The sequence below is a fragment of the Cricetulus griseus genome, chromosome 2, assembly GCF_003668045.3.
Source record: "Cricetulus griseus strain 17A/GY chromosome 2, alternate assembly CriGri-PICRH-1.0, whole genome shotgun sequence".
Taxonomy (NCBI): Eukaryota; Metazoa; Chordata; class Mammalia; order Rodentia; family Cricetidae; genus Cricetulus; species Cricetulus griseus.
The window spans coordinates 261,857,513-262,093,352 of record NC_048595.1 but is presented as its reverse complement, the minus strand read 5'-3'; the positions used below and the strand labels follow the sequence as shown (position 1 = coordinate 262,093,352).

General features: G+C 44.7%; 1 protein-coding gene and 2 pseudogenes across 5 annotated transcripts; 1 reads left to right on the top strand and 2 right to left on the bottom strand.

Moving 5' to 3' along the window:
• Positions 1 to 25,000: 25,000 nt before the first annotated feature.
• On the bottom strand, positions 25,001 to 219,215 carry Fyn (FYN proto-oncogene, Src family tyrosine kinase). Of its 5 annotated transcripts, XM_027402156.2 has the most exons (15): positions 218,875 to 219,215; positions 193,355 to 193,394; positions 131,837 to 131,906; positions 76,163 to 76,250; positions 75,671 to 75,928; positions 71,721 to 71,817; positions 64,730 to 64,828; positions 61,898 to 62,001; positions 60,831 to 60,980; positions 58,255 to 58,419; positions 55,270 to 55,449; positions 53,686 to 53,762; positions 53,431 to 53,584; positions 36,953 to 37,084; positions 25,001 to 26,174 (listed from the first exon to the last, which is right to left on the bottom strand). In XM_027402156.2, exons 5-15 carry the CDS (start codon positions 75,915 to 75,917, stop codon positions 25,966 to 25,968), a joined length of 1,614 nt encoding a protein of 537 aa, XP_027257957.1. In that variant the 5' UTR covers positions 75,918 to 75,928; positions 76,163 to 76,250; positions 131,837 to 131,906; positions 193,355 to 193,394; positions 218,875 to 219,215; the 3' UTR covers positions 25,001 to 25,965. The 5 variants fall into 5 exon arrangements, with proteins under 5 accessions (XP_027257957.1, XP_027257956.1, XP_027257958.1 ...); XM_027402155.2 differs by lacking the exon at positions 76,163 to 76,250 and having other exon boundaries at positions 218,875 to 219,097; XM_027402157.2 differs by lacking the exons at positions 76,163 to 76,250; positions 131,837 to 131,906.
• LOC100770354 lies at positions 162,752 to 164,105 on the top strand (annotated as a pseudogene).
• A 9,601-nt stretch (positions 219,216 to 228,816) lies between the features above and the next one.
• LOC100770920 lies at positions 228,817 to 229,024 on the bottom strand (annotated as a pseudogene).
• Positions 229,025 to 235,840: the final 6,816 nt, after the last annotated feature.

The window sequence follows — 235,840 nt, the reverse complement described above, 5'->3', positions numbered from 1 at the left end:
TGTGCCTGTAACACCAGCATTATGGGGCAGTAACAGGCAGGTTTCTGGAGCTCTCTGGCTAGATGACCTAGCCAAAACATTAAGCTTCAGATCCAGAAAGGGAATAAGGCAGACAGTGGCTAAGAAGACCCATGACATCCTCCTCTGGCCTCTGCATACATGCACACCCAAAGTATTAAAGACAAAAATGAATGCACTCAACACTCAACAGCACAAGACCTCAGCCATAAGTGTGTGTGTGTGTGTGTGTGTGTGTGTGTGTGTGTGTGTGTGTGTGTGTGCATATGCCTGTGTGAGTTCCTGTGAAGGCTAAAAGACAACAACCTCAGGTGTTGCCCTCCTTAGACACACCACCCACCTCATCTTCTAAAAGGGAAGACTGGTATTGTCATGTGAGTTCCAGGGATTGAACTCAGGTCCTCATGCTTACAAAGCAAGCACTTTACCAATTGCTCAGACCCCATCAAAGGAGAGGGGGCCATCCCTCTTTGGAGTTGTTTTTATTGGGTATTTTATAATTTACCTATTTGTGACTATTGTCTGTTGTGGGGGGAAGGGCACATGGGTGCTATGGTGTGCATGTGGGGGAATTACTCTGTGGAATTGGCTCTCTCCTTCCACCTTTACATGGGTTCCCAGGATCAACCCAGGTTTTTGCTGCAGGCTCCTTGCTCACTGCATTAGTTACAGCTGCTAGTGCTGTGATGAAACACTGTGACCAAAAGCAGCTTGGGGAGTGTGGTGGTTTGAATAGGTATGGCCCCTACAGACTCATGTGTTTGAATGCTTGGCCTATAGGGAGTGGCTTCCACTGTGACTCCACTGTGGAAGCAGGCTTTGAAGTCTCATATATGCTCAAGCCACGCCCAGTGGGACAGTTCACTTCCTGTTACCCAGGCCAAGTTGTAGAATTCTCAGCTCCTTCTCCAGGGCCACATCTGCCTGCATGCTACTGTGAAGATAATGAACTAAACCTTTGAAACTGTAATCCAGCCCCAATTAAATATTCCCCTTTATAAGAGTTATCATGGTCATGGTGTCTCTTCACAGCATGAGAAACCCTAACCGAGACAGGGAGTAAAGGGTTTATTTGGCTTACATATCCTGAATCACAGTCCACTGAGGAAAGCCAAAGCAGGGACTCGAGCCAGGCAGGAGCCTGAAGGCAGGAGCTGATGCACAGGTCATGGAGGAGTGTGGCTTGCAAGACTTGCCCAGCCTGCTTTCTTATAGAACCCAGGACCACTAGACCAAGGTGGTCCCACCCACAATGTACCGAATCCTCCCCCATCAATCACTAGTTGAGAAATGCCCTACAGGCTTGCCTGCAGCCTGATCTTACAGAGGTGTATTCTCAATTGAGGCTCCCCACCTCAAGTTGACATAAAACTGTCTGGCACATCCACTAACCCATCTTGATGGCCTTACCAGGTATTTTATTACAGTACAAATCCTAACTAATACACCCACAGAACAAAGTCTCCACGAGACTCAGCATCAGGGAGTCTTGTCTTTTCCCTCCTTTCTGGGAGTTGGTCATTGTCCCAAATAGGCTGGAAGTGGGTGCACATAACAGGATGCACAAAAGAAGCCCCTAGGCTCAAGTAAGTTCCAAGCAGGCTCAGCTGCCCTGTAGAGGAGCCTGGGGTTGGCAGGCATGCTTCTCACCCCAGTCTCTCCTTATTCGTAGTTGTCTCCATTTCCAAGTGTTCAGAACTCTTTATTTCCTCCATCTTACAACACACACATCTACCTTAAATATGTATCGAATACTTCTACACATTTTCCATCAGACAAACCCACTATGGACTCTTTGGATGTGGGTGGTGGAAAAGGAAATGCATGTGGGCTTCCTTCCACTCTGCAAAATCTAGCAAGGTACCCTTCGTAGTCCTCGGATTTCAGATTTTTATGGCCGCCAGACTTCCTACAGACCAGGAGACCTCTCTAATAAGACCTCAGCTTGGGGACCTACAGCCCCCGAACCTTTGTGAGGTAAGGCCTCTGGAGAGATCCTCAGTCTGTGTGACACGGTGGGGTCAACACCGATCTCCTAAGCTCTGTGCACTGTGAGCCAACATCCTACAAGTAAATCACATTTAACAGCAGCACCGTGCAGCATAAAGTTTATGGAGGATACACATAAATTTGGGTCTGGAAAGAACAGTTTCCTGTGGTGACAGGCAGCTAGGCTGGCGTGCTTTTACGCACAGCACCCCAGTTATGGGGATGAGTGCTATCAGCTGGAGGCCTCGGTAGCAGAGAGCAGAATGAGTGTTTGCACGGAGAGAGGGCACGCTGGCACCTGGCATCTGAATCCAAACTCCCAAACTGCTTTTAATGTTGTGGAGATGGCTAGATACACTGGAGGTCACTCCCTCTGAACACAGGCAGACTTCTTTCTGGAGGTTTTGGTGAACTCCATGGAAGGGGAGGGGGAGGAGAAAGGAAGAGAGCATATTTTCATTCTCCTGCCTTCCACGGAGTTCTACTTTAGGATTTTGTTTAGGACCAAGGACCTCTAAAAGAATGCACTAAATCTGACGTCTTTGGAGGCTTTCATACTGACATTAATATGGCCCTGTCCCTGATAGTTTGCCTCATGATCTGCATTTTCAGGTTGTCACTGTGATAATTCTGAGTGCAAGGGACCACGGAGTCTGCAGGGCTGAGGACTTCTTTTGTGTCCTGCCCCCCCCCCCAGTCCCCAGGCACCTGTGAGCCCATCCACATGTTGTAAAGCAAAGCATCACTCTCAGGAAAGGGGAGGATGGACTTGGGAGGATGAAGGTGAGACTGGAGTGTTGACTGGAAGCTAGAGTGTTATCCTGAGGAGATGTAAGGTGATCCATCTCTGTTAGATGAGGGCACCCCAGAACCACTGCCTCCCTGCCCCCTAAGAAGCCAGCGAAAAAGAGGCAGACTGAGGGTCTAGTCTCAGATGCACACAGGAACCCAAGGTGGCTGCTCTGCCTCCTCAGACCAAGGAGAGGAGAGGTGTGGGTAGAGGTGGCAGAGTGTGTCCCAGAGTGAGTTATGACCTAGAAAGGTTTGCACAAAAGCTGAGCCTCTTGAGAGGAAGCAACATAGGTGTGCAGAACACTGGCAGGGCTCTATTAGTCCGTGTTGGGCTTCTGGCCTCTCATCTTCTTAGCTGTATAGCCTGGGCAAGTTTTTTTGAGCTGTGATGTGGGGGTGACAGGCCTTACCGTGTGCCACTGTTTGAAACAAGGCCTGGATGAAAAGGTGACTTAGGAGGACATCTCTTTCCTGCCCCACACCATCTCCTGAACCCAGAATCTACTGGTGACACAGAAGGCTCAATACTTCCCAGGATCCTGCTCCATCACCTAGGCAGTGTGGGCTGGTGGGAAGTGGAGAGTTTGCAGGTCCAGCTTTTCACCTCAGCACTGTTGTGGTGTATGGGTCACACCCAATCTTCCTGGCTCTCCATTTCAGAAGACTGACAGATGACGCTCCATTTCCTATGTCAACCATGCTCTGCACTCAGTAAGTCACCTCAGAAGTACCTTCTGATAGGGGATACTTTCATACCCATTTTACAGGTGAGGAAATTGAGGAAGAAAGGTCACATACAATTTTATAGGTATTCCCTCATGATGAGATTAATACCCGAGAGCAGTAGATTCTACAAAGAAAGTTAAGGCTTAAAAAAGTTTCACACGGCACTTTTTTATTTTGTTTTGTTTTGTTTGAGACAGTGTTCCCTCTATGTGTAGCCCAGGTGTCTCAGAACTCACTAAGTAGACTAAGCTAGCTTCGAATGCATGGAGATAGGTCTACCTTTGCCTCCCTAGCACTGGGATTAAAGGCGTGCACTACAATGTGCAGCTTTAACACTGTACATTTATGCCTTTGTAAAGTCTCCTAAATGAGTACTCTCCCTCCCTCCCTCTCTCTCTCCCTCTCTCGTACTCTCTCTCTCTCTCTCTCTCTCTCTCTCTCTCTCTCTCTCTAAATCGACGAGCTTACTGAATGTTGTATTGCAATCCACTCTTAAACAATACAGATAAATGGGCTGTCATATATGTGTGGTGCACTAGGTATGTGTGAGTCAGAAGAGGGTATTGACCCCATGGAGCTGCAGTTACAGGAGTTATGAGCCACTCAGCATGGGTACTAGGAACCAAATTCAGGTTTTCTGGAAGAGCAGCAAATACCCTTAACTGCTGAATTGTCTCTCCAGGGCAAGCCTAAGTTTTCTAACTATTGAATACAGTTTATCAGTTCTTGATTATTTAGTTTGAATAGCAATAATCTGAATACCACTTTAATTGCTTTCAGATGGTTGGTTAAGTGTAGCCACCATATGAGCCCATATTTCTATTCCACACACTAAGAGAATTAAAAACTTACACCTACACAAATGCTCAGAGCAGCCTTATTCTCAACAGTGCCAAAGAAGAAACAATCCAAATGTCCATCAACTGATGAACGAATAAATAATAAATGGAATGTCTTAGTTAAGGTTTCTATTGCTTTGAAGAGACACTGTGACCATGGCAACCCTTATAAAGGGAAACATTTAATTGGGGCAGGCTTATAGCTTCAGAGGTTTAGTCCATTATCATCATGGTGGGAAGCATGGTGGAATGCAAACAGGATGCTGGAGAAGCAGCTGAGAGTTACCTAGATCGTCGAGCATCAGGAAGAGAATGTGAGACATTGGGCCAGGCTTGAGCATCTGAAACCTCAAAGCGCACCCCCCCCCCCCCCGCCACTTCCTCCAACAAGGCCACACCTATTCCAACAAGTCCATACCTCCTAATAGTGCCACTCCCTAGGAGCCTATGGGGGCCAATTTTATTCAAACCACCACATGGAATATTAGTCAGCAACAACAACAAAAAAAATCAAGAATCAATGTATATTATGTCATCAATGAGCCTTGAAATCATACTAAGAGTTGCAAATTGCCACATGCTGCATGATTTCTACTAAATGAAATGTCCAGAGGAGATAAATGCACAGAGGCAAAAGTAAATCAGTGGATGCTGAAGAGCAGGGAGAGGACTGTGATTGGGAGAGTGATGGGTAATAGGGTAATAGGGGATGGTTCCCCTCCCCCACCAGGATGATGAAAATGTTCGGAAGTGGATGAGGGTGACGGCAACATGGGGCAGTGAATATTTAAAAATACATTGAAGTCTATAATTAAAAGGTATGCGGCATGTAAGTTATGTTTCAGTAATGCTTTTGATAATTTATAAGTAATTTTGACCATAATCTAGTTTTGTTTCTTTGATACAGTGTCTCCCTGTGTTCCCAGGCTGGTCTCTAACTCCTGGGCTCAAGCCATTGTCTCGCATCCACTTTTTGAGTAGTCGAGCAAAGGTGTATGCCACCAGGACTGGCCATGATCTATTTTTATGGGCTGAACTATGTTTTCCTAAATTGATATTTTTAAGCCTCAACTTCCAGTACTCAGAATGTGACTTCATTTTAATTAATATAGGGCCTTTAGTGGGCTTTTAAATTGAAGTGAAGTCTTTAGGGTAGGCCTCACTTTGTCTGGGGTCCATGTGACAGGAGGTTAGGACACACTGAGAGACACCAGAGATGTGTGTGCAGGGAAGAAATGCTATCTGAGGGTAATGACAGGGAGAAACAAACCAAACTTTTGGCTTATAGCATTGTGTACTTCTGCTCTGTTTTGTTTGGTTTTTGAGACAGGGTTTCTCTGTATATCCCTGGCTATCCTGGAACTTGCTTTGTAGACTAGGCTGGCCTCAAATTCAGAGATCCACTTGCCTCTACCTTCCAAGTGCTGGGATTAAAGGCATGCGCCACCACCACCACCCAGCTGTTTTTTTTTTTTTTTTTTTTTTTTTTTTTTTTTTTTTTTTTTTTTTTTTTTTTTTTTTTTTTTTTTTTTTTTTTTTTTTTTGCATCACCATTTGTGCACTTTGCTTGGCAGTTCCTAAACTAATGCATCCATGTTGACTGTTAGCTTCTTCAGTCATGAACAGTCTGAAATAAGTCAGTATGAAAGCTTCTAAAGAGGCCAGTGAGATGGCTCAGCAGTGAAGAAGGTGTGCTGCTCTTACTGACGACCTGGGCTTGCTTCCCAGCATCCACAGGGCATACAAGCACCTGTAAGAGCAGCTATAGAGGATCTGGCACCTTCTTCTGGACTCCACAGACGTCTATGTTCATGTACACACACACACACACACACACACACACACACACACACACACACACACACTCACATACAATTTAGAAATAAATCTGTAAAAAAAATTGTTGATTTTAAATACTTCCAATACTAGGCCATGTTTTTTAGCACTTGGAAAGTTGGTTTTTATGAAAATATTATAATTATTGTTATTATTTATATTACTACTTATGTGTTATACTGGGGGTCAAAAGCTTGCATGTGAGGCAAGCACCCTACCCTGGAGCTATATTCCCTTCATGAAAATATGAAACTATTTTGATAAACAACACCTCAGAATTTCTGAGGCCTCCCTCCCTTCAAATTCAGAAAAGTTGAGATTCTCTAAATTTAGGAGGAAAGGAAATTACTGGAAATAAAACTTTGAGGTATACAGCATTCAGAATCAACAATTCTCAGCATGCACATTTCTGAAGCCAAATTTCCCGAAAGTAAGTAATTATGCTGGATCCTCGATCCTATTCAACTAAAAATGTTCCCATCTGTATTCATGCTTTGGAGTTCAATGAAAAGTTCAAAAATAACATGGAAATGGGCAAATATTTTGGAAAAGCCTACAAATCTATTTTGGATTATACTTTTAAAAATGGAAACTTTTAAGGAATTACAGTAATTAACTTCATTTTCTAGCTTTGGGGCAGGGGGAGACTTGGGAAGTAAGTGAAGCTTAACCACAATGAACAAAGAAAGGAAGGTGTGACCCAAAATTAAAAAGAGCTTCAAGGGGCAATGGCTTGCTTCTTGGGGAAATGTGTTTCACAGGGAAGAGGGAGCTGATTCAGGTGCCATTAGTAAGTTCTCGTCACGAAGAGTATGGCTCTTAGCTCTAGTTTCTTCTAAGCTATGGCAGTTCACCACGTTGTCCACTTTGACTGAGAATCACCATGGAAACACTTATCTGAGTATGTCTCTGAGTGTCTTTCCAGAGAGAGTTAGCTGAGGAGGGATGCACTCTGGATATGATGCTCTCTGCTGTGGGCCCGAGCACTTGGCTGGGTAAAAAGGAGCTGCCATCCATGGCTTTCTGCTTCCCACTGCAGAGGACTGGCTCCTCTTAAGTTTTCTCTCCCATGACGGACATACCCCTCCTCAAATCATGAGACAGATAAACCCTTCCTCCATTAAGTGACTTTTGGTCTGGTATCTTGTCAGAGCAATTAGAATACATAGGCCAGATGTTAAAAATGAATAAAAGCCACTTTGGTGACATTCAAGTCAGTGTGACAATGGGGAGTCAGAAAATTTTCCCAGTGTCACTTAAGGCCCAAATGATTCTGGGCCCACCACCTGATCTGTAACTATGGCTGTAAATGATATCAAAAGCCTTAGTCCTGCCTCCTATTCCCCTTTGACATATTTTGGAAAGCCCACATGCCAGGAGTGGGTATACTTGTAAGCCCCACTGAAATGTACTTGGTCATGTGACTTGTCTCGTCAACTGCAGTAGTACTTTCTCGTCAGGACTGCCAGCCTGCAAATAACTACACAGAGACTTAATATTAATTATAAAACTTGGCCTCTAGCTTTGAATTTTTCGCAACTAGTTTTTTTTTTGGGGGGGGAGGGGGGGTTCGAGACAGGGTTTCTCTGTGGCTTTGGAGGCTGTCCTGGAACTAGCTCTTGTGGACCAGGCTTGTCTCAAACTCACTTAATTAACCTGCTTGTATTAATCTACGTTTTGCCACATGGCTTGATTACCTTTCCTCTGTACCATATATCCGAATTGCTCAGCATCTCCCTGGCATCTCTCTCGCACCTCCATTCCTTCCTCTGACTTCCTCTCTGTGCCCGGAAGTCCCACCTATTCTCTTCTGCCTAGCTGTTGTCCATTCAGCTTTTCATTAAACCAACCACAGTAACACATCTTCACAGTGTACAAGAAGAGTATCCCACAACAGTCTGGTAGAGATCGTGATGCAATCAAATCTGGAAATCCAGGCATAGTATGAGAGGCTTGACTTGATATAGATGCTTTGGTGATAGTGTTACACCTGAATTCCTTAGGACATTGCTGTCCTCTTCCCAGGCTCCAGGACAAGGGGATGCCGTCATACCTGGATTTGACTTGAAGCTGGTAGCCAAGTCCTAGGAAGGCAAACTGAAACTCTGAGCTTGCAAAGCAGTCCAGAACAAAGGCGGTGGCTCACCTGCAGACCCATGATAGGAAGGGACAATACCTACAATTTGAAGCCATTGAGGTTTGGAATCTTTCCTGTAAGCACAATGCTACTATGGCAACAACTAACTAATGCAACTGCTGTTCTAGACTCTCAAAGTGCGATCCTGGACACTTGCATCTGAATCATCTAGATGCTCATTAAAAATCAAGGATGAAGAGGATGAGGAGGAGAGGGGATAGCTCAGTCAGTAACAGTGCTTGTTGTGCAAACATGATGACCTGTATTTGATCCTTTGCACCCACATTTAAAAAAAAATTCAGGTGTGGTAGTGAGTGTGTTATCTCAGGAAGTGGTGGCGGAAGGATACTTAGGGCTTGCTGGCCAGCCAATCCAGCTGAGTCAGTGAGCTCCAAGTTCAGTGAGAAACTCTCAAAAATTAAGTGCAGAGCCAGGCAGTGGTGGCTCACACCTTTAATCTCAACATGCGGGAGGAAGAGGCAGGTGGATCTCTGTGAGTTCAAGACCAGTCTGGTCTACAGAGTAAGTTCCAGGACAGCCAGGACTATTACACAGAGAAGCCCAGTCTTGGAAAAACAAAACAAAAACAAACAACGACAACAACAAAACGAGCGCAGAGAAACTGAGGGAGCCCTCGGACATTGATTTCTATCCTACACACGTGCATACGTGCATATGCGCCTGCAAACACACGTCCGCACAAAACCAAGACTCCAAGAAGAGTCTACAAACAAGCAGTTCGGTTAGACAATTCTGCATGAGACATAAAATTTAAGAATGTGTTAGAGTGGTGTGGTGGCGTCTGTGATTCCAGCACTGAGGAGGCTGAGACAAGACTGGAAGTTTGAGCCTATGGGCTACATGATAAGACCTTCTCTCAAAAAAAGAAAAAAAAGTCTACTGAATGACTATAGAAGCAATACCAGACCTTTCAAAATCTTGCTATTCATTAAGACATTCAAAGATATAAATTGACTCTAACACTGAGAATATGGAGAATATGGAGATAACAAAATTATCTATCAACAGCAGCACAGTTAAATGAAGGATGAAGTCTGCTCCACAGGATTTCAAGTGTCGTTTGTTAAGAAGGTGAAAACAAGCAGACAGAGCAAGTTCTCGGAGGATTGTTTGCTGAAGAGTTGATGTGTGCTGATGTCAGGAGCCACCCTGTCTGCAAATTCAGAAGGGCCACAGAGACACCAACAAAGCGGATCTGTGGCTTCAGGAGAGATGATGTTGTGAGAGGAGGTGCTACTTTATCTGTAGTGTTAGCTATTTCCATGCCACAAATTTGCAGTGCAAAGAAACATTTTGGGTATTTAAAAATATATTTTTTGTGTGGGTGGGGGGCTTACCTCTTGAATCAGAAGAGCCCCCAATGTACGTCTAACTAAAGACTGCCCTGATTGACCATAACTTGAGTGTGTCAGGGCAGATGGCCTTCTGCCCAAGGGTGCTTGTCTTAGGGTTGCTATTGCTGTGATAAACACTGGGGAGGAAACTTGGGGAGGACTAAACTTGGGGAGGAAAGGGTTTATTTGGCTTATAGATCCTGAATCACAGTCCAGTGAGGGAAGTCGAGGCAGGAACTCACACAGGGCAGGAACCTGGAAGCAGAAACTGATGCAGAGGCCATGGAGGAGAGCTGCTTACTGGCTTGTTCCTTTGAGGCTTGCTCAGCCTGCCTTCTTATAGAAGGCAGGACCAACCTGCCTGGGGTGTCCCCATCCACTGGCTTGTTACAACTTAATCTTATAGAAGCATTTTCTCAGGGGAAGTTCCTTCCTCTCAGGTGTAGTCATTTGTGTCAAGCTGATATAAAAATAGCTAGCACAGTGGTTTGGGTTTTAAGAAAATGGACTCTTGAACTTAAAAGAGAGGGAGGAGTGATAAGCAAAGGGGTCAAGAGCATGCTGGGGAAACCCATAGAAACAGCTGACCTGAGCAAGTGGGAGCTCACAGATCCCAGTATGACAGCTGAGAACCAGCATAGGACTGAACCAGACCCCCTGAACGTGGGTGTCAGTTGGGAGCACTGGGCAGTCTATAGGGCCTCTGGCAGTGGAACCAGTATTTATCCCTAGTACACGAATGAACTTTGGGAGCCCATTCCACATGGAGGGATACCCTCTCAGCCTAGACACACAGGGGAGGGCCGAGGCCCTGCCCCAAATGATGCTATAGACTTTGATGATTCCCTCATGGAAGGCCTCATTCTCCCTGGCACATGGATGGGGGTGGGGTGGGGGAGTTGGTGGGGGGCACAGGAGGAGGGGAGGGAGAGGGAACTAGGATTGGTATGTAAAATAAGATATATATATATACATATATACACACCACACACACACACACACACACACACACACATATATATATATATATATATATATATATATATATTATTCCCCCCTGGGGAAGGTCCCTGACAATGACTAGCATGGCCTCTTAGCTCACCCTGGAGAAGTGTGTCTGGATCTTAGGGAGATGAGAGGAAGTACACTTATCCAAAGAGCTCCTAGAAGTGAGGGGGGCATCTGAAGAGGGGCCATTCTAGGGTCAAGACACCAGATGCCACTCCCCATGGAGACACCATCAAGCAAAGCTGAGGCGAGGACAGGACTAGGGCCAATGAGAGCTGACAATGGGGCATCTGACATTCCATCTATGGGAGCACTCCCTAAGCATCCACCCTGTGTCCTACATAGCTCTGATTCTCTGGAACTCTCCTGGAAGATAGGCAGTGTCTCCTTGAAGTTCTGGGGTTGCAGGCAGCCCAAAGCCCTTTACAGTGTCAGCTACAGCAGGAGGACTGCAGCTGGGTAACCCCATCTGGTGTAGCATGGATCATTGTGAGGGATTATACAGTGGGTTGCTATGGTCTCCCTCATCTCAGCCGTGTGAGAACACAGCAAGAAGAGGACCTTTGAAGGCTGGAGAGATAGCTCAGCAGTCAAGGGCACTGGCTTCTCTCCCAGGTTCTATCCCCAACACCCACATGGCTGCTTACATTTGTGACTCCAGTCCCACCGAATGCAATGCCCTCTTTTTGTCTCCACAGATACTAGGTACATAAGCAGTGCACAGACAGATACATAGGCAAAATGCCTCTCACAGTCTCACTCATTTGAATACCTGGTCCTCTGTCTGGGGAAGCTTAGGAGATGTGGCCTGATTGGAGGAGATATGTTACTGGGGAAGGGCTTTGAGGGTTAAAAAACATAGCACCATTCCCAGTTTGCTCTCTCTGTTCCCTGCTTGCTGTTAGAGATGCGAGCTCTCAGTTGTTCCTGCTGCCATGTCTGCCACCTGCTGCCATGATTCCCTGCCACAATGGACCCTCATCCCACTAGAGCATAAGCCTGAATAAATGATTAATCCTGTAGGTTGCCTTGGTCATGGTGCTTTATCACAGCAATAGAGACAACTGATTCAACCACAGACATAAAATAAAAATTTGAAAGCTGAAGAGAGCTGTCTACAGACCATCTTGGTGGCCTCACAGACACCAAATCTGTTGATGCCTGCATCTTGGATTTCCTAGCCTTTAGAACTGTGAGAAACAAACATTCTGCTGTTTGTAAGTCAGTCTATGGTATTTCTGTTGTAGCAGCCAGAACAGACTAAGAAACATGTTCAGAGACAAGTTTCTGGCCTCCTTTCCAAAAAAGCCTGATTGAGTAGGGCTGGGGAAGGCTCAGGCTAGTCTTTATAAGGATTTACTTAGGCCATGCCAAGGCAGGTCCAGTATATGTGGTTTGAGGTTAGCTTGCTCTCTCTTCAGAGAGTTTGGGCAAGATAAGGGGTCAGTGCAAGGAAATATACTTTATTTTAGCCATTGGGAGCCTCTCCCTCTCTGAGAGGGCTTGGAACAAGCTTTGGGTGTATCTGTGACCTATGACCCCAAGCACATGCCACAGAGGGAAAGGGAGGTATGGGAGCAAGGTTGGGGATGAGGGTAGGGGATGGACACTGGGACATTTGGGCATTGTGTAGTCACTAAAGCTGAGAGTGTCTGGAGCTGTATGAACCTCAGACCCAGGGCTCCAGACCAACTTCCAGGCCCACATCTGCAATCAAGATTGCCATGGGAAATTCTTATATGTTGGCACAACATAGCTATGTTTCAGCAGTGGCCTGAGGGAGCTGCTAGCTATTCTTGACCTGGGGTCATAGAATCCTTCACCTGAGTAACCATGTGCCTCAATGTAACACACACACACACACACACAGACACACAGACACACAGACACACCGACACACACACACACACACACACACACACACACACACACACACACACACACCGCATCCCCCCCACATACATACACACACATATACACTCCTACACACCCACACACCCACAACCCCCATACCTTTTCCCTATAAACCTGAAGTCAGGGGTACCTCTTGGTTTAGCTAAGGGTGGAGCTCTACAGGCTCCCCATCAACATGGAAGTCTCCTGCATTGGGTACCCCAGCTGTTCTTGTCCAGTTTAGTGCTTTTTTACTCAGTGGAAAGTTCCAGAAAGTCTAATGTTAGGCACCAAAATCAGTGTCGTGGTTCCAATCAATTCAGGAAACAACAACAAAAGAATCTTCAATTTATTTGCATCTCTGAGACTCAGAACTTCTGGCCAAAAATGTGCCCTTTGATTTTCATCCCTTTAATGTGAAGCATTCTCTAAATGCGTTTCCATTTTAGAAAAAAAAAAAAAAGCCTATGCTGGCATATTACTTGTATTGAAGGAACTCAGATGGCAATTGAGGATTCCGGTCCTTGGACTGAGTTCAGTGTTATATCTGAGGGTCTGAAGCATGCCAAGTTCCTACCCTTGGTGAACTCGGAGCCCAAAGAAAAGCTCTAGGACATGGACTAACATCTATAAAAGGCGGTGAAGTGGTGCATGCCACTGGATGACCAGCCACCAGGTACAAGAGGCTCATAGCATTGCTTGGTGTTAAGGTCCTGAAGGATGGGTAAGCTTTTAAAGTCAACGACAGAGTGCAGCATGTTTGCAAGTGTGGGTCATCTTATGAAGCCAGATGACAGGGTAGGATGATGGGACAGGGAGAGTGGGGCCAGCTGTTCTGAGTGGAGTCCCTTGAATTAGCCCACGTGAAGAGATGATTTAGATGGATCCCAAAGAGTGTCCAAGGCAGCATGGCCTCCCCAATGAGACTGTAGGCACCAGGACCGCTCTCAGGGGGCTCTCTCCAGCCACTGTTTCTTTCTGCAGATTGTGTACTCGGCTTCTCTCATGGAGTCATTTCTGTCCATTGCCAAGTGTCTGTCCAGTTTTAGTTTTGGTTCCAGCTTAAGGGAGATGATACCATGGCCAGTAGCTAAAGCCTTGCTTCCCTGTGGCTAGACTCCAACTTGTATTAATTGTTCTTGCAGGGCTGAGTGTCACATGGTAAGGCATGACTGGGTATTCCCTGCTGCTGGGAGCTGGGCAAGACAGCTCCTTCAAACACAGGTGTCCTTCCAGAAGTAATGGTCAGAAAGAGAATGATGTAATGAGAGTTGTAATTTTAGAAGATTATTCTCTGGGGTAATGGATGAGGTTGGAAATAAAGGGCAGGCTGCCAACATGTGTCAAACTTCTGCCTCATGTCCAGCATTTTTCTAGGTGCTGTTTGCAGAGGCTTTCTATTTATTTAGCTTTTAAAATAAATGTATCTCGTGGTACCTTGCTCTTGTCCGTCCCCTCTCCTCCTTTCTCATTCCTCTTTGTCTCGCAGTCTCTCCCCTCACAAACTGTCCTGCTTCTGCTTTCAGGCCCTACACATATGACTTCTTATTTTCCTCAAAAGCCCGTGTTACTCAAGGAGGACCCGGAAGCTAGGTACGGGGATCCATGAGATCACACAGCTTGTCCAGAGTCACACCGCTAGTTGGTGACAGACTGTGCTTTGAATCCCAAATTTGTACTGATGTGAAGCCCTCCCTCACTTTCCAGGCAAGTTACAGGTTTACAGATTTAATTTCAGGATAGCAGGGGCCGCACAGAGAACCCTGTCTTGAAAAACAGAAACAAAACAACAGGAAACTAAGGATGATGGTGCTGGTATGTCCCCAGGATGATCCTGGAAGATGCTCATGAGATGCTTAGCCCTGAACTTGGCACCTGACCCTCAGCTTCTACAGAATCCACAGGGGGAACAATGGCCTGCAGATGGGGCCACAGGAGTGAGACAGGGAATTCGCCTAAAGATGGTGTGGGCAAACACTTGGCTTTTTATATATATAATTTTTTTAAGTTTCATTTTACATTCCAACCTCAGTTCTCCCTCCCACCCTTGACTCTCCCCAGCCCACTTCCTCAGCCTCCCCCATCCACTTTTCCTCATGGGTAAGAGCTCCCATGAGGAATCAACAAAGTTTAGCATATTAAATTGGGGCAGGACCAAGCTCCTCCTCCATGCATTAAAGCTGAGCATGGCATCCCACCGTAGGGAATGGGCGCCAATAAGCTAGCTCATGTACCAGAGATAGTCCAAGCTTCACAACTGTTTCCCACATATGGAGGGCCTAGTTAGGTCCCATGGAGTCTCCACAGCTGTCCGCCCAGAGTTCATGAATTTCCATGATCTTGGTTCAGCTGTCTCTGTAGATTTCTCCATCATGATCTTTACCTCCCTTGCTCGTATGTTCCCTCTCTCCCTCTCTTCACCTGGATTCCCAGAGCTCGGCCTGGTGGCTTGGTTGTGGATTCTGCATCTGGTTCCATCAATTACTGGATGAAGGCTCTATGATGATAGTTGGGGTATTTACCAATCTGATGACAGGGGTAGGCCAGTTTGGGCATCCTCTCCACTAAAAATAGGAGTCTTAGCTGGGATCATCCTTGTGAATTCTTAGGAATTACCCTAGCACCAGGTTTTTCCCTAACTCCAGAGTGGCTCTCTCTATTAAGACATCTCTTTCATTGTTGTTCTACTCTGTCCCTCTCCCCCTAGACCATCCTGTTCCCTCATGTTCTCATCCCCCCTCGCCTTTCCTTCACTTCCCCCCACTCAGCCCCCGTTTACCCAGGAGATCTAATTTGCCTTCCCAGGGCAATCCGTTCGTCCCTCTTCAGGTCCTCCTGGTTACCTCGCTTCCTGTGGATTGTAGTCTTTATATCTAAGTAAGGTATGTACTCACATATTGTGAGTATGTACCTTGTTTGTCTTTCTGAATCTGGATTACCTCACTCAGGATGATTTTTTTCTTGTTCCATCCATTTTCCTGAAAATTTCATGATGTCATTGTTTCTTACAGCTGAGTAATACTCCATTATGTAAATGTACCACATTTTCTTTATCTATTTTTTGGTTGAGGGGCATCTAGGCTGTTTCCAGGTTCTGGCTATTACAAATAATGCTGCTATGAACATAGTTGAGCAAGTGTCCTTGTGGTATGATTGTGCATCCTTTGCACATATACCCAAGAGAGGTATCACTGGGTCTTGGGATAGACTGATTCCCAGCTTTCTGAGAAACCGCCATACTGATTTCCAAAGTGGCTGTACTGTACAAGTTTGTACTTGCCCCAGCAGTGGAGGAGTGTTCCCCTTTCTTCACATCCTCTTCAACATAAGCTGTCACCAGTATTTTTGACCTGAGCCATTCTGACATGTGTAAGATGCTATCTCAGAGTTGTTTTGGTTTGCGTTTCCCTGATGATTAAGGATGTTGAGCAATTCCTTAAATGTCTTTCGGCCATTTGAGATTCTCCTGGTGAGAATTCTCTGTTTAGCTCTGTACCCATTCTTCAATTGGATTATTTTGAATTTTGATGCGTATTTTGGTGTTTAGTTTCTTGAGTTATATGTATATTTTGGAGGTCAGCCCTCTGTCAGATGTGGGGTTGGTGAAGATCTTTTCCCATTCTGTAGGCTGTTGTTCTGTCTTATTGACAATGTCCTTGGGCAAATACTTTCTAAAAGTAAGCATTTTCAGGGTTTTGGTTCAGTCAGTGCTCAACATTGCCAGCACTGGGTGAAGCCAGATCTGTACAAGATAGAACCAAATGGGTGTGACTGTGTTTCTAGAAAACTTTACACACAAAAGAAAGTAAGCCAATAGGCCCCGAGGGTGTACTTTGCTGGTTCTTGCTCTTTGTCTCCCATAAGGGCAGATCCAAATCTGTTTAGCTCATGGATTTTTTTTTTCTCAGCCATGTTTCTCAAACATTGTCTGGCACATGTGCAGATACTCTATAATAAATACTAAAAGAATAACTAGTCAGCTGAGAGTGCTTGCCTAGTGTATGTGGGCCCTAGGTTCAAACCCCATCATGGAAAGAAAACAAAAGTAAAAAAATGACTTCACGTGAGAGAAAACAAGCAAGAAAAGGCAGACAGAAAGAGGACAGAATTGGGGGGCTTACCTGGGGGTGATGATAGCGGGCAGCATAGGAGGCGGTTTTTAAGTGAACAGAGATGTAATGTAACAACTTATGGACTTAACTGGAAGGGCTGGAAGAGGGCACCAGTGAACCACTCTGCTAATGGAGCTGTTGTTGGAGCTGCAGCTATGACCTGTGACTGCAAAACAAGACCAGAGGGTATCCAGGAAGCCAGGAATGGCATGGGCTGCAACCACCACCTTTGAGTGCCTGTTGGAATGTGAAGTCTAGCCAATGGTACCTCACCAAGTGGATCTTGACACCCCTGGAGCTGGAAGTGAGACATCACTGGCTCCTTGACCTTGCTTCTTAGGAGGACATAAGCACAGGCTGCAGGGACCTGGCATATACCTCCCTTCTGCCTTCCATACCCTTCACAAACACATTGATTGGCACAGTCTAAATCACAGTTGTGGTCTAAACGGTAAGGCAGTCTGGGAGAGGCAGTTTTCGTTTTCCTAGATACAGCACAGGGTGAGGGGCACACATCTGAGAGAGCTGTGACAGCCTACGTGTTCTGGTGATGGACTGCTACAAGACAATTCCAACTCTCACAGCTAGTCTCAAATTCTCAGCCATTTCTTTTGTTTAGCAACTTGAAGTTAGGGCTTGGTGGGAGCAGCTTGTCTCTGCTTTGTCATGAGTCAGCTGGGAGGTCTGAACACAGGCTCCACTGTGTGAGCCAGCCCACAGGCCACCTGGGAGCCCGAGTCCTCACCCATAGTCCCAGCTGGGTTCTTGCTCAGCAGCTAGTGACAGCAGCTAGTGAGCTATTGTACGAGATCCCCAGCTGCTGCTCTGAGGAGTCGAGGCTAGTGGTCCCCGTGAGCCTCTCTAACTGCTGGCCTCTGAGCGAAATAGGCAATTGGCTTCTATTTCTGCCATGAAGTTTTGGGAGGGATTTGTTATGTAGCAAAAGATTACCAGAAAGTGGGGGCTATGCTGAGTGGAAAGCCGATAGGACCATCAGTGAGAAACAAAGCAACAGAGGCAGAGGGGTGATGAGGACCCCGGGTGAGCACAGTCCTTGCCCTGCTACCCTCAGTCAGGCTTGCCAACTTGGATGCTTTTGTCTGCTCAACACTTGAGTCCAACCTCTCTGGATAAGCCCTTGAAGTCTGTCATTGTTATGGGCACTGCTACCCAGGGACTGTCTCTCCACAATTTCTTCTCATGGCTGAAAGGCTTCGATTTTAAAGTTGTAAACAGGCAAGGCTGACATTCTGAGGTTCTGGTTTCTGTGCAGGCTTTTCACACAGCAGGATTGACACACAGAGCTGTGCGGGTCTGTACTGCACAATTTGAGGGGGTGGCATTCACATTTGAGTCATTATCCCTTTGCATATTTATTGTAGCAATTTCCTGGCAGATGGCAGCAAAGCATGTTGAGGTAGGGTCGCCTTTTCTATTTGCATAAAGTTGATTGATAGCAAGTGGCAGGAGACGCAGGTATAAAGCTAGTGTCTGATAAATCACAGGTCAGTGGCAGGGGTGGGGGCTGGGGATTGGGGGTGAGGCAGGGAGGAGAACTGGGGTCAGGGAAGGCCTCCTGCCTATCTTAACTGGGAACCCAGGAGAGAAGTGAGGTACAGAGTTCAGCTGAGACCACCAAGGTTACAGAAGCTAGGGCAAATCTCCCACAAGATGCCTGCTCAGCATAGCCCAGCAGCCACAGGTTTAGCTAGGCATGGTGGCACACGCCCCAAGTCCCAGCAGTTGGAAGGCTGAGGCAGGAAGAGCTTGAGTTTGAGGTCAGCCTGGGATGCGTGGTGAGAATCTTCCTTTAAGAAGAAAAAGAGTCTACCTTCAATAAATTGATAGGGACCCTATGAAGGGAGATGCAACAAAGCAAACAAAGGACGAAGTGAAACTGGTGTGATTCTAACGGGAAGAAGCGGAAGGGTGTGGGGGATGGGAGGAGGAGGCAAGACATATCAATGAAAGCTGACTGGCATGGCTGTGTTCTGCCCAAGGGCAGGGTATGCTGGAGCTACAAATGCTACGCCACTGCCTTGGAAAAATCTGTATTGGTTCTGAGCAAATATCCCTAACTCAGAGCAGCAGTGCAGCTTCTGACTGTCACAGTAGACACCCCCCCCCCCTTTTTTTTTTTTCAAATGAACGGTAGACTGCGGAAACCTTTACGGCTGGAACAACGCGATCCATTTTGCATTTGCTTTTGAAAACAGAATCTCAGCCAGGCATAGCGTTTTGTTTCATCTATGTATCTTCCAAGGTCCCCTTTGGCTGCACGCATGCTGCTTTTGTTCTTGGCTTGCTGTTTTAAGTACAGCTCTGCTCCATTTCCATCCTCCCCCTGCTATTCAAAACACAGGAACTGTTTGAATCAGAGCAGACAAATACGGATAGAACGAAGCATCGCTTTCCTGCCCTCCAACATGGGGAGGTCACGGTTTAGCGATAGCAAAGACAATGATTAATGTCTTGCATTTTCACTTGGAGACCTTCAGGAATGTACAAACAAATATTTTCTGATATTCGCAGGTGAGAGGAGAGAGGTGAAGTGGTTTGTGAGGGTTTTTGCTGATTTCACTGTTTGCTCCTCCACTTCCTAATTGTCTCAAAAAGGTGCTTGGCTGAGCCCCTGGAGCTGCCCATGTTCTAAAACCAAGAAGTCTATCAGAGTAGAAAAATCAATGCATTTTATGTAAAGGATGCAGACAAATCATCATCCAGTTTTAACAGGCCTCTCTCCATCACTTTGTTGTGCGCAATGTAATATGGCTAATTTACCAGAGAGCATTGTTATTCATTCCCTAACTCTCTAGGCAACCGCTGTCATGTGCTAACCATTTCCTCACTCACTCTCTGGGAACTGACAGACCTGAAGCTCCTTTCAGGTGGTTAGGGTTCCAGTGCCCTGGCTCCAGAGGCTTGGCTCCTTCCTCATATCCTCCAGTGCTCTCCCTTGGGAGGGAGGGGGGTCTGAAAAAAATGAAACCAAAGGATCCACATGCTTGGATTTAGTTTGTGACAGGCTTATGTGAATCCATTTGTAAACACATGCAAAAAAAGAAAAAAAAAAGAAAGAAAAAGAAATCTCTTGTGCTGTTTCCCCACAGTATTGCATGTATGCTTTTCATTAAAAACACTATCCAAATAGTACCCAGTTCATTCTTGCTTGCTTCCAATTAGCTACTCATTGATTATTACATAGCAAGCACTAGTAATTAACTACAAGAAAAATATCCAGAACAAAACAACCAGAACACCTTGGGAGTCTGAGTAGTTCCTTTTGTGAATTTACACATTGTATGACGCAGCAAGTGAGATGGTGTGGCTCGCAAGAAAAGGATAATGGGCACACAGACAGAAGAGCTCTCTCTATCATTTGCCCCAAAGAGAGGTATTGAGTTACTACAAGGTCCTTGCTAGCAATTCTTGGATTCTTGTACTCTATATTTCTAGCCACATTGCAGCAGGGATCCTGGAATCAACATCCTGCCTGGAACCTTATTCTTGGGGCTGGAGAGACAACTCTAGGGGTAAACTGCTTGCTATGCATTCATGAGAAACTGAATTTGGATCTCTAGCACCCATGTAAATTGCAAGCAGAAGCACACACGTGTAACCCCAGCATTCTTAGGACAAGGTGGGAGGCAGGCAAGTGACTTCCTGGGAGCTCTCGGACCAGTTGGCCCGGTGTACACAGTGGCAAAAAAGAGAGCCCATCTCAAACAAGGTGGCAGGCAAGGACTGTCCTCTCACCTCCTCATGCATGCTGCAGCATGCACTTGTCCACACTCACACACACACCAACAAACAAACTAATCTACAAACAAACTAACAAAAATGCCCGAAGCGCTTTACTCTCTGTCCTTGAATGGTGTCATTTACCACCCCTCTATCGAGAAAGGGAGGGAGGAAGGGAGGGATAGAGGGATGGAGGAAGGGAGAGCTATTTACCAAGCAACTTCTCTGTTCAAAGCATGGAAATCAGGTGTCACCTTGAAAGGCAGGCAGTGCCCCTATACTGCAACACCTAAGCCACCTCCACTGGTGCTGGCAGCAGTCCTCCTGCAGCCCCTATGCAGAGCTGACACTTCTCCTCCACCAAGTCCTGGGTGTCCCTTACAGACAGCTGGTCTCAGCTAGTTCTTTGGGCCTCTGTCTTTACTGGGTTGTGAAGTTAACTGTATGTCTGAGTCTTTGGTGGACATGGTCAAGCTCACAAAGATCGCACACCAGAAGTTGGAAGCAAGGCATAAACTAGTCCTCCTGTGTACCCACCTTTCTCCAAAGAGTGACGACCCAGGTGCCTCTCTTCCCAGCTTAGGCTTCTTCTCTTTTGTCCAAGGCCTCCATTTCTCTGCTCTTACTTGGAACATCCTGGCCAAGGAGGCCTGTCCAATCTCTATCTCCAGGAGGCTCAGGGTGGCTTGTCTTTTCCTTTCCATCATTAGGCTCTCTCTTGCCTTTTCTTCCATTCAGTCATCATGCTGTTCTCAGCTGAGTGGGAAGGGAAATCAGAAAAGCCTCGTGGGGTCGGGGGAGGTGATACCTTTCCCATGTTCAGTCTCCACACAAAAGTATGTTACCACTTCAAGTAGTGCTTCTCACATAGGCTGGAAGTAGCTTAGTCATGAGAGCTGTGATAGGGATATTGCAAGCCACTGGCTGGGGACACTGCACACCTGGATGGTTTGGAGAAACATTTTTATATGAAAACAGATGGTTATCTTAGGAAATGGAATATCATGTTTCCATAAAATCATCACATTCAAATAGGACCTCCCTTGATCACTGTAGACTACACCTCACTTGGTGACTTTTCACGCTGTGCCGTCAGCTACCATGCTCTAAGGAGTCTGGGTTTCTACCCATGGGTGTTGGGGTGAGATCTGGGGGAGGGGTGGGATCACTGGTTATGCCTGCTTCAGGCTGCAGATGGAGCCTTCCAGTTATCTTGAAGACTGATGACTGCACATTGTAAGGGGCAGGGCAGTGCCAAGGCAGCACCCTGAAGCTCCCTCATGCTCAGCAAGCTCTCACATAAGAGTGTCATCTGAAGGCAAACCATCACCCCACTGACTGGTGGGCACTACCCATCTAGCCATGCACACATGCATCAACCCCACACCTTCTGGAAGCCCATCATTGTTCAAGGTGAAGAAGAGTAAAATCAAAACACCATGCCATTTCCGGTCTCGAGGAGTGCTCAGCCTTGCCTGGAAGAAGAGCAGTACTATCAAACACACTAGCGGCATGAAGCACGTGATGCCATGCATTCCGAGTACCTCTGAGATGAGCAAGTTGTTGTGGCTGTTGGGAGAGCAGTCATTTGTCAAGCATTGCATTCTCACAGGGTCGTTCATACAGAATCACAAACGACTTATTTATATTTCAACCTCTAGATTTGTGCGTGCACGCATGCATGTGTGTGTGGTGTTAGAGGATGAACTCAGGGCCTCAGGTTTACAAGGCAAGTGCTCTATCACTTAGCTATATGTTCCCACTTTTAATGTAAAACAAGGATATATTGGTCCCCATGTCCTCCCCATAGGATTCTGAACATTTTGCATATTGGGTAAAGATGAGGAATGGTTTGGATGTTATGAAACTTCTCTGAATATTGATACAAACACAAATTATTATGAAGGTTCATTTGATATTTAAAGGATACTACAGTCATTACTTTTTCATTATTTTCTATGGAGTTAGAATCTACATTTGAAAATTAAAAAAAAAATAGACATAGATAATGACGCTGTTCGAGCTGCTTTTTTCCCTCTCCAGGATAAAAAGCCAATCTCCTTCTTTCTCTCCCTCTCATCTTCCCTCCAGAAAATAGATTTTTGACATTAGCCTAACTGAATCTTACAGTATAACATACAATGGAAAGCAAGCCAACAAAAGCCATCTGAATCTATTAAAATATCCTTCAGAACAAGCTGACCAAACACCATTTTACACAAAGATAGCTTGTTAGGAAACACGCAGCCTGTGCGTTTTCTTGTTCTGCGTCATGGCCAACAATAGAGAAGTCATATCTTCTGAAGGAAGCTATGGTGCTATTCTCCTCAGCATGCTGCCCATCAAAGAACCATTCCAATTAACACGGCAGACTCTGTTACAGCCCCATGAGAAATTGTGGACAAAAACTGTGTGCTAGCAGGAAACTCCTCTGCTGCCAAGAGTTAGCCACAGAAGGATTCCTGTCTGTCTCCAGGTGAGTAATATTGAGTCATGTGGAAGGTTTTGAGGGATCATGATCACCCTTGACTTTCCCCATGGAAACACCTGTTCCCACCAGGGCAGGGCCTCGAAAAGTCCATTGAGCTGATGCTGACATGTGGGACCTGGCATCTACCGGGGTCCCATGAGGTATCTCATTGCTGCAACCTGAGTTTGTGATGCAACCACAATGGAGTGAAGAGGAACCCTTTTATCCGCATTTACCCCTGAGCTATGAAAATGGGCTTCTCCAGTCAGCTCTGTGTTGGATTTATTTAGATTTTATTGGGAAGGCATCCTGTGCAGCTGAGCAATGCCAGTTGGTGGCTCTCATAGACAGCAAGTACTTATGTCCTCATTCTGAGTTACTAAACAAAAACAACAAGAATCCCCCCTCCCCAACAAACAAAAAATTCACCTGGGTCACAGGAAAGTGATGTTTTCCTTTGTAGTAAGAACTTTCTGGTAAGCAACTTCAGTTCCCTGACCCCAACACTTATCACTTGTGCCTCCCTAGAGGAGACCTCAGGACCAATCGAGATTAGCATAGAGGTGACCTGGGGACTAGTGCTCGAAAGCACAGTAGATGCTTGGGAAAACCTGGACCCTTCTGATTTCTTCCTGATGGCATTTCTTCTGTTCTTCAATGCTGCACACACATTCCAGAATGCTCCAGGGTTCTGCTCTCGTAAGTGGGCACTGGCGCTGACCTATGTTCTCAGTTTTCCTTTATAGACAAGAACCCACAGTGAACTCACTTGAAATGAAAAGCAAATACGTTTTTTTCTCTAAAAATTTCTAATTAAAACAGTTTCTTTTTCAGAATTTTTCAGTAAGTCAAAACAAAAATCCTCCAGAGAATATTTGCAAATTACCTAACACAAGGTAAGGATTAAAAATAGTTATCTTTATAAAAAAAATCTAGAACCTGTTAATGAGAAGTCCAATGTGATAAAAATTGTACCTAATAAAATTTTGAAATTCTGTCATATCCAAAATAATCAAGTTTTGATTTTAAAATGCTTTATATCCCCCCAATGCTAAAAAGCCTTTTTAAAGGTAAATGTTATTTCTGTAACAATAAAACCCTCTTCTTCATTGTGTGGCTCCATATGACACCAGAGACCCTGGAGTCTTAAGGGTGCAAGGAGAGTGCATCTGTACCTCCTGTCGGCACACTGGCTGGCAGGTGAGACGACGCAGGTTCTGCAGGAATGATGGTGGACGGTTACCTGGCCCACCCACCACATAGACTCCTGCTTAACAACTTCATTAGTCATTAGAAAACATTAGAGAAGTAGAGGGATACTTGGAAATGTATTTATGTCTCAAGATCAAGAAAGACTATTCTCTCTCCTCTACAAATGAGACACAGTAAATTTCATTTAGAGACAGGGTCAGATAGACTACAACACTCAGGAATGCCCAGTTTGGCTGCAACAGTCCTCTGAATTAGTCAGACAATCACTTTGACTCTTAGTGGGGAGGGTCTCCAGATGTTCTGAATGTTTCTGTCATTTGGAAATCATTGCCCAATGGCCAAATTCACCAGGTGATTCTTCACCATCTGGTGTGGGACAGATATGTCACAGAACGCCTATGGTACCTCCTGTGATGTACACAAATGAACAAATTTTTTTTCAAATGTAAAATGCTCTCTTTTTAATTACTAAATTAAGAAAGTTAAACAATTAAAAATGTAAACTCACAAATAAATCATTAACAAAAAAGGAATTAAGACTTTAGAGTTGCTATTCAGTATTAAAAAACTCAATAGAAATAGGAATTGATTTGTTGTTGTTAAACATATGTAATTCAAGGTTGGTACAAACAGCAACTGAAAACGCAACCCTCTTGTGCACCCCCATGAAATGTAAAGTAGTGCATAGTTATTGACTGGAGTACGCTCGACATGGAGAGTCATTCATTAGCAGTACAGGACATTGGAACACTTATTTTACAATGGGACATGTACAACCCCCCACCCTTGCCTTCCCCGTCATTTTTAGCTGCATGAGAAAGTTTAGTAGGCTGCCGTGACTACAATGCTATATGGGTTTTAGACCATTTAAATGTGGTTACAAGATTTATTAAATAAAAGAAGAACATTTAAAACAAGTCAGCATTCATATCTATACAGCAAGTCTATGCGGTCTCCGTCTTGCAGCCCTCAGGGTAGGACTGGATGGCTGCTTGCTTAAGTGTGCTCACTCTCAAGTCGCAAGAACAGATCACAGTACGCTGGAGCGAAACGGGCACTAAAATGCGTGAACTCAGCTCAGGGACCTGAAAAGTCACATGAACAACAATCTACAGGTATGACTGGAACTGAAAAAGTGCAATCCAAATGAAGGGGGGAAAATCATGCTTTGTAGAAGTAAAAAACGGAGGCCACCGGCTTTCAAAATAACACCAGTGCTTAGATGCAGGTTTCCCCAGTGATCCTCACTCTGGGCCCTGTAACTATGTGGCCTTTGCTGGCCACAGTCTCCATGGTAGCACCCACATGGTGTATATACAGGAACATTTTACGTATATATTCATATGTATAAAAAAGAAAAAAAACAAACACCTGTCCTGATCAGTTTTTGTTAAAACATGAAAAAAAATTTTATTGTTTTAGACAAAGAGGCCACTTTTGGAAAATAATACTTTTTTTTTTTAGTTGAATCAGGTGAAGACAGAGTTAAAATCACATAGGATTTGCATTTTGTTTTTTTTTTAAAAAAGGAAAGTACTAGGATTGTTGGCACGGGAGCAGATATTTACACTGAACAGAGGTTGGCCTTTGACATAACATCGATACAATGCATTTCCAAAGTCTGAGAAATAACACGGTTCTGTCTGGATGCTTTCACAGAGGAGGTTCGGACTGGGGGGCAAATGTCATTAATGAGGGCCGTGGAAGTTCGCCGGCTTCAGAGTCACATGCAATCTGATCCTGGACGGTTCTGCTGCTCAGGGCAGCTGGCTACGGAACTGGAAGCTAATGGGGAGGGGTGGGGAGGCCTCAGAAGAGGTCTCTGAAGAGCAGGCTCTCACAGGTTTTCACCGGGCTGGTACTGGGGCTCTGTGGCGGTAAAGTAGTCCTCCAGGAAGCCCTGCAAGTACTCGAAAGTGGGGCGCTCTTCCGGATCCTTTTTCCAGCAGTGGATCATGAGCTCGTGCAGGGAGATGGGGCAGTCCTGTGGGCAGGGCATCCTGTAGCCTCTCTCCACCTGCTCCAGCACCTCCCGGTTGTTCATGCCTACAAAAACAAGGGGCAGTGAGAGCAGGCATGCCTGGGCTCTAGGCCTTGACTACCATGTCACACAGGTAAAGCATAGGGATGCCATTCACCCTCTTGGGAGGGGAACTATGCCTTTCATCGGTTGTCACACCGTGCAGAAAGAACGGAACAAAGGAATGAAGAACTCATAGATGCAAAAGCCCAGACCGTGAATCTCAAAGCACTGCAAGTGAAAGAAGCCAGACACAAAAGGCAACATACTAGATGATTTCATTTATGTTAGACCACAGGAAGGCAGAAGACTGCATGACAGAAAGCAGATCAGTGGCTGCTAGGGGTAGGGAACACCGGTGAAAGGTCAGGGGGAGCTGAGAAGTGAGAGAAGTGGTGTGTCCAATGCCCATGCTTTTCCTGTGAGGGGCCAACAGCAAATATTTTTGTCTGGGTGGGCGAATGCAAGCTTTGTTTTCTTCATGCCACAGAAAGGACTTAAGATAAAACCAGGTGGGCGGCCAGGCTTGGCCCATGGGCTGCAGGCTGTGACCCCAGTGTAGCATGTGTGTACTGACGTGGCTCTTAGACAAAATGTGTTGTGTGTAAATTGTACCTCAGTCAAACAGATAAAAACGTAGGAGTGGGGGACATGGCTTGGTGGCTCTGAGTGTGTCCTGCTCTTGCAGAGAATCTGGGCTCAGTTCCCAGCATGCACACTGGGCGGCTCACAGCTGCCTGTAATTCCAGTTCCAGAAGATCTGACACCTCTGGCCCTTGCAGATACCTGCATTTACATGCAGATATCCCCACACAAACACAATTAAAAAGAAACCTCTGTATGAACAAAGCGCACACACAAATACCCCATGGAATATGAGCAAGCAGTCTACTATTTGCAGAACATACACGATCCATTTAGGGCCTTTATAGTTTTCACCATGCCTGTGCACAGTGTCTGAGACTTGCCCTCATGCCAGCAGGGCTGGGCACCATCTGGCCTGGTGACCCCCATAGTGCTCGGAGGTTTGGGAACTTTTGACAGGGAGGCAGGGCCTTTGTTTATGGATGACCTCGGGCAGGCCATCTATCATCTGACACCTTCCTGCCCCTATGCAGGAACTGCCTAGTGCTGATGTTCTTGACTGGACGTGGCGGGAGGTTGAGCACAGCCTGCCCTGCACTGGCCTTCCTGACAGCACAGGAAATACCACACTTAGTGTGACCTCCCAGCTACTTTCAGGTACTCTCGCCCTTGCCTTTTTTTTTTTTTTTTTTTTTTTTTTGTCTGTCATATCATGCCCTTCTTTCTCTGTGACAGGACCTTGTGAACCTGTCATCTGGAATACTCCCTAACTTCTGACAGTTTACAATCTTCTGTCATCTATAGCATGAAACTCAGGGCTGTCACTAGTAGGGAAGCCACATATATGCAATGCAGCCATCTTTAATTCTGGTGATGGAGGTGACCACCTGGTCAGAATCCTGTTACTTGGCCAGAGGTACTGAGTCCTGTTCCCTTCGGTGGAAGACATGCACTTTTGGATTGGTAGGTGATTCTTAGTTTTACTCTTTGGAAGCTGGGCCTAACCTAGGTCTCCTCGCTACAACTATTCCAGCCACTTGTTTATTCAAACCCCTGTAGGATGCTTTTTCTCTGACCTTACCACTTCTGGAGGTGGTAACATCAGGCCAGCCCCTTGCCTTGGGAGAGGTCAGAACCCAGTGTAGGATTGCCTTCTTCTGTTGGGTTCTGCCTGCAGCTCAGGAGCTCAGATCCTCCTCCCAATTCGGAAGAGCTAGGATCTAGGTGGGGAGCTGGAGGCAAGGGGAGGCACAGGACCACAGCCCTTTCCCAACATGGTAAGGGACAGAGGCCACCACCTCCTCAGCCACAGCGCCGAACTCCAATAAGCTCAGGAAATCAGAAAGCTACTGTAACTCACTTGGCAGCATCACAGATCTGAACTGGCTACAAACCCTCCATGATCTGGTGGTGCTGTGATGGCGCTTACTTTCGCCTCTGTTCCGCCCCAGACTCTTCTTCCATGCTAGGACACACTTCTGTTGCATTGACTAAAAAATAAAAAGTCTGATTCAAATGTGTATCTGTTCCCAGGGGTTTGGCTAAGAAGCTGCGGCCCAAGTGACAGTCACCTCAGGAAGAGAGGGTGCCACACACTGGGACTGGCATTCTCTGAAGCAATTCTTTGCTGCACAATTCAGTAGATAAAACTCTTAGTTTCATAGTGGTTTTGGAATCACACAGCCTGAGTCTGCAGGAGTCTCCCTTGTTCTGGCTCCTGTGAGGAGCCCCTGGAACTGGAGGAAAGATCCAAAGATGCCTGCAGCGTGCAACAGGCTTCTATGGGAGAAGCCACAACATCCCAAACCCATCCCAAGGCTTTGTGTGGTACCAAGTGCCCAGAGCGGCACCGCAGAATCCAATTAGCCACTTTCCCATGGCTCTCTGGATCTTTAGTCAGCAACGTTTTATTTCATTAAAAACCAAACTCCTCAAATGGAAATATTTCCTTTCTTTTAAACTTTTAATTCAGTCTCTGCCAATGGAAACTTTAACTGGCCATTTGGGTCAATCCTGTTTTTCCAGTGTTCTGCCCAAGACTCGGACACAGCAGATATGACAACCTGAATCGGCATGTTACATTTTCTGGGGTGGCCTCCTTTCTGGGTCACTGTAGCCATGGGACAGAGCCATACCCCAGTCTATGCAGGACAAAGACTGGGCCAGACCCCAAGGGCCACACTGTCAGCTTTAATGCATCTTCCTAGCTGGCCACCTCCCTTTCCTGCAGCACCCCTCCCCCACCCCATTCATGCACTCTCTCCAGTCCTCTCCTCTGGGGAGTACATGAACAATTCTATACACTGAGGGAAACAGAAACATGCTGATGACAGATTTGCCAGAAAAGTAGGATATAAGACACTGCAACTGGCTGAGAGTGACAAGTGGATGGGGACTGGGACTTCCTCTCGTCCAACCAGCCAGCGGCCAGGACACACGTGGGCTCTCCTGCAGAACTGGTACTTCCAACAAACCTTTCGCACAGTTCTCAGCAAGGGCTCAGCTAGTTTTCATTTCACAAACAGAACCTCAATTAAACGTGTCATGGTAACATTTTTAAAATGCCCATTACCCAATTTGTTCTCTACCCTCTTCTGTGCTCCACAGCTCAGCTATCGGCGGCAGGCCTCTGCTCTTTCCCTGGAGAGGGGTCATTTGGGAGGATCACTCTCACGTGATCTTGCTAGGTGGCCTCGAGCTCACAGGTCTCCACAACCTGCTGTTCTGAAGTCTCCCTTCAAATCTTTCTTTTGCATTTGCACACATGGTCATGGCTCTCACACGTCCAGTCCTTTTGCCCCTAACACTGTCCTCTGGCCACATGGGCTCATTTGCTTCCTGACATTATGACTGCATTATTCTTTCTGAGTCATTTTGCTGGCTTCCTTCTCAAATACAAGAGGTCAGATTTCCAACCCTTCCTTCCAAACCCTGACTCTGCAGTGGCCAGCACGTAGTCTCATATGCACACACATTTTCTTCTCCCAAAGGGATAACCTCTGGTCCTCACCTCTCCTCTCCTTGAGCATCAGTGCTCTTTGAATACTACACGAGCTCAGGACACCCTCCCCCACTTTTCTTTCAGGCTCTTGAATGAAGGAATAAAAATGACTTTCATTGGCAGAGCACGACGTCACTTCTTGACTTTCTGCCATCCCTCGGGACCTGATCTCCTTCACCCTCAGTTTCCCCTTTTGTCAAACAAACACCTTAGCCATCACCTTGCTGTCAGTTGCTTGTGACAAAGTCTTACAGAAGAAGTACTAATGTTTTACCACTTTCCATTTGTGTGGCTTTCCAAGGGGCCTCAGAGGGGCCATATCTGTAGTCAGCGTGTTTGGTTTTCTGTTCACACTGGCACATGAGTTCCCCCATGGCTGTGGGAATCGGGACTTCTGCGGTGAGTAAATAAATGTTATAACAACGGAAATGACACTCAGGTTACCTGATACCAGATTTCTTTTGCAAACTGAGCTTTTTATTCAAAGGGAACAAGACGATATTGTGTATGAATGAGGCCTTCCGTCTGAGGCCCCTCAATTCTCTGTATAAGCTCTCTAAAAACCCCATCTGCCTGCTCGCTGTTCAAAGTGGCCACATGGTGCTGAGAGAAGGACGTCAGAGTTAATGGCGCTTGCTCAGCACAAGCGTGCACTGCGCCATTGCACGCACTTGTGCTATTAGACTATCACGTGTTTTCTCATCTTACAGGGACAATCAGGAGGCTTGGAGATAAGCTTCGTGGATCAGAGTACACCTCTGGGCCAGAGGGGTGCTGACCCAAGAGTATGGATGGAAAGAAAGGGCTGACCTTGCTTGGGAAGACACAATAATCACTAGTTTTGTTTACTGTTGACCATCTCACCGAACTCCTGGGGGGCAGCTGTTCTTATTAAACCCGCTGTATTAATAAAATCGGAAATGATGGCCGTGGGTGCTACAACATGCAAAGGTTATTTGAAGCTGATGATGTAATATTATGATTTTTTTGGGCTTTTCTTTTCTTTTTTTATTTTTGGAGACCAGGTCTTGCTATGTGGCCCAGGCTGACTTCAAACTAACAGCAATCCTCCTGCCCAGGTCTCCCAAGTAATAGGATTACGAGGCCTCAGCCACCATAGCTGACTTTTGATAATACAGCACTATTAATGATTTGTCTGTCCTCTGAAAAGAGAAGTGGGAGAGGAGGGTGAAGGTGCTAACCAGAAAGGCCGGGCCTGCACAGTAAGACTGGGCGGGTTCAAAATGCACATAGAGCAGAATGTCCCTTCCCATGGTGTCCTCTTGCCTCCACACATTCTCCTGTCTTCTCTTATCCTCTCCTCAGCCACACTGGCCAAAAGAAACCTTGCAGGGTAAGGGCCAGCATTCCATGCAGGCTCCCTTCTCTGAACTGGAGGGCTTTGGCCCTGGGTACCACAGGGGAGCAACCACAGTCAGAGGACATGGCACGCTCTGCTAAGGTTAGCCTCTTCTACCCCCTTTTCCTCAAAGTTCAAACTTCGCTACTTCACACAGAATCTCCCCCTTTCAGCAGCTTGAACACGAGAACTGTCTGTGTGGTGAGGGATCATGGGCGGGGGAGGGCAGGGGGCTCTGTTCTTCCCAGAGGGTGCCAGCAGCTGTACGGTCCTGCCATCCTTATCTCTCCAAGTCATTATCAAGTGACTAGATGCGCTCAAGAAAATCAAGCAGCTGACACTTGCTGAATGATCTGAAGGAGCTTCAAACACATGGATAAACGAACTTGCTTAAGAGAACATACCTGCTCTGCCAGACCTGCCAGCACACAGGCAGGTGTTCAGTTAAGGGCCATGGCACGGCACGGCCAGGACATTCTGCCTATCAGGTTACTAGAGTATGGTATTTGAACACAAGGTCAACTTCCCAGAACTCAGGGGACAGATGTGACCTTGTACCTAGGAAAAGTCGTATTGTGTCAGCCACGTATGAAGACAACTGAATACAGTTAGAAAGGCTTTGCAGGCTAAGGGCCAACTTTAAAAGAATTTTAAAAACCTGCAAGTTCACTGGGCAGTGGTGTTGCACACCTTAATTCCAACACTCAGGGGGCAGAGGCAAGAGGATCTTTGTGAGTTGGAGGTAGCCTGGTCTACAGAGTGAGTTCTAGGACAGCCAGAGATTCATGGATGAAACCCTGTCTTGAAAATCCAAAAACAAAACAAAAAAAAAGAAAGAACAAAAACCCCAACCAAATAAACAAACAAACAAAAACCCCATAAAAAACCAAACAACAACAACAATGACAAAAAGAGTCTACTGTGGGCAGACACTGCTGGGAATTGTAGACCATGAAAGATGCCCACATCCCCCATCAATTCCCCTCAAGGAAGGCAGAGCAATTGGGAATTGCAGATAGATGTGCTTCAAAAGAAACATTCTGGAAGTGTTGATGCACACCTTTAATCCCAGCACTGGGGTGGAGGTCAGCGGAATGCAGATAGACCTCTGTGAGTTTGAGGTCAGCTTAGTCTGCATAGCCAGTTCTAGCCCAACACAGTGAAACCCTGTCACACACAAAGATTTCTTGGCTTGTCCAGGCTAGAATGTGAAGGAAGGGGGACTGCCAGAGACAGAATTAGATCATGTCACTTGCCCCCTTGGCACCACTCACTTCGCATGGCACTAAGAGTATAAGCTTACACATGCAAAGCAACCCCTACACCTCAGGCTCAGGGGATACTGTGGAAGACAGGAAGATGGTAAGAGCCAGGGGTCAGGGAACTTTGTGAGACTGGTCTCCTAGTGACAATAGAAGCTACACCCCGTAAAGTCTCACCAACATGACTGCCCAAACGTGAACTGAACAAACATGACACCAATGGCATGCCACAGTGGACGGGAGAACTCACGAGGCCACGACTCTACACAAAGAACTATAGGCAACAGGTAGGGCTGGGGGCGAGACAGATGGCCCTCCCCAGGGAGGAGCACACTAACTGGTTGTCTAGTGCAGAATGGTCAGCCCTGAAAACATAATACAAGTGACATTGTATGTACTCAACAGGCTATATTTAGGAATACATATATGTACGTACAAATACATATATGCATAAACAGTTGATGGAAAAAGAAGCCACAGATTTGAAGGACTGGGAAGGGGCAGATGAGAGGGTTTGGAGGGAGGAAACACAAAGGAAAAATGTTAATTATTCTACAATCTCAAAATTAAACAACAGCAACAAAAAGAATAAAATCACCTTGCTTACAACCCTATAAGACTTCATCTGTCATGACCCAACACCTCCTGCCCCCTGGCCCCGTGCAGGTGTGCACAGTCCCCTAGACACCCACCTGGGCCAAGTTCAGCTCCCATTAGTTCTCCTCAGAGGGCACCTCCCAGTGACTCTTCCATTGTCACCATTTCCTAACTAACCTCCCTTTCTTCCCCACTCAATACTACCAGCCAAGTGTGACTATATTTTATTAGTCTTTATTGTGTATCTTCTTGAGGAAAAATGTTCCTGAGGGCAAGAGTTTTCACATTGTTTCACTGCTCCAATCCTTGGGTCTAGAACAGCACTGACGAATAATAGGCATTCAATAAATATTTGTGGACTGAATGAGGAAAGGCCGATAAGGTGTTGTGCACGATGCAGCCTTCTGGAGTTATCTCGAGGGCAAAGGGAAGCCTGGGCATCTTTAACCAGGACCAGAGTAAGATACTCATCTGTTTCCCAGGATAACATTTCTGCTGGTGACAATGACAGAATGGTGGTGGAAGAGGAGAGGAAGGGAGAGACTAAGGGCAGGAAGTTCCATTAGGAGGTCACTACCCAGTGGTGACAGCTTGATATAGGCCGGCTGTGGCAGTGAAGGCAGAGGGGGAAAGAATTTGAGAAAGGTTCTGGAGGGGAAATGGCAGGCTAAAATGCAAAGCTGTGATTGTGTGCGTCGAGTCCAGGAAATAGCTTTGGCATCAGAATTACCATTTCTCCTGTCCAACAACCTGTTAGTATAAAAGCAGTTCTAATATGGATGCACAGAACGGCTTAAAACCCTGCATGCAGAGAGCAAGCTGGACTGCAGCAGGGAGAGTACAGCGGGTCAGGCTGCGGCAGTGATGGCAGCCAACAGAGCTGTATGCTGTGACGGTGCCCATCGTTGTTACCATCTTGGAAGCAGCCCTCCTTACCTGGCTGCCTCCCTTTAACCTCAGGACATTTCAATATTGCTCTTATGGTTTCAATGCATCCTTCTTTCCTCCCTCTGTCTCCAGTCAGTTCAGTGAATGCTACCCAACCCATACCTGTGTTTTACCCTAATGTTCCCTTCATTTGGTCATGCCTCTCATGTTACACTCTTAGTTCTTTGAGAAAAACTTCTGGACTGACTTTCATGCTGGGCAGAAATTATTTGAGCAGCTTTTGCAGAACTCATTTATAAATCATTCCCTCTCACTTCACTGTCACTTACAAGCGAGAGCACCTTTTCTATATGACATGGTGACAAAGGACCATTCTGAGGTATGAAAGAACTCAGAAGAGTTTACTACCACCTACCATTCTTGAGAAGAGAATTATTTGAAATTACATTCTAGGCAACCGAGAAATTATCGTGTCGAAGTGCAGAATGGAAGTGTCTGGTAAACAGGGCCTGGGACTCTGTCTTGGACTCCTATCAGCAGGGAATAAGAGATCCAATGCAGGAGAGTTGAAGCGAGGTGACAGCCCAGGACATGCTGACTGACTGGGCCACACCAACAACCATGGTGACATCTGCATAGGGCTTAATGCAACTGTCTGTCCCCTGGAACTGCTCCCCTTTGTTAGGATAATAATCCTGTAATTGCGATCCCTCTGCAGAACTTCTCCCTCAAGAAGAATTTTCTGTCACATTCAGAAGTCCAATTAAATGTGATTATAGCTGAGTTAAAAAAATCAAGTCAAGCAGTGTCTGTGGCTATCAGAGCAGGTCTGGGAACGGCTCTCTGTGGTGTAGGCAGCTCATGTCACTCCCTCCCTGACACAGTTCCCTGGGCTATCAGTCAACCTGCCAGGCTCCACTGCCTCCCCAGGGCAGCACACAGGTCCCACACAGCCGGCCCCACCCTTCTCCAGGAGCATAGCACTTCTCCTTACACCATCTTCTCAGACCCTCCCTACCCAGCTGCCAGGCAGGACTTAGTCTCCTCACTGTGAGCAAACCCTGTGGCCCTCCCTGGTAGCCCCTGCAGACAGGTGCAGTTACAGAAGCCTATGGCGATCAGCATTTGATGACAGGCATAAATCCACATACTACCCTGCTTCAAACTCCTTTGCTCTTTTCATGGTATTCTTAATGAAGGGCCCATTTCTGTCCCTGCTTCGGCCACACACTGGGAACGAAGGTTGGGGACAAACACCGCAGTATATACTTAAGTGATCTATCCTCCATAATATGGCACAAATCAAGCTGACTGGGTCCTGAATGTGATGCCCAATCTGCCTGACAATAAGATCCATGCATGCAGGACTCATGCAGTTTATTTCCTGGCTCACTGTTCTTCCTCCAGCAGGAACAGTACTGCTTTGGGACAGGTACTTGTCAGTGCCACCCAAGAGCCGAATGGCTCATTTTGTACTATTTCCCAAGGAACAAAGGCTAGCACAGGTCACACTGAACGGTGCCCAGTGAATGAATCCAATCTAACTTGTGTTTTCTTTGTGCTAAAACCCAACCTGACAAAAACCTCTGTCTCCAAAGACACCTGCCTTCCTCTTCTGAGGCCCCCACCTCCACCTCTTTGTCTTGGCTTCCGTGTATGACCCGGGAAACAACAAGGAGCTTTGTATCCCTGGAAGGAAAGGCTTCACAGAAATGCAAAACAACATTAACCTTTTCCCGTGATTGCTTTGAACACACCGGGTGTCTACAAACCTGGGGAGATCAGGAAGAAATTAGTTCAAAATGTAGACAATATTGTTTTTTAAAAAGTGCCTTCTCATCTTTAAAATCTGGAGATGGCATAGTTTCCTCCTTGAGAAGCAATTGAAAAGCACCCATGCTGGGCCCCGCCCCCTCGTGGGCAGCCCTTTCTTCTCTGCTGGTTGACTATTCCCAGGGTGTCTGCCCACTTGTGTATGCCAGTGGCAGCTGCTGCAATAACACAGCCTTACACCACACCTCCAAACGCTGGTGCTGGGGCTTCAGAGGCCGGGACTTTGTTAATTTTGCCTCAGTGCCAACCCTGCCCTCTTAGAGGTCTTAAGGCTGTCCTAGCCTAGGCAGAGAGGCTCTTTATGAACACTACTCTGTTCTCTGACGATGACCAGAAACAATCAGACAAAATGAACAAAGGGATTACAAATTAATCGGCTCTCGCTGGCTCCTCTGACTGCAAAGATATGATTACAAGCCCAGGATTTGAAGAGACCTACATTCCTCATTAATGTCTACTATCGTTTCCATCACTGTGGGCTTTTTCTTTTCTTTCTCTCTCTTTTTTTAAAAGCTCCTTTTCTAAAAGGCAGGGAATGAAGAGAGTGATCCAGCTATGCTCTTTCTTAGCTCAGCAGTAAGTAAAAAATATGTCCTTAACATTTCAAAAAGCAGATCGTCCCTGCACTGTAACCAGTAAAGCGTGGAGGTGAAATGGCACTAGTGTCCTTTATGTCTCCGTCTGGCTAAGTTAATGGATTTAAGCATGCATAACCTTAACCCATTGCTTCTTCGGAGAGGAAGCATACGATAATCCCAACAACTGCAGGCTCCAGGAGGCTTCGGGTCCTTTATGATTCACCCCCTTTTGTGTAGTGTATTTTGGCTGTACAGCAACAGGCAGAGAGCATCTAAAGTGCCTTGCCTGTGCCTCTGCCCTGAGGCCATCTGGAGTTGGAGCCTCAGAGAGAACAGGTCCTGGCATCTTCCTGCCAGGCTGTTCTACAGTGTGATCAAAAAGCAACAGGAACTTTTCTCCTTCTCTTTCCAGACATGTCTACAAATTGCATTTGGGCAGAGGCTCAGCTAGTATGACATTTCATGCCCCTACTGAGACAGGACAAGCTCTATGACCCGTGGGAACTGGAACGTTTATACCACTGCCTAGTACCTTAAGCTTGGTGTTCAGGACATGGTGATTCTTGGTTCTGCATTCTTCTGGCTAAATACCATGGCAGAAGGCTGAGCACAGGGCTTAGAAAGGCAACTGGGCAAGATTTCTACAAAATGAAGTCAAGGGGGAACCCCCAACACCCATCTCCCAGGTTTGTGCTCTTACCTGGGTAGGGCACTCTTCCTTTGGTGACCAGCTCTGTGAGTAAGATTCCAAAAGACCACACATCAGACTTGATTGTGAACCTTCCATAGAGGGCTGCTTCAGGGGCTGTCCACTTAATGGGAAACTTTGCACCTGAAGAATGAAAGGCCTGGTTATTTATGAGGTGGGAAGCCTGTGCTGGGCGAGGAGGGATGAGGAAGTACTGGAAAGTCACCTTCAGGGCATAGGGTGAGAGAGGAGGACAGGAAGGAGGTGGGAAAGGTACACCTGGGGCTGAGATGATGTAAGCCCTAGGCCTGGCTCCTGTGACTTTAAGCAAATCAATTTAATTTTCCCTCCAAAGGGCTGGAATTCAAAACCCTTAATATCTCAGCAAAGAGGGGAGCTGGCTTCTTGAAAAATGGATCCATGATCACACTGGATGGCACAGGATTGGTCTAGAGTGTAGTCCCTGACTTGTGTCTGAATAAGAATGGCTTCCACAGGCTCATATATTTGAATGTTTAGTCATCAGGGAGAGGCACTACATAGAAGGACTAGGAGGTGAGTCCTTACTGATGGGGGTGTGTCACTGGGGGATGGTTTGAGGTTTCAGAAGCCCATGACAGGCCCAGTGGCTCTCTTTCTGCTGCCTGTGGGTCCAAATATAGAATTCTCAGCTACTTTTCCAGCACCATGCTCCCTGCCATAATAATGAACTAAACCTCTGAAACAGTAGCAAGCCCCAGTTAAATGCTTTCCTTTATAAGGGTTGCCAATGTCATGGTGTCTCTCACAGTAATAAACCAGTGCCTAAAACCATATTATGTATCTATGTCTTTGAAATAATGCTGTATTTTAATAAAAACATATAGGATTAGATCTTCATGCTGTTCTCCTGTATCCCCTGGCATCTAAAATCATAGATTGGCTTTATGAGATGCCATAAATCCACAAAGGTTGCAGCTTCTCCTATGGTAGAGGGAATGGATATTGCATGCATGTTACACTGAACTGGGCCACACTTCCTAGGCTTCCTGTGCCCTCTATGAGAAAAGATCCCATCTGTGGCTGGTTTCTCCCTTCCCTCTACTCTCTCTCCATAGCCATCTTCACCCCTGGAAAGTCTTTTATTCTGCACCACATGATCACTTCCCTCTCTTCCTTTCTCCTGCCAGGCAGAGAGGGTTCAACTGGATGATATTTGATAGGGCTCACTGTGATGACTCTGACTCCTCAGGACCAAGGGGCAAGCATGTCTCTGAGTAGTGGAGAATCATCTTCTCTCCAATCTGAAGGAAAGGTGGGGCCTACCCTGCTCATCACATTGTTGGAAATATGTGGACAGGCTTAAGATGTCCCAGCAGCCTATGTTTTTATGTTAGAATCAGTAACTATAAAGCAGTTCTGGACATTTCTTGAACAGGCCAAAGGAAAACTATAAGGATTTTGTATTAGTTATGCAAACAATGATATGCTTAAGGCATACTAATTATGCTTAGGACCCCCTAAAAAGCATACAAATGCTGATAAAAATCAGAATTTTTCACAGTATCATCTATGAAAAGTCACTTTGCAAAAGTAGAAAATGATTAAATCTTTAAATTATGTAGGTTTTTATAGCCAGACATGATAAATTACAACAATTATATTTTTGTTTTAAATACAGTACATGGTAACAACTTTAGCAAATATACCCTGGCATTTTCTAGCAATGTAGTTATCTTCTCCATCTCTTTTATGCCACTGTGAAATCCTATGATTTCCCTCTGTGGCACTTCATGTTAACACTGGAGCAGACAACCAGTTGTAGAGTTTTCTTCTGCTCTTGCACAGTACGTTTCAAGTGTATTTGTTTTTATTTTAAGTGCTGGTGACTGACTGCATGATCTGGGAGTCTCTGAGCAGTCATCTGCTTTAAAGTTTAGCTTTCTGTCCTTGGCCATTCTGTCCATGCAGCTTGGATGCCAAGCAAGTGGGGTTAGAATGACAGGCTTCCCTCAGTGTCAAGAGTGGACCAAACATCAGCTGGAAGTCTCTTATTTAAAAGAAAATAAATAAAGGCATATTAAATTCATCCTCATTTAGACCATCTCCAAAGCCAAATGGCTCTGAAATCTGACCACTGTTAAGTCTGATGGAACCATTTTTTTTCTGGTGCACAGAAAACTCCTGTCCCACAAACGGCAGGATTAGAGCCCTCTGTGCTGTGCTTAGACATCAGCTCGTGGTCCTCTTGCCTCTACTGCCCAAGTACTGGACTAGAGATGTGTACCACCACATGTGCCTATCATTTGGATTTTCTGAAAGAAGGTTTTAGTGATTTCAGGTTTTAAAAAGTAAATATATCACCTAGCTATACTAGCCTACTTTATTAGTTTCTCATTTCATAGGAACAGTAAAGGTAATAACATATAAATGTTGACATAAAAGAACAAAGTCTATATAATCTAATGGGTCCTTCACAGGGGGTGATTTGTAGATACACACTTTGATGGATTAGTAAGGGCTTAAATACATTTACTTTGCATTATTTATCTGTAAGACAGTTTTTTTTTTTCCACACCAAGCAACGGGTATTTAGATGGGTAAAAAAAAATAAAGAATGGCTTTGCTCAAACTCTTAGCAGCTACCTTCAAAAGAAACTTTAAAAGCCTTACTTTATTTGTGTGCACCTGTCCCACTTATGTGCTGGTGCCCTCTGAAGCCAGAGTAGGGTGTAGAATTTCTTGGAGCTTGAGTTTCAGGAAGTAGTAAAGCCACTTGACATGGATGCTAGACCTGAACCCGAGTCTTTGGGAAACTTAACATTGTACCATCTCTCCAGCCCCAACAGAACTTTGTTTGTTTGTTTTGTTTTTTTGAGACTGGGTTTCTCCGTGTAGCCCTAGCTGTCCTAGAAGTTACAATGTAGACCTGGTTGGTCTTGAACTCAAGGTATCTGCCTACCTCTGCTTTCCATGTGGTGGGATTAAAGGAGTGTATCACCACACCTGTTTTGTTTTGTTTTCCCCAGAAATTTCTTTGAAGATGTTTTCTTTTCTAAAGAAGACAAAAGATTAGATTCAAGCAATGATGAACTTCTCATGAAGAGGACAAATCAGTGTTCACTTTGCTATTCCTCTCATTACTTCCATTTCCTCCTGTTTTGGCTTCCTGCCTCCAAAGGGTACAAGGCTACCAGCCCTAAGTGTGGCTCTGACAGGGGGAGTGTTAGGCAGTTGTTTCTGCCAGGCATCTTTGCATATGGCTATGCAGGATGCATGGTTGAAACCCAAGTCTGAGAAGGGTCTGCCCAAGGTCATCAGGTAACACCACCTACACAGTCCCACAAGGCTACTGGTACAGTAAGCACCAAGTTAGACAGCTAAAGAGACTTGGAAGATGGCAGGCAATTCCCAGATAGAAAAAAAGTTGCATCCACTGCCACCCTGTGGTTAACCCTGCCTCTCTGCTCTTGGCCTGAGTGCTATTTGCCCAAGGAACAGCCACCTCATCAATAAGACTTGGACAGGTTCCCAGATCCATGCTGCCACAGCAACCTGCTTTTGGAGTTGTTATGACTTGAAGTGTGATGAATGCATGAACTGTCAGAAGTGTTTCTTCTTGACAGAGGTGTCCCTGAGGGTCAGGGCATGTCTTCTGGATGACCAGAGGCTCAGAGCCTGGGATGACTGGTACACTGGAGACCTTGAGAGAACCAACTGGATGACACGGAAGCTGGATGGTGGATTAGGCTTTCAGCACTCCCCTGCACACTGACTAGCCATGGCTTCTGATGGGCAACTGGTTTGGTCTCTTGCCTCTGGGGCATCTTCCCCTGGTTCTTGGTGAGGGTACCAGATCTGTCATCATCTGGATGCTGTTGAGGCTTAACAACTGCTAACTACAACAGAAAAGCATATACCACACACCAGTGAAACCTAAAAACACTTACAAAATATGCATTTTAATCCCAAAGACAGGGTACTCAGAGCCCCTTTGGGTCTGAGTGAATCTGGGCGATGTAGAGGGATCCCCAGCTCTGCTAACAGGAACGGGATGCTGCTGCGATGGGCAGTGGTTTGATTAGCAGAAGGCCAGGGAGCAAGAGGCCTGGGAGTAGTCACAGCAAAGCAAAGTGGGGAGCAATCATTTCCAGTTCTGGAGCTCTGGCCCCTTTCATGTGAAGCAAGATTAATAATCACCTATGCTCCGAGTCAGAGAGAGGGGAGTGTGGGTTCTATTCAGTGATCTAAGTTTGTCCATAAGAACAAAAACCACCACCCCCACCTTGCCACTGCTGAGGTGGCCCTGCTCTCTCCTTCCTGCCATAAGCAGGCCTGGAGTTTCCCACACAGGCTGAGCATGGTGCTCTCCTCACAGCAAACATTGCTTCCTTCCTGTCTCTGTCTTGTCTCCAATGTCCCCTTTCTCTTCATTCTCCCTCTAACCACATGCCACAGAGTCTCAGTGTCCAGACTTTTCTCTCCTTCTTGTTACTCGTGGCCTGCTGTCTGTGGGAGGGGGTGGGCACATTCAGATGTTTCTCATCTGCATTCTTGGTTCTTTATTTCCAAATATCTATGGGACAAGGGTTCTAGGCTGTCCTGGCTTTACCTAAGATATAGCAACTGTAAGCCAAGTTTATTGTTCACTGTACTATCTTAGTACATGTGAGATCATAAGAGTCACTAAGGTAGGCAGAAAATTTCAGCAAATGACCGAGTTATAAGTTAATTCTTAATTCTTACTTTGCAGTTCTGAGATACAAACAGAATCCCCCTTGTTTTTGTTTTTTTTACTACCCACTTTACGGGGGTTGACTACTAGGTTGCCAGGCTTCAGGGCAGAAAACTTCCAGATTATCTGGGACTCCCCGCCTTGCTTTTTCTAGATTTAATCTACCATCTTGCTTTTGATCCTGGTGTCTTGCTTGGCTCTTTGACATGTCTCTCACAATCACTCTCTCCTGCTAAATCTCACTGCCAAAGCCAGACTCCAGTTGTCATGTCTGCTAAGTCTCCCGCCCTGGTACCTAGCCTCAGCTGAGCCCTCCCAATTAATCCTTTCAAACTGCAGCTTCCTGTTCCACCTTTTTCAACCACACAGGAGGGTCCCTATTGAATTAAATCAAAATCCGCCATCTGGTTTCCAGGGACCCACATATCCATTCAGCTCCAGGTCTTCCCATCGCAAACATACAGTTAATCCAGTTCCGTTTGCTTTTCCTTCTTGTAACAGGGACCTCACACCTGGCATGATACAGCTCCTTCTGCTATATTAGCTTGTTTGAAATGCCGTCTTTCCTTCCACTTGCCTAGTGACACCATCTCTCTCCACCCTCCCTGAAGTCTTCTGGGATGAACCTGATAAGACGCAACAATGAAATCTGGGCACTACGAGAAACCTAGCACCACTGAACAGATAATGGGTATTTGCTAATGGTGCCACGTGTCTAACATATGACTTACATGTGTAAACAACATTTCTGTTCTCCATCAGAGAGAATACCATGATGAGGAACAAGGGTAAAGGATGGAGATGGGCTCTGGTCAAAAGGAGACAGAAAACTTAGACACCGTGTAGCACGCTGTCAGTGTGTGTAGCTCTTAGCACACTGCAGATCTTCCAAGGTTGGTGTAGTTACACACACTGTTCCACAGTACTTTCACTAACCCTGTTAAACCACAGCTGCTCAACAGATGTGGTAACAGGAAAAAATGGCCAACATGAGCATAGATTCATCCAACATCCCATGGCCAAAGACACTATCTTCTCAGACAAGGACAGAGAAGTACTTACTTTTAAGACAGAAAGTACTGACCATAAGACTTCAGCCTTTCATTGTTGATTCATGTTGGGAATGAACTCATTCTCACAATACTCTCAGCCTACTGGACTCAGTGCTCTCAGCTTTAAGAGAAAACCCAATGAGTGTCCAGATAGACATCATGATGGCCCATGCCAGCTTCAGGGCACAGTCTGGTTGAAGGAATCACTACATGCCTAGTGGTCAGCCAGTAAGCTCGCCTTCCACTCTGCCTCAGGCAGAAATGGGTCTTGACTTGGTTGCTTCCTATACATCAAAATGATGACAGTGGCATTTTAAATGTTCACACGAACACTAAAAGATACCTTTTGTTCCAAGTCTGCCTTCTGCAGAAAGTGAAAGGAAGCGCCAGGAAACTGAGATCATGCTCTGTAGTGATAGTGGCAATAAACCCAGCGGTGGGCTGAGCTGGGACTGAGTGGTCTTTTTCAGAAGGGCAAAAATGGCATTCAGAAAGGAGTTTCGATAGATATTAGTGAAACTGTTAAAGTTTCACTTTAATGGGAGGAAAGAAAAGGAAAAACTTGAGAGTTAAGCAGATTTGGGCTCTCAGGCTTTACAGCCCAAGTTAGTTTCTTGTCCATAACTTGGGATGGCAGTAGGCTATAAGGGACTCAGCAGAGTGTTTGGAGCCTGGTGACAGCTAAGAGCAGAGAAAATGCAGCTAATCCTGTGTGTAGATGGATGTACAAGGCACTGAGTTGCACTGACAAAGGCCCTCAGCACCACTGACCCTAGGAATTTCAAAAGAGGGAAGAGGAAGAGAATCACCCCCACACATCCCTCAACCATTGAGAATTTCCTGGGTGTCCATGAGGTCCCCAAGCACAGTGTGAGGTACTCTAAGGTCATCAGGTGTAGGGCACCTCCTGTAGGAGGTTTCTAGACACAGATCCTAGCTAAACCTACAGAGAGCTAAAATGTGGTATTGGTTTGAAGAAGATGGCTCAGGAGATGTAGGAAATGAGAATGGCAGGGAGAGGCGGCAACAGACAAGAGGTGCAGTATGACCCTGACTTTCCCCAAGAGGCCATCAAACATCAATAGCTCGTAGTGGAGCTCTGGCTGTCTCTGGTGCTGCTTCCACTGTGCTGTCTCAGGGAGAGCATATCCTTTAGCTAAAGGAGTGGGCCAGCGGAGGAAGTACAGCCAGTGCAGAGCAAAGGATGCCAGACGGACCCCACAGATAATGGGGTCTAACAGTGTGCCCTAACAGTGCTTCCAAGGAAGAAGAGCATCAGCTTCAACAACAGATCCTGTTGTTCTAAACCAGAGAACCACCAAAGCTCTGCTATGATTATATACAACATTTGGTCATGTGTAGCACTGACTGTAAAGTCGCCATGGAGAATAAAAGGAATCACAAAGCATGCCAGTAACAGGAAGCTGACTACACGGCCGAGAGGGCAAGGAGAGGAGGCCAGGACATCCCTTGTTAGGACCTCAAGCAAAGCCAACCCGACCTAGAACTCTGTGGTGATTCAAACACAGCAGTAATTTCAAACCTGGGGAAACTTGGCAGAGGAAAACTCGTAATTCTCATACCAGGCCAAGGGGTGAGGTTCAAATTTCCCAAATGCGTCTGAAGTAATAAATGGAGTGTTTCCAGTTACCCCCGTAACATATGCTGCTATGTTAACATATGTCCACTTTAAGTTCGAAAGAGTCTTGCACTGTGTTTTTAGAATAAACACAAATGTAAATTCAGGGGCCCAATGAATTGGGATATTATTATTATATTTGAAATTTCAGCATGCCAGTGGGTAGGGGGTCTGACAGGGTCATGAGAATTAAGGAAGAGTGCATCCAAGAGAGGCAGGGGCCAGAAGTTGGGCAACATACTGCAAAGCTATGGGCACAGATCCAAGGTCTGGTTGGGACAAATCCACGGAAGAAATGTTTAGGCTGAAACAGTGAGCAAGCTCCCTGGGGAGCTGATCAGTGAGAGCACGGATAGAGAAGAATCTTGGCAGGCCCATCACTGGGTTAAGAATGTAGCAGAGCACAGACAGATTTAGCCACTCTCAGAGGGGCCTGGGCCACACCAGGCCACACTGGGCTAGGCAGTATGAACAGTACTGGTTTGGGGATAGAGCCCGAGATAGGCTTATCATGCTGGGGCTTGGTTGTGAGTCTAGAAAGAAGCCCAGGAAGAAGGGATAAACAGAAGACAAGCAAACTTCAGGTTGCTTTTTAAACAGTCCCCAGCTTTCCATCTGTCAGTGCCTATGCTGTTGGGACCCAAGGAAGCCTTGTGTGCTGGGCCGGGCACCCTTCTTCAGTGAGGAGAAAAGGGCTTGTAGCTGCAGGCAGTTTGCATGTGTCCTGCCTGTCCCTGGTTATCCAGATGATGTAAATAAGTTTCCTTCTGCCAACAGAGCACAACAAGGAAGCCAGAAGACATTTCTGATGTTTGATGGCAGTCTGCAGTTCCTATTTACACACTTTAAAATCACAGAGGGTGACCATCTGCTTCCTTACTGATGATTACCAAGAAACGTGGGCTGCACAGACGGAGGACTGCTCCTGACCATTCACAAACACTGCCAGGCAGCTCTGCCCAAAGCAGCACAAAGGAGAGGGAGCTGCCCTGTGAGTACAAAGCAGGAGTACCAGTGGGCTGGGCAGACTGAGGGAGGTGCTCATCAGAGAGCAGCTCTGGTGACCTGTACTGGCATCAGGCCCATCTGCATTCTCTGGGCCAACTCAGAGAGCTGTCCAAGGATGTAAGTGGCAGAAATCAGTTCTCCCCCACTCCGCAAGCATTTTTAATCTTGAAAGGGCCCGGGGAGAAAAGGATGATTTAAAGTCCCCTTTCTTTCATTTCATCTGGCTTTCGACACATCCTTGCTAGGAGGGAAGGATGCTCCCAACAGTTCATCTCCATTGGCCAGCATCTGACCTGCTCCCCTGACTGCTAATCTGGGTTGAAGCTTCAGCAGATAAACAAAGCAGACCCTCCCAGGAACGCCAGTGTAGGAAGCCTAGAGACCAAGGAGGCAGAATACAAATGAAGGCGACTTCTGCCTGCTGACAGAGGTGTGCCAAACTGCCCGGGAAGGACTCGTGGAGACAGCAGCTTGGCTCAGTTCTGCTCATCAGGATCAGCTCATGGCCTCTGGCAGCTCTGGTGATGATAAACTGCCCATGTGGGCTCAAGGGTGGTGTGGCCTGGTCATTTCACTGCAGTTTTTCACTGCTCTGCAGGAGAACAAGTGAGTTTCATGCCTTAGTACTCGAAACAATGGCTAGCATCGGGAAGAGGTTTGCTTTTTGTTAAAAGATGGTCCACTTCTCTAGCAAGGACAGCATTAGATTAAATCCAACAATTAACAGGGCTCCGTCCCTCCCCACTCTCTTTCTCTGATGACATTTGCTGTTCAGGTCACAGCACACAGTGTGGGAATGGTGATGCTGTTGTTGACAGAGAACAAGAAATTCATATGCTGGAAGGAGCAGAGGGAGGGCATCTCATGGCGAGATCAGCCTTGATCTGCCACTGGATTACAGGGGCCTCTCAAGCAGCTGATTAATAATTCTGCAGGAGCCCTTGAGCTGGAACGCGGGAGCACTGAGTCTAATAATCCCCAGTCATCGTAACAAAGGAAGGACAGGAACTGAATTCTGCATTGTGAAACTGGAAATCTAAAGAAACAGGGACCCAGGCCTTCCTGGCTGTGTTTGTCAACCTAGCTGCCTGCTTGTTTGTACTAAATGGCTACTGTGCTTTTTGAATCCAAAATCTGATTATATTTAATTAGCACGGGCATCTGGGATTTCTAATACACAAAGAATTATTAAAGTAACAAATCTTTCTAAAATATGTTCTCCAAGAAAGAATGTGTTAATTTATGCAGCAACAATTCTTAACGTGAAATAATGAACATGAAAACTGTAACAATTATGAATTCTTTGTAGTCTAATTTATATGTGAATTTTACTCCAGACAATAATCCATTCAATTTAAATTCTCAATACTGGGAGTATTTGAACAGACACATTTTTCTTCTCCTATTTAATACACAAACCAATGGTCTTCCCAAAGTTATAAATGCCCCTGTTTGGTTCATAGAGTCAAAGATTCAGAGATAACACCGTGCTGACATTTGCTTCCTAGGTGATCATCTGGTTACTGTTTTAGAACAAAACAACCAGCTAACCAAACCCACAGAGACACTCCATGTTCCTGCTCCTCATGCTGATTCAAATGTGGGAGGAGCCCTGGGAGGAGGTGGAGGCAGAGCAGGCCCAATGCAGCATGGGGTGTATTACTACTTGTGTGTGGGCGTCCTGAGTACGGCTATTCACATCTACAGGGTCAACTGTACAACTATTGCTGTAAATGGTACTGTCAACTGCACCAAGTCCTTCTTGGTAGATGCTCCATGTCTAGTCCCAGACTGTGCTGATGCTTCTACCTGTTTTCAGAAGAAGATGGGCTCAAGGTGACTTATTGAAGGTTCCAGAGCAGATCAGCAGTGATGCCAGTTCTCATACTACAATAATTTGACTTCATAGGTCAGCGCTTAGCCTTCTCAGGTTTTCTATCTTTTGGAGTAAAGCAGGGAGAAAAAAGAAGCAGAAAAAGAAGGAAAGATGTCTGGGGAAGAAGAGCTGTGGGGAAGAATGAGAAGTAATGGTACCAGATAGCTTCTGTCTTTCCTACCACCACAGCCACCTGACAGGTGGCTCACAGGTGAGGACACAGGGGCTCAGAGAGGTGTAAGATCTTGATGATGGCAGAGCTAGCATCTGAATGTAGGCCCATCTGGCTCAGCAGCTCCTGCGACTCCCCAAAGACAAGCTCAGTGTGGAGCCAACACTGACAGAACAATGGCCCTTTCTGGGGGTTCTTGCAGCAACTACAGTCCTGGAAGCCCTGTGCACACTGCTTGGAGAGCAGAAAAGTGTGTGAGGAGAGTGAAGAGAATGGCAGTGACCACAGCAATTCCATCACTACACATAAACAGTGACACTTAGTATGTGCTCTGTGCCCACAAGGCTCAGTCCTCAGGCCGATGTCCCCACAGAGGAGCAGCAAGACCTGTGATGTCCAGAAGAACTGCTACCCAGTGTCCATGAATGTAAGCACCTGTGTGCACGAGTGCTGACAGGTGAAGCTGCTGAACACATGAGTTTATATACATACATATGTACATTCCAGGATGTGTGTATGAACACACACACATGCAATAAAAAACATGTATGCCTGCAGCTTGGGGCTATGGAGAGTTCATCTCGTTTCTTTTTTTTTTTTTTGAAGACAATCTCTCTACATTGCCCTGGCTGTCCTAGAATTCACTATGTGGACCAGGCTGGCCTCAAACTCAGAGTTCTGCCTGCCTCTGTCTTCCTAGTGCTGGGATTAAAGGCTTGTGCCACCATGACCAGCCATGGATAGTTCCTAACTAGAGGAAAAATGAAGGTCTGGACAAGACAATGGAATGGCAGAGGCTTGTTGACATGCAACTGAGTTCTGGACAGAGGGTCCTGTGGGACAAGTGGATAGACCCAGAATGCTGGGTGTCCAGATAAAATAGACTGGTCTAGGCCATAAATGATGACATGTATTCTCTCTCTCTCTCTCTCTCTCTCTCTCTCTCTCTCTCTCTCTCTCTCTCTCTCTCTCTCTCTCACACACACACACACACACACACCACACCCCTACCTATCCATCTGTCATCTATGTGTGTGTGGTCTTACAAGTTCCTTTCTTCTACTGATTACTGTTTAAAACATTTCTCTTTAAAGTATTTTTTTAATGAAAACCTTTTCTATGGAAAACATGTCGATCACAAAAAGTTAAGGTTATACAGACAATTCGTTGTATTTTACCACCCTCAAAGCATTTTTACATATTGCTTACTTCCTTAATTGTCATACTGCTCATGTGAAGTAGTTACTATTACTATCTATTTTACAGAGGACAAAAAGGAGGCTCAAAAGGTAACTAGTTTGCTTGAGGATACCCTGCTTGTCAGTGACAGAGGTGGTTTAATCCTAGGAGTCCTGGCTTCCAACCCTGGTCTGTGACATAACTGCATTGCCCTTTGAATCTGTGTTTCAGCTCTATGAGGCAGTAACTGCCATTGCCAAGCTAGGTCTGCTCACGACCAGCCCTTCCAACAGGGCAAATACCTGGGAGACCAGAGGGTATGTGCTGCTTCGTCTGTAATGGTCCCACGTTGAATTAGCACCCTTCCTCAGCAGTGATGGGTCAGCTGTGGGTGTGTGCTCAGGGGAGTATTAGTCTGCTGTGAGACGCTAAGGACTGTCACAGGAAGCAAGAGTGCCAGGACATAATGATGAGACAAACAGTATGTCATGGCTAGATGATGCTGTTTCCATAAATGGTAGGTTCTTGAAAGGGCTCTGGAGTTACATGTGTAGACTTCCCTCATAGGCAGAATGAGTCTGCAGTGATAGGGAGAAAACAGCCTGCTTGGGGTGGGAGGAGGCAGGAATGAAAGTCTTCACAGGTCTGCCTTCCTCTGTGAGGTGGTTTCAGGACTATGTACACATGGAAAAATATACTCAGTTGCATATCAGATTCTTTCATTTTACTAGGCAATGTAAATTAAAAAAATGTTCACAAGAGCAAGTCATGGCTAAACACAAACCAGGTCTATCTAAGTGTGCTAGGTTCAAGTCAACATCAGTCAGCCTTCAGCAGCTTGAGAGCTCAGTAAGACAGATGAAGTCTGTGGAGAATCTCCTAGCCATTCTTATTTTTCTGTGAGAAGGAACAGATGGCCTAGGGGCTGTGACAGGGGAGAGAGAGAGGTGTGGGCAAGAGGACAGCGGTCTCACTGCCCTGGGCCCAGGTGGGGGCCGTGCGGACTTCTGGAAGGATCCTGGGAACCAGGATAGGGAGGTGCTGTCGGTAGAGCCCTGGGGAAGGCAGAGGCGACAGAGGGGGGTTGAGAACTAGAGCACCTAGCTGTGGCAGCAGCTCAGATGAGGATGCCCAGCTGGCCTCTCTGGGTTTAAATGCACCAGCATGATTCCCCAAATGCAGCCAATCCCAGCTCAAGCTCCCTCTCCCTCTCTGCAGCTAAGGTCTTCCAGATGTCCTCTCACCGCTGCTGTTGCCAGCTCGACCCTAACAGGCCCCACAACTGCCTCCTGGGAATGCTCCTTGGACACTCTTTCCTTTTCCTCCACTCTACCCATTCCTTTATTCTCCAACAGACAAAACAACAACAGTAGTGACACTGACCAGATCCCGTGAGCTGGGGCTGGGCTGAAGTACAAAAACACACAGAGCAGGTAAGGTGCATCTTCTTTTAAGATAAGCAATCTGTCCCTGGAAGAATAAGACTGCTTGCCCAGGGCCCCAGGTCAGTGCGGGGCATTGCTGGGCTTCGCTACCTAACTTTGATGTCACTGTGTTCCTGCTCATGCCAGCCCAATGCCCTTATGTGCTCCCAGGCTTCCTTTATCTTTCCCCTCCCCCTCCTTTCTTCCTTGCTATTTTGCCCTAGCCAGTCTCCAATTCTTGGGCTGAAGAGCCTTCACAGGTATAAGCCTTTGCTTTGGCCTGGGTGTCTTCACAACAACTGTTGGCCAAGTTCCATTTATAAACAAGGCATTCAAATACCTGACGTGGTGTATTTAAGAGAGTCTACATGAACAGAATTTAGTGCTGAGCTTATGACTAAACAGGAAGTGGCACTAACTGTGAGATGTCCAGGTAATTATGAGGAATCCTAAGTGACTCTAGTTGCTGCTGGAATGCTGTCAGTGGAGGATTACTTTCATAGGTGCTGGGCCTGGTCTTGAGCCTCTCTTTGACAACAAGCTTCTGCTCACAAGCCAGGGTAGGTAGGGGGTGAATGTGGGCTTGTAGGAGGCAATGCCACATGAAAGACCTGTGACAGAGCTCCACACTGCAGTGGTGCTTGTGCCCTGTGCTGTCATACCTTGTTGCCTGGTGTGTCTGAGTGTGGTGACAGACATTTCAGAGCACCCTGAGATGGGAAACTCACAACTGTTTTGCAAACAATTGTCATTCATGGTCCTAAAATAGCTACATTTGGCACGTTTCAGAACACTGCCTGCACTTCCATAATCAAGATGCGGCACGGCTGTGGCCTGCGGGTGACATAAAACCCGACTTGCAAATATTATTAGGCTCATGGACCAGCTGTCTAGAGGAGCTGATTAATCCCCGGCAGGAGCGTTGGCATGCAGCACACATGCCATCTGCAGAATACACTGGCAAATACATGCCGGACCTTTCTATCTGGGGGGAAGGCCAGGGCGGGGCAGGCCCAATGGAGGAATTATAGGAACAGCTGGGCTACCCAAGGCTAGAAAATGAAACCCTCTCTAGTCCCAACACATGAGTTTGAGAGGTTGCCCCTTAAGGCTTTTTCCATAAAATAAAGGGGAAATGGGACTTATGACTAATTCTCTCCCTTTTTACACTCCAATCTCTGATTCACTGTCTTGGTGAGAGACGGTGGGCACAGCTCAAGAAGCATGCCTGCTCTGTTTTTAAATCCAGGTCTTCCACTTGCGGGCTGCATGACTTCATATGAATGATTCTTCTATCTTCCTGAGTCTATTTCCCGCCCCTTCCGAGTCAGGCAGTTCCACAAATGCCCTGGCCTTTCCTTGTTTTCTGCTTCAAGACTGCATGAACTGCCTGTATGGCCTTCCATATTCTAGTTCATCTAATTCTTACTTACTCCTTCCCAGAGTCTGGTTTAGTAAAGGAAAGAAAGAAGAAACAATGTTCTAAGAGGGAAGGATGGAATTTTCTGTTGGGGAATTAAGTCAAGGAAATGCGGAACAAAGGATTAAGGCTAACCCTCAGAAAGGAGTTCAGACAATGGCTGGGATGTGATTGGGGTATGTATGTGTGTGTGGGGGGGTGGCAGAAAGGCAGTCCTGATGGGGAGGTAGGAAGGCTGCATGACCACTCTGAGAGGGTCCTGGACGGGTTCCAGTGCAGAAGCTGACACGAGAGGTGTCAGTCACTTGAGGCCACAGTTTTTGGCAACTTAATGAATGACGCATGACTTGTATATCCAGGCCCCTTCCAATAGTACCTCTGTTAGCTTCTGCTGGCTCCTGGCCCTGCCACCTTCTCACTTATGGATGGATCAAGGGTGTTAACCACAGACTACAGAGTTCAAAGTCTGGTTAAAAGTGAGAAAACAGTCTTGCTGTGTTCCCTCTGCCACCGAGACGGTCTCACACACAGATGGAAGCTTCTGGGTTCTACTGGAGCCATTTCCTAAGTCATATATTCAGGGAGCCTTCTCTATATCAAATGTCCATGTTATCAACCTTCACCTGCTCTCCCTTGAGGCCAGGGCTCAGCTCACATTCCACTCAGACCCTCTTGGCATACCATGTCACCAAAATCATGTCTGCATTCCTCTCTGCTTGGAGATACAGCCTACTTTTGTGTCCCCAACTCTGGGTGTGTGTATGTGCACATGCCCCCACCCACATGATCCCATGAGGAGGCTTACTGTGTGGACATAAGGCCCTAGAACAAGAAATGACACATGCTGGAGAATTCAAATAGCTGAGCTGTTTGCCCAACATGGAATGGAGCATTTGGACAGTATCTGTAAGCAGGCAGGAGCTTGGTTTGACATTTTCCCTTATCACTCATCATACTTCCGTTCTGAGTCAAAGAAACGAAGGAAAGAATTAGCATTAAAAAACAGGAAAGAGAACTAGGAAAGAAGGTTCTAGAAACGAGTGGAACAGCTATTACTCATTTTGAAACTGTAGAAAGAAGCGTCCTGTGATATATTCCAGTTCATGCTCAGCCTGGCGCAGGTGACCAGGCTTTGGTTACTATCCCCAGTGACTCACCCTCTACTGAGTCCCAGGCATTAAAACACACAGAAGCCACCACAGTTGCTAGTTCATCACTGAGTCCCACACCTGGCCATGTGAACAACCAGCAAGACAGAAACACCCTTGGAAATTCCTTCCTGGCATCTGGAGCTCTACTAACTCAGTCAGTCCAGTGGGTTGGCTTCTGACTCGGTATGTGCTTTACATAAAGACTGTCTGAAGTTTTTTTAGAGGTTGGGTAGAGGCTGACAAAGAAAGCAGGGCTTTTCCAGGAACTGCCACCAGCAAGGTTCTCCTGACCATCTCTTTCCCATCACTGCTTTGCTCTGAACTCCAGGGCTTCATCGAGGCCTCGGTCCCAGGCTGGCCTGTTGGGCGTCCTGGAAGGTGGCTACAGAGTCAAGCCAGGATCAGCCTCCATTTGCCTCTACAGGCTCTTCCCTAGGAGGTGCCCTCATGCTGGTGCTACCCACTCCCAGCTGCCTTCCAAACCTTGGATGCCCTGATATTAGCTCTGAGGCATCATCCTGTGCTCTGTTTCCCGAAACCCTGCTGTTCCTTTGTATAAGACTGTTATTAAAGTCTCTCCTTGGGGTGCCACCCACTTTCTGCTGGGACACGGCTGACTGGGAGCGAGCTATAACTTGGATATGTCCAGAAAGGCAGGTGGACCGTTGGGAGTAGTTACCTGCTCACCAAACCAGTGCTGCACCTGTCTACTGGGCCTACTAGTCCCCCAGCTGAGGAATGTCATACCCTTGCCAGATCAGAGGGGGGGGGGGCAGCTGGAGGACATGAAGGTAAAGAGGAAAGGCTATGCAGAGCAAAGACGCAATCAGGAGCCTCTGTCACGGCATCTCCCACCTTGTCTTGCTGTGTACTCGTTGTCTTCAATCAACCGAGCCAATCCAAAGTCAGCAATCTTGCAAATTAGTCCATTCCCCACTAGGATGTTTGCTGACCGCAGATCTCTGTGGATATAATTCATGCGCTCGATATAAGCCATTCCTGCAGCAACCTGTAGAAACCCAGAGAAGGGAGCACAACGGTTACACCATAGCCCGTCACGTGTCCATGTCGATACACTCTCGGCTGGGATCATGGTCCTCCACTGCGTACCTGTGCTGCCATGTCGACAAGGTTTGGCAATTTCAGAGCTCTCCCTTCACCATCTTTTAAGAAATCAAGCAAACTTCCTATGAATGAAACATACAACAATTTTAGTTAACTCAGACAGGCAAAAGTTCTTATTGGGCTGCATTTGATTTCCTTATTGTAAGTACAAGGTAGCTGAGTGCAACAATACCATCGATGGAAAAAGAAAGGTTGTATAAAAAACAAAACAAAAAACAAACAAACAAAAAAAAACAGAGAAACAAATTCCATGTTTTAGGAAGCAAGCTTTAGCATCTGAAAATAAAGTAATTATTTTGTTTCTAATGACAAAGAGTTTGGTAAACTAGAAGAAATGAACTCCATCCCCTTTTCTGTCACACGGGGGAGTATATCAGGCATGGAACCACCCTTGCATGCCCCATCATTCCTGCACAGGGAGTGATGGGAGGAAGACCGCCCAGGTGCGTACACTGAGGATGGACAGCTGGGATCAGCAGCACAGTGCTGCCAGGGAATTTGCTGGAAGCGCACTTTCTCAGGCATCAGTCAGACCCAGACTCCCACATTTCCACAGGTCCTCAAGATGACTCTAATACAAGGAGGTTTCCGAATCCCTGACTTCTGTTCAGGTTTAAGCTGTGAATGTCGCCTCTGAGGAATGTGGGGCAGAGAGCTTCCTAATTAGATCACAGGCAGCCAAACCTCTGCCTCAGACATCTGAGACAAACAGCCAACAGCCAGAGCTTCGGAGCCAGGCTTGCAAGCTGCGTGAGGAGGCCCAGAACTGACACCAAGGCGGAGATAATCATTTCCAGGAGCTGGGGGCACATGATGGCTGCCAGTGGGTTTTTTTTTAATGCTTTAATCACAAAGCTATTTACAAAATAACCCTGGATCCAAAGGGCAAACAATCTGCCAGGAAAAAATTCCAATTATATTTTAAAAGAAGTACATAGAAAAGAAAAATTACACTAGTGTCGTTCTAATGTACAATGCATGGCCTTTTAAGGCTGTTTCTTGTTTGGCTCATTTATTTTTCCAAAACAAAGTCCTCTCTGGCTTCATCCCCAACAATGCTGGTTTGATTATAATGGTGCACACATGCACACGTGTGCACCGACACATGCATCTCCAGGGAGGGGAGGGAGGGGTTAACTGCATGTCATTTCTTCACCTGACATTCAAAGAGAAAACTGGGGGGAGAGATGTTGACCTGGAGCCTGAACTATTGGTCATTATTCCTAAAAAGAAAAATTTAACAAAAGCCACTGACTCAAAATGGCAGCAGGTTTCATAGCCCTCTCCACTCACTCTGATATAAAATGGATGTTTTAATTATGTGGAGGAACATTCCTGACGTGTAACAGGCACAAGGCACCGTGCTTTTCAAGAATCTGGGGGTGAGTTCAATGTTCCCTCCTTTCCTAGTGTTGTCCTGAGTGAGCACAGCCGGCACTTTCTCATGGGAATCCCTGGTCCACGCCGAAACTGGGGCTAAATAGATAGGCAGCCCCATTTCTCTCGGTGAACAGTCCCTGCAAGCTGCAAGGCAGCGTGAGGAGGAGGAGGGGGAGAGCGCTGTCCAACCTTTATTCATGTACTCCGTGACGATGTATATGGGCTCCTCAGACACCACGGCGTAGAGCTGCACCAGTTTGTCATGCTTCAGCTTCTTCATGATCTGTGCTTCCTCCAGGAAGGACTCTGGAGACATTGTGCCTGGCTTAAGAGTCTTTATGGCTACTTTTGTGTTTCCATTCCAGGTACCTACAAATGTCCCACAACAGAAAGTCAACCCAGAAACTATTTTCATAAAATCAGACTTCAAGTTTTAAAAATCTTAAATTTTTTTTTACAAGCAAAAACAATTAACTGCAAAGGACTCTGTCATGTATGTCAACAGAAAAAATTGAGTTTACCTATAGTTGTTTAATAATTCGCTAAGATTTCCCATTTGATATATATCACTCTTTTTTTTTTAGCTCATCCATATAATTGTGAATGTACATTTAAAAAAGCTTTGGGCTCTCATTTAAGTGATGAAAGTCTAGGATTTAGAGTTGGCCTGGGTATCCAACAGCTGTCCCTTAGATAACAGGGAAAGACTGGAAGAAATGAGATTAAATTCCATCTTAGAGGGTGTGCCTCGTAAAAACATGGCCACACACGGAGGATGCTTGGAAACTGGTTCTAGATTTTCATTGTCTGCCCTGGGTGAGTTACTTGACCGAGTCCTTCAGCAGTCATTCTGTATGTGCTCATAAGCACAGGTAAGGAACACAGCATCTCCCTGCCCATACTTCCCCAGGAAAGGAAATCTCTCAGGCTCTGAGGAGTCACTACAAGAACAATGACTTCTAGCAGGTGAGCTGCAAAACCAAACAGCAGCGGGGCAAGAAGAGAAGTATTTAAATGTGCTATGTTTAAATACTTCTTTAAAAATCTAGCTAACCCAAAGGTGAGGCCTGGTTTACATCCACTATCAGTTAGTTCATCTGTAGAATACAGCAATGGACTAGCTTCTCATTCTCTTTTGGTTCTCAAATTAAAAAAAAAAAGACAAAATTCTGGCTTACTTGATTTCTATCTGATGACTTTGGAGGATAATTTTTAAAGGGAAAATAAAACTCTGCTAATTTAGATTATATTGCTTACAATTTGAAAGAGAATATAGGTTCAAACTAAGATTTACTCATATGGAATCTGACATTCAGATCTAAGCAAGGAGCCTGTATATCAAAGCATTTTATTATTCTGTTAAAACATAGTTACAACATACATCCCACAGAGGGGGAAAAAAAAAAACCAACGAAAGTGGCGTAAAGAGCTCAATTATCTCAGAAAATATCTGCCACTCAGTGTAAATGGGAGCTTGGACAACATTTAAGTAGCCTCCATGATTTAACTGTTAATGTTTTCTCATTTAAGCACTGTGCAGCCTTCCTCTCTTAGCAGCTTGGTAACTGTCTAGACTTCTATCCCAACTCTTCCGTTCCATGGGAAACAACACCTTGGTGCTCTGTGTAATGATGAGTTAAAGTTGATAGTTTCAACTGTTTGAAGATAAAATTTCTTATGGAGTCCAATTCTTCCTGATTGTAGGATCTGAAGAAATTCCTTGGGACTTACAACTTCAATTATAAGTTGGGTAGATAATGAGAAACAAGTTATATAAGCAGATTTTATAACACTTGAGATAAAGTCTAGACAGGGATGGGCACATTAATATGGACTCACTATTGTAATATGCATAATGAACGACAGCTAACATACATACATGCATGTGTGTGTGATCCATCATCCATGTGTGCATCTGTTTATGTTTCTGCATGCTACCTGCTATGCTTCAAGCATTTTGATTCCATGAATTCTCTTGCTGTGGGCCATCCCGGAAGACCAGATGTACCTTTTTATATCCTTTTAGACTCTAAGGAAGGGAGATTCCGGTACACTTTCATGGGCAGATGTTTTGGGGAGGGATCTAAGTCTATGGATTGTCTATAAGCCAAGGTGCATCTGATCCACAGGATTATAAATGCCATCTCAAGGGCCCAGTGCAGTCGGCATTACTGACAACCAAATGAAGAAAGATATGCATGGATCTAAGATCTACAAGAGATTTTAAACATGTCTTATATAACCCTCAAAATAATCCAGTGACTCTGGTTTTACAGATGAGGAACTGAGGCTCAGAGGTGTTAAACAGGCCCCATTTTTATGCTTAATTATCCAGCAAGAGTTTAGAGCCAGGCTTGCCATGCAGAAGTCCATGACCTTTCTCTATAGCTGCCCACACACAGAATCTTACCGTCCCATCTCACAGGAAGAGAAAGCCCCACATTGGCAGTGTGCTGGCTTCCTGTGTGCAGGTGCTTATGAGCCACATGAAATAGGACAGATGAACACAGCAAGGTGCCACCACATTCTGCAAACCTGGGCTCGATGCCCATCGAGTCACACAGGTCAAGGGTCTTTGTCTCAGTGGTCACATATGCATTTCTGTTCACAACTGTCCTTTTCATCGGCTTTGAGATGCAGCCAAAACAGAATGTGCCCTCTGCCTTACCAAGCCACACTTCAGCGAAACACCCCTGCCCCAGCTTCTTCTCCAGAAACAACGAGTCACGTGCAACTTCCCAAGCATCTTTAGACAATCCAGAAGTTTGTGGGGTACAACTTGATGAAATCACAGTTAAGTTAAAACACAAACCATCAGCTTTCTCTACAGGAAAGGGAATTAATAAAGAAAACACAGTCCTTATAATCCATAATCATGCATGCACTAGGAAAGGTGGAAGGTGACTTGCCCTAAGGGCAAGATTCAGCCAATATTTGCAGCTGGCAATGAAGGGTAAGACACTATGCAGGCTGGAATAGTCCTTCCACCAGCTATAGCATAGCCCAAGCCATCTGTCATTCTTGTTCATGTCTATCTTTTTGAGAAATTACAAATTTTTAAAAATAAAAATTGAGCAATTCAAACTGTCCGTTTTCATGGTCACCTTCCATCTTTGACGTTTGGGATTTCCCAAACGGGGAAGCTAATGAAAGAGAAATTGAGTTTCAGCATACCCATCCATACTTCCCCAAACTGCCCATTTCCCAGTCTCTTGATCAACTGTAGGGATTCTCGAGGGATTTCCCAGACATCTTTGGTTTTGACAGACAGATCGGTAAGCCTTGGCATCCCTTTGTGACAGGGGACTACTAGGCGGCAGCAGAGACCTGCGGCTCTCTCTGAAGGAGCAGGGCAGAGGCAAGGGAGAGAAGAGCAGAACATGTAACAACAGTGTGCACAGGCTGTAGAAGATCTGACCAACATAAGCTAAGCAAACATATTCACTGGAGGTAGATGAGCACATTTCAGATGGTCCCCTGGGCGTGCCCCATACACACAGGTGCAGAATGCTTTGGTTTCTGTGCACTGTAATCTAATGGACTAGCATACATATTCTGAGATTCCGAAAATGCCCTTGCTAATTTCAGAAAGTGCATACGTAAGAATAAAATGTGTGGCTGCCCCTTTCCCTTCTGATATCTAGAGGGCCTAGGGGTTAACGGAATCTCCCTGGTACAAATGTGTTTAAAATGTGACTTTAGCATAGGAGCCTTCCACAGAACTCTGGTCTGTTAGAACTAGTTGGTCTCAAGTGTACACCTGGCAGCGGGGAAAACATGTCACATTTTCTTTAGGGATGGCTTTGTCCTTCTGATTCTGTTCTACCAGTCCGTGTGCTTACACTGCTTTTTTGGGGGGGCAATTTTCTACTAGAAACAAACAAAAGCAAAAACACAACCTTTTAAACAGCTTCCTTTGTGTAATTTAGGAGTCTGGATTCAAAGAAAGAATGGCAATTAGCATTCACAGAAACTCAACAGCATGAAATACAAGGGAAACAGCAGCCACTGCTCAGGTTACTGGGCAGTTGGGTATTTTCTTCCTTCCTTGTTGAAAAGAATATACTTTTGAGAATCTAGCAAAGGTAAGGAGAGGGTGACTAAATGTCAACAAAGAGTGAGTACTCAGGGATGGATGGAAGCTACACAGAGCCTGGACTGACAGGTGGGCAGAGCCCCCCATGTCCCTTGGAGCCCCTGAGATCCAAAGCATAAACGTGGCTGCCTCTTTTCTGGGAACTCTTAGCTTATTTTTTTCACTTTTCTGTTTGATGGAATCTAGTTCTGAGATGTCTAGGCAGGAAATTATTTATGTGTCAGTATTTCAAAGGCATTCTACGTGCAAGAGAGAGAGAGCAAAGAGGAAAAGCCAATATAAAAACAAATCTAACTCAAGATAGATTTTTTCCCTGAGATTAAAAAACGTCTATTGTTCTTCATATCCGCTCTCTCCTTCCGGCTTTCTGATGTTATTAAGGTGCCCTTTCCGGCACACTATTTTCAAATGATCCAAACCCTGGGGATCCTGCTGATGTTTGCCTGTAATGAAATATATTTCAGCATTTGAAAAAGCCTTATAACATGCAGGCGTTTTGTGCATATCTCTAAAGCTCAGGGAGATTTTCTGCTCCATTTCTCGAAATATTTCATTAGGATCCACATAGAGTGAGAGCTAATGCCTGAGTCATTGGCTGCTCAGGTACTGCTAATTTTTTCAATTGCTCATCAATGGCCAGAATCAATTTGTAGGCATTTCTTATTGTTATTTTTAAAAGACTACATTTTTTTGTGTGCTAAAAATAGCACAAATATTTTTCAATGGTGGAGTAAAAAAGCTGGGTGTGGCTCCTGTCTGTAATCCCAGCATTCAGAAGGCTGACACAGGAGGATTGCTGTAACTCTGAAAGGTCATCTTGGGCTACACAATGAATACTAGTACACATAGGGCTTCGAGTGAGACCTTATCTCAAAAAAAGGAGGGGGTCATGTATTGCATAGTTAACACTTATTAGCCAAGGAGAGCAAGCACAGCATATTAAACAATTGCACATAAAGCTGCATATTTAAATAAACTGCACATACATATACATGTAGCCAATAATTAAAATTGCCAAGAACAAAAACTGCTATCATTTGGTGTGAAGACAGTGTAATCTTTGTTTAAAGTCATTACACCTTTAATCTCAGTACCAGGAGGCAGAGACAGGTGGATCTCTTGAGTTTGAGGGAACCAGGCCTATTGTGAGACCCTGTCTCAAAAAAGAAAAAAAAAGTCACAATAGAGGTAACAGAGAGCTGTGGCCATACACTTATAAGCCTGGGTAGGAAGCAGCACTTTTTGAATGCAGATTTACTTCTGCAGACAATGATCATGAATGCAGGAATGCGTGTGCAGCCCATTGCAGGGCAAGTGTCAGGTGAATGCTTCCAGTGAGCCCACCCAGGCACCACTCCTTTCTTTTCCTGGTTCTGCATTACATGAAGGCAACAGGAAAAGAACTTGCAAGGATTTTTATTATGAAAATAAAAACAACTTTTAAGATTTAAACGTTTGCCTTCTACTCAGGGGAACTGAAAAACACACGAGGACAATATTATCTGTGGTTAGAACAGAACAGCAGTGGAGCCACTGGTTCAAGTCTGATGTCAGGGTGCACAGGAAATGACTTGTCAGCATTTGTGACCTCCTCCTCGTCTCCTCCCAGCTCTGGGCCCACCCACTCCTTCCAATTTCCAAACGCTGAGGGTACCTGAGTAATGTTGCACGAGCTGCTGGAGAGTTTCAAACTGGGCCCGGGTTGTGATGTAGTATCCTCCATTGTCAAGTTTGCGAATTTTATAATGCTTGACATGGTCTCCTTTCATATCATCCCAATCACGGATGGAAAGTGAGTAGGCACCTGTTAAATATGTAGAGCATCAGCAGTGTCAATCATCTCTGACTGCCAGTCTGTTTTGTACGTCTCATTTATTTGACTATTCTAATAATTATCAAAAGGACACACATCCATGCTTGCACACATATGCATGCACACCATCTCCACTCAGTAACAGGACAAAGGTATCTCTTGCTGTCCTGCCCGGGTCAGAGGCTGTTAGCAACAAAAAATGACTTTGCTCTTGGAACTAAAACTTCCCAGCTGTTTTTCTAACGTCTTCTTACAGTTTCTTGTGTTGTCTAACACAGCCCAGACCAAACCACACTGGACAAGATCAAGAGCAGTACAGGAACTCTAGGTGAGCTTGTCTCCTGGTTTCACTTCCTATGGGGTATCTGAGAGGCAGGCATGGGGGAGCGAGATTATGGAGGAGCAGAGGGCAGGTAGAAAAGAAACCCACTCCTCTGCTCCTCTACAAGGAAGCCCCAGAATTCTGCTGGCAGACACTTCACAGGGACAGGTTACCAGTGTATGGCAATGGAGCCAGAGGCAGCATTCCCCGCCCCTTTGACCTACCTCCTCCTGTGGGCTCTAATGAGTGATTACACAAAGGGAAGAGGAATGAAGTCCTCCATTAACAAAACAGAATGGAATGAAAGGAAAGGAAAGCCAAACAACCTCCCTGTAGATTCACTGGCACTCTAGCAAGAGTCTGAGGCAGGGATGCTGGCTGGCCTGTGCTTCTAGAGCCTCCCTGGGAGTCCTGGACTTGTGCAGTTGTCCAAGCTCCAGTCTTCAGGGGAAGGGTGGATCAGGGCTGCTTCAGGCCAGGGAGGCTGTGCCAGTTATGGGCCTTGTGGTTACAGCGATGCCTTCCAATCCCCAGGACTAATCCACAGATTTTAATGACAGGCAGCTCCGTCCTCTCCTCATCTTACCTTTGGTGGTTTCACTCTCGCGGATAAGAAAGGTACCTCTTGGGTTTCCAAAGGACAGGAGCTGTCTCTCGGCATCTTTTCGGCCAAGTTTTCCAAAGTACCACCTTTGAGAGAGATGGATAAAAGAAAATAAAGCCACCTGTAACGGAGCAAAGGTAGCTTTTCCTCCACAAATTCCTTCTCCCTTAAGGCTGCCCCCACTGCCCCCAACTGTTCTTTTCCAGGTTCATTCAGTTCTTTTTCAATCTATCCCTGAGTCTATCCTCTCTCCATCTTTTTCATTCTTTAAAAAAAATCGGATTTGAATCGTGGGTTGTTTTCCTTCCCTCTAGAGCGACAGGAATTTACGTGTATGAAAAGTGCCACCTGCATGCACAGAAAGAGAAATCTGTCCTTGTTTGAAATGCCAACTGCAGGAGATACTTCCACAGCTCATGGAGAAGACCTGTGCTTTCTGAACATAATTACAACTCCTGGGAACTACCAAGACGCAGTCCTAGTATAGAGACAGCTCATTAATCAAGCATTATTTTCTAGAAAGAAACTCACTCAGGCTGGAAAAGAAGAGAGATGGATAACATTTCTACTCAAGCTCTGCCTATGAGGATTCTGAAGAAAGGAAGCCAGCTCTATCCCTGATCTGAGATCACTGTTGTCCTTGGAAGACTGTTTTGGTTGTTTCATTCCACCTGAAGGTGGGAGGGCTCACATTATTGACATCCATCAGCCATTATCACAGCACGTGGCCTGTGATCTGCAGTGGGACTACACTGACACAGCTGTGGCAGCTTACTGCACATTTGAGATCTGTACAGTTAATAAGTATGTCCAGAAAAGTTAGTTGGTGGGTAGACATTTCAACATTCCCTTGCAACAAACTGATGGCTCTTTTGTGCCCTGGTAGGAAGTGCCTCCCAAGTGGCCCCAGGGTCTTTATGTGTCTTTTGTCTTCCCACCTATACTGTAGAGCTCCAGCCAACGGCTGGCAATTGGTTTACATTTTGGCACTGGTGGTATATGAGCTGTTAAGTGCACCAAGATCCCAAGGAAGAATTTTGGAGAATTCTCCTGGAATCTGTGTGTAGGAGCAAATTTTAGGATGTTTAGTTATGAAAGCATGCTGTTTAAAAAAAAAATGAAGCTTCAATCCATCACGTTTGTACATAGCTAATAAGTTTGCGATCAGTCCTTCTATGAGTGAAAGACTTTCTTTTTTTTTTAAGATTTTATTTATTATGTATACAGCATTCTGCTTCCATGTATATCTGCACACCAGAAGAGGGCACCAGATCTCATAACGGATGGTTGTGAGCCACCATGTGGTTGCTGGGAATTGAACTCAGGACCTCTGGAAGAGCAGTCAGTGCTCTTAACCTCTGAGCCATCTCTCCAGCCCCGTGAAAGACTTTCACTGAGGAAAAGTCCCACCACATTAGGTCTCCGGTGACTTGAGACAGACCAAGATTTTCCACAATTCTAGTCTAGCAATAGTTGGTGTAAAGGATATGACACCAATTACCTGTGAGAAATGTCTTTCTTGGATTGTATCAGTACCTCAATTAAGATGCTGTGCTAAACAGTGGTGAAAGGGAGCTTGGAGAAGGATGTATTACATCTAACTAACATAATGCTAATTAATTGCATATATAAAAACCATAGGCTTTATTAAAAACTACCCTAGTCTCTAAAACCCCCAAAATATTAGAAATCCTTATCATTATAAATATGACTTTAATATGCAGCCAATGGCTTCTCAGTTAAATCAAAGTAATGCTACTCTGTAGTGAGTTTTAAATTTTGAAAAGACATTGGAGATATTTACAAATGTGTCCTAAAATAAAAATTCAGCACAAATACATGTATTTACTGGTAAGGAAACACATTATTAAGGAGGGGGAGAAAGATCAGCTCAACACCACCGAATGCTGGACAAGCGGAAAGAGATCTCCTTAGTATAATATACAAAGGAATTGGAGGAGACACTGATCGAACGGGGATTTGGCTAGGGTGACGGTCTAATCCTCCTTGCTGTGCCTCAACAAATCCACAGCGAATTAAACATGAGAGCTGCAGGTGTGCACCTCCCTTTCTAGGAAGTCAAGTACTAGGGCTGAGGCAGAGGCTAAGTCCCTGAGCTTGGGACATCCTCTTTGCTGTCCTCTTGCTACAGTCCTACAAGTGTCTCTGACAGGAGAAGGAACAATGACTAGTCACTCATCCTTTGAGTCTCCCACTTCTCCTAAACAGCCTCCAGTCAGAAAGTGGGGCCAAGTAACTGCTAATCAATGTCTATCAGTCATGAAAACAACCGAGACCTCAAAGGGAAACATTACTTGAAACCCACAGCTGGGTATTTTGCAAGTTGTGGGACTTGCTGCATGTGAAATACTTTTACCTGGGGCCAAAAGACATGTCTTTTCAGAACTCTCAATATTTCTGATTATCAGGGAGAAGACTCCTAGCTTAATCTTTAGTAATTATTTGCCTCCTCGGTGCCCAGGGAGCAGACTAAAGGAGCACCGTGGGCTCTCAATAATACATGCTGAGGTTGGAGTTTTCACCACATTAGTTTTTAATCTAGAGCAAGTTATTGGGCTTTCATTTAGGGTACTCATATAAAGCTTCTAAATAAGAAAATGGACAGGCTTAAAGGGAAATATGGAGTTAATAATAGTGTATTCCAGAGAAATGAGAGCACCATAGCAGCATTATAGTCCCTCAACCCGTAATCACTGGTAAATTTCTTCTCTCTCCTGTGCCATGTCACTGGCATTTTATTGTGACAATTAACTTTTAAAAGCAGGTAGTTAGAGAAAACATCAACAGACATACTCTTCTGCCTGGATAGAGTCAACTGGAGCCACATAATTGCTCGGAATGTAACCAGTTTCCCCCGTTGTCAAGGAGCGGGCTTCCCACCAGTCTCCTTCCCTGCAAAGAAAGAAGAGGAGAGCCATGACTTCGTCATCCGTTCAGCACTCTGCAGTCAGATTAGATGCAGTAATTGGTCCTTCTGCCATGCAATTCTTGCAGTCCTGCTCTGCTTCTGCAAACTAACACAGGCCCTAAGGAGGCCAAATAGCTTACAAGCCAAACCACTGTGAGCTGCAGCCAGGGCTGCCTCCTCCTTCTGGGGAAATGGTGCAGCTGACCCATCAGTGCTTCCCTGGCATCATGAGGCTCTAGGTTCAACACTCAGCAGGAGGAAGGCCTCTGAGGGCCACAAGTTCAAGGTCATCCTCAAGGCTAGAGATCCTAAAACAAACACACTTTCTCGTGTAGGGCTCCAGGAAAAGCGTTTTTTCTGGGTAGGGGGCAAACGTGGATGACGCGTGTGGGGGAGCACACACAACAGCCTCAGCTTACTTTGGGAAAAAACTGCAGACTGCTTAGGGGAGGGAAGCCTGTTAGGAGGCGCAGTGAGTGATGGATGTGTGCTCAGTGTATCCACCTTGCTTGCTCTTAAGAAAGTGGGAAGACATGCTTTCTGTGGGTAGAGTGAGCAAGAACATCGTAAGACAGGCTTTCCTCAGATACTTTCAATTGGGGGTTATTCCACCAACCTTCATAGCTTTAGCTTGCCTGAATCTGATGGAAGGGTGGGCCGGTGTATAGGTGGATGGCAGGAACAGGAAAACTCTGAGGACAGTGAACTCTGGGGCACGGCCGCAAAGTGCTCACAGAGTATGAGGCAGGGAGAGCACTTCCAACACTCAGTTTAAAGTCACTATACATAAAACAGGTGTCCATGTGCTTGGATTCATGCAGGGTTTTGTGTGGCAAAGAGCAAGGATGGAGTGTGTGCCCCCTCCCATTAACAATGGGTGGGTGGGAGGTGGGATGGGTGGAGTTTCGTGTGGACTCTCCACCAATGAGGACTGGAGTGTGGTGGAAGGGCAGGGCTGCCCTCCTGCACATCAGGTCTCTCAGTCTCAGACACCACAGATCCATCACCTCCTGTCTTCCTTTAGTCCTTGGAAGTAAGAGTTTAAAAAAAAATCACCTTTGGCTGGGCTCTGTTGATGCTCTCAGCCAAGGAAGAAAACACACTGGTGTAGGGCTGGGGAACATTCCCTCTAACCTGACTACACCGGGTAGAGACCAGCTAGCCTCCTGTGAAGCTGGAGTCTTTTCAGGTTCCTCACAGATGAAATTTCTGAGCCAGGTACCAAGGAGCAGTGAGTCAGGGGTAGTTTTAGAAAGCCACAGAATAAAATGGCGACTAGTCCAAGTGGGTGTGGCTATAGGATGAACTGGCTATACCAGTTCACGGGAAATAAGGTTTTTTGCTTGTTTATTTATTTTTTTTTTTTTAGAGATTTATCGTCTTAAAATATTATGTGTAGACATAAAGGTGTCTATATGCAGTTATATGGATGTGCCCTTGGAGGCCAGAGGCCTCTGACCCCTGGAGCTACAGATGGCTGTGAGCTACCTAATGTGTATGCTGGATAACAAACTTGGGTCTTCTGGAAGAACAGCACATGCTCTTAACTCCTGAGCAGTCTTTCTAGTTCTAAGGGTTTAAAAAAATTATTCCTTGGCTAGGTGTGATGGAGCACACATTTAGTCCTAGCACCTGGAAAGCAGAGGCAATCTCAGTTCAAAGCCAGCCTGGTCTACACGGCGAGTTCCAGGCCAGTCCTGTTAGACAGTGAGACCCTGTATTGAACAAATGTATTCCTAAGTATTCCAAGAGGGATTATTGTAGCTCCCCCTACCCAGAAAGCTCTTTAATTATAGCCACATTATGTTCACATTCTTGTTTGAAATATTTATACATATCAAAGGCTTTACACAAATAAAAATACCGGAGGATTGTAGGAGCCGTGTCATTTTCCAAGTACATGGACATCTATCTATCTCAGCTACAATCTGGACTTGTGTCCCTTTTCCTTGTAGTACAACTCATGAATTGGGACTAGGGGTGTTTTCTTGCACAGTGCTGGCCGAGTGTGCCCTGGTTCCCAACCCCAACACTACAGGAGGAAAAAAAAGGTAACATTTTAAGTTTGCATTGTTCCCATTTCTTGCCTAAGTCTAGCATCTATATGTATATATGGAAATTATGTGCGTTTGCGAAAAAGGCTTTGGAAACACTAACTTCATTTTAATAGTGACAATTTTACTGCTCTGAATATCCACTAGATGGAGACATTTCATCATTAAAAAAGAAATCACCCAATGTCTCCTCCTTGCAACCAGTCCCCCAACCTGGGAAACACTCCAAAAGGATGAAGAAAGAGAAAGTGCTTGTAGCACAGGCTTACTTTGTAAAGCACAAAATCTTCATCAAGTTACTTATAACTGAATTAAATTAAGGAAAAGAAAGGCTAACATCAATTTCAGGTGATGTCAGAATGTCACCAGGGGCAGGAAGCCAATACATCTTGCTGCAAATTGGGACAAGCCCAGTTTTATTCAGGTGATTGTGCAGTAATGAAGCAAGTTGCAAATTAAGTTAGTATTAACTTGTTTTGGTATAGGTACCTTGTTTATCACACACTGGAATCTAACAATACCACAAGAGTTTGTAGTTATTCACAAGAAAGATACTACCACCTGGACTTGGGTTCAGGGCTGGCCAGGGTCATTTTTCTTTTTCCTCTATCCTACAAGAGACATGCACGCAACGAAGACTCTCTGCACTGTGAAGCAGATGTCACATCTTATGGCATTTCCCTCACATTTTACTCTCACGGGGCCTTGAAGAGTGGTAAGACTCAAAACATCTACCAGGAGTTGTTAGGGAAACAACAAACCAAGTTTAATACACTTGAAGCACCAATTCACCACAAATACACACATCGTGTTGACTTGGAGTGGGATCTCAAATGCGCCCCTCTCACTCTTGACGTGATCTGTTGTAGTTAATCATATTAGTAAATCTGTACACACTTGTGCATCTGTGCACGAGCCCACAATGCGTGTGTTCAGATATTCATGCCTGTGTGTGTGTGTGTGTGTGTGTGTGTGTGTGTGTGTGTGTGTGTGTGCGCGTGTCTACAGAGGCCAAAAGTTGATGCTGCTGTCTTCCTCAATTGCTCTGAGATGGGGGTCTCTTATTGAGCCTGAAGCTAGCAGATTCAGCTAGATGGCTAGCTGGTAATCCTCCTGCTTGTCTCTGCTTCCCCAGCACTCTGTTACAAGTGTTGCTGTCACACTCAGCTTTCTGTACCGTCACTGGGGACTAGACTAGGTTCCTGGGCCTTACCTGCTGGGGACTGGACTAGGTTCTGGACCTTACCTGCTGGGGGGACTGGACTAGGTTCTGGGCCTTACCTGCTGGGGACTGGACTTGGTTCTGGACCTTACCTGCTGGGGACTGGACTAGGTTCTGGGCCTTACCTGCTGGGGGGACTGGACTAGGTTCTGGACCTTACCTGCTGGGGGGACTGGACTAGGTTCTGGACCTTACCTGCTGGGGGGACTGGACTAGGTTCTGGGCCATTTCCCTGGCCTATACAGTTGCACTTCTTCAAACTGTTCTTACAGTTCAGCTTTTTTATTATTTCATACTTGGTGAGATACTGTCTTACTGTTTTGAATCCAAGCCAGGATGTAACCCCTGACACTGGCTGAGAATAGCTTCTAAGTTTTTTATAATAGCCCTGTGATCGTCCATTTCTGTCTCTAAACCTTACTGTCCCTCATAGGGCTGTGGCTCCAGGTGCTGGGACCCCAGATGGAGGCAGGAAATGGCTTTGTCAAGAACTGCCAGCCTTGCCCTGTCCAGCCACGGAGTGCTGGATTCTCTTTGAATTTGGCAACTGTACTTCTCACTCTGAGAAAGCCTCTCTATAACAACTTTTATCACATCTGGGCAATCAAAAGAAAAAAAAATTTTCTGATGTGACAGACTGGGCAACAACCACGAGTCCATCTGTGTAAAATAATGATATCATTTTAAGGACTTGCTGTTTCAAGATGGTTAAATCACTAGTTACAAAGTGTGGAAATAGGGAATAAAATGGCTAACTAAATACAGCGCAGAGTGAGTTCAGGCCTGCTAAAGTCTCAGTCCTGATAAAGTCCTGAGTTTATACTGAGAGGCACCCCTCCAATCCGTCTGCACAGGGTGAGGTGGGGCCCTTCTGAGCACTGCCCCATACATGCTATGGTGGGGGTGGGTTAGGAGGGGGACACACAAGAGCAGGGCTGGCAGCTGCCCCCAGGAGAACAGAGCCCATCCCTCTCCTGTCAGTGCTGACAGCCAGGGCTGGGCGGCGGGGGAGGGAGCGGCTCTGTGCCATCTGCTCTGTTGGCGCTTAGTTTTCCCTTCAGTGGTTTCTCTTCCCTGTTATTACCCTTGACTCCAGAGACCATTTTGTGGCACAAACCTTACATTTCTTTTCCATAACCTTGAAAAAGGGCCCTTAAATGGCATGTAGGATGCAGAATCTACTGTTCAAGGAAAAGCCCCTTCTGAGATGTTCTCTTCTGTGAGAACAGGGTCAGAGGGCCACAGGGCTCTGTAAACACTAAAAACTATGCATTCACATAAAAACAGAGTGGGATAGATTGCATCTGTCCCTTAGACATTTCCCTAAAATTCACTTTGTTGATACTGGAGGTGATTTGACTCTGCATAGCTATGCCCTGCAACATCGGGAGTGGACACAGATGCCCAGAACTGTATCTGCTTCTGTCTACAGAGTTTCAAATTTCTAGTCGGCCTTGCCACTTAAAGAATACTGTATGGATTGGAGAGTTTACACAAACCCAGTCAACAGACTGACAAGATACATTCATGTGAGAATCAAACGAACAATAAGCAATCACAAATGAGAAGAGATCAAAGCCAAATTCCCCTTCTCCAGCTGTCCAGCCAACTTTCTCAATCTTATACTGTCACTTAGACACTTCTGCTGCCTTTGATGGCAGCACCTGGGCTTTTCCAAGGTCACACCTTACATCTCACCCTGGGCTTTGCCACCAGCCAGGGCTGTGCACCGGGAAGTCCCCTACCCTGTGCCCTGCAGCTCTCAAATGTCACATAACGATTGTGGTACATACATCACATAGTCTTGAAGAAGAAATGACAGCAATTGTATGTCAGCACGTGGTCAGTAAATAAGGAGCATTCAATAATGGCAGCTGTTTACTATTAAGGAACTTCTGGGTCTGCAGGAGGTCTCTAGTGGGGGAGGGGCTGCTCTCAACTTGGGTGCTGGTTACACAGGCATGCTTGGTTTGTGAGAATACAGTAAACTTTATGTTTTTGAAAAATTGTGGTAAGATGCATGTAATATAAATGTATCGACTTTTACATTTTTAAGCGTTAGTTTGCAAGGCAATAAGCTAGTAATTACATTGTTATACAAGCATCACCAGGCATGGTTACATGCACATTTCTGCATGTATTTCAGTAAATTAAAAAACAAAACACACCCACACCTCTGTTGGTAATGACAATGCCTAATTTTAAAAGTCCCTGGTGTTATGTAGACAGCATCTGCAGACACTGAGGAGTTATTAGTGTTTCTGGAGGTATTGGGGTTTACTGTTGAAAGTTGGTATGTTCTCAGTGTACAGGGCCAGGGCCACTCCAGGAAGGGGACAGTCTTCAGGTTACAGGGAGTCCCCTGCTACCATACCACCTCTTTCCTAGGGCATGTTACCCCTTACTTCCCTATGTTTACTACTTAGAGGGAGCTGAAGAGCCAAGCTTCTAACCCTTCAACTGCCATGAAATCCAGCTAGAGGAGATGCAATCAGACTTGGTACCATGAGCCCCTGATGGGCCCAACCCCGGTGGCAATCTTTCCCAATGTCTGGGGAGTAGACATCCAGACACTCTGGATGCTGGGACATGACACTACCATGTTCTTGGGAGCCTGGATTTTCCTGCAGCTTCCTCATTCATGCACACTGCCTAGATCTAAGAGAGGCAATGTTTTAGAATCTAGAGAAACCTGATCCACCGTTGTTCTTCCTCTGCAGGTAATAGACGTGGGGCTTGAAAAGGATGTTACCTTTACCCCTAAGTTTGCCCACTCCCTGTTTACAGTTGTTTCTAGCAGTCACATGCAAAACACACTTTGTGGCCATTTTCATGTGAGTGAAAGCACTTCTTTCTTCTCACAGAGCGCAGATGCTCCCACTCCCACCTCCACAGGCTTCAAGGTTGCGAAGAGTAGTGGATCCAGCCACTGGCCTGCAGTGTGAGGCCTCAGTGCCCACAGCTGAAACATGGAGATAATCTCAAGGCAGAGAGCATGTGATGCGGGCACCAAGCCATGTGCCAGTCATCTGAGTGAGTGTGTGTGTGTGTGTGTGTGTGTGTGTGTGTGTGTGTGTGTGTGTTTAAGGGTTTTACTAAAATGCAAACACACAAACCCTGGAGCTGGAGACATGCTCCGTGGCTAGGAGTGCTTGCATCCCAGCATCCCTGTCACAAGCCTATACCCTGGTCCTGTGGGAGAGGGGTAAAGACAGAAGGATTTCTGGGGCTTGTTGGCTGCCAGCCAAGCTGAAAACCAGGAGATTCAGGTTCAAAGACAGACCTGCCTCAAAGTGACAGAGGCTACCTGATGGCTTCCTCTGACCTTGATGCACACACCATATGTAAACACACACAGAGTCAGAAAATAGATTCTAAAACAGACTCTCTGCTTTAAAAAGTCCTTTAGCACACAATGCCATGTAACACTGCTTTTTTTTTTTTTTTTTTTTAAACCAATTCATCCAGGTTGTATTGCTATGAGCTGGGGGATGCGGTTAAACATTCTTTCCCTATCTTCAGATATCTGATATGTTTGCCACAAGAATCTGTTCCCAAACCAAAAGGCAGGTGGGCTTCACCTCCCCCTCCCAAACTTACGAACTGTTCAAAATTTGAAATTTTTCTCCTTTGTGAAAACTCAGGTCATCTTCTGTTCGTGCTTCATAGTCATAAAGGGCCACAAATAGTGTCACTCCTGCCAAAACAAGGAAGGATATTATCACACAGGTTATTAATACTAAGAAATAGCATCTCTGCTAAAGTCTCACCCTTAAAATCTATGTTTATTTGGCATTAATAAACATGAGGTTTGCAATTAATATGGAACACAATGGCTGGATTTATACCATGGTCCTTGCAGAGGGGCATTATGACAAAAACTTGGAGTTGAGGGACGTCTCAGTGTGCAACTCTGGGTTAGTACCGGGCAAGAGGCGGGTTCTGAATGGCATGGATTTGCAGCACTTACTGCCCCCCACTGTCCCCCACTCATGTCCCTGGAAGCTGGTGTTCAGGCCTGGGTAAAATGGACCACTCCGCTCCAGCACACACCTGTGAATGCACAGGAGACTCCTGTGTGGCCAGGGGAGACTTAGAGACATCTCTCACCTGGAAGCAGCACGACCCTCGGCACCCCACCCACAGCTGTGGTAACGGCTGCCAGCTTTGAGGTCCTACTGTTGCACTTCCTACCTGTTCTGCTCTCCTTCTGCCTTGAATTTACCTATCCTCACAGTCTCCTCATCCTTCCTCAGGGACCCTTCTCTCATTCTAGAAGTTTACTGTCAATAGCAAAACAAACAAAGGCCCAGTGTCCCACTCAGTCTAGGGATTGCTTTATTGGGCAGCAGAATTCTAGGACAGTCTCGTGACTCCTGCCGTGGCTCTCATGCCCCTGTGCAGCCTACCTCCCTTATGAACACAATGGCTTGATGCAAATTAAAACAGTATCTGAGGGGACAGGATGTCCCTGGGGTGGCGCATCTTTTCAGAAGGCAGACTTCTCTACTGCCACACTATCTTGCAGACTTTGATTAAGAAGGGTGCCATGGGGCAAGGCACTCGTGACAACTAACTGGCGAACCCCCAGCCAGGAACTGGATCCTGCCCAGACCACATGAGCTAGGAGAGTTCCTTCTCAATCAAACTGTGTAGCCAACGCACCCTGAAGACAGCCTATCCTAGGTAGAGGACTAGGCTGTCACTCCCAGATTCAGACCCGCGGAAACACAGATAATAAACATAAGATCACAAATGTGCCATGTTTGAGCTGTTAAGTTTAGTGGTTGTTACACAGGAAGTGATATCTGAAGGAGCTTTTAATTTCTTTGTAATCCAGCTTCTCATTCTCCACCCCCCACATTTCAAAGTGCCTGCCACGATGGTTTCAGAGCACATGGCTTCCTCTCTGCCAGCGCCACAATGCTATGGAGGTTGTTGTTTCCAGGGAGATGTGTCCGTAGGACCGATGAGAGCACAGGACTGGAGGAAAACTTATCTTTTCACCTGTCTCAGGTGGATGTCCTGACCACAGAGCAGGGCTTATTTGGCACTGTCTTCCTTTTCCTTTTCTCTGGCTTAAAAACAAAATGTGGGTGCCTCTATGTTCATGCCTGCTCAGTAACAGATGCCTCTCCTTTTATAATGTAAAAACAGAGCTATCTCTTATGTGGAAGACAAGTCACATCAGTCAGACCTTCCTGCCCTCTTTGTTTGTTTGTTTGTTTGAGACAGAATTTCTCTGTGTTACAACCCTAGCTGTCCTGGAACTAGCTCTGTAGCCCAGGCTGGCCTTGAACTCAGAGATCCACTTGCCTCTTACTCCATCACTGAGGATCGAGGAAGACACAAAGGAGCATGGAGAGAAAGCAGACATTGCTCGAAGTGGCCTTAGAGGACTGAAGGCAATGCTGTCAGAAAGCCAGGATACCCAACACAACCACACAAGGAAGGGACATCTACCCACATCCTAGGGCTCTGCTTTTTTAAAATGTATTTTTTAAATGTATGTGCTTTTGCTTGTGTATATGTATGTGTCAGAGCCTGTGGGGGACAGAAGAGGACCCTGGATCCCTCTGAACCGGAGTTACAAGTGGTTGTGAGCTGACAGACAGAGGTGCTAGGAACACAACCTAGGCCCTGTGTAAGGGCAGTGCAGGTTCTTAACCCCTAAGCCACCTCTACAGCTCCAGGGCACGGCATGTGAAACTTCAAATTTCATAAGAGGGCAGATGGCCTCTTCCACTAAGATTATCCCTGACTGTGGTATATACCCACAGGTTGACAAGGAGCTCGAGTTGGTGACCTTAATGAACCAAACATGTACAGCCTTCACATCCATCATAAATGAATGGACAGCAATGATGCTCATGTTTGCTGAATTAAGAGTTAGGGCTACAAAACACTCAACACTTCTCGAAGTGGAGGGGCTTGTGTGTGTGCGTGTGTGTGTGTGTGCGTGTGTGCGTGTGTGCGTGTGTGTGTATGTGTGCGTGTAGTATCTTCTAAGAACAAAGGGCCCTAGACTGTCTGCTTCTTTCTCAGGCCCCTGGAGGGGAACAGGAGTTTTGGTGAGGGTCTCATTGCAGCTGGATTTAGGGTGGAGTCACTGTAGCAAAGGTGTCAGCACAGGTGTTTGTTCTGTGGGGCAGAGACTGACACAGCACTTTGGGAAGAGGCCATGTCACAGGCTTCAGTGCCCTCTCCCACCTCCCCTGTGGTAAGATGTTCATGGAGAAAGAGCCTAAAAGCCTCAGCAGCATCAGCTTTCCTGGGGAAAAGGCACTAAGATTTGTCGTAGGGGATACGAGGCATCTGTCCCCAGAAGAGCTTAGGAGTGCTACATTCTTTTAAACTTTTGTAATAAACAATTTTGGAACAAATAATGTGAAATATCTGGTTACCATGGTTCATGCACTGGTGAGGATTTGGCAGACTAATGATGCATGAGACAACTTACAAGAAGCACAGGAAACGTGTTAATGTATGTCAGACATGTTACACAGCATTAGCTACATCAGCAAACAGATATGACAGTGAAACCTAGCCTTGTGGCATCAAAGAAGAGGAAACTTGGGGGAGGAAAGGGAAAGAGAGAATATGAAAATGGTCTTGGCATACAAAACTCATCTTTAAAACACATAGCTGGGTGTGATGTTTCATGGTTGTAATCCCAACAACTCACTAAGGCAGGGGGGTTGTTAATAGTTTAAGGACGGCCTGAGCTACAAAGTCCCAAAAATCAAACACAAAACCACACAACACACATACACAGAATATTAAAGAGGAAAATATAGAGATGTATGGAAAACTTGAGGGCTTGGCCAGGTTGAAATACTAGCAACTTGAGATAAATGGGAAACACAAAAACAAAAAAACCATGCTGCCAAATAACCACAAGGGCCAGGAAGTGGCTGGCAGGCTGAAGAGTGGGAAGAAGAGGGATAAAAGTTACCCCAGAAGTGAGGGAGGGGTGCATCCATCCTGGAGAGCTTGAGGTACGTCCTAGAGCCAGTCCTGAGGCCTTTGGTGCAGAAGACCTGGGAGCGTTCAGGTAGCCTTGCTAGGCATTCAGGGTGGCCTGGGATGGGAACACTTGGCTTACAGGGCCAAGGAGGACACTGCAGTGCACTGACCCATGCAGCATTCTCAGAGCAGTAACAAGAGGCCTCTTGTACCCCCAAAGCCAGGCATTTTGATCTTGGATATTCAACTTGGGACTTTTATTTTGAATGGTAGGTGATGGTTAAAGATGACTGAAATGTCTCTGTTAAAACCGTAGTCATAGTGAGTTAACTGCAGCATAGCCAAAGGGCCTGCCCCATGGCTCAGTGGGTAAAGGAACTTGATGCCTGGGCCTGACCATCCAAGTTTCGTCCCTGGACTCTGTGGTGAGAGGAGAGAACCTACCCCTGAGAGTTGACCTCTGACCTCCACACACTTGTTGTGGCACACCTCCACCCACCCCAGCCACACACACAACAGCAGCTTAGAAAGTGATGTATCCCCAGCCAGCTGTACCTCGGCTCTCCTGACTGCCAGCGGCTTACCTGTCCCTCCCCTCGTCCGCAGGGTCCCAGTGTGAGAGGAAGAGTTCACTCCCCCAAAGACGGTGAGTCCCTGGCCCCCAGCTGCATGGAAGTTGTTGTAGTTTGGGATGGAGGTCACGCCGAAGCTGGGGTAGTGCTGAGGGGTGGGGTCTGTGCCATAGCGGTACCCGGAGCTCTGGTTCAGGCTGCCGTCCCTCTCCTCTGTCAGTTTCGCTGCTTCTTTATCCTTACATTGCACACAGCCCATTATCCAAATTCCTGGCGGGAAGAGAAGAGAGGCACATGACGTGCGTGCGTGCTTCCTGGCCGCTCCGCTAGGGAAGAGGGGAGATTCATCAGGCCGACACAAGCAGTGGCAAGGCTCTAGTGCCGGGAGGCATCTCGGTTATGTGAACTGGACACACTGCCCCTCACGTACTCTGCATGATGGCATGATCAGGGAACGATGCTTACGAGGTACAGCTTCCCTAGAAACCCCACATCATCACATACCTGCCCAAGGACAGCCCGTCAGCTCTTGGTTCTTTTCTTTAGTCACCCCAAAATGTGATGTATGAGCAATATCGTGCTAGAGCACAACCTTTCAACACAGCAAAGGGAATCTAAAAAGGACGCCAGGTGAGCTGGAAAAGCCAGGACGCAGCCTGAAACTACTTACCAGATGTCCCCCACTTGTGGGCACTTATTCTTTAGTCACAAATGATGACCAGTACTGAAACTATGAAGTAGTTACCAAATGGAAAATAAAACTGGGCAGAACCAAAGAGGCTGTCATGACAGACTCCAGAAACAAGCATTCAATGCTGCTAATTAGCATTTCAAATTTCTATTAAGTGTTTGACATTCTTAAAATCATTTTAGAAGAGCATTACTATGTTCCAGAGGTAGTGGAGGATGAAAACATCAGGCAACTGTCACTCCATTCTCCTCGAATTTCCTCCCCGGGGCTCCTCATCTGGGTAAACCTGCAAAGACCCAGCTGCTATCTGAACCTGAGAGGCATCACCATGGCTCCTCCAATTTTACCTCACTCTTCCTGATTCAGCTCTGACCTTCCTGCTTGGGGATGTGGCCTTGAGCACACCCGCCCTTTCTCCTGGACATGTGATGAGTCCATCATGTCCACTTAAGACAGCGCTTCTTTTGAGAAAGCTTCTCAGAACCCCCTTTCTTTTCTTTATTCATGTGTATAAGTGCTCTGTAGCACATATGCCTGCAGGCCACAAGAGGGCATCAGATCCCACTACAGATGGTTGTGAGTCACCATGTGGTTGCTGGGAACTGAACTCAGGACCTCTGGAAGAGCAGCCAGTGCTCTTACCCTCTGAGCCATCTCTCCAGCCCCCTGCAGTGGCTTTATTAAGAGCCTCCTGGCTTCTATGCTATCCATCAGCTTGGGACCTGCCCACTTGTCCCTCTATCCTGTGGACTAAAGTCCATTTCCTCACAGATATATCGCCAATGCCCAGAACATAGTAGCTACTAAGCAACAACTGCATGAGTGGAAATTCTGTACCTTGTTGTATTTCTCTATTTTTCTTATCTCTGTACTAAATCCAGCCTTTCTTCCAGTGACTTCCATCATATGTCCTGCTTTTTCTTCTGTCTTTCCTTCTCCCTCTCCCCGGCTCTCTCTTTGAGTCAGGGTCTCATTATGTAGCCCCAGCTGTCTTGGAACTCACTATGTAGACCAGGGTGGAACTCACAGAAATCTGCCTGCCTCTGCCTGCTGAGTACTGTGATGAAAGACATGTGCCACCACACCCAGCCCCTGTCCTGAATTTTCTAACATCCTGGCATGTATGTGAGAAGTGAAGATAACTCAGAAACATAAGGGATGGCAACAAATGTCACCACTTTGGACTGTCTCTGCCAAAATTCTGAAAAGAAGCTTTTGGGACCAAAGAGTCAAGTAAGAAAAATGTGACATTATGTCTAATAACATCCTCACTGGAGAGGGCAGGGCTGGCACAGGACAGGAAGAGATCTGAGACCATGAAGGGCAACTCATACCAATGTAGGAGCTGTCACAGGGGTGAGGAGATGGCCTGGGGAAGTTCCCAAGCACCGAATTCTCCTAGACCCAGGGCACGGAAGTGCATCAGACACTCCAAAAGCTTCCCCATTCTACACTTCAGCACACACTTACTGAGTTGACTACACGTTCTTGAGAATGGGAATGTTTATCAGGCAGCCGCCCACTACTTGAGCTGAGATCACCAAATCTGGAACCCATTTCCTCATAAATCATTCGAGATTAATTTACAGCATACTGTGTCCAAGATGCTCTCTAACTTACGGTCAGTGAGTGATTTTAACAAGTTTCCAAGAGGAAATGTGCACTATCTCCAAGGCATGATTGCGAGGGCATTTCATCACTACTGCTGATGTTGCCCCATCTGACTGATCAATATCTTGCTCACTTTGCATTAATTCTTCCATGGTAGGAAGTTGCTCTGAGCATTGGCAAGGGCCAGGCAGAAAATACCTGCTCCAAGTGCTTCTTTTCTTGGGGGTCTCACTGACTTGCTTAAGTAGTGGATGTGAGCCTAGACTCACAGGGTCACAGTCACATCTGCCACCCTGTCCACCAAGAGACATGGCAGGCAATGTCTAGAGATGCCTTCAGTTGCCAAAACTCAGGGAGAGGGGTACTTGTGCATCTAGTGGGGTTATGCTGGGGTTGCTGCCAAACATCTTGCACAGAACAGCCTCTTGCAACAAGCGATTTCCTGCTCCAATGTTACTGGCAATACCCTGGAGAAAACCTAAAACCAACAAGAACTTTCATTCCAAACCATCTTTCTAATGCAACAAGGCAACCCCCGTTAGAAAGAACCATTGCAGAAAACAGGACATCATATCCCACCAAACAAAGGAAAGACAACTTCAGAAGAAGTCCCTAAAAAGAGTCCTGCAATGCAATACATGGCTAATTTTACTAGTTTTATTAACAGTAGAGGGAAAGGCATAATTCCTTGAATCTCTTGAAGTCAGGGATTGGAGGCTGGTCCTTTGCTTCAAAGGGGTGTGTGTCTCAAGTGCCTGGAATGGAGCTGTGCACATAGCAGCAAGCCACAGATACCAAGTGAATAAATGAAAACCATCAAGATTATTCCAGAGAAAACAACCTTCTGTGGAATGTGTATACTGCATGCATTTGACATTCTGAGTTAACTAATGCTTCTGCACAGGTCTTGCTTGCTCTTTTCTGTTAGTGACTGACAGATATAAAGAATCAGAAGTACAGACAGATATAGCAACATGAAAACAACAGAAATAATGCAGGCTCCAAACACTAAGAGTTATTCACAGTTATTCACACAGTGAGTGAGGGCTTGTGGCCTTCTTGCCCCCAATTGGGTTGGGCAGTATAACCATTTCTTGATGAAGAGTTGGAAGACACTATACGGACTGCATTGAGTGTCGCCAGGCTCCTTGCCATAAGGCAAACATCTGGACATTTGAGCTCACATAAGAATATCCCTATTCAGTTTTGTGCTGTGGTTTTTATGTCCACCAACATGGATTATACTTACCATCCCACTTGCTTTTGATTTGTGGGTTACTGCAAAACACTGTCAGTGCCACTCTGAAAACACTGGGGTCCTGGAGTTGTGACAAGCAAGGCACCACATCATGTGCCATGGCTCTAGTCCATGTGTCTGTCGTGTCTAGGAGAGCTGGCTGAGGAACATTTTGACCAGCCCAATCCTGAGTGAATGGTCAAGATGTCCTGCTTTTCAATCAGTTTGAAAGTGGAAGGGCCCTGTTTCTATTGCACACATAACAGAAAGATGCAGTTTACTAAAATTTATGTATTTTTGTAGATCTTTTCAAATGTTCAAGCAGCATTACACAACTGGGGAAGAGTTGCCAGATGCAAGTGAAGCACAGCCACACCCTGCTGCCATGAGCATAGCACTTTATACTGTAATGTCATGGCGTGGCCTCAACTTCTTCACATAGTTTTGTGACTGAAAGTGACCTACAGTATGGGGGGCAGGTCTCAATGACTGTAGGTATACTGTATCTGACCGAAGGTGGGTATGGGTGAGAACACACTCAGATGCCAGTCTGAAAACACACATGAACACACTCAAAGCTTCTATTTCCTCAGCTTTCAACCTAATTGCAATGCTCATGATCAAGTGTCAGGGTATATAAGGAGACTTCAGGTACATGCTGAGCTGGGTACCAAAAGCCTGGATGAGAACATAGGCAATGCTGGAAAATCCCTTTCTCTGTGACACACTCTAGGGAAAGCCAGTGAGTAGCTGTCATGCCAGTGGAGTAGGTTGTTACCCTGGAGCCAACTTAGGAGGGTGTAGGGAAGTGACACCCCTAACGCTTAGCTCCCCATCCCTAGCCCCCTGCCACTCCCAGCCCCAAACCTCCACTCTGAGAGCTGAGAGAGAAGCCCTGGCCTTGGGGAGGAACAGGTGAAGTCTGGTCAGCTAGTACTCTGACATGATGGTTCAGCCTGGAGACATCCCATCAACTTGGGTAACCCCTTTCCTGGGCAAATCCTGTGATGGAGGCTAAGAGCAAGGATGGGAACTGGACCAACTACACATGCACAACGAGAATTCAGAGCAGGGTTGAGGTCAACTGCAGCTTCACATACTTTGCCAGGGGCAAAGGCAGACAGCTTACTGAACAAACACCCCTCTTAATGAGGAACAATGGCATGAGGAAGCAGGTAGGAGGAGGCGGAGCACAGCAAAAATGAGGTGAACTTGGAATAGGAGGTTCATGGCAGATGGCTTTTGATGCTTGTAGAATCACAAACACCCACAGGACTGACCTCAGGTATTTTACTACATTCTCAATAGAGACAGCGAATCCCATGAGAAGGCAGGCCAGCTGACTGAGTTCTCCCCACAGAACTTCTAGAGCAGGATTCAGACAGCTGAACAGCATGCTGGGAGCAGTGGGTGTTGGGTTACAGAACCTGCCATCCAAGTTTCCTGGTTCACTAGTGCCTTTCAATTCTGTGCAATGGGGCACAGGGACAGATGACTGACAGCATATGGGTGAGGGCACAAAGTCCCGTCTTTTGGGTACAGCCAGAGAGGTCCTAGGAACTGGGAGGCTGGAGAAAAAGCAGGACCATTTTGGTGCCTCTTGGTTACATAAGCACTCCCGGAGGTCCCAAGGCAGAGAAAAGATCCAGCTGGGTTTGTATTGTGCAACTCTGAGCTCTTGGGGGCAGAACCATGTAGACTTGGTGCCGGGTCCACATAGCCTCAGCACAGCAGAGGGCTCTGCCCACTTGGAAAAGTCTACTTGCTGCCAGCTGGACAGATGAAATGAGAGAAGGTTGTGCTGTGGTAGGCAGAATTCTGAGCTACCTCCCAAGATTCCTGCCCCCAAAGAACACCCCCTGAACAACCCCTGGGGTGTGTGAATGAGACAGTCGCTGCTGTGACAGGCTGTATGACTTGGCAGAGCCAATTTTAAAAAAGACATTACTCCAGATGAGGGGACCTCATTGAGTAAACCCTGGAAGACAGTGGCTCTCCCTGGACACGCAGAGCTGCAGTGTGAGAAGCATTAGGCATGAGGATCTTCTCAACGGCAGTTCTTAACACAGGGCCAGACTTGTGGGGATCTCCAGGGCTGAGGGGTGCTCAGAGCTGGTGGAAGCCGGGGACTAGGATGTCGGTCCCACAACCGAAGCAACTGAGCTTGATGAAGAGCCTGCATGAGATTCCTCCCTAGCATGGTCTCAGGATGACAGACAGCTCTGCTGAACAGAGACCCCAGTCATGCTATGTGCCAGCTTATGGCCCACAGAATGATGAGCTGATGAACGATGCTGTCTGAAGCTTATAGAGGAGATAAATGCATTATTTGTGGGATGGGGCACTGTAGAGATGAAGGCTCTGAGAGTTTTGGCAGCCAGAGCCTACATAAATAAGTGTTCACTGTAGGCCGGGCACTGCACTGTGCAATGGAAAATACTCCCACCAAATTCTCCTAACTCCCCCCACATGAGAACTGTCATTTTCCTGCTCTTCACAAGGGAGGAAGAGAAAGCCTGAGGAATGTGTCCACAGCTGAACTCAGGGTGGGGATGAGCAGTGAAACCGGTAACTGGAGTCCCTGTCTAGCACTCAGAACCTCTGTAACAAAGTTGCATCCTGTACCTTGGAGCCCTGGCAAGTCCACACAAAGGTGTGGTGGCAGGTGTGGAGGGGAAAGCCATAGGAAGGACCCTTGCTGACACCACCTCCAGGGGCAGAGAGAGCAGAGTCCCTGTTTTAGGTATGGTGCTCTGTCTCCCATCCATCCACATTCCACACTATGAAAAGTGGATTCTGTGAAGGTGCCGGGACCACAGTATGTAGAGTGAGTCACCTCTTCCTTGGTATGGTTTGGCGTCTTAATGACTGTTTGAGCTAACAACACCAAAGCAGCCCTCAATTTCCCGATCTTTCCTAGTTGTGGCAAGGGTATTTATACATAACATGAAGGAGGCAACATTGGTTTCCTTGGTGTAAAAATGACCTGTCCTATTGCCTTTAAGGCATTTACTGGCAAATTACCTCATAAACTTTTGAAATGTTCACATAGTCTAGCCCCTCCCAATCAGACACAAAATAAATATCTACTTGAGGTAGATTCCTGTGAAGGAGGCCCCCACCAAACACACACTCTAAAATACAGTTCCTTTGGTGTGAAGGCCATGCAGCTGTGGCATGTGCACAATGCAGACACTAGCCACATGCAGCAAACTGGACCTGCTACACTTACATCAAAGCGCTATCCACTTCAGAAACACTGAGAGTCGGACTACTGGATCACCCGTGTCTGACTGATGCAAAGGCTGCAGGGGAGGAGGGCAGATATTGTCCCACCCTGCATGACAAGGGGCTAAAAGAGTCATTCACAAGACACCACAGCATATTATGAAAGGGCCACACCCCTGGCACTTGGGATCTTCTGTGACTTCCCATCTCTGGTATTGCTTGTTCAGATAAGCCCCAGGCCAAGACACTGCAATGTCTGTTGCTCCTGTATAACTTCCCAACTCACGGGACCCTGGAGCTTTGAAAGCGTGTAGTGAACGAGAGAGCGAAGTGTGAGACCCTGAGGGTGAGCACCAACACCACTGTCAGCTGGCCAGGTGCTGGATGGGGTCCCAAACCTAACCAGCCAAATGATGCTTTAACACCAAACCATGGAAGGGCTCCAGAAAGAGGGAGAGATGCTTCTTGTGCCCAGTTTGCTTTAGATCTCTGAGTTGACAGGACTGTGAAGCTGATGATACAAATAAGGGTGTTTTAACCTTGTCTATATGAAAGAATTGAGGTGGGGGCAGGGTACCCCACCTTCCCCAGTTCTTCCAGACCACAGAACAATTCCTTTGGTTAATACTTTTACATATTACTTTGTGATGTACTTAAACAAACATAAAATCTGCCTCCTTAAAGTGTGGCACAGTGGGTTCTTTTTTTTTTGCATTTTTTTCTTTTTATTATTATTAATTCAAGTTAGGGAACAGGCTTGTTTCACATGTAATTCCCCTCTCCCTCCCCTCACCCCCATTCCTTCTCCCCCACTGGCACAGTGGGTTCTTAAGGAGTTCACGGAGGCACCACCACTGCCATCTGAGTCCAGAACATTTTCTTCAGCCCTACCCCTGTGCAATAAAGTGGTCCCTTGCCCATCCCTACCTTCCTGACAACCCGAAACTACTACAGCTTTCTACAGATTTGCCTATGCTAGATATTTTGTATGGAATTAATCACACAATACATGACCTTGGTGACCTTCTCTTTTTCACTAGGCATAATGCTTTCAGGATTCATTCACAATGTAGTATGTATTAAAGTATCATCCCTTTATCACTAAAAACGTGACACTGTATGGCTATATCACACAGTGCTCATCCATTTAGCAATTATGGACATCTTAGCTACTTCCTCTTTTGAATAACTCTGTTATGAACACTTATGTACAAGTTTATTTTATATATATGCATAGCATATATTTATGTATATATAAATAAAATAATATAAATATATGCTATGCATATATATAAATGGATTTATGACAAACCAATCAGGTGGGAAATGGGGGAAAAACCATTGGCCACTCACCCACCCACCCACATACACACACACACCCTCTGAAACGTAAGGAAAAGTACCATTTTCCACAGTCATCAGAGAAATAGATTACTGAAAAAACGTCTTTCTAAACTCACAGATTAATAGTCTACCCAATAGTGACTGACAGTTCCTTGAAATGAGTACATTCTTGCACTGCTGTGGAGATTGGGAATTAATACAGAAAATTTTGATAGGGCCTTAAAATCAGGCTTGCCTTTTGGCCCGTAAGTCTGTGCCAGTATACTTCATGAAATGCTGCTATGATTTGGGAGATTGGAAACACACAGTGTTTGATGAGAGGGTGGTGAGTATATAAGGTATGTTCATGAGAATGTTAAGCAGAGAGGAAACCAGAAATGATCAGGACTGTAAAGCCAGTGCACTGTGCCGAAGAGGCACCGTGACATTCCAGCTATGAAATGGATGCCTGGAAAGTCTTTGGGGTAGGGGGAGCAGGCTAAAAATCACTGCAGGTGGCAGTGCCACGGCCAATGTGCTTTATTAGTTTCTGATTTTATTTCTCAGATTGTCTACAGTGAGACTGTGCCATGAGAACGCATCATTTTGAAAATGAGACTATTTTATTCTTTCATAGGAAATATCCCTTCTGTTTCACTTCCTGGCTGAATTTGTACATAAGTCGAACCTAATGAAGTATAAAACTGGAGAGGGAAGGGTACAGCTAATTCAAAGCACATTAAGAGGCACTAGCAACTTCTGGAAGGCACAAGAGCTAACCAGTCAAGAACGTGTTCCCTAGCCCTCAGCGGGAAGTGGGGGCTGTGCAGAGAGCAGGTGGTGAGAACACAGAGGCACACACAGCTGCAGAAGCCTTGGTGAGGCAGGTCAAGCAATGCCATTTAAAGTCAAGCTTGAGGACTCTGTGAGTAACACGGGCAGACCTGGGCAGACAAGGTCAGGACCAAGAGTCGGGGGACGGAAGCAGCCTTGGCTCTGAATCCTATGCCCTTGGGGAACCCACCCAACTAGGAAGGACTGTTCTCAAGCAGGCAGCTCCTGGAACTGAGAGCTTTGGATGAGGGGCTGAGCTGTGTTGAGCTGTGCACTGGTCAGCCCTCAGAAGAAGAGGACCACCAACCAGCACAAGGCTCTCTGGCTGCTGGCTGCTGGCTGCTGCTGGAGGCAGGGGATTTGTCTGTATTGTTGTTTTCACCCTTTCCTGCTGGCACAGTCAGCTTTGACTTTTGAGCCATGATTCCTTGAATCCTGGTAGAGTGCACCACAGTGAGCACCCTGACTTCTGCAACTTGACACTCTTCTGAAACACTAAGGGTCCACAAGGGACATCGCTTCTCACTGTTGATGTCCAGCCAAATGTGTTTCCACCTTCTCTGCCCATGCTCTGTGGAAACAACCACAGGAAAACAAAAACAAAACCATGACTTCTTTTTACAAGCCAGCAAGGGAAACAGGAAAGCCAGTGTCCCATCCGGGTCTCAGTGGCAAAGCCTGGCTCTCTGGCCTCATCTGTTTTAGGAACAGTTGTAGCAGGACTGGCTGAGGGCCAGGGGTCAGAGTGTCACCTGGCATAGACACAAGCAAACACATTAGCACAAAGCGGATGTCTCAACAGGCATCTTCAACCTTCTCTTGTTGGGAGGAGAATTAAGAGTCCAGGAGGTTCTCTCTCAGGCAGAACAAAAACCTGCTCAGCAGATCCTTCCAGGTGCCATGGAGGTTCCTCTCCAGAAGGTTATGCATGAGCCTTAGCCTTCCAGAAAACAGTGGATTCTTTTTCTTCTCTTTAATTCAATAGCTCAAGTCAAGATCTTAAAGAAGCAGATGGAAGGTGGGTGAGACGGTTCAGTGAGTAAAGACGTCTGCTGTGAAGCTCACGGATCAGAGTTTGATTTCTGCTGGAGGGAAAGAACTGACTGCTCCCCAGTTGTCTGACTCCGCATGCGTGCCATGGCTTGCGTGGAACATTTTCCCGTGCACACACTTATCAGGCAGGGGGTGTGGTTTCCACATCGCCCCTTTGCTCTGAAGCCTGGTTATGGAAACAAAGGGCCGGCAGACGCCATCTGCACTGTAAGTGTGGGACTGAGATAGGCCTCTCTTCTGAAGTATGACATGGAGGAAGCCCTGTGTCTCTCAGCCACTCAGACTGCATATTGGCACTTTCTTCAAGCTGCAAGACACACAGCAGCACAGCAGTGACAGTCTCTGCAGCCTGGCAGTGATGTGGAATTTCAAAGCTTTGAGGCAGCTACTTTGGTGTGCATGCTGATAAACCAGGCAATCAGAAAATACACTGCTCGGATTCCTGAATTCCCATGCCTGCTACAGAGGCCTAAGAGCAAACGGCAGCCACAAAGAAGCAGAGAGGTGGACTCTAGCCTCCTCCCATCTCTTCATGGTGCAGAGTGTGTGAGGAAAGTAGGCTTGTCTCTGCTTTCCTGGAGTTTCCTCCCTGCTGAGGAGCCTAAGAGGTCTGCACTGATTGCCTAGTGCTTTGCTGGAGACTCAGGGGGAATTAAAGGAGGGAGGTAAGAGCATGGAGCTACCTGCAGGCAGCCCTTAGAAAACAGTCTGCAGTGACAAACTGGCTCCTCTCTGAGGAAAGAACTGATGTTACCATGGCTAACCCACTAGTGACATGCTTGAAGCCTGACAGAAATCCCCTCAGTTAAACAAATGTTTAAATGAATTAAAAAAGAAAGAACAAATGTTTTAGGAGCTACCACACACTTGTATACACTATTAATTGATTAAAACTGCAAGGTAAGGGAATCCAGCAGTGATTTTACTTGACATGTGTATTATTATTAATATTTTTGATATTACTATTATTATCATCAGTGTTGTCTTACAGAATAATTTGGAGTCTGGGAATTCTGGTATCAGATAGGGTTGTTCAAGACCTGAAAGAATACAATTTTGGGCAAGCATGGTATCATACATCTTGAATCCCAGCACTCCAAAGGCAGAGGCAGGTGAACCTGTGTGAATTCTGAGGCCAATATGGTCTACACAGCAAGTTCTAGGACAGCCAGAGCTACATAATAGAGAAACCCTGTCTTAAACAAAAGACAAAAAGACAAAAATTAAAAAAAAATATCCCTCAAAGAATAGTTTTGACAATCTCTGGTAACAAGTGAGTCGCAGAAGAGGCTCGGAGGAGAGAAGGTACAGCAGGCTGTCCAGTGTCTCACCATACAGCCACTTGCTCACCCCACAGTGGCGTTTCAGGTAGGCCTATGGCCATACAACTGAAGGCCAAACTTTCAGACTGTCTTCTATCTGGCTGTTGCCGCGTCCCTTCTCTAGTGGACTGATTGTAAGTGGCTGTGATGAACTCAGGTTCTTTATCTTTTAGGTGTCTTTTGGGTGCCTTCTCCCTTCCTTTATACCTCCCGTGGAACAGAAGGTGTATGTGGTGCTGGCAAATCAGGCTGAACAGACAGAAGATGCCAACTCTTTAAAGAATGGCTCATGATCAAGACAGCAAGAACCTTGGACGGCCTTACTCACCCTAAATCACTAGCTCTAACCTTCAGGTGAGGGAAGCATGAACATCTGTCACGTGTGAGTCCTTGTATTTAAGAGGGGGTGGATAGGGAGTATGGATGGGATAAGATATTTATAACAGGCAGCCTGCATTTAGACATAAGGGAATAAAGAGGAAGTGAATATTAACATATGGAACTCAAGCCCAGATGTGTTGGGCACATACGCGTCCCTCCACCGCTGGCCTCCGAGCTCCTTTGAGAATAACAGTGAATTATTACATCATCTCAGAGGACAAAGCTTCTTTCACTTTAAATAGAGTCTCCTTTAGTCCTCAGAGCAACCACACCCAGGATTTCAGGTAAGGAGCATTGGGCTCACAGAACTGAAGCAAGCACTTGCCTGCATTACCTAGTGTGTAAGACTTGGATCTGAGTCTACACTACTGTGGTCACATGCTCTACACAAGACACTTCACTGTCTCTCAAGTGCATGCTCTGCATTTAGACATTTCCTAGGGATAGGTGTGTTGCTCTCCAAGTGTCTACGACATCTTAGCTTCTTATTATCAGGCCTTTGCTTTAGGGAAGGATGGAAGCAGTGGCATTAGCCAGTATAAAGTTGAGTGACCGTGTGGCCTGGAGTACATCATTTTGACACCCTGGAGCTGAGTTCCTCACTGATGAGCTTGCTAGGGTTTGTGTTTATGTTGACACTCCTAAAGAAGCCAGAGCCTCTCTTCACAGATTCAAGCAGAAGCATGGAACACACAGGCCTGTACAACACAGCTATGTCCCTAAGCTGAACCTCTGGGTCATGAGGACTCATGCAGTGCCATGGCTGATGGGTCTACTCTGGCTGTAAGTGCTCATGCTCCCTGCTGAGCTCACTGCCTCTGCAGCTGAAGGAATTCTTTCTAACTGCAGTTTCAGAAGACCTCATGGGCCCATGTTCCTTGTGGTTTGGCTCAGTGGCTCCTGCACCTACCTCTTCCCTGTCCCGGGGAGGCTCTGTGGTCATATGGTCTACTGGTTGTTTTGTTTCTTTTTGGAGACAGGGTTTCTCTGTGTAGCTTTGGAGCCTATCCTGGCACTCGCTCTGGAGACCAGGCTGGCCTCGAACTCACAGAGATCTGCCTGCCTCTGCCTCTCAAGTACTGGGATTAAAGGCATGGGCCACCAACGCCCGGCTGGTCTACTGGTTCTTGAGAGGTTGCTACCTACAGCTGCTCTCCTGAGCTCAGATGAAGAAGCAAGAAAGAAAACAGTATCAAGAATAAAGGAAATTCCTCCATGCCATCCCACAAACAAAAGATACCCAGAAATCACCATAGTAACAAATCACCAGTTCTCTGGGGCTTCACTTCTCTTGTGCTTTGTCCTTCTGCCCATATCCTTGTAACTGTATTTCACTGCTCTCGGCCTTTATTCAGCAAACACTTTTTGATCCCCTTTCTGTGTGACAGGCACTGTGCAGGTGAGCATGGTCTCTGCCCTCAAGGAGCATTCAAAATCTCAAGAGGGAGACACAAGCACATGGATGGCCTCAAACTCAGAGAGTAAGGGGTGCCATTGGAAGCAAGGGACAACACACTGGAGAGCATACAAATGACACAATGCTCTCAAGGAGCTGTAAAGTGGCCCTATGGCTGGTTTAATTTTTTGTTTTTATTTAAAGAGCATGCAGACATGTGCCATGCCAGCCTCACTGGGTTTCTCTGCTCGAGAGAAGCTTAGAGTTAAACGGAACTGAAGCAGGCAATGTGAAAGTGGAGAAGCAGCAGAAGTAAGATCGTATGTGTTGATCTACCATGCGCCTGTAGCTTTACTCTTAGCAACACATAGATTACTCCCTTTGATCTATCAATAGTCTCATGAGCTGAATATTGGCAGTGCCACTATTATACACCAATGGCACCGCTATTTTACAGATGGGGAAGTCAGTGGGACGAGGTCAAGTGACCTGTGTTAGGCTTCACAGCTAGTGTAAACCGGATTTTAAACAAGACTTGGCCGAATCTAAGACCTACCCTCATAGCCATGGGCTAATAAGCCAAAGCATTTGTACATTGCCCAGCTGATGGTTATCCAGGACTTTGTGGGAGGTAAAGTGGGTCATGACAGACACATAATGAAACTGGGGAGAGAAGAGCGCAGAGGAGCCAGTCAAGAGGCCAAGAGTGGGAGGATTGTGTGTAGGCGGCCGACAGAGATTCAACTAAGTGAGATATGACTTCCTAAGCTGGACAAATGACTCCATCCATTCTAGCCACCCATCTATGCATAATCCATACCTCATAAATCACTCAATGACAGCAAAGCGGTAGCTTCGGCTGTATGTGAGAATGAAGATCTGAAACCATGGATGCCTGCAGGAGTGACTTACTATGTGCTTATGTAAGTTCCATTACTGGAGATCCCACACTAAAAGAGCCCCGTGATCGTTTGAGGCTGTTACAAGTGGGGGCTGGACGCTTGTTGTGCAGCTGTGTAGGTGGCAGCTTAAACCCAGTGACGACGGATAATAGCAGATACATATCTGCAATGCAGGGCATCAGAAAGAGATACCAGCACCCACTACAAATGAATGTACCAGCTGGTATTCAGCAGCAGATTGGTATCTAGGGTTAGAAGTCTAAGGCCCACCACCCTCCTCTATCTGCATAGACTGCTCTGTCAGGTCAAACAGGAACATCATTACCACAGTACAAAAGAGGCAGCCACTTGTCAGCTCTGCATGGAATACGCAGTTCAGTTTTCAGCTACAACAGGCAGCTGTGCTCACACACAGGGTCAGTGTGGTCAAAGGATGGGGACTTGGCTCTCCCACTAGCAAGAGTCATCACATGGTGGCTCAGGGAAGCAGTGCTTTGTCTCAGCAGAAAACAAACTGGTCTGCTCTTGGGAACATGTCTCACAAGACTCCAGGTGACAGTGACCGGAGTGTGGCTTTGTGTTCTGCTCCAGTTCTGGCTCAGTGTCACTCAGACAGATAGAGCAAACAGTAATGGTGCATACTTGGAACAAGTCAGGCAACAGTTTTGTAATACTTCTCTCTGACTGATGATAGACTATCAGATCAGGTGGTTAAAAATGGCCCCGAACAATAGCCTCGTTCTTGGTGTCTCCTATTCCCCAGGCTTGTCTTTTACACGGATGTCAGTCCCCAGATGTACACCTCATTTCTCTCAAGATGTAAATTTTCTCCACAGGGTCTACTCTAAAACAACAATGTTGCTAAAAACAGTGACTCTTTACAACTCTTGAGACAGACAGGTATTGCCACGCCCTGCTTCCTCTGGCTTCTTCATTTTTTTCTTACTTTGCCAGAATACTGCAACTGTTTCTGTGGCATGCTTACTGGTTACCTGCCTTCTGTTCTTCCTTTGCTATTTTTTTGTGCTTCAAACATTTGACTTTTTAAGCTAAAACAGCAGCCTCAAATTTCTCCTCTTTGTTTTGATAGTTTCTCCTGGACAGAGCAGATGCATACGATTTTATCTTCTCTTTGTAGTACTAGAGTCTTTGGCTTTCCTGTCAAAGCCAGGAGACAGAGCTATCACCTGTTTTCCTTTCTTTCTCAATTAAAGACTCATTATAAATAACAAGCACACATACATAAATCCCACCTGATTTTTCAACCTAAACTCTTGACATCTCACCTGACTCTTAGCCTAAGCAAAACACCACACCTGCCACAAACTATCATCCATCATTTCAGTGCTGTTAATTCCAATCTAAAGAGGTCATGGTATTGGCAGGGTTTCAGTCTGCCAGTAAAAAGTGCTTGTGAATTTGTGGAATAAGGAAATTCTGGTACAGCACTGGCTGCGTGTAAACTATCACAGCTCTGGAAAAGCAACTTCACATCTATGGAAAATGAAGTTGACCTTTTCAACAGACACTCTATTCCTAGGCACAGACCTGGAGGAAACATGGCTAATGAAGCAGGGAATGTGTGCGCTAGCTAGGATAAGGCCTAGGAATGTGAGGAGCAGTCCTTTTCCATGGCCCAAGGGTGTAGACCCCAGAAAGCTCACTGAAATAGAGTTAAGGAGCTGAACAGTACTTCCCTGTAGGCTGTTGGTCCAGGCCAGAGGCTGCTCTTCCTTCCCTGTGTCTGGCTGCTGGGAAGGCTTAGCTTGGTGATCTGATTGATACTCAAGCCCCACACAAGGGGGAGAAGAGGTGGGGCCCAATGTGGGCCCATCATCAAACAGGCCTGAAGTGTCCACGGAGGTGGGTACCCTTCAGCAAACACTTCCCAATGTCCATATGAAGTCACATTATGGCACATGTCAAAGCAAGAGTAATTTCCTCTTTCTGCCTCCACTGCTTTGCCTCTTTTTGCTCAGGTTATGTGACAGCGGCTCCTTATCACCCTCACTCCCATCCATTTTTCCTGCTAAAAACAGCCTCCATCTCTAAGAGAACAAGTGGGGAGGCCCATGGGTCGGCCAGAGAGACCCCTTATTAGGTCCATCCCCAAGATTCTATTTTGGAACTGAAATATCCTCAGTGCAAGGAGCTGATCACCATGGGGTTATTGTTCTTTTTAGATATTTAAAAATTTTAATTTTTTAGATATTTAAAAATATCTCCAAGGTGTCAAAAAGCTGTAGGAGTTCCACTGGACACCTGGAACCTGTCCTGTCACCCAGCACCAGTAACATGTGTAGGGTGGAGATGGTTTGTTCAAATTAACAAAGAGCAGATTCTGGCAAGATGCCTATGTGGGGGAGACGCCGGGGTCTGGTCAGAGGAAACCCAGGTGAGGAGATGATGGAAATGCAAATGGAGTCTGGTCTGGTTTCAGGGAGGGCACACAGTGCATTTCCACACACCCAGTCCCTGTCCCACAGCCTGCCAGCCCTCTCCTCCCACATGGGGAGCTGTGTGATGACAGCCCGCCCAGCCTGTATTTCCAAGAGGCACCGCCTGACACTTCATTATTTGAAGCTGCAGGTCCGAGAGGGATGTGAGTGATATTTCCACTCCACTCCTGCAGTTTCAAGACACAGTCACTTCCACGCATCCCTTTACATTCCCCCAGGTTTTCGGGAGGCAGAAGGCCATGACTGAGAGAAAGGTCTCCAGCTTAGGTATGTGGGAAAAGCATCACTGGCCGCCTCACTGTAAAGTGTGGATCATGGCAACGCCAAGGCTCCACAATTAACAAGCAGGTAGAGGCAACTGCTACCTGACTAGCTTTTCATGTGAAAGCAAAGGAATGAATGGGCCACGTGGCACAGGCATGTCTATACCCCCCTAGTTGGGACGCTGAGGCAGGGGAACACAAACAAGTGCATGGCTTGCCTGAGCTACAGAGATTGAGCTCAAGTCCAGCTGGACAACTTGGTGAGAGCATGTTTCAAAAACCATGCAAATCCAAAAGGAAACGAGCTGAAGACAGAGTCACTGGTAGAGGCTTGTCTAGCATGTGATGAGGCCCTCAGGCTAGAGGAGCAACTTTAGTGGTTCAAATTAAGACATCTAGAGCATTATCTAGTTACACAGAGAGTAGATGCTTTGTAGACATGTGAATGTGAGGACAGTCAGGCTGGAGCCCAAGTGTTTTCCTGTTGGCTGAGTGAACCTGTGTCCCAATGAACCTAGAGCCTTCCTGGTCACCTGGAGATAGGCAGACATCTATCTAGACATCTATTACAGATAGCCAGTCATCTACTAAATCTCACGGAATGAGTTAATTAAGTTGACAAAAACATGGGTTGTTGTGATTAAAAAAAAAAAAAACTAGAAAAGAAATTAAGAAGGAGGTTATTGTATTTCTGCCTAACACATCTGATCTCATTTCACCAAAGAACCTATTCTTTTACAAAAGGAATTACTATCATGAGACTACTGTCCCACGTGGATACCTCTGCCCCCTTAAAACAGCATCCCTGTGTGTAGCCCAGGCTGGCCTGGAATCTTTGGCAATTTTGCCTCTGCTTCTAACCTCTGAGACCACAGACATGAGCCACCACATCTGGTTAAGACTCATTCTGTTGTTTTTCTAAGACTAAGTGTAGCACTTGGTGGCCTTGAACTTGTGGCAGTTTTCTTGCCTCTGCCTCCGCAGCACTGGGATTACAGGTGTGTACCACTGAGCCAGGCTGATACATTTCCGATGTATTTTTAGGGAGGTAGTGCTGGAGTATTGCTTATCTTTCAATATGAAAAATCTCATTTGCATTGTATCATCAAAGAGCCAGTTTCAAAGTCCACCAAAAAGAAGGTGTCCGGAAATGATCAAAAGAATAGCCCATGGTGAGCAATGCCTTGGGGAACTGTGAGAGAGGCTCTAGGAAAAAAGGGCCTTTTACCTCAGGGTTAGGGTTCCTAGACACGATTTCATGCCTCCTGTGACAAACATTTATTCAATTCATGAGACATGTTTGTTCTTGCTGGATGTCAGATCACAGCTATAGAACCCAATCTGGTCAGTGTGTCCTGAATCTGGATCTGGCCTTCTGTCTTGCTTTCATGCTTTCTCAGATACAATCTATAGTATGTGCCAGGCAACTGAGTTTAAATTGGCCTTCACTGAGGAAGTTCTGGGAAAGGGCTGCCCTGTTAATATTTACTATGTGCTTATTGACATTTATTTACATGTTTTTCTGAACCATACAATCTCCCTTGGTTCACTGCTTTCTTTGTTATAGCTGTGTACAAAAGTGCACTGGACTTGAAGTCAGGTTGTCTACAGCATCAGCCTGGAGTCCTCCCCATTCTTTTAGGACCTCAGATCCTAGGTCCAGCAGACACGATCTGCACAGGTTGGCTGAAAAGTCAACAGAAGGTACTAAGATGAGTGACATTTCTGTATGAAATAAGATGATTTTACCTAAGTATCAGTGTTCAAAAGACCTTCCAGAAGCTCCTTTCTGATGACTGACAGTGGAGAAGAATAAATGGATCTAGGGATGGAGGGTTACATCTGTCCCCACTCTTCTTAAAGCCATGAACAGCATTCTGTGAACCCTAGCATGTTGCACAGAGTCCTTGCGGCCTGGGATGGTGTTCAGTAAGCAACTCCAGAGGAATCAGGACTGTGTGGGTTTACAGCAGACCCCTCTGAACTCTTCAGGGATGGATTCTGTAGCTCCTTGAAGGGCCCTCACCTCTCCTCTCCCCAATGCAAGGCACGTCCGCCTCTAACCTGACCTCTTTATCTTTTGGAAGAGGCTCACTGACTCCACAGACCAGTTGTGCTATAGAACCCAATCAGTCCCTCATTTCTGTGGACAGGCCACCATCTCAGTCATTCAAACAAGATAGCTCGGCTCTCTTCACCTATGCTAACATAGAGGTACCACAAGGAGCCAGATTACACCAAACTATCCAGAGGGGTGTGGCTCTGAAACTCTGTGTTCAGTGTCTGGACTGTGGCTTCTTCTGCAGCACAAGTTCTTGCTAACCATCAACCTACAGAACTTTGTGCCAGGGATCTGTTCGCTGTACACAGGCTCTACAGTTACTGAAGAAAAGGGAAAGGAACAGAGGAAAAACCTCAGTTCATTTATAAGTCAACAGAAGTGATGGCTCTGGTTGTGTGTTGTGACTGACTGGCTATGAGAACCTATGTATTCAAGGTTGTGTTAAGATGATACAAGCTCTGTGCCTGAGAGGTTTGTGCAATGTTCCCAAGACATGGCTTCTATGTTTTTTTTTTTCCAATTATGTGCTGAAAAACATCTAAAAGGCTGCTGGCTTCTGGATGGAAACCAAGAACTAAACAGGGGTAATATAGAGAAGGGAATCAAAATAGAGAAAGATCTAGTTGGACACTCTTTTTGAATCTGGCTAATTTCTTATCTTGTTAAAACAGCTCCAACTGCTGGGCAGGGGTGGTGCACACCTTTAATTCTAGCACTCAGGAGACAGAGGCAGGCAGCTTTCAGATAGTTCAAGGCCAGCCTGGTCTACAAAGTGAGTGCCAGGATAACTAGGACTATTTATTACACAGAGAAACCCTGCCACAAACAAACAAAAATCCAAACAACAACAACAACAAACCAACCAAACAAACAAACAAAGAACAGCTCCAACTACATACAACTTTCAGTCCTCAAGTTTTTCTGGGAATTGAACAATCTGTTTAGAATAGTAGTTGGGGGGAGGGCAGTGGGTAGTTAGTTGGTCACTGTTGGGGCAAAAGGATTAGGCTAGTGACACACTCAAGTTCAAAAGGACCACATGGATATCCTACCCAGAACAAGTGAGCTAGACCAGGGAACACATGTTGCATGGCCACCATGAAGCCAATGAAGAGAAAGGCAGGTAAGACAACAGTCCCAAAATACACCTGGTAGTGACAAACATGTATCGAGGGTCTACTACATTGTACATCTGTGTTCAACATTTACTTGAGAATGAAGAATGGACATACACGATGACAAGATGTAACTAACAACCAAGGTAATGGTACTAGGAATGAGAGAAGCAAAGCAAAACAAACAACAAATGATTCAAACCCAGAAACAAATAATCACTTCCTGGGTCTCCAGAGAAGGTTTTGCTTGGCTCACTCTGGGCTCAGCCTTGGGAAAAATCATCAGCTAAAGGTGTTAAGATACTGGAAAATGGCCAGGAAAACAATTACAGATGAAATGAACTGCCAGAGTCACGAAAACATCTCCAAATGCATGCTATTCTTGGCCCAAGGCTTCCCCTGTTAGACATTATCCTAAGAACAAAAATGTGTATAAAGATTTGATAACACCCACTTCAGTGTGATCCAAGATAATGAAAAATTGGACATGATCTAGGCACTCACCCACAGGAGATTAACAAAATATATCAAACAGATTCCTATGCAGCTACTAAAATGGCCACGCAGCAGAATGGTAGGGTATCATGCTATGGCTAAGGGAAATAAATACACAAGTTACAAAACTGCAGTGAACTTGGCATATTCTCCTCCTTGCCCTCTAACCCATCCATCATCTATGTAACCATCAGGAGACAGTTTTAAACTTACTTTCAGCCCCTCAGCACCTTGAACTATTTCTAGTCCAGAGCACTCGGTGGATGGATGCTGTATTAGGGTGTGAGATGATATGTATGCGATTAGTAAGTAGATATACCTTCACAGAAAAGGGAGGGCAGGAGGCACATGCCTGTAGTCCCACCCAGGTCCAAAGACATAAGAACCCCTGGGGCTCTCTGGCCAGCGAATGTACCTGTATCAGAGGGCTAGAAATATAGTTCAGTGACAACACCTGCCTAGCATGTGTGAGAGGTCCCGGGGTTCAATTCCCAGTAAAACATATACACATACACACATACACACAGAGGGAGGGAGGGAGGGAGGGAGGCAGGCAGGCAGGCAGGCAGAACTTCCTTGGGCACACATACAAATGTGAATGCATGTCCCTCTACATACACACATAAAGGGAGGGGTGCAGCAAGGAAACAGTATAGAACATACTGAAATTCTGGATATTTCTAAGATTCTTCTTTTTCTTTATATTTATTTTCTTCAACCATACTTAAAAGATTTATGTTTATTTATGTGTGTATGTGTGTATGTTTGTGTGTCTGCCATGTGTGTGCAGGTGCCTTCAGAGGCCAGGAGAGGGCATTAGATCCCCTGGAGTGGAAATGATAAGTGGTTATGAGCTGTCTGATTTGGGTGTTGGGAATTCAACTTGGGTCCTCTGCAAGAGCAGCAAATGCTCTTAACAAATGAGCCATCTCTCCAGTTCCCATTAATGCTTTTTTTTGTTTTTTTTTGAGGTAACACAAATTAAGATTTTCCCTCATTTATTTTTTTTAGTGTACTAATGCTAAGAACACGGTATCACAGCTAGCCTGAGACTAGACAGCATAAACATAGAATATCTTAGGAGCTGTTTGGTTTCATGCCCTTCCTCTTTCAGAGGGAAGGTGAAGCTCAGCACAGGAGAGGAGAGGGGAGAAGGGAGGGGAGGGGAGAGGTTTCTGTAACCGAACAAGCAAGGAACTCATGCAGTGGGATTTCCGATACACTAGTGGTTCTCAGACTTCATGCTGGAGTGACAGTTGCCTGGAAAACCTGTGAAAACACATGGTGTGGGCCCAGTTGTAACTTCTGACTCAGGAGTAGGTATGAGGAGGGACCTGAGAGCTACATTCTAACACAGGTGCTGGAGGAGGCAGTTGCTATTAGCTGAGGCTACACTTTGAACCCACTGGGCTGTGTCACACTGCCCCTCAAGGCTTCCTTCAATATTTCTGACTCTAACTATAGAAAGGGTACTGATTTAAACCACAGCTCAAGCCAAAGAATTCATAGGAATTCTGCCCTCTCCCAGAAGTTCCTACTGAAGGCAGGAAGGGGAACAGGAAGGCCTACATTACTCCACATACTGTACCTTGATGATCCTCATTTCATGTCTCTGTAAACTTTTCTACTACAAACCAATAAAACAATCTGTACTCAGGGAGATTAGGAAACTCAGAGGAGATAATGGGATTAGTTCAAAGCTACATGACCCTCAAGTCCAGCTCTTTCTCCAACTTTCATATTGAAATATGTCACCAGTGGCATTTAGAGTGTTTAATTAATGCCCCCAATGTAGAAACAAACATTCCCAAGAAATTTTAGTATAATGTCTGTGGTAGTTTGAATAAAAGTGGTCTCACATAGGCCCATGGGGAGTGGAACTACTAGGAGGTGTGGCCTTGTTGGAGTAGATGCGATATTGTCGGAAGCAGTGTGTCACTATAGGGAGGGGTTTGAGGTCAAAGAAGCTCAAGCCTGTGTCACCCTGTCTTCCTGCTGCCTGTAGATATAGATGCAGAACTCTCAGCTACCTCTCTAGCATCATGTCTGCCTGTGTGTCACCATGATGACAATGAATTAAACCTCTGAACTGTAATCTAGGCCCACTTAAATGTTTTCCTTTGTAAGAGTTGCTGTGGTCATGGTATCTCTTCACAGCAATAAAACCCCAACAAAGACAATGTTATACAGGCTGGATATGTTGGCACATGCCTGTAATCTCAGTTGGGGGAGAGGCAGAGGGAAGACTGCATTGTAAGAGTGTGGGTGCTGCTTCGGCAATGTAAGAATAAAAACCATTTTCCCTCGGTAACTTGCATCCCAACATAAAGATGATCTGAGTGGATCCCTGGCTTTTCACAGCCAGTCTTCTGTGCAGCAAGTGGTGGGAGGCAGACTTTATCATGGATGTCAGCCTGTGGCACAGGAGGGAATCACAGATAACCTGTGGGGGAATATGACTGCCCCCGCTCTAGGGAAAACCTGAATTGAAAGGCCAAAGCCAAGTGCAAAGATGACACTGAAGTGCCGGGGAATGGCTCACTTGGTAACAGACCCATAGCATTGAGGATCGGAGCTCAGAACCCAGCACCCACAGAAGAGCCAAACCCAGTGGTGTGCAGTCTGAGAGTCTAGAGCTGAAGAAACAGAGGAAGGAAGATCCCTGAGCTCACTGAGTAGTCAGTCATTCTAGTGTTTGATGAGTTCCATTGATACCTTGTCTCAAAAAACAACAACAACAAAACAAACAAACAAAAAACAAGGGGGAACCCAGAGGAAGGATCTGAGTCTATCTCTGTCTACCATATACATGTGGGCATACATACATCCATACTGACATATCTGTGCACACAGCATGAACCCTTGTGCGCACACACACATGCATGTGCCCACATACACGTTAGGAACACATAATTTTCTAACAGGCAAAAAAGTAAACCAGAAATAAGTTTCTGCTTTTTCACTCACTAAGGAGACAAGAGGTCTAGGCAACAAAGTCTCCTTACCTACAAACAACCACAGAATCAATGTGTTACAATTTGCCCTACACCGTAATAGTCAGACATGACCTCAAGTTTGACAAAGTCCTGAGATCATAAAGAGACATGCCAGTACTGTCTACAATTACACTGGAGACCAAGGTTAAATATCAGTGGGTTATTTGAGGAACAACAAAGCAATAATGTGGTTTTCTGAACCAGTCTCTCTGCATTTCTTTCTTCCCTGTGTGACTTTCCTTCACATGTGTTATTCTAGATTTCTGAAACAGCTGCATGGATAGGTTTAAAGGGACACTTTCTGAGTGATTCCGGCTATGCCATCAGAGGAATGAGGGCTTCATATGGAATAGCTCACAGCTCCTGTGATCAGTTTCCAGTGCCTTCTGCAAAGGGCCTTTGTGTCTCCTTCCCTGGATATGTTTCCTAACTGTTACAGTTTGCCCAGAAAGACAGCAGAGGGAACTCTTAAAGGAAGGGAAAGGGAAAGAAGGAACACGGCAGAGTGAGTGGAAAATGGAGAGCACCCCTGAGATGGGTCCCTGAAAACTATGAAAAGGAGACTCCCATGGCTGGTTTGCAGACACAACTGTAAATATATCCAGGGTGTTGACTGCCTGTGGTCTCCTGTGCACATCGAGTTCATGTGGTAGGCGAAATCTAGTCCCTTACTGCTTGGGGTGCTCTCACTCCCAGGATGACATGTATTGTTTTATTTATTATAGAAAAATGGGTGCCCATGAGCTCTTGGAATTAAACCCACCTCTCCAATCAGCTCTGCACTGACTGTCTAATGTAGACTCCAGGCTGGACTGTTTAACACAAAGCAGGACCAAGTCCTCTGCTTCTGGCCCGGTTCCTTCTGAGATGCTGGAGAAGAGACCACTTGGCCTCCCCAGAGGCATGGTGCTGTTGTAGCTGAAAACACAGCTTTGGCAGCCAGGAAACCTACTGTTAATCATTTGCTTTTACATTTTACACTGACCTAGCAGAAATAACTGTCTTGTTCTACCAGCCTCAACTTTGGGGACAACTCTATGTGATTTAGTGCCCATGTCTGTGTCCTTGGGGAGTTTACGAAAAGATGTTCTCTGACCACTATGCGAACTGTTACCTATTCCATAAGTTCAAATACATTTTCAAAGTGATGGCCACTCTGCTTCTCCAGAATCCAGGGCCCTTAGCCCGGGTGGTTTATGCAGAAGACGAAAGAATAGCTACTTGGCAGAAGACACTCTTTGGGCCTCAGGGAAGCACTCTGCTGGAGAGATCTGTTTTCCTTGGAGTTCGGAAGTGCTTTTTCAGCAACTATTTGATCTTTCCTGGGAACTCACTCTTTTCGTCACTTTCCCAGGCTGGTGGGAACATATGGGCTCCTGGCATGCCCTCAGTGACATCACTAACCTGATGTGGAAGCTGGAGAACCACGCGGCTTTTACCTCCTCACAGTGTTCTCATTTTCATAGGGACAAATGACACAAATTGGCATGTGAGCAAGATGCTGAGGAAAATGCAGGAAGGTAATGTATCTTCAGCGATGGCTGTAATACAGCCCTCCTCTCCCCTCCCCTCCCCCCATACTGTTAGTGGTTATGTTTCTGCTTTCTTCTTAGAACTGGGTAGGGATTTCCTCATGCTTAGAGGGCAAGGTAGAAAGCACAGGCCAGGCAGAGTGTTGGAAATAGAGAACCAACCAAATCCTGCAAGGTATGTCTAACTCCTACTTGATACTGCTGCATGCTTACACGCGAACACACACATAAAATGTAGAAAATATAAATAAATCATTTGGGGAATGAACAGACATGGTCCTTTATAGAGTTCCAGAGATTTCTGTTTCCCTCACACTTCTTACGAGGCATCCGTTTCTCATACAATTCTCGGAAAGCCTCCTGTCAACAGGAAACACTGTTTCTCACATATGAGAAGTATCTTGAAGTATCTCATACATGAAGAGAATTTCCACTAATCTGGGGAAGTTGAACAAGGCATGTGGAATTCCATCTTCCTTTCATTTGTTAGTTCCAACCCCCCCACCCCGTCTTCATTGTGCTCACTCTTCATCTTCTAGCTTCAGTTTTTCTCCCTTCTTCTCTTCTCCCTTGCATCCTCTTCCAAATTCAGGTATAATTTAAATACAGGTTTCCAGTTCAGTTGGCTAACAAAGTGAACAGGATATACCTGTGTAACACTCCTCCATCAGTATGGAACACTGCACTATCTCTAGAAAGATCTACTTAGTAGCCAACCCCATTCCAGCCAAAGGCTTCCATTCCACCACAGATTAGTTTTTCTCTGGTCCAGGTTTTTATGGAACTATAACCATACAGTGTGTGTTCTTTGTGTCTATTTACTTTATTCAGCACATTCCTGACATAGTTTATTATTCCTGAGTACTGTGGTAATTGCCATTGCTTTATTCATTACAGTAACTTGTTGCTTAGGGCTATTCTATAATATGAATCCACTATTGTTTGGCAGGTTTTTAATATCCCTCTCTCTCTCTCTCTCTCTCTCATAAATTAGGCATGTAGCCACCAAGTCACAGCAAAGCAAAGAGAAAAGGCAATGGTATATGCGAGTTCCGGTTGACTGTTCTCTATATTAAACATCATCTTCCAAATCTTTTAATGGCCATGGAGGCTAACAGTTAAGTCAATCAGGACAAACACAAGGGACAACAAACCCCCTTTGTCTTAGTGCTCTAAATTTGGATCACAGGAACAGACAGGAAATGGTCCTTGAAAGAAGCCAACTCACTGAGAATTTGGGTAACTGGGATCAGACAAATAATTTAGGCAACTAAAACACAAAAGATTAAAATGTGTGGCTGGGAAGACAGCTTAGTGATTAAGAATATTTGTTGCTCTTCCAGAAGAGCCAGGTTCAGCTCCCAGCGCCCACGTGGCAGATCATAACCACTGTAACTCTGTTCCAGAGCACCAGAGCACCTTATACTCTCCTCTGACCTCCACAGGCACCAGGCATGCACACGGTGCGGACATACACACAGGCAGAACACCTGTATACATAAAATGAAAATTTCCAACAGTGCCCACAAAGGCTTTTGCGGGGGTCTGAGATCCCTTCCCTACTGTCAGCCTTTCTTATGCTGTGGGAAGTGGACGAAGACAGTCCAGCCGAGAAAGGAAACGACTAAAATGTACTAAAGAACATGTAGGTTTCCTTTAGAAGAACCACACTCATGCCACTAACCACTTGATAATTTCATGTATGTTCAATCAAGAGATATACATGGAGTCTCAAGAAAGCCCATGAACTCCAGCCAAAAGGGGCTCATGGAAGAGCACAGTCAGAGGGCAGACTCAGAGGAAGGCAGCAGCTGCCACAGAAAAGTCTTAATCTAAAGAAACTTTCTTTACGCTGTTGGAAAGCAGCACACAGATGATCCCCAGAGACACCCTGAAGCTCACTGACTTCTGCAGCACAGCCAGAATTCACCATGAAAGCTAGATACGGATGTGTCCTGATGACTTGGAATGTTTTATTTGGGTCAGCTCATGCCTCTGCCACTGCCTAGTGCTTGTCCTGTAAAATGAGTGGTCACATTGACTGCAACAGGCCCACCACCCTCCGGAACAGCGCCATGCTAAAGACAGACCTCAAAGCAAACGCTGAACTGAGCTGAGCCCAATTTGATACCAAGAACCATGTGGATAATGTCCTACAGGAACACGTGGGAGGCGTCCTTTCACTTCTCAGACTAGATGCATTTGTTAGCTCTCTATTGTTCTGAAGCAATTTAATATTTGTTGAGCATCAATTATGGGCCAGACACTGTGCTTTTACCCTTCATTCTCGTTAGTCTCTGAAGTAGCACTAGTATACTCCCAGTTTCAAAGTGAGCAAAATAAACAGGCTGGGCTTCAGTTTTCATTACTATTCCCTGCATTGCCTTTCCTGAGCAAGATCAAGGAGGAGGCTGGGAGACGGGAAGACTGTGCATGGACAAACAGAATGCACAATGACTTCCCCTTTGATCCTCCTCCTTATACATTTTAACATCACATTTTGTAATTAGGTCAAAGTGAGGATGCCACTGTTGAGAGCTACAGTTAAAGCCGAACAATTATTTCTTAGAAGATTGCTAATTAGGCTGACTTGGGATACAATCTCTGGAATGTATAGTCATTCTCATAGCAGTCCCAGTGTAAGGAATCTCATAAATGAAAGCCATTTGAGCACTCCCCACAGGAAGCAGCTGCAGCTGCTGAGGGGCCGTCAGACATTAAATGCAGAATTTCATGGAGTTGTTTCATGGACTCATATATCAGATAGTAACCCATACGAGCAAGACCAGGGCTGTGCTTCCAGGAGGTACTCTCATTTTATAGCATTCACATTTGGCTTTCCCGTCTCGGCTTTCAGGAGACAACTGTGGCATATTAAGAATAAAAATTCAAAGAAGCATGGACTTGCACTTAGAGACACTTATGTTTCAAAGGATAAGGGCCCGTCTGGGTGTACAGCTTGGGCTTGATCAGCTGCACAGACCCGCACTGTCTAATAGGCAAACGAGCATTAACCACACCTGGATGGCACAATATGAGGTAGGATATTAAGTGTGAGGCAGACCCTAAAAGTCTAATATGAAAAAGGGATACAAAATACCTCAATAAAGTTTAAAATGTGATTACTTATAAGAACTGATGTTTGAAATGTGTGGACTTAACTAAAACCATTATCAACATCACTGCCATCTGTTTCTTTTGGCTTTTCTAATGTGGCCACTAGGGAACGTAAAACCATGCCTCTTGCCTTTTACAAAGATTAATCTTCATCGTCAGTCTGACTAGACTTAAAATCACATTGAAAACACCTTTTGGTGTATCAATGAACATGTATCCAGAAAGGTTTACATGAAGATGGAGATCCACCCTGAGTGTGGATGGTAGCATCCTCCCCACGGTGGGGGTCCATAAGAGAAAGGAAAAAGCCATCAGCATACCTCTCTCTGCTTGCTAAGTGTAAACACAATCTAAGCAGCTGCTCCTGCTCCTGCTCCTGCCACCATGCTTCCCCTGCCATGAGGGACTGCATACTCAAACTGTAAGCCAAAAGAGACCCTTCCTCCTAAAGCTGCTCTGATGGGTATTTTGTCATAGCAATGAGAAAACTCATGGATCTACCTATTTTAGTTTGCATCCTGTCCCTGGGACAGCAACTGGTCTAGAAACTTCATGACAGGAGATATCAGCCTAAGTTACAGGTTTGATACCATTAACTAACTAGTAAGTCCCCTGCATGTTCCTTGGGAGGGTACAGAAGACTGCAGGGCAGGCCTGATGGCCACCTTGGCTAAGCTACTTGCCATTTCCAGACTCTAGCAGCTGAGAAAAGTTCTTCTAGTGATGGTATTTTTAGTCTCTGGAAATTCCTAAAAGCTAGTACCTTGGACGTGAGCATGAATTAAACATCCCACACATACAAATCTCACATTCACCCAGCTTTTGATGAACCAATGTCACCAGCTTCTCTCTCATGGGTGATATGCCTTTGGGTGTTCTGGAGCAACAGTCATAAATGACAGCAATAATCATGCTGACAGTGCACAGACAGGGCTCCCCTAAAGCCAGGGAGATGCTGTTTGCTCCATGAACCAAAGTCTTAGACGACAAGATTACAGTAGCATAGAAGAGCTTAAGAGTTCCTCAACGACAGACAAAATACTGCTGTAAGATAAGGGTCAACTACTCTCCACAAGAGGGGGTAAACCTCCTTCTCTTCATCTTCAAAAACAGTTCCTTATCTGCGGGAAATCTTTCCATATCTTTTGGGTAAATTACATGGATTCTTTTCTTTTTAACATGATACTAGTCCCTTAACATTTTTGGAAAAAGGTAAAAAAAAAATTAGATAACAATACTGATTAGGGTACAGGTTTCAGCATAATGTCAGAACAGTATCCATGTCCCATGGGTATTCTACAGAAACACACACTTGAATCTACATGTGGAAACAAATATGGAATTAAGACAATGTCATAATAAAGGGACCACAAGAGGGAAAGAAATCCCTTGCTTGCCATGAAGATCTCTAGAAATTCAAACACTGTCCCTTGGAAGAAATCTAATTTCTAGCTCCATTTCTGTAGAACTGCCCTGTGTGTGTGGTGGACCTGACATCTTCAGGTTCTGAGCAGGCACAAGTGTGCTCACGCGCTAATCCCCATGTCCCTGGTGAAGAAGCCTTTCCTAATGCTTCCTGCAGCTGGAGCAGCACACAGGATACTGCTCAGCCTTGCCTGCACTGGAGACAAAAGGAACAGCTGGTGAGAAGAGACATGCCAGGGATGCAGGGTGCTCTGGTTTCTTCTCTCGGGTCTTTATTTTTCATGTAGTTCACCTAAATATCATGCCAGGGCAATTTATGTGACTGAACTGCTTCTGGGGAACTTATTTCAGAAAACAAAAAAGGGGTTCAAACAGGATAAACCATGGGTGGCAGACAACTGGCCAACTCAGGAGTTAACAGTGAGTCTCGTGGGTTTACTGCACATGACCAGTTTTATTTGGAAATAGAAATATAAACCTACATTTCTTTCTAGCTGCCATTATCTGCAGAACCACATTTGACAAAACACCAAGAAAAGGAGATAAAAATGAATAGTTCCAATGGCTCTCCAATACTTTCCATGTAGTTTTATTCCTTTCCTTTTTCTTCTACCTTATTCCCCACTATCTCACTATTTGGGCGGCACAGGGCCAGGGACAGGATGTGTGGAAACTATAAGGCATGTTAATCCGCCTGATTTCTCAGTGAATTCTTTCAGCACCTTTGTGTAGAAACAGGAAGGATGCAGCTCCTTTCAGATTCAAATGAGGCAAATGAACCCCGGGACAGCATCAGGCTAAATTATTCTGTAGCCTGAGAGCCCCAGAACCGCTCCCCCAGGTAGGATGATTATTTCATCCTAGGGCTTAATCTCCACTTTAAACATCAGATTTCTGGGTTCTATCGACCTAAAATAACAGCCATCAAACACCAAACAAAACTGTGGGTATGGCATAACTAGAAGGACTACTCTTTAAAGAGAATTTTGATGTTTGGTGTTGAAAGGATAAATATTTCCAACATTTAAACATATGTTTTAAATTATGTGGCACAATCTTTAAGAAATGACATTGACACTCTTTAAATTATTTCTGAAATTTGAATAGTGGAATAGCCCACAATACCTTCCTCCCAAATGTCTGTTCAAAACCAAGGAGGGATACATTTATAATGTGGTGAACAACAACAAATATCAAAAATATCTTTTCAGAAATCTAACAACAACAACAACCAATCGAAAAACACCAAAGCAAAACCACTAAAGAGACTCAGGAGTGGTGTTAACCCAAATTTTAATAACAAATTTGGGGACCAATTTTATTATTAATTTGGTCAGTGGAAATTTATGATATTAGCAAATTACCTTTCCTGTCTTGGGTCAATCCTGTTTCTCCACCAATCCTCACCTATCTCCTCATCCATCCATGCATCCATCCAACACAGCCTGTCTACTACTAGTGATCCAAAAAGTTGAATAAACCATCATCCTGCCCCAGAGCAGTTTTTGGTAAAATAAGCATACACATAATTGTACATAAAACATAATCACTTGAAAGCTATAAGAGGAGTTTAATGAAGAAAGAAATGTCTCCTAGTGAAGAGAGGATACAAGGCTGAATCAAGGAGGAATGCTTGGTTTATTGCTAAGGAACAAGAATTCTACATCTAGAAGTAGGTGGGGAAACTCCTGGCCATTGCTGCCAGGAGACAGGGAGGGAGTAGTGGTGAGTCCACTAGGTGGCATTGGGTTTGAAGAACAAGGCCAGTGCTGCTCTGAGCAGATAACCAGGAAAAGTGGAAGGACTTGATTTGGAGCTCTGTAGCCCCCTGCAGATACAGGTCAGCATGGACAGGACCAGTCCCCTGCAGGATGGGCCAGCATGGACAGCACTTTTGTCAGTCATGATTTAGGGAGAGAGGGTAAGAGTAGACTGGAAAGACAGACTGGCTGTCAGTGGTGAGATGGAACATGGATGGGGGTATCTGGTGGATTTCTAATATTCTAGTTGAACACTCTGATATTTGACAATTTATTACCAGCAAGGGAAACTCAAAAACGTGCAAAAATAGTTTTTTACATATGTGTGAAATCCTGTCCTGTTTTCATACTCTAAATCTCTGTAATAATTGACTTTATAAGAAGAAAGGTCTTAGGAAAAAGTCTCAAGGTATGACACACTGATAAAAAGCTGTGCTTGAGAAATCTTGCTTTAGTCTCCGAATTTAGTCTTATCCCACATGCAAGAGGGTCCTGTCCCAACTTTTGCTCTGACAAGGATCTTAAATACAGATCCTCATGGATTCCAGCATCAGAAACAGCCTCTTATGACACACTTGAAGGCCTGGGTGAGGTGAAGGAGTTCCTTCACCTAGTGGCATTTAGGGCATGAGAGGGGGCCGTCAGCTCTTCAATAACCTTGTCAATCTTGGTTGAAGACATGGAAACGAGCTTGGGAAAGGATTTAGATTAGCAGACTTTTAGAGAGACAGGAAATGTTTTAAATGACAATATTAAGGCACAGAAATACCTGGATAGGCTGGAGTAATGGGTTACAACTGGGATGTAACAAGAGAAAACACGAAGGCTTGAACAACAAGAAGTTACCAAGTACAGGATGGGGGACGTGTGGTTTGGCAGCAGCAAGTGTGAGAAAGACGATGGGGGTATTAGCTGAAAGTAATTTCAATTTGAGTCAATTGTGAAACACAGCTGCTTAACAGTATGCTTTAACGAGGTAGTGAAAAGCAGCACTAACTGCAGCTTCACTTACGCTGGGGTTCCAGAAACAGTGAGAAAAGTGGGCACTTATGAGAAGAACAAGCTGGATGAAGTTACTTAACATACTATCCACATCTGACCATACAGAGGTTCTGCTGGTCAATATTGTGCTCACCTGGAGCCTCCATTGAGCTAGTGAGGCTAACAGAAAGGACAAGTAGTGCCCTGTCAAACTAGAACCCAAATGTGCCCATTCTTAGCAATTCTGAACTCTTAGACTTTAAGCTGCAGTGATAATGTTTTTTTAGGCATCAAGAGACTGACCTGCCCAAGAAAGGATGGATACTGCCTTTCTGCTTGCTCCTCCTCTGATACACTGCTAGCTAAATGGAGACACTGCACTAGCTCTGTTTGTCTGAAGAGGAGACTCTCAGTCATCTCAAGAGTTCTGGATCCTAAACTGGGTTTGCATTCTTGACAGCTGGAGAGGAGTGTAAGGGTGGGGTAGTGTGACCCTTGACCTACACCACTTGTAAGCCAGCAGGGTCCATTCCATGCAGATGGTCTCTGAAACGTTTTCTCTCAGTGTTTAAACTGTAGAATTGCTACTTCCAAACATAGCACTTACCTCACACTGGCAAATGAAGGCCAGCATCATCTCGGTCTTCTCTGTGAGAACTACAGAGACCCAGTCAGCATGATTTCTAAATGCAGTTCCATTATATTTTAAAACAGGAAACTGCTGCTGTGTGGCTTTTCCTCCCTTGAGCAGGGTGTTGTTTGTCTTCAGCTTGGATCCCAGGAACCTGTCGTCCATGCTGAAGAACAACTGGCAAGAACCTCAGCTAATATTCTCACTTGCTTACCTGAGTCATAATATAATTCCCTGAGTTCTACAACGCAAGTGGTTGGTTTCAGCCTCACAACACAATGCTTTCCTGAGGGCTTGTCTTAATAATTCATCCAATAAAACATTTCTTACAACATACAGAAGTACACATACATATATATACAAGGCCTGCCTCTATATACATGTGATACACGAATAATGTAGTATTCTCTCAAGCCTTTGCTATGAAGAATCTAGAACTTGTCCACAAAAGAGCAATCATGTTGAAGAGAGTTGAGACTATTAGTACAAACTAGCAGGAAAGCTGAACTGTGTCCCACTTAGCAGAGACACTTGAAGCTGTCGTTAAGCAAGCAAGCAAAATGGATGGAGGTTATACAGAAGAGTGTCTCTCCTCCTCTAGTGAGAAGGACCAAACAGAGGGCCTCACACATGCTCACCTAGCACTACTGTTTTACTAGGACCTCTCACATGCTCACCATACCAGTGAGACTTTTTCTACTTTAAAATTTTCAGACAGGCTCTAAGCTGCCCAGGCCTTGAACTCTGTAGTCTCAGAAGGCACTGAACTCATGACTGTCATGCATTGGCCACCCTAGCAGCTAGGGTTACAGGCAGCACTACCAGGCCTGGCTCAGAACTATTTTCTTACAATTCATTTCTAATGAGATGTCGAGAGGTGAGAGAGAATAGCTAGACACTAAATCGTTCTGGTGGAATTTTGATGGATGGGTGGAGGGTTAGATACATCAGTACTGATTGGACTAGATAACCCCAAAGGTTCCTTCAAGCATTAAGAACTATCTATGATTTTATGATATGGTTTTCCTTTTCTTATGTTTTTGGTTGTGAGCCTAGCCTTTAACGGCTGAGCCATCTCTCCAGCCCTGGTTTTCCTTTTCTAAAATAGCCCATGGTGTTGGACATAACTAGTATGGAGACAGTGCTCTAAGACCAAGGTTTTTAAGAAACTGGATTCCTAGTTGCTTAGAAGCCAAAGAAAGAAATCCATGTACTGAAGGGAACAGGCAACTGATATACCCACATGAAAAGCAAATTGTGAGAAATACACAGACAAAAAAGACAGTATTGTAAGAGATTTATCAATAACTCTTTTAGGGACTAACAGAATAATAAGGAGAGAAAAGATCAGCACACATAAGTTTAATCTAATATGTATATATTTAGAAGTCAGTCCCCTTGGCACTGCTACAGAATAAATTTTAAAAGACTCATATAAACATAATTGGACTATAATGCTCTTTTTATTTTAAAGTTAGAAACCCTTAACAAAATGACTATTAAAAACTGTCATTGATTTGGGGGTTTAAAATAGACACTGTCATTAACTCATGAATCAAAGAAGAAAGAGTTACAGAAAACATTTTATAACTATGATGGAAAGCATTCCACATTAAACTGTGTCAGATTCCTCTAAAGTGGTATTTAAAAGAAAACAATCAAAACAGTGGAAGCAGAAAGTAGAAAGGATGGAAATCAATAAATTCATAAATAAGGTATGAGAAGATTAATAAAAAGTTTTATTTGAAAAAATTAGCAAAATATGATAAATCACCAAAATGGATCAAGAAAGCCACAACAGGAGAAAATACTTCATAGAGATGAAAACCAAGAGCATACTGTGAACATCGCATGCTACAAAGCTTGAAACTTCAATGAAATGAAGGATTTCATAGAAAAAGTCAAATATTACTTAAATTAGGAAAGAAACCTAAGCAGTGATGTAACTGTTGAAGAAACTGATTCAATAGTTACAAATCTATTCATTTTCTACCAAAGAAAACCAGCCAAAAGCACTAGGCTCAGCTGGGGTTAGAGGAGAGAAAACAACAACAACAATAACAAACAAACAAACCAAAAAACCTCCCCCCAAAGAAAAACAGAAGCAAAACTCCTATATAAAATCTGCTAAACTTATTCCAATGGTACATAAAATATATCATGACTAATTTGGGTTGTAACAATAATGCAATTTTTGTCTTATTGTGGGTCCTTATCCCCTGCCCTGTTGGAGACAAGGTCTCTGTTGCTCCTTGGTGTGTACACCAAGTGACTTTCTGAAGATTCATTCTTCTTCTCCCATTTCCTGGACAAACACTGCAATTCACATGGGTGCTATCACCTACACCTGCTTTTATACATTTTGGGGATTCAAATTTAGGTCCTCATATTTGTGTGCAAGTGGTTTACCCCTTGAGGCATCTCCCTAGCCCCAGTAATGCCACTGTCTTTCACTGTGCTGGACAACACTCAGGGTGTCAACCCATACTCAGAAAGAACTTTATCCTTATTTACACACAAACAACTGTTTACCTTCAGAGAACTGATAATAGCCACCCCTTTTAACAGATTAAAGGAGAAAACCCTGTAATTTTAATCAGTAGATACTAAAAAGAATCCAAAAATAATTTTAGCTCTTTGAAATTTTTGAAAATGTAAAATCTGAGTAAAGTACAATCAAGGGGGAATTTTCTTACATAATATATATTTATATATAATTTTTATATATTTATAAAATTTATATTTGAGATAGTATCTCACAATGTAGTCTGGAACTTGCTCTGTAGATCATAGGATTTCTTCCTATGTAGGCTAGCTTCCAACTTTCCCGAGATCTGTATCTCTCTGCCTCCAAAGTACTGGGATTAAAGGTATGGGCCACCACACACAGCTTTTCTATTTTTAAAGTATGTGTATGCGTGTGTTTTGTCTGTGTAAGGCTATGTGAACATGAATGGAGCTGTCTGCAAAGACAAAGGTCAGAGTGCAGATCCCTCTGGAACTGGAGTTATAGATGGTTATGAAGGGACCAGCTTCCCTTTTGGCAGCCATAACGGCGGAACATGTGCTTCTATGACCTTGTCCTAGACACTAGAAAGTCAGATGCCTGCCTCGTGACAAGGAACCAATCAGAAGTTAGCTGGTCGAGCTATGCTTTACGACCCTGGGTGTGCTTTACGGACAAGCGCACAGCAATGACACACAAAGTATAGCAACCACCCTGGGAGGCCTATGGGCCATAACAACCAGTTGACCAATCAACACAGGGCAAGCCCTCCAATCCTGGAGGCACGCCAATCCTACCCCTAGACACTCCCCTTATGCTGTCCTATAAGATCTCTTGGGAGGCCCTAGGAGCCGTCTTTTGCAAGCCATCCGCCATGGCGGATGGGTGAAAGACCCGAGCTAACATGGGGTTAGCTCCTTAAATTACAATAAAGCCTTGTGCAGTTTGCATCAAGCTCTCGAATCCACCTGGTGATTGGGGTGACCGCAGTCGTGGCCTGGGACCTTGGATACCCGAGTTTTCCGGGGGGTCTAACAGTTATGAGTTGCCCAAAGAGGGTGCTGAGAAGTGAACTCGTATCCTCTTGACTGCTGAGTCATTTCTCCAGCTCCCAAGGGGTCCTTTCTTAACCCAAACAAAGCGTCATACTCACAGGGGAAAGTCAGTTAACCCTCCTTCATCATCAGCAGATGACCCGTGCTGTCCATGTTTCTTAAAGCTGCACTGCATTAATATCCCTGCCAGGGTGCTCAATCAGAAGAAATAAAAGACTGAGCAGGAAGAACTGCAATTGTTTACAGGCAATGCGACTGGTTACACAGAAGATTCAAGGGAACAGGATTCAGTTTGGGAACTGATAAGCAGTACCACTAAACAGTATTTCTTCAGTATGAAAACTGCATAGCGCTAGTCAGAGAAGGTAATTTCAAAGGAGAATACTGGCTTCTTCCTCTTGACCTTCATCTCCCACTCTTCGCCAAGCACCTTACTCAGATAAGCACTGGATGACAAAAAACAACAAAGAAAAACAAGTAACCTCATTTCACTGCAAAAGTATGAGAGAGGGAGTATAATTTCACAGAAGCCTTTCTAGGGCTCCCTTGCAAAAATCCAAATTCTACTTATTACTAGAGTCACAAGTAGAAATTCCAATTCCCTGCGTGTGTGTGTGTGTGTGTGTGTGTGTGTGTGTGTGTGTGTGTGTGTGTGTGTCAGATGATAAAGTGCCTGTTGGATCCCCAGTACCCACATAAACAATGGGTGTTGTGGCATCCATCTATAACCCCCAAGCTGAGGCAGTGGAGATGAGTGGACCTCTTTGGCTGGCCAATGTAGTGGAACCAGTTAGCTCCAGGTTCAGTGAGAGACTCTGTTTCCAAAACTAAGATGGAATTCTAGCACTAGGGAGGTCGAGGCAGGCATATGTCAGTGAGTTTGAAGCCAGACTGGTGGTGTACATAGCTACAAAGTGAGAGCCTATCTCAAACAACATAAAACAACAAAACAACACACACAAACTACGGTGGAGAGAGGCTACGTACGGGTCCACACAAGCACACACGTGCTCGTACACATGCACACACGCAGGAACCGAGCCTCCAAAATGGCATGCACATTGGGAAGGGGACAGGTGTCATGAAGGGAGACACTGGTAAGAAGGTAGGCAGAGAGACGAGGCTAAGAAATAACGTCCTTCATCTTCTTGAAAATACTGTTAAGAGTAACTCTGAAAGAAATTGTTGGAGTTACACTAAGGTGAAGCACCACATCACACCTAAATAGTAAGAACTGCTTGGTCCATGGTCTGGACCCTCCGTTCACATTCAGGTGTAATTACGGGTGTGGGAGTGGTGCAGATGGGACATGTTGCTAACAGTCTCAGGAAAGCAAACTTTAACACATACACTTTTCTCCCGGGAGGGGTTGGGTCACTGTAATTTTTGATTGAGTGAATACAAATGAGGTCTACAAATAATATTGATTTTCTGTATTCATTTGGATCTGAGTCAGCTGTTCACTTAGTAAAAACAAGGTTATTTGAAAATACTACATGGTGATGCTATTTTTAAAACATGCTAATAGCCTAATGACTGGACACAACCCAAAAAAACAAAACTTGAGAGAACGACTACCTATCTGATTGACTGACTACTGATTATTAACTGGTACATTCTTTTGATGCAACAATACATAGCCTAAAATATTGTGAGATAAATTTCTGGACAGAAAAATATTCATATACATTGTAAAGTTTTTTAAAGTAGGATTAAACACGTGGTATAATTCAAAATCATTTAAAAGTATCTAGATTTACCCAAGAAAAGGATAATGAGTGAAAATACTGACAACATGTTATTATCTTTGTATGGCAGAAGAACACCATGTGACTTTTTTTTTTTTTTTTCTGCTCTTCACACTAGAGTGTCCACTATTCACACAGGTATTATCCCACAGGAAAATACCTCCATTTAGCAATGAATTCAGGTTTCTGAAATAGTGACTAATTCCCTTTGTGATCCCAAACCAATAAAAACCAAGGGTCCTGCTGATAGCTATGTTGGGCCAAGGTCTACAAGTGTCCCCAGGAGACACGAGAAGATGGCCAACCAAGAAGGCACCTATTTGCCTTGCTTACTCTCAGCACTCAGCACTACCATCAACAGAGAGGACTGAGGCCAGCCCAGGATGTGGGGCAGCTGGAATGATGCAGAGGGCTGGGCTGAACAATTTCGTGCATGTCCTTGTCATTCTGCATCCGGCTTAACTGCCTTCTCTGGAGGTCTGGTTTTAAAGTGCCCATACTAGCCCCCAGACCTCTTCTAGCAATCCTCCACTGCTCCTCATATACCCTCTTCCCACAGCTGAGTACCTATGGGTCCCACTGGGGCCCTGTTTTTCAGGAAGTCCCCTTCTCAGATTCACAGGCCCACAGGGGTCTCCCCATCTCCAGTCTTCTGGATGATTCCCAGCAACTGGCCATTTGTGGGAGGGTCTGCAATATAGTAGTTTTCTACAACATATTGACTCTCAAGTTCAGAAGATGGATCATCAAAGTGGGGCGATTTTGCCAGATGCCTTTTCATTTTTATGCACAATCTTTCCCTCCTGGTCTGTTGGTCTCCAGCTGCCTCCTTTTATCTGTTTATCTCACTTTTTTCCTGGAACTACTTCTTGTAGAACAGGCTGGTCTCGAACTCATAGACATCCACCTGCCTCTGCCTCCCGAGTGCTGGGATTAAAGGTGTACACCGGCTGTTTTTGTTTTTCAAGACAGCGTTTCTCTATGTAGCCTTGACTGTCCTGGAACTTGCTCTGTAGACCAGGTTGGCCTTGAAATCACAGAGAACTGCTTTCCTCTGCTTCCCAAGCGCTGGGATTAAAGGTGTATGCTACCACTACCCAACTGTATATCACACTTTTAAAATAAAAAAAATATTGTATTTTCCTGTTCCCAACCACTCTCCTCCTAGAAGATCTTCAACTCTCATTTAGCTGTGTAAATGGATGACAAATCCTGAATACAGACATCCTAGGATGGGGCCTCATGCCCTTGCTTCATTCCAAGGTCCCGGGATACTGCAGCCTCTATGTCCAGTCTCATCATGGACTATGGAACATTTTGTTGCTCAGACCATGCTGTTGCTTTTCAGGACTTTAGCAGACTTGGTTATACACTAGTTTATTTGCCTGCCTTTTCTCTTCGACACCTACTTACTTAGTGTCTTCTACATGCCAGGCAGTTTCCTTAAACCTCATGGGTTTAACGTCCTGTTTCTCCAACTGCACGGGATGCTCCCTATGGCAAAGGCTGTCTGCTTCAAGTGTATTTGAGAAATATTTAACTGGCTGAAATAAGAAAGAGAGAAGGACCAAGGCAGAGGTTGCAGGTTCCTCTCACTCTGTCTCCTGTGTGGTCCGACTAGAGACAGTGGGAAATGTGTGTGTGGGGAGTATGGTGACTCTGGTTCACCCATGCTGAGTGCAGCCTTCAGTGTGTGTAGAGAGTATGATGACTGATTCGCCCATGCTGAGTGCAGCCTTCGGTGTGTTGGGAGAGTATGTTGACTGGTTCGCCCATGCTGAGTGCAGCCTTCGGTGTGTGGGGAGTATGGTGACTCTGGTTCACCCATGCTGAGTGCAGCCTTCAGTGTGCTGGGAGAGTATGATGACTCTGGTTCACCCATGCTGAGTGCAGCCTTCAGTGTGCTGGGAGAGTATGATGACTCTGCTTTGCCCATGCTGAGTGCAGCCTTCAGTGTGTTGGGAGAGTATGATGACTCTGGTTTGCCCATGCTGAGTGCAGCCTTCAGTGTGTGGGGAGAATATGGTGACTCTGGTTTGCCCATGCTGAGTGCAGCCTTTATTTTTTTTTTTCTGAGCCTGTGTCCAGACCAAATGAGAGAGTGACAGACATAAAATTATCATTTTCAGTTGTAGAACACTTAAATATGACGGTTACCATATTTACTGTTGTGCAGTGCCCAGCCATCACCATGAAAAGTTCAGTTAAACAAAAAGTAAGCAAATCACTCCTTTTTGCAAGCTCCTGCTACCAGCAGCAAAAAGGAAGCTGACAGCCCGACAATACCCAAATGGAAAATAAAACCCAGCAAGAGCCACACACCCAGAGCAAACCCACACTGCCTGGAGGAACCCTCTAATTGCCTCTCCACTCCTCCAGCACCCTTACAGCCGCTTACATGTAATGAAATGCAACTACTGGGCTCCTGCAGCTGTGGAGGAGTCAGGACATATGTCCCCAGTGCCTGGATGGCTGTGGCAGGCGGGCACCAAGGACAGATGGAGGATCCACAAGCAAGGTTCAATGAAAATTCAACAAGCTTCATGTATGTTATGCAGAAGTGAGCAAACAAGCTCTCATGGCAGTAAGACTAAGGAAACAATAAAAATCACTGGGGGAGAAAGGCAGCAGTAGTCTGTGTGGGCAGGAATGCTGTGGCTCACTTATCCCGAGCAGCCTGCCAGCCTCCCCCAGTGGGCTGCCGTAGGAGGAGCCCAGGCTGCAATTAGGCTTCTGGAGGGGAAATGACCGGAAACAAGGGCACCCACGCTCTTCAGCATGGTGGAACTAAGTAAGCCTCTCTTGGCAAGAATTCCAAGCACCAATCTCAATGCTTAGAAATGCCAACCTCTGATTTCAAGCTCGCTTTGATCCTGTCTCCCTTCTCTCTGTACAGGAATCTCACCAAACCACAGTCTTCAATCACTCCCAGCCTTCACCCTTTCTGGGCTTCCACCATTCACTCAGACAACTACATGGAAGGTATTTTTAAAAAGAAAAAAAATATAAAAACAAAAACAAGACAACAACACTCATAGAATCTTAAAGAACAGTTCGTCTTTACATGATGAAACTGTGGTTTGAGAAAATATGTGTTTGCACCACCAGCTGCTGGTGGCAGGGCTAGGACGTAAGGGCAGTTCCTCATCAACTCTACACATGTCACACCTCTGCCAGAAAAAGTGGCATGAACCAGAGATGCACTAGCTGTATTCACATTCTGTCTTCAAGTTCAGAATTGACAGTTATTATATGAGCAAGCCCCAAAGAACCTGGCCAACTTCCTCCAGACTCAAAGGCAGTAAGGATGGTGTTGGAACTTGTGGTCCAGCTGCATTACAAAGCTTGCTCACTGCGCTTCTGAACGAAGCATGATGGTGCTTTTCTTTTATGGGGCGCTCTTGGCATCATGAAAGAACAGCCTCGGTATGAATACCGGAGTCACTTTCCCAGACACTACTGGAATTTCCTATCAGTGAGGAGGTTGGTTGTTAAAAACTTCTTGGTTTCCTGGCATGACCATCATTTTGGAATGTGTAGGGACTACGGGAGATTCTGAAGAGGTGGCATTTGCTTCCCCAGGTGGCTCCCTTCTCCTTAGCAGAATGCACCTGCTTCTGGGACACAAAGAGGCAACATGAGGGCTCACAGGCGTCCTGTCTCCTTCAACAGGAAAACTTGGTCCTGTATGCCCTGAACTGAGTGTGCCACCTCCCACCATCACTGCCTAGGAGGCCAATTTTGTGGCAGTTACCGGATAGGACAGCTCATCATCAAACAGGGCTGAAGCACACCAGAGCGGGGCCTGGGATTTGACATTTTCTTTCTTTCTTTCTTTCTTTCTTTCTTTCTTTCTTTCTTTCTTTCTTTCTTTCTTTCTTTCTTTCTTGTGTTGTGCCAAAAACAAACAAACAAAAAAAGTGGTTATGCTCTTGCACATGGGAACAGCTTCAACACGTATGTTGTATGTACACAGTGTTCTTTTGGACACATGCCTAAAAGACACCAGTGTGGAATCTTATGTAAGCAGCCGAAACTCGAGAAAAGAATCATCTCTCCTATGTTTAGTTTGGACTTCCCAAGAGTAGCTCAGTGAGGAAGCTTCCTGGGCAGCATGCCCACAGCCTTCTGGGAGCTGATCTACTTCAGCACCAGGCTTCTCATTCTCCCATCTCCGTGTAATCTCTCTCTCTGTCGAGATGTTTAAGGTGAAAATCCAATAAAGTCTCCACTCAGTCTCATGGGGGCAGAAAGCGACAGGAGAGAAGCTCTGGAAACTGCTTTTGTCTCATCCACTGCTCGACAGTTAGGAGAAACTTTCTTCTGCTGCTATCCCCCTGCCCACATCAACATTCTATTTGGAGAATTTTCACTCCTGAAGTTTCAAGTTTTATTTTGACTATCATGGTTACCACTTAGCCATTAACATTAACAATATAATGTGTTTGCTTTATGATTTAGCTGCCCACCTAGTTATACTACAAGAGCTTTCAACTATTCCTTTTCCAAGGTTTTCACCCTTAGGGGTGCAGACACATGCTGGGGCCCTTACTAGCTGGGAGGCCTTGGCAGGTATGTAGGTTCTTAGAACTTCTGTTTTTATACATGAAATGTGGGTAGCAGTATCTCTGGGTACTGCAAAGGGGTCAATATAGTATGTGAAATACAGGCCCCACTCCAATTTGGTACATGGCAGAGTCACACAGCCAATTTTAGTTCTCAAATTATGCTTTCTTATCTATAGAACAAAACTGAATCAGTTAAAAAGTAACAGAATCAATTCAGAGATGGCCGAATTAAGAACAGCACATGGTTAGAGCTGTGATGTGCCTGGGGGGCTCTTAAGTTACTCTGTTTACTATTGTAAATTTAAACGTTTCTGTGACAATGTGACAAGGTGTTTTAAAACGCAAATTGGTCACTGATTTTTGTCAAGTAAAAATAAAAATTGTAACTATTATGTCCTGTGTCTGGAAGACTTAATAAGAGGCCTCTGAGGAAGTGATAAGTATAGAGGCTGTGGTTAACTCGGGGCTAGGATGCCTTATCATCTCTCTCACTGGGTGCTGTAGGGAGGGGGGGAGGAAGAGGGTGTAAGCATGGGGTCGGTGCTGTAAAAGCTCCCCAGGTGATCTGGTTCACTTCAGGGTGAGAACCTCTATGCTGGCAGAAAGTGCAGAAACCACACTTTTCAGCATATTAATTGTGAGAACCAACAGTTTGCATGATGTAAAGCTGGTGCCTTCAGTTAATCTGCAGGCCAGTGACAAAGTGTGAGGAGCCCCTGACTTAGCAGAATCAAAACTGTTTTCAAGTGCACAGCCTCACTCTATTAAGCCAGGGGTGGGCCAAGTAAGGACCCAGGTAGACTGCACCCTCCTCTCAACTCTCTGTTAACCGCTTAGACTTAGAGCTAAGGAGCTACTCAGTGGCTTTCAGACTCAGGACCAAGGAGAACGGGACAGTGTTACACAGAAGCAAAAGGAAGGTGTCATGTCCTTCACAACACAACTGCCACCCTCTTGTTCTCGTCCCCCAATTCCTTCCTACTCTGCTGAGGCTCACTCTCTCCTCTGCCTTCACGGGTAGCTGAAGAAGGCAGAGAGCAGTGGGGGGGAAGCGAGGGATATGACAGCATGGAGGGGAGCCCTCTTCCAGGAGCAGAAGCAGTCGTTGTTGGATGGGTTCATGTGGAGGCAGCTTGACTGGGTGGCCTACTGCAGGGACAGAGCTTCAGTGAGTCTGTGGACTTCCTGAGTAAAGCAAGGGGAGAGAGAAAGTTCCCAATAGAGAGAAAGTTCCTGATGAAGGAAACTTTGCACATGTGCATACACCTAGCCTGGTAGAGTTTTTGTATCTGTGGTTGATGGACCTTAACTGCTGAGACATTTTTCCAGCTCCCCTGAAAGGCTCTTGAGAGGAGGAAGGGAGTTCCTGCAGCCCGGTGAGGGCACAGAGTTGGTTTGGTTTTGCTGTTGGACTGTGTATGAAGGGTTAATTAACAGTTAAATGTGGCAGAAGAGATTGGCTGGACAGAAACCAGAGAAGGCCCTGAACGGTGCTTGAGCCTTCTGTCTGGAAGAGGTCTGAAGAAGACAATGTTGAAACTGTTACAGGCTGATGAGGGAAAAGTGAAGAGATATGACATGGGTTAACATGTTTCTTATCTTCTTTAATCTGCAAGACAACCACCATCTTGGCTATGGAAAAACATACAAGGGAAGGTTCAAGTAAGGGAAGTGTCTTGCCCAAGATTCCACAGATGGTCAGTAATGGAACTCTGATTCAAACACATGCCCAGGACCAAAGAGATACCCTGTTGATTATTCTGCTTGAAGCCTCATGCTCTCCCAGAGGTCCCTAGTTTAATTCCCAACAACCACATGGTGGCTCACAGCCATCAATAATGAGATCTAATGTCCTTTTCTGCCATGCAGGCATACATGCAGACTCAGCACTCATGTACATAAAACACATATAAGCAAGTCTTTTGGTGGGCAGTGGTGATGCACACCTTTAATCCCAACACTCAGGAGGTAGAGTCAGGCAGATTTCTGTGGGTTCGAGGCCAGCCTGGTCTACAGAGTGTGTTCCGGGATAGCCACGGCTACACAGAGAAACCCTTTTTCAAAAAACCAAAACAAACAAACAAACAAACAAACAAACAAACAAAGCTAGCTCCTGGAACCACCCTCCCTTTCATCAGAATGAAGATCTGCAATTCACATTGCTTTTAGAGTTGAGAAACAGGAAAATAACCACAAAGACTTCTAGTACACAGGCCACATGAGGAAAACTAGCCTTTCAAACAAAGCAGTTGTGTTGTGTTCTCATCCTTTCTACTACAGCATGGTGAAAAGGTCAGGGTGAAATTCCCCCCATTACACCCTCTAGGATAAAAAAACCAACACTGGTAACTTGATCAGACCAAAATGTGTAGGAGAGTGGTGGCGAGGGGGGGGGCTGTCCCACACTGAGTATTTTCAGCACAGTATCAGCTAGCACTCTCAGACACTCAAATTTTCAAATTCTGTCTCCGTCCATTTCTGCGGCAGTAGCAGAACACTTTCAACTAAGGAGAAGAGAGGCTGATTTGCGCTCACAGTTCTGCTTGGTGTCTGTGCAGAGCTGGTAAAGTGGTCACCTGGTGACAGAGGGAACAAGAGAAAACAGAGGAGAGAACTCAGCTGCAGCAGCCCTGGCAGAAGACCGAACCCATTCCCATGAAAAAAGCACCCAGCCATCTAAACAGAATCAGCCCTTGCATGCCCTGCCTCTCAGCATGGCTACACAGGAGAGACCACACTTCAACAAATTTTGTGAGGAAAACTGTATTGATACCTCAAGTATCCAGTATCCATGCAATGCTGTTTCCTGTGAATGGATGATAGCTATAATAATGTTCACTTTATCTTCTTCCAACCATGTTCTGTATCTTCAGACTCCAAAATACTCTCCATATTGGCGAGTGTTAGAAGTTCGAATAGTGCTGAAGTTATGTACACAGATTTTAGGACAAGTTTGCCAAGGTATAGGCTCCCTAAGACAAAAGCTACAATTGGGTCAGAGGGGATGATTGTTACACTCTTACCTGGACCCTGAGACACATTCTATCTCCTCAGGAGAGTCAGAGAAAGGCTCCAGGTCAAGGCCACTTAAGTAAATGATGTCTAGCTTTGCTATTTTCTTTCCCCTGTTCATCCAAGGGTCCCTCTCTCTGCTAACTATTAGTATAACATGGAAAAACTAAAACATTTTTACTTAGGACCACCTTTGAAAACTAAACCTAGGGACCAAGACACTTGTCTAGAGGCAATGTTAATCCCTGCTTCTTAGTAGAAATACAGCCACTAAAAGACACTGTTCGATGAACATGAACTATTTACTCAGAAATAAAGAAGGCTCCAACCCAGCTGAGAGAAAGGAGTGTTGTGTACTGGGGGGTGGGTGTGTGTGTCTTAAGTTAGCATTGCTTTAGGGAAGGGGTGGGTAAGGAGAAAGGCCTTTCACATGTTCTGAATGCAAATCACCATATACCTAGGGCAGTTTAAATGGCAGTATCTGTCAATCAGGGTATATAAGTCATACCAAGTCACAACTTCAAGATACAACCCTGAGGGGCCTCCTCCAGCTGCTACAGGGCCTCAGAAAAGGCCCTGTTGCTTTCCCCTGCATGTCACTGAGAGCAATGGGATATGGAGACAATCTTTTCCTGATCCAAAGTTCAAATTTTATAAATCAGAGTTTGTGTGTGGGTGAAGCTCACTGTACAAACTCTAGGCTTCTTGCCCCATTTTTTTTTTTCGAGCTTCATCCCCCCACTGTGACTATTGTCTAAGAGTTCATGCAATGGGGTCGACAGACAGAGACTGGACACCTGGTATAAACAGAACCTGACCTTTTCTAGTGCTCATGGCACTGATATATTGGGTAAACATTTGATAGTCAAAACAAAATATAGGACTGGGAAGATGGCTTAAGTACAGTGCTTACTGTGCAAGCATAAGGACCTGAGTTAGAATCCCCAGCAACCATCTAAAAGCCAGGTTCGTGCAGGACGACTGACCACTGGGGCTCACTAGCAATCTAGCCTAGCTCCATGTTCAGTGAGAGACCCTCTCTTTAAAAGTGAGGTGAAAGTAACAGAGAAGGACATAAATAACAACCTGTGGCCTCCACATTTACTCAGATGAAGGGTGCACCCCCACATGCTTGTGTGCAACACATACACGTGCAATAAAACAAAATAACCCAGCAAAAGGGAGATGGAATGCTGGATGTGGCAGAGATGTCTATAACCCAAGTGACACTGAAGGCTGAGGCGAGACTTCAGGTTCAAGGACCACCAAACAAGTTTGAGAATAGCCTGGACAACTTACTGAGTCCCTGTCTGTCTCAAAGAGCAGGTAAAAGGACTAGAGGTAAAACTCAGGATTAGAGTGCTTGTATTACACATGCAGGGCTTTAGATTCAACCCCCTCATATGACCCCTCAAAGGAGACATTTGTGACATTTAAGAATACATAATACCTATGTGCTCTATGATGTCACTGAACAACTACCAAATAACAAATACAGGATCTGTTTAAGGATCTATTAGTTAGGAAGGGCCTTTAACAAGGAATGCATTATGACATCAATTGCTCTTGAAAAAAAAATGCCACCAAATTATTTCTAAGAAAAATAGAATCATGGAAACTACCACAGAGAAACCAGAACTATGCTACAGCATGCACCAACATTTCCAGGCAGTGGTCTCTCTGGCCACCAGGGTGGAGGCAAACTGCTGAACTGGCAGTCATGGTCACCCTAGGCATCTCCCTATAATTAGAGTGCCAGGGAAAAGGCACAAGGAGGAGAGAATTAATGTGGCCTCAGACTCAGGAAGAGGCAAGAGCACTGATTAGGTTTCTCTGGGGGAGATTCAAGAGGAAGAACCAGCTGGTGTGACCTTGGACCCATACACTGCCCAGGAATGTAGCCACCTAGGAGTCACACGAACACCTGAAATGCAACTCCCTTGAAGGGAGACTCGCTGTAAGAATAAGATTCAGTCTAAACACTGCATGGCAAACAGTCACATCTTGGAGATCTCTCTCTCTCTCTCTCTCTCTCTCTCTCTCTCTCTATATATATATATATATATATATATATATATATATATAGTAAAATATAAAACCCAAGTTCACTAGTTTCTTTTTCTTTTCTTTTTCATAGTCTGGTGCTGAGAAAATGATCCACGAAGTCTTTGTGTGGATTTCTATTGGATGGTGCTGGCTCAGACTGCAGCTTCTTCACTGTGAGTCAGAGCTAGTGGTGGGAGCCTGGCTGTTGGTAGGCTCAGGTGGCCTGAAAAAACACTGTGAGCCATGAGATGACCTGTCAACCAACACGTTCTCGCTGCTACTGGCTGGCAGACAAGTTTCCCTTTAGGAAGCATGAGAAGCGATGCCAACATAGATTCAAGGTGATCAAGCCTAATTGGCAGGGAGCTGCCCCTCTGTGCCTGAGGGTGGTTAATCTGTTAAGTGGGAGAAGGAGGAAGTTCTTGCATAATGAGCAACATTCTAGAGGCTCTGTGTCTGCATAGCTGCCACCACTCCAAAATGGAGTAATTCTGGAACAAACTAGGATGAACCTCAGGATGAACCTCACCAGTTCTCAGGCAGGACCTGTCCTGGAAGTGTTTTATCTGTTCAGTCTGCTTTAGTCCTTGCATGGTCACATATTCACAGCTTTTCTGTGTGTATCGGTATAAATGGGCTAAAGCAAGACTTGGGGAAGTGTGAGAAGGAAAAATCCTCTAGATGTTCAGAGGAAAGCGCTACTTAAAGGTGACTTAGGAAAAATCTACTTCTGGCTTTTAATCTACTAATCCAGAAATCTTAAAGCTTTGGCTTAAGGAAATCCAATGCCTTCGAGCACTGGTTCTCAACCTTCCTAATGTTGCTATCCTTTAATATAGTTCTCCATGATGTGACAACCACCAACCATAACATTATTTTCATTGCTACTTCATAACCGTAATTTTGCTACTGTTATGATGGTCTTGGGGAATCCCCTGTGGAAGGATCATTTGACCCCCAAAAGGGTCATGACCCAGAGGTTGAGAACCACTGCCTTTGAGTATTAAATAATCAAGGTAAAGAATGCTTTTGTGAAACCCAACTGTCCCTTCTTCACAAATCTAACAATCTGTAAATCAAAACAGTATCACAGTTTTTCACTCCAGTATAATAGTTTCTTACATGGAGTAGAAAATGTTAAAATGTACAAACAACAAAGAAAAACTTCCATTTGTAAACAGGCCTTAGCCAGCAGTGGTGCTGGCTGTAAACAGCAACTGAGTTTCTGAACTTCAAATGAACAAATCAGTGGTCTATATTGAAGTCAGGACGTGTGACACAGACCCAGAGTTCCAGCAGTGTTAGCCTGCTCAGCCTGGCACTAAAGAGCACCTGTTCCTTTCAGAAGTGGGGGCCTGCATCTCTCCAGCAGTTTAGGGACCTTCCAGATACACAGGGTCTACCACTCTGAGGCAGGAACTGCAGACTGGGAAACACAGCCAGAGGGGATCCTGGGCAAGGAGCTGCTGGAGGACCTTGGTTAAGCATGACCAACAGAGGTGGCTTGATCTGAGCTCCACTGTACAGGCTGTGTGACCTGTACACGTTATTTCAGCCCTCTGAAATGTGCAAGAAGAAAGTGAAAGAAACTCTACATGCAAGGAGGCTGTGTGACATTTAGCTTAACAGAAAGAAGCTCTCTGCGGAAGTTACTCCTTCCTATCCCTAAAGGCAAGAATGAAAACTGCTATGTAGGACAATCTGTTATTACAATAAAATCTAGCAGACTACCACAGAAATCAAAGATATGAAGATGTGTATTACTTCGTGCAGAGAACTCAAGACTTACAAGAAAGAGGCAAAAACATCAGGCAGCCTTCCAAAATAACTACGGACCCAGGCAAAGACTATCCAGATGCTCACACCACCAGATGACAGACATTAGGACAGGATTCACAAAGTACCGGGTATCCTAGGTGACTCAGCAACTCCAAGTGCACCCTCATATGGTAGGTCTGGTTACCACCCTGGTCGACACCAAACAAGACGGAGCATGGTAAACAACCCAACATCACTTGTCCTATGATGTTATGTCATATTAGACACAAGATGTATTCTTCCTGAAATCTGTTTAATCTCTACTTTAATAGCAACCCTCCAGACCTGATGCTTTCAGGGAAAAGGAGAACAGATTAAATGGCACCATGAAGAAATAGACAAGACCAACGCATGGGATATGTGAGAGGCAGAGGCAGGCAGAACTCTGAGATCAAGACTACCTTGATCTAAATAGTGAGATCTAGATTGTCCAGGGTTACACAGAGAGTGGACTCATCTCAAGGAATAAAAGAAAAGAGTTTTGGCTAGATGGGGAAGTCTGAAGACATACTGGAATTTGCAAACACTATGCTGGATGTTATCAACAGTATTGTGATACACCGTGCTGTTGATTTTTAGGTTAGACACAGTGCAATACTTCAAACGGAAATGTCCAGACATTTTCTGTTTCTAGGTGGCTCAGAAAACAAATCTGCGTAGTTTTTATATATGACTGGGAAAGAACAAAGCAAATATAATAAATATGGAACAAATGGCAAATTGAAGTAAAAGACTTACAAAGTGTTTGCTTCTTATTCTACCAACCAGTAGGTTTGACATTTTTTTAAAAACAACAAGTTTGGGTGCTGGAGAGATGGCACAGAAGTTAAGAGCATGCACTGCTCTTCCAAAAGACCTGAGTTTTATCCCCAGCACCCACAACAGATGACTCACAACCATCTGTTAACTCCAGCTAGAGGGCGGTACCACACCTCTGACCTCTGTACATCTGCACTCATGTACACATAACCCCTACAGATACAGAAACATATGCATATCTAAACATAATAAAAATAAGATAAAAAATAAAAAGTTGGGGAAGGAAGGTGGAAAGAAAATAAAAAAAAATTGCCACCACCTTGGGGTGGGGAACAGATAATATCGGCATCTCCCCTGGGAAAAGCTGTCCATACTGGCATTCAGGCCAGATTCCCTTCCTGCATTCTCATTCAATATTTCTTTTATCACTTTAATGAATTTTGCATGTGCTCATTCAAGCCAACATGTTGCTGTTTCAGTTTCTTTGCTGGCTGACAACAAAACTAAACTTTAAATAAAGCTCTCTGTAAGCGGGCCGTGTTAACCCACAAGGCAGGATGAAGCCTCAGACCAAATCCCAAAGTCAGGACACTGACACCTAAATCTCTATCAAGATGCTGTCTTAAAGTTATTTTTAAGTAGTGTGCATGTGTGCATGCATGTATGTGTGCACACTCACACGCGTGCACGTGTGCAAGTGTATGTGTGTATCTCTGTCCACAGAGGCTGGGGATACAGGTGGTTATGAGCTCACCAAGATGGGTGTTAATTACAGAACTTGGGGCCTCAGGAAGAGCAAAGAAGCACATGCAAACACTGAGCCATCTCTCCGACCCTATCAGGATGGTTTCAAGCTGGTGAGATTAGATAAACGTCTGTGGGCAGAGCATCTTACTGGACTCTTTATCTTTCCCCCACACAGGGTCCCATTCTCCTGTGCTTGGTGATGATGGAGGAAGAGCAGGTATGGAGCAATGATCAGCCAGGCCACGGAGGTGTCAGTGAATCTACCCGTGAGAAGCATGCTGTGCTGAGCTCCTGTGCATAACCTGTAGAACAGCCTGTCTGCATTCCATGTCTAGAGTTCCCAGTGAAGCAGGGTGAAGACCTCGATGCCTTCAATGCAGAGGGCTACAGGGGACATGGATTCCAACAGTTGAGTGTGTATCTGGTTTCACTGTGTGTTCCTTGTACAGCGCAGAGCTGTGCTTCTCAGCAGGATGCTCCAGATGCTGTCACAGAAGACACCTCTTCCCTAGGCTCTGAAGGCCTACTGGCAACCTTGGGCCACTCCCTACAGCACCACATATCAACAGTGCCTCCGGTTCTTCAGGGGACATCAAACATTCCCACACATTACTAAATATCCCCACCTTAGACAGGCAAATTCAGGGGCCTCCGAATTTTACACAGTGATATGACTCCAGTACTTACGAACTAGTTTGGGAGGATCAAATGCACGGCAGCTCGTTATAAACTTAAAAGAGCTACCTGAGTGGCATCCAGACGCAGCCTTACTGGCAAAGTTAACGTGGGACTGGACACCTGGGTCCCAGACAGCCCTATTGCAGTTTTTTTCAATCTAGTCAATTACTAGCATATGAAACAGCTTCTGACTCTGAAAACACTTCCTCTAAGTGAGCATTTTGGGTTTCTATGTGTTGCTACAGATTAAAGCCACACTATGGCATGAGTTTTAGAGTAAGGGCAGATGGCAAAGCCATGGGCTACTGTAGATGACAGGGCAGCATGCTGGAGGCAGCTTCATGGAATCTGGTCCAGGTTGTTGCCAAAACTATCCTGGAGTGAAAATGACACCTGCCTTGGTGAGCAAGTGATAAAGGGATTGTGGATGACTTTAGCGATCAGGAGTACAAAACAATGCGGAAGGCGGCACTCTGCCCCACCCCCAGTATACAGGTTGGTTTCCAAAGAAACTACTCTGGGCATCTCCTTAAACTCTAGAGCAATGCTCCTGAAAGGGTATCTTAGAGGCCGGGCCAGACTACAACATACAAAGTCTCTTAAACTGTAAGCTCTAAGCAAAAGCTGAGATGGGGCAGGGATTCTCAGTGCTACAAATGGACAGTTTTGTCACAGACACTTGCCCCAAATAAAACAGTGGTTTTTATAGTCTCTTTCACCTGTTTACCTCCGAGACTTCTATATTCTCCTCGAGTTCCATTCATCTTAAAGACATAGAGCAGTAACACAAGGTCCCTAAATCTTTGGGCCTGGCCATCTGAAATGAGGCTTTCAGCCTTCCCTTGTCTGGCTTTCCAGAACACATTTCTACTGCGTTTGTGTGAGAGGAAAGGATACAAGAAAGGCAAATAGAAGACCATGAAGCCAAAAGAACATCCTACTAGAGCTTTTGGTAAGAGTGTATCCACGCCCTCCACATATGCCACATCCTTTCTGGGAAGACGTTGCTGGCCTGGACGCTGGGTTAGTGAAACCTAAAATACACCACACAAAAAGCACAGTTACCCTTCCAAAATAGGTCCCTTAATTAAGTCAAGCCATCTCAAGAGAATTGTTCTGTGTCGCGGCTTGACATATGCTGCTTTAATCTCACAGCGTCAGTAAATGCAGCCATATTGGGCTGCAAACGTGCACAGCAACTCACATTTAAGCCAGATTGTGGTGTCACTAGCAAATGGATGCAAATAAACAGCCCTGTGAACCAAAATACTTGATGTCAATCATCTGTAATGAGATCCCTCTCCTCCCTCAATACATTTCTACCCATGATTCTGAGGGAAGGACCACTCAGATTGCAGTACCATCTCATCTGCAGACAAACACATCTGAGGAAGCTGGACTGATGTCTAAACCATGAGACAGCCCTTCTGTTCAGATGCTGAGAGCACACTGTGAGAACCTCTCTTTCCTTCTGTGGACCATGGCTCAGTATAACTTGTCTGTCTGAACTCTTTAGGTCTGATTTTCTTGGAATCAGGAGGTAGCTTAACTCCTAATGAAGTCAGGCAGGTTCCTGAAGGAGGTAGCTTCCTGGCAGCCATCTCAGACCTCTGTATTCTGAGCCCTTTTCAGAAGTCTACATGTGTCTCATTAGATCATCTTAAAACATAAACCCTCATATCAGTGATCACTTGAGACATTTTCCTGGCTCTATCTCCGTCTACTGGCATTTGGACTATTTTCTGGGTTTGTGCACATGTGCTGCTGAATGCAGGGCATTTAGCAACATCCCTCCCATTACCAAACACTCTCGAGGTGTTTAGTGACCCCGGATGAGAACCACTGTTCTCTGTGTACTTATGTCTCACCGTGACATAGCCCAGAGGTGAGGGAGAGTCTTGGCTTTTCGAGAATCTTAAACTGACTCGTGATGAAGGATCTGAATCTGAGAAACACTTGTGTGTCAAACAATTCATACACAGCACTCACACTGTTCATTAACAGTGACAGGACCCAGAGGTTGACATATTTGCTACCCTGAGCCCCTGGACTGCTCCCTTCTCCAGAGCTCTGTTCTCAGAAGACTACTCAACAGAAGCCTCCACAAACCATCACCAGGTGCTCAGTACGAAACCAGTGGATGAGAGGGATTTTAGGGCTGGGTATCTGGTAACGTCACCTACAGAGGCAAGGCATGCCCAGTCGGATCCTGACAGCTACAGTGCTTTGGTGCTGGGCATTCACTAGAGAGGGAACTGTAAAGCAGGGGCCTCTTCTAAAAGCTCCCAGGGTGGGGCGGGACATGGACATAACACGGGAAGAAAAAGGACCTAAGAAGGGGTGACAGTCATTTAGTCCACAGGAGAACAGGTGGCAGAGGAGGAGCATATGAACATGGTGGACTAGTGTGTGTGTGAGAGAGAGAGAGTGAGGTGACCAACCCAAACCCTAAGAGCAGCAGGGGACTCAATGAATATTCAAGTGTTCATCACACCCTTCCATGTGCCAGGCACAGTGGTAGCAGGAAGGGCTCAACCTAAGTCCCTGTCCCACATACAATCAATGTAAAGAGCAGGCTGTTTTTCTTTCCACTCTCCCTCAACCCACTTTCTTTGCAGCAAGTTAAGATAACTGTCCTTTGTCTAAGAGCTCATTCTTTCCATCCTTCATTCACACACAACAAAATTCTCTCTCTCTCTCTCTCCTGTACAGTTCTGTAGGCTTTCACAAAAGCCTACAGTTGTATAAATACCACAACTAAGATATGGGACAGTATGGTCACTCTTCTCAAGACAATTTCCTTGTGTTCCCTAATTGTTTATTTGATTATTCATTAAGAGAAAACCATCTGGGGTCAGCATAATGATTCAATGCATGCATACAGTGTCCAATATCAAATCAGAATGAGCATTCAAAACTCCTCATGTAAGTATTTCTACATGCTTGGAGCCTTTGTGTTCTTTTTTAGTTGTTTTGAAATATATCCTATGTTGTAATAATCAGTACTTTCCCAGTGGGCTGGAGGAACCTACTCCTTCTGTCTCACCACCTTATATATCAACAAGCTGCCTTACTAAAGACCAGTTCCTTATCTCCAAGATGACTTGTATCCCCTGGTTAGAAATTTTGTTGAAGAGCCTTTGTGGCTCTTTAGAGATTATCATAGAGACTTCCTGAGGCCATGTCCATGTCCTTGATTCACAGATGGAAATGTGGCCTTAACATCAGCACCCCTCTACTGTGACATGGCTGATTTGCTCCCAAATATAGGTAAAGGCTTACCCCCAAACCAAATTCTTGGGTCTCTATGAAGTTACATAACCATAAGGGGGTAAAATAAAAACAAAGGTTTGGAAATAAAAGCCTATACAAACCAAAAGTGTTATTTGCTTCACTGCTGTCCCTTCTTACTAATATGAATGAGAATTGTATCATACTTTAAACAAAAGCTCCAACAAGTGACCTCACTCAGTTGCAAGGTGGCAGGAAGGGAAGTCAACTTAGCTGTGCTTGTGTGAGAATGGCTTCCTGGGGTTCCAGGAGGAGGCCCAGGTCACAGGGGTCCCCCAGCTCATTATGGAGTAAATGATGGAGAAGTGGCTATGGTGCTCCCTGTGAAATCACATGTGTGTGTGATCAACCCATCCTGCAAGTCTTTCTGCTGAAGACATGCACCTTTTGAGTGGTTTTGCTTCAATGGCAGATGTACTCCCCAAACAAGCATGGTGGCTGTGGAGCATCACCGACTGTGCCCAGCACTTCTCAGTTCAATTATTCCCACAACAATCTTGTGGAGTAGGAAATACTAAAGGCCTTGGCCTACAGAAGAATCATAGAGGTTATAAAACAACCAATAGGGGCTGAGGAGTTCTAACCTGGACCCAACTCTAAGGACTGCCCTCCTCACCACCAGCGAGGTTGGGATGCTGCTACTCTGGGTCTCTCAAGCTATTGCTCCAGCCTGGGGCAAGCTCCCAGGAATCTGTGCTGCTCACCTCTTTCCATTTCCCATTCCTCAAACAGCTAACCTCTCTCTGGTCTCAGCATGCAGGCTATTTCAAGCCCCTGCTTTGGAGACAGTACTTCTTCTGGTCTGTGAGTTTATTACTCCTATTACACGGCTGGCTTAATACGGAAACTAAATTGCCAAGGGTATCTTGGGTTGTGCATCTGAGCTTTCCCAAATCTATACTTACTAGTTTTTAGAAAACCCTGGATCACCTAATACCATTAGCTTAAACAAGAAAAACAGCATGCCGTCAGAAAACACTAATTCATTGCCACATTTCATCAAAAACTTTCATATGAAGTTTAGTGCAGATTTAACAGATGGGCAGGGCAGAGCAGACCAGGGCAGGGCAGTGGCTTCCCCTCATTGGTACCATTTTACAACTAAATGTGTTAGAAATAAACTTGATAACACTTACCCAAATTTCCACCAACTATCACAAACTTTATATACACCACATGTCTTCTAAACCACCGGTAGGACTGACTCTGAAAAAACAATGCAAATAAACACCTTATTCGCAATCCGCTTTAAGCCGCCCAGTGCTCATTCTTTGTGGCTCTTCACCATGTGGAACACCCATCATGCAGCAACAAATTCCCTACCAGCTGCCCCTTTGCTGTGCACAGGAAAATGAAACCAATTTACACATTTTCTTAGCATACATGAGTTAGAAAAAAAAATCTGTGAACAATCGAATCAATCAGAAACTGTGCTTACAAATAAGAATTTCCAATCCTTTAAAACAACCAAAGGTAAGAGAACAATGGGGAAACACCTAAGATTAAACTTGTAACATTTCCCCTTAGAGCCAATTCCTCTCCTTTTTATCACAGCACTCTTCCTTCTGCCTAGTTCTGGGAGGTCCCAGGCTACTTTCCTCTCTCTTCTTCAGTGGATCTTATTTAACTATCTGTAAAATAGGAATTGTTGTGACCAACCTCACAGTGTCATTGTTACTGTTAAATCCAATCAGTTAAGTCACTCACACGACACAGGTTTTAAAAGCAGCAGACACATGGTAAGTGCTGAGTGAATGGAAGCTCTGCCCTTCGTGCTCCTCATTGCCCCCATCTGAGTCCTAACATGGCTTGGCTTCTCACCTCTGCTGCACATCAGGCCCACGCAGCAGACCTGCTGCTGAGCCCACACCCAGGCTGGGGCTCACTTCACTCTACCCTTCCCTTCCTAAAACCTGTATATTACCCATGAGATGAATCGGCCTGGACTCACATTTGCCCCAGCTTGATTTCCACAGGTTCTCAATCAGGCGGAAGCACAGCGGCCACCTCACCTGCTGCTGGGCCTATACCAGGCCTGCGCCTCCCCTGGTCCCCTTCTGTCCTCACCCCTACTAGTAAGAGGCCCAGGTATTTTCTTTCTGAAGAAATACTTTGCCTTTCTGAACTATGTCAGTCTACAGAATTTTTTCAGAATTCTAAATGGAATTTTTATTGTTTTTATTGCTTGTTTGTTTGTTTTTTTAAGAATAATGTCTTTAAGTACTTGAATTAACATATGAAATGCAAAGAATTTAAGCCACAAAATGAATCCATAATCAGTTATCAAAATTTTTCATAGCAATACAGTGGGACCCTGTCTCAAAAAAATTTTTTAACAAAGTTGAGATGGACTTCCCTCAATATTTAAACAATTTTCTGCAAAAACTAAAGTAAGTGCCATTTTTAAGTATCTTTAAATGAAAAATCATATTTCATGATGTCCTTGATTGTAATATAATATAGAAACATTCACAATACTATCCATAGTCTATTCTATACAGACCTAAAACTATTCCACAATAAAAATAAATGCTGAATTTCAGTTCAAGGTTAAGGAAAATGAGGAGTAGATTTCTTCCCCTTTAGGTCTCTGACCCCTTTAATTCCAGCCATGTCCTTAGTCCAACAACACCAGCTTTAAGCCTCTCCTACTCTCCTAACTCTCATCTTGATTTTCCTAATTTGGTATTACCTTCAATTCTTGTTTTTCTAGTCTTTTGTATTAGATTTTGATACACTTTCTATTTCAAGTTTTAAGCATTTTAACTTTTTATTCCTTGTAATAACACTCTCCCCTATCACCAGCATGGGAAGGGAGGTATTCATCGGTACTGTCTGCATCAATCAGAGACTAAGTTAGCTGATTGGACAAGCCTGACTAACATTAAAATTATCTCATCTCTCTTTGGCAGCCTATGAGGTCCTAAATATGTAGATGGACACCTCAGCATTCTATATTTAGATTACAAATGACTGAAGTTAGGCAACAAAATGTTCTCTTCCTTTTAGAGAGTGGATGCTTCATCTGTGTTGCTGACTGACAGATCTCTGGGAACAGACCAGCTGTTCACGTATTCACTGACAAGTAACACCCTGGATGCCTAAGAGATAAGCACACTCCTGCCTTCCTGGAGCACCAAGTCCAGCAGTTTCCCTCGGCTGGTCCAGAGCAGCTAGGAATCTCTCCGCCTCTCAGGCTCTTGCAAAGCAAAAAAAAAAAAAAAAAAAAAAAAAAAAAAAAAAAAAAAAAAAAAAATGGTGAAACCATGTTGGCAAGGCCAGTTAGCACCACTTGGCATCTACTGGAAACTGGACCAATATCTGATTTCCTGCCAAACACCTAGACGTGAAGCTGTGGTGCTGGAGCAAGCAGATCAAGCAGACGAAATGGTGAAATCCCAAAACCTCCCCATCGCCCCAGGATAATACCTTTGCATGTGAGGCCAGAGATGACGACCATCTCAGGTAGGTCTGTTTAACATCTGGCCACATCCGGCATTCCAAGCCCCACTGTATCTGTGATGAGTCAGACCCATGATGGACAAGACCGTCCATACTATCCTTTTGCCTAAGTGACTTCAGCAAGAGATAACTGTGTATCTTTTGCCAAAAACAAACAAACAAACAAACAAACCAGGACAGTTCTCCCTTTTTAAATGAAGAAAGCATAATGATTTTCTCCATTGGAAATCAGTAATCAGGGCACAGTGACCAATTGCTTTGGCAGAAATTTACCACTGGCAGAATTTTCTACACCTAACATCATGTCAAGTGACTCTCAGGATACGTGGGTGTGTATTCTTCTCCAGCAACGCCCAAAGTTAATGAGCTATTGACTGTAAGAACAAGGGGTGGGCTTGGCACATAGCCCTCTATATTTAAGCCCATTTATTTCTATTTCTTTAGGATTTGGATATATGATATTAGCTACCAGTAAAAGTAACTGAAGGATAGCAAAGAGGTGACTCTACCTTACATTTCTTGAACTGCAATGTGTGTGTAGTTATGAAGGAGTAATACTGTTTTTATGGCTACACCCACACAACACTTTGTATCCCTTTCTGTTTCTAAGATATACCACAGGCTGTGTATAAATGTTGAGTTCAAGGAGACATTTTAGGTACACACTATGAACAGATATTGCCAATATAGCTTTAATCAATACAGGGCTATTCTTGCTTTCTTCTTCCTAATGGAGCCCTCATACATCCATTACCAGACACAGAGTCTTGAGAGCTGGGGACAATGATCTCACTGGGGGTTTAGGGCTTTGCAAGGAAACCAACCCACTGACACAAACGCCATGTGGGTATCAGTCAAGCTTTCCCAGGTGATCCGTGTGTATACTAAGGTTGGAGAGGCTCTGACTCAAGAGAACCCCAGACTCTTGCCAGTGACTGGGTCAAAAATAAACATGGGCCCAATGTTTTACTAGGAACACCTCATTTCTCTGAGAGAATCACTTTCTCTCTCTCTCTCTCTCTCTCTCTCTCTCTCTCTCTCTCTCTCTCTCTCTCGTCTCTCTTCTCTCTCTGTGTGTGTGTGTGTGTGTGTGTGTGTATGTGTGTGGTGTGTGTGTGTGTACACGGACGCTCGAGAAAGGGGGGTCTGGAGTTCCATGGCTCTTTTGCTATAGCCTAGGGCTATGGCTGAGATATGGAAAAAACACTGGGAAGCAGAGCATGGACTTCAGCACCTCTGAGTTCCCAGTGAACGCCTCACTGTTTAGGTCTCACTGAGTGGAGTTGCCAATTGTTTGCTTTAGAAAAACGCTCCCAAAAGGGACAGGATGGCAAGGTGCTGAGCCCCCTTACATTCTGAAGGGCCAGAGCAGCACTTGGAGATTCATCTTGCTGGAACTGACCCAGTCCTGCTCTGGTTATGATGACAGTGTCTCTGTCTGTGCATTCCCACAAGCTCTAAGTCAGCTGGACACAATCATCCAGAGGAAATGCTGAACACTTTCCAAATTATCTTAACCAGAGTGGTCAACAGTTGCCTTCCCAAGAAGTCACATGGATGTCATTTCCTGCAAAGACAATGGGAGACTAATTGCTCAGCCTCCAATAGGGAAGATATGTAATTACTGAAGGGTAAATAAAGAAGAGCTTGGGGCTCTCAGAGTCTGTTTCTGGATCTGCTCCAATTACTTGTGGAACTGGGGGTGGCTATCTTGTCTAGAAGAGATCTGAGGGGCAGTACCTTATGTAGGCATTTATACCCTTTTACATGTCCCTGGTGAAGCCCTTTCTGAGAGAGGCAAATAGGCTGGCAAGTACACAGAACCACATGTGGCTTTAGTATAATTTTGACTCATATGCAGGAGTTATGTATAGCTGTGGAAAATGGAAACGTCTCACCAGATATCTTTGGTGTCCTAGATTGTTAACCGCATTGGAGGAAAGGAGTAGTCTGGGTTTGGACTGATGTTGGGTTTGTCAAGATGGCCTGATGAGGATGAATTTTCTCTCAGGGAGTGATCACACTGATTGTCTTACACAATGTCTTGATGCCCAGCTCTTTGCCCCTCAGACACTTTTTGCTTTCTCTCTCCTTCCCCTCTTTCCTACTTCCAACTTTCCTAGTTCCCAACAGCACCCTGTGCAATGAATTTCAAACTACATCGCTACCATTCTTGTTCCTGGCTCATCAGCCACCTTTAGCCAGAGGGAAGGACCTCTCTCTTGGCCACCGTTGTGTTGGTAGCGCTTGTACAGTACCTGGCATGGAATTTACAACATCTGCTGAATGAGCAGCCGAAAGCCTCCTGGGGTTAAGACTGTCTCACAGCAGCTCCTGTTACTTCCTAGCTCTGGCTTCTTCTCATCCACCTTATTGGCATATATGAATATCTGGGTCACAAGCTGCTCAGGTCCCAACAACAATGTGTCATTTAGAAAGGACTTACAGCCTAGACCTCACTTGGCAAGTGAGAAACCACACTCACTACAGCCAAGAAGCTTACATACAAGAAGTCTTCTAACTAGAAGACAGGAGAGATGGGAATTTTACCCAGGTTGCTGACCCAGACCTCTGGCTTAACTCTAGTTCGAACACGTACAACAATCTCTCAAGGGAACCTAATTAAAAAATATTTGTTGACTGGTTGAATAAACTGATGGATCTCATGCATGTAACAAGGGGTGTTATAGTGGGGTTTCTCCCCCAAAAGTTAAGGAATCAATATGACATGGGGAAGCCGTTGTCTCTCTAGGATAAGGGGAACAGCTAGAAACCACACTTTGTCCTACAGGGCCATTAAGCCACATCCATCCAGGAACTGCTGGGCCTGTGACATTGCTAGAAATCTCAAGATAAAATAAAAAGAGTAAAACATAAACAAGCAAAACAAACAAGCAAACCCCCTCAACTGCCTATTATTTACAAGGTTAAACATATGCTCTGCTCCTAGAAGCTATGCAAAGACTGAGAGCTGAGAGGGGAGGTGAGTTCCTGCCTTGTCTGTTTCTCAGCTCTCCTGTGACTACTGTTATTTGTAGCGTGAAGTAAAGGCTGGCGGTTTATGTGCACAGTAACAACAGACTCCCCCCAGCTACAGAGTCTCCGAAGACCTACAGCTAAATTTTCTGAAAAATCAGAGCTCCAAGTGATCAGATACTACACCAAACAAGCCAGCACACAGACAAAGCCCCACCCACTGCCAGGGCCAGGATGGTTTCCAGGGAAGCAAGCCCACTCTGACTGATTGTAGACTTCCCTCCTCCTTTTGGGTGGGTGCGGGGTGATTAACAGGGTGTTTTGGGAAGGTCTCACTGACCCACTCGCTAACCCTCCTGTTAAGCCTGGTTTCCCTCCAACAAGCTGTGTGGACTCAAGCACAGCTGTGGTGGCTGCTTTATGATTTGTTGGAGTGGGAGTAAACAGCAGAGGGATGATGATGAGGAGGAGGAGAAGGAGGAGGAGGAAGAGAGAGAGAGAGAGAAGAGCACAAGAGGCACTATGCCAGCAAGGAAGGAAGTAGTGACCAGAGACTAACTCGAGTACCAGGATGAGATGGCAGAGGCTCACTGTGAGCAAGGCATCGCAAAATCAGCAAAGAGTTCATTATTGGCTACTAAGAAGCCAAGAGAGAGCAGGTTCCTGAGATTGTGAGATTAGATTGGAGAAATACAGATTGGGGGTTCATGGCACTCAGGCATGGGCTGTTGTGTAAATGGGTGGGTGAGCCAAGGGAGCACTGCTCCCACTATCGAAACCTTCAGCAAGGCCCAAGCAATAAAAATATTGACATATTTCCTATTATTATTATTATTATTATTATTATTATTATTATCATATTGAAATCTATAGATCAAGGGTACTTGGCTCATTTAGGGTTAGAAATAAGCGAAGTAAATGACATTGGAACAAGGAGTTAACTGTCTGGTGTGGGGTGGAGTTTGAGTCGCTAAGAGTCATTAGAATGAAATATATGTGCGCAATAATCCCATCTTTCTTCCCAGTCCTGAAATCACCTCGGGCAGCAGGCAGAACGAGAAAATGAAGCGACACTGTTTTATAGCAAATGTGAATTGTTTCTGAGTTGCCCTTTTAGGTCAAGCTATTTCTAGGCTCTGCAGTTTAGTCTGGATTAGAAACACTGCATTGTTCTGATGCATGTGCACCTGCTAAACATGTCCCCTGGCTCCCCCTAAAGAGACACCCTGTAGTGGCTCCAGGGAAGGCTGAAAAATGCACTTCTGTATAATTTCACATTCAATCCAGAAGGGAGGTTAACAGTGAGTCATGCAGACCCTGAGATGCAGGCGGTGAGCATATCAAGCTTGAGAGTAGATGGATTGTTAAAAGAAGATCCTATAATTTAAATTTTATTTTTTAGTACCAGAACCTGGTGTGTCTCTCACATACCCAGCACGCGTTCGCACACACACACACTTTCTCTCTCTCTCTCTCTCTCTCTCTCTCTCTCTCTCTCTCTCTCTCTCTCTCTCTCTCTCTCTCACACACACACACACACACACACACACACACTCTCAAGGCTTATATTAAATTCTCATTACTAAATAGAAGTAGAACAGACCAACTTTCACTCAGACTCCCAACTGCCCTGAGCCATCTCCAGGCCCCAGGTTCTGAGGACACTGACAATTAGGGATCTAGTTCCCCACTTGATCCAATACCCAAGTCTCAGCTCAACATATCTTAGAGCCCATGTTAAGGTTCTCAGTTATGCCACTGGGTTGATCCAACATAGCCATGATGATCCAACATCATGCTAACTTTTTCTTTACCAAGAACCTGTTGCAACCATCCCTGAGATGCCAGGTTTTAAAGCAACAAATCTCCCATAAAAACAATTTCTGAAGTATGTGCTTTATTTGTCCAGCTCTGGCTTGGATTCAGTGAGACTGATTTAAATCTTTGCCTTGCTAAGTTTAGTAAACTTGGAAAAAATCCATAATGATATGAATTCAAAGCAGAAGCTTTCCTCCCCTCTTCCTGCTTTTAACAAATCTCCATCAAAAGACAACCAATTACCAGCACTGAAAAGATGACCCAGTGGGGGAGGAGCTTAGCCCAGTGGGGGAGGGGCTTGGCCCAGTTGGGAGGAACTCACTGCACAAGCAGGAGGACTGAAGAATTGTGGCACAAGGAAATCTCAGGACTTTTTAGACAACAATTCTCTCACAAATTGAATCTTTAATTTTAAATAAAAAGGTCAACTAGCACTTTTTTTTTTCTGGAATGAATCTATAAACAGAAATCACCAGGATATGCAAAGGACCAAAAGTAAGAAAAATCCTGGAAAAGTAAACAAGACCTTTTCAGATAAGATTTACTACAGAATAACAGTGGTCGAGAGCAAGTACATGGACACTCAGAAGTACACAGACACTCAAACAGTACACTGACACTCAAAGATACATGGACACTCAAATAGACCAACAGAGCAAATCAGTCTAAAACAGATAGGAATAGTCACTCAGCCAGTGGGAAGACAAGATTGAAGGTCAGTACACAGTGCTGGGCTCACTGAGGTATTAAGGTGAACTGCATCTCCCCAAAAGATATGTTGGGAGTCCTGATCTCCAAGGACCTTACAAAGTGACCTTACTTAGAAACAAGATGGCTGTGTGTGCGGAGATGAGGTTATATAAAATAGTAAGTCCTGGATCCATTTTTTTTTTTTTGTACCTTAAATAAGAAGGAAACAGATCCAAAGAGACCCCTAGGGAAGAAGGCCATGAACTGAGGCAGACAAAGATCAGAGTGCTGCAGCAGGAAACCAAGGAGTGGGATCAAGGAAGAACTGCCAATCCCCACCAGCAGTGAGCAGAGGGCTCTTCTTGCAAAATGTCAGGAGGCAACACCCTGCTCACACCTCAACTGTGAACTTCTGGCTTCTAGAATACATTTCTGTTATTTGAAGCCACAGGTTTTGTTATATTGTTACAGCAGTCCTGGGAAACAAATACACACAATATCCATATCTTGAAGACAGCCCTATATAAAAATTAGTTATAGATGAATGGTGAATTAAAAAAAAGTCAAATAGAAGGACTTTAGAAAATAACCCATTGAACACCTTCACATTTTGCAACAGGTAGACATTTTTAAACCAGAACTCAAAAACATGTAATGACCACAAAAGAAAAATACCTCAATTTGGAGTATAGTAAAATTAAGAATATCTTCATGAAATGACATTAATAGAATCAAAAGGTATATATGTATACACACACACACACACACACACACACACACACACACACACACACACCAGTGAGGAACACAGATAACCCACTAAGAAATAGGCAAAGAGTTGAGAAGGCAAACATGAAATAGCCAGTACACACTTTAAATGTTTTGGTTTAATCACCCAAGAAAAACAAAACCACAATGCACTACACACCATCATGTACTAGCCAGATTGGCTAACCTAACCAGAACAGAGCTGGGGAAGGCTGGGGTGCTTGTGGGGATTTCCCGTCCACTGCAGGTGAGTGTGCTCAAAGATGGACTGGAACATTTCCTCACACTTAAGGCTCTGACACCCAGGGGTCAGCCCTACAGAAAACTGACATGCTTGCCCTTTGAGGCACTGCTGGTAACAGTTTCAAACTGGAAACAACTTAAACTTGAAACAACACCTCCTAAGGAAGAGCTGAGTGAACTCTGATGCAGCCATATACAACCCAAGTCATAAAGCAGCATGAATGCAGGGCCATGGTTGATTCATAGAAAATTTATTATAGGGGGGACTGAAGAGATGGCTCAGAGGTTAATAGCACTGACTGCTCTTCCAGAGGTCCTGAGTTCCCAGCAACCACATGGTGGCTCACAACCATCCTTAATGAGATATGGTGCCCTCTTCTGGCCTGCAGGCATACATGCAGGCAGAACACTGTATACACAAATACGTATAAATAAATCTTTTTAAAAAATTATAATAGATTAAAACCAACCTTTGACTTTTAAAAACACCACCACTAACTAAACTTGGTGAAGTTCCCTGCTAGAGACTAAAGGACCCTATGAGTCTGCATGTCTGAGTCACTACCTGGCTGCTGCTAACAAGATGAGCTCTCCTGAAAATCCCTCATCCAGGCACTTACAAACTTTTTGCATTTTCTATGCAAGGATACTACACTTCCATTAAACAAACCCTAGAACTCTCTGGCATCAACCCAAAGATATCAGAAACAGAGCAGCACTCTCTCTCTCTCTCCTGAACACTGAAAACAGAACACTGTAAATTCATTGAAACAAGATGAGATAATCTGAAGATGTATAGCACTAAAAGCCTCAAAGTGCCATTTCATTAAATTGTGGGTTTTATTCACTGAAGATGACTATCACGGTAAAGGCATTTTGTATTGTTACGTTAGGATGGCATGAAGCAGACGTTTCAGTACAGTAACACCCACTATTCTAATTTTACCTTAATTGATTTCTAAGTAAAAATTTGGCTATTCAAGGCCAACCTCATATACATTACAGTATTTTTTTTCTGGAACCTTGGTTTACAGCCTGCAACATCTTAGAAGGGAAAAATCTTGAAAAGATGTGCTTTCATCCTGTGGTGCATTAGATGACCCTGGGGGTCTCCTTCGAGAATCACCCATCCCTGCCTTCACAGCAGCGCTAGGACAGGTACACAACCTCCAAGGGATGCTGAATAGTGAGGGTGACTCCCAAAACTCCATCACTACCTTTGAAGTGCCAGGCTCTCAAGATGCTTACACTGCCCACACACATTCAGGGAGCTGGCAACAAGCAGTGCGGGACAACCTCCGAACAGCCAGCTCCATGGGGAGGGAGATGTGGCCCTTAAATTTTGGGGACACGTTGATCTCAGCCAGCGTGTTATCATTATCATCCAACACAGCATGTGCCAGGGACCCTGGTGTGTAGAAGGCCAGTCACAACCGGCCTCTGCAGACAGTTTTTTGTTTCTAGAACCCTCTGGAGGAGAGGCTCATTCCTGTAATTAGGCCAGCACCCTAAGCGTGAGGGCCACCAACACAGGAAGTGAGACACACACACAATGGCTCTATTCCACAGCCCCACATATTGTGCTTCGAAAGGTACACACAGACTGGAGGGTGTGGGTTTCTGAGGAAGAAACCTCACTCACCCTGAGAAAGGCCAGGGAGCATGGTTGCAGAGATGCTCTGCTGTCTACCACACCCAGGGTGTAGAAACCTGTGTGCCTCCAATCACTCCATCTCCCTACATATTAGCTCACCAAAGAGGAGCACTTCTCACCGCAAGGTCTGCTGCTCTTGTGCAAGCTTTCTGCTACTAACCCTACCCACAGTTCCACTAACTGCCAGAGGATACTGTGGATCCTTTAACCCCCACCCCCACCCCCACCCCTGTCCCTAGCAGGGCTTCTCTGGATAGAATGACATGTGCTTTTCAAGCAATTACTTTTCATGAATTCTGAAAATGGAGATAAATGGCAGAAATCAAATGTGATAATCAGTTCAGAATTACATGGACAGAGCAAAACCACCCAGTCCAGTTCCTTTAAGAGCCTGTCACAGCTGAAAGACTGAGCCCTGCCACTGAGGCAAGGGAGTCTCAGCTGCAGCTGCAGGACAGTCTGGTCTGGCTTTGGATGGCCCATGAATTAAGAATGGATTTTGAGATTTTTAAATGGCTGGAGAAGAAGAGAAATTCAAATTTCAATGTTGATAAATGAAAACATATTGGCACATTGCCACACCCATTTGCTTGTGTTTTGTCTGGGCCTGCTTTCAAATGACAATAGCTGACTTGTCTCAAAGGAGTCCGCATGGCCCACAACGACAAAAATATTTATAATCTGGACTTTACAGAAAATGTGTGCAAGGCCCGAGCTAAAGTAATTGCTGGGTTTGCTGAAAGCTGTCCCACCCATTAGGGTCCCATGCCTCTGAAATCATCTCTGTGACTAGGCAAAAGCAAACCTAAAGCATGTGTCGATCCCCCACCCAGGTAAAAGACACAGGCCACTAGAGCTGTCTTTCAACCTATGGGCAGCAGGCTACAAAAGTCAACAGTTATTATAAGTACCATTTCTTTAATTAAATAAAAGACAAATATTCAAGGATATTGTTATGGAGTTAATTGTGTCCCAAACCCTTTATTCATGTATTTAAGTCCTAACGGGACCATGCATGTTTGGAGATGGGATCTCTAAGGAGGAAATGAAGTTAAAAACGAGGTTACCAGAGAAGGAAGTGTGAACCCAGCTGGGAGGAAGGTCAAATGTGATGACGGAAGGAAAGGACAGACATCTACAGCATAAAGAGAGAAACCAACCCTTCCAGTCACAGAAGCCTGAGGAAATAAATGTCTCTTGTTGATGCTACCCAGTCTGCAGTACTGACAGCCAACCCTGACAAAGCAAAAGAGGCACACCCATAGGACTACTCTGAGGAAAATGGTTTCCAGTAATACATGTATAAGATAGACACATAATAGAAAAATATATTAAGTTCTGTGTAACCAGAAAAGTTAAAGCTGGAGAACACCTTGCTAGAGGGAGAGAAGTACACACATAAATGCATACATGGAACAAACTCAAGCTGTCATTGGGTCTAGCCAGAGGCCATAATGAATAGCTGAGGTACTTTGCTACATGTCCTCACAGCAATCCTACCTGACAAGTCACAGTTCCTGGCTTCAGGTGACAACACTAAAGCACAAGGAGAATAAGCCAGGTGAATCTGCCTCCAAGCTTACACGACCTCTCATCATGAATTAATCTCTATGTCCCTGGGATATAGGTCATAGCTCAAGTTTCAGAACAGTTGTTGCTGAGAATGAATACGAGAAAACAGCTACTGTTTACTGACTATTTATTACTCTGAGTTGGGCTTCTGCCTATCCTATCAAATGCATGGGTCTAGCACTGGTTTGCAGGTAAATGATGGAATCAGGAAGAAATGAATTAAGTTGCTCACGGTTAAATATCAAAGCTGTGATGAGTTACAGACCCAAGACTTGATGTCCCCACTGGTAGCGTGCATGTACCGACAATGTAGGGAAATAACTGCCTGTCTGGGGGTCCATAAAGGGAACAAAAGAGAAGAAGGGGAGCTTAGAGGAGGGGAGGGGAGATAGCGGGAAAGTATGCTTTTCACTCACATCCTGTAAGTACTGACTGAGTAGACACTGTGTGTCAGACCCTGGCCAGAGAGTCAAGGTACAACAGCAAACAGGACAGACAGAACCCTTGGCACCATGGCAATCACAAGGCAATAGGATTTTACCACGGAGGCTACAATCACATATGGGTAAGGCTGGTGACAAGTGAAATTCATGTGTATTGAGGACACAGGTCAATGAAATTGCAGACATTATATAAAATGGAAGAAAGAAGATAAGAAATTTCTGGTAAACTAATTTTTTTTCAGCACTGAGAGTTGACCCCAGGGCCTTGCTATGGTAAGCGGTCTATCACTGAACTACTTCCCCACCTTATTTTTACTTTATGAAGGATTAACGTGTGTTTCTTCTAAATTTTTATTTAGAATCTTTTTATGAATCAAAAGTTTATGTTTTTATTTACTCAAGCCTATTCTTGCATCAAGAAATAACCAGAGAAGCAAATTCTTTGGTGCCAGAACATTTACAATGATGCTACTTACAATAATGCTATCTATGAAAGTATTTAACTGATAGAGTACAGTGAATGGTTAGACAATTAGTCTATTCACAAACAAAAATCATCACAGTTCTTTAGTCACACTAGAAAATTATAATGTTAAATGGAAGAAGTAAGATCAAGGCATATACACAGGATAACACTTATCTCAATATGGGTGTGACTAAGAAATATTTTCATTTCTTATAGCTCACCACCTTGCCTACACTGAAGACTTTAAAGCCAAGAAAATTTTAAAATTTCATTATAGAAGTTTACATCAAAGAGCAGCCATGCCTCTACCTTCTAACTCTACTTCTACTGTTCATCTGAGACTTGCTGAGGAACGTGGCCATCGGAGGCCTTTTAGGACTACCTTGGGTGTCAAATACTAATAATGTTATTTACTTTTTTATTAATTTACATTTTGGATGTGTAGTGTATGTGTTTGGTGGCACATGTGTGCCATGGTGTTCTTGTGTGTAGATCAGTAGACAACCTATGGATCAGTAGACAACCTATGGATCAGAAGACAACCTTAGGAGTCAGTTCTCTCCTTCTACCTACCTGGGTTCTGGGGATCAAACTCAGGTTGCCAGGATTGGCTGCAAGTGCCTTTGCCTGCTGAGCATTCTCACCAGCCTAATACATATTTTAAATTTACTTGCAAAGGGGCTTCAAAATAGATTCAAAAGTGGCCAAAGACATGAGCAGGATGAGATGAATGATTGTAACGAATTCTTCAGCTGTGACAACACATTCATTTAACAGATACATTGCGTGCTGGTCATGCTCCAGGCACCCTCTTCGGTAGGTACCATAAGGTCAAATTAGGTCTCTGGGAACAACTGAATCACAGGGCTGACACTGGTCCTAGGCACCCGATCTCAGCATGATGCAGTGAAAGGCAGGGCTGGATAGCAATCCTCAGGAGGCTCTGACCCAGCCAGGACATGTGGCCCCAGAAAGACTGGCTTCATTCCTCTCCTCCCAGCTGCCTCATTTGTAAAACAAGGACAATTCTGACCCAGTTTGAAGCACTGTGGTGAAGAATAACGACAAAGTATTTTGGGCTTGTTTTTACCTTTCCAGTACTCAATGGATTCTAATGTAGATAGGCAAAGCTGCTTTCTTCCTTGGAGAATTGACATTTACCCTTTAAGAAATGGGTTGGAAATGGGACTCAATATTTAAAGGGATAGTTCGCATATTTTTTTCTTCCACGTATTCAGAGTAACAATCATGGGAACACTCATTTCCTTAATTAGACAAAAAAGTAAAGGGACTTCAAAATTGAGAGAAAGTACACCCACATTCAAAGGGCAAAGCTGGGTGGGATGCAGCCCATCAGGGGCCTGGAGTAACTTTGACTGGCACTTTAAAATCTGAGGGGGCCCCCAGCTTTCGCTCCCACCTTTTAAGGAATGTTTTCATTTGTTTGTTTGTTTGTTTTAAAGCAACATATTTTTGTTTGTTTTATTGAGACAAGGTCTCTCTATATAGCTTCGGTTGGCCTGGAATTCACTATGTATAACAGGCTGGCCTCCAACTCAAGACATTTGTCTGCCTCTGCCCACCAGACAGCTCCTGTTGCTCCAAGCTGAGTTCATTGGCTTTGTACCCATCAATTCCCTGCTACAGACAAGGCAGAGGAGAAAAGTTGGGCATTGTGTGGTAGAGGGGACACAGAGACTTGTCCATGAGGCTCTGTGAGGGAGCTGATTCTTCTCACTGACTGTAAATGCACAAGTGGGCAAATGCCCAGACCCTGGCAGAAAAGACTACCTTAACCCCTGGTACATGCGTTTTAGGCACAAGCTAAGTATTTTTCTAGTTACAAAGTACCCATTTTTACAAGCTCAGATTCTTTGTGGTCCTTCTGCTACAGTAAGGACTAGAAACTGGAAAGTTTAGGTAGCTCTACAAGTAACGAGATCCCAAACCCCTCCTCCTGTCTGTTTCATGATGCTACTACCTGCTGGCTGTGGCTGCTGAGGTGAACGGTCAGGGATGGGTACGGAGGTCAGCCTGCTATCTTCCTCACCCACTACACCCTTTTTTTCTGAGCCTCCTGAAATCCAGCTCCTTGGCGCAAATGAGCAGGCACAGCAGCCGCAGGCAAAATGGACAGAGCTTGCAATCTGTGCCCTGGGAGGGGCACACTGCATCCATGGCAACAGTCAAACCCAATTCTGAAGGACATGATGAGCATGCTGTGATAGACTCAGTAACTGCTCCACTTTTTAAAAGGGAGTTGTAAAAATTATCTTTAAAATGCTTGTTGATGCCCTGTGGGTATGAGTCACTTTGTGAAGCAGGATCAAAATGGATCTCTATTATGGGTTTCTGCCGGCTCTTTGATTCTAAACAACTTTATTAATGTTAATAGGAGTTATGCACACATCAATGAGAGAATAAATTCCTTGGGTGTAGGGGAGCTTCAATTAGTGATCTGTATTAAGCAATGTAAAATGCTTTTTAATTTTCTTTCAAGTAATGAGACATCACCCCAGCAGGGTTGAAAATGAGGCAAAGGGCAGGAAAGACAGGGAGGGACAAGCTCTCCAGCCAATTGGCTCTGCACCCAGGTCCCCAGCTTCATTCCTGCAAGTATAGCAGGAGGCTGGGACACAACCTGCCAAAGGGACAACCAATGTGATGAAGGGAGGAAAAGGCTGCACAAAAAAAACCTGAGACAGCTGCGGGAGGAATTCACTATTGTCCAAAACAGTACCGACAGCAGCCATGTTTTCCAATCTGTCACCACACTGCTCCATTTTTCCCCCAGAGCGTAAGTTAATATTATTCATCTACTTCCAAAATTATCAAGACAAAAATGGGAATTTAAGTTGTAAGGATGATGCGGCAGGGTTCCAAATGAACAGGTTATCTTACAGTGGCAGAAATGTGTGCCTGGCATTTCAGGAAACTCAGCTTTTAACCCTATCCTACACAGCTCTAATAGTCTCTCCTCAACTCTTCTCATGGGGAATTCATGGCCAGATTACATTACTCTAAGGACAATAGGTAGCATGCGGCAGAGAGCAGCCCAATTTCCATGATTTGAAGGGAGAAGTGCTAAAAATTTCACCTAGCATTCTCCTCCATAGAGTTTTTATTGTTTCACAGCGATTGCCTTCTCCTTCCTTGCATTAAATCTGCTAGCTTCACAGATAGTAAAATAATAAAAAGACCCAACATAAAGGACTGGAGAGGGCTTTGAGGGCACAGTGGGACCACAGCTTTTGTTAGCAGGTGAGATCAGGAAAACTGGCCTGCACTGCAGGAGGCCAGCCAGGCTACACTTTAAATCCCCTCTTCAGCAAGCAAAGGCTTAGTTAGTTTTTAGCTTTAGGCTGACTGATGACTGACTCCCATGTAGCAGAGCACAGAACATTGGGGTAACCAAGGTAGGACTTCACTTCCTTCTGTGTAGGATTAGCTGGCTTTTCAAGGGAGCTCCCCCCTTTTTTCTATAATATTTGCCTTATCACCTTGGAGCAGAAGCTCTTATAGAGTATAGTTTAGCTGAACAAGTTGGCTGAGGAAATGTTTGGCTAATATTGAAATACAAAAATTCAGCATAGCTCCCACACCAGCCACATAGGTGCCTGGGAACATATCATTCACACTGAATTATCAGTAAGTCGGGGGTGTCTCCAGTGCTCCAGAATGAATGAGAAAAAAAATGAACCAATTACAGAAATAGTGTGTCTGAGATGGTGACAAAAACACAGCCTGGCATGTGCACTACTTGACAGTGTCAACTTTGCTTCACATCCACTGCTGCTAGGAATCCATGGTGCTCTGGAAGCAGACTTCCGGTGGGCAGGCATGGAGCAAAGGCTCTGCTGGCGCTTTAGTTATCCTCCACCAGGATGGTCTGTGGGCCCCAGGGGAAGCTGAGGTATTACATTCTGTATAGGTGACAACAAAAAGACCAGGTAAATACTGAACATGTCTCAAGGTTCAAAATGTTTGCAGTCCACTTGGCAGATAAACTCTGTAGACATTATTAACCAACTAAGGAGGCAATTCTAGCTACTGCTTACCAAGATGGACTTGCAGTTGACTTTGAGTAAAACTCTTAGGTTTCTCAATCACATATGCTTTTCCTAGCTAGGACATGACAGTCTGGTACCAGACATCCAGAATCCAGATGAAGTCTTCTAAGACAAGTTGGAATTATGTATGGATGCTGCTTATCCAGCTCTCTCCAGGAAAAGTATTCCCAGAGTCCTCTACCTCCAAACATCAAAACCCCTGCTTCCACCAAACTATTTAGTGTGTGCAACTGCCTCATTTCTTTGAGCAATCTTTTTGGCCAATTCATTTTTTTAGGCTTTTTCAATTCAGGTTATCCTCAGGGGATCATATTATTTGGTACCTATAAAAACAGACATTCAATTATCTGTACTATCTGGGCTTCATTGAAAGTATTTGTGATTACGGATTATAAACCACAAAGCCTTTAGGATCCCACCAAGTTTCCTCCATCATATCCTCAGCTTTTTAGTTTCATAATCGGTTTCATCTTCTCCAACCTGCCAAGAGGAGTAACCTGTTATTATGGTAATGGGACAGTGGTTCTCAACCTTCCTAATGCTGGAACCCTTTAATACAGTCCCTCATGTTGTAGTGATTCCCACCATAAAATTATTTTTGTTGCTATTTCATAACTATAATTCTGCTACTGTTATGAATCATAACTGATACATGGGATATCTAATATGCAACCCCTGTGGGGGTCATGACCCACAGGTTGAGAACCGCTGTCACGGAAGGCGGTAATGTTTTGAAACATTGATTCCTGGGACAGGTGGGGGACAGAGTCCTAGAGATGAAGGCCAACAGAAGATCCTGAACACTAGGGTGTCTCTGCCTAATGCTAATAGTATCACTCCTGAAATAAATAATGAAACAACTTGCCAAGGATAACTTAATTTCTGTAGTCACCAGTCTAAATGCAGGATTATTCAAGGGCAGAAACCATGGAAGACAGATACACACAGAATTTCATCTTCCCATTGACATTGGATATTTACTTTTCAAGGAAATACCAGAAAATATATATCAAGTTAGGATTGGGACAAACCACAAGAAACAGAGAAGAAAAAAGATCATCTTTCCCACGAGTGACCTTCTCCCCTCCAAACGGTTCCCCTCAAGCTGAGCTCCTGAATGGGACACTGCAATGTGGATACAGTTACTGGTCTCCTGGGATTTTCTCATCCTCGAATCTACAGTTCATGTCAAATGCTGATAAGTAAACCAAATAAACTTTAAAAGAACATTTCATTCCTGTGACATTAAAAACCCAAGAAAAGACATCACAGACCTGAGAATACACAACACCAGGGGGATGAGCTCTTCAGAGCCCGGCCATGTGTGTTAGCACAAAAACTCAGATTCAGACGGTAAAACCTTCTAGAAAGAGCCACCTACTTCTGCTCTGAGGGTTTCTTTCTTTCCAGCTGGTCTCCGAGAGCTCCACAGAACACAACTCTGTCACCTCTCTGTCCCACACAGGATTTGAGCACTGCACTGTGAAGCCACTGAACATGTTTGTTGAGCCAGAAGGGAGACATACTCTTAAGTTTCATTTTCATGTCACTGAGTATGTCGGTCTGGGAAACATACATGAATGTGTCCCGTATTACACCCACTGTCATGAGCGATATCATTTCAACTTTCTGGTTCCTTGTTGTGAGATATTTGGTTACACTGTGTAAAGATGTGTCACTGTGGTTGGTTTAATAAAAAACAAAATGGCCAGTAGCTAAGCAGGAGGTATAGGCGGGACTTCCAGACAGAGAGAGCTCTGGGAAGATAAAAGGGGGAGTCACCAGCAGGACACAGAGGAAACAGGTCACACAGAAGGAGAGGTAAAAGTCACAAGCCACATGGCAGCATGCAGATTAATAGAAATGGGTTAAGTTAAAGAGCTAGTTAGAAACAAGCCTAAGCTAAGGCTGAGTTTTCACAATTAATAAGAAGTCTCCGTGTCATTGTTTGAAAGCTGGCTGGTGGGACAAAGAAAGACTCACTACAGTCCCTAGTCTTTGTTAACTGGCAACAAAGAGCTAGCTACTTAACACAACAGTGCTGTTACCACAAAGGAGCACTTCCTGTTATAATGGACACTTGGGAAAGTCACTCAGAATCCACTGAGTCACCGCCATTGAAAGAACTCAGCAAGGGCTGAAGCAACCCCAACTGTGAGGCTTCACGTGTCCTCTCTCAGTCTCCTTATAAACCAAGATGGTAGGTCAGGAGGCTCTGACACTTCTGCTAAGCCTCTGAGCCTTCATCCTAACTAGAAGAAAACTTTAGGAGTCTCTGTTAGCTTTCACTCATCTGAGGAGGCCTCTGAGGCCCTTTCTGTCAGCTGAGACAAACACCAGATGCAAACCAGCAGTTTGGTCCTACAGTGCACTCCCCATGGACAGGCAGAGGCTTGGAACATTAACTCTTCCACCAACTAAGAGTCCATTAACCCCAACAATCCCTTCTGCCTGGCCTTTTCCTTACTAAAGGTCTCCTAGAACTGTCCAGATGTCGGGTGCACAGCCAAGCAGGAACACCACCAAGTAACATCAGGATATGTGGCTACGCTTAAATTCAGACACAATTTGGGGCAAACTTACATTCACAATGACTCACTGTGTATCTCAAATTCAAATTTAACTGGGCCTCCTGTATGCTTCTGTTCAATCTGGCAATCCCACATGTAATACATGTTGCCGTTGGTAGTACGCTACCTCTGGGGCCAAGAAACAAGGGTCTATGGGTTATGCTTGATCCTTTTCCCGTCCAACTGTCCGTCTTGGGTCCTCCTACTGGCTTCACATCACTGAATACCCTACTTACATTGCCTCCCTCCACTAGAGGCTCCCAACTGTCTGCCGACCACCCTTCTGGCCACAGCCCCCTTACCCTGGCACCGACAGTCTGTTGGATGGAGTCAATTCAGTGTCACCCATTGCTTAATGACTCATCTATTCTCTGAAGCAACTGCCTCTTTTTTTTCTAAATAAAAGGTCATTTATAACCACAAATTAAAATGATCAAATTACAAGCCTTCTAAATACTGAATTGAAACAAAAAATGTAGGCTGTGCGAAAGAAAAGCTGGGGCCCAGGAGAGAGGTGGGGAGGCAGGCACGACTCACACGCTGGCTCCCATCACGCTCTTCTACCGGCTCTGCTTTCTTTGTTTGCTTGGTTATTGTTGTTGGGTTTTTGTGGGGGGAGGATTGGAGGGGTTGAGACAAGGTATTTCTGTGTAGCTTTGGAGCCTGTCCTGGAACTTACTTTGTAGACCGGGCTGGCTTCGAACTCACAGAGATCCGCTGCCCCTGCCTCCCAAGTGTTGGGATTAAAGGCGTGCGCCACCACTACTGCTGCCCGGCTTTTTTTTTTTCTTTCTTTCTAACAGCTTCCTTTCTCTCCTGTGTCCATAACATCTCTCAAGGGATGTGTGGACACCTCTACACACACACACACACACACACACACACACACCAAGGAACAACGGGAAGGGGGAAGGGACAAATAAGGAAGATTAGAGTAAGAAGTTTCAGTTGACTTATAAACTGGTCTCCTCTCAATGGGCCCCCAGTGTGTAGCTACCCTCTAACACTCCAGTGCAATTCTGAGGGACCCTTAACATCTACTTCAGACTGTGGACAACTCGAAGCCTTGCTGCTCGTTCTCCTTTTGGCTTCTTAGTGTCCACAAACAGAACAACTCTGCATTCCACCTCTGTCTCTCCAGAACCAAAGCATATCCTACTGGTCAGGTGACTTCCTTAAACCTAGCTCCACCCCTTGGAAGAACCTATCTCTACAGTATCCTATCAAGATGACCCTTTTCCTTAATATCCACAACTGGGCTGGCTAGTTCTTTTTGTCAGCTTGACACAAATTAGGGTCATCTGAGAAGGAGCTTCAATTGAGCAAATGCCTCCATCAGATTGGGTGATAGGCATTTTCTTGATTAGTAATTGATATGGGAGGCCCTGCTCACTGTGGGTAGAGCCACTACTACCAGGGGTGGTAGCCCTGGGTTGTATAAGAAAGCAGGTTGAGCAAGCCATTGGGGGAAAAACCAGTAAGCAACACTCCTCCATGGCCTCTGTGTCATTTCCTGCCTTGAGTTCTTGCCCTGACTTCCTTCCCTCCATGATGTATGGTAGAAGATAATGTAAACCCTTTCCTCTCAAGTTGATTTTTGTCATAGTGTTTATCACAGCAATAGAAAGCAGGAAAAACCAGACTTGCAAAAAGGACTTCACCAAATCCCCAGAGGAAGAGGCTTAAAATGAACTACACAACAAAGTAGAAAAAGCATTTAGTATCCTCCTCAAGCAATTAGCTCTCAGCAGCCCTCAAGCAGCTAGAAGACAGAGCTGCCACATGTCCTGGTCCACTACTGAGGTGGAGCATGTCACTACTAAGCTGGGACTGAGAAATTCAGTCTGATAATTTTGCAGACTCACTTCGAGGAGCTGGGGCGCTTGGGTCTGGCCCCATTGGCTCAACAGAAAACACCTGCTGATTTGTTCTGAGATTTGGATGTGAAGTATTTAAGATAGCAATATAAGGTTCTGATAGGGATGGAGAGGGCTGGGGAACAGGCAGTGACTCTCAGAGAGAGTCATATGCACCAAGAGTTTTACATCATCATTTAATCCTCTCAAAATCTGCTGGAGAAATAGCCCCAAGCAGTTTTTAAACTCATGTCTTTTAGACAACCAGTGCTCTCTGCCCACCATATCCATCAGTTCCACTTGGGTCACTGAGTTTCAGATTCCCTTTCTCAGGTCAGCACAAGGCCACTGCCTTCTCTGGGCACGCACTAGGAGATACACACGGGGTGTTTCATGGCCTTATAACATGCCTTATAAAATGAAGGTATTCATTTTAACAGAGGGCATCTTTATAGACTTTTTGCAACAAAGTTGTGTGCATTACGCAGGTAATTGCATCCCTCTCTGTCCCTCTCTTGAGACATACTTAGGGATCCTACAAGAATTATTTTACTTAGATGATGGGGAGGACACCATCCCCAGTGCTGACTTTTGCCCCAGATGATAGGGAAGTGTCTGAAATGCTTGCACAGGGAGTCAGAGGAAGCTGGCCCTTGCTGCTGAGGTATCATGTCACTGCTATTGGTAAGGAGGGTAAAGGGCAGTCACTCCTTCCTGTATTTCTAATCAATCTCCCTCCCCCTCCTCTGGTCTCTGTGGGTCTCCCCTTTCCACCCCTCCACTGATCTCTCTGGTAATTATGATTGACAACCAGAAGGGACTTCCTTAGCTCAGGCTAGGCTAACACATGTGACAACTTCCCTACTTACCCCCGACAAGGAATCTGGTGTCCTTTAAGTTATTATTTGTGATTTGGAAATCCCACTGATAGGGAACACACTACTGTTAATGCTAAGGTCAGAGGTCAGTCCCTCTGAAGCAAGTATACCTCTGTGTTGCAGAAGAATCAAAGCAACACTACTGCAGGTGTACTCTTTCAGTCAAGGCACCACCATCAGGTGACAGGCAGCCCCTTCCAGTTACAATCATTTTAGGAGAATTTAACAAATGAGGTATTTAAAAAATGATCAGGGCACAGGAAAACCACAAGGCCTACTGTGGTTCAGGAGGAAGGTTGTAGAAGCAGACTCCATTACACGTTAAGGCCTACAAGAACTTGAGAGAGCAGACACCTGGGCTCAGAGAGGCATAAAGGCTGGTAGGCAGAGGGCTGCCAAGGAGAGGCGTGCCTGCCCTTGTACAACCACTGCAAGTCAAGGGAGACCCTGGGGGGGGGTCAATACTCTGACTTCACTCCCTCCCTCCCTTTAGTATGTGGGTGCTAAACCCAACCACAAATCAGAAGCAAATAAGCCCACCAAGTAGGTGCCAGGAGTCACATTGCTGGGTTACACAGGAGAGAGAAGGGAGGAACATGTTCAGGTGTGGAGGAGTGAGTGTCAAAGGCTTGCCATCAGAATCATAGTCAACAGTGGCCCACGCCCACACCCACTCCCACTGCTGGGAGTACCTGGTGCTACCGCAGAGTTCTGTTGACATTTTGGCTAGAATCTGGCTTTGTTCAGGCAAGCATATATTTCAAAAATACATTCACAAATACATCCATACTTTCCAAACACCTATGGGCATTTATCCCATGAAAGAATATTTTACTGTAGTCATGTAAGAAAAATCCCCATGTATTTTATGCTAAGCTCCATTTTTTGTTCTAAAAGAAGTAAAAACCAAATCACTACAGAAAAAGGAACTCCGATCTTTAAAGTGGAAGGTTTCATCATGCTTCGTTTAATCGGTGCCCAGGGCCTACAGCAGGGTCCTTACCTCTCCTTTCTCCTTTCCCCCTCTCCCACTCCTTCCCTTTTCCCTCTTCCCCTTTCTTCTTTTTAATATGTATGATTTTCCATTTAGATTTATCTTCTCAAACAAATGCATAGTGTGCCTCCAGGTTTGGGGGGCAGATTCATCCCACCTTTTAGATTCGACCCCCGCTAACATGAGTTCTGCTGAGCTAAAGCAGCTCTCGGGAGGCAGCACGGTTGACTGACACTCTCAGTTGCACGGGGCACCCAGTAAGTGCTCTTTAAATCTCCCTGTGTGTGCATCTTCTGGCAAAGGGGAAAGAGGGAGGCTCATGAGTTCCCTGCATGGGCCAGGTGCTGCTCCCAGTGGCAAAAGGGATGGTGTGTGGTTCTAGGACCGCAGTTCTTAACCTGGGGGTGGCAATCTCTTAGGTCTCAGGGTCACCTAAGACCATCAAAAAAAATCAAAAAACACAGGTATTTACGCTACAGTTCATAACAGTAGCAAAATTACAGTTACAATGTAGCAACAAAAATGATGTTATGTCGTGAGGTTACCACAACAGGAGAACTATATTAAGGGTTGCAGAATTAGGAAGGCTGAGAACTACTGAGCTAGGGACACCCCAGGTGGTTTCAGAGCGGAGATGAAAGGTGGCACCAAACGACCCATGTCCACAAAAATGAGAGCTTCATTCCCTTTCAAGCTCTCAGACACCAAAACCCAGGGAGCTGCTGCCATGTCTGCAGTGCCCTTGTGACACCACACAGCCATCGGCTCGAGTCTTCTCTGACTTCCACAGCACCTCTTATTTTCAAGAATGGATTTCAATTTAACTTAAATGATGCTGGTTTTCTACTTGAGGTAATGAAATTTCATTTAAAACTTAAAGAAGCTAACTTCTACTAGAAAGGATAAATCCGAGAGACTACTTGAATAAGTGGCAGATGTGGTACCCAGATGACTCAAGTTTGGGAAACACTGACACACACAAACATAGCTCATGAGTCAGAGACATCCAGGTTTTGGTTCTAATTGCCACCAGGTAGGCAATAATGACTAATTTTATTGCCTTATAAAGAAATAATTCTTTCACTGACAGTTGTAGTTCTTCCGGCCAAAGAGCTGTTGCTCAAAGAGAGCAATAATATTTTAGTAAACTGCTTTGTAACCTGAATCCTGTCTTGTGCCTAATATAACAGATGCCTGCAATAAATGATTGAACATTAATGTCCAAAGATTTATACTAATAGTAAGATGATAATTAGAGAACATAAATATGGAGCAAGAAGAGAAGCAAATGCTGCTCTTTTGCATAGGATCTAACAAGGGGCCCGCTCTCTGGCTGCCATTAGGATGTGAAGAGAGGGGCAGGGGAAGCCTTCTCTGAGTCACACAGGCTTGCTCAGAGTATTCAAGGCCATTGGGGGAATTAGATTACAAAAGCAATCTGTCATGGTTTGTGACTCCTTTTGATGTCAGGCTGGTAATATTATTACCATGGCAATCACTGATCAGCAAAATCACTTCCAACTGTCGCCTCCTACATGAACTGGAAGTCTGACATTTTTGTTAAGCTCTGTTCCATGCCTGGACACCCCAAGCCCTTAATTCTAACCTCTTGAAATGAGCATTACATTAATGCTCATGGCTCCTTCCAAGTGGAAAGCTCAGGAAGCAGTAAATCGACCAATGCATGGTGTCTCTTCCAACAGTGCAAGTCTGCAGAAGCCCAGCCCACTTGACACATGCTTGCACACCCTTGGCCCCTACTCAAGCCTACCCTGTGTGTGAAGCCAGGCATGAAGTCTGCAAGGCCTGCTCCCTAGTTCTGGAGAAGTCGTTCAAATCAAAATATCCCATGCTTCTTAATGACATGCACATTCCCAGCAGACCTCACTCTGGAGCTGGGATCCTTCCCCTTGCACTGTTGTTTACTTGCTTCAAAAATGTTTCTACAAAGTGTCCATTGTTCTCTACCCACTGTATCACTGCATGATACACTGACAAGCTACTGCTCCTGCATGAATAAAAGTGTTTTCCCCATCGAACAACGGAGTCGATTGGCACTGGGAACAAGCCTTGTCCAGCAGCCACTGCTGTATGTGACAAACACGGCTATCCATGGCCTTCTGTACCCAGTGAGCCTACAAGTAAATAGTCTGCAGTCGCTGATGCCACAGGCTCAGTTTCAGACACATAAGACAGAGGGTGCTTTTTGCAATGTGTGGCTTCACTTGAAAATTTCTTTAGACTTATTAAGTTGCTAGAAGGATAGGGAATAAACAGACTTTAATTTTATTTAAGTCATCAAGCTTATATTCAAAAGTAAAGGCTTTAGACACAGCATAGTAGACAGTAGCTGATTTGATGGTGGGAGTGGTATTCACAGCATAGTGTTCAAACCTACAAATGGAAGCCTTGCCAACACCAGAAACACTGGTCCAATTGCTTCTGTGTTCTTTATTCTAATGCAATCTAGTTCACAAAGACTTGTGTGGGAACAAAAGGCAGAGTAAGATTTTCATTCCATGGTTTCTCAGACTGCATCTTTACTGTATATACTTTTGGGTGACTGCCCCATCCTTGTCTCCTATATAAGTTTATTCTGCCTTCTGTTCAGCAGCAGGCCATGTGACTATAGTTGTCTAACATCTGACTGGACAGAGACTAGTAATTGACCCAAGAAAGACTTATTCATCAGTGTCTAGGAACCTACAAATAGTGTGGTTTGGCTTAAAATGAAAAAGTTAAACCAATCAGATTGCTCTATAAGAAATCTGAAGTTACAGGCTGATACTAGCTAGCTGTGGTTTGCTAAGCCAACAGATAATGCACACTTGGGTACTATGAGATCCAATTGGGCCAAGGTCAAGCAGGGCTACAGTCTGAAGAATGGAGCAGACACATAAGACAAAATGGAGAAGAACATGGAGACTACAGACACAGCCATGGAATGGGTTCTATTCTAATGGCTTTCTAGCCCCAAGAGGCTTCCTTCACTCATGTTTTCTGTTCCTAAATTCTGTGAGCTCTCTCTGTGTAAGAACAACAAACTCTAATGAAGGACGAAATCATCAACTTTGCAGGTAAGTGTAGTCCTTACCCCTCACCAGGGAAACTTCTCTTTGCAATAGAGACTATTACAGAAAACTACAACCAATCAAAATGCAGAGTTGTGGAGCCCAGTCCCAACAGGCTCATCCAACTCCTATATCTAAGGCTCTAGAAGTATTGAAGAAAGGGACAGAAAGACTGTAAGAGTCAGGGAACTAGGAAGTTTGTTCTGAGAATTTGCCTCCTAGGAACGTCAGAAGCTACACCCATAAAGTCTCAACAATATGACTTCCTAAACAGCAGCTGTACAAGGACAACAATGTTAGACATGCTAATATGGAGTGATGGGGCCAACATGCCTCAAGCCTAAATGAAGAAGTATAGGCAACATAAGGAATGCTCAGAGTGAAATAGTCTTCCCCAGGGAAGAACACACCAATTGGTCTCTAATACTAAACAGCCATCTCTGAAAACATATATACAAGTAACATTATACAGAATGATTAGCTTATATTTAGGAATACACATATATATTATAATATCCTAAATATATATTTAAAAATAAAAATCATTCAATCTATCTACAACAATTAATGATAAAAGAGGCCATGAATTTAAAAGAGCAAGGAGGGATACATGGGAAGGTTTGGAGGGAGAAGGGGGAAATGATGTAATTATAGTATAAAATATAATAAATATATATTTTTAAGAGCAATAATCTTTTGACCTGAAGTAACTTGAAGCCTCTGTTCTGGCAACTGAAAACAATATCTGACCAAGACAACAGCCCACAGGGGCCTTCCAAGTTGCCCGCAGCACCAATGACTACAGAGAGAATGTGGAGTGCCATGAAATGTAGTAACGGTAGGTCAAAGAAGACTGGCAAAACTGACAGGCTTGGGGCTAAATTGGTTGAGTGAGAAACAGACAGCAGCTGCAATCAGGGCTGTGTCTCCATGAGCATGTGAGAGGCATTAGAGAGAGCAGGGTTATGACTGGGAGAGCAGGAGAGGAGGTGCCAGGTCCCTGGAATGAGGCAGCACAGATGGGTCCTGAGTCTGAATTCAGGTCCTCATGGCTGTGCCGTGAGCATTTTACTGACTGAGTCATCTCTACAGCACTGAGTGTGTGCATCTGTTTTAATTCTAGAGGACAACAGTAAGTAAAAATGACTGCGTTTGGGGTAGAAAATATTTTTGTACTACAGCTAATAATTGTTGGCCCAGGAAGAATATTTGAGAAGACTATGCACATGACTCCCTTGTGAGTGGGAAAAGGAGGGTGGTAGCTGCTGGTGCATCCGATGCGTGAAGACAGATGCTGGATTTCCAGGCAGCCGAGCTGAGCAGGAGTATTAGTTGGGAAACCACATAAAAATGAAGAAACCTTTGTCTTAAGGGCATTCTTAGTGTGTGGACAGCGCTCGAACGTATACAAAAGGAACTGTATGGAACTGAACCTGCCCAAGAACAGCTTTTTCAAGAGCTTCCTGTATCCTCAGATGGAAGTCAGACAAGCTTGGAGCTAAACTGGTTGAGAGAGAAACAGAGAGCACTGCAATCAGGGCTGTGGCTCCGTGAGCATGTGAGGGACATTAGAGAGAGCAGGGTTATGACTGGGCCAGCAGGAGGGAAGGTGCCAGGCCACTGGGAGGAGGCAGCACAGATGGCGATGCTTCAGGGGAGTAGAGCAGAAAGGCCCAAGGCAAAAACCTGGGACTCTTTCATCTAAATGAATGTGCTAATGGCTCCCGGGGAGCGGGTTTGAGAGGGCTTAGTACATATGCCTTCTCTACTGTACTGGCTGTAAATAACCCATGTGCTGTCTGTGCCATCTGCTTGGTGTGCAGTGTGTGGACCTGTGGAGAGAAAAAAAGGAGCCAGAGAAGGAATAAATGGCTACTAATACCTATGTTGATACTCTGAAAAATCAAATATGCTTACACAGTTAATTATTACATTTCCTTTAAAGGGGTTAATTAAACCAGAAATGTTCCTTTTTCTTTCTTTCTTTTTTTTTTTTTAATAGGTTTGGGGCAGGGCAGCTTCCAAAAGGTCAAAGAGCAGGTCACAAACAGAATGAAGCTAAAAGACAAACCTTCTGTTACTGCATTTCACACATCTTGGATTAATTACACGTAACTAATCTAGGCTGCTTCATCCTTCATCCGTATGCAAGAGGAATATGTTACTTGCTTTCCTCCAAGCAGTATTTTACAGTTACCTCTAAAATATCATGTTTAGATAAATGACATTGTGAACACATGCCATGTTTTTGTATTGGGAATCACACCCTCTACAAAGTGCCTGCTGCACGTGACTGACATTGATAACCTTCACACGCACAGTGAGGCTATCATACATGGTTTAGTTCCTCACAGTTACATAATGGGAACAATCCATCCCCCCAAACAACATTCACTCCACTGTTCCCTTCTCACTCAAATCAGAAGGTGCCTACAAGAGTGCTTTAGAACCACAAACTTAATGGGCTGCAAGTAATTTTCCAGGTTGCTATCCTTCCCTCATATAGATTTGGAACTGCCTATAATTTGGTGATTTCAGAGATTTTATAGATTGGAAAAATGGTCTAAAACTCTGCATGAGCCAATGACTGGGTTAAGAGACTTAACCTTGACAGCAGAGTCCTACCACCATTAGTTTCATTTAAGCCTGTTTCATCTTGATAAGATCCCCAGAAATAACTTAGGTTGAGTCCCAATGGGTCACCAGGTTTGCTCAAATGCTTCTGATGGCTTTCAATGCTGGCCCTACCAGAAGGTGCTCGGGAGAAAGAGGGGGCAGTGATTACAGTGATTAAGAGGTGAATGCAAGCTACTTAGACTCCACACTGTAGATGAGTAATCAGTTTTAAATGAGATTCCTCATCTCTCCAGACCTGAGTTTTGTTGTCTACAACACAGAGATAATCTAACCTCTCTCACAAGATTCCCAGGAAGCATCAGTGAATCCACGAAGGTTGTCACATGGTAAGCTCACAAAGTTTGTCATCTGGACCTTCACTGTGTGGGCGCAAGATGCCACCAGAGGGAAAGAGGTCTTTTCTGAAGCCTGAACATGCATAAGGATGGGTAGTGAGTCCCTACTGCTAAGTTCCCACAACAGAAGTGTCAAGAAACTGTCCTAGTGAGATAGGGGCACCTGGAGGCAGCTCTAGCAAGCCCTCATTTCTCATCCTCACCCAACATGGTGCCTAGCTGCCACCCTCATGTGTGTTAGTTCTGTAAGAGACAGTACAACACTTGCTGTGAGGAGCTTAAAACTAGGCACCACAACACACTTCAAACACAATTCTTGGTAAAGACTTTAAAAAGAAGTCAAAACAGCTAGGCATGGTGGCGCATGCCTTTAATTCCAGTACTCAGGAGGCAGAGGCAGGCGGATCTCTGTGAGTTTGAGGCCAGCCTGCTCTACAGAGTGAGCTATAGGCTTGGGAAGGCTACTTGATAGGACACGGTCTCAAAAAAAAAAAAAAGTGGAAGGAAAATGAAACTTAACTATTAAGTAAACTTTAAAAGTGGCTTAGGATTTATGAATTACATTTTGATTCCAAAGGAAAACAAAAAACAAAAAAAGGAGGAGGAGAAAGATAAAAGTCAAGTGGCAACACTACTTCCACTAATGTGGCCTTAAGTTATCCACAAAAACAAAGTAAAATCCTGAACATGGAGAGGTGAAGGTCTGCTTCTTGTTTTCCACTGAAAGCCTTAATAATCAGCTAAGAGAAGGATATAAAATAATTAAAAAGTGAGTTTAATAGTTAAATCTTAATATTCACTCTCAATGAAAATTAGGAAATACTTAAGAACCTGAAATAGGAAAAGGTGCACACAAAAATTGTATTATCATAATATCTATAGGTATATTTGATGTAGAGTCAGATAAGAGAATATAAAACTGAACTATGAATTTCACCCAGTTTTTCTAAGACTCATGGCATTTTAAAAATACTCAGTCGGCATAAGCCTTTAAACCAATTCAGTGCTTGATCTCTAGCAATAATGGGCGGTATCAGCAAAGACATTGTAAAGTGAAATGAACCCATGTGAACACTGTGTAGAGGGCGGAGGCACCAGTGGGGATCTGACTGTTCATGTGAGCATGAGTGCAGAGAAACTGTCAATCCAGGAAGTAGAAGTAAACACTCCCTGATAGTCTGCACCTAAGGCTGGCTGGCGCGCTCTCTCTCTCTCTGTCTCTCTCTCTCTCTCCCTCTCCCCCTTTCTCCCCTCTCCCTCTCTTGCTCTCTGTTGCTCTCCCCCTGTTTGTGTGCACATGTGTGTGTGAGTATGTATAGATGCTTTAAAGATTTCTCAATAGCTTCTCTGAAAAACTAGCTTCTATTAAAATAAATTTTGGTAAAATAAAACTTTAATATTAATGATTCAATTAGCTATCTCATGAAGTTTATCTTTCTTTAAAACCTAGCATCATCATGTTACTTACCTCAGCTCTTAGCTGTCAGGAACAGTAATCAGAACCTGGTGTCTGCTTCTGTCATCCTCACCTTCTAACCCATAGCTACCATGCCTGACCGCATCCCCATCCACACTGACCAGGCTGTTGTCCAGATAGGTAATGCCTGCTGGGAACTCTACTGCCTGGAGCACGATGCCTTGGTTAGATGCCAAGTGACGAGACCACCAGGGAAGTAGATGACTCCTTCAACACCTTTTTCAGAGAGACAGGCACTGCTATATCATCTAAGTTTGATATACTCAGCAGGTGCCCCAGACAGTGTTTGTAGACATGGAACCCACAGTTACTGATGAAGTTCATATTGGTATCTACTGCCAGCTCTTCCACCCTGAGCTGCTCATCCCAGGCAAGGACGATGCTGCCAATAACTTTGCCTGTGGCTGCTACACCACTGACAAGGAGATCACTGACCCTGTCTTGAACCAAATTTGCAAGCTGGCTGACCAGTACGTATGCCTTCAGGGCTTCTTGGTTTTCCACAGCTTTGGTGGGGGGACTGGCTCTGGGTTCACCTCCCTGCTGAGGGAGTGGCTCTCTCTATTGATTATGGAAAGAAATCTAAGCTGGAGTTCTCCATTTACCAGGCCCCCAGATTTCCACTGCTCTTGTTGAGCCTTACAATTCTATCCTCACCACCCTGTAGCACTATGATTACGCCTTCATGGTACACAATGAGGCCGTCTATGACATCTGAAACCTCGACAGTGAACAGCCAACCTACACAAACTTTAACCGTTGCCTTATTAGACAGATTGTGTCTTTCATCACTGATTCCCTCAGATTTGATGGAGCCCTGAATGTTGATAGACAAAATTCCAGACCAATCTGGTGCCCAACCCTCACATCCACTTCCCTCTGGCCACATATGCCCCTGCCATCTCTGCTGAAAATGCCTAAGATGAGCAGCTTTCTGTAGCAGACCTCACCAATGCCTGCTTTGAGCCAGCCAACCAAATGGTGAAATGCGGTAATTGCCATGGTAAATATATGGCTTGCTGCCTATTGTACCATGGTGATGTGGTTCCCAAAGATGTCAATGATGCCACTGTCACCATCAAGACCAAGTGCAGGACCCGGTTTGTGGACTGGTATCCCATTGGCTTCAGAGTTGGCATTAATTACCAGCTTCCCACTGTGGTACCTGGTGGAGATCTGGCCAAGGTCCAGAGAACTGTGTGCATGCCAAGCAACACCACAGCCATTGCTGAAGCCTGGGCTCCCCTAGATCACAAGTTTGACCTGATGTATGCCAAGCATGACTTTGTGCATTGGTATTCGGGTGAGGGTAGGGATGAGAGGAAGTTCTCTGAGGCCTGTGAGGACATGGCTGCCCTAGAGGATGTTGAAGTTGGTGTGGATTCTGTTGAAGGAGAAGACGAGGAAGAAGGAGAGGAATACTAACCCATCCTTTCAGTCCCTAGATCCCAACATTAGCTGACAGACATCAATGCTTCTAATTATGTTCATTTTGGAATCATGTCTATCTTTTGTAAGGGTTTTTTATAAAGTTTCTTCCATGATGTCCCAAAGGAAAAGCTTTAAGAAAAAGAAAGCAGAAAGAAAACTCTAAAAAGATTCAGAGTAGATGTCTGTCCCAGAAGGCTGCACAGAGAGACTACGAGACCACACCTTCCACCCTCTCCTGGGAGCAGTGGTCAGGAGGACTGGCTTCAGAGGCTGCCTCCTCCAGCCAATCAACTGTCTGAACACTTACCAAGTAACAAAGACAACAGCCATAGTATTGACTTTGACTGCAGAATAAGCAGCAGATTTAAACAATGAGTTAGGAAGAACTAAGACATTTATAATTTTGTATGTCTGAAATATTTTCAATGAGATTTAATCTTTAGTCTAATAAAACTTCTGTTACAAATAAATAATGTAAACAAACCATGTCCAAAAAAAAAAAATAAGGAGGAGGGGGAGCGAGCAAAGACCTGGGAAACCATTCCTTCTCATTGCTGAATAATGAGATATATACATTTGTTCTAATGAGAAATGAGGCATATGTTTAATACAGTCCAGCCACAGACATTGGACGTTTCTGGAGGGTGGAATTTCTGTAATGGTGTTCTACCCCTTACAGAGTATTCTTCATCACTGAAATCTCCTATAATAAAGTGTTTATTATCTTAAGTGTCATTAAGAATATGTAACACCTTTACCTCACAGGATTGCCTGTATGTGTAGAATCAGGCAATTCACGAGTGGGGGGGGGGGGACTCAGGTGACGGTCTCATAATTGCTATGATACTGCTCATGAGGCTGCTGCTGTGCTACCAATACTGCCTAGCCAGGTGGAGACAATATACTTGTATCTACCTGTAATATTTGTATTAGCTTTTCTTTAAATGCCTTTGATTTTGTTATATTTTCAAAACTATGGCATCTATTTGAAAACAAAAAGAAATTTATCAAATTATAGAAATACAATTAAGTTCAAAAGGTAAATATTACCTATGAAAGATTCACTACTGATCTGAAACACAGTTATAGTTACCAATGTTAAAAGCAACTCCACTCAAGGTGGTGAAAGCATTTATATATCTTGCTTACAGTTAGGATTCAGTAACTGTAATAGACAATCTTTCTGCAACTCAAACCTGACTGTGAAGAAGGAAATAACACAACACCACAAAAACTCTCTTTAGGGGGAATAAAATTAAAACTCAAGAAACTGGTACTCCATAGACCATATGGAGGTCGTGGTTTCTCAGTAAAAAACTTCCATGCACTGGTACAGAAGCTTGCTGCTGTATTACCAGAATCAGCACAGTGCCGACTACATGGCCAGAATGAAAAATAAAAATAAATTTGGTGGATGAACAGCACTATATATAAATTACTAAGATACAGTTATATGACTGAATTTAAAATTTTTTAAAATATGAGAATCTAGATGATTCAGAAACTAATTTTTAAAAAACATGCCAGGTACCGCCAGAGTAACGGAACTATGCCATCTGCTGAGGTGTCGTCTTTACTTCTTCACTTTTGTTTTTTTAATGGAGTGTGCTAGATATCTCTGTATTTTGTTCAAATGACTGCAGGACCTGGAAAAGCTGCCATTCCTATCGATACATGACATACTGCTTTTATTGATCATTTTATATAAATATCTACATGGATATTTCTGTTGAAGTTTTGGAAACATTAGCTGTGCTGTCAGCTCTGGGAAAAGTATCCTAGTTTACTGTGTTGAGTTAGCATTGTACATAAATCAATAGCCATACTGATCTAGAAACATTAACATTAAATTTTTCCATTTTTAAGGGATGGTGCACTATACTAAACATGTCATGTCTTGTCTAATGGGTTTGATTACAGAAAGTATTCTTTAAATAATGAAAAATTGTACTGTAAAACTATAGTCAATGACCAAGAGTCTACAGCGCTTCATTAAGTGTTCAAAATCAAGTGTAAACTAACCAACAGAGCCTAAGATCCACAAAGGAAATCCTGTCTCCCTGGAAGCAGATTCCTAAGGCAAAGGATGGGACTTGGATAATTTTCACTTTTTTTTCTGCATTTTTCAGTATGTTTGGATTTACAAACAAACTAACAGTACCCATATACTTTCTATTCAGTTGGCAGAGGTCCTGTCCTTTATGTGTTTATCCAACCATTCAAGCTTTGGAGGGTGGTAACAGTATCAAGGTATAGTTGACAATGAGGCCAAACTTCAGACAATGTCTTCCTGGTTTCTCAAGTATTCTGTATCTGAAGTACTCTTTTCTGCGGGTTACTCCTGTGTATACACACCCTAACACATATTGTAGAACAGCTGCCCAGATGTGCTGCTCAGTTACATCACAGTTATTTACCAGTCTTGACACCCTGTACCTAACTACTCTGAGTGTGGCCTTCTTAATTTTCTGGCTGACCATCACTGCCCAAGGACGATCTCCTGGGTTCTGTATTTATCTAAATGTATTCGCCATTGATAGCCTCCAACTGTCAGCTCCACACACAAAGACTTCAAATTATTTGGTAAAGAAGCATTGCTTTTCTTGAAGGCTGGATGAGTTTGAAAGTAGACAGACTGTACTAATAACCCATGGTTTCTTATCATTCTTTTCTTTCAATCTAAGAGAAAATGTGAGCATTGCCTGATAAACAAAAGCTAAGTGTCTCTTTTCAGATTCCATTAAGAACGATGTGTGTCCTTCACTGGGGTGCTAGCCTGGTTCCTACAGTGCTGGGCTGCCATTCTGGCCAGTCTCAGGCTGCCCTCTGAAACCTTGTATCTATCTATGCACGTGTGCCTTGAAGAATCAGCCAACTGTGAGAAGGGCAGAGAGAACACAGAGGGCCTGATGACTGGCAAGTGTCCCGCTCTGGGTGCCATTTATCTGAATTACTGAGGTGTGATGAAATGTACTCCTGCCAGGCTGATGAAGCCCAGGGTTCACCATTCTGAGAATAAGCTTTGTGTTTTCAACCCTGCACCGAGATGGCAAGCTGAAGGATTGAGAGAAACAGAGAACTATGCTGGCTACGCACATCCCTTCTAGCTCCTGGGTGCCGTATCAATCCAGCAGGAATGTGGGTTCCTGAGGACAGCTACAGCATGTGCCCAAGATGCAAAGCATTCTATACGCCTGAGGCGTAGAAGCAGTTGGGTGAATATGATCCAACGGGCTATGGCCTTAATGACTTGACATAAATACCTTTCTCTTCTTTTTTTTGAGATAGGATCTTCCTTTGTAGCCTAGGATCTCCTGAACTAAGCAACACAGGCTGCTCTGTTTTTCTTTCTTTTTGAAAGGTATGTTGGCGTATGTAATAACTCCAAGGTGGTGAGTGCTGTTACCTTTCTGCAGGAAGTGACTCGTTTTTGTAATCAGGCTCCACTGATGTCAGTACCACTCATTTACAAGATGCTGGTGAACCTATCACCCGCACTGTCTGATCCCCACAGGCTGCTGACATGGAGCCTGGCTGTGGGCTGCCTCCAGGGTCTGGTTCTGTCTCAGCCAGGGGACCTGACCCAGAGCCCTGCTGCTGCGCCACCGCTGACTAGTTTCCTCTGATGCTGCTGTCATGTGCCATCTCTACAAAGCTGTCTACATGTGAGCCACAGTTATCTCCTAAGGGACAAAACTGCAAATAAACAGCACAGAACATGACCTCAGCTGTTGCTGCTGGTCTCTCGTTTTGTTTTTACAAACTGTGGCGTTTCTGCAGTTCTGATTTACAAGTAGTACTTGACCCCACTTTCTTTTCCCGTTCCTTCCACTGCCTAAGCCAATCCCATGAATCTCCCTATAGCAACCCACCACACCCCACTTGGACCTCCCCATAGCAGCCCCACACCCCACTTGGGCCCCACTCTTCAGTTCACCAAGCTTCAAAACTGTATTCTTAAAAAGTTCAGCAGCAACCTCTGACCTGTGAGACTAAGTGACTTCCCTCACCAGCTGGACTATGATCCTCTCACTGAAACTACCCTCTCCCTTCCTTGTCATCAGAGGCCAGAAACAGAGAGCAAGTCAAGTGTTTCTTCCTCTCTCTTGCCTCCTCAGTCCCCTACACCCACCCTGCCATCAGCAATCTGATAGTAAGTAAAATAAAGCTTCCCAAGGAGTCTGTAAATTCCAGTACACTATAAATACAGGGTTTGTGTATGGACACAGCCACTTTATTTCTTTTTTCTATTCTCATGTCATTTGAACTCTTATTCCAACATGCAATCTGCAACTCAAATTCTCCAACCAGATCTCCAAGTGCTGTCTGGTGACAGCTTCTGATCCTGAAAATTCTTTCCTCTCCACCTCCCTCTAAAGCACAGCTCTTGACCCACTTTCCCCAGGACCCTTCTTTACCACAGTAAACAGAGCTTATCCATTGGAAGCCTGAGCACCACCCCCCACCCCCGCACCCCCACTCTCCACCCACACCCTTACACACACACACACCTTCTCCATAGTAAATAGAGCTTTACTGTGCTGTTACCTTGAGGCAGATTTCAGTTACACACACACACACACACACACACACACACACACACACACACACACACACACACAGTGCATGCAGAGGATCCAGTTTCCTGTTTCTTTTTTTCTGTATTTTTTTTTTTTTTTTTGGATATTTTGAGACAGGGTTTCTCTGTGTAGCTTTGAAGACAAGGCAGGCCTAGAACTCACAGAGATCTGCCCGCCTCTGCCTCTGCCTCCCTGATGGGATTAAAGGCCTGCAGTGCACCACCACTGCCCAGTTCAGTTTCCTGTTTCTTTACTGTCAAATTTGTGCTTACTGATTGTTTCAATTTGTCTATGTAGGGGATTGCATGATTGATGATTCTAACTCACTCCTGGTAACAGTCCCACTGCCCCCACTTTCTTCAATACCCAAATAAAATTTTAAAATATCCCCACACACTCACCCGTGGTGTCAACGCGTCAATGCAGAAGTAAGAAACCCATCCACTTCTAACAAAAACAGCTTAAGGATCAACTAAACACCCAAGTTACTTTCTTCAGCCCATAAACCCAAGAGCACTGGATGACCACGGCACAGGCAGGGAAGGCGTATCACAGCCACCAGATGATACATGTTTTCTTTGGTTTCTTCTTTAATCAGAGCTATTAACAGCAGGCAGCAGGACACTAAATGAAGCCCTCAGCAATAGACTCACGTTGTATGTGACAAGGCTCACTTCATGAGCCTCAGCTATTTCCTACTGAAGGGACTCTGTCTTAAGGAAGCCCTCTTTATACAACCACTGTGCATTTATACTCCCTTTAGAGACAGATGATACTTTTATGAAAAGTGAATTGCATACAAAATACTATCTGTTGTGGCAAGATGCCAAAACATAAACTTGTTTAAAATTTACAAAATCAAACCAGCAGATACTGCTACTTCTTACAACCAAAATAGGTTATGTGTAAACTTCTCTTTTAAATAGCAGGGTGGTTATGATCTGCTATTAGCTCCTCATTAAGATGAGGAAGAGAAAATTAATTCAAAATCATTAGGAAATTACCTGAGAGGCAGACTAACTGTAACTTAAAATAAATATACTAACATGTTGACCATGGTGTTTAGAATATGTAAATTTAGACTTATTATTGTATAAATTTTATATGCTTAGCTAAATTAGAATGATTTAACTGAAGGGACAAAACCACCACATTCACTTGTTGACTTGGTGAACATATACTGACAGGTACTGTGACAGGGAGGTACGCAATGACACTGTTTTAGACAGCTTACAGTCCCATGGAAAACAGACACAGATCATAAAGACAGCAACGTAAATACTCTAATTACTGAAATGCTGTGCTGAGGGATATCTACACTCATGTAGCTGGAAGAGCAGAGATTGATTTATGTCAGCCAGGGTCATCACTGATTTCGAAACAGTACCACAGCACAATGCTGCTTATGCTAAACAACAAACCATATTACAGGGGAAAGGGTCATGAAAAGAAAACACAGCCAGGGATTAATCATGGTTAACCCTGAAATAGGGAGTGGGAAGATGGTTTTAATTTATTTTATGAATATGAGAATTTTCATCTGTATGTGTGTACTGTGTGCTTGCCTAGTCCCTATGGAGGCCACAAGAGGGTGCTGGGCTCTTCGGAACTGAGTTACAGGCAGTGTTGTGTTGCCCTGTGGGTGCTGTGAACTGAATCCAGGTCCTCTGTAAGAGCAAAAAGTACTCTTAACTGCTAAATCATCTCTTCAGCTCACAAAAGGTGGTTTTAAAAAGGACTCTTTTTTAACCTTATATACTATTATACTATCTGATTTTAAAAATAACTTTTTAGCATAATACTTGAAAATGATAAAAAAAAAAAGTTCACCAAAGCAGACAGTGTAGAAGGCAAAACAGATGGATGAGGTAGCAAAGAGGAGTCACAGGAGCCAGAAGAGGCCAGTGCTGAGCATCAGAGCAGACGACCACACTGCAGCCACCTCTGTGACCAGGAGAGCCTCTGCTCTGATCTGGAATGTGGCTCCATCAGTGTGACAGCAGGAACGCCACTGCAAACAGCATGTGGGGAATGATCATGTGTCACGGGACGGGTGACATGCTTGAGCAAGGTGAGTTGGGAACAAGGGAAACTAGGCCACTGTCTCTCTTTCGTGTCCATTATAAAACTCTAATCATAATGTGTTTGTGAATAACAACCAATTCTTGTGGCCAGAGACCATGGCTGTGGGAGCTAAAAGGAATGAGACAGAGCCCAGGAACCAGTTATGTGAGGCAGCCAAGAGGCTGGCTCCAAGATGGCAAATCACCCTATTTTAAGAGAGAGACCATAAATGTATTTTTATTTGTTTGCTTGTTTGTTTATTTATTTATTTTTGATTTTTCAAAACAGGGTTTCCTTGTGTAACAGCTCTGGCTGTCCTGGAACTCCATTTGTACCCCAGGCTGGCCTCCAACTCATGATCCTCCTGCTTCTGCCTCTTTAGGCAAATCTGACTGGTGTGGGCCACCACAACCCACTATTTTCTTTTTTAGTATAAACCATCTTGATTTTTAAATGATGGCTCAATTTAAAAAACAAAACAATCAATCAAGCAAAAACAAGGAGGGAAGTTGTGGCACATGCCTTTAATCCCAGGAGGCAGACGGAGGTGGATCTCTGAGTTTGAGGCCAGCCTGGTCTACAGAGTGAGTTCCAGGACAGCCAGGGCTACTCATAGAAACCCTGTCTCAAAACACAATCAAAAACCTCACACACACACACCCCCAAAAAACAAATAGACAAAACCCAACAACAAAACCAAACCAAACCAAACCAAAAGCAAAACAAAACAAAACAAAAACCATAATCACAAAATGAAAACATGTGTGTGCTTCCTCAGTACTGAGACTTCCTAGCATGCAGCTGAGAAGAAAATGTCGTATCAAAGTATATGTTTTTCCTTCCTCTTCCCATTTTAGGAATGAAAACTTTTTACACAGTGCTCTCTCATCTTTTAAACATAAGCAATATTTGAATTAAAAAGTCCCCCCTTGAGCAGAAAGGATATGTGATAGGTAAGGTTTTAGTTGCGGGGTGATGGTAGGGGAGGAGGGGAGGGAGAGGGAACTGGGATTGTCATGTAAAACAATCTTGTTTCTAATTCAAATAAAAAAAAAATCTGCCAAAAAAAAAAAGAGTCCCTCCTCTTCCCTTCAGAATTCTACAATCACATGCCCTGACCTCTTACATCATGCTAACATAACAGACAGCTGTAGTAAGTGTTAAAATATGTGTCTGGGTGGGACTCACAATTAACTGCTAAATTTTTAAAGGAAAACATAAGGAAGGGCAGAAAAATCCCACAAAAATTATGTGAACCTTCAAGCTAACTTTCAGTTTATCAAATTTCCTCAGGAAACAACTTCCCATTTGTAGCTGACTAATACTACAACACGCCCAACAATTTCATTAGAATGCTATTTTTAATCAGCTCGGTGTATCACTGTGCCTCAGGACCTGGGAGCAAGCACATGAAGTCATTACAGTCACTGGGAAGTGCATAGCACTGGTAACTGGGACATACTCTTAACAGGATAGCATCTCTACAAAGGGATCATGGGTGTGTGGTCTCTAACGTCTTCACTGCAAATTCTGGAAAATTTGGACATCTGTTGTGAGATGTACATTTAATGATGGCTCCTGGGCTAGCATCCCAGGGGAGATGTCGCCACTGGTCCTCACTGCACTTCCCTTTGGTGTATTGGGGATAAATTTGGATGAGAGTAAATGAGTGTCCCTACTTGGGAATGACCTTCCTGCTGGGGCAGCAAACACAGTCTCAGGCATGTGGAAGGGTGTCTCTCTGTACACCAGACTGAATTGTCTACTAAAATCCATAACAGAGGTCAGCCAGTATACTTGAAGAGAACATAGAGGCTGCACTATCAGTTAATACTGGAGACATGGCTGCCTGATTCCCTACCCTAGCCTGTGTCCCAGGCATTCCTGTCTTTACCATGCCTGCAATTCACACTCCATCCTGCTCAGGCTTAGCCCCTGCCTCAGAGGCTTCACCTTACTTGCTTTCATTCTCCACCCCAGGTTTCCCTTGGTATCTGTTTTGGTTTGCATTTAACCATTTCCTTCTCTAGACTCTTCCCTTCTTCCATTTGGTATTCTTTTCCCACCACACTCCCTGTCCAGTCACCACCAGCTTTCCGTCAAGATGCTGCCACCAAATGCATCCCAGGGCAGCATCATTATTACCCCTATCAAGTCTACAAGTTCACACAGTGAACCAATGTGTTTCCCAGGAACCATCTCCATCCTCCCATACTTGTGAGGAGGAACTGCCTGTCGTTTTCTCTGTGCACTGCAAGCATCGCTTAGTTGTCCAGACCTACCACTAGCACACGCTGGGTTTATAGGATGGAAGGAGCCCATCACCTCTGGTATGTTGGAACAGGGCTCTGGAGTTTTCTAGGATCTCTTTGGACTGAGTTTTCAAACAAGACAAAAATTCTATTTCCTAAGCTTTACCTATAGATTTTGCTTTTTTTTTTTCCTTCAGTTTACCTATGATGCTTCCAAGATGGATGCCAAAATATATATTTAACTGCTTTAGTGCTAACAACACGCAGGGTTTTGATCTAGCCACTGATAAAATGTGGACTAGCAAAGGTTTGGGTTATTTAGAAGTATTACACAGAAGAAAGATGGATGATTTTATAATTAGAGACCTGGGCTCCAGTGCCAGCATTTCTCCACCACACAGCACTGGTCAGATATTTAGTGTCAGTTAACTGAAGATATCCACACCTGACACACAACATTTCTGTGAGGATTATATTCTATGAGGAAATACAGAAGAAAGCCTAAGAGCACAGCTGTCAGCAGCTGGAAGGAAATGAACAACGAACACCCCTGTGCTGTCACCTTGCAGAACAGTGTGAGTTCTGGAGTTCTCCTTTGCCCACCCTTCCGGAAGATTCTTCCTAATCTTGGCTGTTTTGTGATGCAGAGTCAGGAAGAAAGGTGGTAGGAAAGTGAGTCATAGCTAGGAAAATTTGGGGGACACATGTGCAAGAGTTGGGATGTGTGGGTGAAGCTGGAGGGACAAAGGGAGACTTGGCCTGGTGTAGACTCTGTATCCTACTACGACATTGAGAGATCCAGTAAACAATTCACCGTTTTGAAATTGTTATCACTAGACTATATAATGCTTTACAATAACATTATAAAATGATACAGAAGGGCTGAAGTGAGTATCCTGCCCATTTTTTAAACTAATAAATGTGGGGGTAGAAGTGACCCACAGGTGAAAAGAAGTGGTGGGGGGAGCCGCTCAGCGTGGTGAAAAGGACTGGGGAGGCACAGGAAGGTGGCCACAGCCAGTGGGAGGCTGGAGGCCAGGCCCAGTTCCCACCCCTGACTCACTGCCTCTGGTGAGTCATTAGCATCTCTGTGTTTCAGTTTCTTCCCTTGTAAAACCACAGGATAGGACTACTGCATTATTATGGCACCCCAGTTGGCCTTTATAAACTGGTTGGAAAAATGCCAAGAGCTTAGTCCTCCTTGCTTGGCTTCCATTACAACTTAGGCAGTAGTATCATGCATATATGTGCTTAGATTTATACATCTTGATGTGTGGCCACATGTGAGAACATACACATACATATATAAACACACACACATTTTGGAGATAAGACTGCAAATGGGACTGTTTAAGCAGAAAGCTAAGAGTCATCTGACTTGATTGACATGATACATATCTATGTCCAAACAACCCTGAATCAAAAATACATAGATTTCCTGAAAACCTCAAAGGAAAGGCTATCAGCCTCCCCACCCACCTGCATGCACCACCCACCTGCGTGCATTCCCCATTTTGCTTCCTGGGATCCTTGAATTTCATGAGAGATAGATGAACTTCTTACACCTGCCTCACACGTCTCAGTGATCACTGCCTTTGGCTCGTGTCTTCCAAAGCTAGGCTAAGTGGCCCTGTTCACTTTCTTAAGCCATATACCCAGAACAATACCTTGCTCCTACCAGCCTCTCTACACAGCTTTATGATTAGAAATTGAATTCTGTGTTAAACTTTGGTAGAAGTCACAAACCCGTGACAATGGAAGGGACCTTTTAGGGATGTGCAGAGATGAGAAAACAGGCTCGTGGGAGAAGCTTGCTGGTGTCTACACTGAATTTCCCTTGCACTTTGTCTCAGTGCCTCCATATACACCTCTGATCCTGGGGAAACAGAGAATCTGAGGGCCAAGGAAACAGGACAGCTCTGAACTCACCTGAAGCAAAGGAGTCAGAGAACAATCTACAGCCTTTATTCATAGAATGGCAAAGCCCCAGAGAATAATGATAGTTCTGCATACACGGCAGTTTTCATCTAAAGACCTCAGCACTTACGAGGTCCTCACTCCACAGTGTGAGGTGTTAGTATCTGTTCTTGGTCAAGTGGAGTAAGAGGCAGGGTGCTCCCCGGCCTTACTGCAGGCTGATCTGAAGACACTTTGGGGCACCGCGCGCTCCTCATAGTTTCCCCATCCTCACCAACCCCACCAGCAGCTTTATAAAGCTATTACAGGGACAGCAGTGTGTCTTCTCCTAGATGCCCCTACAACTGCTGCAGCCCATGCTAATTTAGGGTGTAGAGAAACAACAACACTAGGCACTTGGTACTCGGTTATGCCATCTCTCCTGTCAGACCAGCAGAGCCTGGGACTTCTGGAGCTTGTCCTAGAGAAAGGCCACCCACAGCCACATTTGAGGTCTGTGAAGGACAAAGCAACTTGGAGGCTTTGCCTACTACCCACACAATCACAGTGCTCCAAACTACTCTTCAGTTATTTAAGACCTACACTACAGGCCAATTAGAGGGAGTTAAGACAACAAGCCCTGCAGAGGAGTCTATGAGACCCGGCTAGACAACATTCTTCCTTCTTTGGGCTGATGAGGAAACAGTGAATTTGAAGCTGAAAGGTACTCACCACTAAGCTACCCAAGCCCTGTTCTCACAGGCAGGAGGGCTCACCCTCTTTCACAACCCTGACCTGAGATGATAACAGGCTAAATGGTGGAGACCAAATCGAAACCAGCAGCACAGGGCCCACCTTTCCCCATGCTGAGCTCACAGCCCTGGACTTTCTTGTCCTAGCTGGATGGACTTTCTGTGAGCTCCTCTCTTCTACAGCTCCTGAGTCTATGTTGCTGGCCTCCTACTTAGGCCAAGAGCATCATGACCCAACTCCCTAGCCTGTCTTCTCAGGTTCCGGCCCCATGGAATAAGTGGGATTTTTACTAAGTTCAAGATTCCCTAAGGTTTTTCGAGACACCTTCTGTGTGTATCCTGTGAATAATTTCTGTGACCAAGTGAATTTAAGAGACCTGTGTATAAAACACTTCGAACAACTGCGGATTCTCAAATAGTTAAAAAGTTACTACGTGCCATGGTTTGAATGCCAAAAGCTCAAGTTTTGAGCACACAGGCCCTAGCTGGTGATGCTATTTTGTGAGGTTAGGACATGTTGGAGGGGAAGCACGCTCCTGGGCAGGCAAGCCTCTGGCCCTTCCTTTTTCTCTCTGCACCCTGGCAATTGCTGCTGTGAGGTGTTCGTAAATACTATATGATCCACTTAAATGAGGTACCTAGAATCAGAATAAACGAAGAGAAAGCACAATGTCTGCCATGGGGGAGGGGAGAGGCCGGAGGAAGAGGAAGAGTGGGAAGCCACTGCTGTGGAGGAACAGGGTTTCAGCTTTGCAAATGTAAATGTAAATGTCATGGTGCACAGTACCACGAATATACCCAATGACACTTACCACACACTCAAGTTTTCTGTCATGTGTATTTCACTTCAAATACATGAGATGGGTGTTCTTTCAGTTTGAACTTTTCAGAGCCTTTAATGCTCTGTGCACTAGGAATCCTTGAGCCCGGAAATGCACGAGCTCACCCTCTGCACAACCCATTTTCCACAGTGCCTCTCAGGACCATGCACTTCAGAACTCACTGTAGGGATGAGACACTGAAGGCGAAGCAAGCTGCTACAAAGTATCAACTGCTTCGCTCACTAGCTGATGGCCTGGGACAAGTACAGCTTTTGGCCTTCAATCCGTCTCCTGATAGACAAGAGCAAGGCCTGTGTAACTCTTCTCATTGGCTAATGGGAAAATCTAGTTTCCGCGCGCGTGCGCGCGCACGCTCGTGTGTGTGTGTGTGTGTGTGTGTGTGTGTGTGTGTGTGTGTGTGTGTGTGTGTGTGTGTGTGTGTCAGTTGTGCTCGTGCACACATTATAGCAAAAGGGGAGGCTGGGAGGCAGAAAGCCAGGGTTAGGAAGCTGACTTTATTGCCGTCTGATCTTCAACAGGCCATTTGGCCATTGATTTGAGGCTTAGCTGTCAAAATGAAGTAGTGGGAGGAGATATCTCTAAGGTTGCTCCCAGCTGCATAAGTCTACGAAATACTGAGACAGACAAGCTGTGGAACCTGCCCAACTCCCTCCTCAGATATTTAGGGGTGGAACCTGTGTCTGACTGGGTGCTGAAAGAAGGAACAAACTGAAGTCTTTGTACTACTTGGTTACCCAAGAGGTGGCCACCACTTCCTCGTGGCCAGCATCAGAAGAGGATGCAGGGCAGTCAGGGGCTTATCTTCTAATGCCCTTGGTACCTCTCCTCTCAGATTTCTAAAAGTGTTCCAAAACTGTATTGACCCACTGACCCAATGGAGCCAAGAAGACAGCACGGGACAGCTGCTGAGTGAGCAGAGCTACATACCAGCACAGAGACAAGGATGTTTAGGACCATCTCCTGAAGAGCTCAAGGACTTTAAAACTACACAAAGTGTAAGACACCCAAGCACTGCTAGTTGGCAGACTGGCAATCTGCCTGGAGACCCTCTTAGATGGGCAGTGTAGCAGTAGTACATGGAGATGGGGGTAAGAGTTCCTGGAAGGAACCTAGGGAACCTGGCTGTTGGGGAGGGGAAAGGTTCTGCATCTACTGTGGACAGTGACAGAGACCCAGCAGAGACAAGGAGGTGGGAAGCAAGACACCACACGCAGGAAGGACTTGGCTGGCAATACATGACTTGATGAGGGCTGTCAGAGTTTAGGGATGGGGGCCCAGGTACCATGAGACTGGGACAGTTTAAAGGACAGGAGTGGAAGGCCTGTACTATGGTAGCGCTGGCAGCCTAAGGGTCAGAAATGACAGTGCTGTCAAAGGAGCACACCACAAGAAGCCATCAGGCATGCTGTGCAAAGGGAGACTGGGCTGAGGGAGAAGTTTATGACTGATTGAGAAAGTAATGGGGATACTGGAAGTCAGTGGTAGTGGAAAAGAATCTGTTTCTGTCATATTGAAACTGGAAATTAAGATAAGTGGGTAAAGGTGTCTAATCTGTAGGCAAGCAGACTTTTGAGAGAAGAGGTGATGGGATGTTTGGCACATTTTTGTACAATCTGCTCAGCTAGGATGGATTTCTATCTGCTCTTCAATAGACATTCAGGGTGTCCAGGTACTTTTTAAAGTGGTATTTGGCATTTGTGTTTGGATGATTTCTCTTCTATTTGCTTGGAAAATCTGCTTTGTTAGAATATATTAAGATTATTATGCTTAATATATTATGCTAGCTGTGGTGATACACACCTTTAGTCCCAGCAGTTGGGAGGCAGAGGCAGGCAGATCTCTGAGTTCGAGGCCAGTCTGGTCCACAGAGTGAATTCCAACCAGGGTTACACAGAGAAACCCTGTCTTCAAAAACCAACAACCAACCAAACAAAAAATTCTCCTAAAGCTATTTGCCACCAAATTTAAGAACTATGGGCAAATTCTACACCTGCTGTCTTATCAAAGTTAAGGTATAAAACCCCAAAGACAGTTGGCATTGCTAAATATTTAATTCAGAAGGTTTAAAATTAAAATGCTAAAAAGCACACTTTTGTTGTTGTCGTCATTAGGGTCTTGCTAAGTTGACTAAACTGTTCTTGAAGCTGGGATCTGCCTTGATCTGCACCACGATGGGATTATAAGCCCCTCTTAAAAGCATATTTAAAAACCTTTCAAGTGCAGGTTCCTTGTAAAAACTAGCATGTATGGCTTTTCCCTGCCTAAACTGTTAATATTCACAGCCAAATCAAGGACTCTGCCAAGAACAGTCCACGGCACTACTTCTAACAGTTACAGCCTTACAGTCCCCCAAAATGATGTGATCAAGTAGACTGTGCAGTAATGACAATAAATGTGACATGCTGTGTTACTATAGATAAATATAACATCCTCCCAACCCATTTAATTACTTCCCGTGTAAAGCAGTGCAATTAACAAAACTGTCTGAATTCTGAAAATGGGAAAAGCCCTCCTGTCTCTCTTAGATAGTTTTACAATCCTAACGATAGACTTAGTGAAACCTTTTAAAGGAAAAGATGATTACATTAAAATGACGGAGGCATGCAAAAATTCATCACAAAGTCCTTCTGTTGTCTGGTGGGCTGGATGCTTCATCATGCCCTGGAGAGGTGGAAGAAAGGATAGAGAGGAATCACAACTTTCTGAGGGAACACTGGGGACCATGCACCACACCGGAAGGTCAAGAAGACATGTTCAGCCTATCAGGTAATCATGAGATATCTTGAGGAATACTGCCTGTGGAACATGAGCTAATGATGTTACATATCCATTTCTTCAGGAATGCAAACGATCATGCAAGTTGATACAACATTTTCCCTCAGAAAACAAAACAACCCATAGTCTACTTCCTGGAGAGCTGCCTGCAGCTGCTAGAATCCACGGCATCCTAGTGCTTCCAGAGACAGTGTCAATTGACTGGTCTGTATGCAGTTCCCATCCTATACTCTGGTTTGCCTCGGACCAATTTGGGCTGGTATAGGACCATGAAAACCAGGCTATGAGAACTATGGCCTTACACATAAAGGTACTTGATGGGGGAAGTCCTTTATGTCTCCCTAATTGGTTAATGAATAAAACACTGCTGGCCAATAGGGAAGCAAGATAGGCGGGGCTAGGAGAGAGGGAGGATTCTTTGATGACTAAGTATTCAAATATATGAGCCTATGGTATCCATTTTTATTCAAACCACCACATCATATAGGGCCAAATATTCTTTCTTACTCATCAATCATTTCTCTAAAATTATCATCAGTTGTCAGTGCTAAAACAGAAGTCCCAAGAGGGCGTAATCAGAGCTGGGCCACATCAGGATAGAATAGAAACCACACAATAAAAGGACATCGCTCATGGCTTGTGGGTGTGGACTGGGTGAGGCTAGTTTCACCAGGGAAGGGGAAACAGGGAATAGGAACCAGAGTAGAGAGAGGGAGCACTGACAGCCAACTGGCAATAGCCTTGGGAGTGGGTTAGATGAAACATCTTTTAGTTCCTGAGACAGACAGTACCAAGCAGAGAAGCTTGTCCACGGTCAAACAGCTGGCTAGAGAGAGAGCAGCAACTGGAATCCAGACTGACTGCCCTTAAACTCACTCTTGTAATTAATTTTATTATGAAGTTACATAATCACATTAGCAAACACTGAGAAGAAAATCCCATCATCTCAGCCCCCAAAAACACCTGTTGGCATTTCAATGTGATTTCTGTAGACTTTTCCTCATAGAAATATTGTTTTCAAAATTAAGCTCATAGTTCACAAGTGATTTCCTAGCCACCTTCCTTCTCATTTAACAATCTAAACATCTATCCCACTTACTTAGGAATTTGGGCAATCGACATTTTTGACTAAGACTTTTCCCTTTACTGCATCAAGTTTTATGCAACTTCAATCATGGGACATTAAGATTCCTCCGCATCTTTTTGGCAATATATGCCTATTAGTTACAGAGCACCATGGTGCTTCCTCCAACTGGAAATGTCAGCATCAAAAGTTTCAAACAGTCAATACATAATGAAAAGCCATGATGTATTTATCTTGAATATCCCAGCATCAGTGATGTCTCTGGCCTGGAATCAAATGCATCTGATGGATGTTATTAATGAAGAGGGTCCAAAAATAACAAGTTAAAAAAAGCCGCCCTTCTCAGCCTCCAGAGGCCATGTACTTTTAATGGTTTAATGCTCCACTTTCATTTCAGTCATAGCAACAGAAGAGTTACCCATATGCAGATCTACATTCTGAAAACTGGGAATTCTCTGAAAAGCAAACATACCCTTCTGGCTTAAAAACCAGGGAGGTCAGAATTCGCAGTCAGTCAGCTCACTGGGAGCTGTGTCGTAGCTCACAGTAACTCACAGTTCATCATGCCAGAGACCTTTGCCTTGGGGGATTTGTTTATTTTGTTGTTTTCTCATTCAGGTCAAGTGAATGAGAGATTCTTAAATGAATGAGAAGTTTCGACTTTTCATCAGGTAGAGCTAGGGTGTAGAAGAGACAGCAATGTCAGGCCTTGTGGAAGTGTGCCTAACATGAAAGACACAAAGCATACAGGCAGAAGGAGCTATTGTGACTGCAGGAAGGTAATGGCCAGAATACGGGCATGCTTCTGTGGCTATCTGTTTTGAAAGCTTCTTTAGGATCCAAGCCGCTGTCAGTTCGACGTAGAAACACTCGCATCAGTACCTGGCAATATCTACTCCCAGACAGTGCCCCACAGGTTCTGGCCAGGTAGATTTGGTGACGACAGCATCGGGCATGTCCACTCCTAGCAAGATGAAATGTGCTTCCTCAAGGCAACGTGACTTCTGTCCATGAAACAGCTTGTCACTGCTTCCCAGGAATAACTGAAAGCCCAATCCTTTCTCTTCAGTATCCCATGGTTACTCCATTCCACAATAGGAAGTTGTACTTCATCAAAACCCAGTGATTTCCCTTTCCTCTCCAGTGTTTAGCCAGTGCTGCTTCCCATCTTTCCCCTAGACTTCCCCTCCTCCTGAGCTGCGCCTTCTTCACAGGCATGCCAAATGGTATATCCACACTTTGAAAGCAAATGTGGCATTATCCAGCCAAGTGGAGGGTGCACGTACACGGCGACTCAGGAATTCTTCCTTTGGGCATCCCTCACAGAGAAGCTGTAGCAGTACAAACACGCCAGGACGTGCACAGTGGCACTGCTGAACAACTGGCCCAGATACCCATCCACAGGAGGAGGGATCGATAAACTGGGGGACATTCATGCAATGGATACCACGTGGGACAGTAGGAAGATAAATGAATTTCATGCATGGTACACAGATGAATCTTGACAAAGGCAAATGGTACAAGAATGCCACACAGTATGGTCCTGAGAGAAACACAAGTTCACATTAGACTATTTATGGAGAGTGACCCAAGGCCTTGCACATGCTAGGACAGTACTCTAACCACTGGGCAACATCTCCAGCTCCAAAGTAAAACTTTCAAAGAAACTATTTTCAAAGCAAGTGAGAGCTGGTGAGATGGCAGAGTGCGTAATGTTACTTGCTGCAAACCTGACAACCTGAGTTCCACGCCTGGTTCCCATACGATAGAAGGAGAGAACTGACATATAACCCCTTCACACGCATGCGTGCACACATGCATGTGCACACATGCAATACACACGAAATACATAGCATTTTAGAGCAAATAAATTCATCCAGTTTTATTCCAATTTAGTAGCCACATAATTCACATAATAACATATATCATAACTACTAGCTCCAAGTGGTCTGCTATCTCTTCTAAATAGTTTACGCCATCCGTATCACAACACGGAAACAGAACGCACACCTTCATTTTCCTCCAGTGAGTTTACTTCCACCAGTCACAGAGACCATGCTGACCTGAAGTACGAATGTGAAAAGGGATCACAGGAAGAGTGAGGGGATGCTGGTGTCCGTAGAGGGGTGCCGTGGGGTGATGAAGCTCTGCAGCTAGGGACAAAGACAGCTGGGGTAGAGCACAGGGCTGGGCCAGGCAGTCTCCAGGAGGGAACCCTTGAATGCCACAGGCAGCAGTAAGGGGTTGAGTGTGGAGAGCCAGGTGAACGAGGAAGGCTCCAAAGTGAGAGGAGACAGAACTGGGACAGGGAAGGCTGTTGGAGAAAAGCTCCTAAGGTGGGTGGTTCCTTTGTGGTAGTGAATTACACTGTCAACTGTAATCAAGTCAGGAGACAGGCTGACAAGTGAAGAGCAGAAATCTGCCATGAGCTGTGTCAAACCTGAACTGAATGAATGCGTGTTTGTGGGCCAAACAACAGGGCTAAGGATGGCTGCCTAAACTTTACAAAAACAGCTGGAAGGTACTCCCTGAGTTGGGTTTTACCTTCCAGAGACAGATGGAGGCAAAGAATGAGAAAGAGTTACAGTGCCAACAGATAACAAATACTTTTTCCTGACAACAACATTTTGCTCTGTTGGGTTTGAAATGATCATTTCCTAAGCTTTTTACTTTTCCCTCGAAACAGTCTTACTCTGACACAGTAAGAGCTACAAAACATAGACATCTAATTAAGCTATTTTTTGGTCACTATAAAAACAGAGTAATGCAAGTCACTATATTGGCTAGTATCCAATATTAATTAAATCCAAATATGAGGAACTATAGTAAATATTATGGGTTTTTGTTCCAGCAGTTGATGGGCTCTGACATTTAATCGTGAGGCCTTACAGACTAAATAGCTCATAGTGGAGGCTACCACAACTGCTAAGTCACCTGCCATAGCTCAGGGCTATTCAAATCTTTTGCATTATCCAATTTGCTTTTGCTTGTTTTTCCATAAGCAACACTCGAGCATGTCCAGCTCCCCCATAAAGGGAGAAATGTGCTTCTTCCATCTGATAACAGCATCATCAGCAAAATGGCAGCTAATTAATTTTCAAATTATTGTTTTCTCCAGTCTAGAAGGTCTACTTTTTACAACGTTTTTCCAAAGATGGACAAAATCAGCCCCAGATAAAGGTTCGGTTTGCTTGTTTTGAATGAATGTAAAACTGAATCTTGACCGGGAGCAACAGAAGAAGAGCAGGCAGACAAGAAGACCTCCTCTGGCCTGTTGTACAAATCTCCTACCCATTCAAGCTGGAAGCTAGCCAACCCCGGAGGCCAGGCCCCGTGCCCACCTGGGGCTCCCTTACTTCAGTGAGCTGCAGTTCAAACCGTGTCTTTAGACACTGAACATAGCATCTGTGATCACCTGACAACACTACATGGTGTCAGTGCCACGGTCAGGTCTCACTCAAGTGCGACTCTGAGACCATCTCACTTGTTTCCACTCTTATGTGGAGGCACTATGCAGATGGACAGACCTCTGGTTTATCCCTGGTAATGACTGTCCACACAGGGAGCCTCACTTCTTTCCTTCACTCTACATCTGACTATATTCAGTACGGAGCAGCATACTTCACAATACACCTTCCCAGAAGTAGTCATATTCACCTGGTAGGTGTTATCTACAAACCACACAGAGCATAAGGTGATGGGGGATGTCCTTCTGTATACATGTTTCTCTTAATGGTTGATGAATAAAACACTGTTTGGCCAATAGAGGCAGGAAGATAGGTGGGCCTAGGAGACGAGGAGAATTCTGGGAAAGGTAGGCAGAGAGAGACAGCAAAGTAGTGGAAGAAGGAGTAACAGGTCCGGACTTGTCTCCATTAAAACCACATGGAAATACTTAGGATTAATAGAAATGGGTTAATAATTAAGACAGAGCTAGCCAATAAGAACATTGGCCAACAGTTTAATAATTAATATGGCGTCCATGTGTTTATTTGGGGCTGAGAAGGGCACCGAGACCTGGCGGGACAAGAAAATCTCCAGCAACAATAAGAAACAGTCTTCAGTAGAGCTGAGCCCTTAAAAGAAATATTGGGAGATGGGGGTGCTAACTGGTAAAGTGCTGGTTCAGAACCCACATAAAAACACCAGATGTGTTTGTACACACTTGTAATCCCAGCACTGCGGAGGTAGAGACAGGAATCCCTGGCCATTCTGTCTTGTCTAAGCGGTAAACTCCAGACCAATGAGAGACCAAATCCCAAAGGAGGTAGACAGCATTTCTGAGGATGATGTTGTCATCTGGCCCTCCACATGTCTGTCTGTCTCCCCCTACCCTCTCTCTGCTTGCTACATCTGAGCAAAGAAGTCCAACCTCTCCTTTAAAAAAAACAAAACACCACCTGTGCTGGCTGGTTTTACTTCAACTTGAGAGGAGAGAGTCTCAATTGAGAAAATGTCTCTAAAATCAGGCTGCAGGCAAGCCTGTAGGGTATTTTATTAATTGGTGATAGATGGGGAGGGCCCAGTCCCTCATGGGCATTGTGCCATCCCTGGGCTGGTGGTCTTGGTTCTATAAGAAAGTAGGCTGAGCAAACCACAAGGAGTGAGCCAGTGAGCAGCACCCCTCCATGGCCTCTGTTAACCCCTGTCTCCAAGCTCCTGCCCTTTTTGAGTCCCTGTCCTGACTTCCTTCAAAGATGGATAGCGCTGTGGAAGTCTGAGTCAAATAAGCCATTTCCTCTCCAAGTTGCTTCAGTCATGGTGTTTGGTCTCAGTAACAGAAACCCTAATTAAAATACCACCTTAACATCTAATACGTGACAGGAAACAGACTCAGAATTTAATACCACAGTCCCCAATGAAGGGCCTCTCAGCACAGTGGCTAACCAAGAACCCTCCAATTCTCCCTTCCCTTATCACAGACACAGGTCAGGGTTTGCCACATGACTTTCAGGTGCTAGATCATGGCCACAGTACACCTGGATGTCAGTGAGGTGTTGGTCACTTGGAGGCCTATCTAAGCATGATGGGAAATCCTGGACAAGTGATGATTCAGCTTGGTGGACAGGAGAGATTAAATGATTACACCCCAGGGCACCAACATCCTGGGAGAGCAACATCTTAGGACGGCATTTTTCACATTGTTCCTCAGTCAATACTTCCATCAAGTTCTCCTTAAAGAACTCATGAATAATAAATACACAGCTAAAAAGAGTGGGAGGAGCTAACTGGAAAAATAAGAATAAAGATTTCAAAATATTTCAGCAAGCTAAAATAATAGCCAAAACTAATCCAAAAAATACACATGTGCACATTTTTGAGGTTTTGTTTGTTTGTTTTTCAAGACAGGGATTCTCTGTGTAGCTTTGGAGCCTATCCTGGTACTTGCTCTGGAGACCAGGCTGGCCTCGAACTTAGAGATCCACCTGCTTCTGCCTCCCGAGTGCTGGAATTAAAGGCGTGCGCCACCAACGCCCAGCCATATGTGCACATTTTTACAGAGCTAAAAATCTGCTTTTAACTTTAACGAGTCTACGTGTAGGCTAGTGCCATCACCTGCCTCTCACCCTGCAATCTGCTCAGCCACACAGCTCACCTCGTTTACCAGCTCTGCCAGTGACTCCCTCCCAGGGTTTGAGAGGATGAAGATTGGGGCCAAGGACACTAAGAATGACATTAATTCTGTGGCTGTGACATCAGACTGGGGCTTCCTTTTACTCATTAGGCTCAAGTTCTCACCTCAGGCCTTTCTTTAGTCAGTAGGTGTCTAGACACTGTATGCATTAGCTTCATGTCTACAGACCCATGATTTCTTAGCCAGAGAATTCTGCTGCCAAACACCTGTCTGTCCAGATGACACCTATTGAAGAGTCTCCCTCACACCAAACTTGACAGCATTCTTTGAACCACCTCCTTTTCACTGTGACCTGCTAGGACGAGCCCCAACCCACTGATCTACTTCTCCTCTGGATCCTAAGCTGATCACAACTGGCCAATGACAGGGAATAAGATCTTCCAGCAACAAGAAGAAAGGACATGTGTAAGAAGGATTTTCATCCAAAGAAACTCAGTGAAAACCGGAGGTGTTACCTAGTGAGCAGTTAAGCATGTATGTAGCTTGGCTTGCACTGGTGTGACATCTGCAGAAAAATGTAGGCGATTAGGTGACAGAAGTGCACACAAAGGAGGACGGAGAAACAACAGGGGCAGGCCACAAGCCCAGGGACACCTGAAGCTACCAGAAGATGAAGAAGAGAACAGATTCTCCCCAGACCCTCTGGAGGTAGCCCGGCCCTGCTGGCAACCTTGATACTGAACTTCTGGTCTCTAAAACTCTGAGGGAATAAATGTGTCATTTCAAGCCGCTAAGTTTGCAGTAATTTGTGACAGCATCCATAACAGACAAAAAAGGTTTAGTGCTTAAGCAAAAATTGGTTGTGGGTTGAAAGTGGACACCAACAACCTTCTTTAAGGCACAATACTAACTTGGTATGCATTTTAAGATTGGGGCATAACCAGCCTCACAGATGCAGCTCCACTGTCACTGACAAAGCTACCCCTTGTATGGATTTTGTTAATAATCAATCCTTCACATGCAATTTCTACAGACACTAAGTCTATGCAAGGCAGACAGCCAAATATGCCAGCCTCTACCATGCAGTCCTGGCTGCACAAAACAAATCACGCAGTAGCTCATAGCTCTTGGGAAAGGTATCCACGTAAAAACAAATGGAACCAAGCAGGGGAAGCTTGTGATTCTCTGCTGTAATGAGGGCAATATTTCCCCCATTGAGTCTACATCCCACTCCATCATCTGGAATGATGAAGGCTACTGAAGTGAGAACATACTAAAATGATCCCTCAGCATCAGGAAGAGACTGTAGCCCACAGGCTTCCCACACCTACTTATTGCCTACAGTATGCTATCCCCAAGTCACCCTCGTGCTGTTCCAGGGACCACCAAAGAGGGTCTGGTCAGGTTTAAATGGGAAGTTGAGGGATTTCTCATTGTCCCTGATTAAAAAGAAAACACCATTACTGTTTTTATTACTATAAATAGGGGACAAAGTTCCTTTAAATTTAGTGAAGAGGAAATGAAAGACGAGCATCACATCGCCAGTTCAATTATATGGCTGTCTTCCACTTGACTTCAGTGCATCCAGCAGATCAGAGAGAGAAGTGTGACCAGGTCAGCCAAGTGCTTTGGGGTCTGGCCACCTCCTAGGTATCAGTTGGGCAAATCCTTTCTCTTCTGTTGAGCTTCATTTTCCTCAGTGGCAAAATGGCACAACCAAGTGTAATAACATTGACCAAGAACAGGGGCTGACCACTGGCATTTGTTAATGGTCTGAGGATGAATGAATAAAACGTTCTCTATCAGGACTAACAACCACCGCAAATGGTTCCTCTTTCCTTGAGTTATAACGGTAACTTTTTATCTGTAGCTTTTCTCTTCCAATTATCAATACTTGCCTGGGTTTATGATGTCTAGAAAGAGGGATTGTTTGTCTTGGAAAGTTTGTGCTGGCAGAGGGTATGTTTTTTCTTCTTAGACAGTAGCACTTTTACAATCCAAAGATTTATGTAATAGAAAGTTGGTTGGTTATTATGGGTGATGCATAACTACCATTTTTGAACTAAAAAAGATTGCCTCTGAGTCTAAAACAGCTCTATGCATGCTCCTTCATTCAAAACTTACTGTACCCCTTGCCCCCAACTCAAAGCCATTCTCCTTCCCCTAGTCAGGAGGAGGGTTAGCTGTGTGAAATGTGATCCTGGGGTGGGATTGGGGGGACACATGGAGGCAGGATCTGTCCATACTCCTACTGCTAGAAGAATGGGTCAAGCCACCTGTGAAGGTGGGGTCAGAGGCAGAGAGTATATAAGCAAATCTGCCTCCTACAGTCCCCTGTACCACACAGTCCTAGACACATGTGTCAGAAGGCTAAAGGACGTGGTACACCTGCACACAGGACCTTCCCTCTCCAATCCCCACCAATGTGTAGGCAGGACAAGCATGTGGTCCACATACTCTATCCAGGAAGTAATAGCTTCCTCAGAAGGCTGGGGACTATGCTGGAGTTCCTCTTCTCTCTCTCACCTCCCTACAACAACAACCACATACATAGAGGGGTAGTACACCCCAAACCATGCCCATTGGGACTGGAGGCAGACCTGCATGCCACCCTAAAATTAGCATTGTGAAGCCTCTGGATGATCCACATGGGCACTGATGAGTATCAGAGTTCAGGAAATCCTATGCTAAACTGAAGAAAGACGTGTTAGCCTTTCACCCCTGGACCAGCTGTGCAGCAATCACACATGCATGGCTTCAAACTAGCATGACTTCACACATAGTCTCTAATTTAAAAAACTTAACTATTTGGAACTAGATTATTTCTTTTCCCACAAGACAAGTAGTTCCACTATAAAAACCCAGGTTTTTGTTTGTCTGTTTTTCATTTCCCTTGGGAGTTAAGATGAAAACAAAGAAATATTGAAAACAGAGTAGCTCTGGATGTGCAGACCAACGTGTCTCACCAGGATCAAGGGAAGTAATGCTCCTGCAGGCTTTTGAAGGGTACTCTTGTTTTGGAAAGCCACAGTGCCTGTCACATAAGCAGCAGTCCTTGTGGTCTCAAGTGCCACTTTCTAGCTGCGGTGAATGGCTGGAAGGACAGCACAGAATTCTTGACCTTCCTGAGATACGAAAGTGGCATGGGCATCACTGTCATAGAAGGGGCTGGAAACAAACTTCAGAGACAAAGGCCATCCAGGAAATTAACCTGATACCTGGAAAGTGGCTATGATTGAAGTGGGTGTTATTTTTATCACATCACTTAAATCAGGTTTTAAGTTACTAAACAGAATGAATTGATTTAATCAACTTTTTAGACAAAAAATGCATTTAGTTTCGTTCTCAGAAGACACATTTTCTGTACTTAAAGTAGTAAATGTATAGAATCCACACTCAGAAGAGCCTCCCCAGACTGCTAGAAGAATCAAGTGCAAACAATAAAAGTACTCTGATATTTTCAATGTGCTCTTGAGACTTCTTTTATCTCTGGATTTGCTCTGATACATTATTCTTAAGAATTAGCTATTCATTTGTCTGCTTGACTTGGTACTTCTGGAGAGAAAGCCAAAGAATGATCATCCCATCTCCATCTAATGCTATCAACAAGCCTGATTTCCACAAATCAAAGCCCTAGATGGAAAGAGAAGCCATTGTCTCCAGAATGTACCATAGGATTGCTTTCAACATTTCACCACACACCAAATGGCTTCTATTGGCTCTTGTTACCCTTTCATCTGGCTGTCATTCATTCATTTGTGCCTGAAGCTAACATTTTTGAAGGGTCTACTATGGCCTGGGCATTAAGGTTAGCACATATCATGATTCTGGCTTGACAAAAGCCTGCAGTTCAACAAGGAACACAGCTCCTACAATAACTGCACAACTGCAATGGCAGGTTTGAAAACATCCATAGCGATCAGCCATAAACTTGGGTGGGGGTGTCATGGGATGGCTCTTTTAAAAATGGCACTGCTTCTTTACAACTTACTCATAAAGTGTTCTGGAAGAAGGAGCACAGCTACATTGACTTAAATATTGTATCCATTCCAAGGTGAAGTGCACTATGGAAAAAGATGGATACACTTCGCTGAAATTCCTGATATAACCAATGGTGGGGGACATCCTTCTGTGTATATGATTCTTATTGGTTGATGAATAAAGCACTGTTGGCCAACAGGGCAGTAAAATAGATGGGACTGGGAGTTGAGGGGGATTCTGGGAAATGTAGTAGAGGGAGAGCCGCCATGTGATCCCGACAAGAGAGGACGCATGCCACTGGCATCCTCGATCAGATAAGTCTTTATAAAATATATAGATTAACAATTATGGTTGATAATTAAGACAGAGATAGCAAGTAAGAAATCCTAGTCATTGGCCAGCAGCATTGTACCTAATATAAATCTCTGTGTGTTACTTGGGACCTTAACATGGTGGAGGGCGGAACTCGGGAGGCTGGCAGAAAGATTTATCCTTACAACCACAGTACCTGGAACCACAGTGGGGGCCATGTCCCCATGGGTATACACTACTAGGTACGTATAACATGCACAAAGCACACCATTCAATCACCTACTGACATCAAGTAATTCAGAACTGCTGCTGACTTATGTGTGAGCTTCAGCATTTCAAATAAAGTTCACAGCCCATACAGAGTTCTGTCTTCACAGAAAACCCACAACTAGAAGAAACCAAAATATCCATTTTACAGACAAAAACTATGATGTCAATGGCTTTTCTCTGCTCATGCGGTTATCAGCAATCAGTTGTTTATACAATGGAGGAACTCCTGTACCAGACTGACGTGGCATGGATAAACAATGGCAACAGGAAGAGCCGGTACACTGAGCTCAACCGCCCTCTAACAGTGACTGGAAAAGATTCTGAATTAAGGGTTTACAAAGGGTAAACTCCTGGGATGTATTAAGCGATTTTCAAGTGATTAGGTGCCTGACTGAGGGTACAGGCAGAGCCCTTTAGTGGCAGCTAGAAGTATTTCCTTTCTGTTACTCAGCACCCCTCTTCTGTAGTCCCCACTATGTGGAGACGCCCACAGGACAGTTAGTCAGACCCTCTCACGACACTGCTGGCCACTTTCACTGCTGGCCATGTCCCTGCATAGGTAGCCAGCAAAGCCTAGCCCTCCAGGATTCCCTCTCCCTAGTAGCCCTTTGCCCATTTTGGTACAATATCTACATAAAAGGTTAAAAATACATTGATTTGTGTTTCTAAATTTAATACATGGATAATTTTAGTTCTGAAAAAGGAACAACTCTTTTTGTTTTGGGAGGGTAGGGTGAAGAGGGAAGGGAGGGAGAGAGAGGGTGTGTGCATGTTCAGTGCCTCACCACGTAATCCTCCTGCTTGGCCTAGAACTCACAGAGATCCATCTGCTTCTGCCTCTGCCTCCTAAGTGCTGCAATGAAAGATGCACAACACTATGGGACCACTTTAGTGGTGCGAAAAAATGATGTTACAAGAAGAATAATTAGTCTAAGGTCTTACAGAACGTTCAAAGAACTGAAACAAGGGTTAACTCTTTCACCCTTCACGTAGCCCCACTAACTAGGTCCTATTGTCTGCCTGGGATAAAGGACCTCAGGTAACTTTACTGTAGTTACTACCCACAGGGTCAAGCCCCTCCTGACTCACTCTGCCTGAATTGAGTGAGCAGGGAAAGCTCACAGTCTGGATAATACCACATCTCCTGGGCAAGAGTATCTTCGGGCACCCAAAGGTCCCAGGCTACTGGGGGCCTGGCCTGACTGATGAAGGTCACAGTGTACTGACCTTCCATAAGTGCACAGAGATGTTCAAAGGCGTCCTCTGTCCTGTCTCAACTAGAGCCCTTTATTTCCCCAAGGCTCTCGTGTGTGTATGAGCTGAAAAGTTCATGAATGAAGTAGACCATACAAGTAAATTCTGCATCAGCCAGAGGCCTCCGTAAGAAGTGTTTCAAGGATTTCTCTAGATCAGTTGTTCTCAAACTTCCTAATACTGTGACCTCATGCTGAAACAGTTCCTCATGGTGTGGTGACCCCAACCATAACATCATTCCATTGCTACTTTATAACTATAACTTTGCTACTGTTACGAATCATAATCTAAATAACTTTTTAAGATTTTATTTATTGACGGGAGGGAGAAGAGAACTGGGATTGTCATGTGAATCAATCTTGTTTCTAATTCAAATAAAAAAATTATAAAAAAGATTTTATTTATTTATTTACTATGTATGCAACATTCTGCTTCCGTGTACATCTGCACACTAGAAGAGGGCACCAGATCTCATAACGGATGGTTCTGAGCCACCATGTGGTTGCCGGGAATTGAACTCAGGACCTCTGAGCCATCTCTCCAGCCCCCAGATAATTTATTTCCTTAACTTAAAACGAAAACATGGTACCCAAATTCAAAGGGGCTTTAGGTTCTTCCCCTGCACTGATATTCAAAATGAGATCTAATTCTAGATCACTTCTGACAATGACGACGAAGTGGCAGCCCAAGGGGCCAAGGGGGTGAGGAGTGAACTGAGATCTGATGGAAATTACACGCCAGGCAATGTGGCTGGGCAGAAATGGACTCCCAAAGAGTTTCGAGTATGACTTACATCCATTCAAGAGAGAAGAGAATTCAGAAAGGATCCAGCCACACTTGTAGAAAGACTGAAGGACTGGTTGTTCACACAGCCTACCAACTGCTTTCTGAATAGCTCGCCCTTTCTAGGCTTCCAGAACGGCTCTAGTTCCATCACAGGGTGATGTAATTAGCTAAACAAGTCCCTGTCACATCCTTTTTTTGCCTTAACTGAGTTCAGCATAATATCTAACATCCAGTGGGCACACACATACAAAAGTTAACTGAATGAAAGAATGACCTATTACACAGTAACCATAATTTAAAGGTACAACTAGGCCATCGTAAGCATTAGCCATTTGCATGTGAAGGAAAAGGTAATGGAATGGACTAACAGGGAGGGCCCTTACTAGGCTAAAGAGAGAGCACTGCCCATCCTGGAAAAGCTGGACAACACACAGCTGGACCACAGCTGTTCCATTTTACTTAAGGAAAGGAGACCTAAATTGGAGCTAAAACATCTGGTTTTATCATTGTCCAAACTGAACTAGGATTTTCTTTATGTTTTGTATGCATACTTTATCTCCAAGTCAATTTCCATCTTAAAAATCTATAGAGCTTACTGGGGCATGTGTGTAATCCCAGCATTTGGGATGAGTTCAAGGTCATCCTCAGGTACACAGTGAGTTTGAGGCCACCATGGGCTATCTGAGACCATGTCCCAAAATAAATACATATAAAATAAAATAAAACAACACTATGGATTCAAATGCAATTATAGGTTTCCACTGAGAAATGCTTTCTAATTCCTGAGGCATTTGCCTTCCCACAGTACTTGTCAACTTACTTTTTCCACGTCTAGATCAGCATCCTGTTCTTTCCAAACACTGCAGAAGAAAAAGAAAGGTACACATTAACACAGAGCCAAACATTTTCTGTATGTGACCCATCACAAGGCACCACCACAGTTTCCATTTGTGGAGGACAAACTGCCCACAAATTTTCTTCATTCACATAATTGCTACAGTTACCACAGACACCTGCCTATAACTGCAACATCTGCCACCAAAGGAAGGGAGCATAAGAACTCAATGTCTAGGGACAGGAAGGTTAAAGGATAGAAGTGGTGACTATAGAACGATACAATCAAGCACACAGGCATCCCTCCTCAGGGTCTCTGTAAGTCATCCATGATTGGTGTACATGGGGAATGAGTATTTCAGCTCAGTAAGATGGCTCACACCTGCCATCGAAGCATCAGGAGGCTGAATCCAGTGGTCAGTCTGGGTCAACCACCAGTCTGGCTACAGTGAGACCCTCATTCAAATGAAAACAAAAACAAAAACAAATCTCTCTTCAGGTCTCAGCCCAAATTTGCCTCAATTTGCCTATCTTTGTCAAACCAGGCCATCTTTTTTTTTTTTTTTTTTTTTTTCCTTCTCGAGACAACGTCTCACTCTGTTGTCTAAGCTTGCACTCAACTCCAGATCCTTCCACTCAGCCCCCCATACACTGAGACTGCAGACATGGCCACAAAACCTGCTCCAAGACAGCTCTGTGCAATGGCCAGATCTTCTTTCTGCAGGTCCGCTAACTCAGCCTCTACCAACCAGACTGTGGCATACTAGCCCCAAGATGCCCTCAGGACCTGGTGCCTGCACCCTGCAAGCCTACGTGCTGATTCTGGTGATGGCCGTGCCCACTTCACATTCCCCTTAGAACTTTGAGGGTGACACAGGAAACCTCCAGCTTGTGTAACTACCTATGACCTGCCAGTATTATGGGGTGTGGCTATTACCTACCTTTAGCAATATGAATAAAAGTTCTGTTTTAGTAAAATGTCTTAAAAGAGCAATAAAGAAGGTTGAAAGATTGAACACGTGAAGTCTGAGTTGAGGAACCTGAGGTGGGAAGGAGCAGAAACTTCTTTTTTCTATGTTAGTTGTGGCTCTCAGGCTTTTGCTGTGTGGTTCTTACCATCTTTCTTCCTGGTCCATGGTTTAAAACATCCCCACAGTAAATTACTATTCCCACCAAAAGCATCCCCTCCCCCCATGTATAAAAAACAGAATTTCTATGCTGTCTGAAAAGGTGCACAATTAAAAGGAGCATCACTGTTTCTTAATCAAAGATGACTCAAAGTGGGGTGGGAGGGGAGGTGACCACAGGGAAGAGAATTAGAAACTCATACGCTGTCCTCTGCAGGTGGGCACTGAAATCATGAACTCGGTGCAGACAAGCAGGAGACATGCCATGGAGGTCCATCTCTGTGACTCCTGAGCCAGGTTGTCCTTCCCAAACCATGAAGGTACCACAGTCTATGACCTCTCTGGTGGCTAACCCACTGGGGATTGATACCACCAAGCTGTGTGACACTGTGACTTTCTGCCCAGGAACTTTAACATGACTCCTGATAACCAGAGAAGGGTAATTCAGGGCAACAAGAACATCAGACTAAAGGTAACATATACGTGAAACTCTGGCTTCTTCCAGAACACGTCCACGGAGGTCAGGCCTGCTGGTTTAACTTAAAGGTCACATCGAAGAGTTCTATTTTCAAGGGAATGATTCCTTACTCTGATATAGAGCATTTCAAGAGCTCTCTCTCTCTCTCTCTCTCTCCCCAAAATTACACAACACCAGATGTCCAATCTATACCAGACTGTGAAGATATACGCTTTCCCTGCACAACACTCCAGCAACTGGTACCAACAGGAAAACCGAAAGCCCATTTGGAGCTGGAACTGCTGGCTCACTACCACACAGTCTCATCCATCCATCCATGTATACATACAGCACCATCCAATTCCTTTTTCAGGCTTATTTAATAGATGGAGTTAACTAACAAAGATTCTATGAATCTACAGCCATAAACCCAAAGGAGCATGCCACAGTGTTGACTTCAAAACCTCCCAAGCAAGACAGCTTGGCATAGTTTTAGACATCATCAGCTATCTTGTTTCAAAGAGAACATAGACGGATAAAAACAAACATAGAAGAGAAACTTACAAGGCAGCCCCATCTGGAATGAAGAGGGGCATTTGCCTCCAAAACCACATATTTTTTTTTCTTCAAAACTACATTTTTGAAAGTTAGAATATATAAAGTAGCTATACTGTGTAAGTACAATGGAAACATTTTAATTAAAAATCACCTGCTTTTCTAAGATCATTAGAAGACCGAGATACCATCCTGATTTAACTGTATTCATGTCTGACTGTAAGAAATCCAAGTTTTAGGTTTCTAGGCTTAATGCAAGAAAAATCTCCCCAACTCCGTGTGTGCATGTAGATAGATAGGCATATGTATCTAAGAAATCCGCAATGACAGAGTAACTAATGAAGCTGTACTTGTTCACACAATAGTTACTCTGTATCTCTGTATCTGCTCCTGGGTTTTGAGACAGTAGGCTAGACTCTGCCTTTTTTTCTTTGCTGTAGTAGTCCTGATGTTTTAGATCACAGGCATAACTAATGTGACCCTGAAGCTCTCATGGAAAAGCCTGATCCTAGATGGGGAGGGGAGGTGGGGAGTGGGGGGTGGGGGGTGTAATACATAACTGTAACAATGAAACCAAGATCTGGTGTGGTGGCACAAGCTTTTAACTCCAGCACTTCGGAGAACAGGTAGGAGCATAGAGAGTTTAAGCTCACCCTTGGCTTCTTGGTGAATTGGAGGCCAGCATGGGCTACATGAGATCCTATCTTTAAAAACTAGTACCCCAAATGATATGACAGACTTTGATGGTCCCCAATGGAAGGCCTCGATATCCTTGTGGAGTGGGTGGGGGTGGGTTGGGGGGTCTGTAGGGGGCATGGGAGGATGGGAGGGCCAGGGAATAGGGGGATTGATGTGTAAAATAAGATTGTTTCGCCCAGACCAGGCTGGTGAAACACACAGAAACAGCTGGCCTGAACAATGGGGATCTCTCGGTCCTCAGACTGATAGCTGGGATACCAGCATGGGACTGATCCAGACACCATGAATATGGGTTTCAGTGAGGAAATCAATGGGACCTCCTGTAGTAGTTCAGTACTTATCCCTAGCATAGGTGCGGACTTTGGGAGCCCATTCCACATGGAGGGATACTCCCTGAGCCAAGACACACAGGGGTGGACCTAGGCCCTATCCCAAAGGATATGATAGACTCTGATGACCCTCTATGGAAGGCCTCACCCTCCCTGGGGAGCAGAAAGGATATATGATAGGTAGGGTTTTAGTGGGGGGGGGGGGGAGTAGTAGGGGAGGAGGGGAGGGAGAAGGAACTGGGATTAACATGTAAAACAATCTTGTTTCTAATTCAAATAAAAAATCAGAAAAAATAAAATAAAGATTGTTTCTAAAATTTAAAAAAATTACACAGCAAAAAAATACAACACAAATAAATAGTAACCAAATGAATACCAAGAATTATCAACTTTGAAGTCTCTTGACATAGCCATCTTCTAGCTTTTGCTGACCTGGAGTTTCCAAGTGCTCAGGGACACCACACCTGAACCTTGCAACAGGCACCCACAGAGTTAGCAGTGCAGAGCGGAAGGAACGCAGTAATGGCAATGGCTTGGGAATTCTCCAGAGTTGAGAGGCTGATAGCAGGGTGGAGGACAGAAGGTGAGAAACTGAGGGGGAGACCAGGCTATAAGAGAAGGTGTAGGCCAGGCTGAGAAGCCTAGTAAGGAGCACACATCTGCACCATAGAGTTCTGTTCTCCATCTCCCCTGTCCCAGGAGGCAGCACAGAAAGAGAGGCAGCCCGCGGGCTTTACTTAGCACTGGGCCGAGCACTGTCATTCACATCTCACCCAGCTTGTGGGATAAGTATAATTTTCTATTAATCAGTTTGCAATCATCTTCGAGTTTTTCTTTGCCCACACTTCCATGTAGAACTAACGTTCCCCTCTGACGTGCTCTTACTACACTTCTTTTTTTTTTTTGAGGTAGGGTCTCTCTGTATAGCTCTGGCTGACCTGGAACTCGCTCTGTAGACCAGGTTGGCCTTGAATTTAGGGAGATTTGCCTCCTGATTGCTGTGATTAAAGGCATATGCCACCACCTCTCAGTGCTCTTACTACACTTTATCATTGTTTTTTTTTTTTTTTTTTTTTTTTTTTTTTTGCTAGACTGTGCCTGAAGCACATAGATGCTGGCAGTGGTGAACGGGGCAGTGACAGTGACTAAGAAACTAACTTCTTCCTGAGTGGTGTGTGTGTGGTGTGTGGTGTGTGTGTGTGTGTGTGTGTGTGTGTGTGTGTGTGTTGGATGAGGAGAGCAAAGCATACAGAGAACATGCACCCTGCAAACTCAACCTATAATTAACTGGAAAACAACTTACCTCTGTAAATTTAATCCTGAGGGTTTATTTTAAAATATATGACACACATACTACTGAGAAATTCTGCTTCTTTTTCATGAAATTATTTTTGGTGATTCTTTTCATTAAAAAAAAAGGTGAGTAAACTCAACACTATGCTCTAAAACATGTGAGTAATAAAAATAAAATAAATAATAAAAAGGCGATCAAGGAGGCTAAAAAGATAAAGATACCATGTAAAGTAAGAAGACCTGTAGTCAAATCCCAAGCACACATGAAGGCCAGGCATGGCCAGCTGCCTGTAATCCCAGCACTGAAGGAGCAAAATGTAGTCTATACTACCTGCCCAGGATAACAGAAACACTCAAGTAAGAGATCCTGTATCAAAAAAAAGTGGAAAGTGATAGAGGAAGACACCCAACATTCTCTGGCCTCTTCATGTTCTCTCTCTCTCTCTCTCTCTCTCTCTCTCTCTCTCTCTCTCTCTCTCTCTCTCTCACACACACACACACACACACACACACACACACACACACACACACACACGACTGACTTACTGAAATTCACTCAATTATTGCCATAGTCATATCTTATATGTGATGAAGGAGATTTAAGAGCCAGGAGAAATTCAAGACTTGAAACTTTATTTAGGTTATTTTAAAATGGGAGACTGAGAGAAAAAGGAGGTATGCTCTTCCCCTGTCATAGTGTCTTCTTCATTCCACTTTCAACCTTTTCACTACTTGCAAAAGGTTTAAAATATTCATTGACCTGCCAAAGCCATCTAAACATTACTGGACACACAGTCATATCTGAATGGCTTCTTTCTGCTCCAGTGATCACAGCTCTATTCAGTCACAACTAAAGTGGGACCTCAGAGCTGTATGTGGTATGATGTCAGTGGCAACAAAGAATAAAACAGCCATTTGATAGCAACTTCCACATCAAGCCTGTCAACGAGGACAAGTGTTCCTTCGGTTATTCTTAGCATCCAAAGCACAAAACAAGACCAGGCAGGGCCAGACTCTGCTGTAATCCCACAGAAAGCCGAGGCACAGACAGAATACACACAAGCTCCTCAATGCTCTCCAGTGCAGGGTGGCCCTGGCTCCCTGCCGGGGGACCAGGACAGGCCCACTTTCACAGTGGGTTCCCCAAGGCCTGTGCAGCTGCAGACAGGCACGCAGTGTCTGGAATCATCCACGTTTGTGGCCTTGATTGCCTGTGTACCTAACAGCTGGATCAGGCCCCAGAGACAAGTCCCAGCTCAGACAAGGCCCTTTATTGCAGGCTTTTCTTCAGCACCCCATTTCCCTAGGAAAAATGACTTTCCTCTAACCATTCATCCTGGCCCCAGCCTAGCTCCTTCTCCTAGACTGCTAGATACACAAGGTTAAACCTGATGCCAACTGCTGCCTCCTCTCCTGATCTCCTGACTTCCCCATCCCAGTCCAGACACAGTGATTAGGTGTACATCTAAATGGTGACCCGGGGCAGTGACAAAGTCGGAGCATAGTGATCTGGCACAGTGGCATCAAAGGGAAAGAGCCTAGTTTGTCATGGAGGCAAAAGTGGCCAGGGAATGCCTTGAGTCTCTCATGCTTGGAATAGGACAAAGGGTTCAGCCAATGCTGTGTGTGGTCGTGTGTTATTTATTTATATAAGTAATATCACTATGCCCCATTAAAAAGATAATTTATACCCTCTGGAAATTTTGTGAAATACAAAAGTCGAGGGCTGGGAGATGGCTTAGTTGGTGAAGTATTTCCCTTGTAAGCACAGGGACCTGAGTTTAATCCCCAGAACCCAGACTGAAGAAACAGTTGGATCTGGTGGCCATACTTGCAATCCCATTGCTGGCTAGGCAGAGAAAGACAACACCTGTGGCTCACTGTCCAGGTAACCTAGTCTCTTTCGGGAGTAACAAGCTAGTGAAAAGGGAGTGATCAGCATTTCTGTGATGACACCTGAGGACACACACACACACACACACACACACACACACACACCATGTTATACTGGAGTATTTTTCTTTCCAGACAGTTTTCCTGTGGACATGCAAATATAACATTTATTGCTAACACCTTCATGCTGCACATCACAGCACATGAAGCACACACGTTTTCTGACCAAGGGAACCAGTAGAAAAAGTTGATCAAGTAAGACCAAAGTACTCAAATACCATCAAGTATGGAGGTATAGAGTGAGTTTCAGTCAGGAAGGAGCAAAATGTTGTCTATACTATCTAATGATGCCTCTCACCACTGACCTAACAAGTACACTCTAAAATAGGAAAGTTGGTCCATAGCCAGGGAGAAAGCTACTGGCTGGGAAACAAAGTTCTATCTCCAGCCCTGCTATTTATGTGCTCTGTGATTGGGTGTGTCGGTGCAGCAAGGGTTACAGACTAAAACCCACAGGGCCAGGCAGGTGAGATGAGGCTGGGATGAGCGAAAGAATTCGGCCCCTTCCCAAAGGGGCCAGTCATACCCTGTCTTGCCAGGGTAGAATGCTCTCATTAGATAGTTTTTAAATTTCAGTTTTTATGTAAAACTGCCATGTTTATGATTCTATGTATTAAAAAACATAATGTCTACGTCACAAGGACTTTGCCTCAGTTTCTCTTCCGTTAGGCAGGAATTTGAGTGACACCTGCTCATCCATGGAGATTTATTAAGAGCATTAAGGAGGCTTGTATAGTCATATACCAAAATAACCCAGATACACTCACTAGCAGGTAGCAGAGCGACACAATCCCAGATTTTAGGGATCAACACACACAGGACCAGGTGCTTAGTGGAAGCATTTGAAAGCAGACATGTGCGCATTGGCTTCTAAATCCTCAGAGGACGAGTGTGGCCAACTGGTATTCTGGGATCAGTGTGGAGAGAACAAGTCTGCCTGGGAGGCTCTGCTAACAAATGCAGTGTGGAGGCAGGCAGTGTAGACAACCAGCTCAAGAGGAATTGCAAAAAAACGGGCAGAAAGCAGGGCTGGAAGCCAGAGAAGAGGAGTGAAGCGAGCATGAGGCCTGTATGTTAAATGGTGGCCACATTAAAGCAAGCACACACGAAAACCCAAGTACTGACCAAAGGAACCGTGTCAGCAAAATACCAGATTGTGCTGGGTACAGCAAAAACTGAATTAGTGATTTAATATGTCAAGAGCTAGTCACACCGGTTTTCCTGAACAGGTCAGGAAACACACACACACACACACACACACACACACACACACACACACACACACACACGGGGAAAAAAAGATCTTTACTACAACACACACTGCCCTACATTTTACACTGTGCCAGTTCTGTATCTGTCCCTTTTAGCCTACTTCTATCACTGTCTCTCTTCGCTAAAATGCATTAGTTACTATGGAAACGATGTCATAGTGTGTAGAACCATTTACTGTCCTTGGAAAAGCATTCGTGATAAAACTGAACAGTGGCATGCTTAAAAAAAGGAAGCAACAGAAAACAGTTGTTCAAAGGCACAGTCTCAAAATTGCAACTTCAAAGTATCCTCCACCTAGTGTCCTATGTCCCCAGCAGCTTTCACATGCCACACCCCCCAGCTCCCAGAGGAGCACCCTCCCAAGCTATATAGGCCACATGTGCTTAAAACAAAGTCTGTCATCTACTGCCACTGCAAACTATCAGCTCCCTTTAGTTCACACTTTATTCCAAAAGAACTGGAAGACGGCAGGAGCGGAGGGATGAATCGCCTTAGGATGGTCCAGCTACATCCTGCTCTCTTAGCTATCTTCAAAGACAGAAACAACATGTGAAATCTGGAGATGGGGACCTGAACTTCCTTACAACCATAGGTACAAAATAAGGAAATTGCCTTCAGTTTTTTCCTTCTACTTTCAAGTCAAGCTTACTACATTAAAACAATGTACAGGAACCAAGAATGATGGTGCACACTTGTAATCCCAGCACTTCAGGAGTAGAGGCAGGAGGCTCCTGAGTTCTGCGCCAACCTGGAATACAGAGTGAGCTTCCGTCTCAATTTGTTTCCCCCATTTTTCAGTTTAGTTTCACTATATATTCTGGGGTCCTCCTCCCAAGAGAAGCTAGAAATCTCAGATTTTGTGTAAAATTGCTGTATCTAAAAGCATGAATCTGTGTGTTTAAAACGTACTGTGGGCGTCATAGATAATGTATAAGCATAAATACGTGAACACAGGCACACTCAGCAAAAGCCATATGTTAGTTACACTAACAAAGAAACAGATATGTGTCAGAGGGGCACAGAGAGCCAGTCTACATCCTGTCATGGAAGACGATGACAGGCTTTAAAGGTTACTCTGAGCAGGGTGGTGGTGGCACACGCCTTTAATCCCAGTGCTCAGGAGGCAGTGGCAGGCAGATCCCTGTGAGTTCAAGGCCAGCCTGGACTATAAAGTGAGTTCCAGGACAGGCTCCAAAGCTACACAGAGAAACACTATCTCAAAACAACAACAACAAAAGGTATACTCTGCTCTTGTGGAAGTAACACTGAGTGTCGGAGAGTAGAAAAAGGCAGAATGGGGCTGTGGGAGAGTAGTCAGTGACAGAGCAAGGCACAGAGCAGGTGGGAAGTGAACATCTGACTAGGGAGGCTGTGAAGTGTGGGTTCGTCTGTCACTCAGGGTAACCATTTACCCATGCTGCTTCACTTCAAAACCCACCTGTTACAGCGAGAAGCCACCGGACCTGAGCTTTGTGATCTTATTGTGCTCACACACTTCTGATACACAACTGCCCACCAGTGAGACAACTGGCACAGTGAAGGGAATTTTACTTCAGCAGTGACAACCCATCTCATTCTTGTTCTTTCCAATCATGGCCCAAGTGATACCTTCCTTTCAATGATAACATCGGGCTGTTCACCACGAGCTCACAAAAGTCCCATGGACAAGAGAAATGCAGGTCAGCTAACTCCATCCAGTCTCAACTAGCAGTGACACAAGCTGCTCCTGTCACAGGATGTCACTGTGCTGTGACCACACTGAGCCTGAGACGCATTCAGAGGAACACAGACCATAAACAGTGTACATTAAGTATCTGCAGGAAACAGACCTACTATGGAACTTTGAGAACTGACCTCTCTCATTACAGCACTTCTACCATTTACTGAATGGTTATGCTTTTTTTAATCTTCCAATATCTTCTCTGGCCACAGTGAGGCAAAAGAAAAAGAAAATGCAAGTTTACCTTTGAGAATTAAGTACTGCATTTCTGATTTTCTTTCTAATGCTAGGCAAACTCTACTACTGAGCTACACGCCCATCCCCAAATCTTGTTTTTCACAAAAATTGGAAATAAGTGTGAATTAGCACAAAATGCATCTTGATATTTACTATGGATAAAGTGTAATATCTCAGCTAAAGTCACACATCACAAATCTATACTACTTCAGATGCCAACAGCCTCACCATGTGCCTGAGGAGATTCACTATCTAACACTGCAGCAAACATTGTTCTCTTAAAGCAAATGACCTGTTCTAAATTGGTTATGCTTGTTTCTGTGTGTATACAGGTGTGTGATGTGACGGGAAAGCTTTTTAATGCATTACCTTTACCAGAGGAAATGTCTTTATCAACAGTTAAGGGAGTCCAGGTTTATACTAATAGTATTGTGCATTTTAAAGACAGTCAATCTAAATACTGGGAGTGCCCATCTATTTCACGGAACCAAAATAAACCTTCTGGAAGTTTCATGTGTCACAGGTGAACTGTCTGTGCTTGTTAATGCCACTGTACTGGTAACAAGTTTTACACAGGAAACAAAATGACTTTCTGCGCCAATGACAGAAGTGTAAATTTGGTGATGTTGAAAGCCATGCTCCATGCTCTTCTTGTTTGTTTGTTTTGTTTCTCGAGACAGGGTTTCTCTGTGACTTTAGAGACTGTCTTGGAACTAGCTCTTGTAGACCAGGCTGGTCTCAAACTCACAGGGATCCGCCTGCCTCTGCCTCACTAGTGCTGGGATTAAAGGCGTGCACCACCACCAACCAGTGAAAACTATGCTCTTCATTTTCAGATCATTATAGATCACAGAGTTACTTACTTAAATTTCGGGATGACACACATAATTCATAACTGCATTCAAGCAAGTGGCTAAAACCTACTAAACACAAAGTGTGTAGAAATTGGCAGATCACATTAGAAAAGCTGATTGACAGATTCTTTTGTTAGATGCCAGAGACCCTTCTCAGGAACACACCCTTGCTCTTTTGCCTCCTCCTATCAGCTGTGTGGCACACAAAGGAGACACCACACTAACTCAATATATGCACCATTAACACTGTGATTGACAAGTCCTCTCAAGTTAAGTGTACTTTGTTCCAAACCAGTTGGAAATCTCTGAAGAAAGCAATGAACAGAGCATCGAACGGATTCGGTTCTTAAGGCTGAGATCGACTGTAGTTATCAGAAGATGATGGAGCTTATCCCAGTGAAAGCAAAAGAGGAAACTGAGCACACGAGCCAAGGAGCATTAAGAGCCTCCAAGATTCAATTCTGAAGCTGTCTGGGATATGTGGGACTATCCTGCCACGTGACAAGCTTCTGACAGAGCTCCTGGCTTTAACGGTTTACACTCGGCACTAGAATGGAGTGAAGTAGAAAGATTGTGGTCCTCTATCATCCAAGACAAAGCATTCAAGAGGACCACAGAATAACTTAATTTGCTAAATTGTGAATTGTAGGTATTTGTTTGAGGTAGCAATTCTAAAATGAGGAGGAAAGAGCTGTGAACTATTAGGCAAAAATGTTTACACATTTCGTTATCGGGAAAAAAATGTCTGGGAAGAGTTTCCATTCAGTAGAATTCACTCTTAGCATACTACCAGGGAATCGGCACCTGCAGAAAGAGTCACTCTCTCAAGTAGAAATGCTGTGGTGTATACGTAAGCGCTGCTAACCAGAATCCATTTCAAGTACTAATCATAAATGTAATTCTGAAGAGACTGCAATACCTTTATGAGAAAATTAAGAACAACTCATTCTTCATTTAACAAAAAAGAAATACCAGTGACATGAGTACTAAAAACTGACTTGAGTGGTAGAAAATACCATTCTACATTCCTGCTGATGCACAAATACTCAGGGTAAGTGACTGTTTCTCTAGTGTATATACATATGTCTATAAGTCTTAGAAATATTATTTTATTTAGACTTAAATAGAACTATATCACAAATGCAATTTTTTAACTTGCCAACTAAAACATACGTTGTGTGCGTGTGTGTGTGTGTGTGTGTGTGTGTGTGTGTGTATTTCTGTTCTGGAATTGTATTTAGTGACTCTTTTCAATTAACTCACGGTACTCCATCTCTGTTTCTCCTGGCTCTCACTGACAGACAAGGGAAAATATGAGATATATTTATTTATGGTTTGAGATTAGCTCAGAGTGTCACAGCAATTTAATTTTCTGGCAGGAAGATCCACAAGTATTGTCCCATCAGGCAGCTCCCTCCACACCTCCAACCAGCGCATGCTTTTAAAACAGACCTAGAAAGTTCCTTTCAAAAATTACTAGGTATTTCAGAACACAAGGATTTTCAAACACATCTTCCTAAATGCAGCATCATCCTTATATGAATGTCATTGAGAAGTGAGATGTAATTAAAAAGAGTTTTTCTCCCTCTCATTTGAGCTCTGGAAAGTACTTATGAATTATACTTGGAAATGAATCCCTGCATAACGGATGCTTTATTTAGTACATGGGGATTGAATAAAAATGAAGGGCATCTCCCCTTGTGTTTAGGGACATCATTCTAGCATTCTCCTCATTTCTTTTAAAATACTGAATGAGAGGAACACATAGTAAAATTTCTCCTCTAGCATCCAACATCAGGACAAGTCTAAGAAAGGCTTGAACTTCTAAACATGTTTCCCTGACCTGAGGTCCCTCCTTCCACAGCACTGGGGAGAACCCTCAGCAGCTAGGCCTGGAGAACCAACCCTCTCACTACACCCTGTGGTTCCAAGTATACAGCTCCAGCCTTAAGGGTACATTTCATTTCTCCACTCACAGCAAGCCTGATACAGGTATCCTAAGCCATGACTTCCTCAAATGAATGTTCTTTAAGAGCAGAATTCTCTTCCCTACCTCAAAGTAAAACTATAGCCTAACTGCTCTCTGGCTTGAGGTACACACTCAACCATGTATTTTAAAATGTGCTACTTTATTTCTCAATGGCTGGATTCAACTTAATTATTAGCATTACATTTCTACTTAGGACAGAAAAATATAATCTTGCTACAGCCTCATAGGAGTTAAGACTGTGGGTGCTTCGGGCAATTAGTCAATTAAACTCAGCTCTAAATACCTCTCAAAGCCACTCCTCTTCTTTCCACTCCTCCTCCAGGGAAAGAGGACAGTGAGGAGGAGGGGTTTGGACCAAGTGCCGATGACCCCCTACAAGGTAGTTCCTCCTTCTGTCCTTGGGTGTGGACTCTTGGGTCTGCTGACACACTGGTCAACTCCTCATTAGAGTTTGGCAGTATCTGCAGCCACGATCTCAGCCAACCTCCAGAGGTGAGACTGGAATACTTCCATCTCTCAACCCTCCACTCAAGCCCCAGAATTCTCAGCAACTCTACACCTACTCAGCGAGTAAGTAGGACTGACTCTCAGGATTCTTCCCTATGCCATGTGCAAGCTTTGGGGAACCAGTAGGGGTTCTGCCTAAATGTGCCTACAGCAGGGCACACTTCCAGGTGGTTTCTTCCCAAAGTTCCACACAGGTAACAAGGAACACATGTCTTCTGCCTGCAGGGGTTGTTCCACTAATCTGGAGCTACAAACGTCTGAATGACCCTTAGACAAATCCAAGGATGGGGCATTGGGTCACAGTGGCCACCCATCCCTTAAGCAGACTTCTCCTAGCCTCTGTAAGCACCTCTCACTAACCTAGACAAACACTGCTCCTTTCCATTTGTAGGGGAACTGTCCTGCAAACTCCCTTTGTGAGCTCACATACACATGCCTAGCCTTCTGGGGTTTGGTTCCATGGGACCACAATTATTTCCTTCTAACAAAATCTGCTTCTTAAATGAAGGCGTGGGCTAACTCTGGTCTCTGAAACACACTTGAACGGCATGATTGAACATCATCAGCTAAGCAAAGTACTCTTGTCCTTGGCTATGTTCTGTCCTCCCCTTAAAGTAAAAGGATCCTTAGGTTTCGATTGGGGAGAGTCCCAGGGCAGCAGGAATAGGGAGAAATCGAAATAAAACTGAGCATCCATTGAAAATTCGACTCCCATTAAGCCAACTGCTCATGATGCGACGTCTCCGGGTCCCAGAATACTCATTAAGGACAAAAGCAACACATACATTCATCCTTCTTTCAAAGTATTAATAAATGTTTGACCCAGAGGCAATAAAGGCCAATGGTTTCCTGTTCTCAACTTCTTTACATCTAGTGTCCTTACTCTCCACAGGTTCTACTGTGGAGTAGAAATTCATTTAACAAAGAGCCACCCTTGCATCAGCATCTAGCTGGAACCTTCTACCTCCCTGAGTTTCCTTATTTGAAAGCCTCTTCACCTTTGTCGCTCTTCCAAGATAACTACTAGGTTAATGCCTCAGCTACCGGCCCTTGCTCATCAATCCCAATTCAAACTTATAACCATCCTTGAGCTCTACTTTCAGTTGATGTAACTGATGTTTTCTTCTGTTTCTTAGAACATCCTGCCTGCTTAACTAATCAAGTCAATACTTAACTCTAGGTAACCACAAGGCCAGCTTTCCCATTCCAAAGTCAGAAGCACTCCCAATCAAAGTCACAAAACTGCTCTGAGGGGAACCATTAAAACCTCCAGGTTCCAGTGGAGTGCCAATCCAGATACTATGATCCATCTAGTCATAAGTTATCCTCAAGATGAGTGTTCTTCGGACTTTTTCTAGGCTCTCCAAGTCCTCTTCTGTCCATTAGTCCACGTCTTCCTCCCTCACCGACATCACCCTCAGTAAAGGAGAAAGGGCAATAAGAAGCCCAGATGGACTCTTTGGAAGAGCATACAGGCTTCCTCCTCAGGTCTAAGGATAAAGACCAAGGTATTTCATCCAATGAAAAGAGAACTGCTCTCAGAGGGGAGAGATGAGGAACAGGGAAGGCAGGCAGGCTTGCTTGCCTTAGACGTTGAAGACTGGGACCTCAGTCACTTCCGTGTGCTGGACTTTTCCCCCTGGCATAGTCTGAGTGGGAGCACAGTTGGGTAATGAGTAGGACTGCAATCTTACAAGCATCAAGTCTGTCTGGATCATACTTGGAAGAAATGAGCTGTGATCTATCCATTTCCTGGGTTGACAGGAATGGACAGCTTAATGGATAGATGACTGGAATGGATAGATTAATGGATAGGTTGGAATGGACAGATGAATGGATAGATTGGAATGGGTAGATTAATGGACAGACTGATGGATAGACTAGAATGGAGAGATTAATGGATAGATTGGGATGGATAACTTTATGGATAGACTGGAATGAATAACTATGGATATATTGGAATGGATAGATTAATAATAGATTGGGATGGATAACTTTATGGATGCACTGGAATGGGTAGATTAATGGATACACTGGAAAGGGTAAACTGGAATGGTAGACTGGGATGGATAGATTAATGGATAGACTGGGATGGATAGATTAATACACTACAGCACATTACAGAGCACCTGGCTGTGTTCCTTTTACCACATTCTTAGATTCTCCCAGGCACCCTCACTGGCTTCCATAGAGTAACTCATCCTCTAAGGAACTGTCTGTCTCCAACTCCAGCTATCTGAAAACAAGAAAATGATGACAAACCAGTCATCATTAGGAAAAGGCAGAGGTGTGCCCCACTCTCTATGCTTCTAATCCTCTTTCAGTAAGAAAGAGGATCACAGAATTTTCACCTAAGAAGATGGAACACAGAATCCAGATTATTACCTGAAAACAGAATGTGGATTCTAAACTGACTCTGAGGATCCAGGAGCAAGAAGGATCCGAAGGCACTGCCCACATGAGGAAAGTTTTCTTACGACACATCTCCATCAGGAAATATTACTAACGGCATGCAAGAACACTGTAACCAGCAAGCACAAGTGCACAGCCTGCTGCAGTTGAATTTAATTGTTTAGACTATTGCCACCAAAACAGTATTGGCAATGGCATGAACAAAAGTGGCTGAACATGAACAAACTGGGTAAATAAATCAAGTAGTGACATTAGATGCCAGCAAAGGGTAAAGTCCATCTCGCCAAAGCAGTGTGTGACTTCCCACACTGAAGGCAGGGGGAAGGAACATTTTAGATCCTAGACTGTGCAAGGTTAAATCAAGCAGAACACCCTACCCCCACTTCCCAAAGACCACAATGGCATTCCAAACAGCAGAGAACACTGGGCACACTCCCTTTTGCCTGTGCAGCTGCTCTACATCCACAGAGAATGTTCTTTCCACCCCCACCCCCAGGAACATGAACCGGTGTTCAGGTGAGGGCTAGGTAGGGGAGGCCATTAATGAGGAACCCCAGTGCGGCTCACAGGTGGTTCAGAAGACTCTTAATGAATGCCTGACAAACACCGCCCATTGTGCTGTTGTGTCTTTTGTTAAAAAATGACTAGACAGGTCCCTCCTGTAACCATGGAAAACAGTTTATAAAAAGCTCATTTCCTACCATTCCTTTCAAAGACACACACACACACACACACACACACAAAGAAAGGCTAAAGCTGAACTACACTGTGAAATCTTTACTTTGTAGGACCTGAAATCTGGTATAACCCCCCTCCTCCCCTGATAAAGGGATTCTTCAGATGATGACACGTACAGAAGGTACTCCCACAGACAAAGCTGCCTTCTGTACAGCTGAGGCACTCAGTCAACGTGAAGCCCAGAAATGGACAGGTGGTTGAGGCCCTGCTTTCTCTCCCTCAGAGACTGCAGGGCACAACATGTGTACCCAAGACAGCCCTCTTCTCGTTCACCATTGACTACCATATGCTGCCAGCCTCCTCCAGCTGCAGAACCATTCTGTATATTTTCCTTGGTCCTGCACAGCACTCTGCAGTATGGTAACCTCTCCCCCATGTCTTATCTCCCTGTCTCCCATTGAAAATTATGTTGATGAAAAACGTAATGGCAGAGGGCCAAGACCCAACTATGTTCCTGACCACCTGAAATTTTCAGCAAAGAGCTAAAACTTCTGAATGGAGTTCTTTTTTTGTTTTGTTTTGGTTTTTTTCGAGACAGGGTTTCCCTGTATTGCTTTGGAGCCTGGCCTGGAACTCACTCTGTAGACCAGGTTGGCCTCAAACTCACAGAGATCCGCCTGCCTCTGCCTCCCGAGTGCTGGGATTAAAGGCGTGCACCGCCACTGCCTGGCCTCTGAACAGAGTTCTTTAAACACATTCCGTTCTCATCATATGATAGACCATGAGCAGTCTAGGACAATCGCTAAATCTACACCATAGTCATAGGGAATGCATCTTCTGCCAACAGAACACCCAGAAGCTCAATGCTCAGGAAGACGCCAGCCTATAACATTCCGTCCAGGAAATCAGCTGCACCCCAGACCTTGCTCCGGGCCCATCTAAAGAAACATCTATTGACCTTCCACTTGGGAGTAACACTACTACAAACCGAACGTGGACAGACCAAAAGGTGGAGCAGCAAACAACATGCTGGCACAGGAAAAGGACCAACAATTTCTTGAGAAGACATGACTCCCACCTAAGGACTTTAGGAACTGAGAGCTGGTCCTAGCTAAATGAGGAGCGGGAGTATTAACTTGGGCAAGTCATAAAATTGTTTGAACCTTGGATTTCTCCTATCAGTTTCTAGCTAGTAACATAAGGCATCGTACATCAAGAAGCTACTGAGAGACATAAATGCTTAATGTAAGAAAATGAAGAGACTGGGAGTCTGGCTGGGTCTTGACAAACGGGAAGAACTCTAAGTGAAAGGGAAGACTAGGGATCTAGGAAAGGGGAACAAAAGGAAGAAAATGTGATCAATGCTAAAGATATAGCAGGTGGACAGACATCTTTGCTAAGTAGTGAGGTAAGCCAGGCTTAACTGAAGAACTGGAGGCTTTGAAGGTCATGCTCAGGAATGTGGACTTTCACCTCCTACTCAGTGGGTTGTTAGCACACAGGAGGAACCAGCAGCAATACCAGCTCTTGCTGACAGGGACCAGTGCCTCCCCTCCTAATCCAGAAGGACAGGAGTGAAGCAAATGTTCTCTTCAAGCCAGAGGCAGAAGGATGCATATTCCAAGAAGGAGGACCCAATCGAGGTGTACAATGAACTGGCACAGAGCGACACTGTCAGGGAAGAGACGATGATAAGCGATAAGAATGACAAAATGTTAAGAGTCTGCTGATAAGCCAGCTCTGGGGCCTGGATCTGAAAACAGTAAAATGCTGTGTTTGCATTTCTGGGTTAGAAAATAAACTAGATCAAAGTGACACCCTCCAAACTGAGAGAATAACCAGAGAAACTGTGAACACTTTTAAAAAAACATTCTTATGTTACTCACATGCTGAAATTATAATAAAATTGAAACAAAAATCAAATTTTACTAGTAGCAAGATTTGAAAATGTTATGACTTTTGACAGGTGTGGAAATGAAGGAACTTCCTGGCACTTTTGCCTCTCACTGGAGTTTACACTGGACAGGTTGTCACAGACATACAGACCAAATCACTTTTTCTGGGATTAAAAGGAGGACTGGGGAAAGTTTCCTGGACTTTGTTGTGGGAAAGGAGAACAGGCTCATTTTAAATTTTCTGTTAAAGCCCTACTTTTCAATACAAAGCAGATGGACTCCTTACACAACTTCTAAAAAGCCTGCTATTTTGGGGTTCCTCAAAGATGGAAGATCTGAACAAAATAAAGAGGCTGAATTCACCAGATAAAATCCCACTGCACATTCAAAAGGAGCAGAGACTTGGAGACCTTTAAAATGCCAAGTTAAGAGGTCTTCTTGTGACAGAGGCCTAGGCTCCCCCGACTCTGGCTGGGGGATCATTTCTAACAATTCCTACCTGTTCCCACCACCATAGCTGGGGCTCTATACTCCCTGCCTTCTGGAAGCTCCTCCTCCTTTATTCCCATCACTCCTCCCAGCTACAGAGATTTCAAAGCAGTCTACCCTGGCTGTCCTATTGCAATCAGAAAATGGCCTGGGAACATTCATTCCAGCAGGGCCTGGGTACTCTGCAATCACTGACATAGTGTTCTTTTCTTAGGAAGTAAAACTTGGTTTTATTACCTGTTTGCTGTTCTGCAAGGGGGCTGGAAGAATAAAGGGACTGATGCTCACAATACAGAAGCTGTGTAGTGCTGGCAGGGAGCTGTTAGGTACAGACTCTCCCCCATGGATCACAATCTCTTGAGAGAGGCAGAACAAAAGGAAAGAACACAGACGTTGGATCCAGACCACCTGGGTTCAGATCCCCAGCTCTGCCACTTACCAGCCTTGACAAAAAAAAAAAAAAAAAAAAAAAAAAAAAAAAAAAAAAAAAAATCACATAACCTCTATGCTTTAGTTTTTTTTTGGGGGGGAGGGGACGGGTTGTTTGTTTTGTTTTTTAAGTGTGGCTAATCATGTCATGGCATAGTGTTGTGTGCCACCCTGACTAATCAGCTCTATTCAGCCCTGATTTGCCAAGGCTTTACATGGCACTGTAAAAGTCCAGTGCTCCCCCACCCATCTGACGCCCTCTACTACATGAGTCAGGCTGTGGTGAGGGTGACAGAAGGTGTAAGCAAGCACTGTGAGAGCTCTGAGGGAGGGGTGAGGGAGGGCTTCTCAGGAGGGGAGTCCTCAGTGGCTACATCAGGAGTGAAGTTTTCACAGTGTAGTAAAGGTGCCTGTCTGTCCCCTAGCACATGACATAGTAACTGCAGAGCAAAAGGAAAGAGATATAACAGCCTTCAGAAGCAGGAAGCACCCAGGCCGGGCCTCACTAGCTATTAGTTGTGTGACACTAGCAAGTGACCTCACAGCTTTGAGCCTCAATCTCCCCATGTGACTAACAGGGATAATAATAGTGTCCCTGTCACATGGAGTCGTAGTGATTAAAAAAAAAATTACTGTATGTAGAATGGCAAACACAGGCCTCCAGGGTTCAATAAAAGGCTGGTGTTATCGGTCTAGAATATTCAGACAAGAATGAGTAGCTGTGAGAAGCTGTGTACATTTTTTTATTACCAACAAAAATGGTGAGGGGAATACAGGACCAAAATATGTACTCCTTAGGAAAAACTTTTGGAATATGAATAAGCAATAAGCTAAGCCTTTTTGATACTGTAGATTTTTTTTTCACAAAAGTTTACAGGAAATAGATGCTCAATATCTACATTCCCAATACAGCATAGTGTTGCTTAGATTGTGGGTATACTAATGCAGAAAGTAATCTGTACTTCCTAGATGGACCCAAGAAGGACCTAGGTGGCCTCCCATCCCGTGGGAGGTACAGAGCAGCCCTGTGGAACCAGGTGGGGACCAACAGAAGCGTTTTCATCCTAATGTCACAACTCCGAGTCTAGCAAACACTGTTAAAGTTTCATGAGTCAGTAAGCTTTTCTTCCCACGTTTTTATTAGGCCATAAATCCAGTTCAATTTATATCCTTCTAGGATTACTGCATCCTAATCAAGTCCAGAGTGTCACTTATCCCTAAGCTGTCTATACTGCATGTCACCGAAGCCCATCTAGATAATGTTGTTGAGGCTACTTAGGCTGTTTTAAGAGCGAAAAATTGGATTTGCTTGACTACAAACTCTCGAAGATGATCATATTTCTCTAAATAACCCAACTTTTTTTTTCTTTTCAGAAATCAAATGCATGTTTTTTTCCTACTTTGTAGTTTCTTTTTCCTTTGCAAAATCAGGATACATTGTAAAGTCCAAGTGGAGGGGCTGAAGGGTAAATAGGTTGCAGTTCTGACTGAAACAAAGAAACCCTTTTACAGGGTTGACGCTGGAATGCCTTTATGTTTCTGTTCTCAGGATAAAGAAGAGTCTGCGTTTCTGAATGCCTTTATGTTTCTGTTCTCAGGATAAAGAAGAGTCTGCGTTTCTGAAGAACTCACTAAAAATGCTGTTTCAACCACACCGTATAAACAAATCTCCTACCTTTCCTAACACTTCTTGATCTGAGACTAAGTCTTCTATTAAATCTCTTTCTAAACACTCAAATTTTCCTAATATACACACAATACATGTAGGGAGAGACCCTGGATACCTGTACAGCTGACCACGCCCATTTGGGCGTGGTCACAGGAACGTAGAGAGGTAGGATAAAGAGGAGAGGAGGTGTTCTCTAGCGAGGGGTTCACGCCAGCTCTTGGAGGCATCTGGGATTGAGCTTCTCGGAGTGCCAATCTGATTATCGGCTCCTCATGTGTGTATTCCTTCTTGATAAATATACCACATTTAATAACCTATCCTGTGTCCGATCTTATTCCTTTTCAAATATATTTTTCAATAAGCACACACACATACAAACACTTTGAATAGGGCACCAAGTCTCTCTGGATTTCATTTTTCCTCAAGTTAAATTAGCATGCTGAACTACATGATCCTTAAGATTCTAGGTTCCATGACCTGCAACCTTGAAAAACTCTACAAGCGGATTCCTGGTGATTACATGTCTGACTGCTGCACTTGTCTGTAGTGAGGCAGATGCCAAGACTGCTGCTACCTCTCTGGTATCTGGATGGTTCTCTGCTCAAGTTCCCAAATTCCCCATGCTAAATCCAATGGCACTTTTCATCCTCTATCTGGTCAACTCTATGGCCCCAGCTACTACTAAGCCCCCTGGCCTGACCCATAGCTGGGATCTCCTCCACTGAGGGCCTGCACCCCTATTTCCATTGTAGGGCTCATCTTGGCCACATCTATTCTATTGGCATATTCTCCCCAAGGGATATATATCCATGGCTTCAAGTATTTTGCAATTTGTTATTAGCAAATTTATATTTGAATCTCAGTCCTCATCCCTAGTTCTAGAGCCACCCATCCAGTCACCTGCATAAATGTTCAGTGGCCACAATGAAGCAACGCTCCTGCTGCCTTACTGGTCTCCACATCTCAGTGATTGCTCTGCGCTTTCTCAATCTTTCTCACTCCATCTCTACTAAACCATTCCCGTTCAGACCGTCATGTGTTCTTCTCAGCTTCTGCAAACAATTCTCTGGAAGGGCTCTACTTGTAACTCCTCTATGCACTCAGGATGGGTACTCGAAAAACACCTTTTCCATTTTTCCTTCAGCTGTCTTAGCTCTCTGTCCACCTCGCCACTGCCCCCATCGAGTCTTCAACTAGATGCAGCATTCCAAATAGTTTGTGTAGTCACTTTTATTCAGATCTTTTTTTCTGTACAGTGGACATCCAACAAAACTCAGCTAACCAATCCTCACTCCCAAGTATCTCTTCCTTCACCTAGTGTCATAGAGCAAGGATTCTGTAGCTACAATACTTGAACCTGATCCTGACTCTTCCCTTAGAATTGTGGTTTTAGATTAGTTACTCAAGAATTACTGAAACTTGTAATTTTCCTTCTATAAAATGGTGATTATCAGAGACATTGGCTCATATCATTATTGTTCACATTAGAACTTAAGTAGAACATGACACACGGTGAATACTCAATAAATGTTAACTATTGTTTATTACTGTCATCTCCTCCACTAGACTGTGGGCTTCTGAGGAGCAAGAACCCCCACAAGTACTCACTGCCATAGCCCTATCTCCTTACTATCCTGCACAAAACAACACAGTTCAGGTCCCAACTAAAATAGAAACCATCGTGAAAGAAAGCTATATCAATGAATAAATAGCAGTATGAGTTCCCTCTTTAGTAACATAAGCAAACAGACATACGGCACTCGCTCCCTCATCCACACTGCCTAGTCCCCATGAAGCCCTAACCATGTGTCAATTTCTTATTTTCCTTAATTTCTTAAGGAAACTAAGTAAAATGGAACCGTGATTTGTAAGGATCCTCCCTAGCCTCTTTGGAGTCTTCAAGACTGCCAGATAAAAACTAGGCCAAGATAGGTGCTTCTGGGGTAAAAGACCACATCAAAGTCTACAGAGCCAAATTCAAATAATGGTACGGGAAGGAGCTGCCCAATGGTAAGTGGACCCTGAAAATGACAAAAGGCTGGGTTTTTAAAAACATGCTGAAGATGAAAATACCTGAATTAATAAAATCAAAGGAACACAAACAATGGTGGGTGTTGGCTCTCATTTACTCCTTAATTCTCACCTTAGTTCAAGCTTTTTAAAGAGAGTGAGTGGAAGTGCTTGGTTAAGTGATAAGCAAAGCTGTTTAACATACATTTCTTCTTCTTTTCTCTGGGCCAATGGCTAATGTAGACTTCTCAGAGTCTCCTGAAGTTCCTGAAGCCTGGCCATCATCTGCCCTCTCCCAGAGACTGAGTGGAAGTGATGTGTGCTACATCCAAACCAAAGCACGTTAAAGGGAGATGCGCCCTCCCTAACTCTCTCTATTCCTCCTGTCTATCAGTTGAAACAGGTTACAATGGAAAACTATGGCAGAGTGGAAGAGTGGGACCCACTCAGAGTCACACACAGCATAGAAGAAAGCCACCTATTTAACAGAAACACCTATTGGGGAGTATCACATGAGCAAGAATAAATATCTTTTGTTTTTGTACCAGTCTGTTTTCAGGCCAATTATAGCTGCCAACATGAGTCTACTTAAAACAGATGTCAGATACGTATCATTGACCCAATTCACATTTGTTGCTCACTCAATGAACAACCAACCAAATACCAACTAAAGTAAAACTTGATAGAAAATGAGACAAGCCTGATTAGTGTCTCTTCTCAAGGTGCTGACCAATTAGTGGTAGAAACAGACAGAAGACAAACAATATCTGATGATGATGTTGGGAAACAGATTTGGAGACCTGGTGGCTTGCCTGGAGCAGAGGAGATGGAGAAGGCTTCAGAAAGAAAAGATGGCATTTGTGCTGGGCCTGGAGGGTAAAGACTTCAAGCAAATCAGATGGGGTTGGAGACCCGGGGAAGTAGAGAGCATTTGTCCATGTTAACTTATCATTAATAAGTTCTTCTAACTTGGGCAGCACAGTGCAAGTTTACTGTGTACTGATCTTCCTTTCTGGGTCTGGTATCCCAACAAACCAGCCCCTGTTTTCAGAGGACACTTAGGATTAATCCTTCTGCATTTTTTAAATATAAAAGTTCCACAAGGAATATCACAACTCTAAAACGGCTAAAGAGTAAACTTGGGACAGTTTTGTTACTTTCAACAGCGGAGGAACCACAATCGGGAGTCAGCAGATCCAACCTAAATCTTGACATGTCAAGCCTGAGATTTACATCTCCATCTTAAGAGGAACATCATAGGTTCTGAATTCAGACACCGACATCCCGTTAACTACCCCTGAAGCTTGAGTTGAAACCACTTCCTCTGAAATCTGAGTTTCTTCATCTGCAGAATGCTTGGTACTCATGAGGCAGAGGACAGACACAGAGCACAGAGGATGGAAAGTACTGTAGTCGCTTTAGTGGTAAGGGGAAGGATGTGGGCATTCAGAGTCAACCTTGAAGCCAACAAGTGCTGACTCCAATGGTCCTCCAAATGCCAGCCCAGTGTTGTATCCACAGGCCCGGTTACTTAAATAAAAGGGCAGAGTAACACCGCTGGGAAGACCAGAGCACATTTCAAAAGACTTCATTCAGCCAAGTGGCCTAGGGCTTTAAGGTCTGGCTGCCTCAGTCTTCTTAAACAGTTTTGATTCTGACTCAGAAACAATTTTGTTCTGATCCTCCATCCATTTATCCTGTCACAGGTATCAGTACCTATCCTCAAATAGAAAGAGGGGGAAATGGGGGAGGAGAGGAGGTTTCCTGGAAAGTACAGCAACTCCTAAGACAGCTGTAATAATCTCCCACCCCCTTAAATAGAAGAAACTGCAGTTGCCACTCAGCGTTACCAGTCGGTGGATACAGCAAAATGCCTGCACCTGCCACCCTGGATCTGGGAGCTTTCATTTTTTGGTAAATGTGGTAGAAAGGACTAAGAGATCAAGTGCTTCATCAGAAAGAAAGGGAAGCCCCGGGATGAGAAACAAGAAGCATGGTACCCTGGGTACTTTATGTCTCTTCTCTATAAACTGAAAGGGCTCTTTGTGTCACACACACACACACACACACACACACACACACACACACACACACACACACACACACACAGAGCGAGTCTGATTTATTGGAGGAAGGAGGGGCAAAATGGGTGATTTTATTATCCTTCCTCTCAGTGAGTCCCAGCAAACGCCTCCTGGGCCCAAGCTTGGTGGCCTCTTTCTAGCCCAGTCCCTTCTGCCTGTGGCCTCAGAGATAAGAGAGCCTGGAGGAGACCAAACAAAACCATCCACCGACCTAGGGAAGTAGGGAGGAAATCCAGCGAGTGGAGAAGGGAGGAGAAACGAGCTTGACAGAGCAGAAGGGGTGGGGGACAGAGGAAGAGGAGGCAAGGCCAGGCACAGGGGAAAGGGGAAGGGTGGGTGGGTGGTGGCACAGGAAGGGTGAAGGGGAGGATGGGGGAAGTGCAAGGGAGGTTCCAGAAATAGGCAGGAGGATGCGCTAGGGAAGGCGAGGGCCGCCGAGGGAGGAGGCCGAGAGGTGGAGGAGTGGGGCAGGGGTTGGGTGGGGAGGAAAGCAGCACGGGGCATCAATTATTAAGTGATTACATCATCCCTGACATTAAAACAACACACACAGCCCGGGTCCCCGCGGGGGGCCGCGAAAGGAGGGCGGGGGAGGAGCAGGGCCAACCTCGCCCCCAAGCCAATTCCTATTTTTCATCCGGCTCCCGCCGGCGGCCGAGGAAATGTACCCCGGTGCCCGCGTAGCCTGGGGACGGCACCCCGCATCAGTGTCCTGCGTCGCGGGGAACCCGGGGCTCAGCGCCCCGGAGGCTGCGCGGCGGGACCGCAGCGGGGGCAGCCCATGCGGGGGCGCTGGGCCGGGCGTATCCGCAGCATCCCGCGGCTCCGCGCATCCCCGGCCGCTTACCTGCGTGGCGTGGCTCTCGGCTCCGGAGCACATTCACATGGTCCTCTCCCCGCCCTCCTCCGGCGCGGCCCAGGCGGCTACGGCGGCTCCGCGGCGGGGCCCGGGAGCTCGGGGGCCTCGCGAAGCGCCGAGGGGGCGGCGCCGGTGTCCCCGGCCCGGCAGCCCGGTCCCTTCCTGGCTGGCGCGGGCGGTGGCTTTGTGTGCGCCCGGGGAGTCCTCGGAGCGCTCCGGCTCGAGGCGGCCTCGGTGTGCTCCCGGCCGGCAGGCGGGCGGGTCTCGGAGGCCTGGCGCACGGCGACCCCTCTCCTCTCCGCGGAGCCCCCTCCCCGCCGGCTGCGCTCCTGACAGATGGCGCAACTGCACCGACGCGCCGCCGCCGCCGCCGCGGCTTCTCGCAGCTACTCTCGCTGATGCTCCGGTTGCTCCGGATCCCGAGGGGTGCGAGAGGGGGCGGGACTCGTCGGAGACAGTCAGGTCGCTCTGCCCTATCAAAGGGCCCTCTGGGAGCTGTGGGCCGCAGCCATTGGTGCGCGCGTGGGAGGCGGGACGGCCATGGGTGGGGCCGCCGAGTGGGTTGAGCGTTACTGTGGTGGCGGGCATCCTGGCATGCGGGCCGCGCGGGGTGTGCGACGGGATGCGAGGTTGGAGGAGGAGGGGGTGTGTGTCTGAGGATCGTGTGGAGTTGGGAGTTAATGGGGTGGACCGGAGAGAGCGGAGGCTACGAGCTGCTTTCTGCTTTGCTAGTAGAGACTGACACCTGCCACTGCAGCCTTACAGCCACGGGAATCTATTTCGCCAGAGCCTCGCCTTTGAAAGTGGGAGGATAAAATGGAAAGGTGTTAAGAATGGCGATGGCAAATCACAGAAGTGAGGAGCAAAGTAGAGAAGTCCATTGCAGAAGCCGGCAAAGCTAGACGACCCCGCAAACGCGCAACGAATAACAAACAAAAAAATCATATTCTATTTACTCTCACTTTTGTGGGCACCTATATATCTTTCTTTTCCAGAAAAAGTCAGGAGAAAGTATTGCTGAAATGCAAGGGGGCTGCAACAAAGAAACCCAAAACCACACAGCAGAGATTGTTTGCACTCTTTCTCCAGATGCTTAACAGTAGCCTTTGGTTGTCTGACTTCTTGGGGCATTCAAACCTCTGTTGGTTTTCTTGTTTTCACTCATTGCCTCATTGCCCAGTGTTTTGCTCAGAATTTCCCTGATGAAATAAATGGCTGGGTTGGTGTGCAGTTGGGAAAGCTTCGGTCTTTATTTCCGATCCAGCTTTTCTATGGCAGGATGTAACTTCATAAAAAGAAACACTTCGCCTTCCTGATTTTCTTTATAGGTAATTCCTGTTTACCGAAATCTCTGTTTTAAGACGTGTCCAGAATCATTTTTCCCTTAATGATTTTGGCAAGAAACTCCCCTCTCTCCCCTCAGCAAATCTAATTTTCTAAGAAGTACGTTTAAGTGAAGCAGCCTTGGCTTCGGAGCTCAAGGTCTGTGTTATCTTTCCTGCCCACTACTTTTCCCCTATAGTTTAAAAATACCAGTCACTCTTGCTGACTTTCTTCTCTTTTCTGAGGTGCTTTTATTTATTTATTTATTTATTTATTTATTTATTTATTTATTTATTTATTTTCGGAAAGTTGCTACTATTTAGTCAATGATCCTCACATGACAGATGAGGAAACTGAGGGCAAGAGGAGGTGACACTCAGGAATCCCATGTCCCATCTCTTCCCGAAATCTGGAGCAGATGGCTGAAGTCACCTTATTGTTTATAGTTTTTTCGGGAGGAGTCACTTTTTGGCGTCTGGAGTATAATAGCTTCTCCGTGTAATTAATGGACGAATGAAAGCCAAAATAGTTCAATGACAAATTAACCAACTCCCAGCAAGACTCCAGTCTATATTTTTAGTTATTTACTTACCTTGAAAAACAAAAACAAACAAACAAACAAAAACCCACCACCTTCCTAAGAATAGCCTTAGTAGGATTGGGTCTCCACTGGTGGATTTGCTGACGTTGTGAATAAGCCCTGCAAAGAGGTCCGTTTTGATCTGCTCCCAACGGTGATGGTCTTCTCGGTGAACTTGACTTAAAGACCCACAATGCTGTCCCAGGCTTGCCCAAAGCAAGGCATGCTTCCCTCTAAAACCTGCTGTTTTTTTGTGGTTGTTTTGGTTTGCTTTGTTTTTTGTTTTTTTTTTTTTTTTTTTTTTTTTCCTGTGGTGGTGGTGGTGGTGGTGGGTTTTTTGTTTTTGTTTGTTTGTTTGTGTGGTTGGTTGGTCAGTTTTTGGCGACAAGGTTTCTCTGTGTAACAGCCTTGGTTGTGCTGGAACTCTGTAGACCATGCTGGACTAAAACTCAGAGAGTTCCACCTGCCTCTGCCTTCTGGGTGCTGCAATTAAAGGGGTGCACCACCACTTACATCACCATCCTGCCAGCTTTGTTTGTTTTCTTATTTGTTTTTTACAGGCAGTATCTATTACATAAACTGGAATGGAGACATTGTTCTTGAATTTCTCTTAGATTTTCTTGTTACGTGGCTGGTGTTTGTTTATTCTATTTCTCTCACCTTGAAGTTCCCTATTTCTATTCTGGTGTTCTTTTTTGTTTTGTCTAATCTGTCTTTCCTGTTTTGCTTTCCATATATATTTAGTGTTATTTGCTAAAGTATGTCTCATCTTACAAGATTTTGGTGTTCTCACCAATCAACAGAAAATAAAAATGGTTATTACAACTAAAAAATATATATACACACGGAAGAGCTGGAGAAATGGCTCAGTGAATAAAGGACTTTCTGCTGTAAGCATGAGAACATGAGTTTGGGCCCCAAAACACACTTTTAAAATGCTGGGACAGTGGCAAGTGTCTGTAGCTCCAGGTTCAGTGAGATACCCTGTCTAAAAATGTAAGTTAGAGAAACAATTTAGAAAGCCTCTGGCTTCCACAGATACTGCACACATGTGAAAGTATACCCACAAGCACACATGAACACCTATGAACATGTATACACACCTATTCTGCACAAAACATACAAAAATGAACAAGGAAACATATTCCAAAGTGAGCACGAAGAAGCACATGCCCAAAGGACTCAGCATCATACCACACAGCTACTTGCTCAGCCATGTTCATTGCCATTCTATTCAGAATAGGTAGGGAATGGTGACACCTTAAGTGTTCTTCAGCTGAAGAAAGGATAATGAAATGTGGGATATGTACCCAACGCAATATTCGGCTGTAAAGAAAAATGAAATCCTGAACTTTTCAGGTACATGGATGAAACTATAAAAGATCATATTGAGTGATGTAAGTCAGACCCAGAAAAAACTAGCATCACTCACTCTTTCTCATCTTTGGTTCCTGGTTCCAAGTCCTCAGGCTGCATAGTGTGAAGTAAGTGCAGAAACCAGTAAAGGGCGGTGGCAGGAGTGGGGATGATAGAGAAGGGAATGGCGGCTGTCAGCAATTTGAAATGGTAGGGAAAGGGGAACATGGACACAGTAATTCTCGAGAGGGGAAAACGATAAATACAGAAGAAAAAGGCTGGCAAGTAAAATGACAAAAAGGATGTCCAAAAAATCATAGTCATATTATTGTCTATCCACATAAAATTAAATACCAAACATGTCTGGGTATACCTGTACATTTGGTTTGGTTTAAATAAAATCTTCCCATAGGGCTGACAGCTGACATAGTCGTCTCCACCGCCCCAAAAGCCATAAACCATCTAACAAAAACACCAACACCAGATATGGAGAAGTCCTATTCTGTGTGGTTGGTCAAGGTTGTCCTAGAGCGTCCTAAAAAACATTTTAGGATATTGTTGTCACCCTTAGTTGTCCCCAAGAGGTGCAAGGGAAATCCCTATTTCTGAAGATACTATGCACTTCGGACATGGGACCAAAATGGCCTGAGCTGGGTCGAATCTGAGAGACTAGCTCTCGTGGTACCAGAAAGTGCCACGCAAACTTCCACGGGAGGAAGCAGTCAATAGCCCTAGCTGGCAGTGACACCTATGAACCACAACAATGACCAGCATGACATGATAACCCTCAGGGTGCAATAATGGCACACATTCCTCTGTGGTAACCAACAGCTCCCTAATTGGACTTAGCAATTACGAAATGTTAAAGATTAGGAAACAATTAGGAAATGTAAAAGATTGTAAGAGCCAGAGTTATTTCAGATTATGCACTCACATCTGAGGACTTGGAACTAGGAACCAAAGATGAGAAAGAATAAGTGATGCTACTCTTTCTGGGTCTGAGTTACATCACTCAATATGATCTTTTATAGTTCCATCCATTTACCCGAAAAGTTCATGATTTCATTTTTCTTTACAGCTGAATATTCTGTTGGTTACCTGTCCCACATTTTCCCTCAACAAGAGAAAAGCCATGCCTGGTAGTGTAACCCTAGTTAGCTAGCTGGGGCTAATGAAGTCATGGATCTTAGATGAGAACCTAAAACCACTTTATTAAACCAGCAAATTCCTAACTACATTCTTAATAGTTACTCAACACCTGTTTTTCTCATTCCCTCATCAAAGTAGCTTTTCTTTGCAACAGATAGACCATGACAGAAAACCACAACCAATCAAAATGCAAGAACAAGAGATCATGTAGTGCCCAGTCTCAACTGATACATCTACAACACAGTTCCTGCACCTAAGGCTCAGAGATCATTGAAGAATAGGAGATGGTAAGATTGTAAGAGCCAGAGGACAGGAAGTTAGCTGTGAGATTGTTTCCCAGAAAGTCAGAGAGGTTACACTCATGAAGTCTCATCCACATGGCTGCCTAAACAAGACCTGAACAATGACACAAATGCACATGCTAACATGGAAAGGAGAATGCTCAAGGGGCCTCAACTCTAGACAAAGAATTATAAACAACTGGGGAAGGCTGAGAGCAGGAGAAATGATCTTCTCCATGGAGGGGGTCACTCAATTGGTTATCCAATACCAAGTGGTCCTCCCTGAGATAATATACATAGGTAATGTTATATGGACTGAAAACCTTGCATTTATAAGATATACATATATAAATGCATATATATATATACATATATATATATATGCAATTAAAAGAGGTCATTTGAGAGAGAGCAGGTGGCATACATGGGAGCGGTTGGAGTGAGGAAAGGCAAGGGGAGCAATGATGAAATAAGAAAAAACTAAATAAAATTATTATGAAAATTATGTTTGTAATTATTCATAGACAAAATATGCAAGTATATGTACAAAATTTAGCTGTGAAGGTCTCCAGGTTAAGAAATGAATAAGTCAACGTGCTAGTCCCAGGAAGATATTCAAGAGCAACACTGTGAGGCCAGCACAACATTGAGTATATTAGTCAGGAAATGTCAGTTGCTGTGACACCTTTTCACCTGACAGAGACATGAGAATGTGTCTACCATGATTCAGACCATTTCAGATCACAGATTTATCTAGTACTATAGTTCTTAAAGGATTTTGTCTCAGCTTTACCTAATGTAGCAATCACATCTGTATAAGATATGGTTCTTGCAATGTATGTGGTTACTGCTTTCAAGAGTTCAAATAATCTATCCTCAGGCTGTCAATGGAAGGATGAACAAAAGGACAAGAAAAACGTTGTATCAATCAAGGTTTCCCCTTGCAAACATTAAAAACTTACTATAGCTAATGTAACCAAAAAAGGGAATTTATTAGGAGATTGGCTTATGCAATTGATGGGTAGACATGAGAACTAGGCTCAGAAAAGAACAAACACCGACAGACACTGGTCAGGATTTCTCAGGGGACCCCATACTGCCAGACTTCAGTCACTATAGGAGAGCAGAACCCAGAATTGTGTGTGTGTGTGTGTGTGTGTGTGTGTGTGTGTGTGTGTGTGTGTGTGTTTCTATTTTCTCATCCTTCCTTATCTCTTACTGAAGATTCCAGTCCTTAGGTGGCACTACCTAATGGGACACTAGTTGTAACTTGGACAGGAGGAAACTGAATATTCTATTCCTTGAGTGTGTATGAAACATGAAGAAACTGGTCCCCAACACAACTCAGATAACAGGACTCTCCCAATAAGAGAGTTGAGATATTAAGCCAGAATTTTTAAATTGACACTACAGTTGCTCACCTAACCCTGTCTTATGGGACCATTGTTACATATTAAACAGGAATTTCTTCCTTTCCACTCATGATTTGTCCTCAGCAAAAAGATCACAGGCTAGAGCTCAGTCTCAGCTTCCTCAAACAGTGCCTGCTGGAATATAATAAGAATGAGCTTTCGGCTTTCATTCCATATGCAATTCTCAAGGGAGGGTTAATTGTCTCTGAGAGTTAATTATCTAGGATTTACAACTGGTCTTTCGAATGAGGGCTCCTGAGAAATGGAAAGATTGATGGAATAATGCCTTTTCTCCTACCGTAAGAGTCAGCTTAAGAGGCCCAGCCAGTGTTAGCCTCTTCCTGTGTAATGTCCTTCATGTAGAAGACACTCTTGTGGGTCTTGGCTCACAATGACCCCTCCTTCCTTGGTACTAGCTTCCAGTGTCCAGAAGTGGACTCTGGGTGGCCATGTCTATATGAAGTGACCTTCTGTAACCCCCAGCCTAACTGAAGCCAAATGATCAGGATTAGACACTTACCCCACAATGAGCCAAGTAATATTTACTAAGAAATCAAAAATTAGATCAGAGTAATACAGATGTGACTGTATTAATCCGGAAATGTCAGTTGCTGTAACAAATAACCCTCATATCTCTTTGAGCTTACATAACAGGATTTTAATACCCTCTCAAGTCACAGGGAAGCTGTTCACATGTGATTCAGAATTTAAACCTGGATTTCACGGAAGTCATTCTGTTCAAACAACTGGGAAGTAAGGGGAAGAAGAAAATTGCATGGCAGGTTTTAGGGTCAGTCCTAAAAGTGACTCACACCATCTCTGCTCATTGTTTGTGGGTCATGTGACTGTATCTCTATGCAAGGGAGCCAGAAATGTAGCATAGTGAGTTCGCAGGCTGAAGAGGAAATGGCTTTGGCCAGTATCTTGCCTATATGCAGCATTAGGAGTTGTTGTAAGTAAGCAGTGCTCGAAGAGAGAATAGATACACACTTTCCATCGATACAAAAATACATTTTACATCTTATGTAACTATGTAATATAAATTCATAAGATAGTTCTAAACATGAGAAGAATGGCCAACAACCACCCTCTAAATTTCATTCTGAATATTGCTTTACTTAACTGGCCAGCATTTTGTTTTGTTTATTGTATAATCCAGCAGTCCTTATGAAGTCAGATACTAAGAAAGCAAGGAATATTCTTTGGCCAAGGTGTGAGTTGAATGGCACCAATCTTGAGTTTACAACCATCTGTTGATAGCATGTGGGGGGACCAGAATTTATTCCTTGATGTATGTGTTACTTTTTCTGTTGCTGTGATAAAATACCAGATAGAAGCGATTTAAGGTGAAGTGGGCTTGTTTCGCCTCTCAGTTTGAAGTTACAGTCCGTCACAGTGGGGAAGGCATGGTGGCAGGAACTAGAGGCAGCCAGTCACTCTGCATCTCTAGTCAAGAAGCAAAGAATGGTGTGTGCTTGGATTCAGCTGGGCTTTTCCTTTCTATGTAGGATCCCAGCCCAGGAAATGAAGGATGCCACTCCCTTTTAGGGTAGACCCTCCTACCTTATTTAATCTAGCCAAGATCATCTCTCACTGGCGTGGTCAGGAACTTGTCTCCCAGGTGACTCTAAATCCAATCAAGTTGACAGTAAACATTAAACTTCAGACTTGAAAAATCCCGTATAGAGTATTTATCCTCCAGAAGTGTCAGTTTTACTCATGGATATACTTGATTCTTTCAGTGTGCCTTACTCCTCACTTTTTTCCAGATTAGCTAAAGCAGGGTCTGAGTCAGTTCTATTTAACAAGAGATGAAGCAGAAATGAACATTTTCACCAAGTCCAAAAGCAATGGTCTACTTCAAGGCACAATCCATTGTAAGGATCCTAATTTACTCAATTAATAACCTGTTAGCCGACATGTAAATCACATACAGACTTTGTGCTTATAAAAATTAAATTGTCTTTTTTATATATGATTTTAATTTTTTTTTTTTTTTTGGTTTTTTGAGACAGGGTTTCTCTGTGTAGCTTTGGAGCCTATCCTGACACTCGCTCTGGAAACCAGGCTGGAAACTCACAGAGATCCACCTGCCTCTGCCTCCAGAGTGCTGGGATTAAAGGTGTGCATCACCAATGCCTGGCTACATGATTTTAAATTTTTATTGCATTTATTTATTTGTGTATGTGTACACAGGCATGCACATGAAACAGCATACATGTGGATGACTTGTGAGAGGCAGTTAGTTCTCTCTGTCTTACATTTGGGCCCCAGCGATTGAACTTGGGTTGTCAGGCTTAGCAGCAAGCACCTTTATTCCCTGAGCCATCTCACTATCCCTCATGCATGATTTATCATGTGCACAAATCTGTCTGGCCACTGTGAGCATAAGATGAGTGTTGAATAGATACTGAGGTATCTTAGTGAGCCCAAGATGACTTCACATAGTCAGATTTTATGAAATGTGTCTATGTGAAAATATGCGCCCAAGTGTACCTCTGTATAGTTATGTGCAATTGTCAGCACCAGAAATAGGAGCAGAAATGCTTGCTTGGGATGCACAAGTTAGGCCAGTGTGAGTCTGGAACAATCCCTCTTACATATTGCAAGTTTAAGGTTCCTGTCTTGCAAATCAGGCTCAACTGCCTGAAGATCCTAAAGCCCAAGGCTCATTTAAAGAAGAAGTGCTTCATAAAGCAGCCAGAGAAGATAGCAAATAGACTGATATCATTCAGGAACCTTGGAAATTAAACGCATTTTAAACAAAGAGAATCAACCCTACTAAAATTAATTTTTTAAGAACACCTATCAATTTAAGTAAAAGTAAAATTTGCCAAAAAACAAACAATAAAACAAACAAACAAACAAACAAAAAGCCAGGCAGTGATGGCTCACGCCTTTAATCCCAGAACTGGGAGGGCAGAGGCAGCTGGATCTCTGTGAGTTTGAGGCCAGCCTTGTCTACAAGAGCAAGCTCCAGGATAGCTAGGGCTACGCAGAGAAGCTCTGTCTCAAAAACAAACAAACAAACAAACAATAAAAAAAACAAAGAAAGAAAGAAAAATTTGTTTCATCTTACATTTTTTCCCCTCAAGGCAGGATCAAAGGCGTGTACAACCATGCCTGGCTCAGCCATCTTGCATTTTTTTTAAATGTTTTTTGTTTGGAATAAACTTCATGGGCTCCCTTAAACTAACCCCCCCACCCCCCGCTGGCCACCTCCGGAGAAAGAGAAGCAGAGGCCTTCTATTTATACTGAAATCTGAAATTAGACAAAGATATTTCTTTCACCACTAATGCTTAATATTGTTCTGAAAATTTTAGTAAATACAATAAGAAGGAGCCATATGTATGAAAAATGAGGAGACAAAGTCCTTACTGTTTCCTGGTAATGTAATTGTCTACCTGGAAAGACCAAAAGAGTCAATTCTAATATTATTAGAAGTAGTAAGTGAATTTAGTATGGGAGCTGGTTTCTAAAGATATTGAAGGGAGGCTCTGAAACTATAAGTGGAATAAAAATTGTATAAAGCCAGGATATCCTTGACAATTGTCTTTTTACTTTTTATTTTATATGTGTGAGTATTTTGCCTCCATGTTTGTCTACGTGCATGTCTAGTGTATGCCTAGGTCAGAGGGTGTTGTAAGATCTCTCTAGCTGGAGTTATAGGTGGCTGTGAGCTGTTATATGGTGCTAGGAATCTACCTCGGTTTCTGCAGGGACAATACTCTTAGCTGCTAAGCTATCTCTCCAGCCCACAATACATATACTCTTTTTGCGGGTCATGGCCTAGGCCAAGTGGTAGATATCCAGGACCTAGCAGAAAGCTCAGTATAACCTCTGAGCCTCCCTTTCTGACTCCAACAGCCAGAGCACAGCATTCACTCACACTGGGCCTTTCATGTTATGGATGATGGAGTGCCTGATCGTCTATAAATTCCACGAGCACCTGCGTCCACTGTTTCTTTGAACAGGTCCTGTCCGGCACTCTAGTTACCCTGGCAGCTTGATGGACTTGCACGTGACTCATGTCCATGATGATGGTGATCCAGGAGTACCTTGAAAATTATAAACATTGTTTTGAAGGACAGTATCCATATATAAGGGGTGTGTACAAATCTAGATGCTGTATCTATATTTGTGTGTATGTATACACAAATAGTAATCTGTTGCCTCTAAAAGCTCATATATAAGACAGTTTCACAATTCTAATTATTTCATGTCAATAACTTGTATTTGAATATGTTCTTATATGGACATATATCTGCCTATAATTATAAAAACAATAGATTTCTTACATATCAGGTTAGAAAACACCATTCTTAAAGCAGTATCTGTAATACCCACTAAACACAAGGAGTCATGTCTTGGCTTAGGTTTCCTTGAATGTAGACCCTGAGACAATGGTAAGTGTTAGGGATGTTTATAGGCGGTGATTCACCAATACGTAAGCAGATAGGCTATGGGTATATTTATTGGGGAAATATGCCGTATTTACAGTGCACCTAGACAACCAGCAGGAAAGCAAAACAAGTAGAAGCAACAGCAAGAAGAGATCTTTCCCACGTGTGTCCCTAATTTTTAAGCTACACTCACGTCATCCTGTTCATGCCCTAGGGGGCATGGCCTGGTATACCTGTAGCCAGCCCCAGGAGGCACGGTCAATGTGACCCCTACAGATGTTTATTGAAGAGTGGTTCCAGGTACCCCAGGCTAAGAGTGAGGATGGGAAATGGGGTTGGGAAAGGACTCAACAGAGACTGTATCAAGCTGTCTTCCTAGGGTTAGACACAGCAGCACCCTACTGGGAGTCCTGTGAGTAGATACCAGAGTCGCCGCAACAGAAGGGGGATAAAGCCAGATGTTTGCACGCTCTTTTCGCCAGGGTTCTCAATGGAACCAGAACAGTGCACATGCACACACACCACCCAATTTAGTTAAGGAGTTGGCTTGTACTGTATAGGACCAAGGAACTGTATTATCTACTCTTTATAAACGTGGAACTCAGGGAAGCTGTGCCGTTCCCAAGACTGAGGACGTGAGTCCCAGGTAAGAGCCAAGGACTGGTGACCCAGCATACACAGTTAAGAAGAAAGGCTGATGGGGAATGTACTGTGTATGTTTATCTTATTGATTGTTAAATAAAATACTGTTTGGCCAATGAGACAGGAAGTTAGACAGGACTAGGAGTCAAAGAGGATTCTGGAAAATGTAGTAGAGAAGTGGTGATCCAGGCAGGAAGTGACATAGCAAGGAGACTCATATTTGAGCGAGGAGAAACGGGAAGTTCCCCTCTTTTCCCCTCCGCTCCTGCTCCAGCAGCACAATGTGATCCACCAGCAAGGAGGGACGCCAGTAAGGCATCCGATAAGATAAGTCTTATAAAATATATAGATTTATGATAGTTGAGTCTGAGCTAGCAGATGAGAAGTCCTAGTCATTGGCCAAGCAGCATTTGTACCTAATACAAGTTTCTGTGTATTCATTTGGGCCTAACTCAGGCGGGCAGCTGGTGTAAAGCTCACATGTGGCGGTAGGGCTCAGGCAGTTTTATCGGAAAGATTTATCATAACAAAAGGGTGAGTGTTTCCTTCTTTTCCCCTTCTTTGCTCTATTCAGGAACCCTGATGACTAGCTGGTGCTCACCCACACGAGGACATAAAGGACATAAAGATGTTTACATCACTCAGTTGACTCCGGTGATGGTCTCCCCTGGAAACAACCTCACAGGCACACTTTGAAACACCACATAAGCTAGGCACACAAAATCAAACTTCTCACTCAGAAACACCACATAAGCTAGGCAAACAAAATTAACCATCTCATTCATGCAACACCACTGCCATTGATAATATCACTTCAGGTTTCTAGCTTGCCCTGCCAGCAGGTTGAACGTGTTCCTATGGTTAGATACAATACACCCCTGTGGAGTCTACACATGGGCACACAACACACTGCCCCTAGCCAGCAGGTGTGAATGCTAAAGGTGTGAATCAGTTGTCTCCTGTGTTCACCAGAAACGAAATAGGACGAGTTTAACACACACACACACACACACACACACACACACACACACACACACACACACACACACACACATTTTTACTGAGAATCATAAATTTAAAAAGAATTAAATGGAAAGATGGACCCTGTTCCTGGGAGAGAAGACTTAATAATGTTAAGATTTCAATTTCCTCAAATTAAACTACATAAATCAAATGGAGTTTCAAATCAAAATCTACTGGGGCCTTTTTTCCTTTTAAGTGTATCTAGAAGGGAAAGAACCATGAATGGGAAGAGGGAAGACTGACGTACTGGCCTTAACAGAGGGTGAAATAGAATGACGCTAATTCAAGAATAAGCAGACGCCTAAGGATGACATTCTTTTTTTGCAAGGGTGTGCAGGGGGTGAAAGGGTTTCTTTGGCTTTTCCACATTGTAGTCCATGAAGGAAGCTGGGGAGCCTGGAGGCAGGAGCTGATGCAGAGGCCATGGAGGAGGGCTGCTCATTGGCTTGCCCATCATAGCTTGCCCAGCCTGCTTTTTTATGGAACCCAGGACCACCAGCCCAGGGATGGCACCACCCTCAATGGCCTGAGCTCTCCCCTCACAATTACTAGTTAAGAAAATGCCCTCCAGATGGATCTTACAGGGGCATTTTCTTTTCTACTTTAAAAAAATTGTATTCTTCTTAAATACAATACATCCTGGCGACAGCTTACCCTCTATCCACTCCTCCAGTTCCCTCTCCAACAGATTCATATCTTCCCCTCCCCCCAGAGAAGAGCAGAGCAGGTTTCTGAAGGGCATCAACTGGACACAACACAAAGGGATACGGTAAGACCAGGTACAAACCTCCCATAAAGGCTGGGTTAGGCAATCCAGTGAGAGGTAAAGAGTCCCAAAAGCAGGCAAAAGAGCCAAAGACATCCCCCTCTTCCATTGTCAGAAGTCCCACAAAAACACCAAGCCAACATCTATATCACACATACAGAGGACCTAGTACAGACCCATGCAGGCTCCAAGATTGCCATTCAGTCACTGTGAGCCCCCATGAACCCTGCTTAGTTGATTCAGTGGGCATACTCTCAAGGTGCCTTCTATCCTCTGGTTCCTATAGTTCTTCCTCTCCTTCTCCCATGGGTCCCTGAATTCTGAGGAGAGGGACTCAATAGAGACCTCCAACCTGGAATCTCTCCAGAAAAGTAGCATTCTTCAGATTGCTAGAATACACCCAAATACTTACAAACATGTCATAAGTTTAATGTGGTATTTCAAATAAGGCATTGATGAAAAGAGTATTAAATAAAAATTACAAGGATCAAATAAGTCTCAACACAGGTCATAGAACAGATTCAATATGAAATTAGGATTGAAATGTAAATAAATGAAATATTAAAGTGCAAAACAGAAGAAAGTGAGAATGAATATTTCTGACCTCCTTGGGTAAGTCCAGTAGAAGCTTGGCATATCAGTTTATTTTAAGAGTATAGACTTGAAAATATAAATGTGAAAACATCTGTGGACCAAAAGCATCACTGAGAAAGCACTAATATACTTAACATTTAAAATGCAGTACATGCTGGGGACTGGAGAGATTGCTCAGAGGTTAATAGCACTGACTATTCTTCCAGGGGTCCTGAGTTCAATTCCCAGCATCCACATCGTGGCTCACAACCATCTGTAATGAGATCTGGTGCCCTCCTCTGACCAGCAGGCATACATGCAGACAGAACACTGTAAACATAATAAACAAATACATCTTTAAAAAAATAAATAAAATGCAGTATGTACTGCATTTCCTTTAAAATCAGGAAAAATTTAAAGATGCAGGAAAAGCTAAATAGGGAAAATATTTATCTATTATTCAGCAAATATTTCTTCCTAGCTTGTTGATGGGAAACACTATACTAGGCACTGTGGATAAGCTGCTGAATAGCACGGCATTCTCTACTGTCCCAAATTTTTGAGTATAATGGTATGGTGTAATGGGTCAGAAAGAAATAAGTATGTGGCTACAAATGACTGTAATGCTATGCAGAGAACAACTGAGGTACAGCAATGGAATGTAAAGGAGGGCTTTGAGAGAGGCCAGAAAAGCCTCTGTAGAGAGGTATACTCTAAGGGGGTAGGAGGAAGCAGTATGCACAAAGGTGTTGTGGGAAATTATTTTAAGGTGTGTAACATTTGTTTATGCTGTAGAGCATTTTTAAATGTTAAGATGTGTTGCATTCTTTTATGTTTTATTTGTTTAACTCCGTGAAACTGTGTTACTTTGCCTGTCTAAAACACTTGATTGGTCTAAAACAGAGCTGAATAGCCAATAGCGAGGCAAAAGAAAGGATAGGCGGGTCTGGCAAGCAGAATAAATAGGAGAAATCCGAGGGAAAGGAGGAAGGAGCAAGCTAGAACAAGGAGAGGAGGACATCAGGGGTCAGACACCCAGACACCCAGCCAGCCACAGAATAAGAGAGAAAGTAAGATTTACAGAAGTAAGAGAAAGATAAAAGTCCAGAGGCAAAAGGTAGACAGGCTAATTTAAATAACTGGAGAAAAAAGCTGGCAAAAAAAAAAAAAGCCAATCTAAGGCAGGGCATAAATATGTAAGAATAAGCCACTGTGTGGGGTTTATTTGGGAGCTGGGTGGCAGGGCCTCCCAAGAGTGAAGAGCCGAAAAAGTGAAGAGTTAAAAAAAGGGGGGAGACAAAGTGATACAAAAGAAGAGAAGAGAGGCTGGTATGTAGGGAGAGGGCAGATGCATGAGTTTGAAGAGCACTTGAGTGAGAACATACAGAGCCATCTTGATCATGAACGCTGGCTTGGAGTTCAGTGTATATATTATGGGAAAACAATGGAGGGTTCAGACAGATGAATACCATTATCAGATTCTACATTAAAAGTCTAAGGTCTGGAGAGATACATCAATCAACAAGCTGTGCGAGTGTGAGGACTTCCATTCAGATCCCCAGCACCCATGCAAAGACCCCGGTGCAGTCTTAGGCCTGCAGTCCTAGTGTTAGAGAGGCAGATAGAGGTAGATCCCTGAAGTGCACTGGCCAGTCAGTCTAGCCAAGTGGATGAGCTCAAGGATAAGTAAGAGACTCTCTCAAAATGTAAGGTGAAGAGTGACGGAGGAAGATGCCCAATATTAACCTCTGACCTACACACATACGTGTATATGCATGGATACATACAACACACACACACACACACACACACACACACACACACACACACACACACACACACACACAGTCTGTTATATAGACAAAAGCTCAAGTGATGCAAGGATTTATATAGGATGATGAGCTAGAGTGTTATCGTGGTGGTCTAGGTTGAGCTAGATGACATTGACTTGGACTGAAGTTTGTAGAGGAGTAGAAGGATCAAGATGTGTGTTAGAAGTATAAACACTATGATTTGATTATGAGCAGGAAGGCAAGGAGAGAAAGAAACCCACTGATCTTCAGGTTTCTAACTTAAGTGGCTTTGAAAATAGCGATATTTTCTAATGAATCTAAGGCAAAAGCAAGAAGGACCAGTGTCCATTTTGGTCCCTGTTAAATAAGAGATTCCTGAGACAATCCAAGAAGACATGTTACCGTGACTGAATGTCTATGCTTGGTGTCCAGGAATTTGGAGGTATGCATACAGTATATACTGGTGATTGAGCCATGGGTGGGTGGATGAGGTCACCAAAGAGGTTCCTTCACTGGAACATGAATTCAGGAAGATGAGAAATCTAAAAAGGAACAGTTGGATAGTCGACAAGGAAATAGGAGACACCATCTAGGAAGGCAAGAGTGTTTTAAGAGGAAGTGGTAAATGGTTATTCTAGGGTTTGGTGAAGTGGAGACCATTTGTGATTGGCCAGAGAGCCTGAGGTCAGGGACCATGAAGAGCTGGAGGCAGAGTATATACAGTCACCCAGTGGTGACTTCTGTAGATCTTAAATCTTAGGGCTACATGTAATATCTAATACACTGTTGATGCTGTGTAAATAATAATTTCAAAACTACATATGTTTTGAAAAAGATTCAATTGAAAAAATTACTTGTAGTTATTGAATCTATGGATGCTGAAACCTCTTCAAGATCTTTAGTTCTAACACTCAGGAGAGCAGGCCCTGCACCTCCTCTGGGCAGCACAATAGGGCCAGTCCTGTTGGCAGAGGTGTGGATGAGCCAACTCCAAAGCCATGAGCATAGGGGAGCTGCCCTTACTACTGTCTGTCATGCAGCGGTGTGAGCAGGGGAAAGATGTCCATTCTTACCCCTCACCCCTCACTGCCTGAGACAGATTAGAGAACTGACCCTCCCCCTTATCAGCTACAACACTTGGGAAAGTGGACCCTGCACCTCGCCTAGGCAGCACTGTAGAGCTGACCCTATTGATGGGGATGCGGTGAACCACCCCAAGAAAGTGAGTATCTTTCTGATCTCACCCTGCCCCTCATCTGCAAATGACAGAGTGGATGGGGGAAAGATGCCTTCTCCCATCCCTCTTGCTGCCTAACCCTAAGAGCAGGAGAGCTGTCCCTGCCCCCATCAGCTGCAGCACTCGGGAGAGTGGCCCCTACACCTGGGCACATAGTAGAGCTGGCCCTGAAGGTGGAGGTATGTACGAAGAGGATGTGAAAGCCGGAGGACTGGCCCCGCCTTTGCTGGTCATCGCTGCAAAGGGTGAAGCAGCCAGGACAATGCGGAAGAGCTCACCCTCGTGATGAAGACAGTGGAGAGCAGCCTGGCTGAGCAACCCTGCAAATACCCAGGCCCAGAAACAGGCTTGAGAGTTGTCCCAACCCAACATTCACCCCATCTATGATCTGAGAGAGCATGTGAAGGGGCAGGTC

Bases quoted from the DNA above. Each gene is read 5' to 3' on its own strand.
- Fyn (XM_027402156.2), bottom strand. From the start codon at position 75,917: ATGGGCTGTGTGCAATGTAAGGATAAAGAAGCAGCGAAACTGACAGAG. The intron at 62,002-64,729 runs GTATGTCTGTTG...TCTCTCTCAAAG, and splicing joins GACTCTATCCAGGCAGAAGA to GTGGTACTTTGGAAAACTTG. The intron at 53,763-55,269 runs GTTGGACAGCGC...TTTCATTCATAG, and splicing joins CACGGAGTACATGAATAAAG to GAAGTTTGCTTGATTTCTTA.